This window comes from Heteronotia binoei, chromosome 21 (assembly GCF_032191835.1).
Source record: "Heteronotia binoei isolate CCM8104 ecotype False Entrance Well chromosome 21, APGP_CSIRO_Hbin_v1, whole genome shotgun sequence".
Lineage (NCBI taxonomy): Eukaryota > Metazoa > Chordata > Lepidosauria > Squamata > Gekkonidae > Heteronotia > Heteronotia binoei.
Window position 1 is genome coordinate 21,600,179 of NC_083243.1, and position 288,358 is coordinate 21,888,536.

Below are 288,358 nucleotides of genomic sequence, written 5' to 3' on the forward strand. Positions count from 1 at the left end.
AGAAGTTGCCCTTTCAAGGACAACCTCTGCCAGAGCTATGGCTGACCCAAGGCCATTCCAGCAGGTGCAAGTGGAGGAATGGGGAATCAAACCTGGTTCTCCCAGATAAGTGTCCACACACTTAACCACACCAAACTGGCTCTCAGGAGGTGTGGCCTAATAGGTAAATGAGTTCCTGCTGGACTTTTTCTACAAAAAAGCCCTAATTAAATGCAAACTGAAGAGCCCCGTGGCACAGAGTGGTAAAGCTGCAGTACTGCAGTCCTAAGCTCTGTTCACGACCTTAGTTCAGGTAGCTGGCTCCAGGTTGACTCAGCCTTCCATCCTTCCGAGGTCGGTAAAATGAGTACCCAGCTTGCTGGGGGGAAAGCGTAGATGACTGGGGAAGGCAATGGCAAACCACCCCATAAAAAGTCTGCTGTGAAAACGTGAAAGCAACGTCACCCCAGAGTCGGAAATGACTGGTGCTTGCATAGGGGACTACCTTTATCTTTTTAAAATGCAAACTAATGCATGTACATATGCAAATACAAAGGCTCAGATTGTATGAACAAAGTTCCAGTGGTGCTGGATAGTCTTTTCCAGGCCTCGGATTCAGCAGGAACTCACAGGACTGCAGCTCCTGAACCTTTCTGAGGGTTCCCCCTTTTCCTCCCCACCTTGTCCATTGAATAGTAGGTACAGCTGCATAACAATCCCTGGATGAGCTCCACCACCTTTTTTTCTACAAAGCGACCCCTGGTTTTTTCTGCAGAGGGCCTTTCCTCTTGCACTCATACTTCCATTTGTACAAGACCAGAGGTTTTCAGTGGGCCTTGCATGAGCAGAAATGCTAGATCAAGAGGAAGAGCACTTTCCAGACACAGCTATCTAGCACTGATACAACTCATTTACGAGATCCAAGCCCAAATCGAAAATAGTGATGTAATGCTGAATTGTGAAATCCCTCCATTCTTTACCACTTCCCCACTGATCATGTTTAATGTCTGGGTGAAACTTTTGACAACACCTTGATTTAAAGGGGGTGAGGTCACCATGATATACGAAGCCACCCCTCATACTGATTCAAACCATTCGTTTTTTTCCTAGCCAAGTAGGTGCCACACTGTGAGAAGACAAGCCTCGCTGAAGAAACAGAACATAAGAACATAAGAGAAGCCATGTTGGATCAGGCCAATGGCCCATCCAGTCCAACATTCTGTGTCACACTGTGGCCAATATACGTGTGTGTGTGTGTGTGTGTGTGTGCGCGTGCGTATACACACACATACATACATATGCACACATACACACACACACATATGTATACTGTGGCTAATAGCCACTGAGGGACCTCTGCTCCATATTTTTATCCAAACCCTTCTTAAAGCTGGCTATGCTTGTAGCCGCCGCCACCTCCTGTGGCAGTGAATTCCACATGAAGAAGGACTTCCCTTTATCTGTTCTAACCTGACTGCTCAGCAATTTCATTGAATGCCCACGAGTTCTTGTATTGTGAGAAAGGGAGAAAAGGACTTCTTTCTCTACTTTCTCCATCCCATGCATAATCTTGTAAACCTCTATCATGTCACCCCGCAGTCGACGTTTCTCCAAGCTAAAGAGCCCCAAGCGTTTTAACCTTTCTTCATAGGGAAAGTGTTCCAAACCTTTAATCATTCTAGTTGCCCTTTTCTGCACTTTTTCCAATGCTATAATATCCTTTTTGAGGTGCGGTGACCAGAATTGTACACAGTATTCCAAATGAGACCGCACCATCGATCTCTCTCTTGGTCAGTCTCTTTCTAAGCCATTGCCTGCTTTTTCCTTCCACTGTGCTCCCCCACTAATGTTTCTCTAACCACATGCTGACATTTCCCCTCCAAGATGATGATGATGATATTGGATTTATATCCCGCCCTCCAGTCTGAATCTCAGAGGGGCTCACAATCTCCTTTATCTTCCTCCCCCACAACAAACACTCTGTGAGGTAGGTGGGGCTGAGAGGACTCTCACAGCAGCTGCCCTTCAAGGGCAACTCTGCCAGAGCTATGGCGGACCCAAGGCCACTCCAGCAGGTGCAAGTGGAGGAGTGGGGAATCAAACCCGGTTCTCCCAGATAAGAGTTCGCACACTTAACCCCTACACCAAACTGGTAGGAAAAGTGGAAGGTAGCAGGTAAAGAGGAAGACCCAACATGAGGCGGATGGACAGAGTAAAGGAAGCCACGTCCCTGAGTTGGCAAGACCTGAGCAAGGCTGTTAACTATAAGACATTTTGGAGGTTATGAATCCAGGGTTTGGGTTGGTTTTTGTTTTTTTGTAGCAAGAATTCCTTTGCATATTAGACCACACTCCCATGATATAGCCAATCCTGCAAGAGCTTACAGGGCTCTTAGTACAGGGTCTACTGTAAGCTCCAGGAGGATTGGCTACATCAGGGGTGTGTGGCCTAACATACAAAGGAGGTCCTGCTAGAATTCCTTACAGGGCTCTTAGTACAGGGCCTTCTGTAAGCTCCAGGAGGATTGGCTACATCAGGGGGGCGTGGCCTAATATGCAAAGGAGGTCCTGCTAGAATTCCTTACAGGGCTCTTAGTACAGGGCGTACTGGAAGCTCCAGGAGGATTGGCTACATCAGGGGGGCATGGCCTAATATGCAAAGGAGGTCCTGCTAGAATTCCTTACAGGGCTCTTAGTACAGGGCCTACTGGAAGCTCCAGGAGGATTGGCTACATCAGGGGGGCGTGGCCTAATATGCAAAGGAGGTCCTGCTAGAATTCCTTACAGGGCTCTTAGTACAGGGCCTTCTGTAAGCTCCAGGATGATTGGCTACATCAGGGGTGTGTGGCCTAACATGCAAAGGAGTTCCTGCTACAAAAAAAATAAATAAAACCCTGGATCCGAGATACCCAACCTTGTTGAGCCCTGTCTTATGGAAATCAAGCCCTGAAAAGAGACATTGTGAAATGTCCTTCAGTCCTCCTCTACCAATCTTCAATGCTATCGCCACAAGATCATCTTCCTTCTCCACATGCGAACACCTCTCTTTCTAGCAGGAGCTCCTCTGCGTATTAGGTCACGCCTCCCTGATGTAGCCAATCCTCCTGGAGCTGACAGCAGCCCTCTAAGCTCTTGGAGGATTGGCGACATCAGGGGGTGTGGCCTAATCAGGCGAAGAATTCTAGCAGGAGCTTCTTTGCATATTCGGCCACACACCCCTGATGTAGCCAATCCTCTTGGAGCTTTCAGTAGACCCTGTACTAAGAGCCCTGTAAGCTCTTGGAGGATTGGCTATATCAGGGGGGCGTGGCTTAATATGCAGAGGGGCACCTGCTTGAAAAAGAGCCCCGGAGGTACCGTAATCATTTGTTGTTGTTTTCTTAAATGCCTATTTTTAAAAACCCCAGAGAGCCTTACATTGCATGGAAACTCTTTGGAAACATCCACACGCGCAAGGGACTGACAGATGCTCACCAGCGAGAGCAAAGTGTGTCTACATATGGACCGGGAGTAGAGATCCAGGCACGACCTGCCATTGGCAGTCGACAGAAATCCTCATGCATTGTGGAGAAGGAGCCCAGGGGAAATCACTGATTGGTTCCCTCTGCTGCAAGTTCTATCTTGGGCCACAGCCAGAGATTTATGAAGCCTCCCCCCACCCCGGCCTATTTGGTCTTTGGCAGGTGGAGCGATCTGTTTCTTTCTAAGCCATTGCCTGCTTTTTCCTTCCACTTTGCTGCCCCGCTAATGTTTCTCTAACCACATGCTGACTTTTCCCCAGCAATCTGGACTTGGGTAAACTCCTTCATAAGATTGTTATCCATCTTCAAGGTGATCGATGGGGCCTAGGATTCGTTGCTGCTGGGGCAACGTGCGGCACAGCCCTGGGGATCTTCATTTCCTAAGTTAGATCCAGAGAGTTTAATAGACACTTATTCCCAAGGCCGTGGACTTAGGATGGAAGCGTTGTCATTCCAAGGGATAGCTCTGTCAGGGAGGGACGGTGGCTCAGTGGGAGAGCATCTGCTTGGTAAGCAGAAAGTCCCAGGTTCAATCCCCGGCATCTCCAACTAAAAAGGGTCCAGGCAAATAGGCGTGAAAAACCTTAGCTTTATTTATTTATTTATCTGAGATTTATATCCCGCCCTTCCCACTAGGTGGCTCAGGGCGGCTTACAGCATGTAAAACTAACATAAAATATAAATTAAACATTAAAATTAACATTACATAATTTATAGTTAAAAATCTAAACATTTGTTATATACATAAAACATTAAAATCATTCAGTGGTCTTAAGCTACACTCAATTCAAATTCGATGTTCAGTGTTCAGTGTTCAGAACTCAGTGCCAGTCAGTTGTGGGCCAGCTGGAAGAGGGCTGTCTTACAGGCCCTGCGGAATTGGGTAAGGTCCCGCAGGGCCCTTACCTCTTCCGGCAGCTGGTTCCACCAAGATGGAGCCATTACGGAGAAGGCCCTGTCCCTTGCAGCTTTCAAACGGGCTTCTTTTGGCCCGGGGACAACCAGGAGGTTTTGAGTTCCCGATCTCAGTGCTCGCTGGGGAACGTGTGGGAAGAGACGGTCCCTCAGGTAGGCAGGTCCTAGGCCATATAGGGCTTTAAAGGTAATAACCAGCACCTTGTACCGAACTCGGTAGGATATTGGCAGCCAGTGCAGAGCCCGAAGTCCCGGCTGAATGTGCTCCCACCTTGGGAGCCCCAATAACAACCGGGCGGCGGCATTCTGCACCAGCTGCAATTTCCGGGTTCAGCACAGGGGCAGCCCCATGTAGAGGGCATTGCAGTAGTCCAACCTCGAGGTGACCGTAGCATGGATCACCATTGCTAGATCGTCGCGCTCCAGGAAGGGAGCCAGCTGCCTTGCCCGCCTAAGGTGGAAGAATGCGGACTTGGCAGTGGCTGCTATCTGGGCCTCAATTGTTAAAGAAGGCTCCAGAAGTACCCCCAGGCTCCTGACTGTATGCGTTGCAATCAGCTGCGCACTGTCAAAAACCGGAAGGGGTATTTCCCTTCCCGGACCCCGATGGCCCAAGCAAAGGACCTCTGTCTTCGCCGGATTTAGCCTCAGCCCGCTCTGCCTGAGCCACCCAGCCACAGCCTGTAGTGCCCGGTCCAGATTTTGTGAGGCGCAGACCGGTCAGTCGTCCATAAGCAGATAAAGCTGGGTGTCATCAGCATACTGGTGAGACCCTGGAGAGCCGCTGCCAGTCTGAGTAGGCAATACTGACTTCAATGGACTGAGGGTCTGATTCAGTAGAAGGCAGCTTCATATGCTCAGTCTACAGCAGGGGTGGTCAAACTTGCTTAACGTAAGAGCCACAAAGAATAAGCATCAGATGTTTGAGAGCCGCAAGACAGACGGAAGGAAGGAAGGAAGGAAGGAAGGAAGGAAGGAAGGAAGGAAGGAAGGAAGGAAGGAAGGAAGGAAGGAAGGAAGGAAGGAAGGAAGGAGGGAGGGAGGGAGAGGGAGGGAGGGAGGGAAATGACATTCATGTTTTGCAGCTCTCAAACATCCGACATTTAGTCTATGTGGCTCTTATGTTAAGCAAGTTTAGCCACCCCTGCCAAAGAATCAGGGCCGGCCCTGCCACTAGGGAACTGCCTAGGACATGAGCCTTCTGGGGACACAAAATTGGGCACCCCCCCCCCCCCCATGTCATAAGAGCCCTGTGGCGCAGAGTGGTAAAGCTGCAGTCCTGAACTCTGCTCACGATCTGAGTTTGATCCCGGCAGAAGTTGGGTTCAGGTAGCCGGCTCGAGGTTGACTCAGCCTTCCATCCTTCTGAGGTCGGTAAAATGAGTACCCAGCTTGCTGGGGGGAAAGGGTAGATGACTGGGGAAGGCAATGGCAAACCACCCCGTAAAAAGTCTGACGTGAAAACGTTGTGAAAGCAACACAAGGGACTACCTTTACCTTTACCATGTCACTCGGTGATGTTATCAGTGCAGGGTGTGTGTGTGTGTGTGTGCCAGAATTTAGCCTTGCCTAGGGTATCAGACAGTATAGGGCTGGTCCTGCATAGAATCTACCTTCCAACATGACAGTTTTCTCCAGGGGAACTGATCTGTATCAGTTATGATCCCCAGAGATCTCCAGGCACCACCTGGAGGTTGAAAAAAGGTAGAGAGGTCACTGCTAGACAATGAGAAAAAAAACAACCAAAAGGTTATAGTGGCCAAATAACTATGATGCATTTACAACATGCAGTCAAATAACAATATAAAGCAAGTATCAAAATGCTTGAGCCTTTTTTGAGCGTAGTGCCGGTTAAGATTCACTTGGAGACCTTTTAGCCCCCTTTTTGAGTGTCTGGAATTTTCCGGCAGCTTCTGGAATGCAAGTAAGACTTCTGTGTAATCGAAACTGCACTTCCACCTCTTCTATCAACAAGTTGTATACGGAGCACCCTATGCTAGAATAATCCAAGCAGGAATAATCCAAACAATGGGCACATCCACAAACCAATTGCCCTTTCATCACAGCCCCTCCAGCCTATAAATAGCAGCTCTCCAGCAGCCCTGGCCCCACTCAATGCACAGCAGCCAAGAAGGTCAGAGCGCCTGCTCCGGCTGCAACGCCACTGAGGATGTTCTCCGCAGCTGAGAACGAAACGTCTGGAAGGAAAACTTTCTCCAGTAGAACACGGCACTTGAGCCTGAAAGAGTCTACAAACCCTAATCCAAGCAGGACTGGTCAAGTCGACCTCCTGTACGTCGGCACTCCTCCTTACAAGCATTTTGCTACGAACTTTATATTTCCAAGCAGGCAGCTGTGTTGGTCTGAAGTAGTAGAACAAAATAGGAGTTAAGTCGCGCCTTTAAGACCAACTTAGTTTTATCCAGAATGTAAGCTCTCGTGCGCTCCACTTCATCAGACGAGGAATCCGGTGCAGTGAGCAGAGCCACACGTAGCCGGTAGGAATACAAAATGGTACAAATTTAAGACCCAATGACAAATGCAAGTTTCTTTCTAAGGTTGACGGGAGTTCCATTCCATGCGGCTTCATGTGGTGCACTCCATGTAGATAGATTACTGCATGTTGTTATAAATACATCATAGTTATTTGGTCACTATAACCTTTTGGTTATATTTTTACTCACCACCTGGAGGTTGGCAACCAGCAGCAGGGTGTGTGCAGGGGAGACTGATTTAAAGGGAAAAGAGGTACTTGGGTGAGCTGAATCCTTTCCCCATAACTTACCTCCCTTGGATCTGTTGGACTCTTCCAGTACTGGAGCAGAGAACAGGGTGACAGAATTTTAGGCTGCAATACAGTAAATCATGAGGGAGGGAGCCAGGTCTCATCTCTCCTCACCTGTATGTCCTTCTTGCTCAAAAAACTGGGCTCACACCCATGCTTTGTATGTAACTGGGGCAGGCTCGGTTTTAAATAGACAAGTCTGAGGCTGTTGAGTTGAGTTTCAGGCACAGAGTTTTTAAGATTCTCTGCTTGCAAAAATGTTCAACAAATGGCGTGCACAAGTGCATTGACCCAGTTTATACCCCATTTTCTTTTTATGCCCCATGGTACAGTGTTTCCTTTCTTTGAATTCGGCAATGTTGAAAGTTGATTCTCTGGGGTGGTGGGATCCACAAGAACTTAAGAAGAAGAAGATGATGATATTGGATTTATATCCCGCCCTCCACTCCAAATCTCAGAGTCTCAGAGAAGCTCACAATCTCCTTTACCTTCCTCCTCCACAACAGACACCCTGTGAGGTGGGTGGGCCTGAGAGGACTCTCACAGAAGTTGCCCTTTCAAGGACAACCTCTGCCAGAGCTATGGCTGACCCAAGGCCATTCCAGTAGAGTCCACACACCTAACCACTTACACCAAACTGGCTCTCTAACCAAACTGAGGGGCAAAAGAGGTGGCAAAATCACTCTCTCGTCCTGCTTAAGAACATCAGAAGAGCCCTGCTAGATCAGACCAGTGGTCCCTCTAGTCCAGCATCTTGTCACACACAATGGCCAACCAGTTCCTCTGAAGGGCCAGCAACAGGGCATAGAGGCTGAGGCCTTCATTAGAACATCAGAAGAGCCCTGCTGGATCAGACCAGTGGTCCATCTAGTCCAGCATCCTGTCTCACACAGTGGTCAACCAGTTCCCCTGAAGGGCCAACAACAGGGCATAGAGGTGGAGGCCATAAGAACATCAGAAGAGCCCTGCTGGATCAGACCAGTGGTCCATCTAGTCCAGCATCTTCTCTCACACAGTGGCCAACCAGTTCCTCTGGAGGGCCAACCACAGGGCAGAGAAGCCAAGCAAGGCCTTCTCCTGATGTTGCCTCCTGACTCTGGGTTTCAGAAGTTTAGTGCCTCTGAATATGGAGATTCCTCTCAGTCATCACACTAGTAGCCACTAATAAACCTATCCTCCATGAATTCCAGAATCCCCTTTGAAAGGTGTTTGCAGTGAATTCCACATTTTAATCTCTGTGTAAAGCAGTATTTCCTTTTGTTTGTCCTGAACCTACTACCCATCAGCTTCACTAGATGCCCTCGAGTTCTCGTATTTGGGGAGAGGGAGAAAAATTTCTCTTAGTCAACTCTCTCCATCCCAAGCGTAATTTTATAAACCTCTGTTATGTCCCCTTACACCATTCTGATATAAAAAAATCTTCAAGCTGAATGTCCCATCTCTCACTTCTTAATAAGGACAAATGGATATGCACTATATTCTTTCATCTTGGTTCATAAACTGCTGTCGACAGTCTTTTCTGTTTTCAGTTCTGGTATTCCTGATTATTTTCTTCCATGGCATTTTTTGGCGCCAGGTTCACATTTGCATGCAACAGATGCACAAACAGGTGGCATTTTTAATGGCAACAATTCTACAAAAATTCGTTTTGTTGGATTGGTACAATTTTGTTCCAAGTGGGATCAACCAGTTTCAGAAACTGGGATTTTCAAAACAGTGCCGCCGAGAGATTCAGTAGCTTCCTCCTTGGTAGAAACAAACATGGCTGGCCACCCTTACTCCTCCAAGGATCTTTTTAGATCTCTTCCAGATTTCTAATTTGAGCCAAGGAAAACCACTACTTTGTCTGAGAACCCAATTTTAGTACTAGGAGGTGACAAGGGGAGGAGATGGTGAGTAGCGGCGGAGGAACTTATTTGCATATTAGGCCACACCATTGTTTTCACCATTGATTTTCCTTTGTAGAAAAAGCCCAGCAGAAACATATTTGCATATTAGGCCACACCCCCTGACACTATCGCTGTTTAGCACAAGACTCTTTTGTAAAAGCCCAGCAGGAACTTGTTTGCATATTAGGCCACGCCCCCTGACATCACCATTGTTTCGCACAGGGCTTTTTTTGAAGGAAAAACCCAGCAGGGACTTATTTGCATATGAGGCCACACCCCCTGACACCACCATTGTTTCACCCCGGGCTTTTTTGTAGAAAAAGCCCAGCAGGAACTCATTTGCACATGAGGCCACACATCCCTGACACCAAACCAGCCAGAACTTTGTTCCCGTGCATTCCTGCTCAAAAAAACGCCCAGCGAGGAAGCATTTTCTTATAATAATCTAATATACCCATTTCTCTGAAGGGTTCAGCACAGACAAAAACTGATTCTGAAAGCTTGATGAAGAAGCCAGTCGTACTTGGTGATGATGACTGGCTACTGGCTTGGGATGTCCTTCCTAAAGGCTAGTGCCTGTTATGAGGAAAGGAAGGGAAGGTGATTGCAAGCCACTTTGAGACTCCTTGATGCAGCAGAAGAAGAAGACTGCAGATTTATACCCCGCCCTCCTTTCTGAATCGGAGACTCAGAGTGACTCACAATCTCCTATATCTTCTCTCCCCACAACAGACACCCTGTGAGGTAGGTAGGGCTGAGAGGGCTCTCACAGCAGCTGCCGTTTCAAGGGAAACCTCTGCCAGAGCTATGGCTAACCTAAGGCCATTCCAGCAGGTGCAAGTGGAGGAGTGGGGAATCAAACCCGGTTCTCCCAGGTAAGAGTCTGCTCACTTAACCACTACACCAAACTGGCTCTCTTAGGTGAAAAGTGGGGTATCAAAAAAACCCCTATTCTTCTTTCCGAGGTCTCAGGCAGAAGTCTTTCATATCACCTGCTTCCAGGGGTTGTTTTGTAGAAAAATAGGTGGTGGAGCTCATCCAGGGATTGTTATGCAGCTGCATCTACTATTCAATGGACAAGGAGGTGGAACTTTCAGAAAGGTTCAGGAGCTGTGCTCCTGTGAACTCCCACTGAATCCGACGCCTGCCTATTACTAAATCCTTGAACTGCCTATTACTAAATCCTTGAAGGTGCTGGGGGTTGAACCTGGGACCTTCTGCATGCCAAGCAGATGCTCTATCACTGAGCCACAGTCACTCCGGCAGGGTTTCCACTAGACAGAACACACCACCAGGCCTTCGAGAATTCCAAACACCTGGCCAAAACATGACAATGTGAAGCCAGCAGGTGTGTGTGTGAGGGATGCCAGCCTCCAGGTGGGACTTGAGTTCCCCCTAGAATTACAGCTCATCTCCAGACTACAGAGATCAGTTCTCCTGGAGCTAGGCTTGCCAATCCCCAGGTCCCAGCAGGAGTTTTTCCTCTTTCCCAGGCTCCTTCCCGCCCCCAGTCAGCTGGCCGGCGGGGGGAAGCCCCTCCCCCAGAGGACCATGTGCCTTTCCACCTCCGGAGGCTGCAGTCTCCGATTGAAAGGCTTCCTCTTGGGATGGTGTGTCTGTGTTCCTTGGAAGAAGTTGGCAGCAATTCATGAGTAGAGAGGCCAATCCCTCGCTTCAGAGTCGCCAGAAACGGCGGGGGGGGGGGGAGGGAAACATCTGCTGAGCACTTCATTATTCCCTATGTGGGGATCGATTCTCATAAGGTATAATGGGGAATTGATCTGGAGGTTTCGGGGGCTTTGGGGGAGCTGTTTTTTGAGGTAGAGGCACCAAATTTTCAGTATAGTATCTAGTGCCTCTCCCCAAAGTACCCCCAAGTTTCAAAACGATTGGACCAAGGGGTCCAATTCTATGAACATAAGAACATAAGAGAAGCCATGTTGGAGCAGGCCAACGGCCCATCAAGTCCAACACTCTGTGTCACACAGTGGCAAAAAATTTTATATACACACATACACTGTGGCTAATACACTGATGGACCTGTGCTCCATATTTTTATCTAAACCCTTCTTGAAGGTGGCTATACTTGCGGCCGCCACCACCTCCTGTGGCAGTGAATTCCACATGTTAATCACCCTTTGGGTGAAGAAGTACTTCCTTTTATCCGTTTTAACCTGTCTGCTCAGCAATTTCATCAAATGCCCACGAGTTCTTGTATTGTGAGAAAGGGAGAAAAGTACTTCTTTCTCTACTTTCTCCATCCCATGCATTATCTTGTAAACCTCTATCATGTCACCCCGCAGTCAATGTTTCTCCAAGCTAAAGAGTCCCAAGCGTTTCAACCTTTCTTCATAGGGAAAGTGCTCCAGCCCTTTAATCATTCTAGTTGCCCTTCTCTGGACTTTCTCCAATGCTATAATATCCTTTTTGAGGTGCGGCGACCAGAACTGCACACAGTACTCCAAATGAGACCGCACCATCAATTTATACAGGGGCATTATGATACTGGCTGATTTGTTTTCAATTCCGTTCCTAATAATTCCCAGCATGGCGTTGGCCTTTTTTATTGCAAACGCACACTGTCTTGACATTTTCAGTGAGTTATCTACCACGACCCCAAGATCTCTCTCTTGGTCAGTCTCTGCCAGTTCACACCCCATCAACTTGTATTTGTAGCTGGGATTCTTGGCCCCAATGTGCATTACTTTGCACTTGGCCACATTGAACCGCATCTGCCACGTTGACGCCCACTCACCCAGCCTCAACAGATCCCTTTGGAGTTCCTCACAATCCTCTCTGGTTCTCACCACCCTGAACAATTTAGTGTCATCCGCAAACTTGGCCACTTCACTGCTCACTCCCAACTCTAAATCATTTATGAACAAGTTAAAGAGCATGGGACCCAGTACTGAGCCCTGCGGCACCCCACTGCTTACCGTCCTCCACTGCGAAGACTGCCCATTTATACTCACTCTCTGCTTCCTATTACTCAGCCAGTTTTTGATCCACAAGAGGACCTGTCCTTTTACTCCATGACTCTCAAGCTTTCTAAGGAGCCTTTGATGAGGAACTTTATCAAAAGCTCTCTGGAAGTCAAGGTAAACAACATCTATTGGGTTTCCTTTGTCCACATGTTTGTTCACTCCCTCAAAGAAATGTAACAGGTTAGTGAGGCAAGATCTTCCCTTGCAGAACCCATGCTGAGTCTTCCTCAATAACCCGTGTTCATCAATGTGCCTACTCATTCTGTCCTTGAGCCCCAAAAGCTGTCCTTGAGCCCCAAAAGAAGGCTCAAAAGCCCCAAAAGCTGTCCTTGAGCCCCAAAAGAAGGTGCCCCTATCCTTCATTATTTCCTATGGAAGGAAGACATTTAAAAAGGTGTGCTGTCCCTTTAAATGTGATGGCCAGAACTCCCTTGGAGTTCAATTATGCTTGTCACACCCTTGTTCCTGGCTCCGCCCCAATGTCTCCTGGCTCCACCCCAAAGTCCCCAGATATTTCTTGAATTGGACTTGGCAACCCTACCTGGAGCAGGGCTTTTTTTTTTGTAGCAGGAACTCCTTTGCCTATTAGGCCACACACCCCTGATGCAGCCAGTCCTCCAAGAGCTTACAGGGCTCTTAGTACAGGGCCTACTGTAAGCTCCAGGAGGATTGGCTACATCAGGGCGGTGTGTGGCCTAATATGCAAAGGAGTTCCTGCTATAGAAAAAGCCCTGCAGCCTGGAGAACATGGATGCTTTGGAAGGTGGGCTCCATGGCACTGTACCCCACTGAAACCCCTGTCCTCCCCCAGGCTCCTTCCCCAGATGTTTCCCAACCTGGATTTGGCAACCCTACCCACCCCCCATTCCCCACTGATGGCCAGGGAGGAGCTGGCAATAGGGCTGCCAAGCCCCCGGTCCGGGCGGGGAATCCCCCACCCGGGAGGTTCCCAACTCCCTACATCACTGGTGCGATGACGTCAGCTGGAAGTGAGGTCATCAAAATGGCTGCGTCCATGCAGGCTCGCCCTAGGCGTTTCTAGGAAAACTCTATCGTTTTCCCGGATGCTCTAGCCATTTGGGAGGGAAAACTCTATGGTATGGGAAGCTGGGGGCTTGGCAACCCTAGCTGACAACCATAGTGTGTTTGTGTGTGTGTGTTTTTCTTGTGATTCATGCATTACCACCAGCAGCTTGTAAAAACTGCAGCTGCTTAGAGCGTCCATCCTTTTAATGTATCTGTCCCCGGCTGGGAATCCAACACCATTAAGTGCTGCCGTCAGAGAAAATTGCTTCCCATTATAAACAAAACAGGCATTCATCTCACGCTCAGAAGAACTCTAGTCTTAATTCCTTGGTCGGAGCGGGAGGAAGGAATACCTTCCATTCAGCTGGGAGAAAAGTAGGGATCGTTCCATAGAAAAAGAGGTGCCGGAGCTCGTTAGCACAACTCATTTGCATATGCCCCTCGCCCCTGACATCACCGGAAGGTGTCCTCAATTACATCACCTCGCTTAAAATGCTTCTTGAATGATAAATGTCACAATGAAACCTTCCTCCCATCATACTCTTTAAATTATTTTCCCTTATGTGGCCACTGTGGCCTGATGAAGATTTCCATCCGTCTGCTTGATATGTGTTGGTTATTTTCCAATTTGGTTGTGGAGGGAAATATTAGAAAGTCTGTCAAATCTTAGAGTTCAGCAAAGTTCGCACAGGCGGTTTGAATGATGGAGCCCAGAAGCAAGTCTTTTGAAGGGGTGGGGGGAAGAAAGAAAGAGCACCGTGAAATGCAGAGGTTCTGGATCTCTGCTCCTGTGAGCTCCTGCCCAAAATGAGGCCTGAAAAGCACTCTGCTTATCCTACCTAGAACATTTCTGAAAAAAAAAAAAATTGGAACCTAAAGAGGATGATGATTTGCATTTCCTGTCCCCTCCCTCCTTTTAAAATGGGAAGATGGATTTCTTCCCCCACCCCCCAACCCCACCTTGCAATTCTGGTGCTGGAAGGTAGTTCTATTGTAAAGGTCACAAGAAAGGCCAGCTGTTAAGGTGGGTTAAAGAACAGCTGGAGCATAAGGAGCAAGAGTTCTGTGCATGGGAAAGGTGGGCTGGCGCAACCCCGCTTCTCCAATCAATACAAGCAGGGTCAGGCCTGTAAGGTGGCCAGGAAGGAGAGAAGCCGGGAGCGGCTTGGCCACCTGGCCCTCCACTGAGCAGCTGCCGTGTGTCAGCTGACGGAGGAGGGGGCCGCAGCTGCACCCTGGCCCTTGAATAGCCGAGGAGTGGTGTGCCGGCTGGCGGCTGAGGAGTCAGGCTGGGTTTCTGAAAAGGCGAAGAGGGGAGGACGGGCTTTGTGAAAGGGGTTTTGGCCCAGCGGGAAGGCTGCAGTCCATTGACTTCTTGGTTATTTGTTCCCCCTGAGCCCCCTTGAATGGAGCAATGAATGAAAGGGTTAAGGAGGGGGGGAGTGGACAGGGAGGGGGGGGTAAGTTTGCGAGGCCGGAAAGAGCAGAGGCAAAAAAGAGTGTTCCGCAATGACAGTTTAGCATGGCTGCACAGACATCCTGGTAGCTAGCAAGGGTCACGCTTTGCTATTCTTAACTCTGCCGCCTTCACAGTGTGGTGGCCAACCTACAGGTGAAGCCTGGAGATTTCCCAGGATCAGGGCTTTTTTTGAGCAGAAATGCAGAGGAAGAAGAATTGCAGATTTATACCCCGCCCTTCTCTCTGAATCAGAGACTCAGAGCAGCTTACAATCTCCTTTATCTTCTCCCCCAACAACAGACACCCTGTGAGGTGGGTGGGGCTGAGAGGGCTCTCACAGCAGCTGCCCTTTCAAGGACAATTCCTACAAGAGCTATGGCTGACCCAAGGCCATTCCAGCAGGTGCAAGTGGAGGAGTGGGGAATCAAACCCGGTTCTCCCAGATAAGAGTCCACACACTTAACCACTACACCAAACTGGCTCTCCGGCTGGCTTGGTATCAGGGTGTGTGGCCTAATACACAAATGAGTTCCTGCTGGGCTTTTTCTAAAAAAAAAAGCCCTGCCCAGGATTACAACTGATCTCCAGATTACAGAGCTCCGTTCTCCTGGGAAAAATGGCTGCTTCGGAGGGTGGACTCTGCGGCATTACACCCCACTGAGGCCCCAACCCCAGACCCCCAGGAATGTCCCAACCTGGAGTTGGCAGGTCTACTCCAGAAAGGTGGCTTTGCTCTGTGATCGCCAGAAGGGCTTTAGCACAACCTTTCATGGGAGGGGGGAAGATGTAACAACCCTACCGTGCCAATTTAACAAAAATAATCATTGTCACCATCAGGGGTGGAATTCTAGCAGGAGCTCCTTTGCATATTAGGCCACACACCCCTGATGTAGCCGATCCTCCTGGAGCTTATAAAAAAGAGCCTTGGAAGCTCTTGGAGGATCGGCTACATCAGGAGGGTGTGGCCTAATATGCAAAGGAGCTCCTGCTAGAATTCCACCCCTGGTCACCATCATCTTTCATTCTAGCTGTATCTGAAGAAGTGAGCGATGACTCATGAAAGCTCCTACCCAGCCACAAATGTTGTTGGTCTTGAAGGGGCTACTGGACTCTCGCGCTCTTCTACTGCTATGGACAAACACAGCTGCCCATCTTGGAAGTGAGCAGTGACTCATGATTTCTTCACCCAAAGGGTGGTTAACACATGGAATTCACTGCCATAGGAGGTGGTGGTGGCTACAAGCATAGCCAGCTTCAAGAGGGGATTGGATAAACATATGGAGCAGAGGTTCATCAGTGGCTATTAGCCACAATAAGAAGGCAGCACTCACTGGAGAAGGTGCTAGGAAAGACAGAAGGCAAAAGAAGAAGGGGACGGCAAAAGATGAGATGGCTGGACAGAATTACTGATTTAACAAACACGAATTTGAGCAGACTTCAGAGGATGTTGGAAGACAGGAGGGCCTGGCGTGACTTTGTCCATGGGGTCGCAAAGAGTTGGACTCGACTGTGCGACTGAACAAGAACTGGTGCTTGCACAAGGGACTACCTTTACCTTTTATTGATGGAACTCTCTGTCTGGGGCAGTGATTCTGAATTCTTGGTGCTTGGGGGGGTAACAGTGGGAGGGCTTCTAGTGTCCTGACCCCACTGATGGACCTCCTGATGGCACCTGGTTGTTTTGGCCACTGTGTGACACAGAGTGTTGGACTGGATGGGCCATTGGCCTGATTCAAATGGCTTCTCTCATGTTCTTACGAGACCCAGTTTGGTGTAGTGGTTAAGTGTGCGGACTCTTATCTGGGAGAACCGAGTTTGATTCCCCACTCCTCCACTTGCAGCTGCTGGAATGGCCTTGGGACAGCCATAGCTTTCACAGGAGTTGTCCTTGAAAGGGCAGTTGCTATAAGAGCTCTCTCAACCCCACCTACCTCACAGGGTGTCTGTTGTGTATGGGGGGGAGGTAAAGGAGGTTGTGACCGTTCTAAGACTCTGAGATTCAGAGTATAGGGCAGGATATAAATCCAATATCATCATCTTCTTCTCCTACTCCTTTTCCTCCTCCTGCCACAAATGTTGTTAGTCTTCAAGGTGCTAGTGGGCTCTTGCTGTTTTCTACCATCTCTGTTTCCAACAGAAAAATGGATGACATGCCACTCTTGAAAGCATTGATCCCAGGTATAAGAGCCAGAGTGGTGTAGAGGTTGAAGTGTTGGACTAGGATCTGGGAGAACCAGGTTTGAATCCCCACTCTGCCATGGAAGCATGCTTAGGTGACTCGGTCTAGTCCCAATGTTGTGAAAAAAAGAGAAGAGAATGATGTCAGCCGCTTTGTGTCCCAATCGGGGAGAAAGGCAGAATATAAATAAAATAAATATGAAAAATTAAGGGAGGGGGAAACCTGATAACAACAGAGCGTGCTTCTGGGAGCACTAAATGTTGACAGCAACTGAGAGCCAATTAAGGGAAGGAAAGAAATTGGGGAAATTGTCTGTTTAAGCAGATCAGGGTTTTGAGCCAGGATCCCCAACCCTTTTCAGTCTGTGGACATGTTTGGAATTCTGTCACAGTGTGGTGGGCACAGCCACAAAATGGCTGCTGCAGGAGGCAGAGCTGGCCACAAAATGGCTGCCGCAGCTCACCTTCAGTCACAAAGTAAAAATCCCTGTGCTGTGGTGGTAGATGCAGCCCAAGAAACATTTTTATTAAAAAATCTGCACAGCCAATCAGATCTCCGATAGCCAATCAGAAACTTTGCTGGGCAAAAACTCCACCTGGCCCTTCCCACTTTCTATAAACATTGGGTGGGCACCAAGAAAGTTGTCAGCGGGCACCAGGATCGGGACCCCTGGTTTAGAGGGTCCTGGATTTTGATGTGTGTGAATTTCCAGTTTATTCCCCAGCTCCCAATAACTCACAGTTCCCTGACTTGTGAGAAGAATAGTATTGTTTGAGCGTAGGAGGTTGCTGTGTTAGTGCGGCAGTTTGACTTATTGCTGCTGATAATTTCTATAGCACCTCCAGCAGGTAGTACGATCTGCATCTCTTATTTTATTCCCCCTGGCAACGTGAAAAGCAGGCCATTTATTACTCTGTTAACAATCGGAAAGCTACCGGCTGGGGAAAACTGATTTGCCCAGGAACACACAGTGAATCTGGGATTTAAACGCCGGTTAGCACAGCCTGAGGATACACAGCCTCCCATTTCCCCAAATCTACCATTAATAAAGTTTCCACAGGAGAGGATAGGATTTAGAGGCACGCTTGACCCCCAATAGTGTTCATTAAAACAAGGTAAAAAAGGTAAAGGTAGTCCCCGTGGCGCAGAGTGGTAAAGCTGCAGTGCTGCAGTCCTAAGCTCTGCTCACGACCTGAGTTCGATTCCGGCGGAAACTGGGTTCAGGTAGCTGGCTTGAGGTTGACTCAGCCTTCCATCCTTCCGAGGTCAGAAAAATGAGTACCCAGCTTGCTGGGGGGAAAGTGTAGATGACTGGGGAAGGCAATGGCAAACCACCCCGTAAAAAGTCTGCCGTGAAAATGTGATGCGACATCACCCCGGAGTCAGAAATGACTGGTGTTTGCACAGTGGACTACCTTTACCTTTTAGTCCCCTGTGCAAGCACCAGTCGTTTCCAACTCTGGGGTGATGTCACATCACAACATTTTCATGTCAGCTCAGTCATGAGCAGAGAGGTCGAACTGCAGAACTGCAGCTTTAGCACTCTGCGCCATGGGGCTTGACCCCCAATAGTGTTCATTAAAACAAACACAGCCCTGATTTTTAAAAACTGAACTATTTTTCACATGGGAGACTTAGAAGGGTTATTGCTTCAGTGGGTTGGCAGCGTGAGCATACAAAGTTTCTTGGCTAAAATGCTCATTGGCATGACAAATTGCCTCTCTTCTGCCTTATTTCCTGTTAATCATGCTCAATAAGAAACGTAACTAGGAAGAGAGAGGCTCAAAGAGGTAAGAACCGGTCCACAGACTGGATTTGGCCTTTTTTGTAGCTGGAGCTCCTTTGCATATTAGGCCACACACACCCTGATGTAGCCAATCCTCCAAGAGCTTACAGTAGGCCCTGGAAGAAGAGCCCTGTAAGGAATTCTAGCAGGACCTCCTTTACATATTAGGCCACGCCCCCCTGATGTAGCCAATCCTCCTGAAGCTTCCAGTAGGCCCTGTACTGAGAGCCTTGTAAGTAATTCTAGCAGGACCTTCTTTGCATATGAGGCCACACACCCCTGATGTAGCCAATCCTCCTGGAGCTTCCAGTAGGCCCTGGAAGAAGAGCCCTGTAAGCTCTTGGAGGACTGGCTACACCAGGGGTGTGTGGCCTAATATGCAAAGGAGCTCCTGCTACAAAAAAAGCCCTGGATCCTACATGAAACATAGCAGCATGTCCCCAAGTATGGCATAATGGCCACACTGTGTGGCATAACGGCTAGACGGCTGGACTAGGATCTTGGGGGGTCCCAGGTGCGAATCCCCACTCTGCCGTGGATGAACTGGAGCCAGCTGTACAACTCTCCACCTAAACTTCTTCATAGGGTTGTTGCAAGGATATGATGGATGACAAGGGGAAAATATAAGTGGCTTTGGTTCACCCACTGAGAGAAAAAATGAGGCATAACTGATGCAAATAGCTACATAAATACAAAGGGCTGCCGCTGATGTTTTAACAATCTCCAATAATACTTTCTTTCTGTACTGTTTTTTGGTCAACAAGACTTTCTTAGCTTGGCAGTGAAATTTACCTTGTTTGACACTCACCAGTGGACTGTGAACTGATCAGGGATATGTTTGGATTGCACTGAGCAACTCCAACAGCGGCCAAACAAGTCTGCAGCTACATCCCGGTCTAAAGTAGACTCAGGAACTGATCGGGAAATGAACCGAGTCGAGTTCTGATCCCCACCACCCCTAGCAAAACAGCTGCATAGTGAAGTTGCAAAAAAGGTGGGCAAAAAGAGCTAATTTCTTTCTCCTCCCTTCCAAGTTGGGCAGAGATAAAAGCAATGCTTTCAATCTCTGTATTTCAAAAAAAAATAGGGGGGGGGGAAGAGTTCATTTCTCTGCCCTTCCTTCCAATTTGAGTGGCAACGGAAGCAATACTTTAAACCTCTGCATTGCAAAAAGGAGAGGAGAAAGAGTGGGTTAGGATAGGACAATGATTTTAATCTCTGTGTTGCAAAAAGAGAGACATGAAAAAGTTCCTTTCTCTTTCCACCCTCCAAGTTGGACAACAGCAAGGCTTCTGACATCCCCAATGCAAGAGGGAAAGGAGAAAGAGCTCCTTTATTTCTTCTTCTCTCGAGCCCAAGCCATGAGCTTGTGGTGGGGAGAAGGGAAATCAGTTGGGCTTCTAATCACCCATCCTTGCCACATCTCCGGTTTAGAAGATTCAAAGAACCTGACTTCTAGTTTATTAGCTGGAGGTTGGTTCCTGATCTCCCCCCCCCCCCCCCCCGCCTTCTTCCTGATTGGTACACAGCACAATTTCCCCAGCAGCAGATCAGAAACAGATTTCCACTTGATCCCTCATCAGCTGGGAGTTGGCTTCTGATCGCTACCAGCGGTCTGTTCTTCTTCTTCTGAAGAAGAAGACTGCAGATTTATACCCCACCCTTCTCTCTAAATCAGAGTCTCAGAGCGATTTACAATCTCCTATATCTTCTCTCCACATGACAGACACCCTGTGAGGTGGGTGGGGCTGAGAGAGCTCTCACAGCAGCTGCCTTTTCAAGGACAGAATCTCAGAGTGGCTTACCATCGCCTTTATCTTATCCTCCCACAACTGACACCCTGTGAGGTGGGTGGGGCTGAGAGGGCTCTCACAGCAGCTGCCTTTTCAAGGACAACTCCTGTGAGAGCTACGGCTAACCCAAGGCCATTCCAGCAGCTGCAGGTGGAAGCATGGGGAATCAAACCAGGTTCTCCCAGATAAGAGTCTCCACACTTAACCACTGCACCTGAACAGGTTTCAAGGCAGTCCACTAATTAATTGGTTGCCTATCACCACTGCTGAATGGTAAGTGAGCCAAGCCATCAGGAGTTCAAGCGTCCCTAGTTACATCTCCCAGATGGGTCTTTCACATTATTTACTGCCTGATCCTTTTAACTAAAGATGCTGGGGATTCAACTTGGCACCCTTCTGCATGCAAAGCAGACATTCTACCCCTGAGACAGACACACTGCTAGATTAGCCTGGAAAGAAAGACTTTTCTCATGCCTACAAAGCATGGGCTAGGCTGTGTGCGAAGTGCACTCTCCAAGAGTTGCCACTTCTACATCACTTCATACCTCCTGTGTCTTTGGCTCTTCAGGAGCAGAAAGTCCCCATTGAGCTCAGTGGAACTTCTGTTTTTCATCTGAGATGCTCTGATGCAAGAGAATTTGGTTTGACTAATAATAGAAACCTACAGCACAATGTGAACCCAACATTCTGAGACTTTCCTAACATCCTGAGACTTTCCCAAACGTTGAAGGAGCTGGGCACGTTTAGCCTGGAGAGGCGGCTGAGAGGTGATATGATCACCATCTTCAAGGACTTAAAGGGCTGTCATCTAGAGGATGGGGTGGAATTGTTTTCTGTGGCCCCAGAAGGCAGGACCAGAACCAACGGGTTGAAATTAAATCAAAAGAGTTTCTGGCTCAACATTAGGAAGAACTTCCTGACCGTTAGAGCGATTCCTCACTGGAACAGGCTTCCTCGGGAGGTGGTGGGCTCTCCTTCCTTGGAGGTCTTTAAACAGAGGCTAGAATGGCCATCTGACAGCAATGAAGATCCTGTGAATTTAGGGGGAGGTATCTGTGAGTTTAGAGCGGTTCCTCAGGGGAACAGGCTTCCTCGGGAGGTGGTGGGCTCTCCTTCCTTGGGGATTTTGAAACAGAGGCTAGATGGCCATATGGCAGATGAAGATTCTGTGAATTTAGGGGGAGGCATTTGTGAATTCCCTGCCTTGTGCAGGGGGGTGGACTAGATGACACTGGAGGTCCCTTCTAACACTATGATTCTGTGATTCTGCTTGAAGGGTTATCATATAGAGGATTGTGCAGAGTTGTTCTCTGTTGCCACAGAAAGTCAGACCAGAACCAACAGATTAAAATAAAAAGAGTTTTCAGCTCAACATTAGGAAGAACTTCCTGACAGTTAGAGCGGTTCCTCAGTGGAACAGGCTTCCTCGGGAGGTGGTGGGCTCTCCTTCCTTGGAGGTTTTTAACAGAGGCTAGATGGCCATCTGACAGCAATGAAGATCCTGTGAATTTAGGGGGAGGTGTTTGTGAGTTTCCTGCATTGTGCAGGGGGTTGGACTAGATGACCCTGGAGGTCCCTTCCAACTCTATGATTCTCTGTGGGGCCAAGTCTCCAGGCACACAGCTCTCCAAGTCCCCTAGCTGGGTTTGTTGCTATTCAAGCGCAAGCCCCGCTGCAAAGCCATTCCAGAGCTTAAGTGCACCCATGATGAGCATTTACACACAGGGGTGTCAAACTCATTTCCTATGAGGGCCAGATCTGACATAAATGAGACCTTGTTGTGTCATAAAATGAAATGTCAGGTAGCAGAGATATAAACTTTATAACTCGCACAGACAAACACAACTTATGATTTTTTTAACACCTAAACTAAAACATGCTTAAAACGTTAGCACTCATTGGTCTTAACGGTGCTTTCTTTGTATCTCTCCCATGGGATCCAGGGAACTGGGCAAAGGAAGCTGGGGCTCTTTCCTTCCTTCCCCAGGGGACCAGGAGGAGGAGGAGCCCCAGCCAATAGAAGGAAGAGAAACTTGGCACAGTAGCTCCTGCGTGATTGAGCAAGCCTGGCAAAGCAAGCTGTGGTGCAGAAGAAAGCAAGACAGAGGGAGAAAGAAGCAGATAACAGTCAGTTCCTCGGGGACCTGATAAGAGCTCTCCAGGGGCCTGATTTGGCCCCTGGGCGACATGTTTGACACCCCTGTGCTAAATAACGCAGTTTCAATCCACATCAGCAACCGTTTGCAAGTGGATTTTGCCATTTCACACAGTAAAATCCAGTCGCAAAGTGCACTGAAAGTGGATTAAAAGTGTGTTACTTAGTGTGTGTGAACCCCATGAATGCAGTCCTTGACCCACTGGCTCGCCAGCTAAGGCGCTTCGCTGGGAATTTGCCACTCTATTGCATCTTAAACAGTGCGTTGTTTTCCATGGTAAGGTTTATTCTCCAGGAAAAGGGAGGGGCTGTGGATCAGTTGGCAGAGCCTCTGCTTGGCATGCAGAAGATCCCAAATTCAATCCCCAACATCTCCAATTAAAAGGACCAGGTAGTAGATGATGTAAAAAAATCCCTTCTCTGCCCAAGGCCATGGAGAACTGCAGCCAGTCTTAGACAGTTCTGACATTGATGGGCCAAGGGTCTGATTCAGAAGAAGGCAGGTTCATGTGAAAACCACAGTGCGGGCCGCCTAGCTACCTCACAACTGTGTTAACTCTTATAGCCCCATGCGTTTTTTTTTAAATATAGAAAGTATAGAATTTGAAGGTTCGACTGTTTATCCTAGGATAATGGATGACAAGGACTAAAATATCGTACTTCAGTCACCGTATGAGAAGATAAGACTCACTAGAAAAGGCAACAACGCTAGGAAAAGTGGGAGGCAGAAAGAAAAGAGGGACACCTAGGCCTCATTGTGAGCAGGAGCTCACAGGAGCAGAATTCTGGAACCTCTTAAGTTTTATTGGGGAGGGACGGTGGCTCAGTGATAGAGCATCTGCTTGGGAAGCAGAAGGTCCCAGGTTCAATCCCCAGCATCTCCAACTAAAAAGGGTCCAGGCAAAAAGGTGTGAAAAACCTCAGCTTGAGACCCTGGAGAGCCACTGCAAGTCTGAGAAGACAATACTGACTTTGATGGACCAAAGGTCTGATTCAGTATAAGGCAGCTTCATATGTTCATACTGTGCTCTTTCTTTCTTAAACCCCACCCCCCAGTACTTGCTTCTGGGCTCCGGTGTTCAAACCCCCTGTGAGAATTTCGCTGAACTCTTAAGATTTGACAAACTTTCTAATGTTTCTAAACTTTCTCATGTTTTCCTCCACCAAAAAATGGGAAAATAACCAAAACATATAAAGCAGATAGAGGGAAATCTTCCTCATGCCATTGTGGCCACCTAGGAGAAAGTCATTTTAAAAGTATGGTGGGAGTAAGGTTTTCTTAGGACACTTCTAATTCAAGAAGCATTTTAAGGTAGATGCTCAGCTGATATAATTTAGTACCCATTCCGGTGATGTCAGGGGTGTGTAGCATATGCAAATGAGTTGTGCTAATGAGCTCCAGCACCTCCTTTTCTATGAAATGGCCCCTGGGAACGCCCAACATGAGATGGATTGATTTAATAAAAGAAGCCAGGTCAGTTTTGCAAGACCTGAACAAGGCTGTTAACAAGGGGACATTTTGGAGATCATTAATTCATAGGGTGGCAAGATGTCAGAAGCAACTTGACAGAAGTTGACAGGTACACCATGGACAAATGCAGAGAAAAATACAATTCTAGTCAATTTCACTGTTATCCTTTAGAATGGCAACTTTACACCAGGATCCCCAGCCTTTTCGAGCCCGCATGGTGGGTGCAGCCACAAAATGGCGGTCACAAAAGAGCTAACACAGGAGGCACAGTGAGCCCTAAAATGGCTGCCACAGTTGACCTTCAATCACACCATGAAGATCCTTGTACTCTGGTGGCAGCAGCTGCTGCAGCAACCTTTAAAACAAATCTGCACAACCACTCACATATCCAGTGGCCAATCAGAACCCTTGCTAGGGAAAAGCTGCCACCCGGTCCCACCTAAAAATACTTGATGGGCACCATGAAAGGGGTTGGAAGGTGCCATAGTACACAGGGGCACCACGTTGGGGATCCCTAATCAATGTTCCCTCTACGCTGTGGAGTCTTGTGAGCAAAAGCTGTGCTTTGTGAGTTACTGGCATTAAAGTTGTGAGCTACTGCATAAATTAGTTCATTCTGGGGCCGTTTTTCCTGAGCGAAGACAAAAATGTGTGAGCCAGAGGCTAAAAAACTGTGAGCTAGCTCACACTAACAGCTTAGAGGAAACACTGCCCCTAATTCAGATTGCTGTCCACCATTTTGAACACAACACAATTTCTGAGGGATCACTTCCTGAGTTAGGAACTCTATCAGTACAATACTTTCCTCCTTAAGGCCACTGAAGTCACCATCATCATATACCTTTATCGGCATATCAAGATAGACCAGGGGTGGCCAAACTGTGGCTCAGGAGTCACATGTGGCTCTTTCACACATACTGTGTGGCTCGCAAAGACCCAATCACTCCATTGGCTGGCTTGGAGAAGGCATTTATCTCTTTAAATCACTCCTCCAAGCAAGCCAGCCAGTGGCTTGGAGAATGCATTTAAAGTTAAAGTTGCTTTCTTTCAACTTCTCCATCTGTTACTTTCCTTCCTTCCTTGCATCTCTGAAATGTCTGACATTCATGACTTGTGGCACTCAAACATCTGATGTTTATTCCATGCGGCTCCTTCATTAGGCACATTTGGCCACCCCTGGAATAGACAATAATCCAAGCAGCAAATACAGAATCCATCAAATATAAGATTTCATACAGGAACATAAACGCTACGGAGAATTCGGTTTAACTTTAAGGGCTTCCATAAAAAAATTAGCAACTGCTGAAGCTGTAATGCTTGGCTGTCTTTCTTAGAAGCAAGCCTGAATGGAATTTCATCTCAGTAAATGTGCATATGCTTCGGATGCATAAACGAAAGCAGAGACATCAACCAGAATATTGAAAAACTGAGCTTAGGACCAAATTGTGTTCTGTTTTTCCATTTCAAATCTGAGCATGTGAAATACTAGGCTCTTCAGACCATTCTGCTGGTGTTTCCCTGACTAGATAGTTAAGTACAAAAGGACATACCTTGATTTTCACTTGAGTTTGATTAGGCCAAGGCCTTTTCTAGAAATGAATACACACTTCAGCTGGAAGTGAATTTGTAGCTAAGTGTGGGAAGCTGCGGAACAGGGTGGGGGTTGAACTTTTTCTGCTGATCCAGTTTCCTCCCAGAGTTCGTAGTTAGCAAAAAGCCAGCTTGGAAAGCCACAATATGAGCCATGCTCATTTGTATCTGAGCCTTCTCATAAGGTTGCCAGCCTACAGGTGGGGCCTGGAGATAGCCTGCTTTTACCACTGCTCTCCAGCTGGCAGAGATCCACGCCCCTGGAGAAATGGCTGCTTGGAAGGGTGGACTCTATGGTATTGGACCCTGCTGAGGCCCCTCCCCTCCCCAAACTCCACCCTCTCCTGGCTCCACCCCCAAAGTCTCCAGGTTCAAGAGTTTCCAGTTCAACATAATGAAGAACTTCCTGACCGTTAGAGCAGTTCCTCAGTGGAACAGGCTTCCTCAGGAGCTGGTGGGCTCTCCTTCCTTGGAGGTTTTTTAAACAGAAGCTAGATCAGGGGTGTCAAACTTATTTCTGATGAGGGCCGGATCAGACATAAATGAGACCTTGTCAGGCTGGGCCATGTGTGTTCCTATTTAAGATTAGGTAGCAGAGATATAATGTTTATAAAGGGCACAAACACAATTAAAGATATATATATTTTTAAACTTAAAATACAACATGCTTAAAACATCAGCGCTTGTTGGTCTTAAAGGTGCTTTCTTTGTATTTCTCCCATGGGATCCAGGGAATTAGGCAAAGGCTCTTTCCTTCCCTCCCCAGGGGACCAAGGAGGGGGAGGAGCCTCAGCCAATGGAGAAAACAGAGGCTTTTCTCTGTAGCACCTGTGCAATTGAGCAAGCCTGGCAAAGCAAGCTGTGATGTAGAAAGAAGCAAGAGAGAGGGAGAAGGAAGCAGATGACAACTGGCTGCTTTCAGCCCCCAGGATGCATGTTTGACACCCCTGGGCTAGATGGCCATCTGACAGCAATGAGGATCCTGTAAATTTAGGGGGAAGTATTTGTGAATTTCCTGCATTGCGCAGGCAGTTGGACTAGATGACCCTGGAGGCCCTGACCCCTGAATACAACTAACCTCCAAACATACTAACTGGAGGTTGCCAGTTTCTGCAATGAGAATCATAGAGCTGGAAGGTACCTCCAGGGTCATCTAGTCCAACCCCCTGCACAATGCAGGAAACTCACAAACACCTCCCCCTAAATTCACAGGATCTTCATTGCTGACAGATGGCCATCTAGCCTTTGTTGAAAAACCTCCAAGGAAGGAGAACCCACCACCTCCCGAGGAAGCCGTTCCACTGAGGAATCGCTCTAACCTTCAGGAAGTTCTTCCTAATGTTGAGCCGGAAACTCTTCTGGCTTAATTTCAACCCACTGGTTCTGGTCCTACCTTCTGGGGCCACAGAAAACAATTCCACACCATCCTCTAGATGACAGCCCTTCAGGTCTTTGAAGATGGTGATCATATCACCTCTCAGCCACCTCCTCTCCAGGCTAAACATCCCCAGCTCCTTCAACCTTTCCTCATAGGACTTGGTCTCCAGACCCCTCACCATCTTCGTCGCCCTCTTCTGCACCCGTTCCAGCTTGTCTATATCCTTCTTAAAATGTGGTGCCCAAAACTGAACACAATACTCCAGGTGAGGCCTTACCAGAGCAGAGTAAAGCGATACCACCACAGAAGTACCTGGAGAATGGGGGCGGGCGGTTTGAGCCTTGGGAGGGCAAGGTTTGGGGAAGGGAGGGACCTCAGTAGGGTATAATGCTACAATGTCCATCATCCAAGGCAGCTATTTTCTCCAAGGCAACTGATCTTGGGCTTTTGGGAACCAACTATAATAGCAGGAGAGCTCCAGGTGCCACCTGGAGATTGGCAACCCTGCCTGGAGGAAACGGCAGCTGTGGAAAGGTCTGTGCAGTGCACCATTGCATCACACCCATGCTGAGTCCTCTGCCCTCTCCAAACCTAGGGTTGCCAACCTCCAGGTGGCAGCTGGAGATCTCCCGCTATCTCCAGAGGACGGAGATTAGTTCCCCTGGAGAAAATGGCTGCCTTGGGAGGAGGACTCTATGGCATTATACCCTACTGAAGTCTCTCCCGTCCCCAAACCTCACCCCCTCCCCAACATCTCCAGGTCACTCCAAACCCAGACCTGCAACCCCAACTCCCCCTAGACTCTGCTTCCAAACCCAAGAACCCCCTAGCCTGGATGTGGTAATTCGAACCCACGTCTTTGCATTTCCCCATCGAGGGGGGCTCCCTCTGCCCCGCAAATCTCCAGCAGAAGTTAGCAAACCTCCTTCTGCGTGCATCCATTCCACCCCCTGGGGGAGGGACACAAAATGCACATAGGGCTGCCAATCCCCAGGTGGGGGCAGGGGATCCCCCGGTTTGGAGGCCCTCCCCCTGCTTCAGGGTCACCAGAAAGCGGGACAGGGGGAGGGGAGGGAAATGTCTGCTGGGCACTTCATTATTCCCTATGGAGAATGATTCCCACAGGGTATAATGGAAAATTGATCTGCGGGTATCTGGGGTTCAGGGGGGGGGGCTCTTTTCTGAGGTAGAGGCTCCAAATCTGCAGCATAGCATCCAGTGCTTCTCCTCAAAAGACCCTCCCAAAAGATTGGACCAGGGGTCCAATTCTATGAGCCCCCAAAAGAAGGCACCCCCATCTTTCATTATTTCCAATGGAGGAAAGGCATTCAAAAGGCGCGCCGTCCGTTTAAATGTGTTGGCCAGAACTCCCTTCGGAGTTCAATTCCGCTTGCCCCCACCCTGCTCCCGGCCGCACCCCCAAAGTCTCCCGGCCGCACCCTCAAAGTCCCCAGGTTTTTCCTTGCATTGGACTTAGCAACCCTAATTACCCACGCGGAGATTAGCTTCCACCCCCCACCCCGCAGCTCTTCCCGCGGTCAGGGTAGGGCCCGGCCCACGCGCCACAGGTGGATTGCGCCTTCCCTCCCCTCCCCACCCACCCCACGAGGCGGCAGATGAATGGCTGGCGGGGCCGGGCTTATGCAAACGCGGCGCACGCTCCGGTTTCTTTCTCCCCCTTCTTTTGCACGCGCCCTCGCCTGGCTTGCAGCTGGGCCAGCCCTTTAAGGAGCCGCGCGTGGCCACACCCGCCCGCTGCCGCCGCCCGGGCCCTTCCCCTTCATTAATATGAAGGCAGAGGCGCTGCTGACTAATGGGTAATGAAGCTGTCACTCCGGCACCTACTTGTTGGGTGTTCTCGCGGCGGAGGAGCTGAGAGCGGAGTTGCAAAGGGGAGCTGCTGGTGCTCGCTTGCTGCTGCTGCTATCCCTGGCGCCGTGGCTGCTCGCCTCGCGCTGCCGATCCGCTTTGCAGCCTCCCCCGGAGAACGAGGCTCGCGGGCTGGCTTGATCCCGGCGCAAAGGCAAACAAGAGAGGGGGGGTCGCCCCGGGGCCACAAGCGCCACGCCGCCGCCGATGCGCTTCCTCCTGGCCGCGGCCGGTCGATGGCTCGTCGGGTCTCCTGCCTCCGCTGTCTCCTCTGATCCTCCGGCGGCGTTCGGCTGGGAGCGGCGGCAGCAGCAGGCATGCTGGAGCGTGGCAGGCGGCCCCGCCGGGCTCTCCTCGCCGCGGCGCTTCGGCTCGCGCTGCTCCTAACTTGGTGGGCGCAGGTAAAGAGACACGAGAAAGCGGCGCAATTCTTCGGTGGATTTATTTAGTCCTGGGGGTTTTTTTGCAGCTTTTTAATCCCCTCGGCGTCTGTCGGGGTTTTTTTTTGCCTTGGCTGTTATTTTCTTTTTTTGCAAAAAAGGCGGCGCGGGAAAGGCGTTCGTGGCAAATGCATGTGCCCTACCTTTCGCTCGGGCGGGGGCTTGCGAACACCTTGCAGAGAGGGTCGCGTCCCTTTCCCTCCCCCCCCCCCCCCGCACCAGAATAACTTGAAAGCTGGTGGGGGGGGGATACGAGAGCAGCTGGCTGAGGCTCTTTTAATTGCATAGCTCCGGCTAATATCTTTTTTCTTCTCTCTCTCTCTCCCCCCCCCCCTTTGCTTTTTGCAACGCGTTGCTTACCGCGGCTGGTGTTTGCGAAAACTTGCCCTGCGCGCCGTTGTCGAGCTTGCTTCCAGCTCTCCTCCCTCCAATAATTTATTTTTTCGGATTTTTTTTTTTTTGCGGTGTTGTTTTTTAATCCATAAAAGCCGTTTGTGTCGCGGCGGAGATGGCTCCAGCTCGTCCATTCCCGAGGGATTGCTTTAAGTGCTTTCACATTTTATTTCTCCCTTGCAAGCGGAGTACTCATCTCTTCTCCCCCCCCCTTTTTTTTTTTTATTTTTGCACGGCTTAAAGCCTTCCCTGCCCGCCGTCCTCTGGCATTGCGGCGCGCTTTTGCAATTTGATTTCCCGGACGGGCCCGAGCAGCTTTTCAACAGCACGCCCTAGTTTTAAGAGCTTTCACGGGAAAAGCTTGGGGCAAGAAACTATAGGAGGCTTGGAGGGCTGCTTGGATTTCCCCCCCCCCCCCGGCGGTCCCTGTGCCCCCCACATCTTTCCCTAAAGACACGGTCCCGTAAAGCCCTAGATCTCCCTTTTTGATATTTGTTTTCCCATTTTATTTTTAGGTCGCGGAGGCCTCGGGCTATTTCGAGGTGCAGATCAGCTCGGTGAAGAACGTCAACGGCGAGCTGTTGAATGGGGAATGTTGCGATGGCGCGAAGGGCCCGCAGAACCTCGACTGCGGCCGGAACGAGTGCGACACTTACGTGAAAGTCTGCCTGAAGGAATACCAGTCCAAGATCACGCCCACGGGAGCCTGCAACTATGGCTCCGGATCTACGCCGGTGCTCGGGGGGAATACTTTTTATCTGACCAGTAGAAATTTGCATCAAGCCAGGAGTCACGACGCGGGCCGGATTGTCATCAATTTCCAGTTTGCCTGGCCGGTAAGGTCCCATTCGCTTCCCTGTTCCTTACCCCGCTCCCGATCGACTTGCTTGAGACACTTTCAAATGGAGGAGTCGTTTCAGTTTGTTGTAGGGTTGCCAATCCCCAGGTGGGGGCAGGGGATCCCCCGGGTTGGAGCCCCTCCCTCCTTTCAGGGTCATCAGAAAGCGGGGGGGGGGGGGGAAACGTCTCCTGGATACTCCATTATTCCATATGGAGACTAATTCCCAGAGGGTATAATGGAGAATTGATTCACGGCTATCTGGGGCTCTTGGAGGCTGTTTTTTTTTTAAGTAGAGGCACCGAATTTTCAACATAGCATTCAGCGCCTCTCCCTAAAATATCCTCCACGTTTCAAAAGGATTGGACCAGGGGGTTCAGTTCTGTGAGCCCCCAAAGAAGGTGACCCCATCCCTCGTTCTTTCCAATGGAGGGAAGGCATTTAAAAGCGGTGCGGTCCCTTTAAATGTGAGGGCCAGAACTCCCTTTGGAGTGCAATGATGCTTGTCACAACCTGGCTCCAGCCCCAAAGTCCCCAGATATTTCTTGAATTGCATTTGGCAACCCTAGTTCGTTGCGTTTTGAAGCACGCGTTCGCTCGCCCCGCCGGGGGGAAAGATTTAGGTTCTTTCCTTTCTTGGTAGTGAAAAGGTTTGCATTTTTAGAAAGGGGGGGGGGGGGGTTGCAGCTTTGCTTCCGCCCTTTGTGGGTCTTTTTTTCCTCCAGTCCGCTTGTTTCTGCCCCCGCCGAAGCCCCCTGGTGGAAGCGAAGGGATTGGAGGTGGAAACGGCTTCCAGGGCCCTGATTTGCAGAAACGGCGAGCGCCGCAAAATCTCAAATTGCCCAGGGTTGGCTTGGCAGCTGCAGGCATGTGGGAACTGTGGGTTGCAAGAGTGGTTCGTTTGGGGGCAAAAAACCCCTCCCCACTTCTGATCGTCTCTTGCTTGGGGCGGGGGGGGGACGCCCCGTGGATGGGGGTCGACGGCTACTTCTCCTGATCTGATTGGGGGGAGGGGGTTCATCTCTACTTGGGGATGATAAACCATGCAAGTGAGGTGGCGGGTGGAAATCTGCCAAGAAACCAGGGATAAAGGGCACACCCGGGGGGCCATCTCTTTGGCCGGGCGTGTCTGCTGTGAACAGATATTTGTTTAAAGCAGGACTTCGCTGCTGCTGGCCCCTTGGCGAATTTATAGCTCAACGTAGCGTTTATGGGATTCCGGTTGGGATTTTGCTACCGACGGATTTAAGCGCCAGAATGATCAAGAAGCTGGAGAGGGGGGAGAGAGAAGGGGGAGCTGACCCTGCAAGCCTCCCCAGGTGTTTGCAAAAAAAAAAAAAATCCAGGTGCGAGCGTCCGAGCTCTCTCCCCCCCCCCCCCCCCTTTTTTTTTTCGTTGCACAGGGGCTGGCCAGGAGCTTCAGCGAAAGGCGCCGTTTGGCTTCCTTTTATTTTTACAACTCAGGCGTGGAGGGCTCTAGTTCTCCAGTAGAGGGCGCGTGCACTTTAAAATTAAAAAATAAAAAAGGAATTAAAAGCTCGATTAAAAAAAAATGCACGCGGGTAGTACCTTTTTTATAATGGAAGGTGTGTAACCGGGGGAGATCAGAGGGAGGGGGAGAGGGGAAAAAAAAAACCCCGAAGCGTGCCGGCGGGGCGTGGGAAGAGGCGTCGGCCCGCCGCTGCAAAATGCCAGCAGCTGCGGCTTCTCGCCGGGAGCGCTGGGCTTGGGCGCGTGCTGCCGCTCGCGAAGGGCGCGAGCGGCTCTTGGCTCCTGGGACCAGACCTGGCGGGGAGGGAGGGAAGGAAGGAAGGCGTGGCGGGAATGGCTCCCTCCGCCTGGCGCGCGCCTCGGCGGCGGCGACCGTTGAGCCAGGGTGAATCTTCCTTTCCCCTCGCCCTGGCGATTCTCTCAGCCTGAGGTGAATCCTGGTTGTAAAAACAAAACACCAACCCTGGATACCTGTAAATGTGAAAAAAAAAAAGGAGCGAGATAGTTGGAAGTCTTACGCCTCTGGCTACTGAAAACGATCTAAACTTTTACCTCAGCCTGCTGAAGGAGGTAGCTGCTGCGCCCAGGCTTTTTATTATGGCATGATTATAGCCTGGCTGAGCTTTGTTTCTCCTGCCCTTCCTCCTCACAAGGATCCTGTGAGGTAATTTTCAGTGGAAAGAGCAGGGCCGTTTGGAGATCACCTCAGGGTTGCCAAGTCCGGGTTGGAAAATTCCTGGTGATTTTGGGGAGTGGAGCCTAGGTGAGGGACTTCAGCGAGGTGTAATGCCTAAGAACATAAGAGAAGCCATCAAGCCCACAGCCCATCCAGTCCAACACTCTGGGTGCTTGCATCCCCACACTTTCAGTGCACTTTGCAACTGGATTTTACTGTGTAAAATGGCAAAATCCACTTGCAAATGGTCGTTGAAATGGATCGAAACCACGTTATTTAGCATGTGTGAAAGTGCGGTTTGCGGTGCACAGTGGCCAAACCCCAGGTGCCATCAGAAGGTCCGCCAGCAGGGCCAGAATGTGGTAGAGTTCACTATCTAAAGCGGACTTTCTTCAAGTAGAACTGATCTCTGTGCTGTGGAGATCAGTTGAAATCCTCAAAGATCTCCAGGCCCCACCTGGAGGCTGGTGACACTAAGCCTTTTTTGTTGGGGGGGGGGCTACTCTCATCTGATTGCCCTCCTGGCACCCTAACCACCGTGCCAGCTCTATAAGTTTTGTTTTGGGGGTTCGTCCCTGGAGCATAATAGGGAGTGCTGGTGCTTCTGAACCAGGAACAGAAACTTCTCAGCAGTGTCGTCTTTGTTGGGCTTCTTGAAGCAGAAGATAGAGACGCCCCTTTTCTTGCTATTGCCAGTTGTGGTGTACTTTTCACTTGCTCTCCAACCATGTGCAGATAGAATCTCTTATAAGGTTGAAGTTACTATGGTATAGCCTCCATGCGTTGGGTTGAAGCGCATCGGGAGTTCGGACTTCTTGCATATATTCATGTGGAAATGACACCGAAGTCTGGTCCTCCTTCCAAATATGGGGAGATGCGAAAAGGTGGAAATGCTTTTGCTGCCTTCTCAATGAATGTCTCTTGCTGACAAAAAAATACTTCACAACTTCAAGGGCTGCCTTTGTTTTTCAAGGGCTTGAAGGAGTGGTTGTTGAGCTCTTCAAATTAGAAGTCTCTCTTTCTCCTTGGGGTTGCAGAATGTGTGTGTGGGGTTGCAGAATGTGTGTGCCAAAGGCACTTTGCAGGTGTGCCAAAGGCACTTTTCAAGGAAGCATTGTTAATCTTAACCTGATATAAACCTGCAGATGTTGGTATGCCAATTCCAAGCCATGAGGTGGCCCACTCGTCTAGATTTTTACTGTGTTTCTTCAGTTTGGAAAGTATCGATCAACTATGCAGCAGCTGATTGAGTATATCCTATTCTCTCATCCTAGCCCCACATTGGCTTCTTGTGGAGGTGAAGTTGGGCCGTTGGGAGACCCAGTAGTCACCTTAGTCGGTCTTCAACAACTTGGGAATACAGTTTTGTGCTCTCAAGGAAGGACAGGCAGGGAGCAGGGTGTTGTGGAAGTTGTTGAGAAGATAACGGCCTGACACAAAGCTGGATAATGAAATCAGGGAGGCTGTAAAAAAGAACTTAATTTGTGATCAATGGGTGTTCGAGATAGGAGAGTAAGACACTGTGACACTGTTTTTATGGCAACATGGGCGTGGAGTTAACTGCACCTGGCTTCTCAGTCTGATTACGACCAGGAAGGGATAGAGTTGGCATAGGCTTTCTGGTGAGGCTATTGGTGGTGTTTGGGTGATTGTGCAGCATGACTGAAGGGATTCTGACAGCGCGAGCCAGGTGCTGGGCTTGGCACGGATACTTTGCTGTCCTTGTTCCCGACCGAACTGTACTCCACACAAACTGTGCCAGCATCTGCTATAAATGGTTTGTGGACTTCTGGTTAAAATCGAAACAGAGGTATTTTTATTATTGGAGAAAGGCTATTCAGAGCAGTTGTGTCCTGCATAAAGCTGAGTTAGTTGGAATATGGTTGGACAACTGCAAGGTTTCCCGTCCTGGTGGTAGACACAAGTTGCTTAAAATTCGTTTGCAAAATTCCTTGCATGACCACAAAAAAAAAGATTTGTCGTTTTCATGCCTTTCTCCAAGGATGAAGTATCAGGGAGGGGAGCACTTGGACTTAAATAGAGCAGCTGTTACTCTGTTTTACATTTAGTACTGTCCTGCTTTTAAAAAAAAAAGCCTTAAAGGTGAGATCTTCTGAAATATTCTGTATACCCAAGTGGACAACTCTACCACTGTTGGTGACTTCACCGCCTTTGTTTCAGATTTGTGTGATCCTAGTCCTATTGTATTGCTTCTTAGATGTTTCTTCCTGTTGATTACATCAGTTTACACTGTGTAGTCTGCTTTGAGTTTTAGTGAGAAAGACAATAAAGTAAGTAAATACTTGGAAGTAAACTTTGCCACTGCCCTTTTTCTATTAAAGGACAACTAGAACATATGTATGTATTGTAGGTTCTGGGACATTCTGAAGCATGTACTCAGTTCACATTTATTTCATTTACAACACACCTTTCTTCCCAGCGGGGTTCCAAAGCAAGTTAGAGCCTTCTCTTCTCTTTTGCTTTACCTTCCCAACAGCTCTGTGGTAGTTCATGCTAAGTGTATGTGACTGGCCCATAGTCACATAGCATGCTTCCACAGCAGAGTGGGGGTTAAAACCTAGGTTTCAGCCGCTACACCACACTGGATTTCCCATTTAGATATATATGTCCTGTTTTTGCCTAGTGTGGATTCAAAGTGGTTTACGTCATTTTCCCTCAGAGGCGGAGGACATCTCTGTGGGTTATTCCCATCATTCCTTTTGGGAGGCAGGAAATACATTTTTCTTTCTTTTGGCGCCTTTGGAATTACCCGCCCCTTTCAGTTTTGTTCCTGCCTCCGTAGAGAGCAGCAGCAAATACTGTAGGCTTAGCCTTCACATTGCCTTCAGCATTCAGACTTCCTCTCCTCTTCTAATTTATTTTCCTTTCAGCTTATCTATCTTGTTATTCATCCAATCATCCTCCCCCCCCTCTGCTCGAGAGGAGTCATTACAACTCCTCTACTTCTCCTACTCACTAGGAAACCTCACTCATCACCGATCAACCAGGTTACAACCAGAGACCATTCTGTCGGCTTCCCTCTTTCATTTTATCCTCAAATACTGAGAGAGGCTATGCCATTAAAAAGCGACTGGCCCTAGGTCACTAAGCAAGTACCCATGACACAGTAGGGATTTAAATCTGGGTCTTTTAGGTCCTAGTCCATCACTCCACTGGCTCTTGCAAGCTGAGCCAGCCCTACCACTAGGCAAATTAGTACCGTGGACCGGTACTGGGCCGTGGCCTGTTAGCAACCAGGCTGTGAGTTGTATTATTATTTCATTACATATTACAATGTAGTAATAATAATAATAAAAAGATGACTATATTGGATTTATATCCTGCCCTCTACTCCGAATCTCAGGGTGGCTCACAATCTCCTTTATCTTCCTGCCCCACAACAGACACCCTGTGAGGTGGGTGGAGCTGAGAGACCTTTCCCCAGAAGCTGCCCTTTCAAGGATAACTCTGCAAGAGCTATGGCTGACCCAAGGCCATTCCAGCAGCTGCAAGTGGAGGAGTGAGAAATCAAACCCAGTTCTCCCAGATAAGAGAGTCTATACACTTAACCACTACACCAAAAAAGAAGTGCACAATTGTATCATCCCGAAACCATGCCCTCCCATCCGTTCTATGGAAAAATTGTCTTCCACAAAACCGGTCTCTGGTGCCAAAAAGGTTGGGGATCACTGGCCTAGGGTGTAAGACCTATTGGATCTTACTAAGACTGTGTGTGTTACCATGCCCTTCAAGGTACCCAGTTGTCCACTGTATTTCCCCATTGAAGTGAACTTCAGTAGCAGTTGATTACCTATTTACCTTCTCATTCACCAACCATTTTAAGGAACTATAGAGGCCATTAAAACTCTGTTTTTCATTCTTTTCACTGTTCGCTGTCACCAGTCACTTTCATTATGTGGGCAGTGTTAATATGTGAATAGTGCTAGCATGGGTTTACAATTAAGCGTGGGTTTTTTATTGCCTGGAATAATTTTCTGTGCTGAAAATTATAGTATATTTCTGAATGTAAGACCTGCATAAAAGAGGTTCTGGGTGATATTCTTGTTAGATGTTAGATATAGCAACTTTTAATTGAGTGAATACTGACATGCATTCTAAATGTAGCTGTCACTGGGCTTTTATTTGATTTTGCTATACAATAGAGTTTTGTGTGTGTCTGAATAAACTTAAGCCAGTCAACCCGGTGTATGCAGCTGCGTTTGGTCTGGCTTCAGTCAGAATGGTCTCTTCCTGAATCAGTTTTAAGTTGTTTTCTTTAACCCAGATAAAAGGCTGCTTGTCTCTTGGGTAGTGCCACTGATGCTTAATCAGGCAGTAGTATTAGTTCAGTACACTAGATACCTTGAAAATGAGGAATGGTAAGCAAAACAATTTGATTTGTCATGCTGATGAATTATTATTAATGTTTTTTCAGTTTGGATAAACATACTGCTGCAAATTGTTCCGTTTGGGATTGGACCACGCTGGAATAGTGAACGCGATTGGGGGTCCATGATTTCTACTGTAGTTCATTGGTGTGGTGGTTATTCATAGTTGCCCCCAGCATGAAGGTTCAACATGGAGATTTGAGGAATGGGGTTTGTTTAGCTTCTAAGAGGGTTTGGATGCAGTGTTAGTTTTCATGGTGCTTCTACATAGCCATTGTGAAGGAAAGGCAGACTTCTCCCTGCCTCCTCTAGAAATGGAAATTTTGGGCCAGAAGGGAGAAGAAGAAATGGGTTCTTTACTATAAGCCAGATCAGGGGTGACCAAACTGCAGCTCGAGAGCCACATGTGGCTCTTTCACACATATTGTGTGACTCTCGAAGCCCCCCCCCCCCCCACCACATCAGGCTGGCTTAGAGAAGGCATTTGTCTCTTTCAATCACTTATCTAAGCCAAACCAGCCTGCAGCTTGGAGAATTTATTTAAAAGTTGCTTTCTTTCCACCTCTCCCTCCTCCCGCCCCCTATCTATTTGCTTTCTTTCCACCTTTCTTTCCATTTTGTCTTCCTTCCTTCTTGTATTCCAGCTCTCAAAACATCTGATGTTCATGTCTTGTGGCTCTCAAACATCTGACGTTGATTCTATGTGGCTCTTACATTAAGCAAGTTTGGCCAACCCTGAGCCAGATAGTCACAGAGTTTGTGGGTTCTTGGATGTGTGTGACTGACAGCTGGATGCTCATAACTTTACAATATTATTGCATGTTTCCTTACATAACTTATCACTGTTCTGACCACTGCCATTGCAAAGGACTGTGTTCTGTACAGAGTTAAGATGGGTACCTGAGCCCAAGCCTCTTGTTATCTTTCCAAATCAGTAGATTCCTTTCTTGTTGCTGCCTTGTATTGCATGAATATTTCCAAGTCCCTTTTTATTTGGCTTCCTAATGTAAAATGCAGAGTACATTATATTTACTTAGAATGGTCTGTTTTAAGGCAAGTATCCCTGCTAAGGAAATGTTAATTCCTAAGCAGTTTAAGGTTAAATATTTCCACATCTTGATTTAACTTAAGTTAGTTTCATTGAACCTTACTTGTAAGCAAGGCTTTTTTTTTGTAGGAAAGTCCAGCAGGAACTCATTTGCATATTAGGCCACATCCTCTGATGTCGTCATTGTTTCACACAGGGCTTTTTGTGGAAAAAGCCCAGCGGGAACTCATTTGCATATTAGGCCCCACCCCCTGACACCAAGCCAGGAACTGCGTTCCTGCTCAGAAAAGGCCCTGCTTGTAAGAATATCTCGCAAAACTGGAGCCCTAGTATGTTGGACCGAAGCTTGTAGACGATGCAGTCAAAAATGTTGTTGAACTTCTAATGCTTAAACTAGCCAAGTTAATTCCAAGACTGCCTGTACTTGTATTTTGATGCAGGCTTGTAAATGCCTGCTTGTTTGAATATCTATGGCAGGTAAGAAGTTGCTCTAGTTAACTGGGCAGGGAAAGTCAGAAGTGTGTGGTTTCGTTTAAAAAAATAGGTAAATAACTTTTGAGTCTTGCAAGTTTTCTGTCTAAGGCTGTAACTGCACACACACTTTCACTGGAAGATAAGATCAGGGTGTAAGCTGTACTTGAGACTCTCATAAGCTAGACGGAACATTTCTGTCCTCAAGTGTTCTGTTGTGTTAAGGTGGTACTTGGCTGCTTTCCCACATACTTAAGGTTAATTCTGATTCTAAATACTAGGTAAACTGTTCTGAATATTGAGAATAAATATTATGCATGCGATTCTAAAGTTGCCATGAAAAAGCCTTGGGTTTGTATAGAACATCTTATTTGGTTAAACCGTGTGTATTAACAGCCTAGATTTATTGCCCATAGCTGTAGTGTGTTTTAAACCTATGGGAAATCAGTGAGTGAGCGAGCTACTGCATTGCATTTCAACCACTACTGTGCTACAGTTCTCACTACAGAATGCTAGCTTTTAATTGGTGGATTATGATGTATAATACAAACAGTGGGTACTACTCATGGTGACTAAAGGGAGCCTCCACATCTAGAACCAACAAATCTCTGAATACTAGTGCCAGGAGGCTGCATCAGAGAAGGCCTCAGTCTCTGTGCCCTGTTGTTGGCCTTCCAGGGTAACTAGAATCATAGAGTTGGAAGGTATCTCCAGGGTCATCCAGTCCATCCCCTAACTGATTGGACATTGTAAGAGACAGGATGCTGGACTTGATGGACTCCTGGTCTGATCCATCCGAGCTGGTCTTATCTTCTTGCTGAAGTCATACTGTATGAAAACTACTGTAATAGTTCTTAAAACCAGGGCTTTTTTTGAGCAGGAATGCAGTTCCAACTGGCTTGGTGTCAGGGGATGTGGCCTAATATGCAAATAAGTTCCCGCTGAGCTTTTTATAAAAAGCCATGTGTGAAACAATGGTGACATAAGAGGGTGTGGCCTAATATGCAAATGAGTTCCTGCTGGGCTTTTTCTACCAAAAAAGCTCTGCTTGAAACTATAGTCTGATGCTGGTGGTCATAGTCAGAACCCAATACTGCCAGACTGGATTGAGATAGCGTAATAGTTTTAAACTGATAAATGTATTATGGTTTTATATGTTTTATGGAATTGATTGTTTTTATGATACTGTAAGCCGCCCTGAGTCCGCTTGCGGAGAGGGCGGGATATAAATGTAAAGTAATAAATAAATAAATAAATAAATGTGCTAGTTTAAAACAAAATGTGGTAAATGCTTGTGGTGCCATTCGAACTCGGTTCTCTCAGTGACTCCTACAGCACTCAAGAGAAGGGCAGGCACCCAAATATTTAAAATAAATAAATGGGACTTCTTCCCAGGAAGGTATTGCCGTGTTGGTCCTTGCCACTCTTGCATACTTCGAGGCTGGCTGGCTTACTTTTTTGTGTAAGTTGGAAAGGACTTTTGCTGTCTTGTCCAACTTCACATGTTCTTTCAAGCCTCACATTCCTCACAGATAATCCACGTAATAGAACACATCCTCTGACTCAGGTTAACGTGACATGAGCAAAAAGTGCAGGAAGGATGAAGGTGCACGAAAGCTGGGGGTGCCTAAAGGGCAAGGGATAAGTTTTGACAAAGCCAGGTGATTCAAGTAGGCCAGCAGTGCCATATGATACAGGGGGAGGGGGTAGAAGGAAAAGTCTACAAAATCGTCGGGCTATTTTACCTGAGGGGGTGTGTTTGAATCTGCTGCTGCACGCAAACGAAGGCTGGGCAGCTGAAGATTTTTGTATACTATCATAAACAAGTTGTACTGCAGTGATTACTCACTGTCTTTCTGATGAGTTTTTGAACTCTTTTTTTTTTTGTATCTTCAGGATTCTTTTTAGCCTGTGATGGGAAAGAAGGGCTGCAGTTCAGCGGTAGAGCATGTGCTTGGCATGCAGAATGTCCCAAGTTCAGTCCCCCATCAACACCAGACAAAATAATCAGATAATAGGTGGCAGAGAAGGACCTTGATCTGCGAGCCAGACAGAGTAGACAGTAGTGACTTTGATGGACCAAGGGTCTGGTTCAGTAGAAGGCAGCTTCATGTGTGGTCAAGTGAAAGGAAGATGATACTAGACTTGTACCTTGCGCTACTCTGAATCTCAGAGTGGCTTACAATCTCCTTTACCTGTGAGGTAGGTGGGGCTGAGAGAGCTCTCCCAGAAGCTGCCCTTCAAGGACAACTCTGCGAGAGCTATGGCTGACTCAAGGCCATTCCAGCAGCTGCAAGTGGAGGAGTGGGGAATCAAACCCAGTTCTCTCAGATAAGAGTCTGCATGCTTAACCACTACACCAAACTGGCTCTCACTGTTATGTGAGCAGAAATGTAGCTAACATTGTACATAGTATTTAAATAATGGAGACTGGGATCAGTTAGGTAACTTTTAAAGTTCAACTTTGTAGATAGATGCCTTTATTATTGTCTGGCAAGTAGGTAGTACTGAAAACAGCATTCTGAGAAGGGAAGTAGGGTAGCCTTCAGTATTGCCATGGAAGCTGGAGGTGAACTTTTGCCTTTCCAATCAAGAGCTTAACTTTCAATTTTACCAAGGTGTATCTACCAAAGTATAAAATACATACTTCTCCTGGCAAATGTGGACACATATGTAGAACTGGCTGTATCTCTCTTGAAAGTTGTGATTCATCCCTTTCCCAGTTGCCAATTGTGTGCCTGTTAAGAAAATGCTGTTCACATTTTAAAGAAAGTGATGATATTGAATTTATACCCTGCCCTACATTCTGCATCTCAGAGTGGCTTACAATCTCCTTTATCTCCCTGCTCCCCACAACAGACACCCTGTGAGGTAGGTGGGGCTGAGAGAGTTCTCACAGAAGCTGCCCTTTCAAGGACAACTCTGTGAGAGCTATGGCTGACCCAAGGCTGTTCCAGCAGTTGCAAGTGGAAAAGTGGGGAATCAAACCCGGTACTCCCATATAAGAGTCCGCGCACTTAACCACTACACCAAACTGGGTTATATGTCTGTGGGTGAATATTCTTTATTTCTGTAGCTGATGCAAATTTTTTGTAGTGCATCATTATGTGTGTCTGACATATGCTGACAAAATATGGCCTATCTATCCCTCTCAAAAGCTCTCCTGCATTGCTAGTCATTTATGCTGCATAAGTGTGTGTGTTCTGTCCTTGTTAACTTTGACAACTTTTTATTCATGGTTATAATTGGTGTGAAAACCATACTGTTGTATTCTCATACCTTTCTTTATACTCAGGCAGTAAGACATTCTCATACAAAGCAAATCTGGGAGTCATTTACTCTTCAGCTTTGACATCGTTACTTTTGGGAGAAAGCACATCAGATTGCATCTGAGGGCCAGTTTGGTGTAGTGGTTAAGTGTGCGGTCTCTTATCTGGGAGAACCGGGTTTGATCCCCCACTCCTCCACTTGCACCTGCTGGAATGGCCTTGGGTCAGCCATAGCTCTCGCAGGAGTTGTCCTTGAAAAGGCAGCTGCTGTGAGAGGTCTCTCAGCCCCACCCACCTCACAGGGTGCTTGTTGCAGGGGAGGAAGATAAAGGAGATTATGAGTCACTCTGAGATTCAGAGTGGAGGACGGGATATAAATCTAATATCATCTTCGTCATCTAAAAATCTGCAGCTTAGCTCCATTCACAGGTTGGTTCTGACTACTTCCCACCCCATGCCACCTGAAAAGCTGCTCCTGAAATTTGGGGCTCATTTTGAGGGCAGAGAAAAATTTGGTGTATCTTATCACAAACTGATTGCCTCCTGTGTGGACTATATCAGTGAAACCACACTATCCACAGACCAGGAAAGGATATCTGCATATGGAGGGGGGAGGAAAGAGAGAGGTTCTCCAGGTAATAGGAAAATAACTTTGTAATTCACCACAGGAGAAAAACTTGGTTTCAGGAAGACTGAATGTTCAGAGCAATTGAGGCATCAGATGTGACTTTTAAGCACTATGCTGTCTGCTGACATGTACACAGAATAGGCTGGTTGCTTTGTTTATACATGCACCTACTCTTCCTTTCACGCACAAAAACTGTGCTTAGAAGTTAGCTCTGGTTATTCATAATATATGAATGTAACTACACAGGTGTTATAATCCCATTTTGGGGGGTGGATGGAAGAGACTAATCATCGTGCCTGCATTCATATGTTACTTTTTGAGCTGGATTCTGTGGGGGGTGGGGAGCAGAGAAGAGAATAAGGCTCATGTAGGAGTAATCCAGGTTTAACATGTGCAGTCCTCAGTTTAAAAGGGGAGGTGGGGAAATTGCCCAGCTCAAGCCTTGGAGAGACTAAGCTGGAAGGGAGAGTTTGGGGTGGTATTCTCAAAGCTCATGGGAACCTGGATATTTTCATCTGCCTGGCCTTTCTTGTAACGAAGAAAAGTACAATAGGTAAGATATTCTTGCCAAATGATTTGGGCATTTGTCCATTCAGAAGTCTCTAGCAGTGTGGTATTGCTGTGTGTTAAAATTTCTGACACTTGAAACAGGATACAGAGTTGACTTTCCTTCAGACATTACTTTAAGTGTTTGAACCCGAATGCACAATTTTTATTCTTTCAGAAGGACTGGTGGATGGTTCTAATAATCGAAAATTACATTTGTATAGTATGTTTTTCCAGAGTGAGAACTTGTGGACAAGTATGGTGTAGTTAAGTGCGCAGACTCTTATCTGAGATAACTGGGTTTTATTCCCCACTCCTGCACTTGCACCTGCTGGAATGGCCACGGGTCAGCCATAGCTCTGGTAGGAATTGTCCTTGAAAGGGTAGCTGCTGTAAGAGCTCTCTCAGTCTCACCCACCTCACAGGGTGTCTGTTGTGGGGGAGGAAGGTAAAGGAGACTGACTGCTCTGAGATTCATAGTATAGGGCAGGATATAAATCTAATGTATATTATAAAATGAAAGAAGGTGCTGAAAGTTGGCTGTTCAGTGAAAATGCGATACTTGGTATTTAAAAGTAAGACATGATTTTTAAATCCAGCTCCCAGAAGTACCAGACCAGAATTCAGATGGATTACTCCGAAGTCAAATTGCTCTTGGTGAAGGATGGCTACTAAGCTCAAGAAAAGTTAGCTTGAAGTGTATGGGAGGATTGGAAGGAAAAAGTAGTTTGTTGCTTGTTAGAAATGAATGAAAGCTGGAGGGTTGCACAAGTGACTGCTGTTCTTCCAAAAAAGAAAAAAGTGCTGCTGCCTCTGTGTTGGTTGCTTAGTAAAATGGAAGCCCTGGATATAACCAGGTCAAGCCCTGTGTCACATTGTTGGAGTGTGAGTGTGTTGAAATTTTGTCTTTAGCCCCTGACTCTGTTTTATCCAATACTCTGAAAATGCACAAAAATGATACACACATAAGTATGTGCAAAACAAAGGAACTTTGAAATGCCTTTGTAATGTAGAAGTTGGAGTAGTATCTTCTCTCTCCCTGCCTCCTGATATTCCATCTGGAGGTAAAACAGTATATGTATACAGAATGACTTTTTAAAATGCGAGGGGTGGGGGGTGGGATTGGCACTTGCGTGGCTTTTTTTTTTTTGTAACAGGAGCTCCTTTGCATATTAGGCCACACACCCCTGATGTAGCCAATCCTCTAAGAGCTTACAAGGCTCTTCTTGGAGGATTGGCTACATCAGGGGTGTGTGGCTCAGTATGCAAAAGGAGTTCCTGCTACAAACAAAGCCCTGGGCACTAGTAAGCATAGGCATTAGAAAATGGTCTTAAATGAGGGACATTATGAGATGCTGGAGTGCAGAAAGGTACTGATTATTATGAAAACACATAAAGCTCCCTTATGTGGAGTCAGACCCTTGGTTCATCAAGGTCAGCATTGTTAACTTTGGCAGCAGCTCTCCAGGGACTCAGGCAGAGGTCTTTCACATCTTCTTTCTGATCCTTTTAACCGGAGATGCCGGGGATTGAACTTGAGACCTTCTGCATGCTATGCCCAGGGCTGCAGCCCATTAGTCTTGGATTGAATGCTCAAGCTCTTGTCAGGAGGAGTGGACTGAACAGGGCATGCCAAAATTACTTGTATCTAAAGCAGCCAGAATTATTCAGTATTTTCTTGCATCAGTCTTGTTTTTTTTGCAGTTATAGGAGACAGAGCTTGAGAATGAGTTGCCTATTTAGTTAAAATTGCATCTACACTTCTCTGGATGAACTTGAAATCCTTCTTCTGTCTGAAAAGGGAGAATCTCAGTGGCTGTTCAGGTACACATCTTTAGTTGTATTCTGCAGGGGATCTATTGCCACTGTTCCCTGGAAGTGAAAATGTTCAGGGACCCTAATTGCTCAGGTGGAATTGGGATGGGTGAAGTAGGAGGACTATTCAGCATCTTGCTGTAAGCTGTTAGATTCTAGTCTGGCAGCACCTTAGAGACCAAGAGTTTCAGAGTATAAGCTTTTGAGAGTAAAAAACTGTCTTTGTCAGAAAAGAGTGGAAATAGAGATCTCTGAATGCTTTTTTTCTAGACAGAAGGTGGGAGGAAATGGTATAAAGACAGCAGAGGTGTCATGCATATTTTAATCAGCTTGATTACAGGAGAGGGGAAGTGCTTGGGGGCAGAACGTTGGCAGTATCTCTGAAGTGATACAAGAATCTCATGTCCCTATTCAACCCAGGGTGGGGGGGGGTGTCTATTTTTCTGAGCTTGTGAATTAATTCAAGTTAATTAAGTCAAGCTATAAGAAAAGACCAGCCCTTTTGGATCAGGCTGGTTGTCCATCTAGTCCAGCACCCTATCTCACACAGTGTCCTAGTCTAACTGGTTACCCTGGAAGGCCAACAACAGGGCACAGAGACTGAGACCTTCCTCTCTGATGGCACTTGGGATGTCAGTGCCCTTCAGGTAGTAATACAGATATTACATGGGAATGTAATAGGTGAATTTATGGACTTCATTTATGTGTTACTCTCTGTCTGGGGCAGTGATGCTCAGTATTCTTGGTGTTTGGTGGGGGGGCACAGTGGGAAGGCTTCTAGCCCCACTGGTGAGCTTCCTGATGGCACTTGGTTTTTTGTGGCCACTGTGTGACACAGAGTGTTGGACTGGATGGGCCATTGGCTTGATACAACATGACTTCTCTTATGTTCTTGTTCATTCTGCATTCTCTCCTCTCAGAGCTTCTTTCTTAAAAACACAAATTATTGTATATGTTATAAGACAGCATCCTGTGTAAGTTATAGTGGGGTTTTTTTTACCATTGTCTTTGCATTTTTGCACCTACCAAAATCAATACTTTTATTGTGTACATTGCATGCTGTATATGTGTTGTGTGCACATAGACCATTTGGGATTCTTTGCCCATCTTGCTATGTTTCTGGCTAGCACCTGTCTGTGCTATATAACCAACAGCTCTGAAAATGTGCAAGGATGTTGTGGTGCCAGCACTTGGCAAGCTGAAATGATATTGTCCCATGAGCAGTGTTTGCACTGCCTTTGTAAAATTTAGGAGCCTGGAAATGTTTTTTCTGTGAATATGTATGATTTTTTAAATTGTCATATGTGATCCTGACTTGTGGATTAATAAGAATCAGGTGCACACTGATATTTCCCAGCATTTAAAACTATGTTAAATGATCTGTGTCTCTTGTTTGTTTTTGTTGATATTTATGCTTAAGTAGTACACATCAAAGTTAAAGTGTATTTATATTTTATGTAATGAACAAGATAAGTCACTATACCCCAATATGTTAGTGGGTAAGCCTGTGGATTCACTTGAGGAACAGAATTTTAATTTGCCCAGGGCTGCCCAGTAAATGCATTGTCACTTTCAGCAAATCCCTGGAAATGATTGCTGTTGTGATGCTGAGGTGATGCTCTAGGATTGGGGGGGGGGGGGACTCATTTATAATTCCCCTCCCCTTCTGCTGACTTTCAGTATTTACGTTGTTAGACATCAGATTTAATTGTGTCTTCCTGCTTTGCTTCAGTGCACTTTCTAAGGCTGTGCCAGTTATACTTAAGTTCTGCCATCCTGTTGGTACAATATTGTAGAAAGGACCTTCTAGGTTGTGGTGCTGAAATTCTGAAGCTCCCTCCCCAGGACAATTTGTGTGTAACCAGGCCTCAGATTCAGCAGGAGCTCACAGGAACACAGCTCCTGAACCTTTCTGAGGGTTCCCCCTCCTCCTCCCCACCTTGTCCATTGAATAGTAAGTGCAGCTGTATAACAATCCCTGGATGAGTTCCACCATCTTTTTTTCTACAAAATGACCCCTCTGTGTAACTCCCTCTATCATTCCCTTCTGCCAGCAAGTGAAGAGTTTTTTTGTTTGGTTTGGTTTCCCCTCAATAACTCCATTTATGTGTTTTTATATGTTAATATGCTTTATTTCATTGTTTTATGATTGCTGTCTTGGGGATCCTGAATTGAGTAGAAAGGTGTCAATAGAAAATAAAAAAAAAATAGCAGCATGCAATGTTTCCAGTTCACTAGAACCTTTAATCATGTTGGATGCTAAAAAAATAACATCCAGTCTGATAAAGTGATCTGGTGAACTTGAAAGCTTGCACACCTATTACATATAATTTGGTTGGCCCTAATGGAAGGTAGTATCGAGATTGTGTTCTGAAGCTTTTGGATTTCTCTTTGGGGCCCACACAGCTGCTGATAGCTTTTCCAGTGTCCTGAATGCCAACTTTAAATGGATTAGCTGAACAGATGTGCCTAATTGGATTTGCCCAGTTTCATGGAGTTAGCACTTTTAAAAAAAAATGTACTCCCCCAGGGAACTCAGAAGAAGTTAAATGTGAACTGTGTAGAATTAAGAAACATCTGCTTCCCTATCTCAAGCATGAGTTCAGTAATTCTCCACTGTTTGTCCAAACATATGTTCAAACTGCGTTGCAACAAACAAAATGTGCTAGATTGGTGTTTATCAGGGCTTCTTTTTTTGTAGCAGGAACTCCTTTGCATATTAGGTTACACCCTCCTGATATAGCCAATCCTCCAGGAGGACCCTGTAAACTCTTGGAGGATTGGCTACTTCAGGGATATGTGGCCTAATATGCAAAGGAGTTCCTGCTACAAAAAAAAAGCTCTGGTGCTTCTAATGTGTGGGTAAAAGTCTGGGAGATTGAGGCTAGCTTGCTTCTTTGAAGGCCATTCTATGAAGCCTGGTTATAAGCATCCCCTGGCTGAGTTGTGCCTTGCTATGAAAGGCTGGATAAGAAGATGATGATGATATTGGATTTATATCCCGCCCTCCACTCTGAAGAGTCTCAGAGCGGCTGACAATCTCCTTTCCCTTCCTCCCCCACAACAGACACCCTGTGAGGTGGGTGGGGCTGGAGAGGGCTCTCACAGCAGCTGCCCTTTCAAGGACAACCTCTGCCAGAGCTATGGCTGACCCAAGGCCATGCTAGCAGGTGCAAGTGGAGGAGTAGGGAATCAAACCCGGTTCTCCCAGATAAGAGTCCGCACACTTAACCACTACACCAAACTTGAGACCTGCATGGATAAAAAGCCACCCGGCTTGGGAGGGCTGTGGAAATCACAGGATCTGGGGGAAAAGGAAAACATGTGGCCAGGAATGGGGGGGTGGGGTTTGAAGTGAGGATGGGGAAAGTAGCAGAATCACCATTTAGGCTCATCGCTGAGCTTGGATATGGTGGAGTATGCCATCCTGTTGAGGAGTTTAGAGGTAGAAAAAGGGATATACTTTGGATTGGTTTAAATAGTTCCTTATGAACCAGGACTCAGAGGAACAGGTGTCTTCAGTGTGGGACCCGTGTTGTAGGGTTCCACACAACTCAGTCCTGTTCCCCAAGCTATTTGATCTCTTTGTAAAGAAGATGATATTGGATTTATATCCCACCCTATACTCTGAATCTGAGTCTCAGAGCATTCACAATCTCCTTTTACCTCCCCCTCCCCACAACAGGCACCCTGTAAGGTGGGGGGGGGGGGTTGAGAAAGCTCTTACTGCAGCTGTCCTTTCAAGGACGATTCCTACCAGAGCTATGGCTGACCCATTCCATTCCAGCAGCTGCAAGTGGAGGAATCAAACCCATTCTCCCAGATAAGAGTCCGCTCACTTAAGCACTATACTAAACTGACTCTTAAAGCCCTTTAGAGAAGCCGTTGTCATTGTGCTGATGACACCCAGCTTTACGTTTACTGATTTGAACCTCCTGATGTTGCTGTAGAGGTTCTGAACCGGTATCGACCACTGTGATTAAATGGCTACGGATAAAGAAGCTGAAACGGAGGTAATCTTAATGTGGAAGGCAGTGATCCCGAAGGACATGGCACTGTCCACTTTTGATGGGGTCCAGCTAATGCTCTCTGGCTCAGTTATCTGTGCTGCTTGATTGAATTTGTTTTTCATATTTTGTAATTTGCCTTGAGTCTCTGTGAGAAAGGCAAGAGTATAAATGAAGTTAATGTTAATAGTCTCCCCTGCAACAGCAAGGTGGGAACCACTTTGCCTACGTCCTCGTTCTCCCGACTGGAGGTTGGTAACTGAAGCTGCAGCCACAGCTTGGGAATCATGGCGCCCATCGGCAGAATTTCGTGCAAAAAAATTGCTTCTAAAATGGCTGCCGTCTCTAGCGACCTGCTGTAGAGGAGGAGGTTCTGTCGCATCCAGCAAAGGGGCTGCACGCTTCTGCCCACGGTGACCTGAGTCACTTGAGTGGAATATGTTGCCGGGAACCGATACAAGCTGAGCAGGCTTGTCGTTGCTGGTTTCTTCGGCCTCTGTCTGAGGCTCGCAATCGGGCGCGTCTTCCAGGAAGTCATCTCTAAAGTGATCCATTCGCGCCTCTCTTGCTACGCGGCAAAGTGACTGCTTTGAAGTAGCTGCAGCAATGCTGTTTGCGATCAATATGGAGATTTGTAGCAGGTAAGCTCAGAATAAAAGTAGGAAAGAGTAAAGAAAGATGTAAAGTATTCAAGTAAGGCAAAAGAGGAAGGAAAATAGAGGTAATATTAAAAAGGAATAAAGCTATGGAGCTATGCTCAAGTAGTTGCTCTCCCTCTTGAGGCAGGAAAGAAACTGAAGGGATGGGTGTTCCAGTGCACAGGAAGAGGAAGAAGAAAAAATTCTATTTCCTGCCTCCCTGTCACAGTGGTGGGAAACACCCAATATGTCCTCCTGTACTCAGAGGACAATGACCCCTCATGGTAAGTACCACTGGTCGTTCTCACTTTGGCATTCAGGACTGTGTGGCTTTTTGTCCATGTGGATGTTAGGTGGGGAAAAAAACCCACATCAGTTTAAAAAAAAAGCTATTCTGGGAAGGGGGGTTGCAGGTTGGAGGATGGGAAAGATCCGTATCCAAGAGCATCATTGAATCAACTAGTCCAACCGCCTGCACAATGTGGGAAATTCACCAATACCTCCCCCCCTAAGTTCACAGAATCATCATTGCTATCAGATGGCCATCTAGCCTCTGTTTAAAAATCTCCAAAGAAGGAGAACCCACCATTGTACTCAGACTTCATGGGATCTCACCTGTTAACAATTTATCAAAATAATCAGCAAAAAATATGTATCGAAAAGCCAGAAACTGTGAGCCACCATCCAGTTGCCTAGTGAGGGAGAGCATGGCCCAAATCTATACAAAATTAGGCTTTCTTAAAAAGCCAAATGCATGCATATAGAGTGCTAGTTGAATCGAGTCTAGGGAAAGGCCATCAGTATGATGGTTCCACCACTTCAGTGGTCCCTGCCTCTGGTTACTGTAGGATTGCCAGCCAGGAACATTTTGATGGGAGCAGAAATGAGGCAAACAACACTGTACAATGCCATGAAGTCACTTCTGGTGTCAGTAATACAGAGAGTCCCCAAATCTCTATAGTTTGGGGGGGGGGGGAATAGAGATTTAGGCAATTCCTAGAGTGTTGCTGAAGTTGTGATGGTGCTGACCTAGAAGTGACTTCATAATACTGTTTGCTGTTCTCCCGCTCTCCCACCCCTTTTGCACTCTCAGGGTTCCATTAAGTAAGGACAGGGAATGTGAGGTAACCCTAGATCACCCCCAGCTGTATTCACAAAGCAGAATCTGTGAAGAAGATCTTAGTGGATTGGCAAGGCTTTGTCGGAAGGGAAGGGAATATGAGAATTACATTTCCTTCTTCCCAATGAGTTGTCAGTTCAGATAATGCTGCTGTTAAAGCAACTTCACGTGCAAAACAGTTGCGAAAATGTGATGCTCCTGAAGACACCTAGCAGCAACAGACCAGTTTCGCACTAGACCTTTAATCCCGGTTTATCCCTGTCCCCAAGCTGACATTCTGCACTAAAATCATAGAATCATAGTTTTGTTTCTCTGATTATCTGATTATAGTGTAGAATGTCAGTCTGGGGACAGGGCAAACCCAGGATTAAAGTTCTAGTGCAAAATTGGTTTGGTCCTTTAAAAAAAAAATCTTATAGTTCTGTAACTAGATATACAACAGGAAACACAAGTTGTAGAGCTCGGACATAGAACTCATGCTTAGCATACACGCAAGGGTAGCCAACGGTAGCTCTCCAGATGTTTTTGGCCTACAACTCCCGTCAGCCCCAGCCAGCATGGCCAATGGCTGGGGCTGATGGGAGTAGTAGGCCAAAAACATCTGGAGAGCTACCATTGGCCACCCCTAGCATACAGGATGTTCAGGTTCCACTTAAAGGATGTTGGATATCAGGGTTGGGAAATGTTTTGCTTGATCTTGGAGAACTTTTGCTAAAATATCCAAGTAGGCAGCCCTGTTGGTCTGAAGTAGTAGAACAAAATAGGAGTTGATTGCACCTTTAAGAGCAACTTAGTCTGAATAAAACTAAGTTGGTCTTAAAGGTGCAATCGACTCCTCTTTTGCTAAAATAGACAACATTGGGCTTGGGGAATGATGACTTGTGTGAGGTCACTTCGTAGTTTCTTTGGAGTAGAAAGTGAGCCAGTGGGCTTGGAGGCATTTAAAATTATGCTTCGGTATAGTTGATCAGAGTTGGAAGTGACTTTGGAGATCTTGTATTCTAACCACTCTGCTCAGTGCAAGAATAGACAACTCTGGGATCCTCAACAGATGGCCATCCAGTGCTTAAAGACCCTCCAGCACTGAGTCCATCACCTCTCAAAGCAATCTGCTTTGTTGCTGAATGACAAATCAGGTTTGCTTTATGTTGCATTTCCCTAAATACCTTGGATACGCTTGCAGGCTCAGGAGTTCCAGTTTTAAGTGGTTATATGGCAAGTAACATTATGCATTGATTCAGCGCCGATTGAAAATGCTTCAGGGGAAAAAATCCTTTTATGATGCTCCCTGATGATATAGTCTTTTTTTGTATTTTAGCAGGATGATCATTTAAAGTTTATTAAAGGAAAGTGAGGATGTAATATTTAAGTACTTTACAGCATAAAATAACAAAGTAGAAGAACACAACAAAACTGACAATGCCCATAACTCAGCTCCGGTGTCCACCAAAAACAGTTGTCCAACCTCACAGAATGGTGGGGACAGGGAGGAAAGAAAGAAGAGAAAGGAAAGCAGAGAGAAATGGTATAATCTGATGCTGTAATCCAGATGCTGCAATAGTGAAATATGCAAACTTGGGTAAGGAAAGTACTACTATGGACCAGTGTGCAATAAATGCTTAGAACTCACAATGTCAGCTACTTACAGTGTACAAATAAATCTAGGGGTGGGTTGGAGGAAGTTTATAGAGCAGGTTTTCTTTCAGAATATACCCTTGTTGCCCTTTTAAACGTTTTCTGTGCAGTATCCATAAAGCAGTTACCACCAGCTAAGTCCTCTCATGCGCCTGAGTAGGCTTGAGCCTTGATATTTTGGTGGGAAGCCAGTGTCATCCCCTTTGTGGTCCCAGCTGTGTAATTCCTGGTCCTTAATGGTCTTCTGGCCAGGAAACAATTGTGCTTTCATTGAAGCCTTGAGGAGTCTTTGAGTCTCTTGAGCGAAAAGGGGAGGTATAGATGAAGTAAATTATCTGCGGCAGTCCACAGGTCATTATTTGTGGTTGTCTCCCCACCCCCACCCCCCAGGCCCTGCCTGTGTCCTCTTGAAGTATCCCAGCGCTTGGCAGGCAATAATCGGGAAAGATTTATGGCTGCTGGCAATGATCTGGTGGATAGTGACCGTGACAGTCTGCTATGATTTGACAGATCAGTTGCTGCTCTCAAGAAGCACTCTAGCCAGGAATCTGCCCCGTCTTGCGCTGGGCAGCCTTCTTTAATCTACCCATACAACCAGCCCATAGATGTTAACATTGGAATGTGGCTGGATTCTTGACAGCATCTTGTAATTAGCTGCATATACCGCACTAGGGTTGAATTAAGCTTGCTAGGGTTAGATGAAGCTTGCATACAGGAGTCGTTTTGTAGAAAAATAGGTGGTGGAGCTCATCCAGGGATTGTTATGCAGCTGCACCTACTATTCAATGGACAAGGAGATGGAACTCTCAGAAGGAGGTGGTGGAACTCTCAGAAAGGTTCCGGAGCTGCGCTCCTGTGAGCTCCCACTGAATCGGAGGCCTGCTTGCATATATTGAATTTCGTGACTTGCCTTGACAAAGGGGAACTTTGACTCTCAGAAGCTCCTATCCTGAAACTTTTGGTGGTCTCTGAAGTGCTACCGGAGTTGCATCTAGCTGTTCTTCTACAGACTAACATGGCTACCTTGGGCAAATTTACTGACTGTGTCTTAATGAAAATAGAGCTCCTTGTATTCAGCATCTACAGTGTTGTGAGATTTCTTGGCATACGCACATGTACAGTGCATTGAATTCAAAGAGGTGATTAGATAATCCCCGAAGGGGTATGTTTTGAAGCCCAGAAGTGAAATCCTTTGTGCCTGTTAATACTTCTGTCATGGAGTGCAGCCATCATGCTTCAAATAGACATGTAGACTCTGGTTGACTACTAGAAAATGTTGGCCTTTGTGAAACCTTGGGGGAACACTGTTGGGAAGAAAACTTGGTGTCCTGTTTATCTGTGAATGAAATCACTGTGTAAGGATAGATTTACCCAGTTATTTGTTTTGTATATTTCAGCCTCTGCACCTGGGGTAGACCATGAGGGGGAAAAAAGGGTATCTTAACCTTCTGCCTTGTGCCACTCCCCCCTCGAAATGACATGATTGTAAACTCAAGGCAAAGTTTACAAATATAGACTTGTTCTTTTTTATAGGGAGGTTGCTAAGAAACTGATGAATAGTCTCTGGAGTGTGTTTTGTCTAGCCAGAGGCACAAGAGTTTGCTCTACTAAGGTTTGCTGTTTTCTTATCCAAGTGAGCACCTAGCTTTAAAACACTGAAGTGGCTTTGAGTAGGGATCTCTGACCCTGGCAGTTGATTCTTTAGTCTTACTGCTTTTGTTGTGATTTCCAAAATGCTTAGATCTGGGTAAAACTTGTAAAAAAAAACGTGGAAACTTTTAAACATTCCTGTTGCAGAAATCGTAGAATTCGATAATACAGTGTATTTTTGAAGGTGCTAAATCCTGACCGGGATACATTTTTTTTTTAATCTAGTTCTTTCAACCCTAGGGGGCAGTAGCTTTAGATCAGGGAAGTTGAACTCATTTGTTATGAGGGCTGAATCGGACATAAATGAGACCTTGTCGGATCGGGCCATTTGTGTACCTATTTAAGATTAGGTAGCAGAGAAGTAAAGGATGCAAACACAATTAAAGATTTGTTTTAAAAAGCTTAAAACATTAGCACTAATAGAACTTAAAGATGCTTTCTTTGTATTTCTCCCATGGGATCCTGGGAACTGGGCAAAGAAGCTCTGGCTCTTTCCTTCCTTTCCTAGGGGACCAGGAGGGGAAGGAGCCTCAGCGAATAGAAGGAAGAGAGGCTTGGCTCAGTAGCTCTGCTGTACAATTAAAAGAGCCTGGCAGAGCAAGCTATTCCCCCCCTCCTCTCCAAGGGAGGAGCCTAAGCCAATGGAGAAAATAGAGATTTTGCTCTGTAGCTCCTGTGTAATTGAGCAAGCTTTGCAAAGTAAGCTGTTATGCAGAAGGAAGCAGAAAACAGCCAGTTTCTCAGGGGCCTGATTTCAGACCCTGGGCCACATGTCTGATACCCCTGCTTTAGTTTTTTTTTTTTTTTGGGGGGGGGGGGGGGAGTTAGTGGCAATTTTGTTCCCCACCATTCCCAAATTGACTGGCAGGTTGCTTTTGAAACTGATGAATGTTCCTGGATTAGTTTGCTATGCCATGAGGTATGGCCTGGGGTGGGAGCAGGGGTGGCTTGCAAATACTCTTGGATTCTGCAGTGTTATTTCTACTTTCATTCAGGGATCCTTGTATCTGGTAACTGAGTTATTGAGTAAAAATTGCTGGTCATCTTGATTCACATCAGAAGTACACATCTGGAGAACATGAAAATGACCTTTCCTTTGTGTATTCAAGTAGAACCCTATTGATTTCACTGAAAGCTTTTGAGCATGAGGCCCACTACGTGGTGTGCTTTTCTTGGGGTTATTTCGTTAAGTTTCCCCAGGAGGGTTCTTGAGGCCATTTTAGGTTGAGGAAATGTGCGGGAGGGTTTCCTTAACTGTGGTCCTAAATCCCAGACATGGCATGTATGTGGAAATAGTACATCACATCTTAACACTAAAAAAGGGCATGTGGCCTGAAATCTTTAATTGCACTTTTCTCACAATTGGGTTCAGATACCTTAAGCAAGTCCTGGTGCGAGAAAAATGTTCGTAAACACAGGAGCCAGGAAGGTATCTATGGTGAGGGAAATGACCCGTGCTCTCAATCTATGTACTAGTTTGTTTGTATCAGCTTTGCATTCAGTTACGACGGACGGTACTGTTTTAAAAGGCAGGACGACCACAGTTGAGTCCAGTTTGGCCCTTGAGGCAATTCTGCACTTCATACAGTAAAGCAGACTGCTGCACATAACTGTGTTTTCCTTAGGAAATGTGGAAGGTGCGTTCTTGGTGGGAAAAGACCAGTGACATGTGTGACAGTCTGTTTTGCTGTGTGGAAATGCTGGTTGGCAAGAAAGAAGTTAAAAAACAATACTTGGAAGTCAAACTTTATACTTTCACAGATACTAATGTGAAATGGGAGTGGGGGGGAATTACCAAGCTTCTTCTGTCACTGAGTAGATAAGTGCAGGCTACCAAGGTAGAAAATTTTGCTTTGGGAGATGAAATAATCTTTTATAGTTGTCACTCCAAATACATTTCTGCTTCCTTTTCACTATTCATGGATACAAAATTGTATATAGAAGCTTAACAGAAACTGTAAGTTGACAGGACAAGACAGAAGAAAATCAGTAGTAGGATTACTCTGCGGATTCTATAGATCCTTTGTTTAAACTTCATCTATATCTGCAAAAAGATGAGGCAGAAGTTGTGGAACAGGGATGTTATGCAAAAATTGAATTTAGTTTTGTACCTCCCTCAGATTACCATTTTGTACCTCCCTCAGATTCAAAGAAAGGTGTATCTTTTATTCATTTATGTCCTGCCTTTCTCTCCATTGGGAACTCAAAGCAGTCTGCATCTTTATCCTCTTTTCCATTCTATCCCTACAATAACCTATAAACTAGATTGGGCTGAGAGTGTATGACTGATCAAAGCTTGAAACCTGGATCTTCCAGGGTCCTAGTTTGACACTCTAATCACTATACAATGCTGATATCTCACTCCACAGACTTGGCAGTTATGGTATTGGTTACATTAATTGTTGGAGGCGCTGGGTATTATCTTAATCAGTGAAAATGCCAGTTGCATATGAGTTGAGGAAGGAAGTTTTTCATAATTGGTCAACCACTTGGTAGGTTGTAATCTTAACAGATAAGCGTACATTATTGGTAGCTGCTGAAATAATATTTGCTGAAAACTCTGAATAAAATATTCTGGTACAGTTTAAAAGAGGAGATGAAATTATTATGAATTATGTCAGGTTTTATTAGTAACTATGGTTAGCTCTCCCCCCCCCCCCTCAAAATCTGCTGTTTCTGCGTGGTAATTTGAAATTTCTGGTTTTTGTGCTATAAAGTATACTTAAATAGAGTACCTTTTAACCATCCTTTCAGATTTAAGATGTATAATGCCTATAATTCTTGATGTGCTCCAAAGTCAAATGTTTTATGCCTTTGCTGAATTCTTAACTATGGGGTACATCATAGCTGCTCACTTCATCCTGTTTCTTTGCTTTTCATTTCTTGTTGCATTTACTTTGACTGCCCTTATCAGTTTGTGTGCATGTGTGTTCCCTTGCCCTTACTTAATCTTTGCCCTTACATCTAAAGTGCCTTGCAAGAACTGCTACAATCCACTTGTCATGTTGAGTATGCCCAACTTACCTAATCGATTTTAATTCAGTAACTATATCTAATAGCCATGGATACATTCTCTTCCTTCCCCTAGTAATGCAACTTCATCTTGGTCACATTTGCTAATGGGGGCAGTCTCTCCACCACCCCACTCCAAAAATGGCTTCCTTCAGGTTGAATTAATGCTGATTACTTAGTAGTTTTTCTGAAGCCTGGAATACTTGTTTCTATAGAGAAATTGTATGAGTGATGTACCCCATCCACACAGGATCTTCTAGGCATCTCTGTATTAGGGATATTCAGACACCTGCTAGTTGGGCTCACGTCTCATTTGTCAGTGGTGATCAGACAGCCAGTGGACCAACAGGTTGTTCAACTGTTTGCAGCCTGTTTAAGTGTATGCACGAGGAAAACGTCAAAATACTTAAATAATGTGAAGAGTTGAATTTGGGAAGGTGCATTGGAGGTAATGAAGATGATACAGATTTGGGGTGGGCAACTCCTGATTATCTTTATTATGCCCTCATTATATAAGTCTGATCTAAGTAAAAACTAGAACAAGTTATTTGAGTTTTGCTCAAGAGCTAGTCTGTTCTTAATCTAGCTCCAGAAGACAGAATTGATGCTTTTGTTTTTCAGGCATTTCCACTATTATAAAGGGCAAAGTTTGGATGGTTTCAAGATCCTGACTGGTCCAGTTTGTTGAACTTGAGTGCATTATGAATTGCATCACCTCCAATCTCCCCCCCCCACCCAGTTTTTTTGCTGCTGGAACATGCCTCACATGCAGTCGGTATTCAGTAGATCATATGTCCAGAGTTAGCTTCTTTGCAGGCATGTATTGTACACAGAAGTTATTTAATGTTAACTTCTTAAAGGTAAAAGTAGTCCCCTGTGCAAGCACCAGTCATTTTCGACTCTGGGGAGACGTTGCTTTCACAATATTTTAATGGCAGACTTTTTCGGGGTGGTTTGCCATTGCCTTCCCCAGTCATCTACCCTTTTCCCTCAGCAAGCTGGGTACTCTTTTTACTGACCTCAGAAGGATGGAAGGCTGAGTCAACCTGGAGCCGGCTACCTGAACCCAGCTTCCGCGGGGTTCGAACTCAGATCGTGAGCAGAGCTTAGGACTGCAGTACTGCAGCTTTACCACTCTGCGCCACGGGGCTCTTATTTCTTAAAGGTGAAGGTAGTCCCCTGTGCAAGCACCAGTTGTTTTCGACTCTGGGGTGACATCACATCACGATGTTTTCCCGGCAGACTTTTTACGGGGTGATTTGCCATTGCCTTCCCCAGTCATCTACACTTACCCATCTGAGTAGCTTTTTGTTTGATGAGCGTCTTCTGTGCAAATGTCATACAAACTTGAAACCCTTGTTTCTGAAGTCTCCTTGCAAGGGGCGGGGGTGGGGGAAGAGCATAAACAAGAACTGAATTTCCAAGTGTCCAGAAGCACCTCAGGGACCGACATGGTTTTTCAGGGTATAAGCTTTCAAGAGTCAAATAATTCCGTGCGGTTCAGTCAAAGCTTTGACTCGGGAAAGCTTACACCCCAGAAATCTTGCTGGTCTCTGAGATGCTACTGGACTCTTCTACTGTAGATCAACACAGCTGTCCTCTGAAACTGAATTTCCAAATAGCTTCCCATTATGGATCCAGAGGATCCACTCCTCCCTCCCCTTATCACCATATATCTCTGGCCAATTTCTACATACCCACCATGCATCTGACAAAGAGTTGTGTTTCTTGAAAGCTTATGCTACAATAAAATTTGTTACTCTTAAAGGTGCTACCTAGACTCTTTACTACTTTCTGTTATGGTTCATGTTGAACCACAATTCCAAGGTGGCAGTAAAGGGAAGAAAGCTTTTCATGGCTCTGTTTGTGTGCATGCATGCACACTCAGGATAAAGTTCTCAAAACCAGGTAGCCTCCTCCCTTGCTTAGAGAAGCTTATGTGCCTGGTTTCACTCTGAAACAAAAGGAGGGGAAACTGCGTACATGCAATCAGTGTTCCTTCCATGCTGAGTTAGTGTGAGCTAGCTCACAGTTTTTTAGCCTCTGGCTCACAGATTTTTTGTCTTAGCTCAGGAAGGATGCCCCCCAGAGCAAACTAATTATGCAGTAGCCAAATTGCTCACTGGAAACTTTAATGCCAGTAGCTCACGAAGTAGAATCATAGAATCATGATTCTGTAGCTCACTCCACACCTTAGAGGAAGCATTGCTTGTAATATGGGTAAAGTCAGTGGCCTTTTGTGTCAATGCAGCATTAGCAGAAGATGATGATGATGATGATGGATTTATATCCCACCCTATACTCTGAATCTCAGAGTAGCCCACAATCTCCTTTACGTTCCCCCCCCCCAACAAACACCCTGTGAGGTGGGTGGGGCTGAGAGAGCTCTCCCAGAAGCTTCCCTTTCAAGGATAACTCCTGCGAGAGCTGTGGCTGACCCAAGGCCATTCCAGCAGGTGCAAGTGGAGGAGTGGGGAATCAAACCCGGTTCTCCCAGATAAGAGTCTGCACACTTAACCACTACGCCCAACTGGCTAGTGGGGAAAGGGGAAATGCCCAGTGTGCAGAAAACAATTCCCAGTCTCACACTCTCGTTCAATCATTTTTTGTGTGTTGGGGAGCTGCCCTTGCAACTTTTGGTGGGAGTCCCGAGCTTGTGATTGTCCTAAGCGTTCAGGAAGAAGGGTGACGAGTCCAAATAGGGATCGAGCTTTCCTTCCTGTAAGGAAGTGAGATCCACTCTGAGTGACTTAATGTTTGTCTGTGCAGTCTGCTTCTGGGCTCTGTATGCAGTTTAGAGCACACAGTTTTTGCATTCTTCAGCGGAAGTTCTAACCTCTCCTGTTTCACTTGGAAGTCTTCCGTTTAGTGCTTACATTATAGTGGGTGGAGGCCGGCAACATATGTGCAGCCAACCTCCTTCCTTTCCAGAATTAGCTGTCCTCCCTCTTGGCTCAATGAAGAGCAGCTGTGGGGGTTGCCAGTCCTAGACAGCACTATAGCACTGCCTCCTTTCTCTTAACTATGTAAAGGCATAATTTGTATGCAAACATGGCTTCCTCAGCACTATCATCTCATCATCAGCCTTAGCCTTTTTGCTCAGTTAGCATGGGAGTAAAGAGTTCATTCCTTAGGGAATCCATTTTTAGCAAAATGAATATTCGGTCAACCTTTACTACCCTCAAGTGTCTTTAAAATCCGAAAAATCTGAGAATGCGTTTCAGTTTATGATCCAGCGCATACTATAGGGTAACATACGTCAACTTTTAAAAACTCTTTCGTGAAGGCAATGAAAAACAATTTTTCACTTCCTATTATACTTCCATTTTTAAATGTCATTTCATTGGTGGCCTCTGGCTCTAACAGGCTTCAAGTTAGGCATTGTTGTTCTTGTTTAGTCACACAGTCGAGTCCAACTCTTTGCGACCCCATGGACCAAGTCCCACCAGGACTTACTGTCTTCCACCATCCTTCGAAGTCCGCTCAGATTCATGTTAGTTACATCAGTAATGCTGTCCAGCCATCTCATCTTTTGCTTTCCCCTTCTGTCTCTCCCAGCATCAGGGTCTTCTCCAGTGATTGCTCTTACCGTCTGGTACATACTGGGTTCAATACACGAGGAGGCTGTCCGCATGATGATTCAACTTCTTTATTCGTGATTACAGCATAATATGCATAAGATTTAAACTCAAGAACTGGGCCAACCGGACCATCTATATACAGTTCAAGTTCTCGCACTAACACACCACTGGATCAGTTGAACCAGCAGGGGGACTTGTGATTGGTTCAAGGAAGGGAGGATTTGGATCCTGCTTCCCATTGTCTCTGTGTCCCAAGCTTGGTCCTCAAGGCTCCAATGAGCCGGCAGAAACTAGCATATTCGCACACACAACTTCACTTCCCAGACATAACACCAGACCTATAGCAGATATGCAGTATTTATGAGAAAGCAGCAGTGTGGCCCTGATGACCCCAATTTTGTCAGATCTCGGAAGCTAACCTGGGTTGGCCCTGGTTAGTACTTGGATGGAAGACCACCATGGAAGTTGTGGGTTGTTACACAGAGGCAGGCAATGGCAAACCACCTCCAAATGTCTCCTGGGGTCACCATAAGTCAGCTGTAACTTGAGTCCACTTTCTACCACCGCCAGCGTGGAAGGAGGCAAAGGGCATGGGTTGCATCCATTTGCTTTCCAGTAAACCCTTTCTCCACCTGTGCCCAGTATGGCTTCGAACTGAGAGCTGATCTGTAGATGCTTCCTTTTCCGCCTGGGTCCTGACCATCAGCAATACAGATAGCAGCAGTGAACATACCCGTGTCCCTTCCTATACTCAGAAGTGGAATTTTAGCGGGAGCTCCTTTAAATATTAGGCCACACACCCCTGATGTAGCCAATCCTCCAAGAGCTTAAAAGGCTTTTTTTGTAAGCTCTTGGAGGATTGGCTACATCAGAGGGGTGTGGCCCACTATGCAAAGGAGTTCCTGCTATAATTCCATCCCTGCGTAAACCCACACAGTCAGGACAGTACATGTTAGGTGTTAATTCCAACATCTACAAGTCCTTCCTAGAAGTTGATTTCGAAGCCATCTACAGAGTGGACTAGTTTACGCTTGAATTAATAGTACGCCAGAAGTGGTAGAACATCTCAAAGAACTCCTTCCATAGGTCCAGATGATGTGATCCATTTATCTCCAATAGAGAAGTACAGCATAGGGATTCTGAAACAATCAAATAATGGAGGTACTTGCACTGACTTTAAGATAACAACCTGTGACGATTGTGGAGTAAGGACAAATTAGTAAAGCTTGGGAAATGGATGCACTAGTGTTTGTGGTTTCAGAATGGTGGCATCTGGGAGAATCTTTGTGGCCTATAAGCTTCCATGGGGAAATACGCCCCATAAATAATTTGGCCTACACGTAGTATGGGACTTGAGGATAGTTCCACATAGCCATATAGTTGGCCAGAATTAGGTATCCATACTGTCAGCCAAGATCATGGGGCCCAGAATTAACCTGGTTTAGGAAATGCAATAGATGTGAACATTTTGTTCAGAGGTTCTTGGTATGGTGTGCTTTTGATTGGCAGTGACTTGGATACAGAAAGGTCTCTTCTAGTACTTGTTGTCTGCAGTTGTTCATCTGGAATCTTCTACATGCAAAGTATATGCTCTGTCACTAAACTGCTTTTGAATTCCGCCCCCCCCCCCCCCCCCCAGGCTTTGTGATTTAGAAGACTCTGCTCACACAAGTGGTCTGTGGCTCCCCTTCTGTGAAAAACCGTAACTTGCCACCAAAATAACAATCTTTCACAGAAAGGAAGAAACAGTCTTGAGCTCATGGCTCCCTTGTTTTGCATTCTTTATCATTTGGTACTTTTCTGCAACTACACTTGAGCCAATCTGCAGTTCAGATTGGCATACATTAAATTGCAGGATTATCTGGCAGTTTGTAGTCTGTTCAGGAACCAATAGCACAAGCTCCCTTGTCAATAGACTATAATTTAGGCCACACATAAGCAGTGTGTGCATACCTTAAGTGTAAGTCACTGATAAATTATTTTTTTTTTTTGAGTTTCAATAATTTTATTCATCCATTGCAATACATAAAAAACCAAAACAATGATACCACAAACAAATTTACATTACACATACGACAAAATAATAAAGTACATACCTCCTTAGATATCCTCAAATCATAAATTACTTATTCAACCCCTGTAACAGAATTTATAGGATAAACATTATCCTATAACACCCTTCCTTTATCCAAGTTAAGGTATGACTGTGGCATAAAATTCCCAATATTCAACTTGTTATAACTTTAATTTAAACAATATATTATTATGTTATATTATAACTTTAATTTAAACAGTACTACCGTTATCCAATATACAGAATATAAAATATTATAATCTTTTATCCTAACCTATTTTTAATTTTTCTCTAACCATATATATACCTTTTCCCATTTTTTTATTGCGTCCTCCTTCAATTTTCCATGTATTGTGTTAACCAATATGTCTGTTTCCATTAACTGCATAATTTTGTAAATTAATTCTTCCCTTTTTGGGGATGTTTTAGATTTCCAATTTTGAGCCAATAACATTCTAGCCGCCGTTACAATGTAAACTACAATGAATTCATCCTCTCTGGGAACCATCCCACGTACTAAGGACAATAACATAAACTCCGGTTTAAGCGGAAAATTAATCTTCAAAATTTCAGTCAAAATTCTATGAATACCTTTCCAGTATTTTTTGGACACCTTACATGTCCACCATAGATGATAGTAGGTTCCAATCTTCACTCCGCATTTCCAACAATTAGGTGGGAAGTCGTGATTAATTTTGTTTATTAAAACCGGTGTAATATGCCACCTGTGAAAGAGTTTGAAAAAATTCTCCCGGTAATTAACCGGTTTTATGATCTTAAAATTATTCCGCCATAACATTGCCCATTGTTCCAACGTTATATTGTATTTTAAATTCGATGACCATTTCACCATTACGTTTTTAACCGATTCGTCCTCCAATTTAATTTGTAGTAAATAATTATAAACCTTCTTTATCGTTTTCCCAGTCTTATCTGTTATTAACTTGTCAAAGTCAAAATTTGTTCTCGTGAACCCAACAATTTTATCACAATTATATTTAGCCATAATTTGGGTCATTACCCAGTCACTGATAAATTATTGATTTATTTTCAACCCATATAGAAACACAGTTCAAATCATCCACTTGAACTGTCTTGTTTCCTTTGTCTGTTGCTAGATTTCTTAGATCACTACTATACATCCTTTGGCCCAGTAATCTCTGGGAAGAGAAATTAAGATTTGACAGAGCGGCTAGACTTTCGTACAGTCTTTAATATTACTGGAAGGCCAATTAGGTGTGTATACCTGGTGCTTTCAGAAGCCGCCAAATGATGGCAAGGCAGTACTGTGTCCTGACCTCCTACACTGCATTTGTTTCAGATGGTAACTTTTGTGTCAGATGTGATCGGCTCCCTGTTAAAATTCTGGAAAGACTGTGTGTGCGAAGTGACTGTAATATTGTAAATTAGACTGTACATGAATAAGTACATAGAACTTGCTCTTGAATTTGCGAAGTGTTAATCCCTCTGCTGTGTAATGCTGTCACAAATCTCCTTTTGGCTATTCTTAACTTTTTGGGTAATATATTTGCTGTCATTCAGACTTGGAGCATAGGTAAAGATCAGAGGTAGAGATGAGATGCTGAGTGGTAGCTTATATATTTACTTTATGAGTATGCCTTTTCCACTGAGATGACACGATAAATGCAGTAAATAAGATACGGCACTTAATAACATAATTGGACTAGGATTACAAAAATTTGAAACAAAGTAAAATGTTTTACATAATACATTAAACAGCAAAAAATGGTATTTCATAACTACCTATGTGATCTGCATAGGAAGCTACTTTCCACAGATGGTGTGGAAAGATCTTCACCATTCTGTTGGCTGCAGAAATATGCAGTAATCCAATATTGTCTTTGAAGATATTCCCATGATAGCTGTTTGTATGTGATGTGATGGCACAACTTTTCGCTGAGTTTGTTTGGTGGGCCATTATCCTGCATGGGCTAAGATCAAAGCCAATAACTGTTTTCTGAATTCCTTGGATGGAGTTTGTGTGTTGATTGAAACAGTATAAAAAGTTACGGATCTGTTCTTTGGATGTCAAATGTACCAACTATGCAGGAAGAAGCAAGAAAATCTTGATTATTTGTAATCAAGGCTGCAGTGCTGCTGCTTGTACCATGTTTCATGTAAATTTGGATAATGCAGTCTGGTTGCTGTTTAAGATATTGATTTGGCTGTATTTGGGGCTGAATACAGCCGAATCAGCTGTTGTTCAGGGTTTTATTCGGTTCAGATGAACTGAATGTACACTCCTAGTATCTAATAAGATTAACACATGGAATTTACTGCCACAGGAAGTGGCAGCGGCTGCAAGCATAGATGGTTTTGAGAGAGGATTGAATAAAGCATATGGAGCAGAGGTCCACCAGTGACTATTACCCACAAGGTATAGATGGAACTCTCTGTCTGGGGCAAGTGATGCTCTGTATTCTTGCTGCTTGGGGGGGCCAAAAGTGGGAAGGCTTCTAGTGTTCTCACCCCACTGGTGAACCTCCTGACAGCACCTGGGCTTTTTTGGCCACTGTGTGACATAGTGTTGGACTGGATGGGCCATTGGCCTGATCCAACATGGCTTCTCTTATATTCTTATGTAATATGACTTGAATTATGGCAGTCTGAAACAAAGTGTTTTATGTGAAATGTTAAGTCAGAAATGGTACTACATAAGTGTAAAAACAAAAACAGTGAGTGAAATAATACATGACATAAGCAGAGAATATGTACTTTACCTTTCTGAATGATTCCTTTATAGTATGGCCCTACTACCTTTTTAGAAATACCCTCCTAAACAATTATCTTGTAGATGGGTTATATAGGTTAAGGGATTACAGAAGCCTGAGAGCTTTCTTGACTCCCTAGGCAGGCTATTCCACGAGATGGGGCTGTATCTGGAATTAGTGCCCGAAGCGCACCCACAAAATCAGAACAAAAACCCTAGACTTCACAGTGAAATTTCCAGATGCCATGGGATTTTTCAAGGTTTTATCTATTAGTGCCAGTGTTTAATATGTGTTTAACAGGGGTGGAATTCTAGCAGGAGCTCCTCTGCATATTGGGCTGCACCCCCCTGATGTAGCCAATCCTTCAAGAGCTCCCATGGCTCTTAGTTCAGGAACTAAGCTCCAGGAGGATTGGCTACATCAGGGGTGTGTGGCCTAATATGCAAAGGAGCTCCTGCTAGAATTCCACCCCTGGTGTTTAATCTCTGAAGCATTGGTGTTCGTTCAGGTGTACAAGAGGGGGACCTGTGAGGAATCCAGAAGGAGGAAAAAATCTTTATTGCTTTACCTCTTCTTCCATTCTTAATGTCTTAAGAGTTGTAATGTTGTATGTTGTAATCCACCCTGAGCCCATTTGTGGGGTAGGGCAGAATAAAAATTTACTAAAATAAATAAATTCTTGATCATTTTCAAATTTCTTTCTCACATTCACAGCCATTGATACCTTCTTCTGTTGCTTTCCTTGATTACCTTTGCTTCTTAGCCGATGGTGCATTTTTTCTGTGTGTTGTTTTGGATCATGCAGCAATCTAGAATAGCACTCAGTCAGCACTTTTGTTTTTGTGATATCTATGCATGTGTTGCTTTTAAGCTGCTCTTTGAGAGCAAGGTCCTGTAAGTTTACCTTGGATTTTTTCCCCCAGCCTGGACTTTTCTTACTTGCATGTCATTTAGTAGACTAGATAAAGGCTTGAAAAATCCCAGGTGCTGGGATGCCATGGTGTCTAGAAATTTCATTGTGAAGCCTGGTATTCTTGTTGTGGTTTTGTGGAAGTGATAATTAGAAATTCACTCTGAATACTGAAATCTGAGTCTTGCCCCTCAGTTTTTTGGCCTAGCTTCTAGAACCAAAGAAAATCCGTCAAGGCCTAGAACAGAGTAAATGTCTGTGTTGATTCAGACTTCGCTTGCTAGTATATACCTGGTATATACCTAGTATATATGTGTAATGTGTAACTGGCTAAGCTTAGGAATGCCCTTTATACTAACCAGATAAAAGGGACGTACATTCTCAACTGCCTAGGAGGTTTATGGCATGCATTGGTAGGTTAAAGTTTATTAATGATGTCTACTAAGTTAACTACTATTAAATTTATAGAGGAGAATATCTCCAGGGGCCAAACCACCCTTGACTCTGGCATGTTAGATTTCACTATTAACAGCTGCAGCTGTAGACCAGGGTTGTTGAACTCATTTTGTTATGAGGACAGGATCTGACATAAATGAGACCTTGCCGGGCCGTGTGTGTATCTATGTAAGATTAGGTAGCAGAGATATAAACTTTATAAAGGACACAGACAAATACAATTAAAGATTTTTTTTAAAAAAAACTTAAAAACATACTTAAAACATTAGCACTTATTGGTCTTAAAGGGGCTTTATTTGTATTTTTCCAACGGGACTCAAGAAACAGGGCAAAAGAAACTTTGGCTCTTTCTTTCCAATCCCAGAGGACCAGGAGGGGGAGGAGCCTCAGCCAATAGAAGGAAGAGAGTTTTGTCTCAGTAGCTCTGCTGTGCGATTGAGAGAGCCTGGCAAAGTAAGTTCTGCCTCCTCTCTTTCCTCCCCAAGGGAGGAGCTTCAGCCAATGGACAAAATAGAGGCTTTGCATTGTAGCTCCTGTGCAATTGAGCAAGCCTGGCAAAGAAAGCTGTGAGACACAGAAGGAAGCAAGAGAGGAAGAAGGAAGCAGATGGCAGCCAGTTGCTTGAGGGCTTGATAGGAGCCCTCCGGCCCCCGTATTGCATGTTTGACACCCCTGCTTTAGACTGAAGACTAATAGTCTAACTTCTATGTTTGCTACAGTGAGCACTTGCTTAAAATCAAGAATCCTGATATGTATTTATTTAGAAGATATTGGATTTATATCCCGCCCTCCACTCCGAAGAGTCTCAGAGCGGCTCACAATCTCCTTTACTTTCCTCCCCCACAACAGACACCCTGTGAGGTGGGTGGGGCTGGAGAGGGCTCTCACAGCAGCTGCCCTTTCAAGGACAACCTCTGCCAGAGGTATGGCTGACCCAAGACCATGCCAGCAGGTGCAAGTGGAGGAGTGGGAAATTAAACCCGGTTCTCCCAGATAAGAGTCCGCACACTTAACCACTACACGCACACTCCATTATTGACTTGAACCAAATTGATGGGTTTGCTCATCTCAAGCATAGATGCAGTTCAGTGGGGCAGATTACATACGAGACTGTTACAAAGGTTAATCCGCCCTCACCAGTACCAGATCATGAAAAAACAGAATCCACAGATCAAGGTCACATTAGAGGTCAAGAAATCTCTGATGTGGTGGTCCAGGGATTCCAGTCTGCAACAAGGGAGAGTTTACTATCTTCCCAGAGAGATGCAGCTATTCACAGATGCCAGTCTGTCAGGTTGGGGAGCAACGCTCGACAACATACCAACGCAGGGTTGATGGTTACCGTCAGAAACTCAACTGCTGATCACTGTATTGGAACTACGAGCAATACGCCTAGCCCTATTATTCTTCACCGATTAGGTACAGAAACAGCATGTACTAGTATGAACAGACAGTGTGACTGCAAAGTCCTACCTGAGCCATCAGGGGGGCTCGAGGTCGTCAGCTGTGTCCAGGGAAGCAAAGACATTATTCAACTGGGCAGAACACCACCTTCTTTCCATCAGGGCAGAACACATCAAGGGCATTGCCAATTTTCAAGCAGATTGGCTCAGCCAAACAACCATACAACCAGGGGAATGGAGATTAAAGACGTCAATATTCCAGCAGATAGTTGAACAGTTTGGTCAACCTATAATGGACCTGTTTGCTTCTCACGACAACTACCAGGTAACAACCTTTTGCACCAGATTTTTTCACCCAGCTGCGGCAGCGGTGGACGCACTGACAGTGAGTTGGCTTCAGGGCCTATGTGCCTCCCCCCCGATTCCGGTGTTATCAAGATTTCTTCGACAGGTACAACATCAGAAAGCACGGGTCATATTAGTAGCCCCGTGGTGGCCACACCGCCCATGGTTCTCATCTATCCAAAGGCTATCAACCACTCAACCTCTCCAGCTAGAAATCGTTCCAGACATGTTGACACAGGGTCCAATTTGGCATCCACATCCAGATTGGCTGCAATTTACCGTGTGGAAATTGAATGGTCTAGATTCCTGAAGTTAGGTTATTCTTCAGAGATCATTGACACATTATTGGCCTCCAGAAAGAAGTCCACCATTAGAATTTACAATACCACTTGGAAAGCTTTTCATAGGTGGTGTTGCAGAAAAGCAAAAGATCCACTAAATCCATCAATTCAAGACATATTGGAATTCCTACAAGATGGATTACAATCCGGACTGAAGCCAGCAACTTTACGGAGACAGGTAGCAGCACTATCTTCTGTATTGGGACTGATACAAGGTAAAGATCCCTCCAGGCACGCACATGTACAGAGGTTCTTAAGGGGAGCCACCCTCAAGGTGCCCTCCACAGACTTATAGGTTTCCGACGTGACGTCTACACACTGTCTTGTCCGCACTCACTAAAACACCCTTTGAGCTTATTCAAGGCATTTCTCTAAGATGGTTACACTTAAAGACAATCTTCTTAATAGCGATCACTTCAGCAAGAAGGGTGTTGATCAATGCACTGTCTGTAAAGAAAGAACTTTGTATTTTTCACAAGGACAAAGTAGTCCTTCGTACAGATCCTACTTTTCAACCCAAGATTGTGTCAAAATTTCACAAGTCTCAAGAACTTCACTTACTATCATTTTGTCCAGACCCTAAACATCCTAGGGAGCGAATGTGGCATAACTTAAGATGTCAGACGCTGTCTAAAAGCATATTTAATCAGGACTGAACCAATCCAGAAAATGGATGCCATGTTCATTAACATTACACAACCAAGATAGGGCCAAAAGATGTCAACTTCAGCCATCAGCTATGCTATTAAACAATGTATTACGGAAGCCTCTAGAGCAATGAAATTAGAAGTACCCAGAGGTATTACAGCACATTCAGCTAGAAGTGCTGCAACTAATGCAGCCTTTAACAATTATGCCTCGGTAGACGAGGTGTGCAGGGCCGCAACATGGTCCTCTATCTCAACATTTGCCCGATACTACAAATTAAACTCCTACAGTTCAGCAGAAGCAGCATTTGGCAGAAAGGTTTTACAACATGTGGTTCTAGAAGAGAGCGATGCCCCACCCAGTCATTAATTTACTGCTGTAGGAGATTCCAAGATGGCCTCCAACTCAGAGAACGACCATTGGTACTTACCATGAGGGGTCATTCTCCTCTGAGTACAGGAGGACATCTTGCCCACGTTGCATCGCTCATACCAGGGTCTATTCTGCTGTATCTGTTCCATTTTCTTCTGCTGCTTTACAGTTCATTATGTTATGCTTTTTGCATATTAACTGACTGTTATTACTGTTTCTTTATTGTGAGTAAGGTTGCTAGTTTAGAAACTGCTTATCGGAGTATCCCAACTGAGGAGATCTGGGTGCTCCAGGGTCAAGGAAGAGGAAGAATTATTATTCTATTTCCTGCCTCCCTGACAAGATGGTGGAAAGCACCCAAGATGTCCTCCTGTACGCAGAGGAGAATGACCCCTCATGGTAGGTACCAATGGTCGTTTTCATGTTGCTGATCCCATAAAGTATTCTTTCGGGTAGTAATCTGAGAAACCCCTGTGGTAGTTGTCAGGGCTGGATTGGTGACCATAAGCATCCATAATAGCTGTGAATCAAGGAAGTGGACATTTTCTGTTGACTCCGTCCTTGACCTCTTAGATGCTGGCCTTCTAATCCTCCATTTTATGACTAGCAAGTGTAATCAGCGTGATATAGTGGCTATAGTATCAAACTAGCATCTGGGAGACTTAAGCTCAAATTCCCACTCTGCTGTGGAATCTTTGCCCTCTCATGCCTTCTTCTCCTAATTTACCTCACAGTGTGGTTATTAGAATAAAATGGAGGAAACAGGAGAACAACATAAGCTGCTGTGGGGTTTCCATTAGGAGGAAGACTGGGAGGCGGAAATAAGTAAAGATCCAGTCAAAAGTTTGACACTGTTGAATTTGTTTTGTGTAAGAGTGAGGTCTTTCCAGGGCCAGATCTTGGGGTTGGCAGAGAGGGGGGCTCTTGCCCTGGGCACTGACGGAAGGGGGCGCCAAATTGGGTATAGAGTGTATTGTATTCTATGGGACCATAAGATAAAATGATCCAAAAGGGGGCATCATTTTTTAAATTTTGCACACACACCCTCAAAAAGCATGTAGATCCGATCCTGGGTCTTCCTACACTTGATTTAGAAGGTGCTTTTATGACTTGGCATTTGCATAGTTGTAGCTTGTTTGGGTTGCTGTTTGTGGTTAGGCATGATGTTTATCCTAGTTCCAAACTAATTGTATGCTTCCTTCACTGTCAAACGGAGTGTTTAAAAAAGCACAATATAAAGTGCCTGCTCTGAGGCATTCTGATTATGCTGGAAGAACGTTAATATTTCTTGTTTTTACTAGAAAGGTGCTTTTATCACACTTGCATCTGTCAATCAGTGTAGCGACTGCCAGAAAATGCAGTAGTAGCGTTCTTGGCATTCTTGAAAAGGCTGGATGTTTGCTATATTTATTAGCCACTGTTCTCTTGTGTAGACTATAAGGAGGTAACGCATCCATTCCATATTCATTTCAGTGGAATATAGGGTGATTACAGCTTCCGTAATATAAAGTAAAGACTAGGACCGATTTCCCCACTTGGCTTGTTCCGGCATCAGAGCTCCCCCCCCTCCCCCCACAAATGCTTCAGTTTGATTTTGCACAAGCTGCTGCGAGGTTGCAACTTGCTTTGCCTCTTTCCTGCAGCAAACAAGGTCCTCTGAAAACCTGTTTCTGCTTGCCACAGGAAAGAGGTGAGGCAAGTCTCAGCCCTGAGGCAGCTTGTGCAAAAGTGGATGGAAGCATTGAGGGGTGGAGGGGGAGAACTCTGACACTGGAATAAGCCTAGTGGGGAATCTGTCAAGGTGAAGTAGTTTGATTCTGTTCCTGTTGTGGCAAAGTATAGTACAGTTGTGAATGTATGAAAAAATAACTGAAGTCAGTTTAGTGCAGGTCTTGAGTTATTTTCTTTGTAAGAGCAGGTCCAAACATTTAGGTGCCAAAACCAGGACCATGCTTTGTTTTTTTTTTTGTTTGTTTATCTCTACCACACAACTGACGACTGAGCACTTCAGTTTCTCATAATCTTATTCAAGCTGTAGATGACAAACATGTTGCATACATGGAGGTAACTGTGGCTGTTGTCATAATAAAAACCTCATCATAATTTGTGAAAATACTAGGCTCTATAGGAAAATTTTTAGGTGCCATGGTCACCTGGTGCCTGGAGTTTGTCAAGCCTCGATTTGATGTAATACTGTTTGATCTGGTTTTGCTTTTGAAAAAGATAGATGCGGATACATCTAATCCATTCTGTTTTCAGAAGAGAATGACCCCTCATGGTAAGTACCACTGGTCATTCTGACCCCTTGGTCGGTTTGCTCTAAACCCTGTAGAGCTTCCTGAGGGCAGGAACAAGATTGGCTTGATAACACAAGGGTCTTAAAGCTGTTTTCAAATAGACCATGAAACTTGCAAGCATGACCTTGTCCAGCGGGCTAAGGCTTCTCTGTCCTATCTGTTCATTAGACCCTCAGCCGCTACTCTTGTTCTGGTTACTAAATGTTCCCCTGCTGCAGAGCTTTATTTAGCATTAAAAGGGGTTTTTTTATGATCCATGTTTGGGGAGCTTTTCCTGGACTTGCAAAATAATTCCATGGCACACGGAACTGTTCCCTCCATGAAGTGAGTTTCCTCTTTAAAAAATACCAGATATTTATAGTGAAAGCTGAGAAGGCTGCCTGTTAATGTGAGGCAGGGAGGATTTAGCAGCCAGCTGGTACAATCTTTGGCATCTTAAATGAGCACAGCCTTTGCAGCAAGGGCTCAGGATGGCTGCCAGCCTCTGTCCATCCATGTGCTCTTCACTCGCGCCATTCATTCCCCGCCCTTCCCTGCCCCCATCCTGCTCTAGAAGCCTTGCCAGCAGGAGAGGGAAGAAAACAGAGATATAAAACATGTACTCTCTTGTTGATGGTTTTGTCTCCCTAGAGCTGTTTGCTCTGGAGCTATGAAAGCTTAAAGAGAACCATACAAGCAGCTTTTCATTTTGCAACGATTGCACCAATACACACCAGTTTTGTTTTTAATTTTAGGTTTTGCACAAATTAGCATTAGGAGCCGGATACCTTGGCCTAGCCTGATCACGTCAAAGCTTGGAAGCTAAGCAGGGTTGGACACAGTTAGTACTTAAAAGGGAAAACTTCCGAGGAAGTCGAGAGTTGCTGTGCCGAGGCAGGCAATGGCAAACCACTTCTGCCTCATCTCTTGCCTTGAAAACCCGATGGCCCTGGGTTGATGAGAGCAGGGATGTCAAACTCATTTGTTATGAGGGCCAGATCTGACATAAATGAGACCTTGTCGGGCTGGGCCATGAGTTGGTTACAAGATGACCCACAATTGTTCTTACTTACTATTATTACAGCATTATTATCCCTTTTTGTCCTGAGGGCTATTGAGTGAGAGAACTGTCATCAAGTCACAGCCGACTCCAGCAGGGGACTTTCAAGGCAAGCAAGGGTGGTTTGCCAATGCCTTCCTCGGAGGTCTCCCTTCCAAGTACTGACCCTGCATAGCTTCTGAGGTCTAATGACCTCATCCAGGGCTTTTTTAATAGCAGGAACCCCTTAGCATATTAGGCCACGCACCCCTGATGTAGCCAGTCCTCCAAGAACTTACAGGGCTCTTCTTACAGGGCCTACTGTAGGCTCTTGGAGGATTGACTACCTCAGGGGGTGTGGCCTAATGTGCAAAGGAGTTCCTGCTACAAAAAAAACCCTGCCTCAGACTATACCATGGCGCCTTCCCTCCACACCCCTGGACTGAGAAACCATTACGAACAAACACACTTCCAGCTCTCTAATCCAGGGGTGTCAAACATGTGGCTCGGGAGCCAAATCAGATCCCTGGAAGGCTCCTATCAAGCCCTCAAGCAAGTCTGCTTCTTTCACCCTCTCTCTTGCTTCCTTCAGTTATCATAAGAACATAAGAGAAGCCATGTTAGATCAGGCCAATGGCCCATCCAGTCCAACATTCTGTGTCACACAGCGGCCAAATATATATATATATATATATACATACACACACACACTGTGGCTAATAGCCACTGATGGACCTCTGCTCCATATTTTTATCTAACCCCTTCTTGAAGGTGGCTATGCTTGTGGACGCCACCACCTCCTGTGGCAGTGAATTCCACATGTTAATCACCCTTTGGGTGAAGAAGTACTTCCTTTTATCCGTTTTAACCTGTCTGCTCAGCAATTTCATCGAATGCCCACGAGTTCTTGTATTGTGAGAAAGGGAGAAAAGTACTTCTTTCTCTACTTTCTCCATCCCATGCATTATCTTGTAAACTTCTATCATGTCACCCCTCAGTCGACGTTTCTCCAAGCTAAAGAGCCCTAAGCGTTTCAACCTTTCTTCATAGGGAAGGTGTTCCAGAGACTGTTAAATAAAATATTGCAAGAGTGCTAATCTTTTAAGCATTTTTTTTGAAAGTTTTTAAAAAAGAAAATCTTTAACTGTCTTTGTCCTTTATAATGTTTGTCTCCGCTACCTGGCATTGCATTATATGACACACATGGCCCATTCCGACAAGGTCTCATTTATGTCAGATCCTGCCCTCATAACAAATGAGTTTGACACCCCTCAAACCAGAGTCTTCACAATGTTTGCTAATGGAGCAGATCTGTGGAAGCATAGGTATTAAGAGCCTCTTGTGTGCTTTATGGTTTTTTGTGTGAAATCACATTCTACAGTATATGTACGTCCCCCTGTGGCTTGGTGTGGGTCTTTCCTCTAGTCTCCAGACCTACAGAGCAGTCAGCAGCTACCTGCAGGCTTGACTGGACCGACAAGAACCCTGTGTTCCTGTCCAGGCATGTTACCAAAAACCAAACTTGTGCTAGCATACCTTTTTTTAATGCATTTAAGAGATAACTAGCTTAGTTCGTCAATGAATAACTTTTAGCTTGCAGTTTGAAACAGCTGTTAATACAAAGCCTCGGTTTTACTCTAGCTGTGCTTCTGTTACAGGATCTCAAAAGAGCGAGTGCTCTCAAGCAAAGCTTGGCAAGTCTGAAGTTGTTTGGAGCTTCAGGTAGTTTCAAAAGGGTGAACCTCCTTTCTTCCTCATGCCTAGGTAATTACTGCCATGATCCACTGGCAATGGATCTAAAAATATCAAATTCATAGAAAACTAAAAGCGTATTGTTTGCGCAGAAGCGGTCTCACCAAGTCACAATGGGACTACCGGAATATTTGGGTATCGATTTAAACTTAAATAAAATTGGAAATACTGAGTTCTTCTATGTATTATTGAACACATAGCATATTGTTGCCAAAATTATTCACGGTCAAACAAGAACTCTCTGTCCGGGGCAAGTGATGCTCTATATTCTTGGTGCTTGGGGAGGGCAACAGTTGTGAGGGCTTCTAGTGTCCTGGCCTCACTGATGAACCTCCTGATGGCACCTGGGTTTTTTTGGCTATTGTGTAACACAGAGTGTTGGACTGGATGGGCCATTGGCCTGATCCAACTTGGTTTCTCTTGCATTCTTAGGAAACCTGTCCTAAGGTTTTGTCTATGCTACAGTTTTATATAGGCATTATCTAGGGCTTTAGATGATTTTGCATTAAAAATGTATTTTAATAATAATAATAATTTTTTATTTATACCCCGCCCTCCCCGCCGAAGCAGGCTCAGGGCGGCTTACAAGGCATGAGCAAAATCTTGATGGCAAAAAGCATTCTCCCTTGGAAGCACTAGGAGACCTGGATGTGTGGGGAACTCACTTCCCTCCACTTTTGGTGGTAGAAAGTCCAGTTTGTTGTTCCAGAGGAGTTCCCCCATCTCCCAGTCTTTTCTTCCTGGCTATGGAGAAGGCAGCATTTGGAGAGAGCTCTTGTGAAGTCCTTTCATTTTCAGAGCTCTCTTTGAAGTCCAGTGTCTTGATTTATAGCATTTGTCTTTATCTTCAGCAATCTCCCCTATCTCTCAAAGCCATTAAGGCAATACACTCTGGCTCAGGAGAGCCCAAGGGATTTGCAGCTTTGCAGTGCTGCATGGAAACAGCAGGGGAGCTGGGCAATGGAGCCCTCAGCGGGATCTTCTGTCCTCTGGGCTGCGTGAGGTATTATGGGCCCGGCAGAGCTCCCAGGGTCCTGTGTTGGGACCTTGAACTCTTCCCAGATCATTCTCCTCTTCCCCTGCAGGGCTTTTTTAATAGCAGGAACTCCTTTGCATATTAGGCCACACACCCTTGATGTAGCCTATTATCCTGGAGCTTACAGTAGGCCTTGCACTAAGAGCCCTGTAAGCTCCAGGAGGATTGGCTACATCAGGGGTGTGTGGCCTAATAGGCAAAGGAGTTCCTGCTACCAAAAAAGCCCTTTGAGCAGGTAAGGGACAAGGTAATGGTGAGTGCCAGAGGACAGGCACACATTCTTCCCACCAGAACGTGACTGCACTTTTCTCCCTTGCCTTAGGGTTGAGCAGGATAGCATCAGAGCTGAGGCAGGAGTCCTCTGATCCACTCCCTGCCCAGAAGGCTTCCAAAAGTTGTTGGAATCTTCTATAGGAAGGGCTACGGGCAGAAGAGATTACAGCAGCTGCAAGCACCTGTTCTTTTGAGTCGGAGGGGGACACGATCTACCCAGGGTCCTCACTTAGCCTGTATGAAAAAAACCAAGTGTTGGTTGGTACGTATTACTTGCAAGTAGACCCATTCACCAAATTTTGATAAATTCAATAATCACTCTGACCTGTCCGAAAAGGAGGAAGGTCAGATGAGTGAAGGTCACTCCCCGCCTTCCAAACCCCAAGAAGACTTTTGCCTCCAATGTCTTCATTCATCTTTTGCTCCTTTTCTAAAGTTCCTGAAACTTTCTACTCTTGCAGTGGATCTTCCACATTAGGAGGAAGGAGTTCCTGACTCGGAGAGGGTCTAGGAAGTTACGGCCAGCTCTGGTAGCATGCTGTATCTTTCCCTTCCTTAACGGTATCTGGCCAGGTACTGAAAAATGAACAGAACGAGCCTATTCACTCCTGGTATCATTCCTTTTCATCTTCAACAGACTAACTCCTATGTATTCTGGTGTGGATGCTACTGCGGCCAGTATGGTGTCTGGATCAGACTGCCCCCTGGAGGGGGGGCAAGGGGCACTTAAAGAGGCTACGCTCCATGACAGCAAAACAGCCCTGCACCGAGACTGTGAGACCAGTGCCCTCTCTATCGAGACTTCAGCGGCATAGTGCCTTTTAGAGCCTGTATGTCATTCCTTTGGCTGTGCAAGATGCAAAGGTTTCTGATGCCCCACCCCCAATTTGACCACCTGCCTCCTAAGGTCAGAGAAGGTCATGGTTTTGGAGTTGTGCAAGAGCTGTTGGTGATACTGTGGTCGCCAAGCACACCCTTTGGTTGATCAACTGGACAATGGAAGCGCCAGCCAAGACCATAGTGGCATCTTACCCTTTGAAGAATTACATGGATAAAATGAAGTACTTCTTCACCCAAAGGGTGATTAACATGTGGAATTCACTGCCACAGGAGGTGGTGGCGACCACAAGTATAGCCACCTTCAAGAAGGGTTTAGATAAAAATATGGAGCACAGGTCCATCAGTGGCTATTAGCCACAGTGTATGTGTGTATATAAAAATTTTTGCCACTGTGTGATACAGAGTGTTGGACTTGATGGGCCGTTGGCCTGATCCAACATGGCTTCTCTTATGTTCTTATGCTCTTGGGGGACAAGCTAGAAGTTATTCTAATTGACACTAAACAGAAGAAGATCCTCCCATTCTGATACCATATGATCTCCAAGAGAGGTTCCAGACATTTGGGCTCATCCTCTGTGTCTCTAGGGCATTTGGACCTTCTAAGAACCCCAGGTCTACAGCAGATTTTCCTAGAATTACTACAAACCTTACAGGTTTCAGTCTTCATTGTCTAGTTCCCACTCAAGCAATACAGGACCCTCCAAGGGTAAAGCCAGTTGCCCCAGTTAGAGCTGATGCCTGTCCTAGGGGGTTGGGAAGTCAACTGCAAGAATTCGACATTCAGTGCAGTGCGTACAGTCAGTTCAGGATCAGTGGGTGCTCTGGGCAGGATCCTTGGGTCTTCAACTCCCCTCACCACCTCCAAGAAGGTTTCTGCAGTCTCCTTTGTCTTCTAGTCAGACGAAAATTTTCAATAATACTCTGAGATCTTAAGGAACTAGGGACCATAGAATTAATTACTTCCAATCAATGTGGCTTATGTCTTTACTCATTCTTTTTCATAGTTCTGAAGAGTTCGAGCTGTAGAACTCCCATCCCGCATCAACAGGTTTGCTTCTTTGGCTAATAGCAGAAATGCGTGCTGTATCTTTTAAATAGAAAAGCAGGACACAAGTCTTCTAGAATAAAAGACCTAACTGGGAAACCACTAAACGTTTATTTTTAGATGCCTCTAGTTCAGGAGGCCCCACCCTTTTTGAAGCTTCAGACCTCTTTGGAATTCTGAAACACCATGGTGAATGCAGCCACAAAATGGCTGCTGGCAGTGGCAGAGCCTAGCCATAGCTTATCTTCAAGTCATACAGTGAAGATTCTTGTGTTATGGTGGCAGCTGCTGCTGAAGCAGTGTTTTTAAAAATCTGCACAGCCTTTTCAAACTCCACTAGCCAATCGGAAGCTTTGCTGGACAAAAGACTCACCTGGCCCTTCCTACTTTCTAAAAACACTTGACGGGTTCCAGAAGGGGTTTTAATGGGCAACATGTTGGGTGGTACCCCTGCTCTAATTACAGAAGATGGTCAGTAGAAGTTCTGCTGTGCTGTGATAGATAGGTTTGCCTCTGATCGTTGCTGGGCTAGAGGGGGGTAAGTAGTCCTCCCTCCTGTTAATTCAATCCCTGTGAAATTTAAAGCAAAAGGTGATCTTACATTTATGCTGTGCCATTCTTGACTTTCCGGGATATTTGATCTCTGTCAATGGAACTACTTTCTGGTTTGCTAAGCTTAGCATGGTACTCCAGCATACTGTGTACCTTGTATATCATAAGAGTTGTTGTAAGGAAAATTGTCATCAACCTCATGTTGTGTATGAAGGGCTGAAGAAGCAGAGAGAGTGTGTTTGCCCTGGAAGAGAGCATAAGTTAATAGGTAGAGCCAAGTGAGAAAGTACTACAGAAAGCAGTAGAAAGAGTCATCTAGTCCAGCCCCCAAGAAGAAGGGGGGGGGGGGAATCAGGGTTACTGCTAGTTGTCTAAGTCCATATATAGTGGAAAAGAAAAATCACCTAGTATGAGAGAGAACTGAAATTGAAAGTAAAAAATAAGATATATTAGAGATTCACAATAAGGTGAGATGTGGAAGCAGAAGAAAAAGATAAGGTTTTTAGAAAGGATATTGAGGTAGGAAATCTAGCAAATGAACTGTTTGCTCCTGAGTTCCAATTTTGTTAAGCGTTGATGCAATTGAACAAGATGAAAAACTTGGAAATACGGTGTTAATTGATGCTGAAAAGGCTTTTGACCATATCGAATGGAACTTTATGTTCCCAGCTACTTCAGTTTTCTGGCTTTGAATCAGTATTTCTTCTATAGATAAAACATTTTAATATGTGCTTCAAGTTAGAATTCTTACTCAGGTTTTGAAAATTCTATTCAGGTTCCAATTTATAGCAAGTTTGGACATTAAGTCTTATCACTTAAACACCTACAACCTTTTGTCATTGTAAATTTAAATATAAAAGTCATATATAGGTGTTGAAGTATGGATTATATAGCAGTAATGCTACACCAACAATCTCCAGGTACTCCAACAATCCCTAAAAGAATTTATGAGTGTGGGCCCTTGAGACTTTCAGGAGGAACCCCCCCCCCCCCACACACACACTTCTTGCTGGTCCTGGTGCTTCCCTGCAGCCGCTGCTGGGCCCTGGTGCCTTCCCACCCCCTGCCATTTTCTACTGCTCACCCTTGTATGCTCTGTACAATCCACTGAAGGACACCCCCCCTCCCTGCTGTTCTTGGCATCTTGCCTGGAGTTGCTTCAGATAGGCCCACTGAGGCTTTCTTCCCCCTGGCTCTTGGCAGCTCACCTGGAGCTGTTCCAGATGGGCCCGCTGAGGCTTCCCTCTCCTCATTTCCCACTCTCAGCAGCTCATCTGGAGCTGTTCTAGGCCAGCTTGCCCAGGTTTCCTTTTTTTCAGGTTTTCTGCAAACTTAGGGGGTCACCCAAGTTTGCAGAAAACTTGATTGGGGTAAGTGCCCCCATCTGTGGATTTCGGTATCCACAGATCGGGGACATACTTTGGAGTTCGATATATACATAAGAGAAATTACTGCATCTGGGGAAACGACTGGATATAAGACCAGATTTTTTGTGACTGACAAGAAGAAAGTGTGTTTAACCAGTTTTAAAATACATTGAATCTTAACTGTCTGGCGTTAGTGAAAAATATGTGCATTTTTACAGCTACATTTATGTTTCCCAGGGGAGGGAGGGGGAAAAAGGAAATTCCCCCAGCACCATACAAGTACAGTCAAAGTGGCTGAAGTCATTTCTCTGCATGTTCCACTGTTATGTTCAGAATATGGCCCTGTGTGACTGGGAGGCATGGAGTTTCCTGCTCACGCCTTATGGTGGCCACAAAGTACTTACGTATGTGTGAATTGGGACCAAGGCATTGTAAGTCATATTGAAGACTTGCCTTATTTGGTAGAATGGAGAATTGTTTTTTAAAGAAGAAATTGCTCCTTAATGAGTAAATACATATATGGATACTGAATAAGAAGATTAAGAGTTATAATACCAGCCAGAGATAAATGGGGAAATAAATTATAATTTTATTCATGCTTCCACACAAGGTACTTTCTAGTGAAGGACAACTTCCAGAGAAGGCAGTCTTCGTGTTTTAACAAGGATAGAAAATCTTTTGGTGGTGAAGGTTCGTTCATCTGTTATTTAAAATGTATTACATGTTGCTGAGCAGGGACAACTCAGTGATGCATTTAAAGGGGGAGGGGCGGTCTAAATCAGACATTAACTCAGGCAACTTGGAAATGTTTTTTTAAGTACTTGCAATAAATTATGATTAACTTGGCTATGATGGAGAGCTGTTACAAGTTATCCTGAAAGGTTAACAACAAATACATGGCATTTCTGGATATTGTCCAAAATCTAATGCCTCAAGAGCTGACCTTTCATTATTGGCAATTATGACCTAGCGCAAAGACCTTCTACATTTCAATCGCATGTACAAAAAGTAACATTCTAAAAGTTGGTTTGTCCATGGATCCTACAGTCTCTCTCAAATGTATTTATTTTTCTTTATTTACATTATTTATTTTATTGTGTTTATAAGCTTACCTTTCTTTCTGTGAGTCAGAACAGTTAACAAAATGGGGTATTCAGTGTTGCTGGCCACTAGTATGTTGGTAGTAAAATGATGGCAATCCAAAGGTCTAACTAAGACTGATTCCTCACTAGCAGTTGCTCTGCCCCGGCCTTCAGCGCCCCCAGCTCAAGCAGTCAATTCCCCACAGTCGCTGTGAGGGTGCATTTTGATCCCATGGCTCCCTCCAGTTTCCCTTGCGGCTTCCTGCTCCTACGTTTTGGAGATCCGGAAGCTGTGAGGGAAATTGGAGTGAGCTGCAGATCAAAATGCATCTGCACAGCAACTGGTGGGAAATAGATCGCTTGAGCCATGGAAAGCAGAAGCTAATGAGGAACTGATATAAGTTTTAATTTAAAGACTGACTTGTGAAATTATGGGACTGCATATCTTACCTGAATAAAGAAGCGATAGGAAAACACAGTAACTTTGGGGGTTTGGTTTCTTAAGTTCTGATTTGAACTTGAGGTGGTCATTTACTCTTAAGTATATAATATTGAAAAACTTCATTTTCAGTAATATTAACAATTCACTGTACATTCTTGTTGCTTTGAACTTCGATGAACCTGCAGAAGCCAGATTGCTGCAGTCTTCCACTATATTATGTAAGACGTTCATAAGAACATAAGAGAAGCCATGTTGGATCAGTCCAATGGCCCATCCAGTCCAACACTCTGTGTCACACAGTGGCCAAAAAACCCAAGTGCCATCAGGAGGTCCACCAGTGGGGCTAGAAGCTCTCCCACTGTGCCCCTCCCCCAAGCAACAAGAATACAGAACATCGCTGCCCCAGACAGATTTCCAACAATACGCTGTGGCTAATAGCCACTGATGGACCTCGACTCCATATGCTTATCCAGTCCCCTCTTGCTATGCCTGTAACTACCACCACCTCCTGTGGCAGTGAATTGCACGTGTTAATCACCCTTTGGTGATAATGAGTGGAAGAGCTTTTCATTAGAAAAAAACTGGTTTTGGATCAGTCAATTTGAGGGTACTTGGAAAACTGAGAGGAAGAGTCTCATGGCTCAATGTAGACCAACTGCTCGGCATGCAGAATGTCCCAGGTTCAGTCCCCAGCATCTCCAGTTAAAGGATCTGACAGTAGATCATGAGAAAGACCTCTTACTCTGCCTGAAACCCTGGAGGCTACTGCCAATATGAGTAGACAAGACTGACCTTGATTGGACCAAGGGTGTGATTCATTGTAAGGTAGTTTCACGTGTTCAGTACTTTAAAAACTGTCCTGCAGTATTATATTGTAAAGTGTCAAAATGACTCCAGTGATCACACCATTGAATTTCCATTAAAGTTGATTCAGTTCCATGTGGTAAAGTAATTTTAATAGTTGATTTATTTTCACAAAATGTTTGCCTTCTCTTTGAAATGAGCATTATTAATTATGGCGGGCAGAATGTTTTTCAGGTCGATAGCAAGGCGCCATGACAATACCAGACTGTGTTTTAAGTTGCATGAGATTTTGTTTTGAAGGTATAACAGCTGTTTAATTCTCACAATCCTAGTTATTTTTAATTCCGCAAACGGGACTCTCTAATCCTTAAATGAGTCTCTTCGGCTGAGTTAAGCCAGCAAACCACTATTTGGGGTACTAAAACCCAAAAATGGTTTGTCAGTTTGAGAAGGGCTTTCTAATTAAATTCTCACTTTTAGATTAAAGGAATTCTAATTCATGTTAACTCTTTTTTCAAAGCAAGTAATCACTTGAAGTTCATCCTGTCTTTTTCTCTTGGAACTGATCACTATAGTTGACTGTAGGAAAGCCCTGGGTACCTTTGTAACAGGAAGCTGAACTATTTAAAAACTTGGGCTGGAATCCGTTAACATTTCCTCTTTCTCTAGCTTGGTTCTGACATTAGCTGCTCAGAGCAGTTCCATAGCCAGTTCAGTCACTCTGAACCAATTCACATATGCTTCAAGGAGAAAATTTCATAAACTCTTGTGCTTACCATTCCTATTTAAAAAGCAGTGTATTTAGAAAGTAATCTTAAATTATTTTTGTATGGCAATTAACGTATTCTCAAACTCTAGCAGTCATATTTTTGTTATGCTATTTTCATATTCATAAACCGGTCACCTGAAATGGAGGGAAAGTGCTACAAAAGCTTCTTAAATTGAAGGAATGGTTTGGGAAGCACAAGTGTATTCTTTGTATCTTTTATGCTTCTGTATAACAAACCTCCCAAGCATGGCTTTAAACTTCTCCATATGTGAAAGATGCTCATTCTCCCTGATGGACCTTTGCTCCATATATTGGGATTGGATAAACATATGGAGTAGAGGTCCATCAGTGGCTATTAGGCCCACAGGTTATTGATGGAACTCTGTCTGGAGCAAGAGATGCTCTGTATTCTTGGTGCTTGCGGGGAGCAACAATGAGAGAGAGGACTTCTAGTGTCCTGGCCCCACTGATGGATCTCTTGATGGCACCAGGTTTTTTGGCCACTGTGTGACACAGAGTGTTGGACTGGATGGGCCATTGGCCTAATCCAACATGGCTTCTCTTATGTTCCCTGTGTCTGGAGCTCACACATCTTCCCATCAGAGAGGTGTGCTTTCAGTTCAAATGTTACAAAGATGTGAGAAAGCAAGAAACCACTGCAAGGTTCAAAACTGCTTTGAGTTTTGTCTCTGTCTATTCTTTCTGTGCTGATTTATGTAATAGTATACAAAGTCTTACCACGATGGTGTGCAAGTCTTACCGTATATCACCAACTATTTTCATTCTTATTCAGTAGAGGCTGCTCAAGAAGGAAGCAATGTGTGTGCTTTTTTAGTGGCTCAATATCATTTTCACAGCTACCCAGACATTTCTGATTGTTTATGGTTTGGAACAGACTTCAGAAATCCCAAATAGTACGCTTACCTATGCACAAGGTAAATGCATGAGGCAGGAAAACAACTGCTCCCGAAGCTTCCTCCCCTTACTTAGACAGCTTGCTGGGTAGTCTTTTCTGTAGGGTTGCAGCAGAGATCCTTTCTTTTTAGCCCCCTAAAGAGCCACCTCATCAAGTTACCAAATCACATTTCAGAATGTCGTGAAACACCTGGTTTGTGTTTAGTTAGATTGCGATTTGGGTTTGAATTTAATTCTGGTTCATTAAACTGTGTTTCAGATTCAGCTTCCTAGTTTACATGATGTGTTTTATTTATTTTATTTTAGTATATTTCTATTCTGCCCATTCCTCGTAGGGCTCAGGGCGGAGTGCAACATATGATAAAACAATAAAATACAATACAAACATTTTTAAAAGAGATAACTCAACAGCACTCAGAAGTTTACTGTATCATCACATTGTCCAGCCTGGCCGTCTCACATTATGATATCTCATAGAGATGACAGAAGATAATCCATTTTTTAGCACAGGTGACAGTGCTGATAGGGGAGGCCAACCAGATCAAGAATAGACGCCTGCAGCCTCAACTAAAAGCCTGGGGGAACAGCTCTGTTTTACAGGCCCTACGGAAGGCTAATAAGCCAGGTTGGGCCCGGATCTCTGTGGGGAGCTGATTCCACCAGCTGATTCGCCTAGTTGAGGCGAGGCTGGGGATGGCCAACAGATGTTGGGAGGCCGAACATAACAACCTCCCGGGCATATATGGAAGGAGACGGTCCCGCAGGTATGTTGATCCCAGGCCGTGTAAGGCTTTAAATGTTAGAACTAAAACCTTGAAGTGGATCCGGTACTCAGTGGGCAGCCAGTGCAGACTGCGGAGTGCCGGCCGAATGCCCACCCATAAAAGTGGTGCAGTCAGCAGGTGAGCCACCATATTCTGCACCCACTGTAGTTTCCAGATCAATCTCAAGGGTAAGCCAGCGTAGAGTGAGTTACAGTAGTCTAGTCTGGAAGTGACCTTTGCATGGATCACTGTAACCAGGTCCTGGGGGGATAGATATGGTGCTAGCTGCCTGATCTGCTGAAGATAATAAAAGGCAGACCTGGCAACCATCGTGATCTGGGCCTCCATGGAAAGGGAGGCATCCAAGGTCACCCTCAAGCTCTTCACTTGTTGGGCTGGCACCAGTGTGGCACCGTCCAAAGCTGGGAGCTGAATGCCCAGCTGAATGCTGTTTTAAGCTACAGGCCAGTTTTTAAGGATGCTTTTTAGACCAAGTCTGTTGTGAGCGACAGGCAAACTGAATCTTGCCATCAGCCCTATTTGAGAGCCATGTACGTCTCTTTGACATGCCACCTGTGGCTTTCCAAGAATGTTCCATTTGTCAGGAAAGTTGGTAAGGTCCTTGCCCCTTGGGGCTTGTGGCTGACAGGTAGTCCCTGTCAGAAGAACAGGTAAGGTGTGAGCCTCCCTGTGGAACCAGACTCATGACTGGAATGGAAATAAAATGTGACTCTTCTAGTTGATGGTAATTGCAAATGTGGCTCTCCATGAACTGCAGAGTATCACTTTTTTTTTTGCCATTGAGTTGCAGCCAACTTATGGTTAACGCCATAGGGTTTTCAAGGCAAGAGTCATTCAGAGGTGGGTTACCATTGCTTGTGGAGTGCCCCTGGACTTCCCTGGTGGTGGTCTCCCATCCAAATACTCACCAGGGCCAACGCTCCTTACCTTCTGAGATCTGACTAGATTGGTTTAGCCTGGGCTATCCAAGTCAGTGCACTGTATCACTGTACTAGAGCTCAGTGAGTTCATCTCTCCAGTCTTTCTGCCAACCCCAACAGAAACAAGAACCACTGACTGCTTGCCACCAGCAGGAGAAACATAGATTTAGTCAAACCAGCAGAAGGGCCTCTTTCTTCCAGTGAATAATCCCTCACAAGTTAATCTGGGTACCACATCGTAACAAGACCATCAACTTGGCTAAATGTTCAGTTGCTCAAATCAAACAATTTTTCTTTGCAAGGGGCAACCAATTAGTCCCAGCAGCAATTAAAGTGTTCAAAGCTAAAACACTAGCCCAAATTCTCTATGGTATCCCTATATGGATCTCTGCATTTAATAGGAAAGTCCAACTTTAAATACAGGTGGGAGTTTCCCCACCTTGTCTCTATACCAGTGGTGGCCAAACTTGCTTAACATAAGAGCCACATAGAATGCACATCAGATGTTTGGAAGGAAGGAAGGAAGGAAAATAGATGGGAAAGGGAGGGAGAGGTGAAAGATAGCAATTTTAACTTTAAATGAATTCTCCAAGCCAGCCAATGGGGCAGTGAGGGCTTCGAGAGCCACACAATATGTCTGAAAGAGACACATGTGGCTCCTGGGCTGCAGTTTGGCCACCCCTGCTCTATACCTTGGTGAGCATAGTGACAAATTTAGACTGTTTTGTTTGGGGCAGAATGACCACAGCAAGCCATAAAAGGAAACACAGATACAGACCATGTGCAGTGATGCACAAGCAGACTTATTGCAGTTCCTCCTTTGCAGCACACTGTACTTTCCCACTTAGGGATCTCAGTGCCAAGAAATTGGTTCCCCAAATTCTTGCATAAGCATGCATGCAAGTGGATGTACAACAAAGTAGGCATCGCACATGTGGCTGTGGCAGTATTTTTCATGGCGTGCGGGAGTCCCAGCATAAGCAGAAGTTTTACACTGGATCCAAGCCAGTTCCTAGGTCAACATGTCTTCTATTTATAGCAATAAAATTAGAGGTGGAATGTATGTAAGGCTACCTGATCTGAGGGTTTTTACATTTTTGTGCTGGTTTTTGTGCTAGGATACACATTTGAAGACCCATTTCTCTGTTTCCAAGTTGGGTGAAAAGCCAAGAGACCAACCTGACTTCTGCACAACACACCCCCAGTCTGAAGAACACTCTCCTCAACATGTGGAATTCACTGCCACAGGAGGTGGTGGCGGCCACAAGCATAGCCACCTTCAAGAAGGGTTTAGATAAAAATATGGAGCACAGGTCCATCAGTGGCTATTAGCCACAGTGTATTTGTCTATATAAATTTTTTTGCCACTGTGTGACACAGAGTGTTGGACTTGATGGGCCGTTGGCCTGATCCAACATGGCTTCTCTTATGTTCTTAAACTCTTTCCATTCCTGTGCCCTTTTAATGTGCATCAGAGTAGATATAACATGCTGAGCTTTTGGATTCCAGAAGACTCTAATGGTCCTGATTCTGCAGGAGCAAAGCCCTTCTGTTCTTTTGGCTTATCGTCATTAACACTTTGCCAGGCAGCGGAGAAACTAGCTTGAGGAAGCAACCAGCGCCGGCTCTAGGGCCCATGGTGCCCCGGGCAACCGCCTGCCTTCCCTCTCTCCCTAGCGCTGCAACGCTGCACCACACTCCGTCGCCCGCCCGCCCCCCCCATTGCACTGCGCCAAGGCTGGGCCCTACCAGCTTTGATGCGGCCGGCACGCCATCTAATGCTTTGAAGCATGCATGGGAGAAGGTTCTCCCCCTTCCTTCCTGGAATTGGAAGTGAGAGGGAGCGAAGCCTTCTCCTGTGCGCACTTCAAAGCATTAGATGGCACATCAGCTGCATTGAAGCCGGTGAGGTCTAGCCTCAGTGTGTTCCTCTGAACGCGCTGGGCGGGGAGCAAAGCGCAAGGGAGGGGGCGGGCAGCGGTGAGGGGGGGAGGCAGGTAGGCAAACTTGGCTGTTGTCGTGGGCACCAGGAGGGGGGGAGCCCGATTCGACATCCTTCTCCTCCCGGCGCTCTAACTAACCACCTAGTTTGCCTGGAAGTAGCTCTGCGGCCATTTACCTACCAGGGAGTTACCAGGGAGTTAACGTAACCTTAGCAGAATGGGATTTTTCCCTCCAGTGTTGAATACAAATATACCAGAGATGATGAAGCATCACTTCTCTACAGTGACATTATGTGCATAGCAGCCCAGTTTTAAAAAGACACTTGTCACAAGCAGTAACATACAGCGTTTTGCCATCAGGCATGAAGTTTAAACCTGGTTCGACACTAATTCCTTGCGGAAGGAGTGTTAAGTGTCTATCACTGGCAGCATTATATTGGGAGAAGAGAATAGTTGCGTAAATCTTCTTTTAGTGCTTATACATGTGTGGTCTTCTATCTCTTCTGTAGGGCCTTCTCAGGAAATGACCAGACCAAAACTTCCTTAGCCTCAGCCAGGTTACTTCATAATTAGGCTGGTTCCTTTAATAAGAAAGTGAACGGGACAAAAGGCCTGTAAGCTGTGTTTGGGTGTACAGAAACAAATGCTTGTTTGAAATTTAAAAGCTTGGTGATTTCATCTGTTCTCCCCCACCCTTGAGTGTGTCGCAACAGTTCGTTTTTTGTTGATTTAAAGGAATTCTAAGAAACATGAACAAAATATTAGGGGATTAAATTTTTAAACAGCTTTTCTTATTAAAACGATCGAGAGGAGTACATCTTTAAAGGTGCTACTGGACTTGTTACTGTCTTCTTAATATGGGTGTTACGAAGTGTCAGACATCACTTTGACCCATAGTGATTATTGCACATATCAACATAACCATCTTTCAGGCCAAAGGATTCTTTTACCAGATTAGAGATGTGGTGCTTTTAGAACTGTAACTTTCCTTGTTCTTCCCCAGTAATTGATTTAATGTGTCTTTCATTCCAGAGAGCATTCACGTTAATAATTGAAGCCTGGGACTTGGATAACGAGACTAAAGCTGGTGAGTACATCTTTAAAGAATTTGGACATTGTGAAATTGAAATTATATGGGGGAAATGCAGCTATGTATTAAGTTTGCCACCCCTTGTTTAATATATCCAGATAAGCCCAGTTTAGTTAAAATGCTATGTTCTCCAGCTCTCAAACAGCAGTTGCTGTTGTCGTTAGGCTTGCTGTTTTGCCCCACCCCTGAGTTCCAGTGTCTTTTCTAGTTTGCCCATCTGGTGGTGAATTGCCATACATCATCCAATCTGCAAAGAAGGTGCTCTACTCTGTTATTCGATGGCAGTTTGGAAGAGAGAAAGTTGTTGCCTCTCAAACTGTGTGGAGGCAGGTATCTGTAGGTTGAACTACACATGACATGGGACATTCTGCCAGTTTTTTTAATGTGTAATCAGGTTCTAGGAATCTAAAGGAAAAAAGTTAGGGCACCACCTCTTCTTTGCCTAAATCACTGTCCCTCATACACACAATTTCCCATTAGAATCACTAAGGGTGAGCAGTGGGTTGGATCCTACCTGCTCTGACCTAGTTCACTGAGCAAAGTTTATTTATATATGTATTAAAATATTTATACCCTACATTTCCTTTTTGACGCAGGTCTGAAATCTTCCTTCAACTTGGGTGGCTCTTTGTACAATAGAAGAGCCACTTAATCTGGGGGAAGGCTGCTTGGAAGGTGGCTGGATTCCCACCAGTGTCTGCACTTGTGTTTTTCCTTGTGAGAGTTACAGTAGCTGCATAGAAGTCATGGTTTTTGTATAGAAATTATATTTGGGGAAGTTACGGTTGCCAGATTGTGCAATGCCTGGAGATTGGGGGAGGAGGGGCACAAAGTGGGGTATAATAATAATATAATAATAATAAATTTTATTCGTATCCCGCCCTCCCTGCCTAGGCGGCTCAGGGCGGCTAACAACCTTTTATACATGTGCAATAATAAATAAAAACTTTAAGTTTAACAATAAAAACATTTAAACATTATAAAAACCAGTTAATATTTAAGAATTCATTATTTAAGTTAATTTAAGTTAATCTGGCAGCAATGGTGGCATTCTGACGCTGGTTCTGCCAGTTTAAATAATTCTGTTATAATGTAGGTCCTTGAACAGGACCATGCTGGCGGGTCCTTAATTCACAGTAATTCAGCAGCCGGCGTATGCTCGTTTAAAGAGGACAGTTTTGCAGGCCCCGCAGAACTGATCAAGGCCCTGTGGAACTCTATAATGCCATAGAGTCCATCTTCCAAAGCAGGCATTTACTCTGGGGGAGCCAATGTTGTTTGGATATCAGCTGTGATTCCAGCAGGTCTCCGCCCAACTAGAAGACCAGTGACCTTAGGGGGGAAAGTATTAGACAAACTCCCCTGCACTGACCAAATGCCAAGACCTCCGGTGCCTGGTTTTGTTTGTTTGTTTGAAATTGTAATGATTGCCATTATACTTATATTTGGAATACAATTTGTTTATTGTTTAATGTCTTAAACCAGTTTGGTGTAGTGGTTAAGTGCACGGACTCTTATCTGGGAGAACGGGGTTTGATTCCCCACTCCTCCACTTGCACCTGTTGGAATGGTCTTGGGTCAGCCATAGCTCTTTTAGGAGTTGTCCTTGAAAGGGCAGTGTCTGGGAGAGTTCTCTCAGTCCCACCCAACTCACAGGGTGTCTGTTGTGGAGTAGGGGGAGGTAAAGGAGATTGTGGCGACTCTGAGATTCAGAGTATAGGGCGGGATATAAATCCAGTATCACAGGGGTATAACCAACGGTAGCTCTCCAGATTTTTTTTGCCTACAACTCCCATCAGCCCCAGCCAGCATGGCTGATGGTTGGGGCTGATGGGAGTTGTAGGCAAAAGAAATCTGGAGAGCTACCGTTGACCACCCCTGCAATATCGTCTATCTTCTTAAGACAACTAGTGTTCAAAGGTGGAATCTCTGGTTCTTCTGAAACCTGTACTTGAAGGTTCATGTATAGAATTCCCTCTGCACTAACACAGAGTTGTGCCTACATAGGTGACGTAGGAGTCTGTGCCATGCTTCTGCAAGACTATGTGCCGGGTGGTAAGGATGCTGCCTTTCTGCCCCACATACAAAAGGCTAATTCTAGCTTCCCTTCTCTGCTAGCACAGGTGCTGGGTGGGTTGAAGGGCAAAATGCCAGTGCAACAAGAGAAGGTCAAGCTGAATTAACCCCTTCTGTACTGCTGTAGGCAGGAATCCTGCAGCTTGTACTCACACACGCTTGTCTGTCTCCAGAGAGACTTAGCAGAGATCTCTGTCTCTCTGTGTGTGACGCTCTGCAGCCTTTTTTCTTAACTGCATACTTGAACGCTTGCTCTTTGTAATGAGCAACATGCCTCTCCATGAGTAATGGGAGAGAGTCAATCCCCCCTCTCACTTTCCCCAACAATCTAAAATAGTTTGAGATGAAATTTGAGTTCAGCCGCTCTGGCAGAGCCTAGCTGTGCATTCTTAAGTGGGTTTACTTCTGAGAAGCTGGTTCCATTAGCATGCCAACTTACTCATGACTTTTGTTAGCTTCCATAACCGTGAGTAAACCCTAGAGGGCTGCAAATGTAAAACACTTACCGTAACCAAAGTTGGAATCTAATAGGACATTGCTGCTGCTTTGGGGTTCATTTTCAGAGTCTGGCTGAACCATAGTAGAACCTTAAGGAGCAAAAGAAAAATCTTGCATGTACTATTCAGTGAATGTCTTGACCAGGCTAGCCCATTCTCATCACATCTCAGAAGCCAGCTGTTTTGGTGTAGTAGTTAAGACAGGTGGACTGCAATCTGGAGAACCAGGCTCGATTCCCCACTTCTGCACTTGAAACCAGCTGGGTGAGCTTGGATCAGTCACTACTCTTTCAACTCCCAAAATAAACCAGTTTGGTGCAGTGTTTAAGTGCGCAGACTCTTATCTGGGAGAACCGGGTTTGATTCCCCATTCCTCCACTTGCACCTGCTGGAATGGCCTTGGGTCAGCCATAGATTTCACAGGAGTTGTCCTTGAAAGGACAGCTGCTATAAGAGCTCTCTTAGCCCCACCTACCTCACAGGGTGTCTGTTGTGTGTGTGTGTGGAGGGGGGGAAGGGAAAGGAGTTTGTGACTGCTCTGAGACGCTGAGATTCAGAGTATAGGGTGGGATATAAATTCAATATCATTAAACCTAGCTTGCCATTAAAAGTTTCAAACTACCAGGCAATCTTTGGATCTCCTGGCTATATTACACCCTCTGCCATATGATGATTATTAATTAGCTAACCAGAGTCAGCCTTGGTTAATACCAGATGGGAGACTACCAAGGCAGTCCAGGGTTAATACACCCAGTCAGGCCATGGGAAGCCACCTCTGATCACCTCTTGCCTTGAAACCTCTGTGGGGTCGGCGTAAGTCAGCTGTGACTTGACAACATTTTCCGCCACCCTCTCCATTGCATCCTTTCCCTCTAGCCTAATGCCACTATAGCAGCAGTCTGTCAACATGATTGATATTGGTTTGTCACTATTTTACACTCTGGCTGATAATGGCATCACTATCTGAAGCTGTCATTTGCCAGTGCAACAACTTACCTTGTGCTGGCTCTCTTGACCCTAATGGGGTGGATCCTACCACTCCACTGAGCCACGTTTGTTTATTTTTATTGCTACATTAAAATAGTTATACCACCTTTTTTTTTGACTCAAGTATGAAGCCTTTCTCCAATCTAAGGAGCTATTTTTCCAGCTTAAGTGGCTCTTCTGTTGGAGGAAGACTCCTTAGTTGGAGGAATTCTACTTGTAGAATGGTTGGCCCTTACCCCGCTATCTTGTCTTTGTGTGCGGAACAGGTGGCATGCTTCACTGTATGATCTTATTTTCTTCCTTTAAGACGAAGGCGAGTTCATTGATCGAGTGTCATACGCCGGAATGATCAACCCAGAGGATCGATGGCAGACACAGCAGCTCAATGGCCACGTTGCTCATTTTGAAGTCCAAATCAGAGTGAAATGTGATGAAAACTATTACGGCCCGCAGTGCAATAAATTCTGTGGCCCTCGTGATGACTTCGTGGGCCACTACACATGTGACCAAAATGGAAACAAAGCTTGTATGGAAGGCTGGATGGGTAAAGATTGCAAACAAGGTAACACAATTCTCAGTTTTTGACCTCGGGATACAGTGTTTGAATCTGAAACACAAGGTTATTCTTTTCGTCATGGTTATATTTAAGAGCTGATCACCCTGCTCTATACGACTAATGACGGTTGGGTCGTGGCTCTGCAACAGGACTTGCAGCCAGGTGTACATCAGTGGAACCCTCTATATTTTGGTCTTTCTTACCCCAAATCTTTACTTCCCCTAAAAGTATTATCTTACCATCCCACATTATTGCAGAGCTTTTTTGTTTGCAATGCTGAACATTATACCTACAATGGCTTTTGCAAGGGAGATTTTTGAACAGGCCCTACACTGACGCAGTCTGCACTTGTGGCAGGATTGATACATCTTTCACACTCTGCTGAAATGCAGATTTTTTTTGAGATTATGAGAGATTACTGTACTATTCAACCAGTCGTCCCCCCCCCCCATATTCCGGAAACCCTGGCTCAGTGGTAAGGATCCTAAGATCACTCTAGCAATGGTGAAATTTGTCTCAGTCTTTTTAGCCCTTGCATAATTTTTTTTAAAGTGTCTTCTGCTGTTCAAGGTTCATGACTCAGTGAGCTTTTGCAGGTACAAAAGGAAAGGAAAGGACATCAGTGAAACTTGCCTTAAGAATTTCTCATTCACTTCGTGCTGTGAGGGAGCATTACAAGGGGGGCAAAAGACCTGGTTTTCCCATCCCACTTTCACCAGTGGAAAGGGCAGTGGAGTGGCTCTTCTCCCCCCTCCCACTCTCCAGCTTCACGTATCCTAGCTAGGTCATGGAACACCCAAGAAAAGGAGCAAAAAAGCACACACCCAATACTTTCTGGTGGCAAAGGTGGGGTGGGAGGGGAAATAGAAGCTCCTTCTCTCCCACTTGCAGCATTGAGCAAATGAGTGCTTTAAGACAAGTTCCCTTTAATGTAGATCTGATTGTGAACCTGGTCATGCATCCATGACCCCTCACGTGTCAGGTGTATTGTGTAGTTTGACCCTGAGCATGCAGACTTTTGCATGCAAATGACCTTCTACTGATGTATGGCTCATATTTCTGTGTACAGCAAAGATCCAGGTGTGTAGCCATGTTGGTCTGAAGCAGTGGAACAGAGTTGGAGTCCAGTGGCATCTTTAAGACAAACAAAAGTTTATTCAAGGTATGAGCTTTCATGTGCATGCAGACTTCCCCGGACACATTGAAATGGAAATTAACAGTTCATATATATAGGCAGATGCCTCTACATAGCTGAAGTTGTATGCTAATTTGCTGTTCTTCTATGCAGAGGCGTCTGCCTATATATGTGAAAGGTAAACTTCCATGTCTGTCTCTGAGGAAGTGTGCCTGCACACAAAAAGCTCATGCCTTGAATAAACTTGTGTTGGCCTTAAAGGTGCCACTGGACTTAAAGTTTGAGTCCAGTGGCACCTTTAAAACGAACAAAGTTTGCACAGAAGCTTATACCCAGAATTAAACTCTTCTGGTCTTAAAGGCGCCACTGGACTCAAACTTGGTTCTGTTGCTTCAGACCAACATGGTTATCCACCTGAATGTATATTTCTGTATGGTTCTTGTACTGAAGTGGCTTTCATTATGTAGGGAAGGAGTCTCAAGACTTTCCATTGTACCATTTAAAAAATGAAAAAATGGTGCTGACAGATCTGCTTTCATTGGTCTCAGAACCCCTTTTGCCCGTGCACACCAGTTATGACTGTGCAGTTTGTCACTTATGGAGTATGTTCTGGAACCAGCTCCCGGAAGAAGTGCGGGCCCTGCGGAGCCTTGAACAGTTCTGCAGGGCCTGCAAGACCATCCATTTTAAGGTGGCCTTTGCCGATTGAATGATCAAAGGACTTGCTCAAAGTGACTTGCCATCATATTCGCTGATAGAATAGCACCAGAAATGTCGGTTTTAGTTTACAATTAGAATGTTTTTAAGATTAATGTTGTTTTAATACCCATTGTATAATGTATTGTATGAAATGTTGTTAGCCGCCCTGAACCTGCTTCGGCGGGGAGGGCGGGATATAAATAAAATATTATTATTATTATTATTATTATTATTATTGTATGTCGCCCTTCCTTTCAAGTTGCTTCAACTTGATCAAGTGAATGGGTTGTGTTGCTTTAGAGACTTAATCTTGGTCATGTTTGGTAATTTTGGAGAATGGAATACCCATATATATCTTGGATTAGAATACAATCCTAGCATTGTATTTGAAGTTAACATAAGGGCAGCTTTGGGTCTGTTGTTGGTATACAGCATCAAAAAACATTAGCATCTTGCATTTCTTATTCCTCTGCATCTCTGTTTTGTCTGAAATACAACTCCTACCACTTCCCCTGCTCTGTCTAGTTTTCATCCTGCAGATCAATATAATCTGAATATGATGAGATGGAGTCTAGATTGCTTGATCAGTATGTCATTGCAAAGACGCTTCTAAACATGAAAATGAACAATAGGAAAAATGACTTATTTGCAGGACTGATTCTTTCCAGAGTGCTGGCACTAACTGATTAATTTCTCTCTATAGCTGTTTGCAAACAAGGATGTAATTTAATCCGTGGGGGCTGCAGCGTACCTGGAGAGTGCAAGTAAGTATTTGAATATTCTACCCCCAAACACTTGCTTTCTGTAGTGTGGCTTCATCTTATGTTCTTGTGGGAAAGAATGAATGGTCAAGCACAGTTATATCCTTCCTTTAAAAAGTCTGTCTTGGAGTATTTGTTTGAGAGGTCTCAGCCTCCTATCTTGCTTGTTTCCAAAAGTTTCTGCCTTTTTTTGGCTTGTAAGAGTTCACAACTCTGATATCTAACACACTGTGTAAATTGCTAAAGGCATACCACCTTGCTCATATATGCTTTTGTTTAGCAAGTCAAAGGCCTTTTGAATAAAACTGATGAAGAGGTGGTGGGATTTGTTTTGGTTGATCCCATTGCCCCCTATAAAGCTGTTTTATGCTGTGTCAAGACATTGGTCCATAGCTTGTCGACTACTTATCAATGGCTGCTTTTGACTGGATCTTCCACAGACTGAACCTTCTGCCCATATTGCCTGTGTTCTACCATAGTTCTGACTCCTTCCCTTCTTAGTCAGCATTCTGCCTATGTCTTGTCAGCAGCTAGATTTTTTTTTTACTAATGTATTCTATATTGCAGAGTATCTTACCCTTGCTTGTCCTTGTAAAAGGAAACCCTTAATCACTTGCATTAAAGCGGTAGGCTGGTTTTTACGAGTGAACGTTGGTCTAAAATATCGAGTGTCCCATGTAATGCTATACAAATCCAATGCATTTCCTGACAGAGGACGCAAACCCCCCACAACCTCGTAAAGCTTGTGGCTCTTTTCAGATAAACAGTAGGCACACTATGAACATATGAAGCTGCCTTACACTGATTGAGACTCTTGGTCCGTCAAAGCCAGCAACGTCTGCCAATGTTCCCTCTAAGCTGCAGAGTCTTGTGAGCTAAAATTCTACTTTGTGAGCTACTGGCATTGAAGTTGTGAGCTCCTGCATAAATTATTGTGCTCTGGGATCATCCTTCCTGAGCCAAGACAAAAATTTGTGAGCTGGAGGCTAAAAATCTGTGAGCTAGCTCACGCTAACTCAGCTTAGAGGGAACACTGATGTCTACTCAGACTGGTAGTCTCCAAAGTCTCAGGCAGATGCCTTTCACATTACCTGCTGCCAGATATTTAAACTGGAGATGCTGGGGATTGAACCCTGGACCTTCTGCATGCATTGCATATGCTCTATTACTGAGTCACTGCCCCTGCCCTATAAACATTAAGCTGCCTTGTACTGAATCAGACCCTTGGTCCATCACAGTCAGTATTGTCTACTCAGACTGGCAGCGGCTCTCCAGGGTCTCAGCTGAGGTTTTTCATGCCTACTTGCCTTGACTCTTTTTAGTTGGAGATGCTGGGGATTCAACCTGGGACCTTCTGTTTACCAAGCAGATGCTCTACCCCTGAGAGGAATTTCCTATTTATCATTTAAAACATTCTTGGGCTACATGAATTTTGATTTGACATTAGACAGGACCAAGGAACAGACAACTCCTTAACATATAGAAATGCTATGGCATGAGCGTTCTGTGTGGGAAGCGCCATCAAGTCAGCACCAACTTATGGCAACCCAAGAGGACGTGAGAACATAAGAACATAAGAGAAGCCATGTTGGATCAGGCCCATGGCCCATCCAGTCCAACACTCTGTGTCACACAGTGGCCAAAAAAATTTATATATATATATACACACACATACACACACACTGTGGCTAATAGCCACTGATGGACCTCTGCTCCATATTTTTATCCAATCCCTTCTTGAAGCTGGCTATGCTTGTGGCCGTCACCACCTCCTGTGGCAGTGAATTCCACATGTTAATCATGGACTTCCTTTTATCCGTTTTAACCTGATTGCTCAGCAATTTTATCGAATGCCCACAAGTTCTTGTATTGTGAGAAAGGGAGAAAAGTACTTCTTTCTCTACTTTCTCCATCCCATGCATTATCTTGTAAACCTCTATCATGTCACCCCGCGGGCGACATTTCTCCAAGCTAAAGAGCCCCAGACGTTTCAACCTTTCTTCATAGGGAAAGTGTTCCAACCCTTTAATCATTCTAGTTGCCCTTTTCTGGAAGCAAACAGAGTTGGTTTGTCTGCCTCTGCATGGGAACCTTGGACTTCCTTGATGGGCTCCCATCCAAGTATTAATCTGGGTCGACCCTGCTTAGCTTCCAAGATCTAACAAGGTCAGGCTATTCTAGGCCATCCAGGTCAGGGTAGAAGCCCATTAGTTGTTCTAAACTTTGACTTAACTTTTGCTGCAGTATCTCGTAGTATCTAGGAATTAGTGACTGCTAATGGCTGAAGTCCCCTTATTTGCTGATAGCGTTACCCAGTGATGTAGAAGGCTTGGGGCTGGCGACGGAAGGGTCTTGAATGAAAGAGAATATACAAAGCATCTGAATTTTGAATAGGGAGGATCACAAAATCCAGTTGCATCAAGATTCTGTCATCCAATCAGACTTTTATCCCCTTGTGGACTCTTCCTTGGATTGAATTTTGATCTGTGTGATTTATGATGAGTAGTCTGAACTCTAAGTTACATTTTCCAACCACTTTCCTCCCCAGTACCCACCTTTTCCACCAGCAGTGGATAGTGTGGGGGGGGGAGGAATGCTCTGAACTGTGGGAGTGCATGTCTGCACCCACAACTGTTGCTTTCTTTCACTTGAGACTTGCGTTTGCCTGTGCAGAGTTGCACACCATCCGTGTTCCCTTTAAGCTGGGCAGCTAGCATGTGCTGGTGTACACTTTTTTAGCCTTCAGCGCACTAATTTTTGGGTCAGTGTAGGGCAGGTATTGAAATTTCCTCCCTCGCGGCATGGCAGCTGTGGGCGGAACAGCAGCAGTGCAGCTGTATAATGTGGGCTTCCTCCAGAGTGGCCAGCTGGTCAGCTCTGCCAGCCAGCCAGCCAGCCACCCTCCCTCCCAGGCTCAGTGTGAAGATCTGGGAATGGCAGGCCTGCCTGGCTTGGCTTTGCCCCTCCCCACCTTAAAGTTGCCTGGCTCCTCCTCTCTCTCCTGTCACCAGGAGCTTCTGCTGGGCTTCTTCATTCACTGGCTTGGGGTGCTTGGCAGGAGGTGTGGCTTCAGGACCCAGGTAAGAGAAACAGAACCAGCCATGGGTGGCTAACTGACAAGGGCAATGCACCATCCACAATGTGCTTTGCTCCACCAGTCAGATTTTCTCCTGCTGTAGGAAGAGCCAGCTACCAGCCCTGGGATTTGGGGAGCCTGTCTGCACCTGCCTGGGATGAAGTGTCCCAGAAAAACCCTGCATTTGGCAGCAAAAAGAGTCCCAAGGCTCACTATGTGGCAGCCCTGTCCACTCCTCACCTCAGCACCTTCAGGCTCTTCCACATTCCCACCTGCCTTGATTCTCTCATTCTTCCCTTTCTTTCAGACATGACAAGCTTTCTTCTTTTCTTTTCATCCCTCTGAGCAATAGCCCTTTCTTGGCTTTGTTACTTTCTTCCCCCTTTTTTACTCTTTCTCTCTCTCAAAAAATTCTGTTCATCTGCATTTGTCTTTTCTTTCAGCATTCCTTGTGCCTTTTTAAAAAGTTCCTCTTTTTTTCTTTAATCGCCTTCCTCCAACATTGTTTCTTCGACCGTGCAATGTGTGTTTTTTGCATCTGGCACTGTATGTCCCTCCCCCACTTTTCTGCCTGTCAGAGGTGTGCTGTCTATTGACAGGCAGACTTTCCCCCATCTCATTCCTTGGAGGGTTTGGCGGGGGGAGGGGGGCAGTTTAGCACAGTAGAGCTTACTTCTGAGAAAAGTCTCTAAGTGGATCAGTCCGTGCAAAGGAATGGAGAAGTTGCTCTTGTTTTGTTTTGACTGAGTGTTTTTCCAAGTCAGGGCTAACCTTTTAGAATGCTAACTGCTGGCCAGAAACAATGCCATGGTCAATTCACACTTCCAGCAACTCTAGCCCAATTTTAGAAATGCTAATTACCTCCCCAACAGTTGTCAGTTTTCACACTTCCATTATATACGCTGTCATCTAGCAGGGTTATGAAAACAGCTTTTACCTACAAAAGGGTTTCTCTCTCTCCCCTACCAGAGTAGACATGCACAATCAGTCTTCTGCCTGGGCTGGACAAATTGGGGAGGGGGCGTTTCCTAATGAGAGCCCCCTTGTAACTACAGGCCTGCCTTTGCCCCATATACATGGACTTGCCTTCCTCTCTTTCTCTCCCTTTTTTCCATTGTTTTTCTCCCTGCCCTCTTTTTTCTTGTAGCTGGCAGGGTGGGTGTCTGAGGATGGGGGAAGAAGCAAATTTCCTCAGCCCTTTCAATCCAGAGAAGGAATGTCTTCCTTGGCGTATTCCTGTGGCTTTCTGGAATCTCTGCATGGAGTCGCCCAGGGTACTTTTGCAGAACCTTTCAAAAACTTCCTCATCTCTCCAAGTCTTAAAGTTTGCAAGCAACAGACAGCTGCCAGGCTTCACTGGTTGCACTCGAGCCACAACAGCACCCGCATCAAAACCAGGGAAATTTTGTAGAACTAAGGGTGCAATGGTGAAGATTTGCTTCATCTGGGAATGGAAAGTCAGGTAGACGAGAGAGGAGAAACTGTAATCCTGACACATGAAGAGATCGAAGAAGCTGCAAGATGCAGGCAGATTTTTTGTTTTCTTTTGATTTGTCTGATCCCAACTTCCCAAGGAAGCGTGTCTGAAATCCAAAGGTTGGAGGGCTTGTTCATTGCACCTCTCTCCCCTTTCCCAACAGATGGGCAAGTTAGGCATTAGTGGGGTGGGGGAGGAAGTTAACTGTGATTGCAGGTGCTTGGTGCTTCTTTAGTGAAGTGGGAGGTTTGGGGATGAACTTTGCTTGAGAGGGGACCGGTTGCTGTAGACTGGGAGACAAATGTTGGAGCTGAGACCAATCCACTCCCCACGGCCCACAAGTTTAACATGTATTTTCCCCCTGCTATGTTTAAACCTTTTGTTTGTTTGTTCGTTTGTTTTTTGAGGTTTTGTGCAAATTTTAACTGTCTCTGTTCCTGAATGGTGGGATGCTGCTGTATTTATCCCCAGTTGGAAGTTGGCAAGTGGTGGTAGCGATGGTCACAAGCTTAAATGGCTTTCCAAGGAGGTCAGACAGATTCCTGGTGGGAAGGATCCATCTGCAGTTACTAGACACGTTGACTTGGGAGTCTCAATATTCAGAGGCAGTCATCCTCTGCATCCTAGTGTTGGGAGGCAACACCTGGAGAAGGGCTTGGCCCCTGTGCCCTGCTAGTTTGGCTCTTCGTATGAAACAGGATGCTGCATTTGATGGATCTCTGGTCAAATCCAGGAGTGCTTTTCTGAAGCCTGCGTGATTGTATTTTTAATTGGACATTTATAAAGGTATCAAGCTCGGAAAGGATGCCAGCTAGTTTCCTTGTTGTTTGAAATGACTGGGGGGTACTGATACTGATAGTTATACCATTTTCTCCTAGCTGTGCTTACATGAAGTTTTAACATATGAGCAATGTTCCCTCTAAGCTGTGGAGTCTTGTGAACAGAAATTCTACTTTGTGAGCTACTAGCATTAAAGTTGTGAGCTACTGCATAAATTAGTTGGCTCTGGGGCCATTTTTCGTGAGCTAAGACAAAAATGTATGAGACAGAGGCTAAAAAACCTGTGAGCTAGCTCACACTAACTCAGCTTAGAGGGAACCCTGCCTATGAGATGTGTAGTTCTCTGAACAATGTGGAAAGTTGTTCTATCTAAACTGTGGGATCTTTTCGGTAACGTTAAGCATCTGCCATTACCTACTTGTGAAATCCTAACTTTATTTTTTGATGTTGGAAAACCATCCTCAATTGTTTTTGCTTTTCTGATGTGAATTCAGTTCCCTCTTTTAGTCTCTGGAGCTTTTTCTGCTGTTGCTTCTGTGGAGGAGGAGAGATGTTAACTGTGGGAAAAGGTCTTTTACCTTTGCTAGTGGAAGGCATACATGGCTACCCACGGCTCATCCGTGAGAGATTAAGCAGAGTGCTAATTATTTTTAGCTGATGTTTAGATAAATTGTGGCTGAAGGACAGCTATTATAAATCCATTGTTCTCACTCAGAGGCTGAGGACATCTTGGTGGGAAACACCCAAGATGTCCTCCTTTCCTCTGAGGAGAAGGACCCCTCATGGTAAGTGCCAAGGGTTGCTCTCCCTCAGAGTCAAGGAGGACATCTTGGGTGTTTCCCACCGAAATGTCCTCCTTTCCTCTGAGGAGAAGGACCCCTCACGGTAAGTGCCAGGGGTCATTTAATGAACTGTGGCCCCATAGGATCATATCACTGGAGGCTTTTTGCAGTTAAAATGTAAATCTTTTATTAAAACAATAGAGACAACAAGACTTTGCCCTTATGGAAGGATGTACAAAAAGATAAGCAACTTTCATCCCTGGAGACATTCTGTCTCAAGGTCCTTGTTAGATACTTGAAACACATAGGTTTGATATGACTTTCTAGCCACCTTCTTGCAAAGACATGTAAAATGTAATGATGGAGTGTGTTGAATAAAGGAACTGTGTTAGTTGCATAAAAAGGAAACTCTTAAGCAATGTTCCCTCTAAGCTACAGAGTGAGCAAAAATTCTACTTTGTGAGCTACTGGCATTAAAGTTGTGTGCTCTGCATAAATTAGTGTGCTCTGGGGTCATCCTTCCTGAGCTAAGACAAAAAGGTGTGAGCTAGCTCACGTTAACTCGGCTTAGAGGGAACACTGCTCTTAAGTATCTTTCTTCTCAGGTCAGTTGTCTGCCCATGCTACTTTCAATACAGGAGAGGAGAAGGAAGGCAACTGGCTTGCTGGAGACCAGGGGCTTGTCTGGGTCTTTTTTTTCATGGAATGGACTTTGTCATATACATGCTTCCTTTGTCAGCAGAGAGTCAGTACAGTTCACATTTAAATTTCGTGTTTGTATGTTTTGTATGTTTGCAAACTGAAATTTTAAAAAAAAAGCATTTAAACATGTAAGCCAGCTCACAACTTTAAGGCTAGTGGATCTTTTGGCTCTCGAGGTAGAATTTCTGCTCGCAAGACATGGCTTAGAAGTGAACATTGCTTATACCTTGGAATCTTAAAAGTATAGGAAGCTGCTCCAGCTTTGGGGAAAGAAGAAAAAAAGCACCAACATGTCCCCATTTATATCACTTCCTCCATTTTTAAAAAAGAAACATAATTGAATTTCGCTCTCCAAAGATTGTGGGACGCTGACTGACATTTGGTTATGCGGGTTGTATGTTAGTCCTGTGACTATGCAGTTCTGTGGCTAAGCAGTTAAAGTTCCTAGATCTAAACTGTACTCCCATCCAAACACATATACCAAGAATGCCCACCCAGTGTTTTAAAACTGAGACCGATTTCCCACTCGCCTTAACGCCCGCTCGGACACTCCTCTTCTCAGCGGGGCTTCTGTCCGATTTCACACTATTTGCCCCGGGTCTGCAACTAGCGTTGGCTTTTTTACACAGTAAACAGAAATTGGCTTTTAGAGGTTTCTGTTTGTTGCGGGAAAAAGCAGATGCTAGTTGCAGCTCGGGGGCCGGTAGTGTGAAATTGGAGGGAAGCCCCTCTGAGGAGTGTCAGAGCGGCATAAGGCGAGTGGGAAATTGGTCTCAATAGCTGCAAAAGTGCGTGAATGGTGGGGGGGACTATAGTAAGGGGTGGGGAAGGAACGTTAGAGAGCAAAGGGGAAGTACAGTACTACAGCAAGTATTTAAAATGTGGAATTTGCTGCCGGAGGGTATTGTGATAGCCGCAGGCTTCTATGATCTTGGAGGATAGGTCTATCAGTGGCTACTAGCCATGGTAATTAAAGTGAATCTCCAGATTCAGAGGCAGCAAAACTCTAGATACATTAGTACACACCAGGAGACAACATCAGGGGGAAGGACTTGTCCTCTATTCCCTGTTGTTGGCCTTCCAGAGGAAAGCTTGGCTGCTACATGAGACAAGATGCTGGATTAGATGGTCCACTAGTCTGCTCCAGCAGAGCTCTTCCTATGTTCTTACTCCCTCCCCCTTCTCTTTTCCACTCTAAGTTATGCATTTTGACTTGAGTTATCTTCAGAACAGATGCTCTGGAATACAGCGGGATTGAATTAACTGAACAGATCTTTAGGGATACGATCCTTTGCTGAATTAAATATCTGTTGAAGCTTCCGCTGCAAAACTTCAGGGTTTGCACAGGTGTTTTGCATTAATACAACAATGCTCCAAGCATTCTATTTAAGTGGTTGTCAGGTGTGAGGTCTAGTATGACAGAGACCCTTTTATGTTAGTGTCTGAACGGATTAAGGCGGCTGTGTACGAGTTGTTCAGGGCTGTGCGCCATCGCCGTGCATATTGCATGCGAGTCCACTTGAATGACCAGGACATCTCAAACTAGAGTTGTTGAGTTAAAAACTGGTTGCGGGCCTGTCTGATTGCTTATAGCAGACCTAGGCCCATAGCTAACCAGGGGCCCACGGGGCATGGCCCCCTGACAGTTTGGGGGGGGCCCTCACCCCCAGGCTGCCCCTCTCTTCTGGGCAATTTAAATTGGGTGGGAGGGGCACCCAGGAGCAGCCACTGCCCTTCCCATGTCATTTAAAGGGCCCACAAATCAGCTGATTGGTGGGGTCCAAATAGCAGAAGACCAGCAGTAGAAGAATTATTTAAATAGCCCCCTCCCTCTGCGGCCCCCTTGTAGCCCCCTCCCCTTCACAGCTCTTAGCTACGCGGCTGAGCAGATCCTTTTGTTTGGAGCTTTTAAACTGGCTGGGGTGGACAGACCATTGTTCCCTCTTTTCTCCCCCTCTGCTGAGCAATGCAGTTCACATCCTGAGCAGAATATAACTACTGTAACCTTAAAATGGGCAGTGCAAGACCCTGTATGGCTCCAGATTGCAGCTGAGTAGGGCTTCCTGTGTTAATGAGCAGCTGCTCTCACACACACAGCTTAGAGCAGGGGTGTCAAATTTATTTGTCATGAGGGCTGGATCTGGCAAAAATGAGACCTTGTCAGTTCAGGCCATGTGTCTCATAAAATGCAATGCCAGGTGGCAGAGATATAAACTTTATAAAGGGCACAGACAAACACAATGCTTTTTTAAAAAGCTTAAAATAAGACATGCTTAAAACAGTAGCACTTGTTGGTCTTAAAGGAGCTTTCTTTGTATCTCTCCCGCGTGATCCAGGGAACTGGGCAAAGCAAGCGCTGGCTCTTTTCTTCCTTCCCCAGGAGATCAGGAGGGGAGGAGCCTCAGCCAATAGAAGGAAGAAAAGTTTGGCTCAGTAGCTCTACTGTGCGATTGAGAAAAAGGCACACGGCTATGGGTTACTGGAAAATTGATGTAATAAAATTATTCTTTAGAAAGTGTTTCAGAAATATTTTCTGAAACACTTTCTAAAAAAGTAATTTTATTACATCCATTTTCCAGTAATCCATAGCCGTATGCCTTTCTTTTGTATGTTGGTGGTCTACTTCATGGCTTCCTCTAGGGTGTTGCTTGTGCGATAGAGCCTGGCAAAACAAGCTCTCCCCCCCCCCCTTTTCTCCCCAGGGGAGGAGCCTCAACCAATGGAGAAAATGGAGACTTTGCTCTGTAGCTCCTGTGCAATTGAGCAAGCCTGGCAAAGCAAGGGGTGATGCAGAAGGAAGCAAGAGAGAGGGAGAAGGAAGCAGATGACAGCCAGTTGCTAGGGGGGCTGATTCGCCCCCTGGGCTGCATGTTTGACACCTCTGGCTTAGAGGGAATACTGGGTCACACTTCACATTTTTAAGGAGCTGTGTCTGGGTTCTTCGCAGTCACAAAGCAACAGTAGGGAATGGCTTTTTAAAAAATAAGAGAGCCCAAACACTCTTAGAATGCCACTGAGAGGAACCTGCCTTTTCTCCTGCAACTCATTTTTCTGTGCCAAAACAGCACTGAGGAGGAATTATTTTCTGGCTTCCTGCTCTGCATGGAGTGTTTTGATAACACTGGGCAATTTACAGACGGAGTTTCTACTGATTCCCCCCCCCCCCTTCTTGCTGCAGATTCGTCTAGGGGTCCCAGTCCCCAGCAGCAGCAATTTATGTGAGATGAGAGAAGCAGGGAAGTTCTGCTGATGGTAAATTAAGTCCGGATCTGATCTTGTATCAGGAATAGAGTTATGAAAGTGTCAGCTTAGTGGAGCTGCCTTTGCAAGCTGAACTTCACAGGCTCCAGGATTGCAGGTAGTGCTGGCTTTATCACTTTGTCCTTCGGTTGGATCCAGCAAGCTTTCCTGCTGGTGAAAATGGGGGGTGAGGTACTCTTTGGCCACTGTAAGGACCATGGGATTTGCATAAACAAGACATGTGGGACGTGGATGGGGGCCTTAATAAGGAGGGGAATTTAAGAGAGTGAGTGGGGGGAGGAAGCTGGCAGGTCAGCTGTGGTGAGGGCTCACCCTGCCACTAGGCAAACTAGGTGATTGCCTAGGGGGCCATCCATCTGGGTGCACCAAATTGGGTGCCCCCATGTGGCTCAGTGATGTTATCAGTGCGGGGGGGGGACGCCAGACAGTCTAGGGCTAGCCCTGGCTGTAAATGTGGTCAGTTCATCTGTTGCAGTGATACGGGAGGCCAGGTGAGGGGAGTTGACAACCCCCACAGCATGCTGGCTTGATCCTCGCTAGTAACTGCTGTTGTTGGTTGCGCTGTAGACTCAGCGGGTGGCTGTTGCTACATTGTCAGTGGAGTCCAGCCCAGCATCTAGCCCTGTTGGAGGGCTGCCTGCAAAGAACCAAAAGAAAAGCCAGGGCTAACAACAAGTAGCAGCTAACAACAAGTAGGTTCCACAGTTCTTCCTGTGGTGCACATAGAGCATCGCCGTGGATGCCTTCCCCATTTTTTCCTTTCACTTCTCAAATTATTGATGGTGGGGACAGGATTCACTGTGAGTGGGCATCAGGCAAGTCTTTTACCATTTGAAGATGGGCAGTAGGCCCTATCTGACTTGCAGCCACTCCAGTCAATTGGAATTTATGCCATTTGCCTTGGATGGTGGCAAAAAATTGATCAGGTGTTGAACAACATGATATTTTCTCTAGCTTCTGATCGCTCAGGCATTAGCTTTCAGTTGCAGGCAGTGCTAAAATACTTGTTGCAAAACTATCACTGTTATGTAATGGAGTTCTTATTACAAAATGTTGAAAGCCAGTCTCTCTCACTTTAGGGAAATGAAATACCGTATTTTTCGGACCATAAGACGCACTTTCCCCCCCAAAAAAGTGGGGGGGAAAGTGTGTGCGTCTTATGGAGCGAAGGGAAGATAGGACGTACCTTCCTTCGGGGGGGGGGGATCGGCTGCCTCCGCCTCCGATCCCGGTGCTTCCTCCGTGCCTGTCTGCCTGGCTCTAGCTCTGATGCTTAAAGCAAGCGCCTGGATCAGAGGGTGGAGGGGAGCGATCCTGGCGCTTGCTGTAAGCGGCAGAGCTGGAGCCAGGCAGACAGGCACGGAGGAAGCACGCTGCCCCCTCCGCAACCGGCGCTCGCAAAGTGCTGGGTTTGCGGTGGGGGCAGCGTGGAGCGATCCCAGCGCTTGCTGGAAGCAGAGCTGGAGGCAGGCAGGCAGGCGCGGGGGAAGCGCCGGGATCGGAGGCGGAGGCAGCAGATCGCCCCCCAGGAGGAAGGTGCGTCCTATGGTCCGGAGCGTCTTATGGACCAAAAAATACGGTACTTATCAAACCTAAGCTTATTTTACTGTGTAAAATTTTACAACCTGAAATTGTGTATAAATTAGCATTAAATTGCTTAAGAAATTAACTGTGCCACCCTAAGCAGAGTTAAACCTTTCTAACCCCATTGTGACTCTACTTAGGATGGAGATTTAGTTGAACGAGAGAGAGGGGAAAATAGAAGTTGGAAATAGAGCACATTAATCTTGTAGGGGAAAAATGCTTTAACGGAAACAGGCACAATAGTACTGATTGTATACCTGGATATCAAGTTGATTATAATAACATGGAGTTTTTCAGTAGTATATTATTTTCAAGTGACAAAATTACACTGAAGCAATACAAAATATAGCATTATGTCCACACTATACACAAGAATTGTCATTATCAAAGAGTGGAAAATAAAAGGACATTGGACAATTTTTGATAATGATTAAGTTTTAAAAAGAATATAAAATTTTGTTTTAATAGTTAAGGGTACCTTTAAGTATTTGCTTTTTAAGTAAATAACACTGGCGGGGGTCAAGTAACGGGGAGAGGGGTGGGTAGAAAGTAATATATGGGGTAGATAAAAGAAGTTTTTAAAGATGTAAGATATAGATTTATTACCATATGTTACCAATAAAATTGTTTTAACACAAGAATCGTCATTATCAAATACTACAGATTTATTTTATGAAAACCTTCATAGCAAACATTTTGAATGAGTAAAAAACCTTATCAGAAAGAACATTTTCCATTCATTGAGAAGGGAATATTTCATTGTATTTATGAAATATATGCTCTCCAAAGGCTATTGGCAAAACTGAAAAATGCTTGGGAAGGAAAAAGTATATATCCTTCCTTTCTTTTTTTTCTTTCTTTCTTTCTTCCCTTCCCTTCCTTTCCTTTCCTTTTGTTTCTTTCTTTGTTTGTTTCCTTGTCTTTTTTTCTTTCCTTTTCTGAATCTCTCATGAAGTTTAGGAATGATGACGCCAAATCGTTTTTTGATCTTCAGCTTCCAGGCAACAAATTTGCATTTGGGTCTCCAAAACATCCAGTATTTATTTAAAAGCTAGTACTACATACTTTTAAACTTTTCAGCTTTTGCTGTGCAGCACTAGTGCTGAATAGTTTTGACAGTTTTTTCCTTGCTATGATGCAGTTTGCTTCTGTCATTAGGATACTTAATGCTTCCTACCCCACTTGCTTTTTTCTGTCTCGAATGTTTTGACTAAAGTTTCCGATGGAAGCTATGTGTACATGAATTTTCTTTTGTCAGGATGGCTGCTGTTAAATAAGATAAAATCCTTTAGAAATATGGGGCATGGTTATGGTTTTTGCTATTGCAGGATGTGTCAGTTCACCAGTATGGAATGAAATTGTGTGTGGGTGTTTAGTTTCCCTTGTTAAGCCTGTATCTTATTATTTTCCCTCTGCCTCTCATTTTCTTGAGGGCGGGGGATTAGGGCAGATGGAAGGTTCACGAGTCATAGGTGGGCAAATTGCTAGCCTAGGCAGAGGTTATGTCCTTACAACAGTCATCTGATGGACAGAAGCTATCAGTTAGTCCAGGGGTGTCAAACATGCAGTTCAGGGGCAAATCATGCCCCCAGAGGGCTCCTATCAGGCCCCCGATCAACTGGCTGTCATCTGTTTCCTTCTCCCTATCTCTTGCTTCCTTCTCCATAACAGCTTGCTTTGCAAGGCTTGCTCAATTGCACAGGAGCTACAGTACAAAAACCTCTATTTTCTCCATTGGCTGAGGCTCCTCCCTTGGGGAAGGAAGGAAAGAGCCAGAGCTTCCTTTGCCCAGTTTCCTGGATCCCATGAGAGAAATACAAAGAAAGCACTTTTAAGACCAATGAGTGCTAACGTTTTAAGCATGTTTTATGTTTTTAAAAATAAATATTTGTTTGTGTCCTTTATAAAATGTCTATCTCTGCTACCTAATCTTAAATAGGTACACACATGGCCCAACCCGACATGGCCCAGCCCAACAAGGTCTCTTTTATGTCAGATCCGGCCACTATAACAAATGAGTTCGGCACCCTTGCTAGTCTCTCCTCATCACAATGGGGACATACTTGGCCTGTTGTATGGATTTTGCACCTGTTGAAGGCTTGGAAACTGCCTTAAAAATTTGGTAGTCTACACCCAATCGGTAACAAGTGCATTGTTCTGTTTTGCAGTGGCTGCCATTTTAATGCAGTTCAGCTAATGTTAAGCAAAACAGCTCTAGACATTGGTGTGGTTGAAATCTGGAAATAACAAAGTTATGTACACCTTCTACCCTGCCAGACCTCTTACCTGTGAACCTGCCCAGCAGTAGTTGCAGAAGTCAAATGAGAAGGGCAAAAAACTAAGCTGAATTGACTTCATAATTCGCTGTACTATCCTTTATAGGGGTCTTAATAAACACTAAAAAAGGTAAAGGTAGTCCCCTGTGCAAGCACCAGTCATTTCCAACTCTGGGGTGACGTCGCATCACGTTTTCACAGCAGACTTTTTTACGGGGTGGTTTGCCATTGCCTTCCCCAGTCATCTCCACTTTCCCCCCAGCAAGCTCCTCATTTTACCGACCTTGGAAAGATGGAAGGCTGAGTCAACATTGAACCGGCTACCTGAACCCAGCTTCCACCGGGATTGAACTCAGGTCATGAGCAGAGAGCTCTGACTGCAGTACTGCAGCTTTATCACTCTGCACCACGGGGCTCATTAATAAACACTTTAGCAGCATTTATTTTGCTGTGCAGTAGAACCAGCCCTGCTCATTTCATTTCATGATGAGATTTTCTTGTCTACCTCATATGCTTGGAATCCATCACAACGAACTTCTTAGCTGTGCTGTTGAACTGGCATTTTTGTCCAGACATCAAGTATGCTTCTTTGAGCATTTTCCCTCTTTGCTATGTTTTAGGAATGCTTGGCGATCTCTATCAACCATTTCCAAAACGGAAGTGGAACTAAAGCTGTTCTGGCACCTACTAATCCTGAATGTGGTCTAACTTCCTGTTTTGCGGGAAATCGTAATTCACCCTTCCTTGTAAAATGTGAAAATGGATCCGTTTACTGCATGTAACCTCTTGACTTGTAAACAGTGTGTTTCTTTGGGTGGATGCCACCTTGCAGAAATGATTAACTGGCGGTAGAAAGGAATGTTAGCTTCTGTGTTAAGCCTTGTTTTTGAACAATTTTAGCTAGTATAGTAATCCTTTTTATCAGTAATGACAGTAGTCATTAGAGGTCAGTGTGTGGCCACTAGCAGGTCTGCGTACACCTTTTCCAGAAAGACAACATGACCTATTCCAGTAGCAAAATGTAAAATAGAGATGCTGCACACAAAAGCTAACCTGCTTCTGTAATAGAAATGTAACTTTGAATATTCAGCTGGGTTTTTGTTTTGTTTTTTGCCTTGTAAAAACTGTTTTCTTCTGATGTAATCACATCTGTACTCTGAGTTTTAAATACCTCATTTTTAAAATAGGTTTGCAGAGGTTTTTTTTAAAAAAAGCAAAACCACTAGCAACACGCATATACAGTTCTTCCTGTCATTGCCAAATGCCTTCTGAAATAGTCATAATTTACAAAATATGTTTTGATGGGAGCAGTGGACTCGGCATCTTGTTCTCTATAGTGCATACAGGTTGTGTGGTATTGGCTATGACAGTATTGTTTGAATAAACTTTAATAATGCTGAATTCGGGCAGTCTAATTTTGAACAGATTATATTCTTGCCGAGAGAGAGAGAGAGAGATTCTTACAGCTCTGTTTTGCCAAGACAGGCGCAGATCTCCCTCCATGCTGTGGTTACATAAAATTCAGCATAATAGTTAACCAAACGTATGATAAAAACTACCATTTATATTGCGTGTGTGTTCAAAATGCTTAATGTCTGTTCTTGGCGATCCTTGTATTACCACCATCTGTATTGGCGGAAGAGGGAGCTGAGAAAGGAAGGAAAAGGCTTACCTAGTTGCATAGCTGAGATGACATTTAAATAAGGGACTTCTTGGCTTTTGCACTCTTAGGCACTGAGCTGTTGGATTCTGTCTTGATTCATGAGCCCATGGAGCGGCTGGGAGAGGTGTTAAGCTCCAACTTCCAAGTAATTTGCAAAGCACAGTAAGGAAAACCTGGTTAGAGCTACAGGGGCATGCACAAGCCTGCATTTCTGCCTAATGACCAGCTTGTGCCACCTGCCCACTTCACCTTCTGCACATGTATGGAGAGGGGAACTCTGCTCTCCATTGGATTCTTTCAAATGTAGGCACTGTATCTGGAGGGGATTTTGCCCCTCTCAAGAATTCCTTCTTGTCTTTGGCTTGCTATGAACAAAGTCAGCTCCTTTATTGACATAAATAAAAATCAAACAAAGTCATATTTAAATACTGACTTCGTTTGAATTTGATTTTAATTTATACCGATGGAAGGGACTGACTGTCTGGCACTTTTCCTGGCACCTGCCAAGCGTTTCTAGAAAGTGGCGAGACCAGTCAGGATTCTGTCTTCATCACGGTCTCTGTGCAGTCCCACACATCGGTGCTGCACTCACCCACAAACCAACCCTACCTTGGAGAATGCAATAGCTAGCCTCAGCCTTTGTTGGCCACTGGTTCATTGGTTTGCAGATTTTTTTGCAACATTACTTTGGCGGCAGCTGCCACCACAGCACAAGGATCTTCACTGTGTTACTGAAGGGAAGCTGCAGCAGCCATTTTGTGGTTGGCCCCACCCCCTGTGGTGACCATTTTGTGGCTGCACCCGCCACACTTTGTCAGAATTCTAAAGGTGCCTGTGGGCTCAAAAAGCTTGGGGATCCCAATTATTAGCTGCTTACACATGCCTAACATAGACATTCAATAGAGGAAGGGCAGCACTGAACTCTTTGAAGATAACTTTGAAGATGTCCCACTCTGAATCCTGATCCAAGCAAATGATTTAAATGCTTTCATTCCCCCTGGCATATAGCCACTTGCCACAGCCTTGGGTATGTCATTGTTTACTACTAACACTCGGTGAATCTGTAGAAAAAAAGGAAGTCCAATGAACCCATGTAGAAAAGGCACAGTAGGGGAAATTGTCTTAGTGTCAGGGAAGATGTATATGAATGATCCAGTTGGGTGAGCTATATTGGTGCTCTCGCTCTCAGCAGAACACAATTTTGACTGGCTCAACTGGCCATTTGGGGAGCATTTGTGGGAACAATCATTTGTTGGGCATTGGCTCACTCCAGGCTCTTCCTGTGCACTAGGGACAATGTAGATCAGGAGTGGCCAAACTGTGGCTCTGGAGCCACATGTGGCTCTTTCACACATATTGTGTGGTTCTTGAAGCCCTCACCGACTTGTTAGCCAGCTTGGAGAAGGCATTTCTCTCTTTAAATCTCTTCTCCAAGCCAACTGGCAGCTTGGAGAATGCATTTAAAGTTAAAGTTGCTTTCATTCTACCTCTCCCTCCCCCAATCTATTTGCCTATCTGTCTGCCTGCCTTCCTTCTTGTTTTGTAGCTATCAAACCTCTGATGTTCATCTCTTGTGACTCTCAAACATCTGGCATTTGTTCTGTGTGGCTCTTACATCAAGCAAGTTTGGCCACCCCTGGTGTAGAGGGAGGTGATTGGTGAACTGCTAACACTGGTGATGTTGCTGCGACTTGACACTCCACCCCTGTCATTTTAGCAATGGCTGTAAAGTTTATCATGGCACTTTGGTTCTACCTGTGTTTCTCAGTACTGAAGTCAGGACTTTCTGAAAACACTAGTTCTTGCTTTCTCATTCTCACCTCCTTTGCTGCCGGGGTGATCATTTGGGCTTTGCTTCCAGCACTTACACATGCAGGACTATATACAAACATGGTCTAATGTCACAACAACTTAATTGAGCAGAAGAAAGGCCTACACATGCTGACCTCTGCACAGGTAGACCCCCATGACCATGTTAAATCCACTGCCTCGATATTCTGGGGCTATGGGCTGGCTGGTACAAACCTGATCAAATCCTTCATACAGTGATGGAATGTTTGGATAGGATCAGGGGTTTTTTTGTAGCAGGAACTCCTTTGCATTTTAGGCCACACACCCCTGATGTAGGCAGTCCTCCTGGAGCTTACAGTGGGCCCTGTAAGAAGAACCCTGTAAGCTCTTGGACAATTGGCTCCATCAGGGGTGTGTGGCCTAAAATGCAAAGGAGTTCCTGCTACAAAAAAGCCCTATCATAGGGCTATTTCAACACTAACAAAGTCTGCAATAAACTTTAAGTCTGTGAATTGAGAAGCAAGCACCATTAAGTTGGAATCTTCAGTCTTCTCATTCTGCAGTCTCTTTGGGAGTAATACTTTGGGAGATCCTGAACTTTTAACTGCCTGTTTTCAGGCACTTAGTAACTTTTCTGCAGCCCAGTCTCTACACCCTTTTTAGATGGAGGGAAATTCTGTGGTATCAGCAGCTGTTCAAGATGAATAGTCAAACCACAGATGAAGTTAATACAGCCAGAGTGCTTTTTTGTCTTCTGCAGGCACCTAGCAACCTCTGTTTACCCATGCTCTAATTATCCAAATGAACTCGCTGTCCCTTGAAACACGTTGATAGTTGAGCTTGCACTGTACTGTCTTTGTACCCTGCATGGGATCGAGTGGAATTTCTAAGCTTTGGAGACATCACGTGCTTATTTGTTTACTTGGTTCCTGGACAGAGGCTGCAGGTAGCTGTGTCATTCCAAAGCAGAATCCAAAAAACAAAAGCCGCATAATATGATACCTTTTTCAAAAAATGAAGGCCAACCCAACTAACACACAGGTATTATGCGGCTTTTGTGTTCAGTTTCTGGATAAATTCAGCTGTTCGTTTGTAAGCAAAGCAAGTTCTGTGTGCATAGGTGGGTAGTTTTGCATGTAGGTAAAAAAAAATGTAAATGGATTCTGTTTTACAAGCCCTGTAGCTCTCTTTGTTCTATTGAGTGAACAGCTTTGGTGTTGGCAGAGAAATTCTTGGTAGTAATACCTCCTTCTCAAATGGAAATTCCCCTCCCCTCTGAACTGTGATTCCGCTACGACTCATCCCAAGCGGCTTCTAATGTTCCATTCATCTTTTGCATTTCATAGTCATAGAGATTTGGAGCCTAACTAGGTGTTAAGGCACGCCCCTGTTCACCACAGGGAAGTGCTGGCAGTATTTTAAGGCAAGGATTTTCTTCTTTCAGAAAGGCTATGGGGGCTGATCCTGAACGCCATCCAGATGGTGCCCCAGCTGCTTGGAGACTCAGATGGGTCGTCCCCCCCCTTTCCATGGCTTTAAAATGGCACATGGGGAAAGAAAGAGAGAGGCAGGGGAGGGGCAGTGCTTGTTAGGCAAAAAAGGGAGCTGCCAGGGTGGAGATGGGGGTGTCTCCATCAGTGGCGGACTGGCCAGGGTCTCAGCTTGCCCGATGGCAAGTGGGCCCCCTTAAACATTAGACAATATGTTAAAAATGTTAATGTTCTTTTAGTTGCTTGAAAACATAATAGAAGTTACAGTATTATTACTGTAATGCAACTAAAATTGACATTGTATTTAGGGTTGCCAGCCTCCAGGTGGGGCCTGGGGATCTCCCACTTTTACAGCTGATCCCCAGCTGGCAGAGATCAGCTCCCCTGGAGAAAATGCAATCTGCATTTACATGTAATATCTACTGTATACTGCCAGTAAAATGTACAGTATATGTACACTGTAATTATTAAATATATATACAAATTTATTTCGCAAAAGCTTTATTTGTACCTTTTTTCCACTTATGTATTTTTTGAAAATTTTATTCATTTCTTATAAAAATTAAATGATAGCCTTGTAGTTGTGGATGAGTCCCCTTTCTCTCCTGGCAACCAATATTTTTAGACCCAGTTCGCCACTGGTCTCCATCACCTGGCGAGCACCACCTCTCGCTTCTGCTGCTTCCAAGTCTCCTGTCTTTTCTGCTGCCCCATCCCCTACAGTATTTTAAGACTTTTCAGCCAAGTAAAGACTGCCCAAGTCTCCACCTAGCCAAGGCATCATCAGGTTGGCTTTCAGGATCAGACACCCCACCCCAGCTTTTTGAAAGTAGAACATTTTAGCCTTAAAATAGCTCCACATCCCTGTGATGGACGTGAGGATGCTGTAACGTCTAGTTAGGCTCTTGGAAGGACCTTTAGAGATCATGTAGTCTAAATCCCTGTTGAGTACAGGAATGCAAAACTACCCTTCCCTAACAGATGGCCATTCAGCCTTTGCTTAATTAAAGAGACCCCTCCATCTCCTGAGGTGGTCTGCTCTAAAATGACCCAGGCTCTTCCTGCAGGATTGCCAGCAATTCTGATGAGATAAGTGCCCTATCCTTAATGAAGACACAGCAAGATGTTATTTAGCAGGTGATAAATATCTCTATGCCATGAAGAGTTTCAACTGCCCATTTCCACACACTGTGCCTTCATTAAAGAGGCAGGACGTTTCTTTCCAGGCCTTTCAGAAACCTTATATCACCATGATGCCAACAGTTAAGTTTGTGTGAAAAGTATTGAAGTAGTTTTTTATGTACGTTATGTTTTTTGTATTGTTTCTTGTATTCCCATAGTTAGAGAAATGACCATTCTGAGGTGTTTTTACACTGACAGTTTGTGACTCTTGATATCACCGCATTGGAAACTCACCTTTTACACTACCTAATGTTCTCACAACTGTTTTGCATTGTTGCTGCCTGAAGCATCTGCATTTGTTTCGGTGAGATGGGTTCCAGCGCCGCTGCAGCAACATTATTCTCGAAACTAGTTTTGATCCAGTCATTTCTCTACAGGCGTTTCAACCTTGTATTGTAGAAGTTTTCATGCGTTTTAAAAGACTCCACGCCAGCAGTAATCTGCATGAGAACTGAAAGCACCTGAAATTTTTACATATCATTGCTTTCCTCATCTTGTAATTTAAATTTGTATTGTTTTTGCAGTGTTGACATGATTTCTGAGCAATCGTATACATTTAACTAAGCACTAGTATTCTGGCTGCCTTCTGATCGGAGACCCTCCCCTCCCGCAAATTGAAACGCTTTCAGCAGGCAATAGAGAAGTATGGCTACGTAAAATGAGCAGAGCAAATCCACAAATGTAAAAGGAAAATAATTAAAGTGGAACGGTGGCGGCGATTTGAAGACTCTAAACAGTTTGGTGTAGTGGTTAAGTGGGCAGACTCTTATCTGGGAGAACTGAGTTTGATTCCCCACTCCTCCACTTGCACCTGCTAGCATGACCTTGGGTCAGCCATAGCCCTGGCAGAGGTTGTCCTTGAAAGGGCAGCTGCTGTGAGAGCCCTCTCAGCCCCACCCACCTCACAGGGTGTCTGTTGTGGGGGAGGAGGATAAAGGAGATTGTGAGCCACTCTGAGACTCTTCGGAGTGGAGGGCGGGATATAAATCCAGTGTCTTCTAATCTTCTTCTAAAACTCTGGATCAAACTGAATGTAAAAACACCCTTTGTCTTCATTAGGGTCATTATCCTCTTGGGAAATAACACTTTTGTCGTGACTCTTTTGCAGAATGTGGTTGTACATAGGGTGGTGCAGATCTTGAAAGGGGGAGCTCCAGCATTCTTACGTGCTGCACAGTGAATAAATGTGATGCTCCATGTCTGTATGTATCTAATCAGCCCTTGTATTTCTGACAATATGCACTTACCTTACCCCCTAGGTGTAATTACGGCTGGCAAGGACAGTTCTGTGACGAGTGCGTCCCCTACCCAGGCTGTGCTCACGGGAGTTGTACAGACCCCTGGGAGTGCAAATGCGAAACCAACTGGGGTGGGCTGCTGTGCAACAAAGGTACTGAGCTCTCATTCATAGTATTCATGAACTCTCATTACTAACTGGTAACTGAATAGCAGTTGTTTATGCAACTGTATGTTTACTACCAAGAGCATCTGTTTTCTTAACTCTCTTGTTCCACATTCCTGCTTAAAATACAGCAGACACAATCTCTGTCTGAAAGATGACAATGCAAAAGCACTGGTTGCTGTGAGATGGGTCAAAACCCCCAAAGAGCAACTGTGCAGTGGGAAGAAACGATTGATTTCATTTGATTTATTGAATTTCTATTGGGCCCTTTCCACATGCATGCTCGGGTTGCAATATATAAAGCCACATTTAAGAATAAAGAATACAATTAACTTAGTTATATTGCGCCTACACATTTTGCATACGTTTTTTCAGGGAGATCTATGTGAATGGAAATAAAAACTAAAAAAAAGTTGCTATTTTTTTAAAGCAGAATTAAAAGACTTGGTAAAAAGGTAGTAGACACTGAGCATGTGAAAAGTGCATAAATGTTTACAGAAACTTAAATCCATGAAAATGTTTCAGGAGTTATACAGGTAGATGGAAACACCTTAAAACAAAATTTTTGTAGTACTCTCTGACTTCCACAAGTTAGACATATATACAATTACCCTGTTAAATTGCATAGCCGAAACTGAAGAAGCGCATGCGAAACTTGTAGTGACAGTGTAACTGAAAGAAATGTTTTTCCACCTACTGCACAATTTTCATTTTGTTTTTTGCTGTCTTTGGTGCAGCTTTGTCTCTTATATTTTGTTACAATATGTAGACAGTTTTGACTTCGTCCCAAGTAACAGAGTTGAGATGGCAGGGCAACAAGTGAGTCAAAATCAGTTAAAAGTAGAGTATGTGTGCACTTGCACTCGTGTGTGCTTGTGTATCTATATATCTAAGTCTTTACTCTTTAAAAGGAGAGAATTCCCAATAGTAGTTTCGTGTCTTCTCATATCAGATGATTCTCCCCCCCCCCCCCCGCTTTCTTTCTATTCCAGATTTAAACTATTGTGGAAATCACCATCCATGTGTGAATGGTGGAACCTGCATGAATACAGAACCAGATGAATATAGCTGTGCTTGCCAAGATGGTTACTCTGGAAAGAACTGTGAAATTGGTACTTATTTATTTACTATATGTATACCACTACCTCTTTCTGCTGGACTATTTGGTTAACTGTATGCCCTATTTTTTAAAAATGGGAAGCTATGGTACCTATGCATCTGGGGTATTCCTTCACAGTTTCAGAGATGCCCTCACCATTCTCATATCTTACTGCCTCTAGTGATACGGGGAGGAGAAGAGGATTTTCTTTTCTTTCACTAACAGTACGCTTATGCAGACCTTCTTATGTTTGCTTATAGAATCACAGCATCATAGAGTTGGAAGGGTCGTCTAGTCCCAACCCCCTGCACAATGCAGGAAATTCACAGGTATTCCCCCCTAAGTTCACAGGATCAGCATTGCTGTCAGATGGCCATCTAGCCTCTGTTTAAAAACCTCCGGGGGAGGAGAGCCCACCACCTCCCGAGGAAGCCTGTTTTACTGAGGAACTGCTCTGTCAGGAAGTTTTTCCTAATGTACAGAAAGCAGCCTTCCAGAATACCTTATACAGGGAGCAGTGTTCTCTCTAAGCTGAGTTAGTGTGAGCTAGCTGGTAGTTTTTTAGCCTCTGGCTCATACATTTTTGTCTTCACTCACAAAAAATGGCCCCAGAGCAAACTAACGTATGCAGTAGCTCACAACTTTAATGCCGGTAGCTCACAAAGTAGAATTTCTGCTCACAAGACTCCACAGCTTAGAGGAAACATTGACAGGGAGTGATTCCTATACACAGTCTTAGTGATTTTCAAACTGGGGAATCAATGCATTTTGCCAGTACTTCCCTGGTGACTATCCCAAAGGCAACTAAATTGTAGTGCTTAGACTACTGTCTTCTTAGGACCTCATGCAAAGCCAGGATACATTATGCTGTTCATTAACCCTACTTTGCGTCAAGGAACTCGGGCCAATAATACATCATGATCTCCCCCCACTGCTGTTTGATCATCAGTAGTTGTGGCGAGTAGGTTTGACTGAGAGACTGGCCTGAAAGTTGCCAGCTGTTCTTCATGGCAGAGTCAGGTTATGAATGAATTTTTTAAAAAGATATTTATAACTCTGAGGGAGGCTAGGCTGAGGGGACGATGGCTGGCCCAAGGTCACCTTGCAGCCTTCCATGGCACAGCATGGGGAACAGCAGAATGTGGACTTCCCAGTCCTGATGAGAAATTCTTATCATGCTACATGAGAGGGAATGCGGCTCAGTGGAAGAGCTTCTGCTTGGCATGCAGAAGGTTGCAGGTTCAATCCCTCAGCATCTCCAATTAAAAGGACCATGCAACAGGTGATGGGAAAGACCTCTTCCTGAGGCCTAGGAGAGCCACTGTCAGTCTGAGTAGACAACACTAATTTGGAATTCACTGCCACAGGAGGTGGTGGCAGCTACAAGCATAGCCAGCTTCAAGAGGGGATTGGATAAACATGGAGCAGAGGTCCATCAGTGGCTATTAGCCAAAGCATATTGTTGGAACTCTGTCTGGGGCAGTGATGCTCTGTATTCTTGGTGGTTGGGAGGGGCAGCAGTGTGAGGACTTCTAGTGTTTTGGCCCCACTGATGGACTTCCTGATGGCACCTGGTTTTCTTGGCCACTTTGTGACGCAGAGTGTTGGATTGGATGGGCCATTGGCCTGATCCAACATGGCTTTTCTTACGTTCTTATGAGCAGTGGGGTTATAAAACAACATCTACCTCCCAGAGTTCTGGTGCTTGATTACAACAAGAGCAGAGAGATGCATTGCTGAATCTGCAAAGTATTATCAAGTAGTCGCACCATACTTGAAGCCCTCTAAAACTTCTCAGGAAGGAATGCCTCTGTTTTATGTGCTAAACCCAGATATAAGTGCTATCATATCTCCTAAACAACATTTTATTTTCTCCTTAGCCGAGCATGCTTGTGTATCAAATCCTTGTGCTAATGGTGGAACCTGCCATGAAATTTCATCAGGATTCAAATGCCAGTGTCCAGCAGGATGGAGTGGACCAACGTGTGCTATTGGTAGGTACAGCTTGTTCCTCTAAGTAGTGCGATCTAGTATTGTCGATGTAATAAATTGTTCTTTCATTACGCTAGACTCGTGTTCAGTGTCAGGGTTCTCCCTGATCAGACATAATTTTGATTCTGTGAATTTCAGTTCTTTTACTGACTTTGCATACATTTTATCCAAAATAGCGCCTTTGAAGAAAGAACCATATTCTGTTTTTAGATGCTTGATAGATGTGTGCTTGTCAGGAACATTTCAGTGCCACACAGTTTTGTTTATTCTTCATGCATGACCTCTGCAGAACCATGTTTTTTTATTACTTGCTGCATGGTTTTTATGTGTATTTTATTTTCGGCTTTAATTAGTTTGCAGTAATGTTAACTGTTAGCTGTGTCATCGATCAGAAAGGCAGCATGCATGTTTTGCAAATAATAATAATTTGGGATTCCATCTGAAGGCCAGACTACACATAACTTTTTCGGCAAGCTGGGTTGGAGTTCCCAGGATTTGACTTCCTTTCCTTGCTGCCATGTAGCAGCTGTGTGCTTTAAAAGCGAATCTCCCACATGCAGCTCCAAATTTATGGCAATAACTCCTGGCCAGGGATGTTTTAGCTACGGAAAGTGACAAGGAGCAGCAGGCAGGAGTCATACCTCCCTTCGTTCCTCATTTCCAAGCTGAATCAAGCCCCCGCTGATTTTTAAAATGACATTCCCCATAGCTGCTGTGGGGGAAGTGGGGATTTCCAACCCACGTTGCAAAAACAAACAAAAAAAAGGCACTGTGTAGTTTGATCCTGAACATAGTCAAAGCAGCAAGTGCTAACTAGAGAATTACAGCAAAAAACAGTGTGTGGGAAGAAAAGCTTTGCTGCAAGATTGCTTTAAGTGGTAGAGTTTTATGGGTGGCAGAATACCCATCTGCACTGGGTATTGGACCCTGTGCTCTCTACTGAGAGCTTTAACCTTCATTAATTGACAAGTGATTTTGCTGTCAGTGTGGTTGTGTGTATTCACCCCCACCCCCATCCAATCACAGCCGACTTATAGCATCCTTGTAGGGAGCTCAGGGCAACAGCATTTTAGAGGTGGTTTGCCATTGCCTGCCTCTATGAGTGACCCTGTGAATCTTTGGTGGTCTCCCATCCAAGTATTGGACCAGGGTCGACCCTGCTTAGCTTCTGAGATCTGATGAGATGGGGCTAGCCTGGACTATCCAGGTCAGGGCCTCAACGTATATTATGAAGACTTGTTGCTGAGTCCTTTTTCTTTCACCTGGCTCCTAGTAAGTGTTTTTGTACTGGCCCTGCTCAAAAATGTTTCTTACCCAGAGGGCTAGTTTAAAAAAAAAATGGCAGGTGTGCATGTTCTTAGTTTTGAACCAGGGAACAGCCTGTTCCTAAATCAAGCAACGGCTGCATGGTCCTTTTGGAATTTACCAGCTACATAAACAAGGCACTAACTAGTTTAATAAGAGCAGCTGAACTTGTTTGCTCCTAACTGGCACATATGACATTGCGTTATGCTCTTCTGCTCCTTGGTATTAGACTGCTTATGCTGTGCTGCTGTGTTCTGCCAGGCTCTTGTCACAGCTGGGATTTCTAACTATTTTGTAATATCACGTAAGATCTACCACTACAATGGAAGGAAGGGTGTGTAGGTAATACCGAAGCTTGATTGGAGAGATGTCTTCACATTTGGCTAAACTGTTACTGAGTGAGGTCTGGAGTACCTGCATTTTGAAAGCGGCCTTCTGCATAATTTGTTCTTAACGTCACAGGATTATTGCTGCAGTTTCTCCTCCTGTTTAGGCAAAGAGTCTGCTTAGAACAGTTGCTCTGCATAAAGGATTTAAGTAGGCATATGAATATCACCTGAAACGTTCTCTTTGATGTGGAAACACTTTGGGAGAGAAACCTAACGCCCTTGTATCAGAATTTGGGGTAACGGCTTTCCGGAACAGTCCATGCGGTTTGATGGCGCCTCTCTCTAGATGTGTGTGGGTATACCTCTTGGCCTTGAAGAAGTCTGTATGTGGTCTCAAGTCAGACCTTCTTTCCCTTCCCCAGATATTGATGAATGTGCATCTAACCCTTGTGCCAGTGGCGGAACTTGCGTTGATCGCATTAATGGGTTTGAATGTATATGTCCACAGCAGTGGATTGGGTCAACCTGTCAGCTTGGTAAGTCTAGACACTTGAAGGTGACTTGACGATGGCGGCGGGGGGAGGGGTTTCACTCGCTTAAATGATTGAAACATGGGTAATAATGTGTTAAGTGGTCAATTTTATGTCTTAATTGCTTAATTTAAATCCTTGCATTCTCCCAGGAATTGATTTAAACTGGTCACAACACTACTTTTGAGTTCCAAGGCTCTGTGCTCTCTGCAGTGTGAAGCGTTCTTCCCTGCCCTGATGCGTACCTGAGCAGCGGATGATGATACCTCTGGCATGATAGCAGTGTGCTTAACTCTGGGGTGGCTGTTAACAAAGGCTGTTCTGTGCTGTTCCTTGGACCTTGTTGTGGTGTACATTTTGGTTTGGGTCGCTCTGGTGTGCTCTGTTTTTGCGTCTTGCGTGACCCATATATCTCCCCCCCTCCAAGGGGTGTGTGCATGGCTCTGGTCTGTGCAAAAGTATTTAGGTAGTCCCTGCCAATAAGTGGCCAAGGGCTACGTTTTGCTAACCTTTGAAACTCCCTCCCTCCAAAAAAACGGGGTACAGGACATGATTAAACACTCTCTCGGGACCAGAAAAAGTGGCATGTTTGTTCCATGGATCTGTCAAAACAGGAGCATAAATGTGTATTAGCCCTTGACAGGTGAGACTGACTACAAGTATACAGTTTGAGTTTGGAAGCAACAATCAAGAGGCAAACTTGTAACACAGAGGAGTCTTACATTGCATTACGTTATAGCCAGGGCTTTTTTTGTAGCAGGAACTCCTTTGCATATTAGGCCACACACCCCTGTTGTAGCCAGTTCTCCTGGAGCTTACAGGGCTCTTATTACAGGATTGGCTACATCAGGGGTGTAGGGCCTAATATGCAAAGGAGTTCCTGCTACAAAGAAAGCCCTGATTATAGCAAAGAGTGTGGTGTAAGACTAGTATCTGGAAGATCCAGGTTTGAATCCCCACTCATCCCACAGAAGCATGGTGGGTGAACTTGTGCTGGTTACACTCTCTCAGCCTAACCTACCTCTAATGGTTGTTGTGAAGATAAAATGGAGGAAAGGAATATGATGTAAGCCATTTTGGATCCCCACTGGGGTAAAGGGCAAAGAGAGCCAGTTTGGTGTAGTAGTTGAGTGTGCGGACTCTTATCTGGGAGAACCGGGTTTGATTCCCCACTCCTCCACTTGCACCTGCTGGAATGGCTTTGGGTTAGCCATAGCTCTGCAGAGGTTGTCCTTGAAAGGGCAGCTGCTGTGAGAGCCCTCTCAGCCCCACCCAACTCACAGGGTGACTGTTGTGGGGGGAGAAGATATAGGAGATTGTAAGCCACTCTTGAGTCTCTGATTCAGAGAGAAGGGTGGGATATAAACCTGCAGTCGTTGTCTTCTTCAAAGTAAAAATTAGATAAATAGCCCTTCTCCAAAAACGGCGCATTTCCTACCATTTTTCCATGCATTCCTAAACATTGTAGGATGTATCTGTGTTAAACCCTCTTAGTGCCACAGTGACTGACCACTGAGAATTCCCCAGACTAATACTGAATTGCCCTCGGAGCGATGTGAGCCTGTTCAGATAACCTGTGTTGGCTTCTTCAACTTGGAACCTTTCATTCCTGAGCCTTGCTTATAAGGGAAGAGGATGCTGCGTGCTGAAGAAATATCAGCAGATCTGCATTGGAGTCACCACTGGGTCTCTCCTCTTGCGATTGATTGTGTGGCTGATATTTAGAAAAGCTTAGCTTTGGTGCAAGGGTAGCCTGCTGCTGGGTTTGTTCTTCACTCCCTGCTTTTCTTTCTCTTCTTTCACAGATGCTAATGAGTGTGAAGGGAAACCCTGTCTTAATGCTCATTCTTGCAAAAATCTTATTGGTGGATATTACTGTGACTGCATTCCAGGATGGAAAGGACTAAATTGTCACATCAGTCAGTATTTAAACTTTAATATCTGCCTTTGACCCTAAAAGAGCTTTTTACTCATAGACTAAATTAGAGCGTTACTCTATAATTCCTTTCTTCTCTTTCAACTTGCGAACTGTCACAATTTTCTCAAAGAGCCATTTTATGCTGCCTCCTATTAAGCAGTTATTTCCTTGCATCAAAAGCCTTAGCTTTCGGGTTATGGAATGAACTAACTGAACATAACTAAAATCTTGCCTTGGAAGACTTTGCTCAGATACATTTACCATTTGGTCACTTTTCTCATGCATTTCAGCTTGAAATAGAATTAGCGCTTTCGGTTCTCTCAAACTTGTGTTGTGAACCCTTCTGGAAAACATCAAATTGATCACTGATATGATAAACTCAGACGCTGCTTGCTTCACTCTGTTCAATATGGCCTCAGGTTTTTCCAGCAGCTTTTAATACCTTACATGTTTGTTCTGTAGATATTAATGATTGTCGTGGACAGTGTCAAAATGGAGGGACTTGTAAGGTAAGACTAAATGTTTAATGTTCACTTTTTGTTTAGAAAACTCTGAACTACCCCTGCAAAGTAAGAGGCTACTGTGTGGCAAGTGTAAGGGAAGGATAACAGAGAGGCAATTATCTTCTGTTTTGATGACTAAACTATTATTACTATTACTTCAAATATTTCTGAACCACCTTCCACCCAACTCAGGGTCCTCAAGGTGGCAAAAAATTGGAACCCTAGAACAAGCTTCAAAGTACACATAATATGTAAAACTATTAAAACAGACACAGGTGAGGGTCAGTGAGGGAACACAAAAGTTTTTACCAGGGGTGGAATTCTAGCAGGAGCTCCTTTGCATATTAGGCCACACCTCCCTGATGTAGCCAGTCCTCCAAGAGCTTTCAAGGCTCTTTTTTGTAAACTCTTGGAGGATTGGCTACATCAGGGGTGTGTGGCCTAATATGCAAAGGAGTTCCTGCTAGAATTCCACCCCTGGTCTTTACCCATTAGTGAAAGACAGTGATAGAAGAGGGTGGAGAGAAATCTGCACTTTTGGGCCATGATGAAAAATATGTTCCCTATCCGTTTAGCCTCAGATTATAGAAGACCCGAGTGTTCAAGTATATTCATACGGGAACTAATCCTAATCAGTTCTGCTACCTACCAAAGCAGTTGCTGTAGAACAGGTAGTGGACGGAATGCTTTCAGGGAATGTACTTTACCTTCTGTGAGAGCACCTAGTTGATAGGTAGTATTTTGAGAGAAAACTTTCAAAAGAATATCTGGAGTCCATTTTTGAGTCTTTCTAGGTGTCAGACTGGAAGAACTCCCAACATGACAAATCTCCCCCCCCCCCAAAAAAAAAACCTTCTGAAAATATGTTTTGGAATCACCTGATTAAGCAGCAGTTTCTATTAATATTTGCCTAATAATTTAGGAAAAATAAAACGTAGCGTTGCTGAACTACTCTATAGCTTTTTTGCTGTTATACCAAAGGATTGGAAGGCATCTATAGAAAAAGAAACCCCGCCTTTCTTTAAAATGCTGCCAACAGACCTGAAGTTTGAGTTAACTGAAGTTGAGTTAGCTAAACCATAGATTATACTAAAAACAATGGATCTAGATTTCATAAGAGAAAGTACCTAGCGTGGGTAACACATTTGAACATATGGTGAGTTTCCCTTTTAACATGTGTTCGGTCTTTCAGAAGGCTTACATGCCTCCTTATTGTAGGTTATTTTCTAAAAAGCGAAGTTGTCATTGCATAGAAGCTAGCTAGAGCAGTTTGTTAAAGGTAGAGAGTAGGCAGAGAGTCACTTTTCACAGTGGAGAGAACAGGGCAGTAGAAGGCCCCAAGGAAGCAGGTGACGTTCATGGGTCTAGACAAAAAGCTGCATGAGGCTGAGACCTCAGGCTTACATAGCTGATAGACTCTATAGAACAACATAGGTGAGGTCAAGTTTAATTCAGGCCATGTTGTCAGCGACTTGGTCCGAATTATCAGATCTCAGAAGCTAAGCAGGGTCAGCCCTGGTTTGTGTTTGGATGGGAGACCACCAAGGAAGCCCAGGTTTACTGCGCAGAGGCAGGCAATGGCAAGCCACCTTCAGACATCTCTTGCCTTGAAAACCCTATGGGGTCACCAGAAATTGGCTGTGACTTGATTGTGTTTTGCACCATCACGTTGTTGATGTGCTTGCTTTAAAGAAACCAAAGGAAAACAAGCAGATATTAGTGGGGGTTTTTTACATCTGGAGGAAATGTCCATGAGTCCCTTTAAATGAGGGCATTGCTTTCAGCTTTTCCTTTTCTTTTAGGATGAGATGAATGGCTATCGTTGCTTATGCCATCGCGGCTTCATTGGAAAGAACTGTGAAATAGAAGTTGACGAATGCATGAGCGACCCGTGTCAAAATGGAGGACGCTGTGAGGATCTGGTCAATGGCTTCCGTTGTGTGTGCCCTCAGGGCTTTTCGGGAGAATTCTGTGAGGTGAAGGCTGCTTTGGAATTGTTGTTAATAGCTATGGTGACTGAGTTGTGGAAAGAAACTCATCCCATGTTTACACTGGAGCCAAGTCAAGGCTGCTGTCCTGGGGATTAATGGAGCAGTTAACTTAATACTCCATTTGAACGAGCAGATTTGTTGGCCACTAGTACAGCCCAGTGGCTGTATTATTTGAAGGGACTGTGGCTCAGTGGAAGAGCCCCTGTTTTGCATGCAGGAGGTCCCAGGCTCAGTCCCAGCATCTCTGGTTTAAAAGGACTGGGCAGTAAGGGATGTGAAAAACCTCTATCAGAGACCATAGAGAGCACCTGTCAGTCTGACTAGATCAGGGGTGTCAAACTCATTTGTTATGAGGGCCAGATCTGACATAAATGAGACCTTGTTGGGCCGGGCCATGTGTGTCATAAAATGTAATGCCAGGTAGCAGAGATGTGAACTTTATAAAGGATGCAAAGAAACACAATTAAAGATTTTTAAAAATAAATAAAACATGCTTAAAATATTAGCACTTGTTGGTCTTAAAGGTGCTTTATTTGTATCTCTCCCATGGGATCCAAGGAACTAGGCAAAGGAAGCTCTGGCTCTTTCCTTTCTTACCCAGGGGACCAGGAGGTGGAGGAGCCTCAGCCAATAGAAGGAAGAGAGGCTTGGCTCAGTAACTCTGCTGTGCGATTGAGAGAGCCTGGTAAAGCAAGCTGTGATGCAGAAGAAATTAAGAGAGAGGGAGAAGGAAGCAGATGACAGCCAGATGCTCGGGGAGCCCTCCGGGGACCTGATTTGGCCCTTGGGCTGCATGTTTGATACCCCTGGTGCTAACTTGATGGATCAATGGTCTGATTCAGCATAAGGCAGCTTCATGCTTCTTGTTCATGTGTGAAGTTAACGTTGCTAGCTGAATATTCTGAGTGCATAGTACTGGAAGCATTCATGTTACGCCTTTTAAGGGACCCTTGTTATGGCCTGTAGATCACATTCCAACATAGCCAGAGAGAAACACCAAAAATATTTGTGTTTTCTAGGGATGTGCATGTACTAAGGATGTGCACCCCCCCCCCCAAAAAATTGGTATTTTTCTGGTTCAGCTATATTGAACCCAGCATAAAGCATTATTTCCCAATATTCCCTAGTCCCAATATCAGTATGGGATTGGGATTCAGGAAATATTTGGGATTGCCAATTTCCCCCTGGCTCCATTATACTTGATGGGGGCCATTATACGCATGGTCCTCACAAAAGCTATAATGGAGAATCGTTCCAGGGGTATCTTGGGCTCTGAGGAAGCTGGGGGGTTTTTGAGATAGAGGCACCAAATTTGCATCATAGCTGGTGGTGGCTTTCCTCAAAACACCCCCGAGTTTCAAAAAGATTGGATCGGGGGGGGGGGGGAGATCCAATAGTATGGGCCCCAGAAGGTGGTGCCCCCGTCCTCCATTTTTTTAATGCAGGGGAAAAGACATTTAAAGAGACACGGTCCTTTTAAATGCCTTCTCCAAGCTATGGCACAACTCTGTGCTGTGGCAAGTGAACTCTGACTTGGTCCCTTTAAATGCCCAGTATAACTGCAGCTGTCCGGCAGCCCCAAAAAAATCTCGAATATTTTTTGGGGGGCAGCCATTTTTAGATAACTGAATCACTGGCCCCTCTGGTGATCAACTGAGAAAATATATGAGAAACACTGATGAAGTATTTATTTGGTTTTTGGGTTTGTTTTTTTTTTGGGGGGGGGGGGGTTGGCTACCTCCAGCATTCTCAGCAGAACTGGGCCCCTGTTGATGTTTAAAATGATAGTCCCCTGCAGCTGTTCTGTTGCCAATAGCCTGGTCCAGGTTCCTTGGATCCAACTTGCCAAATCTTGTGCCATGTGGTTTGGCCCTAATTCTCACACCGTTCTACATAAGAGGAGCAGGGGAACACAGCTTTTTGCTCAATCTCCTAGTAAGGAACTTGGTATTGTGGACTAATTTCTAGGCACTTCTGTGGGCCTTTAGACTGTCCTTGATTCTGTTCCTTTTTTGTTAGATTTATGGCTGAATTGCATTTTTATGAGGTTTGGATTCTTTGAGTTGAGAATGTATCCAGGGTGCTGTAGGGGTTCCCCCCCCCCCGAATATATTGGAACATAAATTAGAAGATGCTACTTCTACAAGGGTTGTATTTGCAAACTAACTTCTGGCTCCTGTTATGATTTAGAATTTTTTTGATGATCGGATGAATAATGTTGAAAGAATTTGGCAGTGTGCCCCTAAGATTTCAGGAAATGCACCTTTCCAGAAGCCCTTAATCCTGCTGCTAAAGTGGAACAGTAAAAGGGAATCTTGGTGGTAGGAGACAAATGAAGGATGCGTGATAGAAAACCTTTCTCAGCTTTTTTCTGCCCGTAGTTATTCTCCCCCCACCCTGGGCCGGCCCTGCCACTAGGCAAACTAGGTGATTGCCTAGAGCCCTGGTCTTCTGGGGGTGCCAGATTGGGTGCCCCCCATGTGACTCAGTGAAGTTATCAGTGGGGGGGGGGGTGCCAGAAGTTAGTCTTGCCTAGGGTGCCAGACAGCCTAGGACTGACCCTCACACACACACTTTAAAAGTGCTGTTGAGTTGAGATTGAAAAAAACCTAAGTTTTTAAATTCGATAGAACCATGGCAAAAGTGAAGATAAGCTACCCTTTTGAAAACTGTTCTTGCTCAAATCAAGAAACATAGAAACGGCTGGATATTCCAGCATTGTTGTGTCTGACTTGCTCACGTGTAGATGCTGCTTTAAAGTAAACCTAGTTGACACGAGGCCACGGTGTTAAGATTAGTCACTTCCTTAAAAGGATGTGTCTGTGTAAAGGTTTACATGGTAGGAGACTTGTTTAAGTTTTGGCACTTTTCATCCTCATCATAGTAACAAATCATCTTTAAACTACCTGGTTCAAGTGTGTACATCTGTGGAACTGGAAAGCCAAAAATCTGCTTGCAGCCTATGAGCAAAATGCAAACAGCTTTTAAGAAATACTATGAGAGGCATATTGAGCTGAGACAAAGGAATGAAACCTCTTTGCAGCTATGGTGACCTCCACAGCCTTATTCTGTTTGCATAAATGTGCATTTGGGAAAGAGTAGTGAAAAGTGTCTTTTATATATAAAAAGTACCACTTGAAACACTTTATAGAAACAATCTGCTGCTAAATTCTCCACTTCAAACATGCCTTTAGACATTTTGTTATTTTCAGAATTTGTTTATAGAATTATTACTTTATTAACAAATATATTTTACACTCTCTAAATATGAACAGTGAAACAATGAAACCAAATACACGACAATAAAACCAACATTAAAATCTACCAGAACAAAAAAGTGGAAGCAACCTAGTAACCTAGACTTACTGGTTGCCCAGTGTCAGCAGGCAGTCTCCCAGGCCTACCTTTAGTCCCTTACCCTTGATATAAATTGAGAAGTTGGGGGAAGCAGTGTTTGATGATGATGCTCTAGGAATTCTTCTCAATCTCAGAGCTTGAAGAAGAAGACTGCAGATTTATACCCCGCCCTGCTCTCTTAATCAGAGACTCAGAGCGGTTTACAATCTCCTATATCTTCTCCCCCTCACAACAGACACTCTGTGAGGTGGGTGGAGCTGAGAAGGCTCTCACAGCAGCTGCCCTTTCAAGGCCAACTCCTGCGATAGCTATGGCTGACCCAAGGCCATTCCAGCAGGTGCAAGTGGAGGAGTGGGGAATCAAACCCGGTTTCCCAGACAAGAGTCTGCACACTTAACCACTACACCAGACTGACTCTCACTGGCATAATCTCACCTCGTGTAGTGCCATTGTTCTTCCCACCCCTCATCTTTAATTTCTTTTCACTGGAAAGTGCAGAGACAAAAGGGGCAGGTGGATTCTTGTTGCTTTCACCTCTGTCTTGTCTTGTGGCTTAGAAGTTCCACCAAGATTGGGGGGATTCCTAGAGCACTGGAAGTGATATCACATCCTCCATGCCACTCTAGGAATTGCCCTAACCTTTAAAACCCAGATTATAGTGACTGGGGGAATTCCTATAGTGTTGCCTGGAAGTGATGTTGCATTCCCTGGATACCACTCCAAATCAGGAACTGAAGCAAAGCAAATAGTTAAGACTGCAGGCCTTTTTTTTGTAACAGGAACTCCTTTGCATATTAGACCACATACCCCTGATGTAGCCAATCCTCCTAGAGGTTCCAGTAGGCCCTGCACTAACAGCCCTGTAAGCTCTTGGAGAATTGGCTACATCAGGGTATGTGGCCTTTTATGTGAAGTAGTTCCTGCTACAAAAAAAAAAGCCCTGGTTAATAGGAATCTGCTAAAGGTATAACAAAAATGTGGTTGCTGGGCATGTGAGTGCTAACAACGAAGAAATTCAGTAGACCTCTGTAGTGAGGATGTGCTGAAGGCCTGGCACCCCAGCACAGAAGTGGTCACCCCTTGCCTATCTTCAAAACTCTGTTAATCCCTATGTGCTTTAGTGCCCAGTTTCTTAATTTCCAGTGCAGTCATGAAGCAGCTGCTAGCATAATCTCACCTTGTGTAGTACCATTGTTCTTCCCACCCCTCATCTTTAATCTCTTTTCACTGGAAAGTACAGAGACAAAAGGGGCAGGTGGATTCTTGTTGCTTTCACCTCTGCCTTGTCTTGTGGCTTAGCAGTTCCACTAAGCGCTCCAGCAGAGGTGCAGATCTGTGTGCCTGAAGGCAGGCAGTAATGTTCCTTGTTGCTTGGAAGCATCCAGAGAAGGGTTTAGAGCAGGGGTGTCAAACATGCGGCCTGGTGGCCGAATCAGGCCCCTGAGCAACTGGCTGTCATCCGCTTCCTCCTCCCTCTCTCTCGCTTCCTTCTGCATCGCAGCTTGCTTTGCCAGGCTTGCTCAATCGCACAGAAGCTACAGAGCCAAAACCTGTATTTTCTCCCATTTGTTGAGGTTCCTCCCTTGGGGAGGAAGGGGGGAGGGGATAACTTGCTTTGCCAGACACTCTCAATTGCACAGTGGAGCTACTGAGCCAAGCTTCTATTGGCTTGAGGCTCTTCCCCCCTTTCTCCCTTGGGGAAAGAAGGAAAGAGCAAGAGTTTTCTTTGCCCAGTTCCCTGGATCGCATGGGAGAGATCCAAAGAAAGAGCCTTTAAGACCAACGAGTGCTGATATTTTAATCATGTTTTATTTTAAGTGTTTAAAACATCTTTAATTGTGTTTGTCTGTGTCCTTTATAAAGTTTATATCTCTGCTACCTGACATTACATTTTATGACACACATAGCCCGGCCCAACAAGGTCTCATTTATGTGAGATTCGACACTCATAACAAATGAGTTCGACACCCCTGGTTTAGAGCAATGACAAGCGAATATGACTTGAAAGGCGTGGCGATGAGGTAGGGATTGGTTTTTGGAGGACCTGTCTCATGCCATCCTGTTTACCAAAGTAGGTTCCCCAAGGCAACACTGCACCTAATAATGTGGAGAAACAGACACTAAAATCTACACTGGTAGAACATTAAAAGCAGCAACATACAGACACGCACACACACACACACACACACACACAAAAACCTTTTAAAAGTTTTAAAACTTACTGAAGTAGAAATTGACAAGAGTTTGCAGAATGAGCTCAGAACATCCAGCGGCAGATAAAAACAAGCCACTGGATAAAAGCAGCATTAAAAACAAAAGTTCTATAGCAGGGGTGGCCAAATTTGCTTAATGGGAGAGCCACATAAAATAAATGCCAGATGTTTGAGAGCCGGAAGGAAGGAAATAAAGGAGAGGGAGGGAAGCGGGAAGGAAAGCAACTGGCTTGATTGGGTTTTAAATGCATTCTCCAACAGAGCAGTGGGGGCTTTGAGAGCCACACAATACGTGTGAAAGAGGCACATGTGGCTCCAGAGCCGCAGTTTGGCCACCCCTGATCTATAGGATGAAATCACCTTAAATAAAGCAGATTTCACTGATCTCAGGAAGCGGGAAATCCCTTATATTTGAGGTTACAACTGAGAATGTCCTGTCTCGTATCCTGACCAGTCTTGCCTCTCTTATTTTGAGGCCACATGGAGCAGACCACCAGGTGATAATAGCCCATGTGTAAGTTAGGCAGGTCATTGGAGAATGGGTTAAAAAGACAATGGATCAGAATTTATAAGAGAACAACCATATGTGGCTTAATGCAGAGAGATCAGACTAATACAAACCTGAAAGTGGCCCTCAGATTTCATTTTATTTCCTTCATTTATACTCCAGTGGTTAAGTGTGTGGACTCTTATCTGGGAGAACCGGGTTTGATTCCCCACTCCTCCAGTCGCAGCTGCTGGAATGGCCTTGGGTCAGCCATAGCTCTTGCGGAGGTGTCCTTGAAAGGGCAGCTTCTGGGAGAGCTCTCTCAGACCCACCTACCTTACAGGGTGTCTGTTGGGGGGGAAGAAGATATTGTAAACTGCTCTGAGACTGATTCATAGAGAAGGGCAGGGTATAAATCTGCAGTCTGCTTATTCTTTCTCCCATCTGGGGACCTTAAACAGATTAAATCATTCTCTTCCCCATTTTATTTTCACCACAACCTTATGAGGTAGGTTAGGCTGAGGTCACTCAGCAGACTTCCATGGCAGATCACAGATTCAGACCTGAGTCTCCCACGTTCTAGTCAGATGCTGTAACCACTACACTACACTGGATTTCTGTTCTTAATCTGAGGCACAAAACTCTTAATGTTTTCCTTGCGGGGCTGCATTCCCAGAAGTGCCTTACAGCTAATTTGTAAAGACTGAAATGGTTGTGACAAAGGACTTTTCAACATACTTCAGGACATGTATGCCATAATTTACTTTTTAAAATCTATTTTCAGATGGATATCGATCTCTGCAAGCCTAATCCTTGCCAAAACAGTGCTAAATGTTACGAATTGAGGGAGGATTATTATTGTGCCTGTTCTGATGACTACGATGGAAAGAACTGCTCCCATCTCAAGGACCACTGCAAAAACAATTCTTGCAAAGGTATCTTCTGTCTTGCAAAGATGCTTTTTCAAATAGTCAAGCTTTCTGAAAGTCAATTTAAAAGTGTCACTTTGCAAAAAGCGAGATTGCTCCATGTTGATTTTTTTTCTTGACAAGAAGTGACATGTTCAGTGCAAAAGTGAAAAGATAGAATGCGATAACTTCCCAATGCAGTATACATAAGGAAATCTCTGCCTTTCACTTCACCTATCCTGCTGACAAAACAAAACTTTCTTGAGTGTGTTTGAAACATAATTATATCCAGATTTTTGTTAGTATTAGACCCACCTGCTAAATATTCCTTATGTATTGCATATTGCCTACTGAATTACAAAAACATATTTATATATAAAAAAGAAACTTTTAAAAAATGAAATGGTTTTTAGAATGAAAGCTTTGTTTCAGAGGACAGCCCTGCTGATCTGTTATAGAACTGCGAGGTTTGAGTCCAGTCACACCTTAGAGACCAATAAGAGTTTTAGGTATGAATTTTTAAGACTCAAAGCTTCCCTTCAGCTGTATATGGTGAAGGAAACTCTGACTCTCAAAAGCACATTCCCTTTCTGAAAACCTTAATGGTCTCTAAGGTGCTTCTGGATTCAAATGTAGCAGTAAAAATTTTGTTGTCCAGTGCTGGGTTATCCAGAACACTTGGGCCCTTTCTACACTAGTCGTTTGATCCTTTCTTTGTGCGCATTCCAAAGCTACCTTCTACATTACATACCGCTTTCAGTTCTGACTTGCCTCGCAGTTTCTTCTAGCTTCTACATTTGTTTGTATGAATGTGTACCAACACCGCTTTCACCCTGCTGTTGCCCTGCAGTTCTCAAAGCTTGTTTTGACCTGGAGCTTTCTCCAGATCCAGATCTAAGTCTTAATTGTAGAACTTTTCCTTCGGGTTTCCAAACTCCTCCCCAAACCTCCATAGTTTGCATTTAGATGTAAAATTGTTGTGTTAATTTACATCTCATTGTGTGTTCCACGGCAATCTATCTTCTAATTTTAATTTGTATGGGGATCATACTTCATTCATGACATGGCAGTTCATTCATGACATTCAACACGATGAAAGAATCTGTAGAGGTTTTGATGAATAAAAACAAATGTCACTTTTAAACGAAGGCACAAAGTTAGTTTTGTTAAACATATTGAGCTTAAGAGGAATATTGCAGAGGTACCACCATCTAGCGCACATCCTGTAGAACCACAAAATGCTAAAAATACAGCCCCAGAAGCATGTTAAGCAATGCAAATACAGAAGTAAAAAAATCACAGATAACACTGTTCCATTTGGAATGGTGCAAAGCAAATTTTTTAAAGCAGAATCATTTCAGGTGATGCGAATCTGTAGCAAGGCGGATTGAGTGCTCGCAAATCTGAATCAAACCTAAGTGTAGAAAGGGCCTTAGTCAATTGGGATCCTGTGAAAAGTAGCACTGCAGAGTAGCTTGGGATTGGGAAGCGCTTTAAAATTTCCACCTGCCTTTTTCTTTTCCCAGTAATAGACAGCTGTACAATTGAGGTTTTCACCAATGCTACCCAGAGAGGCGTTCGCTTTATCTCGTCCAGTGTATGTGGACCCCACGGACGGTGCATCAGTCTACCGGGAGGGAACTTCACTTGCGCATGTGATAAGGGCTTTATCGGAGCGTATTGTCATGAAAGTAAGTGGAAGGGGGAAATACTTGTTTAAATATAAATTGACTCTAAAGTTAGGAGTTGTCTGAGGAACTTTACTTGAAAACTTACTCATAGTGGGGGCTTAGATTCCTAAGATCAAGAGCATTTCACTTTGAGGTCATTAGTTCACGTTTCAGAGCTTGGTTGCGACTGAACGTTCTGTGAATAGTAGCAGTGCAGTGAGATAGTGCCACAGCCAGCTTCTATAAATATTTAAATCATGGTTGTTCATTTGTGAGCTATTTAGTTCCATTGGTTAATTAACTAGCAGTTATCATTTTGGGAAACTTAAAGGGACTGTGCGTTGTTTCTACCCATTTAAAATATGTCAGGTTCCAGTTTCATTGTGAAATGTCCGTCTTCTGTCTGATGGCATACAAACTGACTACCTTAACAGTAGGAGTAGAAGATAGCTGTCAAACCTGTAGTCCAGTTCTTCTGCCCCCCCCCCAAAAAAGATGATGATGATGATGATGATATTGGATTTATATCCTGCCCTCCACTCTGTCTCAGAGCGGCTCACAATCTCTTTTATCTTCCTTCCCACAACAGACACCCTGTGAGGTGGGTGGGGCTGAGAGGGCTCTCACAGCAGCTCCCTTTCTGCCAGAGCTATAGCTGACCCAAGGCCATTCCAGCAGCTGCAAGTGGAGGAGTGGGGAATCGAACCCGGTTCTCCCAGATAAGAGTCCGCACACTTAACCAACTACACCAAACTGGCTCTTCTGTGGAAACTGGAACTTCTGTGCAGTAATCTGCACCTTCAAACCTGTTACAAAGTGACCCATATATTCCATTCTGAAGAAACAGAAATAAGGAGTAAGAGATCTTTACCCCACGAAGTGTCAGCACAAATAATCATTTGGAAAAACAATTCCCAGATTTTCCAAATACATAATCCATTCCCATGCTGGTAACAGTTTTCCAGAAGAAGAGTTAGATTTATACCCCACTTTTCACTATCCAAAGGACTCTCATAAGAACATAAGGAAAGCCATGTTGGATCAAGCCCATCCAGTCCAATATTGTGTCACACAGTGTCCAAAAATACAGGTATCATCAGGTACACCAGTGAGGCTGGGATATTGGAAGTCCTCCTGCTGTTGTTTCCCCACCCCAAGCACTCTCAAATCAGCTTACAAGCTCCTTCCCTTCCTCTAACCAAACCAAATACCCTGTGAGGTAGGTGGGGCTGAGAGAGCTCTTGAGAGAACAGGTCTGAGAGAAATGTGACTGACCCAAGGTCACCCAGCTTGCAGTACTGCAGTCCAAGCTCTCTTCTCACAACCTGAGTTCGATCCTTGTGGAAGCTGGGTTCAGGTAGCCAGCTCAAGGTTGACTCAGCCTTCCATCCTTCTGAGGTCGATAAAATGAGTACCCAGCTTGCTGGGGGGAAAGGGTAGATGACTGGGGAAGGCAATGGCAAACCACCCCGTAAAAATTCTGCTGTGAAAACGTCGTGATGCGACGTCACCCCAGAGTCAGAAACAGCTGGTGCTTGCCCAGGGTACTACCTTTACCTTTTGCCATTGCCTTCCCCAGTCATCTACACATTCCCCCCAGCAAGCTTGAGTACTCATTTTACCAGCCTCGGAAGGATAGAAATATACCCAGTGAAATAAATAAGGCTTTATTGTACCTGATAAAATACCTCTAGCGATGATTATTTATTATCGTCCTTAGATATCAATGACTGCCTTGGGAAACCTTGTAAGAATGGTGGGACTTGCATAGACGAAGTGGACTCCTTTCGATGCTTCTGTCAGAATGGCTGGGAGGGAGAATTGTGTGATATCAGTGAGTATAACCAATCATTTCTGTAGGCGAGTGTTTTAGCGGGCAGTAGGGCTCCATCATAGCCCAGCTCCTGACATGTTTTACCCAAGATGACTGTGGAGAGAGCTGAATTAACATCTTTAGGACTGCAGAACTGATTCTCAAATCATGTTAATAGGTGTCAAACGAAAGATGATAGAAGGCAAAGACAGATTCCTGTAGTGCAGTGAGAAAATGAAAGCTTCTTGACAGAGTACCAGATAAATCCTAGTTCATAGTATATTTTCACCTTCCCACTGCACCATTGGCTTTTGCCTTAGTGACTGGCTCAGCTCTCTTGTTTGGCTGTCAAACAAAAGACGCAGCGTGCATGTTTGATCATAAAATACCTGTCAAAACAGGATTATGGCTCTCTTCTCCAGATCGTTCTGCTAAGGAGAGCTTGAACTCTCTTAACACTGGTTGGCAGCCATTAAAATTGTATTTTAGTTCTGCAAATTCAACAATTTACAGTAGCACTATAAACAGTTTACCTACTCAAGCTTCAAATAATACTTACAACGGCACTTGGACTAAACTGACAAGATTCCCTGGGGATCATAAACATAGGGGACTGCTCTCCAGGGACTCAGACAGGAATCACTCCTTGGAACTGGATCGTCCTTATTCTGGAGGTGTCAGGGACTGTGCCTGCGATCTATATGGAAAACATGTGCATGTTGTCCATGGATTTCAATGGGCTTTAAGCACAACCAGTGCTGTTTAGGAGTTGATAAAGACCATTCATTATCTCAGGATCATCCAAGAAGTGCGTGTTTGAGTTTGAATCCATATCAGAAGTGGTACACTCCACTCTGTGTGTGTGGTATTTATAATAGCCATACTTAGTGGCAGGGCTTTTTTTGTAGCAGGAACTCCTTTGTATATTAGGTCATGCACCCCCTTGATGTAGCCAATCCTCTTGGAGCTTACAGTAGACCCTGTACTAAGAGCCCTGTAAGCTCTTGGGGGATTGGCTACATCAGGGGTATGTGGCCTAATACGCAAAGGAGTTCCTGTTACCAAAAAAGCCCTGCTTAGTGTCATCAGGACAGGAGTCACATGTGACTCTTTGACATGCTCCTTGTGGTTCTTCTAACTGTGGTCCCCTATTGTGGCGCTTGCCCCATGTTTCAAGAAAGCGGGCAAGGCGGGGCTTGTGGTTGGCGGGTGGTTCCGGACTTGAATACAGCCTCTGTCAGAGGACTGAGCAGGCTGCAAGCCTCCCTAAGGTTCAGAATATGAGCCAGGGATGAAGGTAAATGCTCTTCAGCCGATGGTAATTGGTGAATGTCGATCTCCACGAGCCACAGAGAATTACTACTGTATTAAACTGCCTCTCAAACTCCCCCATCATTTTGGAGTTACTGTAAAAACCGTAAAATCCTGTGCTCAAATGTCACGCATTTGAATTTTCAGATGTCAATGACTGCTTGCCAAATCCATGTCATCACGATGGCCGGTGCATTGACTTAGTGAATGACTTTTATTGTGAATGTCGAAATGGCTGGAAAGGCAAAACATGCCATTCACGTAAGTGTCTTCTAGATATGCTGGTATTTTTGTTCCCACTTTATGTATGTTAATTACCAGAAGTTGGAAAGGAAGCTTTTAAACAGCTTGGAAAATGGATTTGTTGAAGGAAGTCGTGCACAAACACGTCCGATAATCGTCTTTCTCCAAATGGAGCAAACAACTTAAAAATTTGGCACAGTGTCTCGAACGAGGCTGGAGAGGCTTGCTCGCAGTCATTTTATAAATTGTGCAATAGCAAAATGCAAAGCTACAGGTTTTTGAAATCCGATTTTATAAATACAGTTTGCAAGTTGCATTTTGGAATCCATTTAACAAGTTGCTTTCACCGGTATTTTAAGTAAATAGTCAAGAGTTATTCATTTACATTATCCTACACAGTCTGGAAGAACCTTATGATTTCTGAAAAGTGAAAACAGCAAATACAACCAACCTGTAAATGTTAGGGTTGTACCATGTAGTATTAGGAAGGCCCCCTTAGTTTCTGTTATTTTCCAAAATGTGCAAAACAGAATTGTTCAGAAGGGCATTCTTGCAGAAAGAGCAAAGTCACAATGTAATGGATGCTCTCAGACATAGACTTTTATTAGGCATAAAATCTTTCCTATACTGATTGTTCTCTTGCCTTAAACAGATGTTTGCATCTGCTCTTGTCATTCCCCCCCTCCAAATTCTGCAGTCCCAACACAACTGTGTTTATTTTGTCTTAGAAGGCATCTTTGCTTTGAGATTCCAATATAATCCACCTACTGACTGCATCTTTTTTAAAAAATAATTCTTGTAATTTGCCTCAAGTCCCAGTGAGGAAAGGCAAGCTGTGAATGAAAATGATAATAATAGTCAGGGATCGGTGGTGGAGCTCATCCAGGGATTGTTATGCAGCTGCACCTCCTATTCAATAGACAAGGGGAGGAGGAGGGGGAACCCTCAGAAAGGTTCAGGAGCTGTGCTCCTGTGAGCTCCTGCCGAATCCAAGGCCTGATAATAGTATATCTAACCTCTGAGCTTAGTCCTGTTCCGTTGTCTGCGGAAGCGTGCTTGCACAGGAAAGCTCACACCTTGAATAAAACTTTGTTGGTTTTAAAGGTGCCACCGGACTATAACTTTGTTCTTTACATGCAATTGGTTATTTGTAAATTCTAGGTGAGTACCAGTGTGATGCAAATACTTGTGCAAACGGAGGGACATGTTACGATGATGGGGATACTTTCCGATGCTCGTGTCCTCCAGAATGGAAGGGAAGCACTTGCAACATTGGTATGTGCCGAATTTTCCAAGCAATGTTTTATTTAGTTAGAAGGTACATCTGCCTTGCTCAGCAGTATCAGAAAAATGATACCTTTCTCTTTTCTCCCATCCTTTATCTCAGTAGTAACCAAAGAGTAAGCATAGTTTGTCTGGTGGGAAACATTTGATTAATATGATTTGCACATTCAGAATATTAATAATTAAGTTGTGACTGGCTGCATGGAAGGAGTGAGGAATTAGGATCAGTTTTAATCTCTGCTCTCAGTTTGGCTGCTTCAGCTCTGTTTCAGTTGAGCCAGGGCTTTTTTTGTAGAAAAAGCCCAGCAAGAACTCATTTGCATACTAGGCCACATAACCCTGATGTCACCATTGTTTCATGTGTCAAGCCCAGCAGGAACTCATTTGCATAGTAGGCCATACCCCCTGATGTCACCATTGTTTCATGTGTCAAGCCCAGCAGGAACTCGTTTGCATAATAGACCACACCCCTGATGCCAACCCAGCCAGAACTGCGTTCCTGCTCAAAAAAAGCCCTTGGGATGAGAATAAAGGGGAAAGTTGACTCCCTGGGCACATGCCCAACCTTCAGAGCTTCCTACAGATGATGTGCTCTGGGGGGCTGATGTGGTGCAGTGGTTAGAGTGTCAGACTTGGACCTGGGAAGACCAGGTTCAAATCCCCCATTCAGCCATGAAAGTCGGCCATCACAATCTAGCAGCCTAGCATACCCTCCCAAGATTGTTGTGAGGATTAAGCGGGGGAGGGGGACTATGGGGTGTGAAAATCCACTTTGGGTGCCTGATCACAGAGAAAAGCAGGACTTTTTTTGTAGCAGGAACTGCTTTGCATATTAGGCCACACATTCCTGATGTAGCCAATCCTCCAGGAGCTTACAGGGCCTACTGTAAGTTCCAGAAGGATTGGCTACATCGGGGGGCGGGGTGGCCTAAATATGCAAAGAAGTTCCTGCTACAAAGAAAAGCAAAATGTTTATGTTTAATTCGATTTATTCCCCGCCGAGGCGGGCTCAAATCTAAATAAGAAATCATACTCTGAAACGCATGTTAAAATCGCTGTAGTTACATCAAGTCTTTCTCTGTTTCACGAAAGCTAAGAACAGCAACTGTGTCCCCAACCCTTGTCTGAATGGTGGAACCTGTGTTGGCAGCGGAGATTCCTTTTCTTGCATCTGTAAGGAAGGCTGGGAAGGACGGACGTGCACACAAAGTAAGTCCCCACCCACCCATTTATGTCAAAGGCTAGCCCTTCAACCAGCATTGTTTGTGTTCAGAATATCCAGATGGTTGAACATAAGAGGAGGGCCTAATACTGAGGCCAGCTTTCATCACAAGCTTGAAAGAGGCCCAGCTATACAACTTGTTTGGAATATTTTCCATTCAGGTTACATTTTGGGCTTTTTTACTAGCATGCCAATACGATGATTTGCTTAGGTGTGGCAGAACTTTTGAGTGTGTAGCTCAAGACGGAACATGCACAAAATGTTACATCTAGTCTAAATCTGAAAATTCTGCTTTGAAATTACCTTTAATAGCATCTTCCTTCATTAGGCTGTGTGAGTCTTGGGCACTATAAACAGTGATAATTGCAATCATTTCCTTAAATTTGAAGAAACAGCTGGGAGGGGGATGGTTTCAGGAGGGGGAAAGTCTACAGTGACTGGAGATTGCTTTTTTGCTGTTCCTTCATGGATCAGTAGCTTCTCCATAGCTGTTCAAAGTGTTTTTCTTACCTAATCTAGAATCAGAATCATGAAATGGCAGCCTCCTTCAATTTGCTTTAAACTGGGGTTAGCTATAGTCAGCAGGCCAATAGAAGGCTGAATTTGGTTGAAATCAAGGGAAGGCACACTTTATTCAAATGTACGTTTGTGCAAATAACAGTACAAACTTGGTATTTTTTTAAAAAAATTATAGTACTTTGATCAGAATGATAAAAATTGAAACACGGTTGTGACTACACAACATCCTATTTTACTTCTACAAAGTGTGGTTACGTACAAGAGAAGCAAAAATGGAAAATAACAGGGCTTTTAAAAAGAATTTTGATGGGTTATGGTAGACAAGTCCCAGTGGGAAAGACAATAATGCTAGGAAAAGCGGAAGGCCCAGGCAATGGATTGACTCAATCAAAGAATCCACGGCCTTCCATTTGTAAGACCTGAGCAGGGTTATTTAACAATAGGATGTTTGGGATGTAATGTAATTCATAGGATTGCCATAAATTGGAATCAGTTTGATGGCGCATAAGATACATGGAAAGAAAAGGTCCCCTGTGCAAGCACCAGTCATTTCCAACTCTGGTGACGTTGCTTTCACAACGTTTTCACGGCAGACTTTTTACAGGGTGGTTTGCCATTGCTTTCCCCAGTCTTTTACACTTTCCCCCCAGCAAACTGGGTACTCGTTTTACCGACCTCGGAAGGATGGAAGGCTGAGTCAACCTTGGGCTGGCTACCTAAATCCAGCTTCCGCCGGAATCAAACTCAGGTCGTGAGCAGAGAGTTCAGACCACAGTACTGCTGCATTACCACTCTGCGCCACGGGGCATAGATACTTAAAAGTGAAAATTTTGCCCCCTCTTAGGCATATCTCTATTTTTATTTCTCCATGATATTTAATGAGTACTGACAGTTGAGTGGATGGTTCTTGTGTATGTCTAAGTACATTGTCTTCAACTGCGTTGATATTTTACTATCTTCTGTCTAGATACAAACGACTGCAACTCCCATCCATGGTAAGTACTCAAGGATTGTTTCTTCCTTAAAAGTTCTAATACTGTGGTTGAAAGTGGAACACAGTTTAAGTCCAGTGGCACCTTTAAGACCAACTAAGTTTTATTAAAGGTATAAACTTTCATGTGCATGACACTACCTGAAGAGGCATGCACGCAGACAAAAGCTTATACCAAGAATAAAACTTCCTTGGTCTTTAAACGTACCACTGGACTCAAACATTGTTCGACTGCTTCAGACTTCCTCCCTTCCTTCCTTGCAGCTCTCAAACATCTGACTATTCTGCAGCACTCCGCCCAGTTTGGTGTAGTGGTTAAGAGTGACAGATTCTAAACTCGAGGACTAGGTTTGATTCCCCACTCCTGCACATGCAGCAGCAGGGTGATTTTGGGTCAGTCACAAGTTCTCTCAGAGCTCTCTCAGCCCCACCTATCTCACAAGGGTGTCTGTTTTGCGGGGGAGGGAAGGGAAGGAGATTGTGAACTGCTTGGAGATTCCTCTCTGTTCTGAGACTCGTCTCTCCATTTTATCCTTACAACAACACTGTGAGGTAGGTTAAACTGAGAGCATGTGGTTGGTCACCCAGAAAGCAGAGAGGTCTTTGTGCCACTGTAGTCCACTGTTAATTAACTGGCATAGTTAAGCCAATACAGATGGCTTATTGAAATTGACATGCATTGTGAATTCATAGTGTAGCCCCTATGTATAGTTAATCCAGTGGAGTTAAACTGGTATCTCTTGAATTCTGGCTTGGCTGAGTGGTTAAACACTATCTCTGAATACCAACAAAATGTCAGTTTGCACAGGTTACATACAATAACTACTTTTTTATCTCTCAATTTGTGAAGCAACCCTGACAGCCTTCATTATTATTTTTACAGTTACAACGGAGCCATCTGTGTTGATGGAGTCAATTGGTTTCGCTGTGAATGCGCACCTGGGTTTGCTGGTCCAGACTGTAGAATCAGTAAGTATTTGTGTAGGCAAAGAACTGAGAGGGTCACACAATTGACCCAAAAAACCCTTTGTCACACCTGCCCTTTGACTTTCCTATGCATTAAGCTTAGCAGAAGCTAACTGAATTACTCATTATGCTGAACTTCGCCATTCTTTACAAGGGTAGTCTCTTGTTTCAGGACAGATATTTTTTTTTTCATTTCAGCCAACGTCACTAAAATGATAAACTTTGAATTGTCAACTCAGTTCTTCAAGCACATGTTAGCCTTTTTGTTAATCTCTTAGCTCCAAGAGAGCCACAGAAGGCAAAATGTTCCTGGGAGCTGTAACCATGTTTTTTGCATACTCCTCTAATTTGAATACTGTGCTCAGAATGTATAATAATGCAAGTTTGCCTCTATTTACAGTAGGGTTGTGAGTTCTGAGTTGGGGAATTCTTGGAAATTTGGGGGGAAAAGGAAGCTCAGAAGGGCAGGACTTTTTTGTAGAAAAAGCCCAGCAGGAACTCATTTGCATATTAGGCCACACACCCGGTCATCACCATTGTTTCACATAGGGCTTTTTGTAGGAAAAGCCCACCAGAGCCTCATTTGCATATTAGGCCACACACCCCGACACCAAGCCAGCTGAACGGCGCTTCTGCTCAAAAAAAGTCCTGCAGAGGGGTATACAATGTCATAGAGTCTACCCTCCAAAGCAGACATTTTAATGATCTTTGGAAACCAGCTGGAATTCCAGGAGCTCTCTTGGCCCTACCTGGAGGTCAATAAACTCACGCTGCAAACCAAAAGTAACTGTGTCAAAAATTGCTAAAATATATACAATATTTATTATATCAAGAACAGGCAAACTATAGAAATATTGTACACATCAAGAATACTCAGTCCAGTACTACTGAATACCATTCACAGTACTTCCATAAAGTTCATAGTCTTCCTGAAGGTATCAGTCTTTCCAATCCATGTAACGATTTTGCATCTCCATTAATCCCATGAATATATAATACATGTGTGCAACAGGACAGCCGGTGTTTCAATTCCTGTTTCAGTGCCACTTTTCTTCAGGCATGGGACTAAAATGTTATTTCCATAACATCCTTAAAGCTATAAGCTCAATACAAATGCTTATGCCGGACAATATGTCTCACCACACACGACTCTTAGAGGCAAAATGCTCAGCTGGCTCAAGGCCTTAGTTAGTTTCCTGTGTGACCTCTCCCATTGTATATTGTTCCCACCTGGAGGTCAGCAACCCTATGACCTGCTTCCAGGCATGTGGGCTTTCAGAACATTTGCCTTCTTGCAGAAGCTCAGATACCAAAAAAGGAGGGCAGAGGAAGGAGATGCATGGAAGCATCTCGGTGCTAATAAGGAAGCCAAGAGGAGGTCTAAGGAATGGGGCATGTTGGTGACAATTAGGGCTGCCAGCTCCGGGTTGGGAAAACCAGGGCTGGCCCTGCCACTAGGCAAACTAGGCAATTGCCTAGGGCGCCCACCTTCTGGGGGCACCAAATTGGGTGCCCCCATGTGAGCTCTCATCCAACTGTGTTGTATCCAAAAATTGTAATAGATTGCACAATCGAGCATTCAGGCAATTTTTTTTTCATCCCCCAGATATTGACGAATGCCAGTCCTCCCCTTGTGCATACGGCGCAACTTGTGTTGATGAAATAAATGGCTATAGGTGCACCTGTCCCCCTGGAAGAGCTGGAACCAGATGCCAAGAAGGTAACTTGAAGCCTTTAAACTGGGAACACAATATCAGATGCTCCCCCAGTCTTTTATCTGCTTTTTTTTTTTAATTGTGATCATTTAAGCTATTGTATTAGCTATTACATTTATGGCCTGCCTTTTAAAATAGCCTCAGGATGGCTGGGAGGAAAAAAGAAATACAAAAGAAAAGAAAAAACTGTGTCTCCCCATTTCTCCTGCAAAGTTGCTGACTGATTGTGAGAAGACTGGGTAGTGGCTGAGCCAGGCTAAACTGTTGAGAAGGGTTTCACATTTTCTACACCTTTTAAAATATGTTTCGTGGAGGCAGGCATGGAAAGCTTAGGACAGCTAAGAAAGATTTGTTCCAAATGGACCAAGAACTATGTTTTTAAGTGCAGTGTCTTGCATTCATTAGGGTTCAAGAAAGTTCACCTGACTCGCTTCTGTACTTAAACTGAAATTTATCACTAATTTCTTCCCCCTCCAGTAATAGGTTTTGGAAAATCTTGCTGGATTAAAGGAATGTCCTTTCCCCATGGCAGTAGATGGGATCAAGAATGCAACAGCTGCCATTGTTTGGATGGCCGCATTGACTGCACCAAGGTAGTGTCAGACTTTTGAATGCTTTGTGTTGTCTTGAGTCTCCCCTCCATTTGAAAGCCTCAACTGTGCTCCTCTGCCAGCTGTCTGAATTAATTCTTTAGCATTTCTGCACATAGTTCCTTTGAACTAACCACTTCTCCCTGCCCCTCTTTCCATTCAACAATGCACTCAGACACTTGAACATATGAAGCTGCCTTCTACTGAATCAGACTTATCAGTCCATCGAAGTCAGTATTGTCTACTCAGACTGGCAGCAGCTCTCCAGGGTCTCAAGCAGAGGTTTTTCACATCTATTTGCCTGGACCCTTTTTAGTTGCAGATGGCAGGGATTGAACCTGGGACGTCCTGCTTACTAAGCAGATGCTCTACACTGAGCCACCGTCCCTCCCCCACTTAGAATATAATAGCACAAAATGAAAAGAATAGGAATAATGCCACCCCTTGAGTAAGTTAACCTACCCAGCAATTTTAGGTTTGCAGAACAGAAGTTGAGCCAAAGCCCTAGAACTGCCCCCCCATTGTTCCTCTAATATGAATAGGTACACGCAATGCTATAAAGTCTGTCTCATTTGCTTTCATCATATATAAATTCACATTATATCTGAGGGAGGCTTTTTTAGGTTGTTGTTGCCGGTAAAACACTTAAGATTCTGCTCTCATTTCTGTAACGCTCAGGCGACTTGCTTTGCACTGTTCATCTGCCAGAAACTTCAGTAGAGTTCATGAAATATGTATCTGTTTACAGATAACATTTCTGTAATGCTTTTCTTCTGGCATTTCAAGGCTGAAGCATATGGTGAGAACCCCATAGTCTAAGGACTGGCATGATAAGTCATAGCACAGGATAAGTGCAGTTAGCTGGAGCACAGCTGAGTGAACTCTCTTAAAGAGCAATCTCTAAGCATCTCAGCTTTGCAATGAATCCAGTTGGGAGGGGAGGGGAAGAGCCCCTGGCTCAGTGATAGAGCAGCTCTTTTGCATGCAGGAGGGTCCCCACTTCCAATTCCCAGCATCCAATTTGGCAAATATTACTCATTGCCAAGAATCCCCATTGGGAGAGTGGGGATTTGGGGCCAGTGGGATTTCAAAATCCCACTGGGATTGGATGGGATTGTGGGATTTCAAAGTCCGCGTTTTTTCATCTTAGGCGGGCAAGGCAGTTGGCCCCCTTCCTGGAGCGAGACGACCTAGCAACAGTGATCCATGCTACGGTCACCTCGAGGTTGGACTACTGCAATGCCCTCTACATGGGGCTGCCCCTGTCCCGAACTCAGAAATTGCAGCTGGTGCAGAATGCCGCGGCCCGGCTGTTATTGGGTCTCCCAAAGTGGGGACGCATTCGGCCGGGTCTTCGGACCCTGCACTGGCTTCCAGTGATATACCGAGTCCGGTACAAGGTGCTGGTTATTACCTTTAAAGCCCTATATGGCCTGGGACCTGCCTACCTGAAGGACCATCTCTCCCCACATGTTCCCCAGAGAGTACTGAGGTCGGGAACACAAAATCTCCTCACTATCCCTGGGCCAAAAGAAGCCCGCTTGAAATCCACCAGAGAAAGGGCTTTCTCCGTTATGGCCCCTACATGGTGGAATCAGCTGCCGGAGGAGGTGAGGGCCCTGCGGGACCTTGTCCAGTTCCGCAGGGCCTGTAAGACGACCCTCTTCCGGCTAGCCTACACCTAGCTAAGATAAGAACTCAATGTAGCTTGCCAGACTTCTGTTTTATATGTTTTATATGTATTTAGAACGTTTACTGGTTTTTAAGGTTTTAACTGTTTTAAATTTTTAATGGTTTATATATTTAAATATTATTTAATTTTTATGTTGATCAATTGCTGGAAGCCGCCCTGAGCCACTTGTGGGAAGGGCGGGATACAAGTCATAGATAAATAAAATCCCCAATTCTGTGTCAAAGTTTTGGTGAAAAGCATCTGGGATGTTTCTCCATGTCTTGAGAAGGAAGCAAGGGAATAAAGCTTATCTACAGCCTTGGTCAGCATTGAATTGAAGCTCCCAGGTAGCACACTGAATGGTCAGCAAGCGCTCTATGTCTAGGGTAGAAGGAGTCAAGCTGTGCCTCTTAAAGAGGTTTAGGCACAAGCCCATAGTTACAGTGGGGCCTGAGGGGGAAAAAGGCCACTCCATCCAACCCCCCCTTCCATCTATATGGCCCCTCCATTGGAGGGCCTCTTATCTGCCCCCTTTGCTCACCGCCACTTTCCACCTCTCAGCAAGTGCAGCATTGCTACTGTAGGGGCTTCAGATTTGCAAGGGCTGTGGGGGGAGCCTACTTGTAATCTGAAGGAAGGTTTAATGAGTTAGACAAGTGAGGGGGGCTGTAGCTTTGCTTGAGAAGCAGAGAAAATGTTTAGGACCAAACCGGGTGGCCCCCTGGCCTCCCTCCCCAAAATGAAAAATGTTGCTGAGGGCCCCACCAAACATGGAATCCTGATTACGGCCCTGTGTAGGCAGTTACGCACACAATTTCATTCAAGTTTGTAAGGGGTTTGACTTTGTACTTTGAGATACTTGAAATATTCTAGAAAGCCCCAATCTTTCTCACAGCCAAAAGGTGACATAATGGCGATGGCTATTTGAGAATAAGTTAAAAAAAAAAAAAAAAAACCTGCAATACCATCAGACAGTGTCCTGGAGCAATCCTTATCAAAGAATCATAGAGTTGGAAGGGACCTCCAGGGTCATCTAGTCCAACCCCCGCACAGTGCAGGAACTTCACAAATACTGTCCCCACACACACAACATCCCCAGTGGCCCCTGCTCCGTGCCCATTGTGAGAGTGTGTTGTTTTATGGCTGACTGAAGGAGTATTCTCGTTTGAAATAAGTCACTGGAACAGTGGACTACTTACTTCTGTTTTCGTTGTGTATTTGGCTACCTCTGCATGTTGAAATCAGTAGATATTTAAATTCTAGGTGTGGTGTGGGAGAAAATCCTGCTTGTTTACCAGTCATCCGGACCATGCAGCCTACCGGTGCCCCAAAGGTCAAGAATGTCAAGAAAAAATGTATGTCAAATGTTTCCAACCACCTTGTGCCGACTGGGGGGAGTGCAGTGAATCGGAGCCCCTACCTGCCAATGTCAAGTGCCATCCCAGTTCAGGCTACTTGGACAACAGCTGTGCCAGGATCACTCTGATTTTTAATAGAGACAAAGTACCCCAGGTGAGGATTTCAAGTGGCATTAATGTTTTGACAGCTTCACAACAGTCTGCTTTTGCAACATGGCACCATAGAACTTGCTGGCTGCTTTAGAGGACTGTCACCACCAGTGAGAACCTTTCCCTCGGCTCCATTTAATTTTTATTTTACTTCATTCATACCCTACTTTTCTTCCCCAACGCTGCTGTCACTATTCTCTGTTGCAAGTAACCCTGCAACGTAGACTTGGGCGGGTAGCCATGTTGGCCTGAAGCAACAGAACAAAGATGGAGACCAGTGGCACATTTAAGGCCAACACAGATTAATTCTGGGTATAAGCATTTGTGTGCATGTATCTGATGAAGTGTGCATGCTTACAAATGCTTATTTATACCCAGAATCAAACTTCCTGGGATGTAGATTAGGCTGAGAGTGTGTTACTGGCTAAAAGTCGCCCAGCAGGTTTAAGAACATAAAAGAGAAGCCCTGTTGGATCAGGCTAATGGCCCATCCATCCCAACACTCTGTCTCTCTCACCCAGTGGCCAAAACCCTGGGGCCATCAGCAGGCCAGAGTTCCAGAAGCCCTCCTATTGTTGCGCCCCCCCCCCTCCCCATCAAGTACCAGGAATACAGAGCATCACTGCCCCAGACATAAGAAGCCATGTTGGATCAGACCACTGGCCCATCCAGTCCAAAACTCTGTGTCATAAAGTGGCCAAAATTCATCAGGGGGTCCACCAGCGGGGCCAGGTTTCTCATGGCAAAGTGGGGATTTGAATCCATGTCTCCCAGAGCCTAGTCCAACACTAGTCCATCAAGCCATTAGTGGGTGAGAGTACTGCTCCTCCAGCTTTAAACACAGAAACTCTTAGATAACTGACTTCCTAACAAGGAAATAAACCCAGCTGGAGAGCCAGTTTGGTGTAGTGGTTAAGTGTGTGGACTCCTATCTGGGAGAACTGGGTTTGATTTCCCACTCTTCTACTTTCACCTGCTGGAATGGCCTTGGGTCAGCCATAGCTCTGACAGAGGTTGTCCTTGAAAGGGCAGCTACTGTGGGAGCCCTCTCCAGCCCCACCCACCTCGCAGGGTGTCTGTTGTGGGGGAAGAAGGTAAAGGAGATTGTGAGCCGCTCTGAGACTCTTTGGAGTGGAGGGCAGGATATAAATCCAATATCTTCTTCTTCATACAGTGAAACTTTATAGAAAATCTCTTTGAGAAGGGGTGGTATTTTCATGCAGTGTCCCTGTCTTCTCTCTGCTCTCTTGAGAACTGGAAATCCTTAGTCCTGGAAATTTTTGTCTGCCTACTTTTACTTATTTTATTGTCTTTTGAAATATTTGCATGCCTTGGGGTTCAACATGGTTTACAATAATAAATTTTATTGAAATAAATATTACTATCATAATACCTCTGTATAAATCTATACAGAGATTGGTGGCATTAATGTTTTGGCAGCTTCACAACAGTCTGCTTTTGCAACATGGCACCATAGTGTGGCCTCATTTGAAAAAGTATGTACAGTTCTAGTCACTGCACCTCAAAAAAGATATTATAGCATTGGAAAAGGTGCTTGGAGAAACAACTGTTTACAGAATTATGCATGGGATAGAGAAGGAAGAGAAAGAAGTACTTTTCTCCCTTTCTCACAATAAAAACTTGTGGCACTCAGTAAAATTAATGAGCAATCGGTATAGAACAGATAAAAGGAAGTACTTCAATACCCAAAGGGCAATTAACATGTGGAATTCAGAAGTGGTGGCAGCTGCAAGCACAGACAGCTTCAAGAGGGGATTGGATAAATAAATGGAGCAGAGGTCCATCAGTGACTATTAGCCACAAGTTATAGATGGAACACTCTTTCTGGGGCAGTGATGCTCTATTCTCTTGGTGCTTGGAGGAGCAACAGTGAGAGGGCTTCTGGAGTTCTGACCCCACCGGCAGACCTCCTGATGGCACCTGAGTTTTGGCCACTGGGTGAGACAGAGTGTTGTATTGGAAAGGCCATTGGCCTCATCCAAATCAACTTCTCTTTGTTTTCTTTGATGTTCCCCTGCCACACAAGGAGTGATGTTCCTTTGAGATACAAATGGAAATAAATGACAGTGCCAGATATTAAGCAGCATACCTAATATATGCATCCTCTCTGATCTGCACCAGGCACACTCTTGAGAGCTGCCGCCCTTAGAGGTAAAAATGTGTGGGCACTCAGGACGGGCTTTTCTGCAGAAGCACCTTCCCTCTGGATCTGTCTCCCTGTAGTTGCTGGTCTAGAACTTCATTGTAGGCACCAGATGAAAGTTTTCCCCTGATGCTGTTCCTCTGGGTCTTGTGACCCCTGGAGCAAACATTCAAGGGGCTCAAATGAACTGCAGCAGGAAGGGAAGCAGGACTGTTCAGATCCTGAGAGTCTGCGGCTGGTTTGAGACTAGGATTCCCAGGCCCAACTCAGAAAATATCCAGGGATTTTGAGGGTGGAGCCAGAAGACTTTCCCATTCCCTAAAAAAAAAAAAAAATACAGCAGGGCAGTTCTCCTGAATACAGTCTTCATTTCCTTCTTCCCCAGCAGCTGCACTTCCACTAAATGAAAGTGAACATGCACACACCCACTCTCTTACAAAGCAGCCAAAACAAAACACAGTACGCACGCAGTTTTGTGATCTCACTGGGGCAATTTTCTTACAAGAGTTGTTGAATGTAACCATCTACTGTGCAACCAATTTATTCAGACTAACAACACAAAAAGCAGCCTAGGGAACGGAGTTTTCCTCCAAATGAACAGAGGGACTGTGCTGACTTCTCTTCCTTTCTCACATGCTTCACACACTCACCAGGAAGACCCACATGGCTCTGCCTACTCGCCTCACCCATTTAGCTTTCCTCTTGCTTAGATTTAAAGGCACACACACAGTCCAAAACAGGCAGTTTACAGGGTTTTTTTTAAGCCTGCGTAGATTTAAAGGCACATGGTGATTGTTGGGGCAGGAGCCTGCAAAACGCACTGGGATGGAGAGCGGGGTTGGCAAGCCTGTTGGAGATACCCCACTGCTTTTTGCCAGCTAGCTGTGTTAGAATGTGACTTGGAACAGCTTTTTTAAAATTATTGTGTCATCCGCCTTCCAGAAGCTTCAACTGAAGAGATTGCATGGTATGCGCCTCTTTTGATAATGCCCTTGTTTTATTATTGGGCCGCTAGAAAGGAGACTAACCTCTTGGCCTTGCTCTGTGAACACAAGTATGTCCCTCGGGGTGGGTTCTGTCCTGAAACTAAGTTGTACTTTTTACTTTTTGTTCCCTGTTTCACATGGAGGGGGGATTGCGTTCTGTCCTTCTCACAGGGTACAACCGTTGAAAACATTTGTTCTGAAATCCGATACTTGCCAGCCACTCGATCGGTTTCGAGTGACGGAATGCTGCTGCTGTTGTGCGATCCATCCTACTCTATAGAGAATGCAGTAGAAGTTGCCATTGTAAGTACCGGGTATCCTTCTGTGTGAGCAGGATAATGTTTTCCCACTGATGTCTGTACTCTTAATCACGGAGCTCTCTTGGCTAATTTTGCTTCTGACAATAAAAGCACTCCCTTCATTCAGGCATAAGGCTGTTGGGAGGGCGGTTGAAAACACTGCAGGGAGCAGCAGCTTGGCTGAATCCAGATTTGTGGCACTCTGACCCAGAAATGGGCAAAAGGATGATCAGAGAAGAGTATTAGATTAGAGGTGCAAGCCAAAGGAAAAAATACAATTGTCACCTTCCATGGGTGAAAGAAAGGAGTCGATGATAATGGAAGGGTTCAAAAAGAGCAGATTTAACAGGGGGGAGGTGGAGCAGAATTAGTGTTGGGTCACAGCCAAGGGAAGGATTGGACTGAAATCAGCAGGCAGTCGCTTGGGTAAGACACAGGAGCGCCAATGTGTGGGAGAGGAATTCTTCCTTTTTAGTGCTAAATTTAGAACATGGGGGGGGGGGACATAATTGTCTTGCCTTCCAAAAGCAAACCCCAAAGTGGTAACAACCTGCCCTGGGTCACTGTGTCCCGTGTGCTGGCAAACCAGTTTTGGAATTACAGATGCTTTCTTCCCTAAGTGTTTGTGGACATGGTATGACTGAGGATGTGATAAATTGGTCCGAAGATTCATTGTAACAGATGGAGAAGACCACTTCCATACGGAAGGGATAACCAAACATGCTCAAGTGTCTGAGATTTGAACCCGAGTCTCTCAGATCCTAGTGGGACACTTAAAACCACTTCACCACACAGGCTCTGTAAGGAAGTCTTTCCTTACTACTATTGCAGGGCAAGGCCCCGCACAGTTCCATGACGTGGTATTAGGAGCACTGCAAGGTATTGTGTGAAGCAGAGCTGATTCTCCATTCAAACTGCTCAAGAGACTTCTTAATGTGGCGCAGTGAGGAGGAGGGGGCCAGTGCCCCACGTGGGTTCAATTTACTCACAGCCACCCGCAACATAGGTGGTGAATGCCATCTCTTTCTGGGCCTGTATTGCCACCAGCCAGACCTCAAGCCAAACAGGCTGGAACTCAGCTGCCAGGGATCAGATGGACATGATGGCAAAATATCCTTAACCGGCCCTAATGACTATCCTTAGTATAAATCTCAACTTACTATGAAGCAAACTGCCTTAAGGATACTTCTGGCCTCCCAAGATGAAGATGATGATGATGGTGATATTGGATTTATATCCCGCCCTCCAGTCTGAGTCTCAGAGTGGCTCACAATCTCCTTTATCCTCCTCCCCCACAACAGACACCCTGAGGTGGGTGGGACTGAGAGGGCTCTCACAGCAGCTGCCCTTTCAAGGACAACTCTGTCAGAGCTCTGGCTGACCCAAGGCCATGCCAGTGGGTGCAAGTGGAGGAGTGGGGAATCAAACCCAGTTCTCCCAGATAACCACTTAACCACTGCATCAGTTCATCCTGGAGGCTGGAGAGGGAATTTGTACAAGGCCTGCTAATATCTGAAGACCACCGGAAAACGAGAAAATAGCATTGCTCGGAGAGAGAGAAAACATTCTTAATTCTAAAAGGCATAGTGTTGGCAGGGATGGTTTAGCCAGTAAGGTCACTGGGGAAAGTCCCAGTGGGCCTTAGGGGTGGGCCCACACACTCCTGATAAAGCCAGCTTGACCTCAGTTGAGGGTCAGCCCTTGCCCCATGTGATGTGTGGAAGAGTTACTGTGAGCTGACAGTCCATCCCCCATGGGGAGGGCAGGACCCCCTGCTCTTCCTCTCTTCCTTCCCCACCAGAGGGGGTGCGGCTCTTACCCAGGGCTGTTTTTACTTCTCAGCCTGCCCTGTGGGTTGGCAAGACATCCTTGCTTGCATAGCAGCGATGCCATAAGAGGACCATTTATGATTATATCGTTAGTATCTGGCTGCCTTAGAGCTGGAGGTTTATTGAGCAGGCCAGATGCTGGTCTGAATTCACACTGGCTTTGAACAAACCCCCACCTGCTGGGTTTCTGGAATTCTCAGATGCGAGTCTGGTCCCTAAAATAAGGCCCAGCTGGCTAATACAAAAAGCCCCAGCGCCCTGATAAACTTCTGTTTCCTGTCTGATTTCAGTCTTTCATCTCGCATCAAGATGAGACCGATAACAGCCTCATTCAGAACGCTGCCAATACTATAGTAAACGCAATTACCAAGCGGCAAAACAGTACGGTGATGCTGGCAGTAACAGAAGTCAAAATAGAAACCATAGTAGTTGGGAGTTCTTCATCAGGTAAGTATAAAAGGGTCTTTTAAGAGCATGCCTTGCATGAAAGGAGCAAGCAACAGTATAAAGTTTCAGTCCCCATCCCCGAATAGCCTTGGTGCATCTCATTACGCCATTGTTCTTGCTGTTGTGAAAGTCTAGCTTTGGTGTCTAAATATCACCAAGCGTGATACGGCTTCTTCGAGAGCGGGCTGGATGCCTAGATCTTCAGTTAGCATCGATTGTTCCGTTGGTGAATAGAGATCTTAGCTCATTTGGGGACAGTTTGTGCCCGTAAAAGCTGGGTTCCCCCCACCTCACTGTTTGATAAACCAATTCAGTCACTTAATGGGGAAGCAGTATCCCCTTACTGCTTTGAAGCAAAAGGCAGGGATAACTCAGTGGCTAGGCCATTGCAGTTGAGGAAGTTGGATGCCACCTAATGTAACACCATGTGAACACAAAGGCTGAACTTTGCAGACCGCTTTGAAACCTCTTTGTACTTTTGGGGTAGAATTCACAGAAGAGCTTTCCCTCATATGGCACTGTCACCTGGACAGTTAATAAGCTATGTCCTCAAAGTACAACCACTAACTTTACTTTCTGCTTTTAAAAATAAACAACCTGGGTAGAAAACAAACCCAGAAAAATCTATGCGGTTTTACTGAAGGGTTGTTTGTTTGCTTTTTACCCCATGGGTTACTAAAATACTTTATTGGTACATATATTCTGCGCTCTGCCCCGTGGCGCAGAGTGGTAAAGCTGCAGTACTGCAGTCCGATCTCTCTGCTCACAACCTGAGTTCAGTCCCAGCAGAAGTTGGGTTCAGGTAGCTGGTTCAAGGTTGACTCAGCCTTCCATCCTTCCAAGGTCGGTAAAATGAGTACCCAGCTTGCTGGGGGGAAAGTGTAGATGACTGGGGAAGGCAGTGGCAAACCACTCTGTAAAAAGTCTGCCGTGGAGACGTCGTGATGCGATGTCAACCCGGAGTTGGAAATGACTGGTGCTTGCACAGGGGACTACCTTTTACCTTTTTATATTCCGCGCTGTGAGTTTATTAAGACAGTGGTGATTGAGAGAAGCATTTTAAAGTTCTTTGGAGAGATACATCCCCTAATTGCAACCACGAAAGGTGGGGAGGGGGACATCTGTGAGATATTTTTATCCTTATATTAAATTTGGGGTATATTTCCATTCCAAACCGAATTCCCCATGTATCTGCGTAAACTGTTTCAGAAGTCAAGTTGAAGGTTAAAGCTACCTTAGCTGAACTGCTGCTTCCTTCTGATACCCCGTTGTAGTACCTCTTCATAATGCTTATCTAGACCCATCCCTTGTGTGTTCCCTCTGTATTTTTGCCTTTTACTCTCAGCTGCTCACCAGGCTGTGTGTTTTGGTTTTGTGTTCTTTCCCAGATTACCTGGTTCCAGTCCTCTGTGCAGTCTTTAGTATTGTGTGGGTCACCTGTATAATAATCTGTGTGTGGTGGACACGGAAGAGGAGAAAAGAGCGCGAGAGAAATCACCCATCTGCAGAAGAGGCTGCCAATAACCAGTGGGCACCTCTCAATCCCATATGGAATCCTATAGACAGACCATATGGTCCCAAAGACATTCACTACGAACGCAAAAATTTTATAGCTCAAAAGAGAACTTGCGATGGGGCGGAAGAGTACACGGAGTGTGAGGAGGAGGAGGAGGAAGAAGAGGAGAGAGAGGTCATGGAAATGGACAAATTCCTCTCTCACAAACTCTCTAAGCCTTTGCCAGCAAAGGCTGTTGACTCATCCGAGGATAGCCCTGTTAAGAAATCTCTTCAGACAACCAAAATGGACAACAGATCTGTAAAAAATGTGAACATGGCAAACCTTGAAGGCGGAAGAGACTAAATATGTGTCTGGACCATAAGCCACGCCGATCTGGGTTGAACGGGGGGCCGGGGGGGGGGGGGGGGGAGAAACTGACATCTCCACTTTTGAGTCAAGAACTTTAAAACGTCTGGGAGTCAAATGTTCATAGTTACTTTATTTTCAGTAAAAAAAAGAATGAAAATAATAAAATAAAAAAAATTATTTTGTTTCTTTTAGCCTTGTATAAATTATTCGATGACTGTCAGATGATAGAGTAATCTTTGATAGTTGCTATTTTTGTAAATTCTACTTAGAATATGCTTGCTGTATGGCGGAAGGGGGGGGGAAGTTTCTATTTTCGATAATTTCCTAAAAGTTTTATCGTACAAACTTCTACGCTGTTTACAGACTCTATTCTCTCTCTCTAAAAAAAAAAAAAAAACCCTGTTAACCGCGGGGACTGTAAAACCTCCTGGTAGAGGAAGTTAGTTATCAGAAGTCAAACCTCCACAGTTTTTGAATCCTTACAAGAAGTCACTTCTTGCACTGCTAGGTTCGTTCCCCCTCAAAAATTCGCCTTATTTTTCTTTTCAAACAAAAAAACTCGTCTATAAAGATCTTTCAAACTATGTTGGGGGGGGGGAGAAAGTGGCCTTTAAGTTCAACATGTCCATTCGTTTCCTTTCCTTTAGGACTGCAGTATTGAAGCACGCGTCAAAGTGCCTTGAAATTATAAAATAAAATAAATATTCTATAGCAACTGTCAAAGACTGCCATGCCTATCTAAGTTTACCGCAAGAGGATGCTTGGAGTCCTCAGGCAGACACAGTTTATTTTCAGATTTGTGAGAGTGCATTTTTTTTTTTTGTAAATATGTATATATTTAAATGAATCACTTCTGTATATTTGAGTTAATAACTTAAAAAAATATTTTTGGTCTTTTTTTAAAAAAAGAAGTCATTCCTTTTTAATTTATGTCGCAGAAAGGGAAAGTTTTACGGCAGTTTCTAATAAAATTTAAGAAAAAAACCCACTTATTTTGGTATTATGTCCATAATAGAAAACGATGTTCATACAATCAATGTTGGGAATCCGTTGGTCATTCTTTTTGTACTTTTCACTGTATCGCCACTGTTTCACGTGTAAATATATCCAGGCTGTTTTCCTCTCATCTCAAGAATGCAGAGAGTAAGTATACTGTACAGTATAAAGATAACAAGGCAATATTTTTTTTTCTTTTGTGATTGTTTATTACACATGGTATTGCTTTTTTTTTTGCATTTTTTAAAATACAGGCCTAATGAAGGGAACAATACTTTCCATGCTTCTTGTTTCTGATGTGCTTCTTCACCTCTTCTTTTCTTTTTTTAAGATTGGAAAACTCTGCCTGAAACTAGATGTTATAGCAGGCTTACGGCTACCGCCAAAAAAAGCATCATCTCTTCCCTTTCTCAGAATTTACACGTGATTCAGATCACACCAAAATGTGACACTGTTCTGAGAGGTTCCTTGTCTCTACTCCACTTCATTGGCTGCTACTTTTGTAGGGATGGGGAAAGTCTCGGTGTGATGTCATCAATGATGTCATGTCTTGCCTATTGTGTCACTAGATTACATCGAGAAAGGGGGGGAGAGTCTCGGGTCTGCTTTTCTTGGCAGCAGCCCCCCATCTGCTGCAACATCCGGTTCCGTTTTAGGAGATAGAATACCTCACGAGAAATTGGTAATTCATAACGGAAGGCTTGTGCATTAATTGTGGGTTTTTAAAAGGCTTTATTGCTGTTAAAACAGATGAGCTATATCTTTATTTTTAATGACTGGGAAAACATAATCTTGCGTTACTTAGCTGTCCTATCATTGAAAAGGAAATTGATGTCTGTCTCTCTTCCCTCTCTCTCAACATTTTGGCCACTCAGCAATGTAACCCTGAATGTTTTTTTTTTTTTAAATTAGTTATTTTATACATGAATGCAGGAATTGCTTTGCAGGAACTTCTGTGCAGTACATTTTGTTTGACATGTTCTTCGATAGCTTTCGGAAGAAAACTATTTATTAAAGCATTTTATAACAATGTTGGCAGTTGGTATGATTTTTTTTTTTTTTACTTTGGGCTTTTAAGTACTCAACCCTGGATTTATTTATTTATTTTTGTAAAATTAAGAAGTTTGTCTATCTGAATCTCATTTCCCATTCCTATTCAGTAAAGATTTATTCCCTTTTCTAGTGCAACATCTTAAATTGTTTTTGTTGCCTTTTTAAATATTGATGCCTTGCAGAACATAATAGCACTACTTTCAATTCTTCATTTCAAGCCGCTCAATTTCCAAGTCCCTTCTACTCACCTGGTACTCTGGCTCTTTGTTAATTTATCAAATCACTTTGGGAAGTCCAACATTCTTTTTTAGTAGCTTAAACTAAATGTGGAATCAGGTCACTTAGGGTATATCTCTGGGTTGTTGTTCCTCCCCCGCCCCCCGCCTCATGGCATGAATGAAATGCAGTTTTACCAATACTTCAAATTTGGGCACTCCTTCCCTCTGTAGGTTGATTCAGTTTTGGGCACCACATTTTAAAAAGGATATAGACAAGCTGGAACGGGTCCAAAGGAGGGCAACGAAGGTGGTGAGGGGTCTGGAGACCGTCCTATGAAGAAAGGTTGAAGGAGCTGGGCATGTTTAACCTGGAGAGGAGGCAGCTGAGAGGTGATATGATCACCATTTTCAAGTACTTGAGAGGTTGTCCTATAGAGGATGGTGTGGAATTGTTTTCTGTGGCCCCAGAAGGTAGGACCAGAACCATTGGGTTGAAATTAAATCAAAAGAGTTTCCAGCTCAACATTAGGAAGAACTTCCTGACCGTTAGAGCGTTTCCTCAGTGGAACAGACTTCCTCGGGAGGTGGTGGGCTCTCCTTCCTTGGAGGTTTTTGAACAGAGGCTTAGATGGCCATCTGACAGCAATGAAGATCCTGTGAATTTAGGGGGAGCTATTCGTGAGTTTCCTGAATTGTGCAGGGGGTTGGACCAGATGACCCTGGAGACATCTTCCAACTCTGATTCTATTCTATGATTGGTGTGTGTGTGTCTGTGAGCAAATCCTCTCACCTCAGGCTTCTGTTCCAGAACTTCCATCAATGAATCCTTAGAACTGGGAGAGTGGTATTGAGTATATTGATTGTAAAAACATTCATTCCCTTAGGAAAGGAATTAATTTGCAGCCTTCTTTCCCTGCCAAGCCTGTATTTTTAAGATTATCACACACATCTTCACAATATACAATTCTGAGCCATTTGATGGTGATCTGAATGCAAAGATGTAGGCTGTGGATGTCAAACATGCAGCCCAGGGGCCGAATCAAGCCTCTGGACAGCTCCTATCAGGCCCCCGAGCAACTGGCTGTCGTCTGCTTTCTTCTCCGTCTGTCTTGCTTCCTTCTGCATTACAGCTTTCTTTGCAAAGCTTGCTCAAATGCACAGGAGCTACAGAGCAAAGCATCTATTTCTCCATTGGCTGAGGCTCCTCCCTTGGGAAGGAAGGGGGGGAGGCAGAGCTCGCTTTGCCAGGCTCTCTCAGTCACACAGCAGTGCTACTGAGCCAAGCTTCTGTGACTTCTATTGGCTGAGGCTCCTCCCCTTCCTAGTCCCAAGAAGGAAAGATCCCAGTTCCCTGGATCCCATGGGAGAGACACAAAGAAAGCATCCTTAAGACCAACAAGTGCTAATGTTTTAAGCATGTTTTAAGGTTTCTAGTGTCCTGGCTTCACTGATGGACCTCCAGATGGCACCTGGGGTTTTTTGGCTGTTGTGTGACAGAGTGTTGGACCGGATGCGCCACTGGCCTGATCCAACACGACTTCTCTTATGTTCCCCATAGTAGGCATCTTATGAGGTAGGTGCAGCTGGGAAAGTTCTGAGGGCCATGGACAGAAAGGCAAATCTTTCTACGGTGCTTATAAAAGTCCCAGGTTTGCAGAGAAATCTGAAGTCTAAAAAAAGTATATTGGAGAAATGAAATCCTCCAAAATGACAAAAGTAGCCTTGTGGCTTCAAGAAATAAATGCCTTCAGTAGCTGTTGCTAGGCAATCACACAAGACTGCCAGCCTTCAAGCCTTGGTTTCTGTCAATAAAACAGGCAGAGCCTTTTCCAGGACTCACTGGTGTCTGATGCACAAGACGCGCACCTGGTTTACATGATTTACCCATGTCTGGCAGTTTGCTATTGTTAAAAAGAAGCCGCCTCACAAAAGCCAGTGTTGTGTAGTTATTAAGACTAGGATCTGCAAAATCCAGGTTCCAACCCCCAGTCTGCCACGTAAGCTCACTAGGTGACCTTTGGCCAGTCACACACATACACAGGGTTGTTTTCAGAATAGGAGGACAGCTTAAGTTGCTTTGGTTCCCCACTGAGGAGAAAGTTGGTGTATATGTAAATAATAAATGGAGCTGAAGATGAGCAAGCAGATAAAAGGCTGGGGAGTGGGTGGGAAGGAGAGAAGGAAATGGAAAATCCGAGGGTATAGAAGCTGCCAGGAGGAAGTAGGGCGGGGATGGGGGTTACAAGGGAAAGTCAAGTCTTTCAGCCCAGCCTGCTCTGCACCACACAATTCAGTTCTCTGGTTGGTACCATGCAACTAGGCCAGAATTTTCCTGGGGAGAGGCTGCTGGAGGAAGGAAGGAGGGAAAGCTGTACATGTAGGCTGGCTGGTGGGTGGGAAGGAAAAAAAGCAGGGAAAATGTAGAGACTAATGGAGGGGGGAGGAAAATGAGATGCTCCTCACCGCAAAGCATTGCAGGTCCCCTGCTTGTCCTACCTAGTCTGCAAGCATTTGACTAAGATGAGTGGATTTTACACTCAGGGTGTGAATGTGGTGGATATCCTTGTAAGCGCTCCAATCTGCCATGTGCAGAAAACAATTTATTCCTTGAATGCTTATTGGCTGTTCAGGAGTCTGCCAACTGGAGTCTGTAGGGTAAGGCCCCATCTAAGAACATAAGAGAAGCCATGTTAGATCAGGCCAATGGCCCATCCAGTCCAACACTCTGTCACACAGTGGCAAATTTTGTTTTATATATATATATACACACACACACACACACACTGTGGCTAATAGCCACTGATGGACCTCTGCTCCATATTTTTATCTAAACCCCTCTTGAAGGTGGCTATGCTTGTGGCTGCCACCACTTCCTGTGGCAGTGAATTCCACACGTTAATCACCCTTTGGGTGAAGAAGTACTTCCTTTTATCCGTTTTAACCTGTCTGCTCAGCAATTTCATCGAATGCCCACGAGTTCTTGTATTGTGAGAAAGGGAGAAAAGTACTTCTTTCTCTCCTTTCTCCATCCCATGCATTATCTTGTAAACCTCTATCATGTCACCCCGCAGTCGACGTTTCTCCAAGCTAAAGAGTCCCAAGCGTTTCAACCTGTCTTCATAGGGAAAGTGTTCCAAATCGATGGTACGGTCTCATTTGGAGTACTGTGTGCAGTTCTGGTCGCCGCACCTCAAAAAGGATATTATAGCATTGGAGAAAGTCCAGAAAAGGGCAACTAGAATGATTAAAGGGCTGGAACACTTTCCCTATGAAGAAAGGTTGAAGCTTCAAGAGGGGGTTAGATAAAAATATGGAGCAGAGGTCCATCAGTGGCTATTAGCCACAGTGTGTGTGTATATATAAAAAAATTTTGCCATTGTGTGACACAGAGTGTTGGACTGGATGGGGCATTGGCCTGATCTAACATGGCTTCTCTTATGTTCTTATGTTCTTAGATGGGGCCTGTTAATCACCCTTTGGGTGAAGAAGTACTTCCTCTTATCCGTTCTAACCCGACTGCTCAGCAATTTAATTGAATGCCCACGAGTTCTTGTATTGAGAGAAAGGGAGAAAAGTACTTCTTTCTCTACTTTCTCCACCTCATGCATAATCTTGTAAACCTCTATCATGTCACCCCACAAGTCGACGTTTCTCCAGGCTAAAGAGCCCCAAGCCTTTTAACCTTTCTTCATAGGGAAAGTGTTCCAAACCTTTAATCATTCTAGTTATCCTTTTCTGGACTTTTTCCAATGCTATAATATCCTTTTTGAGGTGCGGTGACCAGAATTGTACACAGTATTCCAAATGAGACCGCACCATTTCGCTTCCCAGTTACAAACCCGGAGCTGAATTTTCCACCAAACACTTTGGCTTCTGGTGGATGGTTCGTATCATATAGTGGGTTCGATGCATTGAGGAGGCAAGGTTGTGGTGATAATCAGCTCTTTATTAGGCACAGCATAGCATAAGGCTGCACTAAAAGACTGGTTGCCAACTATATACAACTCTGGATTCCTGCGCAAGCACATGATTGGGTCATTCAAACCAGCAGGGGACCCGTGATTGAAGCGGGGCAGCCGGGGTTTGGATCCTGCTGCCCATTGTTCCCAAGTCCCCAAGCTCAGTCCTCCTGGCTCCAATGAGCCTGGCAGGAACACCCATCACAATCTTCACTTTGGTCCGCATACATAACAATTTGTCAAGTTACTTTTTACATAGTCAAACAATACAGTCAGTGCAATCGGCAGTGGTTCGTGCAGGTGCAACCCAAAGGGAATCCTCCTTCCCCCTCCCTCACAGGCCGGCTGTCGCTGCATGTCACTGGGCAACCAATGGTACAAAACAGCAGTGAGGCCAATCAGCCAGTCAGCAGAAAGAAGTCTTACCATCTGGTGTTAAGTCTGTGTTACTGACATTGTTTTGCCCATGTACATTTTCACACAGTAGGCATAGTTCCCTCCTCAGTTCAATTAACCTGACCTAACCATCCATGACCCTGGGGTGGAATCATCTCTCCAACAGTGCAGATGCCAAGAAAAGGAAATAAAGCTTTGCTGTTACAGCTGTTTTGCAGCTGCAAAACTGTCCACAGCTGTTCAAGGCAGGCAAGCAGCTTGAATGGTTTGGCTCATGGGTGATCAAAGCTGTTGAATGTGAAATGTTCGCCTACCGAGCATGTTCACCATGAAATGCGTGGCTAACCAGCCTGAAGACAGTCCCTGTGCCTTTCACAGTGGTTTGATATGCAGAAATTGGCAAGTGAAGCATTCCACAGCACTGAGCTAAATGTAGCTTCACCTGCTCCTTGCTGTAGCCCAAAAGTATATTAAAGGGGCGCCTACGGAGGTAGATTCCAAAGCTGGCAGTCTGCACTTAAGTATGCCAGACCCAAGTTATTGCAGGTTCTTAACTTTCCATCATTCATAATCCACATCTATAGCTAAGCCCTGAAAATATGGGAAGTCATTGAAAATGGTAATGTGTTAATGTCCCATCACCATCAGGAATGGGTTGTAACGTTCCGGCCCATTTGCCAGCCTCTTGTTTGTACTAGCCACCCTCAGCCGGCCAAGAAACTGCTGATTTTTCTTGTGGATGAACACTTAGAACTGTGTAGTTGTTTGTTGTTGTTCAGTCACACAGTCAAGTCTGACTCTTTGCAACCTCATGGACCGCATCACGCCAGGCCCTTCTACCTTCCACCGTCGTCCTAAGTTTGCTCAAATTCATGTTCGTGGCATTGATATCACCGTCTAACCATCTCATCCTTTGCTGTCCCCTTCTTCTTTTACCTTCAATCTTTCCCAGCATCAGGATCTTCTCCAGTGAGTGCTCCCTTCTCATTTGGTGGCCAAAGTATTTGAGCTTCCATTTCAGCATCTGACCTTCCAGGGAACAGTCAGGGTTGATTTCCTTTAGGACTGACTGATTTGATCTCCTCATCCAAGGGACTTTCAAGAGTCTTCTCCAGCACCACAGTTCGAAAGCATCTATTCTTAGCTGCTCGGTAGTAGTTGGTTTTAACTAAATTATTAAAGGCCAGGGGAAGGGGGTCATGACACCATAATGGCTGTTCCAAGTATAGCAACAATTGCATATATGCTGGGCACAAAGCTTGCTTGTCCTTGTGCCCCAAGAAAATGAACTTTCCAACCCACTGATCAATCAGTAGGTCTGGGGCCTAGTCAAACTTGTTCTGTGATCAGAATCTCTTGTGGGTTTTCAAAATCGTAATTAGCATCCTCACATGGAGGCCTTGAAGGCAGAGGGGGATTCGTGAGTGGGGTTGGGGAAGGTTAACCCAGTCTTCCCAAGTGCTGACAGCCAACGGGAAATTTTGGGGTGGGGACTTGCAAACCGTCGTTGCATCCATCGCTATTAGGATATTTGATTAATATAGCAGGGTTTGCCCTGTCATAGGTGTGATACTGAGTGCAGTAAATAAATCCCCCAAGAAGGGTATTGCAAAAAAAGGTAAACTTCTTTTTTTCAAATGGAGTCCTCACTTCAAAAAGAATGTGAACAGAATGGAGCTGGTGCAGAGGAGAGCAATGAGAATGATCAGGGGCCTGGAGACCAAGCCCTGTGAGGAAAGGCGGAGGGACTTGGGAAGGTTCAGTCTGGAGAAGAGGAAGTCAAGGGGGAACATGATTGCTCTCTTGAAGTATTTGAAGGGCTGTCACTTAGAAGACAGCAGGGAGCTGTTCCTGTTGTCAGCAGAGGAGAGGACTTGCAATATTGGGTCTAAATTAAGAGGAGGAAAGTACCAACTGGATATTAGGAAAACCTTTTTTTTTTATGGTGGTGAGCTCCCCCTCACTGGCAGTCTTTAAGCAATGGCTGGACAAACACCAGTCAGGGATGTTCTAGGCTGATCCTGCATTGAGCTGGGGTTGGACTAGATGACTGTATATCCCCTTCCAACTCTATGATTCTATCCAGCTCACATTCAGGTTGCAGTCGAAAGGAGAGCCAGAAATGTAACCTAAGGGGTGCTTTCCCTATCACAAATGGCCAGCTCGTTCAGCTTCATGTGTGTGGGAGTACGAGGGCATCATCTCTAAAGGAAAGTCCTGCAGAAACATGTTTCTCAGTGGAAGACCATGTGCAGAGAGTGAGAAGACAAAGCAAGAGAGAGAAGAGGGGTCAGAGGGCAGTTCCCAAGTTTTAAGACAAAGAGAAGAATCCCAGGCAAGGAGATAACATCTATAAACAGAAAGCAATTTAGCACCCTCCCATGTCCAGGCATGCTGAGTCACTTACTGCAACAATCCCTTCCAGCACAAATACAGAAGTGGTTTCATTGCATTGGTGGGAACGCTCTATGGTTACCATAGAGTTTCAGAGGAATCCTTGAGCAGTGCACTGAGTTTACTTTTGGGTGCACACCAGAACTGATGTTGCAGCATCGTCACAACAATATTCCCACCGCCACCATTTTTCTCCACACTGCTTTAGGGCATCCAGGGTGCAGGGGGGAAGATGCAGTAATCCTAAAGGCAACCACATAAAACAAACCACTCTGTGAAAAATACTATCACAAAATGTAATTCATACAAGAAAAAAGTGCATTTCAGCAACCTCATATTTTTACATACCGCATGTCCATATTTATGCACATATATGCACAACAGTGTGCAAATAGTCCAAATCATTAATAAGTCCAAATCATAAATCCAAAAAGAGCTCCAGCGGACCACTAGCAGAGTAAAAGCCCATTTTGGACAGCCAGGTCCTTCCTCCAGGGAACTGCAAATAGTCCAAATCATTAATAAGTCCAAATCATAAATCCAAAAAGAGCTCCAGCGGACCACTAGCAGAGTAAAAGCCCATTTTGGACAGCCAGGTCCTTCCTCCAGGGAACATCTTGCAAAACTTGCAGTATATGTGTAGAAAATATTCACAATGTTCAAATCTCTCACAAATTCATGCACAAAATCGGAACGCTGCCGCCTCCATCTGGTCAGCAAGTTAATTCTACACATATATCGCAAGTTTTGCAAGACGCTCCCTGGAGGAAGGACCTGGCTATGTGAAATGGGCTTTTACTCTGCTAGTGGTCCATTGGAGCTCTTTTTGTATATATATGGGAGGGGGAGGGACGGTGGCTCAGTGGTAGAGCATCTGCTTGGGAAGCAGAAGGTCCCAGGTTCAATCCCTGGCATCTCCAAAAAAGGGTCCAGGCAAATAGGTGTGAAAAACCTCAGCTTGAGACCCTGGAGAGCCGCTGCCAGTCTGAGAAGACAATACTGACTTTGATGGACCAAGGGTCTGATTCAGTATAAGGCAGCTTCATATGTTCATATATGTTCATATGCATAAATATGCACATGCAGTATGTAAAATTATGAGGTTGCTGAAATGCACTTTTTTTCTTGTATGAATTACATTTTGTAATAGTATTTTTCACAGAGTGGTTTGTTTTGTGTGGTTGCAACTTCATTCCTCTGTGTAGCCTATTGTGTATCTTCATGTAATCTTCAAGGGGATGGCAATCCTGTCCACTCTCACGCTGCTTGCTGCTTGCTGCTTTCGCTGTGGCGAGCACCACTGGGTGGGCACAGGCTAAGAATGCACAGTGCTAATTTTGGAACGACACAAGAAGGAATCACTTTATTATTTATTTTGCAGCACTTATATCCTTCCTTTCTGCCCAATCACAGCTGCACCAAAGGCAACTAAACAGGGCTTTTTTGTAGCAGGAACTCATTTGCATATTAGGCCACACACACCCCTAAGGAAGCCAATCCTCCTGGAGCTTACAGGGCTCTTAGTGCAGGGCCTACTGGAAGCTTCAGGAGGATTGGTTACATCAGGGGGGCGTGGTCTAATATGCAAAGGAGGTCCTGCTAGAATTCCTTACAGGGCTCTTCATACAGGGCCTATTGGAAGCTCCAGGAGGATTGGCTACATCAGGGGGCGTGGCCTAATATGCAAAGGAGTTCCTGCTACAAAAAAGCCCTGCAACTAACAATTAAAACAATATAATATACCATGTGGGTGTTAATGTTGTCAAGTTGATTCCAATTTATGGTGACCCTGTGCATTAATTATCTTCAAAATGTCCCATTGCTAACAGCCTTGCTCAGGTGTTGCAATACAAACCGAGGGTCCTGCCTTCCTTGATTGAGTCAATCCATCTCATGTTAGGGCTACCTCTTTTACTGCAGTCTTCAGAGCCATTTTGGTGTAGTGGTTAAGTGTGCGGACTCTTATCTGGGAGAACTGGGTTTGATTCCCCACTCCTCTACTTGCACCTGCTGGAATGACCTTGGGTCAGCCATAGCTCTTGCGGAGGTGTCCTTGAAAGGGCAGCTGCTGTAAGAACTCACTGAGCCCCACCTACCTCACAGGGTGTCTGTTGTGGGGGGGTGGGGGGGAAGGTAAAGGAGATTGTGACTGCTTTGAGATTCAGAGTATAGGGCAGGATATAAATCCAATATCATCATCTTCTTCTTCTTCCTTTGTTGTTGTTTAGTTGCCCAGTCAAGTGACACTTTGCGACCCCATTTCCCAAGTCACGCCAGGCCCTCCTGTCTTCCACCATCCTCCGAAATCTGCTCAAATTTGTGTTAGTTACATCAGTAACACTGTCCAACCATCTCATCCTTTGCCATCCCCTTCTTCTTTTTGCCTTCTGTCTTTCCCAGCATCAGGGGCTTCTCCAGTGAGTGCTCCCTTCTCATTTGGTGGCCAAAGTATCTGCAGCTTCAGCATCTGACCTTCCAGGGAACTTCAGGGTTGATTTCCCTTAGGACTGACTGATTTGATCTTCTTGCAGTCCAAGGGATTCTCAATATTCCTACCATTACATATATGCAAGGGGTTTTTTTGTAGTGGGAATTCCTTTTAATGTTAGGCCTTATGCCCCTGACGCAGCCAATCCTCCTGGAGCTTGCAGGGCTCTTTGTACAGGGCCTACTGGAAGCTCCAGGAGGATTGGCTACATCAGGAGGGTGTGGCCTAATATGCAAAGGAGATCTTCTTCGTGGTCTCTGTGCATTCACACATATGGGTAATCCGCAGGATTGGTCCCAACCTTGGAGAATTCAAAGCAATCTTGATCGCAGATCTGGCGCGCCTCCCACTCGTCCTGGGGAGGAGGCAGGCACTGCGCATGCCTGGACGAGGGGGAGGCGCCTAGCCACCCAGTTTCTTCCTTACCGCCGACCGGATCGCACCTTCCTCGCTGATCTCCAACTCTTCATTGCAATCTTCAACGTTCACCTTCTCTTCGCTTCAATTCTTCGCTTCAATCTTCACCTTCTCCTTGGTATCGTATAAAAAAAAAAAAGACCTCTCTTCTACTATTTTTCCGGACTTCTCCCTCCCCCCCCCCCCCCCGGGCGGATGGAAGGAAGGGACAAAATAACTTTTAAACGTTGCACCCGCTGCGCTTCCAAAATCCCTTCGTCCGACGGTCACTCTCTTTGCCTTTTTTGCCTCGGAGAGACTCACCGTACAGACTCCTGCGTGCACTGCAGCCAGTTTGGCAAACAGGCCCGCAAAAATCGTGCCGCGAGGCTCAGGAGCCATCTTATGGAGACCTCCCTCCGACCGACCACGCCGCATGGCGGACAACAACAACTCACGCCATCTTCCCCACTTCTCGCGGGAGAGACGCAGTCGGCAGCTTCTGCGACTCAAGGTCCCTGCAAGCCCAAGTCTGGCAAGCACACCAAAAAGTCGGATGACACCAGAAAGCGCCGCCGCTCCGATTCTGCCCACGCGGACCCGACGGGCAATGTAAGCTCTAAGAAGCCTAAGACCCGGCCATCAGATCAAACCGGACAACACTCGGGTTCGAATCCGACCACGAGCTCGACCGCAACTAAACAGAAGGCATCGAACCCGACCGCAGACGGCTCGGGCTCGATCCCGAAAACTCCGACATCGAAGTCGACGGCAACACCGTCTGTCACACCGTTAGAAATCGTGCGCATCTCATCCAAGTCCCCATCGATATCGAACTCTCCACCGGACCAGATACTGGAGACCCACTCTCCTATATCCGTCAGCAGTCACCGTCCTCTCGACCCTCGTAAATTCGTGGATCTCTCACAACCACTGGATGCCCACGCTCTGACCCGAGAGCCTTCGACTCCTAGAGTCCTTCCAACCAGACCAAGATCCCGCAGTCGCCGACGGTCACACAGCCGCCGCAGGGAGAGATACTATTATTACTCCCCATCGAGGTCCAGGTCCCCGTCCCCTCGGGACCGAAGACGGCACCGACGATCTCCGTCCTACGAGGTCTACCGCACAGACCCGAGAGACCGTCACTACCGCAGCTATCATGACTCTCCTCGGTACCGGGACCGCATGGACAGACCAGACCGAACCCGTTACCGAGATGTGTCTCCACGCAGACATCACCCTGATTTGGACACATTGCTTCGGCATCGTGACGAACCCACGCGCCGTAGCGCCGAACTGAAACTCCCTTCACCACTCGAATCCGTGCGCGCTGTTCCTGACAAACAGCCGGCACCCCTCCAACCCCAGCCTGACCCGCACCAAGAAACCGAGGACGACTCCGAGCAGGAACTCTCCGACTCCGACCACTCTTCGGGCTCGGACTTACAGTCTCCGGACTCCGACATAGCAAAGCCAGCGGAACTATCGCCGTCAGAGGGCCCAAAGTCATACCTCGACCTCGTCTCGAATATGGCGAACTCACTGAACCTGAAGCTCAACACCGACGCGCCCAGAGTTTCGGACGTCGTATTCGACCTAGTTCATGCGGATCTACCATCAAGCTCTTCTCTTCCCATGCTCCCTGTCCTTCTGGAAACGCTCAAGGAAGCATGGGACAAACCGGCATCGGTACCACCAACATCCAAAAGGGTTGAAGCCCTTTATAAGATACACGCACCGGACTCGAAGTTTCTATTCACACACCCGGCTCCGAACTCGATCATTGTCCATTCTTCGTCGAAGTCCAAACAAACCAGGCACCCAGTGCCCCCAGAACGGGAAGGCAAAAAGCTCGACACCATTGGGAGGAAGATATACTCCCTCACAACGGCCACGACTAAAATACATAATTACATGGCATGCTTCTCAGCATACGCCTACAACTTGACCACCTTCCTTAACACACTGATCCCATCTCTGCCCGAGGCATCCCAGAAATCAGCGACCAATGCCTTGCAGGAGCTAGCCAGAGTAAGCAAGCAGCAGATCAACACCGCTCGTCACGCTGCACAGTGTTCCTCCAAAACCTTGGCCTCAGCCATAGCCCTTCGCAGACACGCCTGGCTTAGATCCTCATCCCTTCAACCTGACATCAAGTACAAGGTTGAGGATTTGCCCTTCGATGGCCTTGGTTTATTCAACGCAACTACGGATGACATTCTCACATCGGTAGACGATGGCAGGAAGAGGGCGAAACGACTGGGAGTCTCGCAACATCCAACCCAATTCAGCAGGCACAGGAACTGGAGGCCCGGCCATTATAAGGGAACCAGGTCCCCGAGACAACAGGAGCCATGGCGACGCAAACCACCACAATCTAAACCCTCCTTTCAGCACCGACGCCCTCAAACAGCCAAGAAACCTGCAGCTACTTCCAAACCGTCTCTTTGACCACCCTGCCCCGAGCCGTCCAGTTTCCCCCCATCAGCCGCAGCCTTCCACACACACTCGTCTGCAACCGTTCTACCCTGCCTGGAGAGACATCACTTCGGACTCCTGGGTCCTCGCCATCATTCAAAGGGGCTACCTAATAGAATTCGCATCCACTCCGAAACACCACAGATTCCTCACCACACCTCCGTCCACTCCCCTGCAGGCGGAAATCGCGTCTTTGCTGCACAAAGGCGCGATAGAACCAGTTCCACCTCAATACCATCGCACCGGATTTTATTCCCGTTACTTCCTGGTGCCAAAAAAGGACGGTGGACTCTGCCCCATCCTCGACCTCCGCAAACTCAACCTGCACATAACCTACAAGAAATTCCATATGATCACACTCCAGGCAATCCTCCCGCTCATCCCAGAACAAGCATGGATGGCGTCCATAGACCTTCAGGATGCCTATTTCCACATCACAATCAATCACCGTCACAGAAGGTTTCTCAGGTTCGCCATCGGGGAACAGCACTTCCAGTTCTGCTCCCTCCCGTTCGGCCTATCCACAGCCCCGAGGGTTTTCACCAAGTGTATGGCAGTGGTAGCAGCCACACTACGTCAGCAACACATATCAATTTACCCGTACATAGACGACTGGCTGATCGTCGCACACTCAAAGGAACAGCTGCAACTGGACGTCTCCGCTACCCTCTCTCTCCTGGCCACCCTAGGCCTCCAAGTCAACCTATCAAAGTCCAAACTGGTTCCTACCCAGCGAATCCAGTTTATAGGAGCAGACATCTCCACAGTCTCTCAAACGGCCTCCCTACCTCAGGACAGAGTACTTGGTATACAGTCTCTGGCCACCACCATCATCGCCCAGCGATCTCAAACAGCCCTCACATTCCAGAGAATGTTAGGCCTCATGGCAGCAACCACCGCAGTTCTGTGCTTCGCGAAGCTCCACATGCGACCCCTGCAGATGTGGTTCGTCAGGACCTTCCATCCGCACACACAGCACCAGTCCACGCTACTCACCCTCCCGCCACACATCATAACATCCCTCAAGTGGTGGACAATGGAACGTCACCTCCGCAAGGGCATGCCGTTCAAACAGGCACCCCCCTCGGTGATTGTCACCACAGACGCCTCCAAGTGGGGATGGGGAGCCCACTTGGGAGCCCTCACAGTACAGGGCCAGTGGTCAGACTACGAACGCTCTCTCCACATAAACTGCTTAGAGCTCCTCGCAGTGCACAAGGCCTTACGGTCCTTCCTCCCATCGCTGAGGAACCAGCACGTCCAGGTCACCTCCGACAACATCGCCACGGTCTTCTACATCAACAGGCAGGGAGGCACCGCCTCCATCAGACTCTGCAAGAGGGCCCTGGCGTTGTGGCACTGGAGCATAAGCCAGGGCATCTTCCTCACGGCTGTTCACCTACCAGGAACCGAAAACACCCAGGCAGATGCCCTGAGCCGCCACTCGACCAACAACCACGAGTGGTCCATCAACAGCAAATACATCCGACAGATCTTCAGCATCTTCGGGACCCCGAAAGTAGATGTATTTGCTTCACCGTCAAATGCCCAATGCATCCACTTCTACATGAGGGGTCCTCCGTCTCAACTCTCCAAAGGGGACGCCTTCCTCCAAACGTGGAAGGGAGCATTCCACTACCTCTTTCCTCCCGTTCCACTTATCACCAGAGTTCTACAGAAGATTCAAGTAGACCGCACGAATTGCATTCTAATAACCCCATGGTGGCCCCGCCAGCCATGGTTTACAACCTTGCTGCTTCTGTCCAACAATACATTCCTCCTACTTCCTCAAGCACAGGACCTCCTCTCCCAACAGAACGGCAAGGTCCTGCATCACAACCCGGCATCACTCAAATTGACAGCCTGGAGGATCAGTTTCTAGAGTTTCCCCCTGAGGTCCGCCAGGTCCTAGTGAATTCTAGGAAGCCATCCACTAGAAAATCCTATCTACTTAAGTGGAAGCGTTTCTCTCACTATGCCTCACAACACAACTTCGACCCTAGCTGCGCCACCATATCCCAGGTGCTAACCTATACCCTAACGCTCTCTAGGGCGGGACTCTCATACTCTTCACTGAAGGTTCACCTGGCAGCCATCTCAGCCTTCCACCCCCGCATTGGGGGCACGACTGTCTTCTCTCACCATGCTACCAGAGCCTTCCTCAAGGGCATCATTCGCCTACACCCACCAGTCAAACAAATTCTTCCTACCTGGAGCCTTTCTCTCGTCCTAAGCCAGCTCATGAAACCGCCTTTTGAGCCCATGGCTTCTATTCCACTACACCTGCTGTCATGGAAGACAGCCTTACTCACGGCTCTCACCACAGGCAAGAGGGCCAGCGACATCTGTGCACTCAGGGCGGACCCACCATATACGATCTTTCACAATAGCACGGTGGTCCTCCGACCCGACCCGACATTCCTGCCAAAGGTCGTCTCTCCCTTTCACCTGGGGAGACAATCAACCATACCAGCTTTCTTTCAGCACCCCGCGGATGCAGGGCAAAGGGCGCTCCATAACCTGGACGCACGTAGGGCTCTAGCCTTCTACATAGACAGAACCCGCCAATTCCGTACAGACCCTAGACTCTTTGTCGCGTACGCCGCCCACAACAAGGGCAGCAAAATATCTACTCAGAGACTTTCCAAGTGGCTCGTTGCCGCTATTGAACTCTGCTACCAACTGGCGAAACAGCCAGTTCCTCAACACATACGAGCCCACTCGACCAGAGCCGTGGCTACCTCGTCAGCCTTCATGAAGGGCATCCCTATAGAGGACATCTGCGCTGCAGCCGTCTGGTCCTCTACATCTACCTTTGCCTCGCACTACGCTCTTGACGTCCGTGCCCGGCGTGATGCCTCCTTCGGACAAGCAGTGCTGCGCTCCATCTTCGACTAACCATCGTGAGTACTATACTCTTTATGTTTCTGTCCTAACCATGCATATTCTTACAGATCCAGCACCCACCTCCGAAGAAATAGCTCGCTAATCACCCATATGTGTGAATGCACAGAGACCACGAAGAAGATGGACAGGTTTCTTACCTGTAACTGGTGATCTTCGAGTGGTCATCTGTGCAATCACACAGACCCACCCAGCCTTCCCCGCTGCTGGACGCTCATCTAGCACATTCGTTTTCCACCTGTCCGGCGGCGGGAAGAAACTGAGTGGCTAGGCGCCTCCCCCTCGTCCAGGCATGCGCAGTGCCTGCCTCCTCCCCAGGACGAGTGGGAGGCGCGCCAGATCTGCGATCAAGATTGCTTTGAATTCTCCGAGGTTGGGACCAATCCTGCGGATTACCCATATGTGTGATTGCACAGATGACCACTCGAAGATCACCAGTTACAGGTAAGAAACCTGTCCTTCCTGCTACAAAAAAAGCCCTGCATATATGCAGCAGAAGACAGCAAATGTCTTCATAAGACAGGTAGGAGGGATCTTTGAAGGATGGCAATATTAGCCTGTACTTGTAGCAAGGGAGTTTTCTTGTAAAGAAATTCTCTCCCTTGGAAGCTCATGTTCAGGTTTTGGACATATGCAAATATATCTGTTGGTTGACCTGCAAAAGAGCAAACTCTTGTAGCTTCTTCATGGATAGGCATGACCACCAAACATCAAACGATGCTTTCATTTTTTTTTTTTTGCCTTGTCGACCAGTGATAAAGAAAAGGTTACCTATGAAAACATAGCTTCTAAAAAAACTTTTTTTCCAGGGAATAAGAGGGGAAACCCAACGAAATAAAAATAGCTGCCCAGACTTTGGGGGGATACAGTAACAATTCAGCTTTAGGCGCTGGGGGGAAATGCGGTTCCAGCTAGGAAGAATGTTAGGCCAGGCTAACAATGGACAAAGTTTACACTGAGCCCTATGATCTTCTGCCAAGATCAGCCAGTAGAAAGGAACTGGAAAGCTACCCTGAAGTGTGTGGTGATGAAGATACCCCACAGCATATCCTGCTCCTATTGCCGTATTCAAGCTATTGTAACTTAAATGCTTTTAGGGGAGGGGGGCACCATTTTTCCCCCAACAGGCTGTGTAATTGTGCTTACTCCTGTAGTTCAGAAATGCTCCTTGGTGCTGTGAATCTTGCCTGCAAAACCAGCATTTTACAAGAACAGGCTTCTGCAAAACGGAAGAACCAGGGGTTGTTTTGTAGAAAAATAGGTGGAGGAGCTCATTAGTATAACTCATTAGCATATGCCACCCCCCCCCCAGCCAAAAGCAAGCCAAAGCAAAAAAAAAGAGAGCCCTGGGCAAGCGAGGCCTGCTTGTGCTGGCTAGAGATCCAAAGAGAGCCTGGGGCTCTCCTGGACTGTCCCCCACCACAGTCAAAAGACCAGCAGGCTACCCACCACCCAAAATCACATAAGAAGTGGAGAAAGGGTGGTGCGGGCTTCTCCAGGGGTTAATGAGGGCTTCTGGGGCATGGCAAAGCCCCTGGTGGCTGACTGGCTGCCCGCTCTCCTAATCCAGGGATTCTTATGCAGCTGCACCTACTATTCAATGGACAAGGTGGGTGGGGAGGGAGAGGGGGAACCCTCAGAAAGGTTCAGGAGCTGTGATCAATTAACTTGTTCATAAATGATTTGGAGTTGAGAGTAAGCAATGAAGTGGCCAAGTTTGCAGATGACACTAAATTGTTAAGGTTGGTGAGAACCAGAGAGGATTGTGAGGCACTCCAAAGGGATCTGTTGAGGCTGGGTGAGTGGGCGTCAACGTGGCAGATGTGATTCAGTGTGGCCAAGTGCAAAGTAATGCACATTGGGGCCAAGAATCCCAGCTACAAATACAAGTTGATGGGGTGTGAACTGGCAGAGACTGACCAAGAGAGAGATCTTGGGGTCGTGGTAGATAACTCACTGAAAATGTCAAGACAGTGTGCGAATGCAATAAAAAAGGCCAACGCCATGCTGGGAATTATTATGAAGGGAATTGAAAACAAATCAGCCAGTATCATAATGCCCCTGTATAAATCGATGGTGCGGTCTCATTTGGAATACTGTGTGCAATTCTGGTCACCGCACCTCAAAAAGGATATTATAGCATTGGAAAAAGTGCAGAAAAGGGCAACTAGAATGATGAAAGGTTTGGAACACTTTCCCTATGAAGAAAGGTTAAAATGCTTGGGGCTCTTTAGCTTGGAGAAACGTCGACTGCGGGGTGACATGATAGAGGTTTACAAGATTATGCATGGGATGGAGAAGGTAGAGAAAGAAGTACTTTTCTACCTTTCTCACAATACAAGAACTTGTGGGCATTCGATGAAATTGCTGAGCAGGCGGGTTAGAATGGATAAAAGGAAGTACTTCTTCGCCCAAAGGGTGATTAACATGTGGAATTCACTGCCACAGGAGGTGGTGGCAGCTACAAGCATAGCCAGCTTCAAGAGGGGGTTAGATAAAAATATGGAGCAGAGGTCCATCAGTGGCTATTAGCCACTGTGTATGTGTGTGTGTATTTATAATATAAATTTTGGCCACTGTGTGACACAGAGTGTTGGACTGGATGGGCCATTGGCCTGATCCAACATGGCTTCTCTTATGTTCTTACGTTCTTATGATCCTGTGAGCTCCTGCCGAATCTAGGCCTGGTAAGAACTGCCAAATAGTGTCTCCAACAGTGAGGTTTTGATGGGCTTTCTGGTGTATTCAAGATCTCTAGAGTGACTATTATCTTTGAAGCCTTAAGTCATTTGAGACAGGAAGCTTCAAAAAACATCTGCTATCATTTATTCCTGCCCACCAGTTTACACATGAACACACATGAAGCTGCCTTAAAGAAGAAGAAGAAGAAGATGATGAAGATATTGGATTTATATCCCGCCCTCCACTCCGAAGAGTCTCAGAATGGCTCACAATCTCCTTTCCTTTCCTCCCCCCCCTACAAAAGACACCCTGTGAGGTGGGTGGGGCTGGAGAGGGCTCTCACAGCAGCTGCCCTTTCAAGGACAACCTCTGCCAGAGCTCTGGCTGACCCAAGACCATTCCAGCAGGTGCACATGGAGGAGTAGGGAATCAAACCCGGTTCTCCCAGATAAGAGTCCGCACACTTAACCACTACACCAAACTGGCTCTCTTATACTGAATCAGACCATCATGGTGAGTATTGTCAATGTCTACTCAGACTGGCAGTGGCTCTCCAGGATCTCAGGCAGAGGTCTTTCACATCACCTACTGCCTTGTCCTTTTAACAGGAGATGTTGGAGATTGACCCTGGGACTTTCTACATACCAAGCAGATGCTCGACCACTGACCCACAGCCCTTTCCAAAAACTTAGAATCCTTTCTGTACATACCCCTACCTTCCGGGATAAGACAGGGCTGCTAGAGGCAGGGCCTTCTATGTGGTAGTGCCCCGATTCTGGATTTCCATCCCTATATAGATTCACCTGCCAACTAGATAATAGGGATTTATCATTCAGTAATTTATTTATGTACTTACTTTATTTATAGTCCACCATTCCTGCAGAGACTCAAGGCAGAGAATCAAATTTAAAAACCAGCAATACAATAAAAACCATAAAGCACAAAAATACATACTAGAAAAACTATCAAGAAAATTTCCACGGGCATTAAAACTTGTTACAAAACTTAGAAAAGATATGAAAATAATATAGCATACAATCAACCTTTTCCTGTACCATTATTCATTGTGTGCTTTTTGTCTGTTATTTTAAGCTGCTTGAGTTTGCCAGGGGGGTGGGGAGAGCTCTGACTGGATTCTGGATTTTAATTAACAACTATTAATGTTTTTTGTTTTTATTACATTTTGTCAGTGGCCTCTGGTAATTTCCCTGGAGAGGCAGCATACAAATTTTCTAAACCAGGGCTTTTTTTGTAGCAAGAACTCCTTTGCATATTAGGCCACACACCCCTGATGTAGCCAATCCTCCTGGAGCTTCCAGTAGGCCCTGTACTTAGAGCCCTGTAAGGAATTCTAGCAGGACCTCCTTTGCCTATTAGGCCACACACCCCTGATGTAGCCAATCCTCCTGGAGCTTCCAGTAGGCCCTGTACTTAGAGACCTGTAAGGAATTCTAATAGGACCTCCTTTGCATATTAGGCCACACCCCCCCTGATGCAGCCAATCCTCCTGGAGCTTCCAGTAGGCCCTGTACTTAGAGCCCTGTAAGGAATTCTAGCAGGACCTCCTTTGCGTATTAGGCCACACACTCCTGATGTAGCCAACCCTCCTGGAGCTTACAGAGGCCCTGTACTAAGAGCCCTATAAGCTCTTTGAGGATTGGCTACCTCGGGGGGGGGGGGTGGTGTAGCCTAATATGCAAAGGAGTTCCAGCTACAGAAAAATCCCTGTTCTAAACAAATAAATAGCAACAATAGGTTTTGACAAAGGTCATAACTGGGGCAGCAGGACTTGTTCAGGAGATGAGTCTGAGCTGTTGGCCGTCCACCAGTTCTTGAAATGGTAAACTGGTTGCCCGCACCCATACAAATGAAAGGAGTTGTGAAACGGACTAGACCAGGGGTCACCAAACCTGCTTCATGTCTGAATGTCAGATGCTTGAGAGCCACAAAGTGACTTTGGAGGAAGAGGCGGGTCCGGGGAGTCAAGGGCAACTGATCTCTGAAGCCTGGGAATCCCACCCAGTGTCACGGCTGGGGCCGGGTCAGGCAAAGTCCAGAGGCAGTCCGAGGTCTGTAGCCAGTAAGCAGGAGGGTCTGAGGCGCCAAATCCAAATCAGTGTACAAGTATCGCAGGTCCGGGGTCCAGAAGCCGAGGTCAGGGAGTCCAGAAGTCAAAAGCCAAAGTCAGGGAGTCAGGAACCAAAGTCAAGCCGGAGTGGATGCTAGGATGTCAGGGAGATGACTAGTTGCTTCCACAAAGCCTCCTCCCAAAGCCCACAGCTATATAGCCCTCTGCTGGCTGTTGCCCGTTTGGGCTAATTGCTGGCTCAGGGAGGCAGCCAGGATCCTGTCATAACTCAAGCATCCTTGCTCTTAGGAGGGCCAGAATCCTCTCAGAACTCAGGGCTCAGGGAGCGTCTTGCTTGTGAGCGTGCCGCCCTCCTCCGATCCCTGAGGTCCTGCCGGAGGCGGTCACGCACACGAGCCACCCGAGAGGGCGAGGCAGGGGGGCTGGGATCTTCTCCAGCAGGAGGCAGGGGCACTGGTGCAGGTGGCAGGGGCACAGTTTCCTCGTCAGACTCAACTTCCTCTGCAGGGTCCCCAGCACCCATGACACTATCCCCCCCCCCAGGGCCCCCCTCCGTCGAGGGACCTGGAAGGTCGGGGTGGTCGTTGTGGAACCGGTGCACCAAGTCCGGGGCATGAAGATTGTCCTCGGGCTCCCAAGACCGGTCTTCTGGGCCATATCCCTCCCAGTCCACCAGGTATTGGAGGCCTCCACGATGGTACCGGGAGTCCAGGATCTGGCGCACCTCATATTCTTCCTCGTCATCCACCAACACCGGTGGTGGCGGCGGTGGGCAAGGAGGCCGAGCTGGGTCAGGGGGTGCAGCTGGAACAAGGAGGGAGCGATGGAACACAGGGTGAATGCGGAGGTGGGGTGGCAACTGGAGCCTGAAGGCGACGGGGTTTATTTGGTCCATGACGGGGTAGGGTCCAATGAACCGCGCATCCAGCTTGTGAGACCGACCAGGCCGGCGCAGGTAGCGAGTTGAGAGCCACACCTGATCCCCTGGCTGGATTGGGGGGCCTTCCTGCCTCTTCCGGTCCGCAGCCAGTTTATAGGCTTCCTTGGCCCGCTGTAGCTGCTCCCGGAGCAAGTCTTGGCTGGCGCGGAGTTCTTGCAGGTAGGCCTCGACGGCGGGGACATTCGTGGGTGGCAGGATCGCCGGGAAGAACCGAGGGTGGTACCCGTAGGTTGCAGCAAACGGGGTCATTTGGGTGGACGAGTGGACCGCGTTGTTGTATGCAAACTCCGCTAGCGGCAACAGACTGGTCCAGTCGTCCTGCTGGTAGCAGGTGTAACAGCGGAGATATTGCTCTAGCGTGGCATTGGTGCGCTCTGTCTGACCATCAGTCTGTGGGTGGTAGGCTGAGGACAGGTGCACTCGAGTACCCAGGCTGGAATGGAGGGCTTGCCAGAACCGAGAGGAGAACTGGGGGCCCCGGTCTGAGATCAGGTGGGCTGGGAGTCCGTGCAGACGAAAGATGTGTTGCAGGTAGAGCTGGGCTGTCTCCTGAGCTGTGGGAAGTTTCGGACACGGAATGAAGTGGGCCATCTTGGTAAATAGGTCGACGACCACCAAGATGCAAGTCTGACCTTTGGATCGTGGGAGTTCTGTAATGAAGTCCATCGAGATGGTGTCCCAGGGTCCTGAGGGTGTGGGCAAGGGCTGTAACAACCCCGAGGGTTTGGCCGGGACGTCTTTGGCCCGCCGACAGACATCACAGGAGCTGACATAGCGGGCAACATCGGAGCGCACTCGTGGCCACCAGAATTCTCGCGTCAGCAAGTGGGTGGTCTTATGCTGTCCAAAGTGCCCGGCGGGTAACGAGTCATGAGTCAGGCGTAGCACTTCTGCCCGCAAGGGCCCGGGCGGCACATAGAGGCGTTCGCGGTGTAGCAAGAGACCGCCTCGAGTCGTGAACTCGCCTGCTGAGTCGTCTTGGAGTGCCTGGAGGTGTTGCTGGACCCAGGGATCGTTGGCCTGGCTAGCACGAATGTCCTCCACGAGTGTGGGTGAAGTGGAGGTGGCTGCAAATACTGAGGGCGGCAGGATGGGAGCAGCGGGCGCGGCCTCAGTTGAAGCAGGGGCGTATTCCGGTTTCCGGGACAGCGCGTCTGCTTTCCGGTTCTGGGTATGGGGGATGTAGGAGATCCGGAAGTCAAAGCGAGAGAAGAATAGGGACCACCGGATCTGGCGCTGGTTGAGACGGCGGGTGGTCTGGAGGTGCTCTAGGTTCCGGTGGTCAGTGAGCACTTGAACAGGGTGGCGAGCCCCTTCGAGGTAGTGCCTCCAAACCTCAAAAGCCGCCTTGATCGCGAGCAACTCCCTCTCCCAGATGGTATAGTTCCTTTCCGCAGCCGTGAGCTGGCGCGAGTAATAGGCGCAGGGCTGGAGTGGCTGAGACGGCTCCTCGCGCTGGGACAGCACTGCTCCCAGGGCCACGTTGGAGGCATCAGCTTCCACCGTAAAGGGAAGCTGGGGGTCAGGGTATCTCAGGAGTGGCCCGGTGGCAAAACGGGTCTTCAGGGTGGAGAAGGCGTTATCGGCCTCTGGGGACCAGCAGAAGGGTTCTTTGGGGCGGAGTAGTTGAGTCAGGGGTGTTGTCAGGGAGGCATAGGCTGGGATGAATTGCCGATAGTAGTTGGCAAAACCAAGGAATCGCTGCAGGTCTTTGCGATTCTGAGGAGCCTGCCAGGTCAGGACCGCTTCTACTTTTTTCGGGTCCATGAGGATCCCTTGTGGGGACACAATGTGACCGAGGAACTCGACTGAGCGCAGGTCGAAGTCGCACTTCTCCAGCTTGGCGTAGAGGCCATGGGTTCGTAGGCGCTGCAGGACCTGGCGGACGTGCTCGGCGTGCTGGGCAGGATTGCGGGAGTAAATTAGGATGTCATCTAGATATATGATTGCGAAGCGGTCGAGCAGGTCCCGGAATATGTCGTTCATGAACCTCTGGAAGACAGCGGGGGCGTTGGTCAATCCGAAGGGCATCACCAGGTGCTCGTACTGCCCGTACCGGGTCCCAAATGCGGTCTTCCATTCGTCTCCAGGTCGTATGCGCACCAAATTGTACGCTCCACGGAGGTCCAGCTTGGTATAGATTTGGGCCCCCTTTAAGCGATCCAAGAGTTCAGGGATCAGTGGTAGAGGGTACCGGTCGCGGATGGTGATCTTGTTCAGGGCCCGGTAATCATTGCACAGCCGGAGCTCCCCACTTTTCTTCTTCACGAAGAGGACTGGAGCAGACAGGGGAGAGGTTGAGGGTCGGATGAAGCCGCGTTTCAGGTTCTTATCTAGGAAGTCTCGCAGAGCGGCCAACTCAGGCTCCGACATTGGGTACAGACGCCCCACCGGGAGTGGTGCCCCAGGTACCAAGTCAATGGCACAGTCATAGGGCCGGTGAGGGGGAAGCTGATCCGCTCCCGTCTCTTCGAAGACATCGGCGAAATCCGCATACTTCTGAGGGAGCTGAGGACCACCACTCGGGATGCCAGCTGCCAGAGTGGTGGGAGGAGTCAGATGGGGGCATGGGTCTTGGAAACGTAGTTCCTGCTGGGCCCAGTCCACGATGGGGTTGTGCAGCTTCAGCCAGGAAAGGCCCAGAATCAGTGGGAAGCGAGGCATGCGGGCGACATTAAACTGCAGCTGTTCTTGGTGCTGCTGGACGTGGAAGGTGATGGGACAGGTCTCCTGGGTGACAGGCCCAGAACGGAGGAGGCGCCCGTCAATAGCCTCCACCAGCGACGGAGTCTCTTTTGTCTGCACCGGGATCTGGTGCTGTTTTACAAAGGCGGCATCTATAAAACAGTGGGCTGCTCCCGAGTCCAGCATGGCATACACGAACAGCCAGCGTTCGTCAGGCAGACGGAGTTTGACTGGTAGCAGGAACGGGCCCGGGGTATCAGCCCGCTGTTCGGAGGACCCAGCTAGTCGCCCCAGGCTGGGGGGTCCACTTACGCCTGGGGCTGCCCTTTTGGCGGCGGTGGCGGTGAAGGCCCGGGTATCTGATGCTTAGCAGGGCAGCCAGAGGCATAGTGGCCTGCCGTGCCGCAGTAGAGGCACAGATTCTGTGTGCGGCGTCTGGCCTTTTCCTCTGGGGTCAGGCAGGGTCGAGCAGCTCCAAGCCGCATAGGCTCGTCCTCGGCGCTGGTACGAGCTGAGGATGGGCGAGGAGCCAAGTGGCACGGCGCAGGGAGCTGGCGCCCTCTGGTCTTGGCTTGGCGGCGACTTTCCAGGCGGCCATCGATGCGGAGGCAGAGGGTGATAAGTTGTTGAAGCGTGGGTGGTGGCTCCACCCTGGCCAGTTCATCCAGGACCTCCTCTGCCAACCCCTCGGTAAACTGGTCCATCTGGGCAGCCTCATTCCACGCCAAGTCTTGGGCCAGGAGCTTGAATTCGGTGGCATACTGAGCCACCGAGGATTTGCCTTGTTTCAGTGCCCTGATCTTCCGGTTGGCTGTGGCTGCTTGGACTGGGCTAGAGAAAGCAGCAGACAGGTGGGCCTCAAACCCTTGGTAATTAGTTAGTAGGGGAGAGGATGCGACCAGCAAGGGTGTGGCCCATTTGGCCGCCTGCCCCTTTAACAGACTGATGATGAAACACACCTTTGTCTTGTCATTGAGGAAGTCCCGTGCTCTCAGTTCAAAGTACAGCCGACACTGTGCTAGGAAGGCAGGAAATTCTTCCACGGCACCCCCAAATCTGTCAGGTGGGGAAACTGGGCACTTGGCTGGAGCACTGGCCGCAGGTTGTTGCTGCAAGTGCACTACTGCCTGTGTTAGCTGCTGTACCTGGGCTTGGAGCGCAGCCAGTAGTTCTGTGGTTTCACTTGCTTCAGCATCCATCCTGTGGAGTGGGTGGTTGTCGGGTGGAAGCAATCTGTCACGGCTGGGGCCGGGTCAGGCAAAGTCCAGAGGCAGTCCGAGGTCTGTAGCCAGTAAGCAGGAGGGTCTGAGGCGCCAAATCCAAATCAGTGTACAAGTATCGCAGGTCCGGGGTCCAGAAGCCGAGGTCAGGGAGTCCAGAAGTCAAAAGCCAAAGTCAGGGAGTCAGGAACCAAAGTCAAGCCGGAGTGGATGCTAGGATGTCAGGGAGATGACTAGTTGCTTCCACAAAGCCTCCTCCCAAAGCCCACAGCTATATAGCCCTCTGCTGGCTGTTGCCCGTTTGGGCTAATTGCTGGCTCAGGGAGGCAGCCAGGATCCTGTCATAACTCAAGCATCCTTGCTCTTAGGAGGGCCAGAATCCTCTCAGAACTCAGGGCTCAGGGAGCGTCTTGCTTGTGAGCGTGCCGCCCTCCTCCGATCCCTGAGGTCCTGCCGGAGGCGGTCACGCACACGAGCCACCCGAGAGGGCGAGGCAGGGGGGCTGGGATCTTCTCCAGCAGGAGGCAGGGGCACTGGTGCAGGTGGCAGGGGCACAGTTTCCTCGTCAGACTCAACTTCCTCTGCAGGGTCCCCAGCACCCATGACACCCAGAAGTTGGCAGCCTGAATTCATATTGGGAGGGAGGAAGAAAAGAAGGAAGAGAGAGAAAGATGGGAGATAGTGGGAGACAGAAGGAAGGACAGACGGGTGGATGGATGGGTGGGTGGATGGGTGGATGGACGGATGGATGGATGGACGGATGGACGGATGGACGGACGGACGGACGGACGGATGGACGGATGGACGGATGGATGGATGGATGGATGGATGGATGGATGGACGGACGGATGGATGGATAGATGGATGGGAGAGGGGTTGTACTTCCTAAAGAACCAGCTGCCTACAAGATAAAGTGTTTCCTGTTTCCACCCTGCCAAGACTTTGTTCTGTTGTTGGCCCTCCAGAAGATCTGTTTGGCCACTGTGTGAGACATTATGCTGGCCCAGAAGGACCATTGGCCTGATCTAGCAGTAGGGTTGCCAAGTTCAATTCAAGAAATATCTGGGGACTTTGGGGGTGAAGCTAGAAGACATCGGGAGTGGAACCGGGAACAAGGTTGTGACAAGCATAATTGAACTCCAGAGGGAGTTCTGGCCATTACATTTAAAGGAACTGTACACCTTTTAAATGCTTTCCTTCTATTGGAAATAATGAAGGATAGGGGCACCTTCTTTTGGGGCTCAGAGAATTGGACCCCCTGGTCCAATCCTTTTGAAACTTGGGGGGTATTTTGAGGAAAGGCATCAGAGGCTAGGCTGAAAATTTGATGCCTCTACCTCAAAAAAACAGCCCTCCAGAACTCAGATACCTGCAGATCAATTCTCAATTATACCCTATGGGAACTGATTTCCATAGGGAACGATGGAGTGCCAATTTCCCTCCCCCTCCCACTTTCTGATGACCCTAAAGCAAGGGGAGGGCCTCCAAACTGGGGGATCCCTTGCCCCCACCTGGGGATTGGCAATCTATCCGGCAGGGTTCTACTGATGTTCCAATGAAGGCCTCAGCCTCTATGCCCTGTTGTTGGTTCTCCAGAGGAATTGATTGGCCACCGTGTGAGACAGGATGCTGGACTAGAGGGACAGGGTTTTCCTTATGTTCTTATGAGCACCACTTTCTTTGCTGCACCCAAGAGAATCACTGGATTGGGAGGAAGGCATGTCAAACAGATCTCTGCAAATATGTGAATCTACCAACACTGGGGAAGTGCTTCTTTTGGTAACGGGGAAGATGTTGAATGCCAGGATGAGCTTAATTAAAATAATCAGCCACTGGCTATTGAAATGATTTTGCTCTACACTAAACACTCGGAAAGTACCCACTCCTTGCCTCTGGCTCCCTCCCAAAGAACAGCACCTAATTGTCTCCAACAGAAGAAAGTGGGAAGAATCCAAGGAACTGTTCCAAAAGCCCAGGATATATATTTTTCTGAACAAGATCGTTATCAGCAAAAGGAAATCAAGAACAAACAGCAGATTTCTCCACCCCCCCCCCCACCACCAAAAGAACAGAGCATTCCTCTCTTTCAGCTCTAAACCAGGCTGTGCACCCAAGGGCCACTCAGGATACGTAAACGTTTTTGATAATAAAACAGATAAAAATCTCCACATGAGGGTCCGACAACGGGCAAAGGCTCAAAGGAACCAAGCAGGCTTTAGACATGCGAGTGAGCATTCCAGAGGAGAACACGGATAGTCATGCCCGCTGCCTGGGTCAGGCCAGACCAGACATGCCTCTCAACAAGGAAAGCTTCGCAACGGTGGCCCGGCCGCTATTAGAGTGAATGAGCCACAGCAAACAACAGGCCAGGTGAGCTAATTCCATCAGGACCAGGCAAGACAGACAATTAGACCCCATTTATAGGTTACCCGAAGCAAGTGTGGTCATCCCTGAACATCTCCTGGTGAATTCCCCACTCTTCTACTCGATGTAGTTAGATAACATCTTTAGCTATCCTAATAACAAAAGAATATCATAACAGCCCTGCTGGATCAGACCAGTCGTCCATTGAGTCCAGCATCCTGTCTCACACAGCAGCCAACCAGTTCCTCTGGAGGGCCAACAACAGGGCACAGAGGCCGAGGCCTTCAAAGGAACATCGAAAGAGCCCTGATGGATCAGACCAGCGGTCCATCTGGTCCAGCATCCTATCTCACACAGTGGCCAACTAGTTCCTCTGGAGGGCCAGCAACAGGACATAGAGACTGAGGCCTTCATAAGAACATCAGAAAGGCCCTTCTGGATCAGACCAATCGTCCATTGAGTCCAGTATTCTGTCTCACACAGTGGCCAACCAGTTCCTCTGGATGGTCAACAACAGGGCAGAGAGGCCAAGGCCAGTGGTCTATCTTGTCCAGCATTCTGTCTCACACAGTGGCCAGTCAGTTACTCTGGAGGGCCCACAATAGTCCATAAAGGCCAAGGCCTCTATTAGAACATTTTTTAAAAAAATTTACTTTAAATTTATATGCCGCCCACTCCACATGTGGACTCTGGGCAGCTCACAGTCATAATGCAACAATAACAATACCTTATAATTATAAAATCAAAACACATATAAACAATTTATAATTTAAACTTAAAAATGGTGCTTTAAAATTTCCTACATAGGCAGTCCAGCTTCATTTTAGTTCTTAATTCTCTGTAATTGCTCTATTAGGTGTCTTATAGATGGATGGTAGTATTCAGCGGCATAACAGTGACAGTTCCTCCCACATTAGTTACTGTAGACCTGCTGAAAAAGGTCAGTTTTATAAGAAGAACCCTGCTGGATCAGACCAGTGGTCCCTCTAGTCCAGCATCCTGTCTCACACAGTGGCCAACCAGTTCTTCTGGAAGGCCAACAACAGGGCATAGAGGCCAAGGCCTTCATTAAAACATCAGAAGAGAACTGCTGGATCAGACCAGTAGTCCCTCTAGTCTAGCATTCTGTCTCACACAGTGGCCAACTAGTTCCTCTGGAAGGCCAACAACAGGGCACAGAGATCAAGGCCTCCATTAGAACATAAGAGCCCTGCTGGATCAGACCAGTGAAGTCCATCTAGTCCAGCTTCCTGGCTCACACAGTGGCCAACCAGTTCCTCTGGAAGGCCAGCAACAGGACATAGAGACCAAGGCCTCCATTAGAACATAAGTAGAGCCCTGCTGGATCAGACCAGTGAAGGTCTATCTAGTCCAGCTTCCTGGCTCACACAGTGGCCAACCAGTTCCTCTGGAGGGCCAACAACAGGGCATGGAAGGTTGAGGCCTTCCCCTGATGTTGCCTCCTGACTCTGGGATACAGAGGATCAATGTCTCTGAATGTGGAGGTTCCCCTCAGCCGCCATGGCTAGTCTCTCGGCTTGGCTTCGCGAACGAAGATTTAAGAAGGGTGCAATAGTCCATGTCTGCTGCAGGCTCGCTGGTGGCTGACAAGACCAATGCGGGACAGGCAGGTCCGGCCACAGTGGCTGCAGGGAAAAGTCTGATTTAGGGTTGGTGCTGTAGCAGTGCGATTCTTCGCAGGATCGGGACTGCGGCTTCCAGTGGCACCTTCCACCTGCCGTTTCGCCCCTTGCCCATCGCTGCAGGGCTTGATGCGTTGTGGGTTGTGTATGTGGATATGCCCTTCAGGCCTGCGCAGAGGAATTTTTTAGGTGAAGCCCAGTGTGCGCAGTACTGGCTCCACCCTTTCACCTGGGGGTCATCTGCCATGGCCCAGTAAGCCGGGACGCCGGCAGCGAGTCCTCCAGGTAGTAGCTGCTCCTCCATGGCTAGTAGCTGCTGATAAATCTCCATGAATGTGTTTAGTTCCCTGTTAAAGTGGTCTAGACCTGTAGCACTGACCTCTTCCAACATGACTGGAAGCAGTTTGGAACTATATCTAGCCTATGCAGAGCAGAGTTAAGAGGGATAGAGTCCAAGGGCATTTCTAAACTAGAAACTTGCCTCTAGTCAAGATGGGTTTTGCTTTCCCAAGTTCTCGAACTCAGACCCTGGAAAGCTGAGGCCAGTCTGAGTAGACAATACTAACTTTGACATCCCAATGGTCTGGTTCAGTATCAGGGCATTCACACTACATTAAATAATGTGTTTTACATCTGGATTTCTACTGTGTAAGAACAGCAAAAATCCATATGTAAAACACATTATTTAGAAAGCCAGTTAGAGAGCCAGTTTGGTGTAGCGGTTAAATACATGGACTCTTACCTGGGAGAACTGGGTTTGATTCCCCAGTCCTCCACTTGCAGCTGTTGGAATGCAGCTGTTGGAATGGCCTTGGGTCACCATAGCTTTCACAGGAGTTGTCCTTGAAAGGACAGCTGCTGTAAGAGCTCTCTCAGCCCCACCTACTTCACAGGGTATCTGTTGTGGGGGGGGGGGCGGTGGAAGGTAAAGGAGATTGTGACTGCTTTGAGATTCAGAGTATAGGGCGGGATGTAAATCCCATATCATCATCATCATCTTCTTCTTCTTGTGTGAACACACCATATAAGACAGTGTTGTATGTACCTCCAGCATCTCCAGTTAAAAGGATTGGGTAGGTGATGTGAAAGACCTCCACCTGAAACCCTGGAGACCCGCTGCCAGTCTGAGTAGGCAATACTGATCTTGATGGACTAATGGTCTGACTCAGTATAACACAGTTTCATGTGTTCACATATTCTCAACCATTCAGAAAAATCTTCAACAAAGCTTCCCTCCCTCCCTCCCTTCTTTCTTTCTTTCTTTCTTTCTTTCTTTCTTTCTTTCTTTCTTTCTTTCTTTCTTTCTTTCTTTCTTTCTTTCTTTCTTTCTTTCTTTCTTTCTTTCTTTCTTTCTTTCTTTCTTTCTTTCTTTCTTTCTCTTTCCTTCCTTCCTTTCTTCCTTCCTTCCTTCCTTCCTTCCTTCCTTCCTTCCTTCCTTCCTTCCTTCCTTCCTTCCTTCTCTCTCTCTCCCCCTCCCTCCCTCCTTCCTTCCCTCCCATGTTTTTTTATCCAAACCATTCAAAGGCAAGCCTAGCACTGAATCAACATGTGTTCAGCCAGAGAATGATGTGAAATGTATCCGCCCGTCTGTTAAAGTCTTCTTGTGGAATGGATTCTGCACAGTCTATACGAGAAGGAAAGGGAATGGAATGTTTTGATGACAGCAACCCGGTGAGGGGCTGTCAGCAGCCATCCAAATCAAAGACTGTTTGGGAAGGTTGTGGGCATTGAGCTGTCTGAGTTGCCAAAAGACAAGTCCCAAAATGGCGGCCTCAAGATGTGGCATCGTCTTGAGGCATTTTAATAGAAATGCATGGGAATCTCAAAAAAAAAAAAGAAGAAGGGAGGAAAGGAAGGGAATGTTTGGGATCCTTTCCAGCTTAGTTGTCTGTCAGATCCACATGGAAAGTGCTTGTGCTTCCATAGCGCAAAATGGGAAGCAACAACCTAAGGACAACCTAGCTGGATCAGACCCAAGGTGCATCTAGACCTGTTCTCCCCAACATTGCACGTGCCCAGAACCATCTTACCTGGTTATCTCACTAAGTGTGATCAGGAAGTGGGTGAAGCCAGGTAGGTCTGTTGCCCAGCACGGTTTCTGATAGGACATTGGAGATCTGAGTGACAACAACCATGGATCTCTGTAGTGTATTTTTGTCTCACTCTTTGAATATGGAGTTTTCCCCTCCTCCTACTTAGCTGCTGAAAGCTATCTTCAAACAGCTTCAGCCACCAGGATTGAGTAGAGCTGCCAGGCCCCCAGTCTAGCCAGGGGGTCCCCTGCTCTGCCACGAGCCCAGAGCTGGCCAGCGGGGGAAACCCCACCTCCCAACAGGGATGTCATTAACAGGGACCTGATGTCCTCAAAAGTGACATCATCGTGCAAGGGATGTCAAGCAGCGGCACTCTGGGTTTTGGACAAATTCTATGGGTTTGTGGCTAAAAAACCCCCATTGCGTTTTTGCCCCAAACCTAGAGCATTGTGTGTGACACCGGCAACGTGATGACATCACTTCTGGGCAGGGGTGAAATTCTAGCAGGAGCATCTTTGCATATTAGGCCAAACACCCCTGATGTAGCCAATCCTCCAAGAGCTTACAAAAAAGAGCCTTATAAGCTCTTGGAGGATTGGCTACATCGGGGGGGGGGGTGGCCTAATATGCAAAGGAGCTCCTGCTAGAATTCCATCCCTGCTTCTGGGTGATGTCATTGTGCTGTGTGCGCTTTACGCACATGTCCAAGGACTCCAGAAGAGGCTACTGGATCCCTCCACTGAGAGCAAGGTAAGACCCATCAACCCCAGGGTTGAGACACACACACTGGTGAATACTCACATGAACACATGAAGCTGCCTTATACTGAATCAGACCATCAGTCCACCAAGGTCAGTATTGTCTACTCAGACTGGCAGCAGCTCTGCAGGGTCTCAGTCAGAGGTCTTTCACATCTCCTGATCCTTGTAACTGGAGAGGCCAAAGATTGGACCTTGGATCTTTTGCATGCACAAAGCAGATGCTCTACCACTCATCCACAACCCCACTCCACAGTATGAAGCTGCCCTATACTAAATAAGACCATTCATTTATCAGGGCCATTGTCTACTCAGCGGTTCTTCAGGGACTCAGGCAGAGGTCCTTCCCATCACCTCCTATCACTTTCCCTAATGAAGAAAGGTTAAAACGCTTTCCCTCCCCTCCCCCTGCTTTCTGATGACCCTGAAGCAGGGGAGGACCTCCAAACCGGGGGATCCCCTGCCCCCACCTGGGAATTGGCAACCCTACTCCAGGGTCATCTAGTCCAACCCCCTGCACAATGCAGGAAACTCACAAACACCTCCCCCTTAATTCACAGGATCCGCATCGCTGTCAGATGGCCATCTAGCCTCTGAATAAAAACCTCCAAAGAAGAAGAGCCTACCACCTCCTGAGGAAGCCTGTTCCACTGAGGAACTGTTCTGTCAGAAACTTCTTCCTAATGTTGAGCTGGAAACTTTTCTGATTTAATTTCAACACATTGGTTTGGGTCCTACCTTCGGGGGCCACAGAAAATCATTATTGTGTATTTGAGACGTGTCAAACACCATAGATCAGACCTGGCCTCACAGATGCTATCTCTGCTGCCCGTGACCTCTCTTCCAGGGTCACCAAAACGCTCGGTCCCTCTGTGAAGCCATGCACACTTAGCGGTCTCTTGGGGGTGAATGCTGCCATGCCTTCCGTCTCCTGTGTCAAGACGCTGCTATGCCAGCAGCCTCCGGAGGGTTCTGACTTCCCTGCACAGCAAAGGAAGGCTTGTTTTGTTCTTCTCTTGTAACAGAGTCGAGCGTGGAGAAATCCAAAAGCGGTTTTAAAAAATAAAGAAGAAGTGAAAGGGTATAAGTCGTCTGCTTTGTAGCTGATCACCACTGCAGATCAAAAATTTAGAGCTATCATCTTGTCGTTTCAAACAATTTTATTAGTAACATATGGTAATAAATTTCAATTTCTTACCTCATTAATAACTACTTTTTAAAAATCTATCCCATATATTACTTTATACCCACCCTTCCCCCCGTTACTTGACCCCCGCCGGTGTTCTATACTTAAAATATTAATATTACAGGTACCCTTAATTGATAAGAACCAAAATTAATATCCTCCTCCAAAAAAATTTAGAGCTATCATCTTGGAACCATGATATTCGTAGAATCATAGAGTTGGAAGGGACCTCCAGGGTCATCTAGTCCAACCCCCTGTACAATGCAGGAAACTCACAGATACCTCCCCCTAAATTCACAGGATCCGCATTGCTGTCAGATGGCCATCTAACCTCTGTTTAAAAACCTCCAAGGAAGGAGAGCCCACCTCTGTATGTGTTGGGGCTGGGCTCTTTTGGGCTCTGATAGCCATAGTACAATCCTGGAAATCTTGGAGACCTTAGATGAGAAGCAGACGCCTCTTGTGGCCTTTTGAACATGCAGCACTGTGCTTCTAAGCAAACATAGAAACACAGAGCGAGAAGGGTCCTCCAGGGTTATCTAGTCCAACCCCTGCACAATGCAGGAAACCCACAAATACCTCCCCCTAAATTCACAGGACTTTCACTGCTGTCCGGTGGCCCTCTAGCCTGTGTTTAAAAACCTCCAAGGAAGGAAAGCCCACCACCTCCTGAGGAAGCCTGTGCCACTGTGGAACCGCTCCAACGGTCTGGAAGTTCTTCCTAATGTTGAGCCGGAAACTCTTTTGATTTAACTTCAACCCACTGGATCTGGTCCTACCTTCCAGGGCCACAGAAGAAACTTCCACACCATCCTCTATAGGACAGCCCTTCAAGGACTTGACGATGGTGATCATATCACCTCTCAGCCGCCTCCCCTTTTGCAAAGAAGCAGGGCCGGCCCCAGATTGTCTGGCACCCTAAGCAAGGCTAACTTCTGGCATGCCCCCACAAGACGTCACTCAGTCACATGGGGGGGGGGCGCCCAATTAATTAGCCCCAGAAGGACAGCACCCTAGGCTATTGCCTAGTTTGCCTAGTGGCAGGGCCGGCCCTGCAAAGAAGAAGAAGACTGCAGATTTATACCCTGCCCTTCTCCCTGAATCAGAGAGGTCCCAGGTCCCAGCAGGGGTTCTCCTTGCCAATCCCCAGGTCCCAGCAGGGGTTCTCCTGCTTTCCCAGGCTCCTTCCCACCCCCAGTCAGCTGGCCAGCTCCGCCCCCACAGTCATCATGTGCATTTCCACCTCCAGAGGCTCCAGTCTCTCCACCTGGAAAGCCTCCCTCTTTGGATGGTGTCTATGTCTTTAAGGCTGAAGGGGAGCGAGGGGCGGGGGAAGAAGAACATCATGGCTGTAAAAGCAGCCCAGACCCTCTGTTGGTTCCACAATCTTTTCCACAGAGGTCGTTTGCATAGTGTGAAGGTAAACTTGAACCTTTAGTTGCCCTGTGAAAAACTTGGAAGTTCAGCAACTCGTGAGTAGAGGTGCCAATTCCCAGGTGGGGGCAGGGGATCCCCGATTTGGAGGCACTCCAGGGTTTCAGGGTCATCAGAAACGGGGGAAGGAGAGAAATGTCTGCTGGGCCATAGGGTATAATGGAGAATTAATCCTGGGGTATCTGTGGCTCTGGAGGGGGAGTTTTTTTAGGTAGAGGTACCACATTTTCAGTGTAGCATCTGATGAGTCTCCTCAAAATGCTCTCCAAGTTTCAAAAAGATTGTACCAGGGGGTCAAGTTCTATGAGCCCCTATCCTTCATTAGTTCTAATGTAGGGAAAGCATTAAAAAGGCATGTGGTCCCCTTAAATGTGGTGGCCAGAACTCCCTTTGGAGTTCAATTGTGCTTGTCACAACTTTGCTTATGGCTCCACCCCCAAAGTCTCCTGGCTTCACCCCCAAAGTCCCCAGATATTTGTTGAATTGGACTTGGCAACCCTAATCAGAGACTCAGAGCAGCTTACAATCTCCCATATCTTCTTCCCCTACAGCAGACACCCTGTGAGATGAGCAGGGCTGAGACGGCTCTCACAGCAGCTGCCCTTTCAAGGACAACGTCTGCCAGAGCTATGGCTGACCCAAGGCCATTTCAGCAGGTGCAAGCGGAGGAGTGGGGAATCAAATCCGGTTCTCCCAAATAAGAGTCCGCACACTTAACCACTACACCAAACTGGCTCTATCTACACCAAACTTTGCGGGTTTTTGCAGAGATGAAAGACAGCATTGCATCAATTTGGATTGTAGGTAGGGGATGAAATTTTGCATGCTTCCCTTATTTAAAAAAAATAAGTACCTCTCTTATATCTGGTCTAAGGATTGTCTGGGGCAAGTGATGCTCTGTATCCTTGGTGCTTGGGAAGGACAACAGTGTGAGGACTTCTAGTGTCCTGGCCCCACTGATGGACTTCCTGATGGCACCTGGGTTTTTTGGCCACTGTGTGACACAGACTGGATAGGCCATTGGCCTGATCCAACATGGCTTCTCTTATGTTCTTCTGTTCTTAATATCAATAAACTAAAATAAACTAAGCGCCTCTCTCAAATGTAAAAATCCTCAGCTAGAAGAAAGACTCTAACCCAGCTCTTTGCTTGATGTTCTTCTCTCTCTCCGTCTCTCTCTCTCTCTCTCTTTTGCAGGAAGTCTTTCTTTGAGCATAGGAAAATATTTTTTAAAAAGTACTTCCCCCCCTCCCCGTGGTACATTCCATTCTACTGCCTCCATTTGCCACGAGTGCTGCGACTGGGCCCACGGCACAAAAGGGATGAGTCCTTGGATTATACGGCAAGGAAGGAGACTTCGGCACCACACATCTTAGCAGCAGGCAAAAGAGGTCTCTCTGTTACGGTGGCATGCCCCGACAGGTTCTGCGATCCTCACCTACGCAAGCCATTCCTAAAGACAATATTGTTCTCCAAGAAGGAAGTGTGCAGGCATGTAAGAGCAAGGGGCAGGTGTGAGCCCGTCAGTGTGCCGGAGACACAAACAACCTTGTTATCTACAAGGGTTTCTTTTTTTCATGCAGGACCCTCAGGTTGATGTACTACGTTAGAGCAACAAGGGGGTGGGCAGACAGGCAGGGTCTGGAGCATCCCAAAACAATGAGCCAAGCTACTTCATTGCTTCAAAGGAGAATGACAAATGAGGAGAGGCTCCCCAGGTAGCAGAGTGTTGAAAAACCAAAGATGTGCCCAAGATGCAAAACATCTGAGAGGCCTGGAAAGGGACTCAGAGGGCCATTAGGGCTGCCATCCTCCTAGGTTTGCCAAGTCCCTCCTCTGCTGCGAGGGTGGGGGGAGACTTGTTCGTTGTGCACGCAAAGCGCGCACAGTGCAATGATGTCACCAAAAAGTGATGTCATTGCATGGGGGGCGTTGCGCTAGGGAAGCTCTAGGACTCGCAATAAAACTCTATGGCACCATAGAGTTTTTAGTGTGAGTCCTAGAGTGTCCCCAGCACGATAACATCACTTCTGGGTGATGTCATTGCATCAGGGACAGCACACGCCAACGGGGCTCTTTGGGGGTGGGGATCCCCCTGACGGCCTGCTCCCTGCCAGCGGGTTGGGGCCCTTTCGGGCGGGGGATCCCCCGACCCCAGTGGGAGCTTGGCAGCCCTACATTCTCCAGATGTGTCTAGAGATCTCCTGGAATTACAACTGGTCTGCAAACTACAGATATCCATTTCCCTGGAGAAAATGGCCGCTTTGGAGGGTGGACTCTATGGCATTATTTTCTACTGAGGTTGTTCTCCTCCCTACCAAAAAGCACCCATTATCCAGGGGGACTGATCTCTGTCGTCTGGAGATGAGCTGTAATTCTGGGGTCCCACTTGGAGGCTGGCATCCCTTCCCAACACCCTGCTGTCCCCAGACTCCACCCTCAAATTCCAGGAATCTTCCATCTGGAGATGGCTGATTCACATATTATGGATAAGACAACCTGATTCTCCCCCCCCCCCCTACTTCACGGTTATCAGGGAGGTGAATGTCTGCTGGGCACTCTATTATACCCTATAGAGATTGGCAGGGGTGGAATTCTAGCAGAAGCTCCTTTGCATATTAGGCCACACCCCCTGATGTAGCCAGTCCTCCAAGAGCTTACAAAAAAGAGCTCTATAAGCTCTTAGATGATTAGCTACATCAGAGAGGCATGGCCTAATATGCAAAGGAACTCCTGCTAGAATTCCACCCCTGGAGATTGGTTCCCATAGGGCAGGCCTCATTTTGAGCAGGAGCTCACAGGAGCGGAGCTCCAGAACCCATAAATTTTATTGTGTTCTTTCTTTCTTAACCCCCCCCCCCCTAAATACTTGCTTCTGGGCTCCACTGTTCAAACCCCCTGTGAGAATTTTGCTGATTTGATAAACTAAGAGTTGATAAACTTTCTAATATTTTCCCCCACAAAAAATGGGAAAATAACCAAAACATATCAAGCAGACAGGTGGAAATCTTCATCACACCACTGTGGCCACATAGCAAAAAGTCCTTTTAAAAGTATGATGGGAGTGAGGTTTTATCATGACCATTATAATTCAAGAAGCATTTTAAGGTAGAGGCTGAGCTGATATAATTTAGTACACCTTCCAGTGATGTTAGGAGTGTGTAGCATATGCAAATAAGTTGTGCTAATAAGCTGCATTCAATGTTCCCTCTAAGCTGTGGAATTTTTGTGAGCAAAAATTCTACTTTGTGAGCTACTGGCATTAAAGTTGTGAGCTATTGCATAAATTGGTTAGCTCTAGGGCCATTTTCCTGAGTTGAGACAAAAATGTGTGAGCTGGCCGCTAAAAAATTGTGAGCTAGCTCACACTAACTCAGCTTAGAGGGAACACTGGCTGCGGTACCTCTTTTTCTACAAAATGACCCCTGCCACGGGGTACAATGGAGAATCTATCTGTGTGTATCTGGGGCTGGGGGAGGGGTGTTTTGGAGGGCAGAACCTCCAAATTCCCAGCATAGAATCTGGAGACTTTCCTAAACAAAAAAAAACACACACACACGCACAAACATCCAGGATTAAAAAAGGAGATCCAATTCTATGAGCCCCCCCAAAAAGTGCCCCATCCTCTATTATTTCTAATGAAGGGAAGGTGGTCCTTTAAATGTGATGGCCAGAACTCCCTTCGGAGTTCAGTTTTTCCTGTCACAATCTTGCTCATGGCCCCACCCTAAAGTCTCCTGCCTCCAGACCCAATGCCCTCAGATATTTCCTGAGTCAGACCTGACAACCCTACTCTGGAGTATGGAGACCGGTTGTAACAGTGAGAGATCTCCAGGGGCCATTTGGAGTCTGGCAACTCTACCTGTCCCCCAGCAGCAGCATTTGAGGGCCAATAGGGGCTGCAGCAGGAGGGAGAGGTGAGAAAAGAAGAAGAAGACTGCAGATTTATACCCCACCTTTCTCTCTGAATCAGAGAGTCAGAGCAGTTTACAATCTCCTATATCTTCCTCCCCCACAACAGGCATCCTGTGAGGCGGGTGGGGCTGAAAGAGCTCTCACAGAAGCTGCTCTTTCAAGGACAGCTCTAGGAGAGCTATGGCTAACCCAAGGCCAATCCAGCAGCTGCATGTGGAGGAGTGGGGAATCGAACCTGGTTCTCCCAGATGAGAGTCCGTACATTTAACCACTACACCAAACTGGCTCCCTTACCCTCTGTGGGTGGGAAGTTACCCTCTCTGCGTGAGAGGCCTTCTTTTACAGAAATGCTTGCGTGCTTCTAGGTCTCTAGCTTTCTCCTCCCTGCCAAATCTTATCCTTAAACCTGGATGTGTCTTGGAATGCCATGCATGGATTTGTGGTTTCAACATCTTTTGCAAACCCTTGGGGGTGTTTGAATAGCAGATAATGTGATCCCTTTGCAGTGCGTACTTAGGACTGCCCTATGAAGAGGCAAGACCTTTTCTGTAATCCTTGCATTCCCTTTCGATTTGAACTATAAATGATCTCGGTTGGGTTATTTTGGGGCCAAAAGCTGGACAGGGGGTTTAGGGATTTGCCTGCTGGCATTCTCTTTGCGAGTGCTCTTAAGTCCTCCTGTCTCTCTCTCTGACATAGGTCAGTCAGAAGTCACGTTTCCACTGTACCAACTGTGGTTTCTCTGCTGCGTCCATCAACAGGAGAAGACTTCGCCTTGGTGTGCACCTCGAACAGGACAAGCCAGAAATGTGGTGCAGCAGAGGTTGGGCTCCCCTCACTTGGATCCAAGATGTCTGGAGTGCCGCACAACATTGAACAGTGATTCATTCAGAGTTGCAGCAGGCAACCTGGGTGGATACGTCCTTGAGCTCAGGAAAGCCTAAAATTTGTTTCTCACAGGGCTGAAAAGAGAGAAAGGTCAAGAGGCCGAATGCTTCCTCGCCGGCATGGTGCAGTGATTACAGCATTAGACTAGGACGGGGTGGCCAAACTGTGGCTCGGGAGCCACATGTGGCTCTTTCACACATATTGCGTGGCTCTCAAAGCCCCCACTAGCCAGTTGGCTGGCTTGGAGAAGGCATTTGTCTCCTAAAATCACTTCTCCAAGCCAAGCCAGCTGGCAGCTTGGAGAATGCATTTAAAATTAGAGTTGCTTTCTTTCTACCTCTCTCTCTCCCTCCTCCCCATTTATTTGCCTCCCTTCCTTCCTGTCTTACAGTTCTCCAATATCTGATATTCATGTCTTGCGGCTCTCAAATGTCTGATGTTTATTCTAATGTGGCTCTTACGTTAAGCAAGTGTGGCCACCGCTGAACTAGAATATTCCAACCGGCAACCTGCTTTTCCCCAAGGACTAGAGACCTCGGTTCCAATCTCCACTCTGCCTTGGGCCAGTCACACAATCTCAGCGTAACCTACCTCACAGGGTTGTTGTGAGGATACAATAGAAGAAAGGCGAATGATGTAAGTCACTTACAGTGCAATCCTAAAGAGAGTTACACCAGTCTAAGCCTATTCATTTTAATGGGCTTAGACTGGAGTAAGTCTCTTTAGGATTGTACTGTTAGGGTACTCCATGGGGAGAAAGGCAGGGGTAATAATAAATTAGTAAATATGGGCGTAACTTTACAGTCTTACAGACTTAAAGGGATAATTCAGCTATATGATCACAAAGACATTTTGGCAGTCACCGCATTAGCACTTAAGAACATCAGAAGAGCCCTGCTGGATCAGACCAGTGATCCATCTAGGCCAGCATCCAGTCTCAAGCAATGGCCAACCAGTTCCTTTGGAGGGCCAACAACAGGGCACATAGGCTGAGACCTTCCTGTCTCACATAGTGGTCAACCAGTTCCTCTGGAGGGCCACCAACAGGGCATAGAGGCTGAGGCCTTCCCCTGATGAGAACATTAGAAGAGCCCTGCTAGATCAGACCAGTGGTCCATCTAGTCCAGCATCCTGTCTCACACAGTGGCCAGCCAGTTCCTCTGGAGGGCCAACAACAGAGCACAGAGGCCGAGGCCTTCCCCTGATGTTGCCTCCTGGCTCTTGGATTCAGAGGCTTAGTGGATTTGTATGTGAAGGTTCCCCTCAATTAGGGTTGCCAAGTCCAATTCAAGAAATATCTGGGGAGTTTGGGGGTGGAGCCAGGAGACTTTGGGGGTGGAGCCAGGAGACATTAGGGGTGGAGCCGAGATCAAGGCTGTGACAAGCATAATTGAACTCCAAAGGGAGTTCTGGCCATCACATTTAAAGGGACGGCACACTTTTTCAATTCCTTCCTTCCATAGGAAATAATGAAGGATAGGGGCACCTTCTTTTGGGGCTCATAGAATTGAACCCCCTGGTCCAATCTTTTTGAAACTTGGGGGGTATTTTGGGGAGAGGCACTAGATGCTATATTGAAAAATTGGTGCCTCTACCCCAAAAAACAGCCCCTCCAGAGCCCCAGATACCCGCAGATCAATTCTCCATGATTTTCTATTGGAATAAATCTCCATAGGGAATAATAAGCAGACATTTCCCTTCCCTCCCCCCGCTTTCTGACGACCCTGAAGTGGGAGGAGGGCCTCCAAACCGGGGGATCCCCTGCCCCCACCTGGGGATTGGCAACCCTACCCTCAATCACCACAGCTAGTAGCCACTGCTAGATTTGTCCTCCATGAGTCCATCTAATCCCTTTTAAATCTGTCTATTCCTGTGGCCACCACTATATCCACTGGCAGTGAGTTCCACATTTCAATCGCTCTCTGTGTAAAGCAACATTTCCTTTTACCCGTCCTGAACCTGCTGCCCATCGGCTTAGTTGAATGCTCTGGAGTTCTAGTATTTTGGAAGAGGAAGAAAAAAAAATTCTCTTTGTCAGCTCTCTCTACCCCATGTATAATTTTATAAACCTCTATCATGTCCTCTATCAGGTTGATTCCGCAGTTTGCCGCATAGCAGCGCAAACCTGAAAAAACAGGTTTACACTGTGGTGCAGCAAATCGCGGGTTGCCCTGGCGCAAAATGGTGGTGCGGAGCAGCTAGGCTTCCCAATCCCCAGGTCCCAGAGGGGGATCCCCTGGTTTTACAGGCTTCCCCCCCTCCCCCAGCCAGCTGGCCGGCAGGGGAAGCCCCGCCCCCAGAGCCATCATGCACCTCTATGAACCATTCCCATAGGGAATGATGGGGAATTGATCTGCAGGTATCGAGGGCTTTAGGGGGGGGGCTGTTTTTTGAGATAGAGGCACCAAATTTTCAGTATAGCATCTAGTGCCTCTCCACAAAATACCTCCCAAGTTTCAAAAAGATTGGACCAGGGGGTCCAATTCTATGAGCCCCAAAAGAAGGTGCCCCTATCCTTCATTATTTCCTATGGAAGGAAGGCATTGAAAAATTTGTGCAGTCCCTTTAAATGTGATGGCCAGAACTCCCTTGAAGTTCAATTATGCTTGTCACACCCTTGCTCTCGGCTCCGCCCCCAATGTCTCCTGGCTCCACCCCCAAAGTCCCCAGATATTTCTTACATTGGACTTTGCAACCCTAGGAGCAGCTAGTGTGAAATCGCTAGCTTGCTCTGGAGAGAAACAGAAACCTGGCGCAGAGCAAGGTTAGTGCAGAATCAGCCTCAGTCATTTCTGGGAATGAATGTTCCTTCTTTTCTCAAGAGGTCAGCTGGCCCAGGAAGCAAAAAGGAACGAACAAAAAATACCCCAAGAACAAAATCTATGTCATACCTTCTATTAGGAACAACCAGGTTGGCATAAAACATCATGCAAGCTTTTTTAGCGCACCAGAATGATTATCTTGCAAGGTCTTACAATTTTATTTTATTTTTAAAAAACAGTGCTTTGGGGGGGGGGGAAGGGTTGAATCTTACAAGTCATGATGTCAAGACATGGTTGCTGGCCTTCTCTGTTAAATGCTAAATAGGCATGCAGCTTCCTTTGATGCTGGTTTCACTTTACAGCTTGTTCTCTGGGAAAAAGAAGCAGCAAGTAATGGATTCCACTCATTGTCCAGTCAGTGGAAATACAAAAGCCTGAGAAAGTCCGTGCAGCTAGCTTTCAAATGCCAGATGAGACACACTGTTCCCTTGAAATCTGAGAAAAGAAGGAAGTATCCAGTAGGCTTTATAGTAACACTGTCCAAGATCGATTTTAGGTGATGCCCAAGATATAGAGCCAAAGTCAAACTGGCAGTTTTTTTTGTAGCAGGAACTCCTGTGCATATTGGGCCACACACCCCTAATGCAGCCAATCCTCCAAGAGCTTACAATAGGCCCTGTAAGAAGAGTCTTGTAAGCTCTTGGAGGATTGGCTATATCAGGGGGGTGTAGCCTAATATGCAAACAAGTTCCTGCTATAATGAAAGCCCTGCAAACTGGACACAAGTTTTTTATTGTGTTTGGGCACATCCAGATTTGTCTGGTTTCCCTCTAGAAGAAGAAGAAGAAGAAGAAGATATTGGATTTATATCCCGCCCTCCACTCCAAAGAGTCTCAGAGCGGCTCACAATCTCCTTTACCTTCCCCTCCCCCACAACAGACACCCTGTGAGGTAGATGAAGATATTGGATTTATATCCTGCCCTCCACTCGGAAGAGTCTCAGAGCGGCTCACAATCTTCTTTACCTTCCTCCCCCACAACAGACACCCTGTGAGGTAGATGAAGATATTGGATTTATATCCTGCCCTCCACTCCGAAGAGTCTCAGAGCGGCTCACAATCTCCTTTACTTTCCTCCCCTCTCACAGCAGCTGCCCTTTCAAGGACAGAGCTATGGCTGACCCAAGGCCATGCTAGCAGGTGCAAGTGGAGGAGTGGGGAATCAAACCCAGTTCTCCCAGATAAGAGTCCGCACACTTAACCACTACACCAAACTGGCTCTCCACTCAATGGGGTGAGACTGCAACCTGCTCTTCCCTAAGATTGCCAGTCCCTGGTGGAGGTGGGGGATCTCTAGGGTTGCAAAGTCCAATTCAAGAAATACCTGGGGACTTTGGGGGTGGAGCCAGGAGACATTGGGGTGGAGCCATAAGCAAAGTTGTGACAAGCACAATTGAGCTCCAAAGGGAGTTCTGGCCTTCACATTTAAAGGAACCGCACACCTTTTAAATGCCTTCCCTACATTAGAAATAATGAAGGATGGGGCACCTTCTTTTGGGGCTCATAGAACTTGACCGCCTGGTCCAATCTTTTTGAAACTTGGAGAGCATTTTGAAGAGAGTCATCAGATGCTATGCTGAAAATTTGGTACATCTACCCCCCCCCAAAAAAAACAGCCCCAGATACCCCCAGAGCCCCAGATACCCCCTGATCAAATTATCCATTATATCCTATGGGAACCAATCTCCATAGGGAATAATGAAATGCCCAGCAGACATTTCTCTCCCCCCCCCTCCTGTTTCTGATGACTCTGAAGTGAGGGAGAGCCTGCTCCCACCTGGAGACTGGCATCTCTACTCACGAGTTGCTGAACTTCCAACTTCTTTACAGAGCAATTTCAGCAATTTCTAGAGAGTACTGGTGTCATTCCCTAGGTTTTCCTCAGTTTCCCAGGAAATGATGTCACATTATTGCTGATGGCGCCCCACCCCCCATGTCCGCACCCTTCTGCTGATTGCCAGACCCTTAGGTGTAGTAATTTGCAAGACTTACTTTCATCTTGTTGATAGTTCCAGGTGGGTAGCCATGTTGGTCTGAAGCAACAGAATTAAGTAAGAGTCCAGTGGCACCTTTAAGACCAACAAAGTTTTATTCAAGGTGTGAGCTTACACACAGAAGCTCATATCCCTGTTGGGGTAAGATTTCTAGGCAACTTTGGGCCCATCACACACCATCAATCTAGCCTCCTGCTCGGGGTTCTTGTTTTGATGATAAAATGGAGGAGAAGGGAAGGATTTCGTTCCCGATTGGGGAGAACAGCAGGGTATAAGCATCTAAAGCAGGGGTCCCCTACCTTTTTCAGCCTGTGGGTGCAGTGTGGTGGGTACCACCACAAAATGGCTGCCAAAAATGGTTACTGCAGGAGGTGAAGCCAGCCACAAAACGGCCACCTGTTGGACTGGATGGGCCATTGGCCTGATCTAACATGGCTTCTCTTATGTTCTTATGTTCTTACTTTAGTCACACACTGAAGATCCTTGTGCTGTGATGGCAGCTGCTGCAAACGGAATTAAAAAAAAAATCAACAGCCAATCAGAAGCCATGCTGGGCAAAAACTCCACCCGGCCCCTTCCACTTTCTAAAAACACTCGGTGGTAGGGTTGCCAAGTCCAATTCAAGAAATATCTGGGGACTTTGGGGGTGGAGCCAGGAGACTTTGGGGGTGGGGCCAGGAGACATGGGGGCGGAGCCAGGAGCCAGGGTGTGACAAGCATAATTGAACTCCAAGAGAGTTCTGGCCATCACATTTAAAGGAACAGCACACCTTTTAAAATGCCTTCCTTCCATAGAAAATAATGAAGGATAGGGGCACCTTCTTTTGGGGCTCATAGAATTGGACCCCCTGGCCCAATCCTTTTGAAACTTGGGAGGTATTTTGGGGAGAGGCACTAGATGCTATACTGAAAATTTGGTACCTCTATCTCAAAAAGCAGCCCCCCCAGAGCCCCCAATACCCGCAGATCAATTCCCCATCATTCCCTATGGGACTCGTTCATGGAGGTGCACAATGGCTTTGGGGGCGGGGCTTCCCCCGCCGGCCAGCTGGCTGGGGGAGGGGGGAAGCCTGTAAAACCGGGGGATCCCCCGCTGGGCCCTGGGGATTGGGAAGCCTACTCGGTGGACACCAGAAAAGGTGTTGGCAGGCACAACAGTACCCACGTTGTTTATTATATTAGATTTGGAGTTTGTTATGTATTGCATCCAAGTCTTCGGGTATAACACAGCGAACGCTACAGAGGCAACCCACTGGTCCCCGGATGTAGCTCGCTAATACGCTCCGCCTATCAAGATCTGTGGCGGGAAGTTTAACTGGCCAGGGTTGGACCTGGCCAGATGGAGGGTTGTTCCGGGACATGTATATTTTTGGGACCCGGACCACGTTTCGCCCTCTTGTGATGTACCAGCTAATAAAGTATGTTGCCTTCAACATGTCTCGTCACTGAGTACATTACAGAGGTCCCCTGTGTACAGAAAATAATTGCACGGGGGAAAGCAAGTAAAACTCACCATACATCTTCTGTTTTATGCAGGGCTTTTTTTGTAGCAGGAACTAGGGCTGCCAAGTCCCTCGCTGCCTCCGGCAGGGGACTTTCTTTTCTTGTACCATAGAATTTTCCCTCCCAAATGGCTAGAGCGTCCGAGAAAAAGGAACATGCAAAGCAACCCCAGAGATCCAGAAAAGAAGGTCACGGTGGGCTAAAGGTCGGTTATCTTAACGAGCCAGTTCTGATGTCACTGGGAGATGCTATCTTTTTTTAAAAGCAGGCTTTTGTTTGTATATACATACAGGGCTTTTTTTGTATCAGGAGCTCCTTTGCATATTAGGCCACACACCCCTGACGTAGCCAATCCTCCAAGAGCTTACAATACTCTTAGTACAGGGCCTACTGTAAACTCCAGGAGGATTGGCTACATCAGGGGTGTGTGGCCTAATATGCAAAGGAGTTCCTGTTACAAAAAAAAAAAGCCCTGGTGATCTGCTGTCATTTTTTTGTGACAGTTCCCCCACTTTCCCTTCATGGTGCTCAAGACAGGGTACCCCGAGGTCCCAGGAGGTCTCCCATCCTGCACTTCCCAGACTTAAATGCAGCCAGGCTGCTGCATCATGAGCTAAACAGCGACATTATTCGCTGCAGCCCCCCCCCCCGAACGAGCTATTCTCTCCCCGCCCCCCTTCCACTGCCCCAGTCCCCAGACCTGTTACGCTGGGATTATGACATGCCTGTAATTTACTATAGTGGGAGACCTCCAAAGCAGAAACGCCATGGAAAGAATCCCAGCGTTTCCATCTGTCGGATTCCCGAATGACAGTAACCCGACTCCTAATGGAGAGGATACGGTCTGTGTTATTATTGGGCTAGCGGATCAAACTGCCCGGGCTCCTGGTTATGCATTATTAAGTGAGCTCATCGGGAGAAGGGAGGGGGAGAGCGTGCGGAGAGCTGGGAAGAGGAGCCGGTGTATTGGAAAGGAGGGTAGAAAGCCCCCCCCCTAGTTTTGTCGAGGCCACAAATAGCTCCTGCAACAGCCATTTTGATGAAGCCGTTGCTATTCAGTGGCGGTCATCCTCTCCACCCTCAATTCACACATGGGCACTAAAATCGTGGGAATATTTCCTACTGGGTAAAATGACTGAATGTAAACTAAGTAAGGTAGATGCTCGGACTCATTCATACCTACGCCAAAAGTGGGAACCTTTCCTTCGGTGGAACGCATCTTGTTTCAAGACAGTGACCCAAGAGGAGCGTGTCTCGTTAATGGCACTCCATGAACCTCTCATCTGTTAAAAGTTTAATTGTATCATAAGTATGAATCTCAAGTGAATATTATGTATTTAACTTTTATTGTTATATTCATTGTAATTTTGAAATTCTGAATAAAGAATTACTTTCTGCAAAATAAAAATAAAAAATAAAGCCCCGCAGGCGGGGTATTGCAGCTGGAAAGATCCGTTTGGGGTAGTCGAAATCCTCCGTACAAAATCATAAGGAGCCTTCTTCAAGCATTTTGACTGTTGGTTTTTGAGGTGTCTTGGAATCTCCCGCATGCCAAACGGCTCTAGTAAAAAGACACCCAGGGCTCTCTGCGGTTGCTTCTGTTACACCGGGATCGAGTATCCGCAGTGAGAATGTTTCGCAGCCGGGCTGCGCTGCCCAAACCAGCAAAGGTTGTGTAACCCTATCCAGCAGCAGAAACCAGCTGCTTGCCGGACCCAGTGATCCTTCAAGTGGCATTTGCCCAGCGCTCGGCAGAAAGGGGACGAAACAGCGGAGGAAGATGGGAATCTTGTGCAAATCCACCTTCTGTCCTGAGTTAGCACTGTGGGCAGAACAGTCCGCCCAGAGCCGGCCTTGCTGTGGATTTCATGTACGGTTTCAAGGACCCGGCCAGAAATATCAAGGGAAAGTGGGCCAGGCTCTGGATTCCTTGATGCAGTACATGAATATCATGAACAGAGCTGTGTGTAACCTGTGTCAAAAAACACATACAATTCTGCACCCAGGGAATCCAAATTCTGCACTAACAGAAGCTGGGATTCTGCAACTTTTATACATTATGCAAGCTGGGAAATTTCGTTACTATTTTGTATGGTTTTAGCAAGGGGCTACACAAGGGACAAATCCCTCACCACCTAACCTGTGGAAATCATATTCAGATGGCACTTCACCTTTTGAGATTTCAGAAGGCAGCTGTCCATGCATTTTCAAGCATGTTTCTGTGTCGGGAGGGCTAGGTGGGACTGAGAAAGTTCAGAGAACCAGGGGTGGGATTCTAGCAGGAGCTCCTTTGCATATTAGGCCACACACCTCTGATGTAGCCAATCCTCCAAGAGCTTACAAAAAAAGAGCCCTGTAAGCTCTTGGAGGATTGGCTACATCAGGGAGGTGTGGCCTAATATGCAAAGGAGCTCCTGCCAGAGTTCCACCCCTGCCAAGAATAATTAAGTTTTTAAGGAAGCTTATTCTTCCACTAGGGATTCTGTGAAGTTTGCAGAGAATCTGTTCGAAGGTCAGACTTGCTATGTTCTCAGGAGTCAGTCAGATGTGAATCAATCACCCAGCCTGTTGGGTTTGTGCTGAACAGTTGTGAATGACTGCTGAGCAGGTTTGCATCATGTTTTTGAAAAATTACGTACGTACAACCAGGGGTGGAATTCTAGCAGGAGCTCCTTTGCGTATTAGGCCACACACCCTGATGCAGCCAATCCTCCAAGTGCTTACAAGGCTCTTTTTTGTAAGCACTTGGGGAATTGGCTACATCAGGGGTGTGTGGCGTAATATGCAAAAGATCTTCTGCTAGAATTCCACCCCTGTGTACAAAGATGTGCAAAAATGCTGCCCGTTCCAACTGATTCGCACCACTTGGGAGTTCTTAGACAAGCACTGAAGGTCAGGGTTTTTACTCAAACATAGGATTTATTGCTGACTTATTTACGTGAGTGAGTACAGAACGGTAAAATATAGCTGGATCTCATCACAAGCTAAGCAGAATGCCAGTGCTTGGATGGGAGACCTCCAATGAAGACTGCAGAGGAAGGCAGTGGCCGACTATCTCCACTTCTCACTTGCCTTGAAAGCCCCTCAGCTCAGGCTGAGCCCATCTCGGAGGAGCAGCTACGGTGAAGCGGAGAAGAGGCGGCAGCCGCGCAGCGGCGTCGCCCGCTCCGCTCCGCCTCTGAGGTGAAATCAGAGAAGGGGAGGGTGGAGGGAAGGAAGGCATTTAAAAAGTTGTGAGGTCCCTTTAATTGTGATGGACAGAACTCCCTTTGGAGTTCAATTGTGTTTGTCACACCCTTGCTCCTAGCTCCACCCCAGTGTCTCCTGGCTCCACCCCAGTGTCTCCTGGCTCCACCCCCAAAGTCTCCTGGCTCCACCCCCAAAGTCCCCAGATATTTCTGGAATTGGATTTGGCAACCCTACCCTGGTGGCTGGCTGGCTGCCTGCTCTCCTAATCCAGGGATTGTTATGCAGCTGCACCTACTGTTCAATGGACAAGGTTGGTGGGGAGGAACAGGGGGAGCCATCAGAAAGGTTCAGGAGCTGTGCTCCTGTGAGCTCCTGCTGAATCTGAGGCCTCCTTGTGTCTGATTTGATTGTCTATTTATGCAATGCCTCCTGAGCAGAACAGTTGCACAGCTAAAATGGGGAAGGGGCATAGTGGAACTTGATCAAGCTTGTGAGAACATACAAATGTGAAAAGTCAATTACACCACATCGCACTGTGAGGAAGGAATACAACGAAGCAAGCTGCCGAACAGTCACGAACAGGTCAACGAACAGTGGAACTGTGTTAGGGAAACTGCTCTCAAAAGAACTTGGGGAATTAGATTGAGAGACAGCTGTCCCAATAGGAATCTTTGTTATCTGTGTATACCAGGCTTAACCGATCAGAGAGTCAATGCTCAATAAAGGACTCTAATTTAATAAAATCAATTGTAGTTTATTTGAAACAATAGTTCTTCCACACAAGGTATAAAATCAATCACACATTCACACAGGTCTAGGAAATATAGAGAGATCGATAGGGGAACATAAAGGGATGGACATACAGGGTAATACTACCTCTCGCAGACTCCAAGGAAGGCTTCGATGGCGACAAATGAGGGACTGGGGGATGGACCCGAAACTGATCAGGAATCGGGGATGGATCTATACAGCGGGGTAAGGGGGTTGCTGCATAGAGAGCACACCTGTGGGTAGCTAGTCCACAGGTTATATAGGGTTACCTTAGTCCTGAGGGAATGGGAGGTAACTGGGAGTGTTAATGGGCGGGTCTGCTGATGACCAAGAAGGCTGGACATCGGCTAGACCAATGGCGAGTCCATGGCGACACCTGATTGGGTGCATGCTTCAACCACCTTCATCCTGGGCATCCTGGAAACTTCCAAGTTGCGACAGGGCTTGGGGCGGCTCCGGTGATATCAGTATGTAGATAGTTGGGTGATTGGGATGAGATGGGATTAACTGGGAATGTGACAATAGAGAATCAGATATGGACCTAGGTATTCCGGTGTAGACAAAAAGGCTTGGATGTATCAGGAGAGATCCTTCCTCTTTCTCATCATCTCCTGGGGGAAGCCTGTTGTTCAGGATATTACTTGGCAATCAGGATTAATAGTGGAACCATTAATCCATTCATAAACTAGATAGGTTGCTTGCGGGCTAGGAATGACTCAAGGTGTGTACGTGAGGTCCCCACTTAGAAGGAATGAAGCCCAACCAGGCAGGAAGATGGCTACATGTGGTGTTAGCGAAACACAGTGGTTTCCATGCTTGGCGCTTCAACACCGTTCGCCTGGACAGCTCCGTGGCGGCGTAGCCTCCTCCTCGCCATGGCGGGTTCCACGCGGTAGCGGGGAAACGTCCGTGTGCGTCTGCAGACACTCTGTGCCTGTCTCAAGCACTTGCATAATGAGTAGATGGTACACATGAGTCCTACGTAGTCCCTGGATAGCTTTACTCGCATTTACTGGCCAGGCGGGTGCAAGATCACTTCTCCAGGCGCCCTGGCAACCGTATGTGTGTGACAGAGGGGTCATTTTCTCACAGTTCCCCCCCTCGAGACTGACGTCACCGTCTAGTGGCAAAGTCTCGTATACATAAAAGATAGAAAAAGGAAAACGGGGGCTTCAGTAAGCGGGCGGTGAGCCCTTGAAGCATGAGGTGTCTACTAGGGAATACCGGCTACCTGCAAAAGGTTGGAGCCACTATCTTAAGACTACTCAAAACACAATTTTAAAAATGCCAATGGGCCATCAGATCCTTCCTTGGCGTTCATGCTTACAGGGAGGCCTGTTGGGATACATTGTGCATACTCAGCATTTCATGTAGCATTATAAAATCCATAAAAACACATGGTAAAATCACATAATACAAAGTATTTGAATCAAAGATTACTTAAAAGCAAAATCATGCGCGTAGTCTAGGCCGGCTAGGCTGCAATAGTTGATTGGATAGGAAATAAACATTACATATCATCAACGGATTCGTAAGGCAAATCATTCGAGATCTCCATGTTACATTTCATACTTATAAAATCCTAACACTATGCTAATACACAATTCATCTAGCTATTTTCCGACCTTTGGTCTTCAGGCTTCTTCTTCTCCCCCCCCCCCCCCGATAACTTTCAACGCTGGGGACAGAAGAGGCTTCCCTTTTCTTTAGGCTTGTCTGTAGTCTTTTCCTGGAGGGGAGGAGGCTGGCGGAGCCGAGTAGTCTGCGTCGCTTATCCCACCCCCCCTTGAATCCAGGCTGCCCACAGTGAAGCCAAGTTCCTATCGGAGCATGCTCTAAACGGAAATATCCGACGTTGCTCGGACCTCGTCGGGGGTCCGTTCACATGACCTGGGGAGACCCTATCTAGAGGGGTCTCCAGGGCACTCATGCAAATGAAGGGACAATAGGATTCTGGGAGGAATCTTCACATATTTGCTTAAGTTTATACATCTGTTGGACAACATTTAGCAAATTCTGTTGAAGCATTTCTACAAAACCAGATTGCCTAATGAGTTTACAGTCTTCTCTAGTTAACTTTAGATTGCTTCCTTCAACCTCAAAGCATGTTGTTCCTCATGCCTTCCCGGCTTTGCAGAGGGGAAAAGCATACGCCTGGAAGTGCGGGCCCATGGATCAGCACTCCGAACCGGGGAGCACGGCCGCGGAAAGGCCTCTCCTGTTGCTGTAGGTTCGGGGAAGTTGATCCAAGGGCCGCTTTCCCTATTTTAATCGGGAGCCCGTGTGGGCTCCGGAGAGCCCGCTATAAGCGTGGCTCTCTTTTAGGGCCTCTTGGAGTCCCTCCCTGGCTGGGAGGGGGGGACTCCCCCTTTACTTGGTAAAAGATAGATAAACATAAATAAGTAAAACATATACACAAGAAAACTTTAGTCCAAGTTGGTATTGGGCCTAAGGTTCCCTGCCTGTCAGTCAAGTTTCTGGCCGGCAGGGGTGGGATCTGAGTTGCATGTTGGTTCCCACTTCCTGTGAGGTCGTGCCCATATCCTGGTGCCAACAACCCGTCGGTGGGCATGGGAGATGCAAATGACCCCTTGCAAAGCAGCGTGGGAGATTTTCCCTTCCTCACGCTAACCTGACCATGCGGTGGAAATCATGGAGAGGAGTGTATTGAGGCTGGCCGGTTACTCCATTGGGTGGGCTTCTCCGAACCTACCACGTCAGGAGAGGCCCTTGCCTGGGAGATGTTTCTTGGTGAAGCGAGAAAAGAGCCCCTGCAAAAAGGGGTAACTTGATTCTCGCACCCTCCAACTCCGCACTCCCTGGTTCGGCCCCGCAACTCCTCCAAAAAGCCTGCTAATTTTTCCAAAAGCCTGCCCACCCAAGGGCGGGCACCCTTTCTTGGTAAAAAAAACAGATCTTAAAACATACAAACATGAGTACAACCACTCGAGACCCCATTTCATGTTACCCCTCCCGCCCGGGAGATGGCAACTGATATACTGCCACGTCACCTCTTCCGCATTGCACCGCCGTCTATCAGCAGACAGGGCGGTTTACAGAGGCGCCAGGCAATGATGACATACAGTTCATTACGCAGACCAAGTGGGAGGCACCTATGCAAATATCCTTTTGCTCTGAAATGGGTCTCTCGGGCCATTGTGGGGCACCCCTTTTTCAGAACCACCCCAAAAAGGCTTGTAGTCATCCTCAAGCGGTTTTCCTATTATGGGGCACTTCTTTCTTTTGGGGAATACCAGAGTCACTGTGACTTGAGGGTGCTTTCGCGCGTTTGGCTCTCCCGGTGGGGGCCGGGTTCAAGCATTCCGCCTGGTCTCGCGTGCGCCTTTACAAACTCAGGGTGCCCCTACAAGTATGGCACCTGGTGCAGAGTCTGTTCTGGCCCCCTGAGACCCTTAGGTGGGCGGAACTTTTAGCTGGAGCTCCGCGCTCCGGAGGGCAAGTGTCACTGCCTGCCCTCTTTTAACCCTCAGGGTCACCTCGGCGGCCCAACACCACTGGTAAAAGATAGAAAAATAACTCAAAATCAACAGCACATGGCCAACTTGTGGCGTTGGAACTCTATGTCCCAGATGTCCCCAGCCCTGCCTTTTGGGTTAGTGCATGCGCATGGCGCGGTTATGCAGATGAACTAAGCCTGAGGCAGGTCGGGAGTAAGACATTTGTACAATATTTTCCAAATAAGTGGACTTGGGTTCAGTCCGCTCCTGCGGGACTAGCGGCTCGTGGAACGGGTCCCTGTCCCGGTGTAGCCATGACCCCGAAATCACTCTTCACCTGGGTTGCCTTAAATCTAAAAGCTAGTTGATGGACGCAGGGTGCCTGAGGGAGGTGGTACCCCTAAGCTCCTCGGTTCGGGTGCTCATGCACAGCCTGAGTCCCTCCCACAGTTATGTGGGTAGGGCTGCACGCTCGGGCGTCCCAATGGGTCAGAACAGAGGCTGCGCCAGGTTCCTGATGCTTTGAGCGTCTGCAACTTCTTCCCCTCTCCGTTCCCTGTGTTCCTTCAGGATCACGGAGCGCCGGAAGAGCCACAGAGCTCAAATACTGGAATACTGGGAGTCTCTCTGGGTCAGAACAGGTTCTGTCTCAGAGTCACTTTGGGCCTTGTAGTGATGGATCACTTGGTGGGACTGCTATCTAGACCATCAAGAAGTGATTCAACACTTGCAAGAATGCCCTGAGTTTGTTCTGCCCAATTTGGGCTTCCCTCACCCCACCCCCTTTTGGGCTAACCAGCCCACCCTTTACATGGTAAAAGATAGAACTTTCCATAGGAGCAAAGTGAGGGGCTGGGGGATATTCAGAATTTTAACCTGGCTGTGGGGACTACATTTCCCATCGTCCCTCGCTTCCCAGCCCAAAAGTTGGGGCATGTGCAGAAGAGGTTTATGCAAATGCCTCAAGTCTAGGGTGACCTGGGAGCGACGGGGCAGTGGGGATTTTCAATCGCTAAACCCTTTTCCCTGGGTGAATAAGGAGGGGGAAGTTGTCCGGACCTATAAACATGATGCAGGGATTTAGAATATAGTGTAGGCTGAGCCGCCATTTGACTTATTATGACCTTTTAGTCACTTGGTGGGATCGAGGCACCAGAGGGGGATGATCGGGAGGCTTTAGCCTGTGACCCGACCGGTCCCCGCTGTTGTGAAACATGTGGGGCTGCAGAACCGGGGGTCTCAGCGGGCCAGTTGAACTGAAGCGCCCGGCGCAATCCAGTTCAGATGGGAGCCTGAAGTGGCAAGGCAGACCACGCACCATGTGGCAGTCTTCCGATGAACACTTCTGAACCCTCTGGAGGCATCCCTTGCAAGTTTTACCTTGCCACTGCTGGTCCGCAGTCCACGGTTCGGTTTTGTCGCTCTTTCCCTCTCCCCTTCCCCTGGGCTACACAGCCCTCCCTTACAAGTAAAAGAAAGATCTTGGGAAAAGGAATGAGGGGGAAATCCCCCCCCCCTCGCACGAGTGGGAAGGGGGTTAAAAGGGGGTTCTTAGGGCTTCTCAATGACGAGGGGACGATACCTCCACATGGTTTGGAGCTCGTCTACCTTCTTTAGCTGCTTTCTCAGCCAGCACCCCAAGACAATTATTGCAATACCGAGTATAATTTGGAAGACCAGGACGACCACGATGGGGTGTAAAACTACGTTCAGCACAGCTGACCCAGTCGGGCTCCAGCCAAGAAGCGTGTCAAGGAACGAGTGCTTTCCCGTGTCCTTGATTTGTGTTAGAAGCCCGGAGATTTCATGCCCATCGTGTTTAACCACCATGGCTGCTGTATCTCCGCTCCTCTTAATGTCTTGCAAGGTTTGTCGTAAAAGGGGATGAGACAGCAAGGATCTAATCGCTCGCAGCCCCATGCCCAGAAAGACTGGTTGAATAAATTTAAACAGGCTAGGGGCCAACAGGATTTCCTCCCTAGTCCATATGGGGACTGTGAATTCTATATCACATCCTACAATGGAGGATAAGTTGCAGAAACATCTGTTGACACCTGGCCATCAAGAAGTGATTCAACACTTGCAAGAATGCCCTGAGTTTGTTCTGCCCAATTTGGGCTTCCCTCACCCCACCCCCTTTTGGGCTAACCAGCCCACCCTTTACATGGTAAAAGATAGAACTTTCCATAGGAGCAAAGTGAGGGGCTGGGGGATATTCAGAATTTTAACCTGGCTGTGGGGACTACATTTCCCATCGTCCCTCGCTTCCCAGCCCAAAAGTTGGGGCATGTGCAGAAGAGGTTTATGCAAATGCCTCAAGTCTAGGGTGACCTGGGAGCGACGGGGCAGTGGGGATTTTCAATCGCTAAACCCTTTTCCCTGGGTGAATAAGGAGGGGGAAGTTGTCCGGACCTATAAACATGATGCAGGGATTTAGAATATAGTGTAGGCTGAGCCGCCATTTGACTTATTATGACCTTTTAGTCACTTGGTGGGATCGAGGCACCAGAGGGGGATGATCGGGAGGCTTTAGCCTGTGACCCGACCGGTCCCCGCTGTTGTGAAACATGTGGGGCTGCAGAACCGGGGGTCTCAGCGGGCCAGTTGAACTGAAGCGCCCGGCGCAATCCAGTTCAGATGGGAGCCTGAAGTGGCAAGGCAGACCACGCACCATGTGGCAGTCTTCCGATGAACACTTCTGAACCCTCTGGAGGCATCCCTTGCAAGTTTTACCTTGCCACTGCTGGTCCGCAGTCCACGGTTCGGTTTTGTCGCTCTTTCCCTCTCCCCTTCCCCTGGGCTACACAGCCCTCCCTTACAAGTAAAAGAAAGATCTTGGGAAAAGGAATGAGGGGGAAATCCCCCCCCCCTCGCACGAGTGGGAAGGGGGTTAAAAGGGGGTTCTTAGGGCTTCTCAATGACGAGGGGACGATACCTCCACATGGTTTGGAGCTCGTCTACCTTCTTTAGCTGCTTTCTCAGCCAGCACCCCAAGACAATTATTGCAATACCGAGTATAATTTGGAAGACCAGGACGACCACGATGGGGTGTAAAACTACGTTCAGCACAGCTGACCCAGTCGGGCTCCAGCCAAGAAGCGTGTCAAGGAACGAGTGCTTTCCCGTGTCCTTGATTTGTGTTAGAAGCCCGGAGATTTCATGCCCATCGTGTTTAACCACCATGGCTGCTGTATCTCCGCTCCTCTTAATGTCTTGCAAGGTTTGTCGTAAAAGGGGATGAGACAGCAAGGATCTAATCGCTCGCAGCCCCATGCCCAGAAAGACTGGTTGAATAAATTTAAACAGGCTAGGGGCCAACAGGATTTCCTCCCTAGTCCATATGGGGACTGTGAATTCTATATCACATCCTACAATGGAGGATAAGTTGCAGAAACATCTGTTGACACCTGGCAACATGGGTTGGATGTGGAAGGTATTTATGATGAGATACTCACAATGTGTCCTCACGCAAGCACATCCTCTTCCTAAATACACAAAAGCGGAGGCATTTTCTTGCCTAAGCGCATATTTGCATTCTTGAGGAGAGTCCCTTTTTCCAGGGGTTATCTCCTTTCTTTATCAGCCACTTGTCCAATTTGGGGATCTCTTCCTTTTGGGCAAGAATATCCATTGTGGCGTGTGGGGATTTCTCTTTTTTGGTTCCCTTCTATTTCACCTACCGCTAATCTCCAATTGAGCTTCGGCTAAAAACTAAGATCAACGAGTTCGCCAACGGCAGGGTCTTGGCCAAACCCTAAAGTCCTCGAGTCAGCTTAAGGCTGTACTCGGCCACAACTAAGTTCATCGAGTTCGCCAAACGGCAGGGTCTCGGCCAAACCCTAAATTCCTCGAGTCAGCTTAAGGCTGCACTCGGCCAACTAAGTTCATCGAGTTCGCCAAACGGCAGGGTCTCGGCCAAACCCTAAATTCCTCGAGTCAGCTTAAGGCTGCACTCGGCCAACTAAGTTCATCGAGTTCGCCAAACGGCAGGGTCTCGGCCAAACCCTAAAGTCTTCGAGTCAGCTTAAGGCTGCACTCGGCCACCTAAGTTCATCGAGTTCGCCAAACGGCAGGGTCTCGGCCAAACCCTAAAGTCTTCGAGTCAGCTTAAGGCTGCACTCGGCCACCTAAGTTCATCGAGTTCGCCAAACAGCAGGGTCTCGGCCAAACCCTAAAGTCTTCGAGTCAGCTTAAGGCTGCACTCGGCCACCTAAGTTCATCGAGTTTGCCAAACGGCAGGGTCTCGGCCAAACCCTAGAATCCTGTCCGACAGTCTGATCACACTGGTTTTGTCACCCCTGCGTTCTCAGGCTTGTCGGGTGCCTTATACTCGCCTTGGCCTAGGTTCGTGTAAGGACTTATGGTGTGTGTGTAAGTGTATGAGTGTGTATGTAGTGTGTGTGCGTGTGTGCACTAAGCTCTAAAGAAAAGGGAGAAGGGAAGGGTGCTCTATCCAGGTCTTAAACAATCCTAGCCTGTCCTGACATTCCCTCCCACGATAGACGCGTTTAGAAGGCCTCGGGACGGCGGCCAGACTTCACGGGACTTCCCCCTTGCGTTCTATCGGGCTCAGTCCTCTTTCGAGGTGTCTGGCCTCCTAGGGGCGGCTGAGAAGTCCACGTTGAATGATAGAAATGGGGGCAGCCCAACCCACAATAATAGAGATGCTCACTAGAGCCGTTCACACAGAACTCATTCACTCAATCACTCACGCAATAGCCTCGCTAGCAAGACTTTCTGAACGGTGCAACCTTACGTCTGTCTGTATGAAGACACGCGTGTCGACTCGCGTGCGTTCACACAAACAGGATAATGCCCAAGCTTTCTCCACCAATTTCTGTTAGGGAAACTGCTCTCAAAAGAACTTGGGGAATTAGATTGAGAGACAGCTGTCCCAATAGGAATCTTTGTTATCTGTGTATACCAGGCTTAACCGATCAGAGAGTCAATGCTCAATAAAGGACTCTAATTTAATAAAATCAATTGTAGTTTATTTGAAACAATAGTTCTTCCACACAAGGTATAAAATCAATCACACATTCACACAGGTCTAGGAAATATAGAGAGATCGATAGGGGAACATAAAGGGATGGACATACAGGGTAATACTACCTCTCGCAGACTCCAAGGAAGGCTTCGATGGCGACAAATGAGGGACTGGGGGATGGACCCGAAACTGATCAGGAATCGGGGATGGATCTATACAGCGGGGTAAGGGGGTTGCTGCATAGAGAGCACACCTGTGGGTAGCTAGTCCACAGGTTATATAGGGTTACCTTAGTCCTGAGGGAATGGGAGGTAACTGGGAGTGTTAATGGGCGGGTCTGCTGATGACCAAGAAGGCTGGACATCGGCTAGACCAATGGCGAGTCCATGGCGACACCTGATTGGGTGCATGCTTCAACCAATGAACATCACCTTCATCCTGGGCATCCTGGAAACTTCCAAGTTGCGACAGGGCTTGGGGCGGCTCCGGTGATATCAGTATGTAGATAGTTGGGTGATTGGGATGAGATGGGATTAACTGGGAATGTGACAATAGAGAATCAGATATGGACCTAGGTATTCCAGTGTAGACAAAAAGGCTTGGATGTATCAGGAGAGATCCTTCCTCTTTCTCATCATCTCCTGGGGGAAGCCTGTTGTTCAGGATATTACTTGGCAATCAGGATTAATAGTGGAACCATTAATCCATTCATAAACTAGATAGGTTGCTTGCAGGCTAGGAATGACTCAAGGTGTGTACGTGAGGTCCCCACTTAGAAGGAATGAAGCCCAACCAGGCAGGAAGATGGCTACATGTGGTGTTAGCGAAACACAGTGGTTTCCATGCTTGGCGCTTCAACACCGTTCGCCTGGACAGCTCCGTGGCGGCGTAGCCTCCTCCTCGCCATGGCGGGTTCCACGCGGTAGCGGGGAAACGTCCGTGTGTGTCTGCAGACACTCTGTGCCTGTCTCAAGCACTTGCATAATGAGTAGATGGTACACATGAGTCCTACGTAGTCCCTGGATAGCTTTACTCGCATTTACTGGCCAGGCGGGTGCAAGCTCACTTCTCCAGGCGCCCTGGCAACCGTATGTGTGTGACAGAGGGGTCATTTTCTCACAACTGCTCACTGAAAACTCAGTTCCCTGTTTGCAGCTGGCGGACAATATGGGAGCTGAACTGGTTGGTGTTCAAACATCCCTCTTTACCCCCACCCCAGTACTATGTTCCGTGCTTTCACTGCATGCCTCTTGAATTACTGTGTACTCACAGACCTGGTTACAACCTTGTGCATTTGCGGATCATATGCTGTTCTCACCCATGCGAATCAAGACTACATTAAACGCCAATTAGGAAGTTACAGATTCCATCACCCCACAATGTAGGAAATGAGCAAGACTCAGCTGTAATGCCCTGTAACTACTTGACTATAAGGAAAGTATTTTGGGCTCTTTTATACTTGAGCTATAAATGAGCAACTGGAAGGGTATGTAAATGGAATGCATTAACTGATTTGTTTGGAGTCTGAATATGAATTATTATGGATAGTCCTCTCCAGGGGTGGAATTCGCCCTGAATTAACTGCCCTAAGCCTGTCAGGAGAGGGCAGGATATAAATCTTATGATAGATAGATAGATGATAGATAGATAGATAGATAGATAGATAGATAGATAGATAGATAGATAGATAGATAGATAACAGACAGACAGACAGACAGACAGACAGACAGACAGACAGACAGACAGACAGACAGACAGACAGACAGATAGATAGATAGATAGATAGATAGATAGATAGATAGATAGATAGATAGATAGATAGATAGATAGATAGATAGATAGATAGATAGATAGATAGATACTAGCTGGAGCTCCTTTGCATATTAGGTCACACCCCTCTAATGTAGCCAACCCTCCAAGAGCTTACAAAAAAGAGCCCTGTAAGCTCTTGGAGGATTGGCTACATCCGAGGGGGTGTGGCTTAATCTGCAAAGGAGCTCCTGCTAGAATTCCACCCCTGTTCCTCTCACTATGGCTGGCAGCTCCATTTGCATGGGAGATGTCACAAATTGTGCCCCCCCCAAAATGGAGTGGACAAATCGCAATCAAATGCTCCTGCACCCGTATTTCGCACAAGGGGTTGCACACCATCCCCTTAGCGCTGTTTCTTTTTTCTCCATATATTCTTGAGCTCAGTGGCTATGTTTTTTTTTTTTTTTTCAAAAATATTGCAGGAACTTCCGGCACTCTTAACCACTACATCATACTGGCTTTCCTTACAACAGCGACCTTGTGAGGCAAGTGGGGTCAGGAGAGTTTGGAAAGAACTGTGATTGGCCCAAGGTCACAAAACAGACTTCATGTGGAGGAGGAGTGGGGAATCAAACCCTGTTCTCCAGATCACAGTCTGCTCCTCTTAACTACTACACCGCACTGGAGAGATGGAACAGAGTGTCAGCTACATATTGCTGAAAACTAAATCTCTCAGCCCCACCTGGCTCACTGTTGTGGGGAGAGCCATCATGATGTAGTGGTTAACAGCGGCCGACTCTGATTTGGAGAGCTGGATTTGATTCCCCACTCCTCTACATGCTGCTGCTGAAATGGTTAGCCATAGCTATTGCAGAAGTTGTCCTTGAAAGGGCAGCTGGGAGAGCCAGTTTGGTATAGTAGTTAAGTGTGCAGACTCTTATCTGGGAGAACCATGTTTGATTCCCCACTCCTCCATTTGCAGCTGCTGGAATGGCCTTGGGTCAGACGTAGCTCTTGCAGGAGTTGTCCTTGAAAGGGCAGCTGCTGTGAGAGCCCTCCCAGCCCCACCCACCTCACAGGGTGTCTGTTGTGGGGGGGAGACGATATAGATTGTAAGCCACTCTGAGTCTCTGATTCAGAGAGAAGGGCAGAGTAAAAATTTGTAGACTTCTTCTTCTTCCCCATGAAGCCAGCTGGGTGTCCTTGGGCTAGTCACAGTTCTCTCAGAGTTCTCTCAGCCCCACCTGCTTCAAAAGCTGCCTGTTGTGGGGAAAGGATGGGAAAGCCATTGTAAGCCACTTTCAGACTCTTTAAGATAGAGACCCCAGCTCCTAGTGGAACTGTATTTGTCAGTATCATCTAAGGAGGGCTTAGTGTGTGTGTTTTCAGCTGACCTCTTACGGTTCTCCTCTGACGGCCTCTCAAACGTCAACTGGGATTAACAGTGGCAGATCTAACGCAAGGTCAGCTTGGCTTTGATTTTTCTCGGTGTCATTTTCCCTTTGCTCTCTGGAGTCTATGAACTACTTACTTGTCAATTTTACTCCTGGCTTAAATAAACATATCAAGGAACTCCACTTCAATGTGGAAAAATTGTAAGGGTGTCCCTCCCCCTTCAATGGACAGCAGTTGGTTCAAGGAACAGATTTTTCATGATGGCATGACATCACTTCTGGGCTTTCCTCACCTCTCTAGGCATTGCCAGATACTAAAACCATAGAGTTTCCAGTGATTCCTATAAAGGACTAGGCATCATTTCTGGATTTTCTCCCAGTGTCCTTCGGAGCAGTGGTGGGAAACAGGAGCCAGGGATAAGGAGCCCCTGTCTCTAGGAGGGGCCTGCACTGAAAAGACCCTTGAGTAGGATATGTGACAACTGTCTCAGAGGGATCCGGCCCCTGATGTAGCCAATTCTCCAAGAGCTCACAAGGCTCTTTTTTGTAAGCTCTTGGAGGATTGGCTACATCAGGCGTGTGTGGCCTAATATGCAAAAGAGCTCCTGCTAGAATTCCACCCTGGATTTATATTCAGAGTCTCAGAGCGGTCACAATCTCCTTTACCTGCCTCCCCAACAACAGACACCCTGTGAGGTGGGTGGGGCTGAGAGAGCTCTTCCAGAAGCTGCCATTTCAAGAACAGCTCTGCCAGAGCTATGGCTGACCCAAGGCCATTCCAGCAGCTGCAAGTGGAGGAGTGGAGGCTCAAACTCAGTTCTCCCAGATAAAAGTCCACGCACTTGACCACTACACCACCCGCTCCCTCTCCTGCCTTCACTCAGGTTCAGTTCACGCTTTTTCTAACAATGTGCCTGGTTCAATTTATTTAATCTAACATTTTATTTGACTTTGCTTTTCAGTCCTCTTTCTCATTGAAGCTGAAGGTGGATTACAGAATTCAAAACAGGGTCATAAAGACCCGTATAATTCACGCAGTTTAAAACAACGCAATAAAAAACAGGTTTACACAGTTGGAGAACACAGAAATAACAACAATATAATACAGGCAATAAAAGGGGATTATACAATTAGTGAACAATGAAATCCAAACCATATAAAACAGCCAACAAACAATGTGGGATTGGAATGGGGAGGAGAACAAAACCTTTTCCTCACAGACAATAAAAATACTCATATTTCCTTTATCCCTGACTTGGATAGCCTAGACTAGTGAAATCACATCGGATCTCAAATCCTAAGCAAAGTCAGCCCTGGATAGCTCTTGGATATGGACCACCAAGAAAGTCCAGAGGCAGACAATGACAGACAGTGCTGGATTAAACCCTGAGGAGGCCCCTAAAAAGGTAAAGCTAGTTCCCTGTGTAAGCACAAGTCGTTTCCGACTTTGGGGTGACGTCGCATCAAGATGTTTTCTTGGCAGACTTTTTACGGGGTGGTTTGCCATTGCCTTCCCCAGTCATCTCCACTCCCCCCCCCCCCAGCAAACTGGATACTCATTTTACCGACCTCGGAAGGATGGAAGGCTGAGTCAACCTCGAGCCGGCTACTTGAACCCAGCTTCCGCCGGGATTGAACTCAGGTTGTGAGCAGAGAGTTTGACTGCAGTACTGCAGCTTACCGCTCTGGGCCACGGGGCCCCTGTGGAGGCCCCTAGGCAGTCCAAATCTTGGGGGAGCCCTTGCAAATAATCTCAGAGTCTGAGTGCCTGCCTTGCCACCCATGGCCCCTGCTGCAGGCACCTTCTTAAAAGCCCCTTTTACTAAGCTGCGGGGGAGAGGTAGAGAGAGGCAAACTTGGCGACAACGCTAGCAGCCGCGCCAGGCAAGTAGGGCAAAGAGTGACCCAGTTGCTGGCTGCGTGAGGAGGCTGGGAGGGCTGCAAGCAGAAGGAAAACCAAGGGGAGAACCTGGCCTGGGGCCCCTAAAGGTGTGGGGGCCCATAGGCCAATGCCTACTTTGCCTAATTGTTAATCCGGCCGTGATAGCAGACCACAATGCTGGAATGGAAGGCAGACTTTCCAAAGGGAAATAGTCCCAAGCCAGCACACAGACAATTCTGTGTCTCCCTTTAAAAAAAACAACCACCACCGAAAGGGCTGGAGCTACCTATATTCTATATCCAAACAAGAGCTTGTATTTACAGGGCTTTAAACGGTTATTTTTTCGGATGCTCAATAACAATGACAATAAAACCGTAGCCATGGTAACGGGGACCGGGCCGTGACTGTTCCGTCCTCTCATTACCATTAAAAGGTTTGGACTTCTGAAATTGTTCCTGAAGGAAAATTTACCTCAGGAAAAGAAAGCAGGGGCGGGGAGGGGAGTTTATAGCCTGCCTCAGGAGAGTCACTGAAGTTCTCATGTTCCCTGGGTGACAGCATGAGGACTCTGAAGCAGATGTTCATGGCAGGGTTACTGAGGCTGTGTTGGAAATGTTGGGGGTGGATCTGGGAGAGGGCAGGGTTTGGGAGGGGAGGGGCCTCAGCATGGTGCAATGCCATAGAGTCCCCCCTTCAAAGCAGCCGTTTCTCCAGGGAAGCTGGAGATCAGTTGTAAAAGCAGGATATCTCCAGGCCCCACCTGGAGGCTGACACCCCAAGTTCAGAGGGCATTTTTGTGTCTCCTAGAATTAGGGGTGCCAGGTTTTACCTGGCTCTCAGCGGGGGACCTTAGAGTTTTTACCCAAATGCTAGAGTAGCCCCTGCACAATGTGCCCAGTTCAAAATCCTCATGTCACTCATAATCAGAAGTGGAATTCTAGCATTATGCTACACACCCCTAATGTAGCCAGTCCTCCAAGAGCTCACAAGACTCTTTTTTGTAAGCTCTTGGAGGATTAGCTACATCATGGGTGTGTGGCCTAATATGCAAATGAATTCCTGTGAGAATTCCACCCCTGGTTCTGGAAGATCTCCAGGTTCCACACAGAGGTCAGCAGCAACCCTTCTGGATTCTGTCATTGCACTTTCAAGATCAGAATCTTCTCTGGCCTCTTCTGCTTCTTCTCTGCCCTTGCCTGGCACCCCGAGGGCTCCAAGCCTGGCTGGAAGAGCACAGGGAGGGCCTATGCTTGGCATAAATTGCTTGGCAGCATCCGAGGACTCCAGAAGGGAAGGGCTGTGCCAAAGCTAGCAGGCAGCCATTCCACGCCCTTATCTCCCTTTGCTCCTGTGTGCAGAGTAAAAGACCTCTTTCGGCCTTTCGCCCAACCATCAGTCTTCCCTGGCATCGAATCCCCTCACAGATGGACTACTCAAAGACCCTGTGCACTGCTAGCCAAACATTTTGCCAGGAAACCTCACATTTCCATGGTTTAAAGGCATCGAGTCTTCCATTTGCTTTCTTAATTACAGGGGTGAGACATAATTAAACAGTAGCTAAGCCCCTACATGCTTGGGATGTAACCCTGTTTTACTTTGTCTCATCTGAAAGACAACTTGTAAAAGCCACAATGAGCCATTTTAAAAAAAAGAAACCGGGTGGGCATTAATTTAAAAAAAGAGAGAGAAGGAAAATAAATGTATTTCTCCCTTTCTTCTGCTTTTTCAGGAAATACGGTAGTTTTCTTCTGCTTTTAAAGAGAGAGTGATCTTTCCGCTAGGAAATGGCGGTCTCCCAGAAATCCGACTTCTGTAAAAAGTGGCTTTTGTGGTCTCGAATGATTTTTAGTTGGGGAGGAGTAGAGGCAGAGACTTCCACTGATTTAAAAGTGGCTGTGTGTTGCATAAAACTCGTGAATAAAAATGATCACATACCTGAGATCTCTTGGACTCCACTTTTGGGGAAATAGCAACCCTTTCTCTGATTTAACAAGATCCAAAGCTCAGGAAAAAGTGAGACAAGAAATGCCAGCAATGTTAGAGGATCTGGAGAGAGAACCTTTTTTTTTTTTTTTTTTTTTAATGTCTCAGAGCTGTTTGTATCAGAACTGGGATATTAGGATGTTTCTTCAGTTGTTTCTTTCTTTAGAACATGAATTGGTGGTTAGAGACAAAGTTGATGGCAATATCAAAGGGAGGGTGCCGGATTTATCATGTAGGCAAAGGCATTCCACAACTGGGTAGGGCTACTAAGCTCCTGCCAGGGGTGGGGAATCCCCTGGTCTGGAGGGCCCCGACCCGCTGGCAGGGAGCATGCTGCCGGGGGGAATCCCCACCCCTGAAGAGCCCTGTTGCCATACACCGTCCTCAGCACAATGACATCAGCCAGAAGTGATGTTATCATGGTACCATAGAGTTTTAATGCGAGTCCTAGAGCGTCCCCAGTGTGATGTCCCCAGTGCGATGATGACACTTCCGGGGTGATGTCATCATGCTACGAGAGAGAGAGAGAACAGTCCCCTGCTGTAGTGGCGGAAGTACTTGGCAACCCTACAGCAGGGCGGCATCCAGAATAAGCCAAATGTAGACAGGATTAGTGCTGGTCATATTGGTAGGGAAGAAAACCAGCAGGACAACTCTCTGTATTAGCTGAGAGTATACAAAATAGATAAATAATGCCATTTTGCTGTTGTTGTGCATTAGTCACCATTTGTAATGGGATTGGCTTGTCCACATAGGCAAATCCAGTTGTGAATTATCACTATGGTGCAACAACAGTGCAATAGCCAGCGATGCAGCTTGGATGGGAGAGATGAAGAGACAATGGTTTGTTTTTGCAGTGAGAGGGTACAGTAGTAGAAAAATATTTTGTAGTAGTAGTAGTAGTAGTAGTAGTAGTAGTAGAAGAAGAAGAAGAAGAAGAAGAAGAAGAAGAAGAAGAAGAAGAAGAAGAAGAAGAAGAAGAAGAAGAAGAAGAAGAAGAAGAAGAAGAAGAAGAAGAAGAAGAAAATATTTTGAAGAGGGGGGAAAAAGAGAATGCCAGAAGGACATGCATATGCAAAAAAGGCGGGAGAATTGTTGGATGGAAAGAGCAAGCCTAGATAATATTCCGAGTGAGGAGGACAGAAGTGAAGTGATGAGATAGACATGAAGCTGTTTTATGCTGAGCCAGAGCCTAGGTCTATTAGGGGAGAGACTGACTCAGTGGTAGAACCTCTGTTTGGCCTGCAGAAGGTTCCGGGTTCAATACCTGGTATCGCCTGTTAAAAATGGAAGAAGCAGTAGGTGATGAGAAAGACTTCTGCCTGAGACCCTGGAGAGCTGCTGCCAGTCTGAGTAGACAAGACTGAGTGTGATGGACCAAGGGTCTGGTTTGGTATAAGGCAGTTTTTGCATCTTCGGGTGTGTGTATCTGACATTGCATCCTCTGACCAGCAGCAGCTCTCCAAGGTCTTGGGCACAGGTCCTTCCCATAGGGTTGCCAAGTCCCCTGCATCCCGGAGCGGGGGACTTTCTGCACATGCGACACAATGACATCACCCAGAAGTAACGTCATCACACCAGCGATGCTGCACGTGGCTGTTTTTGGCATTTCCTGGAAAATTCTATGGTTTCCTGGACGCTCTAGCCATTTGGGAGGGGAAAACTCTATGGTACCTATTGTACCATAGAGTTTTCCCTTCCAAATCGCTAGAGTGTCTGGGGAAACCATATAGTTTCCCCGGAAATGCCTAGAGCGGCTGCTGCACACCATCGCCATCACGATAACGTCACTTCCAGGTGACGCCATCACGCCAGTGATGTAGGGGGAGGTTCCCCCTGCCGGCCCAATGTGGGCTGGTAGGTTGGGAACCTCCTGGGTGGAGGAACCCCTGCCCGGACCGGGGACTTGGCAGCCCTACCTTCCCACCACCTCCTACCTGAACCTTTAATGGGAGATACCAGGGATTGAACCTGGGTCCTTCTGCATACCAAGCAGATGTTTGACTAGCGAGTCATAGCATTGGTCTATCAAGGTCAGTATTGTCTACTCTGACTGGTGACAGCACTCCAGTGTCTCAGGCAGATGTTTTTTGAATCACCTGTTACCTGATCTGCTTAGGTGAAGTTGCTGGGGATTGAACATGGGCCAAGCAAATCAGGGTTGCCAGCTCTGAGTTGGGAAATTCCTGGAGATTTGAGGTGGAGTAAAGCCTGGGGAGAGGAAAGAGTGGCATATAATGCCATAGGGTCCAACGCCAAGGCACCCATTTTCTCCAGGAGAACTGTAGTCTGGAGATCAGTAGTTATTCTGAGAGATTTCCATTCCCTGCCCCATTGTCCACCCATCTCTATGGTAAAACCATAGAGTTTCTGGTGATTCATAGAGAGATATCATCACTTCCAAGTTCCCTCTGGAAGTGATGTCATACTATCACCAATAACCCCACCCCCTGGACTCCCACTGGCTGTGCTTGACAAGAAAATGCTTTACTTGGAGGAGGAGGAGATTGGATTTATACCTCACCCTTCACTTGGAGCCTCAAAGTGGCTTACAATCTCCTTCCCTTCCTCTCACAACAACAGACACCTTGTGAGGTAGGTAGGAGAGAGCTGAGAATCATTCTTGAGATAATAGCTCAATAATAAAAATAATCCTAAAGAATAATCCTAAAGCAACAGATTTTCTTGCAGCTCCCAATATTCTGATTCTTTTTTAAAAAAAAACCTGAAGAATTAACTGCAAATAAATAATACAAGTATCCTGGGTTCTATTTAAGCCTAGGCTTTCTCAAGCAAATGAATCACCTTTTCCCCAACAAAGGAAGAATCTCCATCAAAGCTTTGCAGAAACCACCATAAAAAACGAGCTGCATTCTTTGTACTGAGCATATAATCTTTACTTTAACCTGTAAATTTTTCCCACTTCTGCTGAAAGATCAAATTAAGTTCTTTAAGATACAGGCCTAATTAAATGGAGTCTTTTTCCCCCTTCTTTTTTTTTTTCTTGTTTCTCCACCACCACCCTTTTCAAAGGCAAATTCCTGCATAATAAAACAAGTTATAGTGCCCTGAAGAATTAATTTTGGTAGTCAGAACATGCCTGTCATTCCAAACAAATTAGATATAAAAAAGGGTAGGTTTAGACGCATCTCTAAGCAGTCATAAAACAAAAGCAGCGAACAGTTTGAAGAGATGGGAAACATGTTGTTTTGTACAACCAGATGACTGATCCAAGAACTTAAAGCCTCAGTCAGTCAACTCTTGGAATTACAATTCAGGATTTATTTATTTTTTTTTACGGCACAATGTTTTAAGAACTCTGGGACCAGATTCAAAGCACCCTCCCTTTGTTCAGTGTGAACTAACTGATTTGCCCTGAAGGTAACTTGTGAAAAACTAGATCTGCAGGTTTTCAGCATGGTTTAGTTTGAACCAGGGAAAAGCCAGGCTTGGAAGGAGACTATTGGCTAGCGCCTGGAATGTTACCAATCGATTTAGCCTCTAGTCTCCAGGGCAGATTTAGGTTTGCCAGTCTCCAGTTGAGGGTGGGGGTTCCCCATATTTGGAGCCCATTCCTCTGCTTCAGGGCTATCAGGAAGAAGGGCGGGAAAGGGACACCAGACCCCTACCAAGCCGCAAGCAGGGGGTTTTTTTGTAGCAGAAACTCCTTTGCATATTAGGCCACAGCTCCCTGATGTAGCCAATCTTCCTGGGGCTTACAGTAGGCGTTGAACTAAGAGCCCTGTAAGCTCTTGGAGGATTGGCTACATCAGGAGTGCGTGGCCTAAGTTCCTGCTACAAAAAAAAAGCCCTGGCAGCAAGTAAATACAACGTTTCTATGTCACCTGGAAGTGACACAGGCATGTTGATGATGTCAGGGGGGCGCCTAGTCTTAGCGCAAAACTTTATGGTTTGAAGCCCTGGCGGACTGGCCAGCGTGTCAGCTTGCCCAGTGGCAAGTGGGCCCCTGATGAAGTGGGCCTCCTTAAACTGTAGACAATATGTTAAAAATGTTCATGACCTTTCAGTAGCTTGAAAATATCATAGACGTTCCAATATTACTACTGTAATGCAACTAAAATTTATGCTGTATTTAGAGTTGCCAGCCTCCAGGTGGGGCCTGGAGATCTCCCACTTTTACAACTGATCTCCAGCTGGCAGAGATCAGCCCCCCTGGAGAAAATGCAGTCTGTGTTTACATTTAGTATCTACTGTTTACTGCCAATAACATGAACAATATATGAACACTGTAATTACTAAAATGTATATACATTTATTTTGCAAATGTTTTAATTGTTCCTTGAAGAGCCAGTTTGATGTAGTGGTTAAGTGTGTGGACTGTTATCTGGGAGAACTGGGTTTGATTCCCCACTCCTCCACTTGCACCTGCTGGAATGGCCTTGGGTCAGCCATAGCTCTGGCAGAGGTTGTCCTTGAAAAGGCAGCTGCTGTGAGAGCCCTCTCAGCCCCACCCACCTCACAGGGTGTCTGTTGTGGGGGAGGAAGGTAAAGGAGATTGTGAGCCGCTCTGAGACTCTTTGGAGTGGAGGGCAGAATATAAATACAATATCGTCTTCTTCTTCTTCTTCTTTCCACTTCTGTATTTTTGAAAATTTTATTTATTTCCTATAAAAATTAAACGATAACCTTTTAGTTGTGGGTGGGCAACCAATATTCTTAGACCCAGTCTGCCACTGGTTTGAAGTCAATTTTACCATAGAATTTTGCCAAAAAAACCCAAAGCATCACTCCCTAATGTCACTGACATACCTATATCACTTCTGGATGATATGGAAATGTCATGATTATTTCCAAGTACATCACTTCCTGCTCCTGGGAACCCTCCCTCTCTCCCTCCACTCACCCACAGGGCCGACAGGCTTGGCAACCCTAGATAGATGGGCAAGTGCTCCATTTTGTGGTGAAGGATCAACAGATGTAAGAACATAAGAGAAGCCATGTTGGATCAGGCCAATGGCCCATCCAGTCCAACATTCTGTGTCACACATAAGAACATAAGAGAAGCCATGTTGGATCAGGCCAATGGCCCATCCAGTCCAACACTCTGTGTCACACATAAGAACATAAGAGAAGCCATGTTGGATCAGGCCAATGGCCCATCCAGTCCAACACTCTGTGTCACACATAAGAACATAAGAGAAGCCATGTTGGATCAGGCCAATGGCCCATCCAGTCCAACACTCTGTGTCACACATAAGAGAAGCCATGTTGGATCAGGCCAGTGGCCCATCCAGTCCAACACTCTGTGCCACACATAACAACATAAGAGAAGCCATGTTGGATCAGGCCAATGGCCCATCCAGTCCAACACTCTGTGTCACACATAAGAACATAAGAGAAGCCATGTTGGATCAGGCCAATGGCCCATCCAGTCCAACACTCTGTGTCACACATAAGAGAAGCCATGTTGGATCAGGCCAATGGCCCATCCAGTCCAACACTCTGTGTCACACATAAGAACATAAGAGAAGCCATGTTGGATCAGGCCAGTGGCCCATCCAGTCCAACACTCTGTGCCACACATAACAACATAAGAGAAGCCATGTTGGATCAGGCCAATGGCCCATCCAGTCCAACACTCTGTGTCACACAGTGGCCCAAAAAACCCCAAGTGCTATCAGAAGGTTCACAAGTGGGGCTAGAAGCTGATATACTGATATTTATGATTTTATGGTATTATTTCTACTTGGAAGCCACCTCAAGCAAGTAGGGCTGCCAAGTCCTTCTTGGCCGCTGGCGTTTGTGGGAGGTGGGAGTGAGGTTGGCAGTCGCAGGTTGGGAGACTCCTGGAGATTTGGGGGTGGAGCCTGGGGAGGACAGGGACCTCAGGGGGGGTACAAGGCCATAGGATCCACCCTCCAAAGTGTCCGTTTTTTGCAGGGGAACTTATCTTTGTGATGTGGAGATCAGCTGTAATTCAGGTGATTCCCCAAGCCCCACCTGGAGGCTGGCATCCCAATAAAGCAGGTCTCTAGAAAACCAGAATATAAACACTCTAAACAAATGTCTAACCACACACATACGCACAAGCGGGGGCGGGGGGTAGCTTCTGAAGATAGCTGTGTGTTGAGCTGCAGTGGAATGGCTAGATTCAGTTCCAGTAGACCAATAAGATTTTTAAGGTATACGTTTTTGATATGCAGAGGGAGCTTTGACTCTTGGAAGCTTATGCCGCAAAAAATGTTGTTGGTTTCTAAGGTTTCACTGTACTGAAATCTAGCCATTCTACTGGATACCAACACAGCTACCCTCTGAAACGATCTGCAATTATTGATCTTAATCATCTGGGAAAAAAGGCCTCTGTTGATATGGAATGGGGTCAAAAGAACTGAGGAAAGTCCGGAGGAGATTTCCATGTGGATGCTCTGTTGCAAATACCTCTCCAATTGAACACATGAATGCATGATGCTGGAAGCGGAGAGTGAGTATAAATGGGCAGTCTTCACAGTGGAGGACAGTAAGCAGTGGGGTGCTGCAGGGCTCAGTACTGGGTCCCATGCTCTTTACCTTGTTCATTAATGATCTGGAGTTGGGAGTAAGCAGTGAAGTGGCCAAGTCTGCAGATTGACATTAAATTGTTCAGGGTGGTGAGAACCAGAGAGGATTGTGAGGAACTCCAAAGGGATATGTTGAGGCTGGGTGCGTGGGCGTCAACGTGGCAGATGCGGTTCAATGTGGCCAAGTGCAAAGTAATGCACATTGGGGCCAAGAATCCCAGCTACAAATGCAAGTTGATGGGGTGTGAACTGGCAGAGACTGACCAAGAGAGAGATCTTGGGGTCATGGTAGATAACTCACTGAAAATGTCAAGACAGTGTGTGATTAAAATAAAAAAGGCCAACGCCATGCTCAGAATTATTAGGAAGGGAACTGAAAACAAATCAGCCAGTATCATAATGCCCCTGTATAAATCGATGGTGCGGTCTCATTTGGAATACTATGTGCAATTCTGGTCACCGCACCTCAAAAAGGATGTTATAGCATTGAAAAAAGTGCAGAAAAGGGCAACTAGAATGACTAAAGGTTTGGAACACTTTCCCTATGAAGAAAGGTTAAAACGCTTGGAGTTCTTTAGCTTGGAGAAACATCAAATGTGGGGTGACATGATAGAGGTTTACAAGATAATGCATGGGATGGAGAAAGTAGAAAAAGAAGTACTTTTCTCCCTTTCTCACAATACAAGAACTCGTGGGCATTCAACGAAATTGCTGAGCAGTCAGGTTAAAACAGATAAAAGGAAGTACTCCTTCACCCAAAGGGTGATTAACATGTGGAATTCACTGCCACAGGAGGTGGTGGCGCCTACAAGCATAGCCAGCTTTAAGAGGGGATTGGATAAAAATATGGAGCAGAGGTCCATCAGTGGCTATTAGCCACAGTATGTGTGTGTATATGTGTATATGTATATATATATATATATGTGTGTGTGTGTGTGTGTGTGTGTGTATACACACACACATATACTGGCCACTGTGTGACACAGAGTGTTGTACTGGATGGGCCATTGGCCTGATCCAACATGGCTTCTCTTATGTTCTTATGCTGTCTTATACTGAAACAGACCAGCAGTCTATCAAGTTTAGTCTTATCTACTCCAGGGGTCATAACTCATTTGTTATGACAGCCAGATCTGACATAAATGAAACCTTGTCGGTCCAGGCTATGTGTGTCATAAAATATAATGCCAGGTAGCAGAGAAATAAACTTCATAAAGGATACAGATGAACACAAATATTTTTTTCAGAACTTAAAGTATGTTTCAACAATTAGTACTCTTGTAATATTTTGTTTATTTAACAATTTCTGATAACTGACACCTCTTTCTCTGAATCATTGCATCAAAATCTGGAGACAATGTCTGTGCTGTAGCAATATTGAGCATGCTGTTCAGGTGTTCTTCAGGTGTGGGTCTGTAAGTTGCAAATCTACTTTTGATTTATTGAAATCAGGCCTTGAATTCAGCAGGAGCTCACAGGAGCACAGCTCCTGAACCTTTCTGAGGGTTCCCCCTCCTCATCCCCACCTAACCTACCTTGTCCATTGAATAGTAGGTGCAGCTGCATAACAATCCCTGGATCAGCTCCACCACCTATTTTTCTGCAAAATGACCCCTGATTAAAATTCATGACAGAAATCTCATAGTCAATGCTTTGATCCTAAAATCCAGGGGAAAACATGAAATGGCTGGGCATTGCGAGCTTTTGTACATAAGCTGCATCATGTGCTGGTCAGCCAATGGAGAAAATAGAGGCTTTGCTCTGTAGCTCCTGCGCAATTGAGCAACCCTGGCAAGGCAAGCTGTGATGAAAAGGGAAGCAAGAGAGACAGAGAGGGAAGCAGATGTCAGTGAGTTGCTCACAGGCCTGATAGGAGCCTTGTGCTGCCCTGAGTTGGCCCTCAAGCTGCACGTTTGACACCCCAAGTCTCCTCAGTTTGGCAGCAGCTCTCCACAGTCTCATGTGAAGGTCTTTCACATCACCTACTACCTCAGGGGAGTCAAACTCATTTTGTTATGAGGGCCGGATCTGACATAAATGAGGCCATGTTGGGCCGGGCCATGTGTGTACCTGTTTAAGATTAGGTAGCGGAGATATAGATTTTTTAAAAGACACAGACAAACATGACTAAAGATTTATTTTTGTTTACTTAAAATAAAACATGCTTATAACATTAGCATTGGTTGGTCTTAAAGGTGCTTTCTTTGCATTTCTCCCATGGGATCCAGGGAACTTAGGAAGCTGTGACTCTTTCTCTCCCTCCCCAGGGGACCAGGAGTGGAAGGAGCCTCAGCCAATGGAGAAAATAGAGGTTTTGCTCTGTAGCTCCTGTACACTTGAGCAAGTCTTGCAAAGCAAGTTGAGTTGCAGAAGGAAGCAAGTGAGAGGGAGAAGGAAGCAGACAAGAGCCAGTTGCTCGGGGGCCTGATAGGAGTCCTCTGGGGGCCTGATTCAGCCCCCGGGCCGCATGTTTGACACCCCTGTGCTACCTGATCCTTTTACCTGGAAATGCCAGGACCTTCTGCATATGAAGCAGATGCTCTACCTCTAAGCCACAGCCCCTCCTGCAGCAGCAATGAATTCACAACTGAGAATCGTTGCTATGTGTCCTGAGTCCCCCACCTGTTACTACGCTTGCTCTTAATGTCCATGGCCCAGCTCTGATGTAGACCCCACCCTTCCCTCAACCTAACTAGAGGCTTTGGATCCATCCAGCGTGCACTTGCCCTTCATCAAACATTGCAATTTTTCCGCATCTGTCTCTGTTTATGGGGCTAGCTGGAGTTCAGCTGTGTGCATTCTTCTTTTATCTCCGGCACTGTTTTACTGTGCCAGGTTAATAAGTAAGCTGCAGTCAACTCCACATCCTTCCTTTCCCCCAATACTGTTTCAACAAGATCCTTGCCCGGAGATCCTCTGCCGCTGTAAAAAGATGGCTGTAGCGTGCCAATCATACCAAGTCTTCCCCCCACCCCCTCAATGCCCCTCCGTTCAATTGCTGAACCCAAGAAAAATCTTGTCAGTTCCCTGAAGAGGGGGATGTTCCCCTCCCACTCTAATCACAGGGTGTTTGGGCTAAGAATAGCTCGGTTGTCTCCTTCAGACGGGAGCGACAGGAGAATCGTCAGTTCAAGGGAACGAATGCCTAATGACGAAAATTCGCCAGCTTACAACCAGGCTGTCTTTGCTTCCTTGGCCCCAGAGCCTCTCTGCAAGCTGCCATCAGCTCCCTCAATCCTGGCTCAAGGCTGACTTCAGGCAACTTTATACTCTCTGGGGCAACTGCAGGGGTGGAATTCTAGCAGGAGCTCCTTTGCATATTAGGCCACACAACTCCTGATGTAGCCAATCCTCCAAGAGCTTGCAAAACAGCCTTGTAAGCTCTTGGAGGATTGGCTACAGCAGGGGTGTGTGGCTTAATGTGCAAAGGAGCTCCTGCTAGAATGCCACCCCTCGGCAACTGTATTTTTTGGAGCTCAATACCGGTAGTAGTTTATTCAGTAGATAACCAGCACGAATCTCAAAACTGAAACCACACAAACGTTGTGGATACCATCATAATACAAAGTTTTAAAATTTGGTTCTTTTGTCTACAATATTTACATTAAAAACACTATTTGAAAGCACTCATGTAAGCCTGAACCTCAAAAAATCATTTTACCTCTAAATTACATATGGACTTTCTTTGCGAATTTTATGAGCTATGACTGAAAATTTAGCACAATTCAATATGAACTGCGGATTAGGGTCAAATAATAGTTTCCGGCTTACTTCAGCGTCTGAAAACCCATAGAACCTCGTTATGGATTAGCTTTTCTCTGCTGTCTTTACAGCGTAGTGGTATATGTTCAATCAATTTCATATTCCCTGAGCTCTCCAGGACAACCGCATATCCTGGATCACAGTGACGTTCTCAGCTGAACTTCCACGAAAGTCTGAACAGACAGGCGAATGTTCCTAAAAATGCTGGGGATATGTATCGAACAGCGACTGCCAATACATGAATGATGATAATGGTCCTGATCTACCTTACAGGGTTGTTGTAATGGTGACAACAACGCTTAATAACATGGGACATTTTCCATCACTTGGAAGTGCTACCTAATTTGAAACATGACACATTGGAAAGCCACTCGGGGGAGAGTGAATACAGCCCCAAAGTTGGTTCCAGTGGAACATTTCTGCAGATGGATGCCACAGGAGGTGGCAGCGGCTATAAGCATAGACAACTTCAAGAGGGGATTGGATACACATATGGAGCAGAGGTCCCTCAGTGGCTATTAGCCACAGCGTATTGATGGAACTCTCTGTCTGGGGCAGTGATGCTCCGTATTCTTGATGCTTGGGAGGGTGGAAACAGTGGGAGGGCTTCTAGTGTCCTGGCGTCAATGATGGGCCTCCTGATGGCACCTGGGTTTTTTGGCCACTGTGTGACACAGAGTGTTGGACTGGGTGGGCCATTGGCCTGATCCAACATGGCTTCTCTTATGGTCTATGTTCTCATGATGGATTTCCATCTTCACAGCATGACTCTGTCACCCCCTCCAGTGGAGTGCTGGGAAGTCCTTTTGTCTTCCAGGAGCAGTGTTTCAGGGCATTTAAGGCTGCAATGAGAAAAGGATGCTTTGTGGGTCAACATGTTTGCATCTGCAGAAACACTCCAGAGGTTCTAAGTGATGTAGGGGATCCCATGGAAGATGCCCACTGATGGAAGGGGAACACATTTTCACTGCTTCCCCCTCTCACTGCAGATCTCTGACTCCCCCCTCCCCGCATGCTGTTCGTGGGAGCCTACTGTCCTCGAGAAGCATCATTGGGGGGCATATTCTTTATTACAGACAGAAGGAGGAGGCAAGGAAGATTTGCTCTGCTGGCAGAACTCCCTTCCATAAATGAAAATGTCCTGTGGTATCTGAGCCATGTATTTGGAAGAACTTCGATGCTTCCTGTTTCCAAGCCAGTTTGGTGTAGTGGTCAGGGGTGGAATTCTAGCAGGAGTTCCTTTGCATATTAGGCCACACACCCCTGATGTAGCCAATCCTCCAAGAGTGTGTAACCTCCAAGAGGATTGGCTACATCAGGGGTGTGTGGCCTAATATGCAAAGGAGCTCCTGCTAGAATTCCACTCCAGGTAGTGGTTAAGTGTGCAGACTCTTATCTGGGAGAACATGGTTTGATTCCCCACTCCTCCACTTGCAGCTGCTGGAATGGCCTTGGGTCAGCCATAGCTTCCTGCAGAGGTTGAACATATGAACATATTAAGCTGCTTTATACTGAATCAGACCTTTTGGTCCATCAAAGTCAGTATTGTCTTCTCAAACTGGCAGCGGCTCTCCAGGGTCTCAAGCTGAGGTTTTTCACACATATTTTCCTGGACCCTTTTTTGGAGATGCCAGGGATTGAACCTGGGACCTTCTGCTTCCCAAGCAGATGCTCTAACACTGAGCCACAGTCCCTCCCCTAGGTTGTCCTTGAAAGGGCAGCTTCTGTGAGAGCTCTCTCAGCCCCACCCACCTCACAGGATGTCTTGTTGTGGGGGAAGAAGATTAAGGAAATTATAAGCTGCTCTGAGACTCTGATTCAGAGAGAAGGGCAGGGTATGAATCTACAATCTTCTTCTTCTGCCTATCTTGTCCTGATCTGGATGGCCCACGCTATCCCGATATTGATCTTAGAAACTAAGTAGGGCCAGCCCTTGTCAGTCCTTGGATGGGAGACCACCAAGGAATACAGGGTTGTTATGCAGATGCGGACGATGGCAAGCCACCTCTGTTCGTCTCTTGCCTTGAAAACCTCTGCAGGGTCACCACGTTGGTTGTAACTTCACAACACTTTCCACCACCACCTATCGATTTCTATCTCACCTTTCCTCTAAGCCATTCAGGGCAGTATCTACCATTTTCTCCTTCCAGAGAGCCCTGTGAGGTAGATCATGTTGGGTCTGGTTTAGGATGGCTGGACTGGTCAGATGAGTGCTCCTTCTGAGCTTCAGCGCAGCAGCGTAACCTAGTCTAATGGTTACCACACTCTCTCACAATCTGGCCTTCCTTTAAGTTAAGAAACCGATACTGGTGGATATATTTAAAAGGAAACATAACAAGCAAGTGTAGTGGAGAGAAAGAGTGACTAAACTATTCTGTCTAACTAGATGGCTTTGGATTGTAGTAGTCCATCTGCTTAGCTCAGAGCAGGAGGAGAGATACCATGCTGTTCCTCCTGATGCTTGCAGGAAAGAAGAAAGAGGAGGAGAACAGGAAGAAGGAAGTTCTCTGAGATTACATTCTATTGGTTAGAGAGGGTGAGTGAAAGCAGAGCCAGACAGGAACAAGACTGATATGAACCTATCTAGCTAGCTTGCTCCATGGTGTTTGTAGTCTTGGAGGACTGAGCAAGGAACATCACCAGTATGCTCTTCTAACTCAGGGGTGGCCAATGGTAGCTCTCCAGAAGTTTTTTGCCTACAACTCCCATCAGCCCCAGCCAGCATGGCCAATGGCTGGGGCTGATGGGAGTTGTAGGCGAAAAACATCTGGGGAGCTACCATTGGCCACCCCTGTTCTAACAGATCGAGCTGGGGGAGTGATTGCAAGTTAAAAGGAAACAATGGGAAGAACTGATTACTGATATGGAACTACACACCTGCAACCAATACTCTGTGTCTTACTCTATTCTCTAGTCCTGAAGATGGTTCAGGAATTTATGTGTGATTGTAAGCAGAACAGCATGTGCTGAAGATCTCCAAGGATGTGGCAAAGCATCTTTTTTCCAAACCCCAGACATATGAATGATGCTATCAGTGCTGCCAAACTTTACTTGCCTGAACTGGTCAGATGTTTGGGTAGCTAGAAAAGGCCCCCATTCCAAGGGTATTTGCAGAGGTATCAAGAGATAACATCCAGGCAGCTGCCTCAAGATAACAGACTTTTATTTTCCATTAAAGAAGACAGTGACCCATGGAGTACAATCTCCCAAGGAAATCTCCCTTCGCGTCCTGTCTCCCTCCACGAGGGTTGCCAATCCCCAGGTGGGGGCAGGGGATCCCCCGGTTTGGAGGCCCTCCCCCCACTTCAGGGTCATCAGAAAGCCAGGGGGCGGAGTCTGCTGGGCACTCTATTATCCCCTATGGAGACTGATTCCCATAGAGTATAATGGAGAATTGATCTACAGGAATCTGGAGCTCTGAGGGGGCTGTTTTTTGAGGAAGAGGCACCAAATTTGCAGCACAGCATCTGATGCCTCTCCTCAAAACACCCTCCAAATTTCGAAAAGTTTGGACCAAGGGGTCCAATTCTATGAGCCCCCAAAGAAGGTGCCCCATCCTTCATTATTTCCAATGGAGGGAAGGCAGTTAAAAGGCGTGCAGTCCCTTTAAATGTGATGGCCAGAACTCCCTTTGGAGTTCAATTATGCTTGTCACACCCTTGCTCCTGGCTCCACCCCCAAAGTCTCCTGACTCCACCCCCAAAGTCCCCAGATATTTCTTGAATTGGACCTGGCAATCCTAACCCCCACAGAAATTGAACAGGGGCTGCAAAAGAAGGTGGGTAGGATTTTTGGAGAACCACGTCACTTTGCAGGAGGCTGGGGAATGCCTTTTGGGATGTCCACCAACGGCACCATAATGTCTTGGGCTTGCCGGCGGTGATTGCCATTGTAAGGACCCACACGATACTCTTTCACTCTTGAGATATGAGTCTGCGTGATCCAGATAGTAGCTGAGTTAAAAAAGGAAAGCCCTGTAAGCACGTGTGCTATAATAAACTCCCGCCGGCAACTTACAAGAGCTTGTGTGTAGTCCAGGAGGCCCCAAATCGGCTATTTTCGTGTAAATGGCAACGGCATCACTGACCGTACAGCTTTTCTGCCCAGCTGTTCTGCCGAGTAAATCTGTTCTATATCGGTTTGTTTACCTGGTCTGCTGTAGGAACGGTTCCCATGACGGTCTCCATTAGCGAGAGCCTGGAGTGCAACTTCCAGGAGAGAAGGAAGAACCCTGGGAGCTTTTGGGTGGACGCCGGCATCAAATGCTTCCAGCCTGCTCTCATTGAGGCTTCAAAAGGCAATGAAACTTGCATTCCAGAAAGCAGCGTCGAACCAGCTCTCTGCCTTTCTCTTCTACTTACTTGTTTTTGGGCACCGATGTTACCCCGATGCACTAAATTTCTGGCCGCAGACAGGTCCATTTGCAAAATATTCTGCTAAGATAATACTCTATGCATGGACATGCATGAGCTTTACACTGGCAGATTCCTTGCTCGATCCGTGTAAAAACAAACAAACAAAAAGATTATGTCATTCGGAATGACCTGCACTCGTCTCCAAAGTGGAACCGATAGATTCTGAATTCTCTGTGTTTTTATTGCTAACTTTTTGTATGGAGCACTGCACAGGTGTGTTTCACCTCTACTATGTAATTAATGCATACATGCACACATGGCTTTTTTGTATCAGGAACTCATTTGCATATTAGGCCACACACCCCTGATATAGCCAATCCTCCTGGAGCTTACAGTGGGCTCTGTACTAAGAGCCCTGTAAGCGCTTGGAAGATTGGCTACATCAGGGGTGGGTGGCCTAATATGCAAAGGAGTTCCTGCTACAAAAAAAAGCCCTGCGTGCACACTGTGTAAAATATGATCTTGGTAGCTCCATATGTATGAATGCATCAGGATACTTTAATGCAGCATAGCACTGATATGCTTCAGTAAAGCATGGTCCTCAACCATACTTGTCACGTTAAGATTGCTTTTTTTTTTTTTTTTGCAGTGTTGTAGCAATGTGGATCAGTAATGTGCTTGGGAGAAAGAGATGCTCTCAATCGCGGTGGCCAAACTTGCTTAATGTAAGCGCCACAGAGATGTTTGTGAGCCGCAACACGAGGGAGGGAGGAAGGAAGGAAGAAGAAGATATTGGATTTATATCCCGCCCTCCACTCCAAAGAGTCTCAGAGCGGCTCACAATCTCCTTTACCTTCCTCCCCCACAACAGACACCCCGTGAGGTGGGTGGGGCTGAGGGGGCTCTCACAGCAGCTGCCCTTTCAAGGACAACCTCTGCCAGAGCTATGGCTGACCCAAGGCCATTCCAGCAGGTGCAGGTGGAGGAGTGGGGAATCAAACTCGGTTCTCCCAGATAAGAGTCTGCACACTTAACCACTATACCAAACTGGCTCTCCAGAAAGGAAGGAAGATAAGTGAGAGAGAGGTGGAAAGAAAGCAACTTTTAACTTTAAATGCATTCTCTAAGTCACCAGCTGGCTTGGCTTGGAAGAGTGATTTCAAGAGACAAATGCCTTCTCCAAGCAGGCTGACGGGATGGTGGGGGCTTCAAGAGCCACACAATATATGTGAAAGAGTCACGTGTGACTCTCGAGCCACAGTTTGGCCACTCTTGTTCTAAATAAATGTGTGTATTAAACGCCATCAAGTTGCTTCTGGCATATGGTGATACTATATTACACCCTCCAAAACATTCTCTCAGTCAGAGCTCCAGAACCTCTAAGTTTTATTATGCTCTCCAAATACTTGCTTCTGGGCTCCATTGTTCAAAGCCCCTGTGAGAATTTTGCTGAACTCTTAAGATTTGACAAACTTTCTAATATTTTTCCCCACAAAAAAGGGAAAAGAACCAAAACATATCAAGCAGACAGATTGAAATCTTCATCCTGCCACTGTGGTCACACAGGAGAAAGTAATTTTAAAAGTATGATGGGTTTTGTTATGACAATTATGATTCAAAAAGCATTTTAAGGTTGCCAGGGGTGTGTGTGCTATATGCAGATGAATTGTGCTAATGAACACCACCACCTCTTTTTTTACAAATTACCCCTGTGAATGGTACCTTTGCATATTTTCCAAGCATTCTTTACAGGATTTAGATCTCCGTTCCTACTTGTGTCTGATGAAGGGATTAACAGGGGATAAGACAGATTCCTAGAGGGTACATGGTATTAATGGCTACTAGCCATAGTGACTGAGAAGAACCTCCAAATTCAGAGGCCTGAATCTTCCGGATCCCAGAATGTAGGACGCTTCTGATGCCTTCAAACACCGTCAGTTCACCTGTTGAATGTGTTCGATGCAAAGTCAAAAACTGCAAGAGCGTCAGAAATGGGCAGACACACCACAAAAGAACTTTTCATTTCTATCTCTCCATTTCTTCCAAGTTAAGATGCCCTACTGCAAACATCTTATCCAGGGATTTCCACCAATTCCTGAGCTGTTTCTAGTTCCAGAACCCCAATGGGATAAAAATGGCTGGAATGAAGCCACATTAACAATAAGGAGCAACAACCTAATGTGGTGCCAATAAAAAATAGCATTTTAGAACTTGGCAAAGCAAAAGATTAAAAACAAGCAAGTTGGTGGTAGTAGTAACACTAGAATCATAGAATTGGAAGGGTCTTTCAGGGTCATCTAGTCCAGTCCCCTGCACAATGGAGGAAACTCACAAATACCTCCCCCTTCCACATACCCAGTGAGTGACCCCTGCTCCATGCCCAAAGGAAAGGAAAGGTCCCCTGTGCAAGCACCAGTCGTTTCTGACTCTGGGATGACGTTGCTTTCACAATGTTTTCATGGCAGACTTTTTACGGGGTGGTTTGCCATTGCCTTCCCCAGTCATCTACACTTCCCCCCCCCAGCAAGCTGGGGACTCATTTTACCGACCTCGGAAGGATGCAAGGCTGAGTCAACCTCAAGCCGGCTACTTGAAAGCCCAGCTTCCGCCAGGGATCGAACTCAGGTCATGAGCAGAGCTTAGGACTGCAGTACTGAGAGCCAGTTTAGTGTAGTGGATAAGTGTGTGGACTCTTATCTGGGAGAACCGGGTTTGATTCCCCACTCCTCCACTTGCACCTGCTGGAATGGCCTTGGGTCAGCCATGCCTCTGGCAGAGGTTGTCCTTGAAAGGGCAGCTGCTGTGAGAGCCCTCTCAGCCCCACCCACCTCACAGGGTGTCTGTTGTGGGGGAGGAAGGGAAAGGAGATTGTGAGCCGCTCTGAGACTCTTCGGAGTGGAGGGCGGGATATAAATCCAATATCTTCATCTACCTCACAGGGCGTCTGTTGTGGGGGAGGAAGGTAAAGGAGATTGTGAGGCGCTCTGAGACTCTTCAGAATGGAGGGCGGGACATAAATCCAATATCTTCATCTACCACACAGGGTGTCTGTTGTGTGTGGGGGGGCGGGGTAAAGGAGATTGTGAGCCGCTCTGAGACTCTTGAGTGGAGGGCGGAATATAAATCCAAAGTCGTCATCTTCTTTAACACTGCGCCACGGGGCTCTTACCCATGTCCAAAAGATGGCCCAAAAACCTTCAGGATCCTTTTCCAAACTGGCCTGGAGAAAAATTGCTTCCTGACCCCAAAGTGGCAATTGGCATTTCCCTGGATAGGTAAGAAAGGACCAGGAGAACTAAGCACTGATGCCACCCTCCTGCCCTCCCACTCGTGACATGCCTAAATTCACACAATCAGCGTTGCTGTCAGGTGGCCATCTAACCTCTGTTTAAAAACCTCCAAGGAAGAAGAGCCCACTGGTATTATTAGAAGTGGTAGTAACAGAAGAAGAAGTAGTTGTTGTTATGGTCAGGGTGATTGCATTTGAGAATATGTGAAATTTTCTTTTGGACTTGCCTAATTTTACACGATCTGCTTTTTCTTGACATATTTTGAATAATGATCGTATGGAGGAAAGATAAATGTTTGCAAAAATAAATAAATAAATCTTTCCTTTTGTTGCCTAAGAACCTAAGAGAATCCATGCTAGATCAGATATAATTGTTGTTTCTTTACTGGCTTATCTGTATCGTTAGTTTCTATCCTTGCTGAGATCAGCTTTAGAGCCTCACAAGGAGAAAAAAAAACAAGATATAAATAAGAACATAAGCGAAGCCATGTTGGATCAGGCCAATGACCCATCCAGTCCAACACTCTGTGTCACACATAAGAACATAAGAGAAGCCATGTTGGATCAGGCCAATGACCCATCCAGTCCAACACTCTGTGTCTCATATAAGAACATAAGAGAAGCCATGTTGGATCAGGCCAATGACCCATCCAGTCCAACATTCTGTGTTGCGCAGTGGCCGAAACCCAGGTGCCATCAGGAGGTCCACCAGAGGGGCCAGAACTCCAGAAGCCCTCCCACTCTTGTCCCTCAGACACCAAGAGTACAAAGCACCGCTTCTCCAGGCACAGCGTTCCATCTAGACCTTGCGGCTAACAGCCACCGATGGACCTCTGCTGTGGATGCTTATCCAATCCCCTTTTGAAGCTATCTATGCTTGCGGCTGCCACAACTTCTTGCAGCAGTATATTTCCCTTTTAGCTTTCAAACCTGGACATGAAATATGTGCCCAGTTGTAAAAGCTGTTAATGGACTTGTCTCCAACATTGAAGGCAAGAGTGGACTGCCCATTGAACTTACAGGGAAATTTCCCAATGGGCTGCTGCCCTAGAAGGAGAAAACATGGCCATGCTCCAACAATTCCACAGTGCCCCTGAGAGCCACTTGGCTCAGCTGCAATGGTGGCTAGCAGGGCTTTTTTTGAGCAGGAACACAGTGTGGCGACAGGGGGTGTGGCCTAATATGCAAATGAGTTCCTGCTGGGCTTTTTTCCTACAAAAAAGCCCTGTGTGAAATAGTGGTGACACCATGGGGTGTGGCCTAATATGTAGAATCATAGAGTTGGAAGAGAGCTCCAGGGTCATCTAGTCCAACCCCCTGAACAATGCAGGAAACCCACAAATACCTACCCCCAAATGTAAATGAGTTCCTGCTGGGCTTTTTGTACAAAAAAAGCCCTGGTGACTAGCATCAGCTGACCAACTGCCTCCTTCTGTACTGCCGCTGGTTTGCAGGAGGGGTAGATGAGCAAGCCAATGGCCATTGTTGGAACTGCTGAACTTGGTGTGGGCTTGAAGAACTGCAATACAGGCTTGTAGAACTGCTAGGGCTACTCAACTTGTCTTGCTCCAGAGCCTTTTAAACTCTCAGTCTGGCTGCTGTCGGAGGAAGGCCAGTTTGAGGTCACATGAATTTGCCTTATGCTGAATCAGACCCTTGGTCCATCAAGACCAGCAGGGTTTTATTTTGAGCAGAAATGCAACGGAACACAGTTCTAGCAGCCTTGGAATCAGAGGTGTGGCTCAACATGCAAATGAGTTCCGGCTTTGCTTTTGTTACGGAAAAAGCCCTGAGTGAAACAATGGTGATGTTGGGGTACGGCCTAATGTGCAAATGAGTTCCTCCTGGGCTTTTTCCACACACAAAAAAGCCCTGAAGATCAGTATTGTCTACTCAGACTGGTAGCGGCTTTCCAGGGTCTCTTCCAAGTTAAGGTGCTACGCTGTATCCGTCTTATCCAAGGATCCCCCCCAATTCCTGAACTTTAATTCTTGCTCATCCCCTACTGTCAGATCACTTAACTGGAGATGCTGGGGATTGAACCTGGGACCGTCTGCGTGCCATGGCCTCTTCCCCATATTCAGAGGTGGAATTTCAGCAGGAGCTCCTTTGCATATTGGGCCACACCCACTTGATGTAGCCAATCTTCCAAGAGCTTACAAAAAAGAGCCTTGTAAGCTCTTGAATGATTGGCTATATCAGGGGTGTGTGGCCTAATATGCAAAAGAGCTCCTGCTAGAATTCCACCCCTGCCCATATTGCTTGGCCACGAGATACAAGTCTCCACTCCCTTCTTCTGGATTCCCTGTATGGGCTGCTTCTATTTGGCAGGAAAGCTTTGCTAGCTTAAGAGACAATAAATTTTAGATGCCTCCATACTGTAACATGCAGCAATTTTTAAAAATATATTATAGCTAAGTTCCAAAGCCACTTTTTAACCCATGCATTATGAACAATTCTAGGCAGGATTGTGCCCCATCCACTCTCATTTCAGAAACTGACCATTGTATAAAAGTTGGCTCACAACATTATTTAACTGTCCCCACTCTGCATCAGATACCCAGGGAACTAATCTCCCTGGGTGGGTATGGCGTAGGGGAGCCAATAGATAGCGCACACAGTTGACGGTGAGTATCTGCTTCCCTCCCGCCTTTTGAAGGCTGCCATCTCACCAGAGTTATATTTAGCCCTGGCATCTGTGGTGACAGTCATTTTTTCAGTATTTAGGAAATGCTAGTGCTGCCTTCTGGTGGGATGCCAGGTGCTACTGGGAAAACATTTGTTAGGATTATTTTGGGAGCTCCCAGAGCCAGAGTGACCATCAATCACCCCCGAGGAAAGCCATTCAATTCAGTCTGAGCCCCTTCGGCTTTGCATGTCAGCTGGGATAAAGGAAAACTGCGAGATCATTCCCCCTACCTCCATCCCCCCAAAGTGTATTTTTCAAAGTATGTTGTTGAGTTGAACCGCCACTCCCCTATGATTTTTTTAGGGTTAAGCAGGGGCGGAATTCTAGCAGGAGCTCCTTTGCATATTAGGCCACACCCCCTGATGTAGCCAATCCTCCAAGAGTTTACAAGGCTCTTTTTTGTAAGCTCTTAGAGGATTGGCTACATCAGGGGTGCGTGGCCTAATATGCAAAGGAACTCCTGCTAGAATTCCAGCCCTGGAGTTAAGGATAGGGTTGCTGGGTTCTACCTTCGAGCCAATGGGAGGGGAATTGGGGACATTCCTGGAGGGGGCAGGGACCTTGCATGATGTCCCCAACATGATGACTTCATGTAGCAAAGCTGTGATTTTGGGGCAAAACTCTATGGTAAAATTGTCCTCAAACCATAGAGTTGTGCCCCAAAAGCAGAGCGTCACTGCACGATGTCGCTGTTTGGGGCGGGGTTTCCTCCACTAGCTAGGTGCCTGGTGGCAGGCAGAAGCCACAAAAATCAGGGGATCCCCCACCCCAGCCTACGGGATAGGATTATACACTACTATGTTTCTACTAGAGTTGCAATGGATGTGCACATTTTGCATAAAAGCTTCTTTTGGGGAGGGGATGTGTGGAGGGGATGCTTTTTGAGGGTCCAGAGAGATTGAGTCAGGGGTCTAAGGAGCTGGCACATTAACTTTTCCCCCAAACATGGACAGAGAGGTGTATTCTGAAGTTCCACGCTTCCTGGACAATTCAAACCAAGGCCACGGTGCATGGTGAATAGGGGGCTTAGACCTTCAGCTCGCACCACTTTCCCAGCCTAAAATTACATTAAGGGGTCTACAATTTGACCTGTTGTGGATACATAGCATATTGAGCATGGGGTTGCTGGGTTCCCCCTGGCCACCGGCAGGGAACGGGAGAAAAGGTTAAAAGGTCAAGTAGAACTGCCAAACTCCTGCCAGGGGTGAGGGATACCTCAGTTTGGGGGGGGAGGGCGGCCCACCAAAATGGAGCAGGCCACCAGGGGGATCCCTGCTCCCAAAGGGCCTTGTCATCACGCAACATGCCCAATGCAATGATGTCACCCAGAAGTGATGTCATCGTGCCAGGCACGTGCTAGGGACACTCTAGGATTTGCCGTAATACTCTAGAGTTTTTGCTGTAGATCCTAGAGTGTCCTTAGCACAATGTGCCTGGTGTGATGACATCATTTCTGGGTGATAGAAGTACTTCCGGTACTCTATGTGTCAGCTCGTGTTCCATTGAAACTAACTCTGCTGTTTGAAATGTTTATTTACTGCTAGCTAACCCTGTGAATCTTTGCCTACTAACACTAGTGCCATTGTAGAATGTGAAAAGGGGGAAGGAGGAGGTGATTGAGGTGCCAAAGGCCAGTGAGGTCTTTGAAGTGCAAAAATGCTCGGCCGCTTCTCAGGCGCCTGCTGGAGCCGAGCAAGGACACCACCGGGAGGAAGATACAGTTTGCATATGTGGGAGATAAGAGGCGTGTGAACTGAGCACTTCCAAAAGACAGACTGCAACTTTATTATGAGAAGTGATTTAAAACCCCAATGCTTTGATGTATGTCCATAAATGCCAATACCTTTCCTTACTCGTTATCAGTTTCAAAGAACCTGTGTAGAGAGTAGCATTGTTGTAATCAATAAATGAAGCTTAGTTTTTGAACAAAGACAAGTCTGATCATTTTGAAACTTCAATGAACCCTTTGCTGACACTATGGAGCCATAGAGTTTATACTGCAAATCATAGAGCATCCCTGGTGCAACATGCCCGGCACGATGAGGTCACTTCCAGGTGACATCATCATGCTTCATGCACAAAGCACACAAGAGAGGAGTCCCCCGCCATAGCGGCAGAGGGATGTGGCAACCGTTAGGTCAAGGTTGGGAAACTCCTGGACATTGGGGATGGAGCCTGGGGAGGACGAGGATTTCAGTGGGGTACAATACCACAGAGTCTACCCTCCAAAGCCAGGGGAAATGTTCTCTGTAATGTGAAGATAAGCTGTGATTCCAGGGGATCCCCAGGACCTACCTCGAAGCTGGTATCCCTCGTAAAACATGTGCAGCTCCAATGGGGAAAATGGCATCCTTCCAGGCTGTTGCAGGTGGGGGGAGGGGTGGAATCGAAGTTTCCTCTCTTCCCATTAGGGTTGCCAATCCCCCGCTGGGGGCAGGGGATCTACCAGTTTGGAGGCCCTCCCCCCACTTCAGGGTTATCAGAAAGCAAGGGGAGAGGGAGGGAAATGTCTGCTGGGTACTCCATTATTCCCTATGGAGACTGATTCCCATAGGGTATAATGGAGCATTGATCTGCGTGTATCTGGGGCTCTGGGGGAGCTGTTTTTTTAAGTAAAGGCACCAGATTTTCAGCATAGCAACCAATCCCTTTGCTTAAAACACCTTTCAAGTTTCAAAAGGATTGGACCAGGGGGTCCAATTCTATGAGCCCCAAAAGAAGGTGCCCCTATCCTTCATTATTTCCCCATAGAAGGAAGATATTTAATAGAAGAAGAAGACTGCACATTTATACCCCACCCTTTTCTCTGAATCAGAGACTCAAGAGTGGCTTACAATCGCCTATATCTTCTTCCCCCACAACAGACACCCTGTAAGGTGGGTGGGGCTGAGAGAACTCTCACAGCAGCTGCCCTTTCAAGGACAACCTCTGCCAGAGCTATGGCTGACCCAAGGCTGTTCCAGCAGGTGCAAGTGGAGGAGTGGGGAATCAAACCCGGTTCTCCCAGATAAGTGAAAAGGAATGTGTTCCCTTTTAAATGTGATGGCCAGAACTTCCTTTGGAGTTCAATCATGTTTGTCACAGCCTTGCTCCTGGCTCCACCCCCAAAGTCTCCTGGCTCCACCCCCAAAGTCCCCAGATATTTCATGAATTGGACCTGGCAATCCTACTTCCCATGCCACTGTCCCAGTCTGAACTTGGCCCCTGGGAAGCATGGAATATCAGACCATGGTTTTTCTTCCCAGGGGAAAACATAGTGGGTAATTAGGCCCTAACAGAGGGCTTTCTCACATCAGTGTTTTGCTTCAGTTCATATCGCCAAACGCCTTGATTTTTATTTTCATTTCTGCACACATTTTCCTGTGCTAGGGTTCAGTTTGATTCGTCCTTGCTTTTTCTTCATGTTATTGTGATCACTTTTACCACAGTTTTTTCCCCCCAAGTCATTTCAGGGCTGTCTTTCACTCCAGTTTGGTGAGAGTGGTTAAGTGTGCAGACTCTTATCTGGGAGAACTGGGTTTGATTCTCCCCCTCCTCCACATGCACCTGTTGATGCAACCTTGGGTCAGCAGCAAGGTCTCTCAAAACTGTTCTATTCAAGGGCAGTTCTGGGAGAGCTCTCTCAGACCCACCTACCTGATGTCCCACCCCTCTTAGGAAAAGTACATTTTTTTTAATGTTATATGTGCAGAAAAAACACACCACAATTCAACGGCTCGAAAGAAAACAAAAATCTGGAGGAGAAAGAATGGTGCAAAAGGCAAGCATGGAACCTGAAACCAGACTTCATGGCTTGACTACTCTGCAAATCTTGGGTAAGCTGTGCATGCAGAAAAGCCCAGAGAGAGGGATGCTTCGTTCTACCTATCCCTCCCTAACTCACTTTAGTGTCCCTAATTTGGCAATAGGGTTGCCAGATCAAACTCAAGAAATATCTGGGAACTTTGAGGGTGGAGCCAGGAGACTCTGGGGGTGGAGCCAGGAGACACTGGGGGTGCAGCCGGGAGCAAGGTTGAGATAAGCAGAAGGATGTTCTGGCCATCACATTTAAAGGGACCACATCTCCTTTTAAATGCCTTCCCTCCTTTTGGAATAATGAAGGATAGGGGCACCTTCTTTGGGGGCTCATAGAATTGGACCCCCTGGTCCAATCCTTTTGAAACTTGGAGGGAGTTTTGAGGAGAGGCATCAGATGCTATGCTGAAAATCTGGTGCCTCTTGCCTCAAACAACAGGCCCCCAAACCCCAGACACCCACATATCAATTTTCCATCATACTCTATGGGAATTGGTCTCCATAGGGAATAATGGTGTCCCCAGCAGACATTTCCCTCCCCCCCCCACCGCTTTCTGATTACCCTGAAGGGGGGAAGGGCCTCCAAACCGGGGGATCCCCTGCCCCCACCTGGGGATTGGCAGCCAATAAACCACATTACAATAGAACATAACCTTCCTGTGAACTTCCAATCCCCATTTGTAAGAACCAAACGAAGCACAACGGCAGCTTGTTGTAAGCGTGCAGTTTCATCCCCCCCCCCAGCCTTAACAGCTGATTTTTTAAAAACAAAAATGATATCAAATGATTCCATAAACTGCCCACTCTTACTTCTGTCATGGCTTTTTCCGTATCTAGAAAGCAAGTGTACTAAATAATAGATAAGTCTGAGAGGATCGAGGATCGCTGACTCCGGCAAATGCTTTGAGCGCCATCATTAAAGTCTGCCCCTTCATTTTTTATTCAACAGAGGGAGAGCTTTTTGGGTTTTTTAGGTCAGCAGTTTGAGTCATACTGAGGCACTGGAAGAAACAGAGGCCTCAGTCCATTCCCCAAGCTGCCAATTTTAGAGTAATGCCACGGGCTTCAGTGGAACAGCTGTATAATGGAGAGAAAACAGATTTGTACTCTTAAATAGAATTCCTGGTATCAAATACTGACAAAAGAACAGAGAGTGTAGTGGCACCTTGAAGACAAATGAATTCACTGCGGCTGTCAGGTCCAGCTCACAAAAGCTTTACACCATGGTACATTCATTAGTATTTCTAGAGCCTTAAGGCTCTCTGTGGTTTCATAGATAGCAAACTAACACCACTAACTCCCAGTGTGAGGTAGGGGTTAAGAGCAGTGGACTCTAATCTGGACAACCAGGTTTGATTCAACCACTCCTCCTCCATGTGAAGCCTGCTGGGCGACCTTGGGGCAGTCCCAGTTCTCTCAGAACTCTCTCAGCCCCTCACAAGGTGCCTGTTGTGGGGACAGGAAGGAATGTGATTGTAAGCTGCTTTGAGACTCCATAAAGTACAGTAAAGCAGGGTATCATAACCTTCTCTTCTTCTTGTACTTAGGGTTGCCAAGTCCCCACCAGCTGCCAGCGGGGGAAGTGGCATATTGTGCCGGGCATGTTGCTAAGGGATGCTATAGGAATTTGAGGGAAACTCTATGGTTTCACACGGGGACACTCTAGCAATTTGGGAGGAACTCTATGACACCATAGAGTTTTTCCCAAATTGCTAGAGTGTCCCCATGCAAAACCATAGAGTCCCCCCCCACACACCGAATTCCTAGAGCATCCTGACACAACATGCCCAGCATGATACATCACTTCTGGGTGACATCATCATGCCGCTGTGCATGACAGAGCTCTTGGGGGTGGGGATCCTCCCAGCAGCCCACTCCATACCAGTGGGTTGGGTCCCCCGAAAACCCCACTCCCAGCGGGAGCTTGGGATCCTACTTCTACTCGCCCAGAGGAATGTTCAAATATTGAAGGACCGAGGGTCTGATTCAGTATAAGATAACTTCATGTGTTTATGTGTTAAATTCTGGGGGGGGGGGGAGTTAAATTCACTGCCTCTCCATATGTAATGGGCCTGGGGTCCCCACCCTGTGACAGATATAAAATGGTCCAATGTGAGTTTCAAGTTATCCTCAATTCTCACATGAGTGCTTCTCAATTAGAATCAGGAGCAGGATGCATGTGGAGGAGGAGCTTCAGCCTTCCCCCCCTGCAACATGTATCTGAAGGGACACAGGTTCAAATCCCCACTATTGTCATGGAGCACCTTGGGGCCAGTCATTCACATTCTGGTAACCTACATCATCAGGTTGTTGTGTGGATAATATGACAGAGAAGATAGGATAGATAGATGAGAGATGAGAGAGAGAGAGATTGGATTTATATCTTGCCCTACACTGAGTCTCAGAGCGGCTCACAATCTCCTTTATCTTCCTTCCCCACAACAGATACCCTGTGAGGTAGTGAGTCTGAGAGATCTCTCCCAGCAGCTACAATTTCAAGGACAACTCTGTGAGAGCTATGGCTGACCCAAGGCCATTCCAGCAGCTGCATGTGGAGAAATGGGGAATCAAACCCGGTTCTCCCAGATAAGAGTGCACGCACTTCACCACTACACCAGACTGGCTCTTGAACGTGTGTACCAAGCTAATCTCCTTGCATAAAGGGCAGAATAAAAAATGTAAAAGATCCAAGTTGAACCCATCCCCAGCAATGGCTTTTGAGGATTAAAGTTCACACTTGAAGTTCCTGCACACCATTAGTACATTCCTAAGCAGAGTTATACCCTTATAAGCCCATCAAGGCCTCTCTACAATGGTGCTATTTCACTTCTATCTAAGGCCTTACTGTAGAGTGCTCTTTTTCTGGCATTACACATGAAAATATAAACCCAGTCTTTAAACGGCAGTTGCATAATTGATGTGTGTGCAAACGTAAAAGGTGTTCATTAATTTGGCTTTATAACAGGGTTGCCAGATCACCACCATTGCTTGGAGCAACAGTGGAAGAAAAAAAAATTAAATGCTGTTGGTAGCTCTAAGAATTGCCAGAGACTCTATGGTTTTACCATGGAGTTCATAAAAGCCGGATTAGCCTACTCTCCATCATTGGCAAGCTTTATTCCAAACATCTATTAGTCAAGCTCAATGTCTGGATGTTTCAGGAAAAAATTCTAGGCCCTGAACAGCTGGACTTCTGCAAAGGGAAGACCACTTTAGACCACTGCATTACCCTATCCCATCTAGTCAACAAGTACACTGTGCAAAATAACCAGAAATTATGTGTTGCTTTTTTAGATTTAAAAGGCGCATTTGATTCAGTTGACAGGGACCTCCTCTGGATTAAGCTAGATAAACTAAACATGGATAAAAGACTCCTTATGCTTATTAAGAGATTACACACTTCTACCACCTGCCAGATCAAATGCTCATTAGCAGGCAACCTGACATCGATGATTGCTGCCAATAAGGGTGTCAAGCAGGGTTGCATTTTGGCTCCCTTTTTATTCAATCTCTTCCTTAATGACCTGGCTATTCAGCTGTCTGGTCCTGACTGCCATAGTCCAAAACTCGGTGCATTACATGTACCCTTGTTGCTGACCGTACCGTGTTGTTGTGCTGTTCTAGAGTGGGCTTAAGATGTCTGTTGTCCCGTTGTGTTCTGTATTTTACTAGTAATAAGCTCCGGCTCAATTATGAGAAGTCCAAAATCTTCCTTTTCTCAAAAAAGTGGAGATTTTACAAATGGGTTACTGATGGTAAAGAGATAGAGCAAGTCAAGTATTTTAAATACTTAGGTATTTATTTTCGATATAATGTGACTTGGTCTACCCATCGCAAGTATGCAGTGAAGATAGCCAACATCAGTGCATCCGCCATAGCTCGCTTTTTTATGGCAGAGGTAACCAATTTGTGCCAGCTGCCATAAAAATATTCAAAGCCAAAGTGATTTCACAACTTCTGTATGGCATCCCAATCTGGATTGGATCTTATGAATGTGCTATCAAACATGTCCAATCCAAATTCTTGCGTAAAATTCTGGGCATGCCAAAATGTGTCCCATATGCAGTTATCTGCTTAGAAACTGGCATGTCTTTAATGGTTACTAGTGCATGGCTCATGACCTTCAAATTCTGGCCACGCTTGCACTACAACTCTGAACCAGGGAGCGATATCTCTCAAATGCTCTTTGAATTTTATTTGTCAAATTGGTCAGCACATATTGAGAGAAAAATCAAAGCAATGGGTTTATCCCTAGAGCTACTGTCCATGCTGTCCTTCACCACCGCAGTCCAACAAATTAAAAACAGGTTGCTGGATATTGAGCGCCAAGATCTATACAGTCTGGCTAAGAAAACTTGTTTCCCACTGAGTTTTGAGATCTCTCTTAGTACTGGGGAAATGGCCTCATATCTGTCTTGCAGGTGCCACAGCAGCGTAGAGTTTTTTCCCTTGCCAGATGCAACGCCATGGCCTCCGCCATTCTTTATGGTAGATTTAACAAGACAGCCTACTCAGTCAGATACTGTCTCTGTAAGCAAAAATGTGTGGAGTCAGTTACTCATATTCTTCTTTATCATAATTTGTGTACAGATCTTCGTCACAAGTATTTACATCCTCTTTTGTTTAGCATGGTTGATTGTTCTGATGCACTTAAGGTCTATAGTCTTTTGAACGATACTTCATCTAGCGTCACTGAGAAAGTGGCTAAGTTTCTTTATTCTGTTTTAAAGGCACGCCAGAGGATCTCATAGAAATAGTTTGTTAATGCTTTTCCTGATATAGATGTATGCAATCGTTCCATTTTATCTTTTTTTTTATCCAATTTGCTCTGATATATATATCTATATATTTTATGCCAATAAAGGCTAACTTGACTTGACCTAAAAAAGCCAGAATTAACTGTTAACAGGCATTCAAATTCCATGCAGACAGATGTTCTAATGGTCCACGAAGTCCATTACGAAGACCCCGGGATATTTTTATTCTTCGTTTCAATAAAATTCTGCTACAGATGGTCTGCAATCACTCAAATGGGATGCCGGGAGCAATGATCTGTTCTTAATCCCTCCTGCTCCTTTCACATAGCCAATTGCAGCCTACATTGGAATAAAAATACCCCAAGGTCTTCATAATGGACTTCGTGGACCATTAGAACATCTGCCTACATGGAATTTGAATGCCTGTTAACAGTTAATTCTGGCTTTTATGAATTTTCATGCTCATTGATTTATTTGTTTGTTTCATTCGATTTTTAGCCCGCCCTTCCCGGAGGAAAGGCTCAGGGCGGGTTACATCATAAAAACAATCAACAGTAAAAAAAACCCAACAACAATAAAAGACCAATTTAAAATACGGTATATAAAATCTAAAACTGCAGAGTGACAATAGAGACTAAAATGGCAGGTTCTGCCTCCCAGACAGGTCCAGCCTATTGTCCAGGTCCAGCAGATCTTACAGCAATGGGATGGAATGAAGGAGGGAAGCTGGTAACAAGCGACGCCCACTGCTCCAGTTGAAAGCCTGGCGAAAGAGCTCTGTTTTACAGGCCCTGCGGAATTGAAGCAGATCTACAGGCCCCGGGGCCTTTCGTGCTAATAACATTTCCTTTGGGTCTCCTTTCGCTTTGTTTAAATCACCATTATTCCTTCTCTTTGTTTGTTCTACCATGGAGTTTCCAGCAATTCCTAGAGCTCCCCACAGTCACTTCCGGGTTGTAGTGGAAAGTGACATAGTAACTGCAAATGCTGCCAACACATCACATGCTCCCCATGTCCCAGGCCACTAACCCTGCCTTATAACAACAGTATCATCCGGGCCAGATCTAGGGGGAGCAGAGGGGGGTGCTTGCCCTGGGCGCCACAGGAGGGGGAGGGCGCCAAATTGGGTATGGAGTCCATTCTATTCTATGGGCCCATAATGTTGAATGGGCCGATAAGGGGGTGCCATTTTTTAATTTTGCACACACACCCCTCAAAAAACATGTAGATCCGGTCCTGAGTTTCATATTAAACCAAGCTTCAGTATTGCCTCTAACCAGAAGAGGAAGAGAATGAAAGTCCAAGATAAAATGAGGATTCAGGGAAGCAAAGTTGTAAATGCGCACATTAAATGTGCAAGCCGACAATATTTGTCCTGCTCCCCTGGCCTACAAATGAAGAGAGGCACGTGGATTTCCATTTGGTATGCTTGCTAGCACTTGAGCATATTTGTGAGAGCATTAACTCTCCAAACTTGAAACGACTTTTCTTTCTTGTTCTTCTTTGGGGCCCAGAATATGTTCCTCTCCATCTCTCCACTTATCCTAGACCCCAGCCAATTTGGATTCCAAACTCCTACCTGCAGAGTCAGCTCAGACAGCCTGACCACAAGAAAACTCCCCTCTTTAGTTGCAAACAGCCTTGCCAGGCCTGAAGGGCTAAATTTTGCTGTTCTGTTCTCACTTTCAAAGCCTTCTCTAAAACAATAATTAAATCCCTGCAGCCTCCCCCGTGGGGCAGATAAATTTTATCATCCATGTACAACATGCTTGGAAGCCGAAACAAGCAAGTTAAAGGGACTTTCCCAAGAAGACTAGGGGGAGGGGGGATTTTAATTGAATGGCAATTAAAAAAAGAAAGATCATTAGAATGAAGAACAGTCTCTCCCAGCAAGTTCAACAATGCTGGCTGGCGAAAAGCCTAAATAACCACAGCTAGCTATCTTTCTGAAGTTCAGAAAACAGCAGTGGCCTGGATCCAGAAATGCATAAGCAAAAATATAAATGGGGATAGTGTAGTTTCATACACACACAGGGCCAGCTCGCCCACTAGGCAAACTAGGCAGTTGCCTAGAGCGCTGGCAGGGCGGGTTCACTGAATTCGGTCTTCCCCCTCCCCCTTAGGCAAATGCCTAGTTTGTGCTCCCCAGCCTCCTCATCCCTCCTTTCCCCTTCTACTTCATTACCCAAGAATGGGCGGTCTGGTGCCGCGCTCCTAGGCTATCTAAAGGCACCCCCCCCGATCGGTGGGTAAAACCACGGCAGAGGCTCCCAGCTTCTATGCTGCCCCCCCCCATGCGCTCATTGTCAGTGCCGGGGTGAGGGGGCAGGCCAGCAGCATCAGGAGGAGGAAGAAGAAGAGATTGGATTTATATCCTGCCCTCCACTCCGAATCTCAGAGTGGCTCACAGTCTCCTTTATCTTCCTCCCCCACAACAGACGCCCTGTGAGGTGGGTGGGGCTGAGAGGGCTCTCCCAGAAGCTGCCCTTTCAAGGGCAACTCTTACGAGAGCTATGGCTGACCCAAGGCCATTCCAGCAGGTGCAAGCGGAGGTGTGGGAAATCAAACCCGGTTCTCCCAGATCAGAGTCCGCACACTTAACCACTACACCAAACTGGCGAGCCGCTGAAAAAGGGGCTGCCGCCGCTGCCTCCTGACCTTGACCCTACTTCACCCTTCCGTGACATAGGGGAAGCTCAGCCAATCGCTGCCAACAGCTTTGTAAACATCGTTACTTCCATGAAGCCACTCTCTGCGTAAAAGTTTGGCTTCAGCTGCAAACTTAACAGAAAGCGTTCAGAAAACGGGTTCATGATTGCAGCCTTTGGGGTTGATTTCTGACTTTGATAACATAGGGTGAATGTTTTTGTTTGAGACAGCTCAACCACTGTCGCATACAGCCAAACACAAAGAAGAAACGAGGAAATAAAGATGGGTCTGAAAGCTCTGAAGCAAACAGGAAATGCTGGAGGCCCCGCTTTGAAGAATTATTACGGAAAAGGAACTCAGTGATTTTTGCAATTGCATTTATTATGAGAGCAAATGCGAAAAACAATTCGAAAAAGCTTCCTCTTCAAAATACTGGAGTTTTTCTTTATTTTCTAATATAATTTTCAAAAGAAACCCCAAAACACAACTGCAAATTCTAGGAGGACATAAGAGAAGCCATGTTGGGTCATCCATCCCAACATTCTGTGTCACAGTGCAGAACTCCAAATGCCCTCCCACTGTTCCCCCCTCCCACAACAAGTGCTGCTAGAATCCAACTTTTTTTTAAACTTTCATTGTTAGCCGAGTAGGGTTGACAGCTCTGGACTGGGTAGCTTTGCCAGGTCCAATTCGAGAAATGTCTGGGGACTTTGGGGATGGAGCCACGAGACATTGGCGGTGGAGCCAGGACCAAGGTTGTGACGAACATAATTGAATTCCAAAGAGAGTTCTGGCCATCAAATTTAAATGACCGCACACCTTTGGAAATCATGAAGGAGAGGGGTGCCTTCTTTGGGGGCTCATAGAATTGGACCCCCCTGGTCCAATCTTTTTGAAACTTGGAGGGTATTTTGAGGAGAGGCACTGGATGCTATGCTGCAAATATGGTTCCTCTGCCAACAGCCCCCCCCCCAGATACCCATGGAACAATTCTCCATTATACCCTATGGGAATCGGTCTCCATAGGGAATAATGGAGTGCCCAGCAGAAATCTCTCTCCCCTCACCCCATTTTCGATGACCCTGAAGCAGGGGGAGGGCCTCCAAACCGAGGGATCCCCTGCCCCCACTGGGGATTGGCAACTCTAGGACTGGGGAAAACCTGGAGATTGGGGGTGGAGCCTGATGAAGGCAGGGTTTGGGGACAGGAGGGTCCTCAGTAGGGTTAAATGTGAGACTGCAGCTTCCAAAGCAGCCATTTTCTCCAGGTGAACTGATCTCTGTCACCTTGAGTTGCAATCCCAAGAGATTTCTGACAGAGAAATTTGGGTTCAGTTGAAGGGGTCCAAATAAGTAAAACTATGTTCAGCAGGTCTTTTTTGTAGAAAAAGCCCAGCAGGGACTCATTTGTATATTAGGCCACACCCCTGATGCCAAGCCAGCCAGAACTGCGTTCCTGTGCATTTTTGCTCAAAAAAAAAAAAAAAAGCCCTGATGTTCAGTAGAAGCAAGGTCTTTATTCAAGTTGACCATGGCCAAGGAAAGTATCTATACCTACAAAAGTCCAAGAGGCTGACAAGTTTACAGACAAAAGCCCAAGCACAAATTGTGCTGCTGAATCAAAGCCAACTCATGAGTTCCATCTCATGGAGTTTTCAGGTTAAAAGATGAGAAGAGGTGGTTTGCCATTGCTGTGTCTGTGTCCTTTATAAAGTTTATCTCTCTGCTACCTGGCATTACATTTTATGACACACATGGCCTGGCCCAACGTCTCATTTATGCCAGATCTGGCCCTCATAAATATACTCTTGCAATATTTTGTTTATTTAACAGTTCCTTATAACTGACACCTGTTGTTCTGAATTATTGCATGAAAATGTGTGTCATAGAATCATAGAGTTGGAAGGGACCTCCAGGGTCCAACCCCCTGCACAATGCAGGAAACTCACAAACACCTCCCCCTAAATTCACAGGATCTTCATTGCTATCAGATGGCCATCCAGCCTCTGTTTAAAAACTTCCAAGGAAGGAAAGCCCACCACCTCCTGAGGAAGCCTGTTCCACTGAGGAATCGCTGTAACTGTCAGGAAGTTCTTCCTAATGTTGAGCCGGAAACAAAATGCAATGCTAGGTAGCAGAGATATAAACGTTATAAAGGCCACAGACAAACATAATGAAAGATTTTTAAAATATATATATACTTAAAAGATTAACACTCTTCAATATTTTGTTTATTTAACAGTTTCTGAAAACTGACACCTCTTGCTCTGAATTATTGCATAAAGATAATGGAGATAATGTCTGTGCTGTAGCAATCTTGAGTAGGCTGTTCAGGTGTCGTTCAGGTGTGCAATTTGCAAACCTATTCTTGGTTTATTGACATTCATTACAGAAATCTCATGGTCAGTGCTTTGAGCCTATGGCCCAGGGGAAAACATGAAATGACTGGCATTGCAAGCTTTTGGATATAAGTTATTTCATATGCTGGTCAGCCAACAGAAAATAATAGAGGCTTTACTCTGTAGTTCCTGCACAATTGAGCAAGCCTGGTAAAGCAAGCAATGACACAGAAGGAAGCAAGAGAGAGAGAAGGAAGCAAATGACAGTAAATTGCTTGAGGGCCTGATATGAGTCCTCGGGCCACACTTTTGACACCCCTGGCCTAGAGCTTCCGGGAAAACCATAGGGCATTTTCGCATTAGCGTTTACTTCGGGGTGGCATCCCATTTACCTCCGGATCTTTTGCTCAATTTCGCACATGTTGCTCCGCGGTCACGGTTTGATCCGGGGCTTCAGCAGTTTCACCCCGCAGTATCTGGATGCGCATGTTAGCGGAGTTTCCTAAAACCTGCAGATCCACACTGGATCCACTCCGCGGAGTTTGTTGTGGGAAATTCATCCCATCCCGCATCGACTGCTTTGTGGGCAGCACCCTCTTCCTTTCAGCCCTCCCACTCCATCCATCCCCTTGGGGCGTGCAATTCAAATCATGTACGCAGCTGGCCTGGCCGATCATCAGCCGTTCGTGGTGCTTCCCAAAAGTGCCCGCCCGGCCATTTTTTTAAAAAAACTTCTCATTTCTTGCATAATAGCGATACTTCGAAATAAAAAAAAAATTCTTTGGTTGAATAGCCTCAATTGCCAATTCATAGCTCCTGTAGTTTTCCTAGAGTTTACGCTGAGTAAAAGCCAAAACCATTTTTTTATACCAAACAGCGGTTTTTGTTATTTTCCATGTAACCCTTCCATGTATTCCATGTATTTCCATGTATTCCATGTATTTCCATGTATTCCATGTATTTCCATGTATTTTCCATTTTCCATGTAACCCTTTTTAAAAAAAAATTTGGCTTAGTTGCGTTATTTCGCAACAACGAAATTTCGTCATATAAATTCCTCAATATACATCAGGGTCGATCCCTGGGGGGGGGGGCTCGCGAGAATCTTATGGGTCTTATGGGGAGGGTCTCACGAGAATTGCAACTGCTGTACGAGGATCAGGGAATCGCCCACATCACCGTCAATTAGGGAGTGACAAATCATGAGGCGAGTAGCAGCGATCGTCACAATTTGCATGAGCCAAACAGAACACTGGGAGGAAGAAGGGACCGGTATTGCTGGATGCCATTGAACAGCTTACTGCCTCCACCACCGCACAGCAGCTACGTGCAATGGCATCCAGCAGCAAGCCGATGGGGGCTCGTGGTGTTTCGTGGCGTGAGAGCGAAACAGAAGCCTTGCTGTCCATTTGGACTGAGGATAAGATCCAGAAGGCGCTGACCGCTAGCCACAAAAACATAGATGTCTACGAGGTAATATCTAGGGCAATGCATGCCATGGGACACAAGAGGTCGCACATGAGTGCCGCACTAAGACTAAGGGCTTGCATTGGGACTACCGGAGATGCATAGGCTGTGTGGAGGATGCTGCTGCTGCAGCCAATACTTAAGCAGAAGCGTCACGTGATGGTTTGTCCGCGAAAAAAAGGGGGATTCTCTATTACGTTGTTACGCAATTACACAACTGGAATTGCGCTTTAAAAAAAATGATTGACATGGCATCGAAGTCAAGTCGATGCCAGTGCGAAAACTATTTGAGCCGGGGCTTCATGGAAAGCGGCTCCGCAAAAGAGACAATAGTGCAAAAACGAGGGAAATGGTCCAGACATAATTGCTCCGCGGAATATCGGTAGCAAACGCTAAGTGCGAAAACGCCCATAGAGTTTTCCCAGAAACACCTAGAGTGGCTGCACATGACATCGTCAGCACGATGACATAACTTCTGGGTGACATCATCGCACCGATGACTTAAGGGAAGGTTCCCCCCTGCCAACCCAATGTGGGCTGGCAGGTTGGGAACCTCCCGTGTGGGGGAGCCCCTACCCGGACCGGAGACTTGGCAGCCCTATCTGGGCTATGAAAGCTTTTCAAAAGGCAAAGCATGCCGTTGAGTCTCAATCAACTCTTGGCAACAGATTTTAAGGCAACAGATGAGCAGAGGTAGTTTACCGTTGACTTCCTTTGCCTAACGGCCCCAGTCTTCCTTAGTGGTCTTCCATCCAAGTACTGATCTACATCACTTCCAAGCTCTGATGAGAACAAGTCGCCTATAGCTGCCCTAAATTGAAAGAAGAAGCTCCGTTTGAACTGCAATGCACAGATGGCATTCAACAATGATACATCAAACACCCTGACTTGGATAGCCCAAGCAAGCCAGATCTTGGAAGCTAAGCAGGGCCAACCCTGGCAAGTATTTGGAAGGGAGACCTCCAGAGAATACCAAGGTCAGGAGGCAGAGGCAGGCTGTATCTAGCCACCTCTCTTAATGTCCCTCATGCCCCAGATGGAGTAGCCAGAAGTCACCATGACTTTCAGGCATGGGCAAAAACCTCCAAAAGGAAGTTTAGAATACTAGTGGTAAAACTGCAGTACTGCAGTCCGAGCTCTCTGCTCACAACCTGAGTTCGATCCCAGCAGAAGCTGGGTTCAAGTAGCTGACTCAAGGTTGACTCAGCCTTCCATCCTTCCGAGGCCAGTAAAATGAGGACTCAGCTTGCTGGGGGGAAGGTGTAGATGACTGGGGAAGGCAATGGCAAACCACCCTGTAAAAAGTCTGCTGTGAAAACGTAGTGATGCGACATCACCCCAGAGTCGGAAATGACTGGTACTTGAAGAAGAAGAAGACTGCAGATTTATACCCCGCCCTTCTCTATGAATCAGAGACTCAGAGTGGCTTACAATCTCCTATATTAAGTGTATTGGATCCTATATTAAGTGTGTATTGCCTTACAAGTGTAAGTGGGACTTAGTTGTATTTGACCATAGTTGTATTTGTATTTTACCTCCCCCCCACAACAGACTCCCTGGGAGATGGGTGGGGCTGAGAGAGCTCTCCCAGAAGCTGTCCTTTCAAGGACAACTGCCCTTTCAAGTGAGAGCTATGGCTAACCCCAGGCCATTCCAGCAGCTGTAAGTGGAAGAGTGGGGAATCAAACTTGGTTCTCCCAGGTAAGAGTCTGCACACTTAACCACTACACCAAACTTGCACGGTGGACTACTTTTTTAAGGGGCCAAAAGTTAAAAACATCAGTAGTTGTAGACAAAAGTACATGTGTTTATTGCAAAAAACATATAAAAACCTTGTAGGGCCCCAAATGAAGCCTCATAAAATCATCAAACTGACAAATGCACATGGAAGAGCCATATATGACATGACATGTTTTGGATGCAGAGGCCTTCTTCAGAGGTCAAATACAACTGGAATATTAGGATTCAGGGGTACAACTTATTTAAAAGGGATAAGCAAATGAGAAAGGGCGGAGGCGTAGCAGTATATGTGCAGGAGGTATATACTTGTGAGGAAATATGTGAGTTGGAGCATGGCAGCTCAGTTGAGAGTCTCTGGGCAAAAATAAAAAGAGTAAGAAACAACAGTGATATTATTGTGGGGGTCTGCTATAGACCACCAAGTCAGGCAGAGGACTTGGATGAGATACTTCTACCGCAGATTGCGAAGTTGTCCAAGAGAAGGGATACAGTGATCATGGGAGATTTCAATTACCCGGACATCTGTTGGAAGTCCAACTCTGCTAAAAATGAAAAGTCAAATAGATTCCTGACTTGTCTTGCTGACAACTTCCTTTTCCAGAAAGTGAAGAAGGAAACAAGGGGATCTGCTATCTTGGATCTGATTCTCACCAACAAGGAAGAATTGATTGAAGAAGTGGAAACAGTGGGCACCCTGGGCAGTAGTGACCATGTGATTTTGGAATTCACGTTCTTAGGGAAGGGGAAAGCTATACGTAGTCAGACTTATAGGATGGACTTCAGAAAAGCAAACTTTGATAAACTTAGAACTATGCTGGGTAAAATCCCATGGTCAGAAATACTTAGGAGGGAGGGGGTTTAGGAGAGGTGGGAGTTTCTTAAAAGCGAAATACTGAAAGCGCAATCACAGACGATTCCTATGAGAAGAAAAAATGGAAAAAGCCTAGAGAAGCCAAAGTGGCTCCATAAACAGCTCTCTAAAGACTTGAGAAATAAAAAGACTCCTTTAGGAATTGGAAGGAGGGCCTTATAACCAAGGATGAATTTAAACAAATCACCAATGCTTGTAGAGAAAAAGTTAGGAAAGCTAAAGCTCAGTATGAGCTTAGGCTGGCCAAAGATGCTAAAAATGACAAAAAAGGGTGTTCAGAGTAAGAAAAAGAGCAAGGACATGGTAGGCCCATTGCGAGGGCAAGAAAGCGAAATTGTAACAGGTAATGAAGGGAGGGCAGAACTGCTCAATTCCTACTTTTTCTCAGTCTTCTCTTCTGAGGGGAATGGTGCTCAACACTGCAAAAACAGAACATATAAGGAGGGTATGAAGTTCCAACCTAGGATCAGCATAGGGGTAGTACATAAACACCTAGTTTCTTTAAATGAAACTAAGTCCTCAGGGCCAGATGAATTGCATCCAAGGGTTGTGGATGTAACTTCTGAGCCTCTAGATATTATTTTTGAAAATTCTTGGAGAACAGGAGAGGTGCTGGAAAATTGGAGGTGGGCGAATGTTGTTCCCATCTTCAAGAAGGGGAAAAAAGAGGATCCGGGTAACTACCGACCCGTCAGCTTGATGTCTATACCTGGAAAAGTTTTAGAACAAATCATCAAACAGTCGGTCCTGGAACATTTAGAAAGAATGGATGTGATTACTAAGAGCCAGCATGGATTTCTCAAGAACAAGTCATGTCAGACTAACCAGATCTCTTTTTTTTGAGAAAGTGACTACCTTGCTGGATAGGGGGTATGCTGTAGATATCGTTTATCTTGATTTCAGTAGGGCTTTTGATAAAGTTCCACATACTATCCTTGTTGACAAGTTGGTAAAATGTGGTTTGGATCCTGTTACCGTTAGGTGGATCTGTAACTGGTTGACGGATCGCACCCAAAAAGTGCTTGTGAATGGTTCCTCATCCTCTTGGAGAGAAGTGACAAGTGGAGTGCCTCAAGGATCTGTACTGGGACCTGTTTTGTTCAACATCTTTATCAGTGATTTGGATGAAGGAATAGAGGGAATGCTTATTAAATTTGCAGATGATACTAAATTGGGAGGGGTTGCAAACACAGAAGAAGACAGAAACAGGATACAGGATGACCTTGACAGGCTGGAAAACTAGGCTAAAACCAAGAAAATGAATTTTAACAGGGATAAATGTAAAGTTCTGCATTTAGGTAGGAAAAATCCAATGAATGGGGGAGGCTTGTCTTAGTAGTAGTATGTGGGAAAAGGATCTAGGGGTCTTAGTGGATCATACGCTGAACATGAGTCAACAGTGTGATGCGGTGGCTAAAAAGGCAAATGCAATTTTGAGCTGTATCAACAGATGTATAGTGTCCAGATCACGTGATGTGATGGTATCACTTTACTCTGCTCTGGTAAAACCTCACCTGGAGTATTGTGTTCAGTTTTGGGCACCGCATTTTAAGAAGGATATAGACAAGCTGGAACGGGTCCAGAGGAGGGCGACAAAGATGGTGAGGGATCTGGCGACTAAGTCTTATGAGGAAAGGTTGAAGGAGCTGGAGATGTTTAGCTTGGAGAGGAGGCGGCTGAGAGGTGATATGATCACCATCTTCAGGTACTTGAAGGGCTGTCCTATAGAGGATGGTGAGGAATTGTTTTCTGTGGCCCCGGAAGGTAGGACCAGAACCAATGGTTGAAATTAAATCAAAAGAGTTTCTGGCTCAGCATTAGGAAGAACTTCCTTACCATTAGAGCGATTCCTCAGTGGAACAGGCTTCCTCGGGAGGTGGTGGGCTCTCCTTCCTTGGAGGTTTTTAAACAGAGGATAGATGGCCATCTGACAGCGATGAAGATCCTGTGAATTTAGGGGGAGGTGTTTGTGAGTTTCCTGCATTGTGCAGGGGGTTGGACTAGATGACCCTAGAGGTCCCTTCCACCTCTATGATTCTATGATTCTACAACTAAGTCCCTCTTACACTTGTAAGGCAATACACACTTAATATAGGAGCTAAAATTTATCTGGCCTTAGGTCAGCAGCAATTACATATACAGCAAAAAGTAATATTGTAAATATACCTTCATGGAAGAAGAAGAAGAAGAAGAAGAAGAAGAAGAAGAAGAAGAAGAAGAAGAAGAAGAAGAAGAAGAAGAAGAAGAAGAAGAAGAAGAAGAAGAAGAATGGGAGGAGAGGATATTGGATTTATATCCCACCCTACACTCTGAATCTCAGCGTATCAAAGCGGTCACAATCTCCTTTACCTTCCCCCCCCCCCAACAACAGACACCCTGGGAGGTGGGTGGGGCTGAGAGAGCTCTCCCAGAAGCTGCCCTTTCAAGGACAACTCCTCAGAGAGCTATGGCTGACCCAAGGCCATTCCAACAGCTGCAAGTGGATGAGTGGGGAATCAAACCCAGTTCTCCCAGATGAGAGTTCACGCACTTAACCACTACATCAAGCTGGCTAACAGTAAAATCCCTTTATCAGGGCCAGTGTAACATCACACACACACAAATGCAAAAAATACCCCCCAAAAGGAAACAGTGACACATCACACTAATTGATGTAATAAGAATACAGAACTTGATTGCATGCAGAAGAACACGGATGGTCAGTTGACATTGTTTAGACAAAGTAGAAGACGGCCACTGGATGGCTATTGATGTCTGGAAGATCAGCAGAGACGGCTTGGTGACAGAGATCTGGTTCTCTTAAAGAGCAAATGAGGCGATAAACTATCCCGGACGCAGCTGCACCATCTCTAGTCTCTTCTTTGTGAGAATTAGGCTGAAGAGAAACTGTTTGGACAAGGAGTTGAAGTGTTATTATTTTGGAGAGGTGCTAGGGAAAGATACACAGCTTCATTGACGGTTGTCATGGTTCATGCCTCTAAAGAAAACTCAGTAAAATGGTAGAGCAAAATTTAAGTCCAGTGACACCTTAGAGCCTTGACTTCGATAGGCCAGTTTAGCCTGATCCTGTCAGATCTCAGAAGCTAAACAGGGTCAATCCTGATCAGTATTTGAATGTGTCAGGGCTAGCTCCCCCTTCAATAATGACCAGGGCTGGAATTCGAACAGAAGCTCCTTTGCATATTAGGCCACATCCCCCTGATGTAGTCAATCCTCTAAGAGCTTACAAAAGAGCCTTGTAAACTCTTGGATGATTGGCTACAACAGGGGGTGTGACCTAATATGCAAAGGAGCTCCTGCTAGAATTCCACTCCCGAAGGCAGCAGGCACGCTTAGAGCACTCTGCGCTGCTCGGGGGCACGACATGCTGTGATCTCGCTGGGTGAGGGTGGGAGCAGAAGGGCCGAGGCGCAGCCGATCGCGCCGAGTGGTGGGGGAGGCGGGATCGGAGGGAGGCTGTCGCCTAGTTCACCGACTCCCACGCGCCGGCCCTGGTTCTCACACTACAAAGCATTCTATGAAATACCCAGAGATAGCTGTGGCTGAGTACCAGGCTGTTTCTCAGGAGGCACGTAACTTTCGGTTTCTCAAAGACAAAGCTAAGCAAACATTTTCTTAGGCGCATCAGAGACAAGAAGATAATGGCAAGGAACTTGACAGAACGCAGGGCTTTTTTTTGTAGCAGGAGCTCCTTTGCCTATTAGGCTACTCCTCACTGATGTAGCCAATCCTCCAAGAGTTTACAGGACTCTTAGTACAGGGCCTATTGTAAGCTCCAGGATTGGCTACATCAGGGTTGTGGCCTAATATGCAAATGAGTTCCTGCCGCAAAAAAGCCCTGCTTGAATGGGAGATGACCAAGGAAGTTCAGGATCTCTACACAGAGCCAGGCAATGGCAAATCACCTCCGTTCATCTCAGTTCCAGCTGGCTTGGTGTCAGGGGGTGTGGCCTAATATGCAAATGAGTCCCTGATGAGCTTTTTTTCTACAAAAAAACCTTTGTGTAAACTAATGGTGACATCAGGGGGTGTGATCTAATATGCAAACAAGTTCCTGCTGGGCTTTTTTCTTTTTTAAAAAAAGGCCTTGTTGCAATGACTTTCTTGAAAGCGTTGCTTATACTGACAAGTTCCAGGCTTTTTTTTTTCTTTTTTAAGCAGGAACGCATAGGAATGCAGTTTTGGCTAGCTTTGTGTCAGAGGGTATGGCCTAATATGCAAATAAGTTATTGCTAGGTTCTGTCTACAAAAATCTATCTATCTATCTATCTATCTATCTATCTATCTATCTATCTATCTATCTATCTATCTATCTATCTGTGTGAAACAGTGGTGATGTCAGAGGGTGTGGCCTAATATGCAAATGAGTCCCTGCTGGGTTCTGTCTACAAAAATCTATCTATCTATCTATCTATCTATCTATCTATCTATCTATCTATCTATCTATCTATCTATGTAGCTGGGTAGGTAGCTGGGTAAGTTGATAGAATTAAGGTCTTCAGTGACATCTGTTCACAAGGAAATTGACTGTAAAACACAGGCTCTGAGATACTTGTGTTATTTTCTTATGAAATAAGTAGGTTTTTTGTTCTTGAGATATATTCTGGAAGAATGAAGTAAAGTTAAGAACAAACATTTGATATTGAACTGGAGTGGGGAGGGGGTTAAGAGTTTACATACTTTGACGGAGATTAACTTTCCTTTAGAGCAGGGGTGGGGAACCATTTTTCTGCCAGGGGCCATTTGGATATTTAGAGTATTATTCACGGGCCATACAAAATTATCAACTTTAAAAACAGTGCTCCGCCAAGTGAGAACAATTCAGGCTGGCAAAATTAATGCAAATAATTGTTTTTCTATTTGAAGTCATGTGGGGAGAGCCTAATTTGGCACACACACCTGGCCCGCCACCTGAGGCAAATGCCTGGGTCCAGGGCTTTTTTTGTAGAAAAAACCCAGCAGTAACTTATTAGCATATTAGACCACATTCTCTAATATTAGCATATTAGATCACACACTCATTAGCATATTAGGCCACACCATCTGGGATAATCAAGTGCAAATTGAACTGGTGGTAGCTGGCTCCCACCCCCCATCCCTGCCACCCCTCCCTCCTCCCTCCCTTAATGTGAAAACTGCAGCTGCTCCCAGAAGACCTTTAAAGGCACCCACATACCCCAGCAGCAATCCTTCACAATGCCCACCACTCAGGCTCCACACACAGAGAGAGACAGAGAGAGAAGAGAGGAGGAGGAGGAAGGAAGGGAGAAAGGGAAATGAAAGGGAGGGAAGAAAGAGTAATGAAGGAAAATAAAGGGGGAAGAAAGGGAAATAAAGAATGGGGGAAGAAAGGGGAATTTAGGGGAACAAAGAAATGGGAGGAAAAAATAGAAAGGGAAATAAATACATGAGGGGGAAACTTACCTGAACTGTGACAGTTACTTTTCCAGGCCCTGCAGCTATCCTGTCCAGCCAGCCAGGCCCCAGGGTGGCTGCTGTGCAGCGCAGCTGTCCCCTGTGATCCCTGCTGGCCAGGCAGGCCCTGGGGAGGCCACTGCACAGTGCAGCTGGGCCCCACAATCCTCACTGGCCAGCTGGGCCAGACCAAATGATCTTGAGGGCCATAAATGACCCTCGCGATGGACGTTTCCCACCCCTGCTTTAGAGGTTGGCATGTCTATCCTTCTATTAAGTCAGTCCAGAAGAGTAGGGAACAATTTGTGCAAGAGCATAGCTATATTGTGGGTATAGAGCAAACTCTATGGTACAACGTCCTTCCTTGGGAAATGGGCAATTCAAGGCACTAGGATGTGCCATTTAATTTTTTTTTTCATTATCAGCTCCTGGAATGATGTCTTTTAGAGCATCTTCCAGTGAGAACAATTCTTCAACACAAAACTCCCATAGAGTATAGAAACAGGATGCAGTTTACAGTAAGACCGATGTGGTATCAACAGGAACCGATGTGTTAGCTGCAACACGGACTTGAGAGATTGACATGCATGTCACAAACACTCTTTTTTTAAAGCCTGAGAACCCAAAGTGGCTGTTACCAACATAGCACAGCTACAGAAGCTGAAGCACTCAAGCCCCCCTTGAAAGGATTTCCATGACAAGGAAAAGAATCTGCAAACATTTTCTCATGTCACGGCTGAGGTGTGCATGGAAATGTCTGGCCCTCAAGTACTCACAAACTTCCTTTCAGCTGACCTGGTTGTCTGGAGATCTGGTGCTACACATATTGGCAACCAGATGTTCCGCAAGTGCCTTCACTGGTGTAGCCCTAGAGTGGTATCTAAGGCCTTGTAATTTCTAGTAATACTCAGCATTCACAGAGCACTCTCAAATACACAAAGCGCATGCCTTTTCACTAGTAATGATCCTATAAGAAGACTATATAGTTCTCTCACTACAAATTGGGAGACATTGGGTTGTACTACTCAGGGGTTGAATTCTAGCAGGAGCTCTTTTGCATATTAGGCCACACACCCCTGAATTTTTGCTCTCAAGACTCCACAGCTTAGAGGAAGCATTGCTGGGGGGCCCTTTAAATCTCACAGGAGGGGGGAGAGAGGGGTGGCCACTGGTGGCCGCTCTTCTGGGTGGGCCTTCCCCTCATTGACCAGATGACTGGCAATGAGTAGGAGCCCCCGAAACTGGAGGATCCCCTGCCTCCACCAGGGGCCTGGCATCCCCAATAAAAATGCTGATATGTGTTTCAGAACTGCAAATAAAATGCTCCTCAACCATATAATGGCGTTATTCATTGCCTATCTTTGACAAGGCCTTTGTGTAGCATTCTTACAGTTTTGTGGGGGAGCCCCCAATGCGGTCTTATACATTCAGATACCCCAGTGTACAGCTCAGTAGTGAATTGTGATGAGCTCCATCCTCAGGGAAGCAGCCATTTTGTAATTATTCCCACTCAATGGGAGGAACCTTTTGCCCCCATTGTTAAACTCTGCCTGTTGCAACCCCTCCCCTCCAAAAAAAAATCCTAGTAGAGGAGTGGCCAAACTTGCTTAACATAAGAGTCACATAAAATATATGTCAGATGTTTGAGAGTCACTAGATATGAACATCAGATGTTTGAGAGCCACGAGACAAGGAAGGAAGGAAGGAAGGAAGGAAGGAAGGAGGGAGGGAGGGAGGGAGGAAGGAAGGAAGGAAGGAAGGAAGGAAGGAAGGAAGGAAGGAAGGAAGGAAGGAAGGAAGGAAGGAAGGAAGGAAGGAAGGAGGGAGGGAGGGAGGGAGGAAGGAAGGAAGGAAGGAAGGAAGGAAGGAAGGAAGGAAGGAAGGAAGGAAGGAAGGAAGGAGGGAAGGAGGGAGGGAAGGAAGGAAGGAAGGAGGGAAGGAGGTTAGGAAGGAAGGAAGGAAGGAAGGAAGGAAGGAAGGAAGGAAGGAAGGAAGGAAGGAAGGAAGGAAGGAAGGAAGGAAGGAAGGAAGGAAAATACATGGGGAGAGAGATGTGGAATGAAAGCAACTGTAACTTTAAATGCATTCTCCAAAATGCTGGCTGACTTGGCTTGGATAAGTGATTTAAAGAGAGAAATGCCTTCTCCAAGCCTGCTGATGGGGCAGTGGGGGCTTTTGAGAGCCACACAATATGTGTGAAAGAGCCACATGTCGCTCCTGAGCCACAGTTTGGCCACTCCTGCCCTAGTAGATCCCTCAAGCATGACGTATGCTCATCCCTGTTTTGACTAACATGATATTAGGAACTCTCCCTAGAAGCTGAAATGACTAAACTGAGGCTACTTTGCTTTGATCCCTTTATCAGAAGACAAGAGTCACTGGAAAAGACAATAATGCTAAGAAAGGTTGAAGACAGCAGGAAGAAAGGAAGACCCAACATGAGATGGATTGACTCAATCTAGTAAGCCACAGCCCTCATCTGGCAAGACATGAGCAAGGCTGTTGATGATACAACATTTTGGAGGTCATTCATTCATAGGGTCACCATAAGTTGGAAGCAACTTGATGACATTGAACACACACACACAAGTTCTCAGGATGTTTGTTGTTGTTCAGTCGCACAGTCGAGTCCGACTCTTCACGACCCCATGCACCACATCACTCCAGCCCTTCTATCTCCCACCATCCTCCTATGTCCACTCAAATTCATGGTTTTTGCATTGATAACACTGTCTAACCATCTCACCCTTTGCCATCCCCTTCTTCTTTTACCTTCAATCTTTCCCAGTATCAGGATCTTCTCCAGTGACTGTTCCCTTCTCACGTGGAGGCCAAAGCATTTGAGCTCCAGCTTCAGTATCTGACCTTCCAGGGAACAATCAGGGTTGATTTCCCTTAGGACTGACTGCTTTCATCTCCTTGCCATCCAAAGGACTCAGGATATTCCTACTGATTAATGCAGACAGGGCTGGCTCTGCCACTAGGAAAACTAGGCAGCTGTCTAGGGTGTTGGCCTTCCGGAGCACCAAACTGGGCATGCCATGTGACTCAGTGACATTATCTGTGCAGGGATGGGGCACCAGAAGTTAGCCTTGCCTAGGGGGTCAGATGGCCTGGGCCAGCCATGAATGCAGAGTTTAAACATCTATGTCTTTGGGGGATCAGGGACCATTCTCATGGCAATCTCAGCATGCGGCTGCAATGGCTTGGAGTAATTCTGTTGTTAAGCAAGGATGGAATTCTAGCAGAAGCCCCTTTGCATATTAGGCCACACACCCCTGATGCAGCCAATCCTCCACGAGCTTACAAGGCTCTTTTTTTGTAAGCGCTTGTAGGATTGGCTACATCAGGGGTGTGTAGCCTAATATGCAAAGGAGCTCCTGCTAGAATTCCACCCCTGTTGTTAAGTAAATCTGCATTGACTTTGAACAGAGGGTGATCGGAACCCATTGCATGAATTTTAGCAGCCTGTACAGAACCTAGGGAGTTTGCAGGCTGCTGCAAGAATACCCATGCCCAAGATGGCCAATACATAGATTGATTCTTAATAAGGCCACTTGTCAAAGATGGCTACAAATCAGGTCACACTGAAAGGGAAATGGAACCATGAAGCCCGTCTTGTCTGGTCTACCAATATAAGAAGCAGATCTTACTCCAGCTCACTTTAAAAATGTCCCCTTAAACGAGCTGTGAAGATAAAGGGCCACTTCAGGCTTATCGTTTCAAAGATGGACAAAGTGAAGCACTGAGTGCCGATGTGGTTTTCCAGAGCACTGATAGAGGCCGTGCAAAAGTGTCAGCACAGAGAACAGAAAGACGCCTGCCGGCTTCAAAGGAATACTGGAGGAGGAAGTGAGGGAACCAGAAATGATTCAAAGTACTATCCATCCCGCCAGTTAAGAACTCCCAAACTCTTGCTCTCTGGGTCTTAGAAGGAGAGAAGAGAAGAACTTGGATTTATACCCCACCCTTCACTATCCGAAGGAGTCTCAGAGCAGCTTACAATCTCCTTTCTCTTCCTCTCCCCACAACAGACACCCTGTGAGCTGAGAACTCTGACAGAAACTGCTCTTTCCAGAACAGCCTCTGACAAACTTATGACTGACCCAAGGTCACTCCAGCAGGTGTGCCATTGTTTGCCTGCAGTGGGTAAACCTCTGCCCTTAGCCCCAGTCTTCAGTCTTGGAGGAGGAGGAGAGTTGGTTTTCATACCTTGCGTTTCTCTATCTTTAGGAGTCTCAAAGTGGCTTAAAATCTCTTTCCCTTCCTCTCAGCTCAATGGGCACCTTGTGAGACAGGTGGGGCTGAGAGAGTTCTGAGGGGGCTGTGAGTGACCCAAGGTCACTCAGCAGGCTTCATGTGGAGGAGAAGTGGGGAATCAAACCTGGTTCTCCAGATTAGAGTCTGCTGGTCTTAACCACCACACCATGGTGGCTCTCCCCACAATAGACATGAGGTAGGTGGGACTTGGGAGTCCCCAGTCTAGCCCAAGGTCACCCAGCAGGCTTCATGTAGAGGAGTGGGTTCTCCAGATTAGAGTCTGCTGCTCTTAACCACTATACCACACTAGCTGGAAAAAGGCTTGGAAAATGGCCTCCCTCATGATGCTCTAGGAATTTTCCCCATATGGTGAAGACCATAGAGATTAGAGAAAATTCCAAGAGCATCCTATGAAAACTGAAATCACATCCTCAAAATCTCCCAACATTTGCTGGCAACCCTACTATTCCTCTACAATCAGAGGTGACATGAGCAGTAACTAGAGACAGGGTATTTTCAGTGATGGCACCTCACCTTTGGAATGACCTCAGTCTTGAGGCTCTCTGGTACCTACCATACAGTCTGTTAGGTGCCAAGCCAAAATGTGTCCTTGAACCCAGGATCTTAATAATGGAATTTTACATTTCTTATTGATTCATGGTCTGCCTCTGGTCTGAAGTCAGAGATAGATAGATAGATAGATAGATAGATAGATAGATAGATAGATAGATAGATAGATAGATAGATAGATAGATAGATAGATAGATAGATAGATGATGGACGGACGGACGGCTGGATGGATGGATGGATGGATGGATGGATGGATGGATGGATGATGGAAAGATGATGGATGGATGGATAGATAGATAGATAGATAGATAGATAGATAGATAGATAGATAGATAGATAGATAGGTGGATGGATGGATGGATGGATGGATGGATGGATGGATGGATGGATGGATGGATGGCAGGCTGGCTGGCTGGCTGGCTGGCTGGCTGGCTGGCTGGCTGGATGGATGGATGGATGGATGGATGGATGGATGGATAATGGAAAGATGATGGATGGATGGATGGATAGATAGATAGATAGATAGATAGATAGATAGATAGATAGATGGATCGATCGATCGATCAACCCTATGGACTCCAAATAATCAGAGGGAAAACCACTAAGTTAGGCATCCCTTCTTCCCACTGAATCTTCCCTGCAGATTTATTATTAAAAACCACCCTCCAAACCCGCAGCTAAGTATGTTGCAAGACAGCTTTCATAAAACCACCATTTCAAAAACATGCTAGTAGTAAACAATCATAATTAGTTAAACAGCAGCCAACAGTATTTAAAAAACCAATTAAAATGTATTGCCCAATAAAAGTCAAGGGTCTAACAAAGTAAACCGATCAGTAAAGTAAAATGAATTGAAGGAATTGGGGGGAGGGGGACTTACCCAGAGAAAGTGGAAAGTCCAGGCAATAGCACCAGCGAGTGTGCTCTGGAAGTGACATCATAGCACTGAGACATCGTAGTGGCACTCCAGTATTGGGCAAAAACTCTATGGTAAAAATGGCTTCTATCATAGAGTTCTTGCTGAAATACCAGAGCATTGCCTTGCCATCACCAGTGTGATGGCGTCACTTCCTGTGCATACCAGAAGTGATGCCACCATGTTACTAGTGTCATGGCCTGGATCTTCCTCTTTTTGCTGCTAAGTTCCCCTGCAAGTCACCTGATCAGCGGTGGAGGCTGGGGCCTGGCAGTGGGGAACCTCCACTGGCGGGGCTGGCAATTGTGAGAAGGAGGGAGAACTCACTTATGCATACCCTGATACAAACAAGAGAAAGACCTAGTGAACAAAAATGTTTACACCCAATGCCTAAAACTAGATAGGCCAGCAGCACATAAGCAATTGTGGTGGGGGAGCCAGTGCGGTGTCATGCTTAGAGGGCTAGCTTTGGATTTGAGAGAGTGAGGCCTGAAACCCCACTCTGCCATGGAAGTTCACGCATTCATCTAGGGCTACGAGCCTCCAGATGAGGCCTGGAACTCTCCTGGAATTACAACTGATCTCCAGACTATAGAAATCAGTTCCACTGGAGAAAATGGCTGCTTGGGAGGGTGGACTCTGTAGCATTATACTCCGGTGTGATCCCTCTCCTCCCCAAATCCTACCCTCTCCAGGCACCACACCCTAAATTTCCAGGAATTCCCCACCATGGAGTTGTTAACCCTACTTTCAGCTTAGCCTTCTTCACAGGATCATTGGTGTTATCAGGGCTTTTATTGTAGAGAAAGGCCAGCAGGAACTCATTTGCATATTAGGCCACACCCCCGACACCAAGCAACTTAGAACTACGTTCCTGTGTGTTCCTGCTCAGAAAAAGCCCTAGTTGTTATGACAATAAAATGAAGGAGGGGGGGAATGATATTGCAAACTACTTTAGGTCCCCATTGGGGAAGGAAGTAGGGGGTATAAATACTCACATAAACGAATAAATATAATAAATTTTAATGCTGCATTTTTCATCCACTGAAACTTCTATGTAAACCCCACATAAAACAAAACTTCACCCCTGCATTACCATCTATCAGTAAAAATGTGTGCAAGAAACATGTTTTCTAAAAGCAGGCACAGTTCCACTAGGGGTGCCAAGTCCTCCTCATCCCCTGGCGGGGGACGTTTGCACACACAAGACGAATGCAAAAGTACCATAGAGTTTTAACCTCCCAAATGGCTAGAGCGGCTGGGAAAACCATCCCCAGTGCGATGACGTCACCCAGAACTGATGTTATTGCACTGGGGATGTCATGCTGAGGATGCTCTAGGACTTGCGGTAAAAGTTTACTGCAAGTCCCAGAGTCCCCAGCGTGATGCTCTAGGAATATAGTTTTATTGATGCAGGATGCCATCACTTCCAGGTGATGTCATTGCACCACGCGTGCAAAGCGCACACGAGAATACAGTCCCCCGCCATAGTGGTAGAGGGACTTGGGAACCCTATTAGAATTATAGCTCATCTCCAGATTACAGAGATCAATTCCCCTGGGAAAATGGCTGCTTGGGAGTGTGGAGTGTATGGTATTGTACTCCACTGAGGTCCCAGTCCTCCCCAGGCTCCATCCCCAAATCTCTTGGAGTTTCCCAACCTGGAGCTGGCCACTAGCCCCCCACCCCCTGCTGGCCGCTAGGGGAGATCTGACAACCCTTTGAGGAAGAGGGCCGGAAGGTTCTATGAGGGCCGTTTCTTTCCTTCACTCCAATTAACTGCGGTCCTAGTTGCCAGAAAGGGCTATTTTCTCTGTCACGCATCTTTGTTCTCCATTTCCCCCCTAGTTTTCCTCTCCCTCCCCCCGCCCTTTCTCTCTTGCTCCCTATCATCTGTTACTGTCTCATTGGGTCGAATCTAGTCTGGAGACTTTAAATCTTAAGAAAACAATGCCAAGCCGCAGTCTTCAATAGAAAGGGGGGATCTGGGCTCCCCCACATAGCTCCCCATGTAACTCGAACTTCACTGCAAGATTAATAAGATTCCTTCTTAGAGGACAAACCTGACAGAAAGAGCTGTGGCGAGCAGGTGGACTCGTGGCGACAAAGACAAGAAAGAGCGAGGATCAAATATAACCTTTGAATGGGTCTGCTCAACCGTGTATCAGATATCGGCCAATTCCCTGAAAATCTTTCACTAGGCAGCAGTTGTTAAGCAGAGCTGAGGGCGAAAATTCGGGTCTTAATTAGGCCAGGTGGGGTATTGCCTTTTAAAGAAGAAAGGAAGTGAGATTGTACGGCAAACAACCCCGGCATTAAGACACATGTCGTTTTCCAACACAATAAAGGGGTGCCTCCTGACAGAGCAGGCCGCACAGATGTAATTTGGGCTTGTCAGAGGGAATTTAGAAACAAAGACAGGAGGGGTCTGTGTGTATTAGGGTTGCCAATCCCCAGTTGGGGGCAGGGGATCCCCTGATCTGGAGGCCCGCCACCTGCTTCAGGTTCATCAGAAAGTGGGGGGGGGGGGGAGGGAAATGTCTGCTGGGCACTCCATTATACCCTATGACTAATTCCCATAGGATATAATGGAGAATTGATCCATGGGTATTTGGGGCTGTCGGGGCTGTTTTAGAGGTAGAGGCACCAACTTTTCAGCATAGCATCTGACGCCTCTCCTCAAAACAATCGCCAACATTTAAAAAGTTTGGACCAGGAGGTCCAATTTTATGAGCCCCCAAAGAAGGTGCCCCCATTCTTCATTATTTCCAATGGAGGAAAGGCATTGAAAAAGTGCGCAGGCTCTTTCAATGTGATTTCCAGAACTCCCTTTGGAGTTCAATTGTGCTTGTCACAACCTTGCCCCTGGCTCCACCCCCAATGTCTTCTGGATCCACCCCCAAAGTCCCCAGATATTTCTTGAATGCAACTTAGCAAGCCTAATTGCCACAGGCTCATGACACCAACCCCCACAATGTGCCTGCCCACAACCAGCATTGGTACTAGTACTGCCCAAATACCAGAGTAACACTGTGACTTATGTGACGACATCACTTCCTTTATGCTCTGGAGGGACATGGTATTGCTACACTCCCAGCAATGCAGCCTGGGCCTACCTCCTGCTCCTGATAAGTCCCCCTGCTGACAAGCTGATTGGGAACAAGGGGGCTGGGCCTGGTGGTGGGGGATCCCCCACCTCCAGCAGGGGACAGGCAACCCTATGAAACCAAGTGTGATGTGTATGCAGGGCTTTTTATGTAGAAAAGGCCTGGCAGGAACTCATTTGCATATTAGGCCACACCCCTGATGTCACCATTGTTTCACACAGGGCTTTTTTGTAGAAAAAGCCCAGCAGGACCTCATTTGTGTATTAAGCCACACCCTCTCGCGCCAAGCCAGCTGGGATTGCGTTCCTGTGTGTTCCTTCCTAAAAAAAAGCCCTGTGTGTATGTATGTGCCATCAAGTCGCAACTGATTTACAGCAGCAAGCTTTCAAGGTCGTTCAAGGAAAACCCACGTTCAAATTCTCAGTCAGCCAAGAAGCTCCCTGAATGAAGAGAGGGCGCAGTGGTGCAGGCAGGGCTTTTATTGTAGCAGGAACTCCTTTGCATATTAGGCCACAAACAACTGATGTAGCCAATCCTCCAAGAGCTTACAGGGCTCTTTGTACAGGGCCTACTGTAAGCTCCAGAAGGATTGGCTATATCAGGGGTGTGGCCTAATATGCAAAGGAGTTCCTGCTACAAAAAAAAGCCCTAGGTGCAGGGGAGACTGAACATGGCACTCTCCCCGGCCACCCGGACAGAGCACTGAGCCAGGTTTAAACCATGTGATTCCTGACAGGATTACAAGATGAGGGTCACTAAGGAGACCCAAGTAGCCCAACCCAATGAGAAGAAGCCAAGAGGAGCCAAAATAGTTCAATATGGGGCTTTTTTTGTAAAAAAAAAAAGCCCAGCAGGAACTTATTTTCATATTGGGCCACACCTAGGGTTGCCAAGTCCCCAGCTTCCCAGAGCTTCTCTATGTACCATAGAGTTTTCCCTCCCAAATTGCTAGAGCACCTAGGAAAACCATAGTTTTCCTGGAAACGCCAAGAGTGGCCCCGCACAGGTGCCGCCATTTTGATGGCATCACTTCCAGATGACGTCATCACACCAGCGATGTAGGGGGAGGTTCCCCCCGCCGGCCCAATGTGGGCCAGCAGGTTGGGAATCTCCCAGGCAGGGGATTCCCCGCCCGGACCGGGGGTTTGGCAGCCCTAGCAAAACCCCCTGACATCAGCATTGTTTCAGACAGGGCTTTTTTGCCGAAAAGATCCAGCAGGAACTCATTCAGCATATTAGGCCACACCCCCTTATGCCAAGCTAGCCAGAACTGCGTTCCTGCTCAAAAAAGCCCTGGTTCAATATGTTATGTAAATGTCCCAAATGGTAGTTTGCATATCCATCATGTCACTTTTTGAAATGGATTAATATTGGCTTCTTTTGTTCAATCGTAGCGAGAGATATCATTTTACCTGTGCCGAACGAGTCCTTCCAACATTTATTGGTTCAGAAGACTCTTCTGCTCACTTGAATACTGAGGTGGAAACTCATTCACAGACACTAAAAGTCAACACAGGCGCCTGGCGTCCACGCATCTCCCATTTACACAGCTGGCATTTGACTGTTATTATGTTGTTGCTATTAATCTACGCTAGAGTGGTTTGCGGATGAAGTTGAGAAAGTTGCTTCATTAAGTATCTTCGTGCAGGCCTCTTGTGAAGATGTTTGCCGGGCTGTAGAACAATCAGTTTCCATTTCTGATGACGAAAAAAAGTTACATCGGATAAACCAAGGGCAATTGGGTCAGTTTAAATGTATTCATATCAAAATCTCAATATTATAACACAGGAGTGGTCAAACTGTGGCTCGGGAGCCACATGTGGCTCTTTTATATATATTATTATTGAGCAATCCAAAATAGTACGAAACAAGCAACTGCAGAACCATGATAAGAGTGATTACAGAAAATAATAATCAGATGTCTTTGTATACATAATACATAATATATAAGGTAATGGAAAATATTATGATCAAGCAAAGCATGTTATATTATGCTAAATATTTCATCATTAATAAATGTGAGGAAATGAGAATAAAGCACTAAAAAAGGATTAGTTGAGCATAATACGGATTCGTTGGTAGTATGCCGTTGTTCCACCACAGGGAACCACAGAGCTTGAAATGATTTCTGATATTGTTCTAGATTGGTTATGAGAGAGCAGCTGGTAATTTTGCCGTACATAAAGAGGAAGAAGAAGAAGAACTGCAGATTTATACCCCGCCCTTCTCTCTGAATCAGAGACTCAGAGCGGTTTACAATCTCCTATATCTTCTCCCCTCACAACAGACACCCTGTGAGGTGGGTGGGGCTGAGAGGGCTCTCACAGCAGCTGCCCTTTCAAGGACAACCTCTGCCAGAACTATGCCTAACCCAAAGCCATTCCAGCAGGTGCAGGCAGGGCCAGATCTGTGGGGGGCAGAGGGGGGTGCTTGCCCGCCCCTCCGTTGGTGCCAAATTGGGTATGGAGTCCATTGTATTCTATGGGACCATAAGATAGAATGGCCCATAAGGGGGCACCATTTTTTAATTTCGCCTCCTCTCAAAAAACATGTAGACCTGGTCCTGGGTGCAGGTGCAAGAAATCCCAAAGTGTGTTTTGCCAGATGGAAATCAAGGGTGGAAAGGCCACATGTGGTTCTTTCACACATATTGTGTGGCTCTCAAAGCCGCCACTGCCTCATAAGACAGCTTGGAGAAAGCATTTGTCTCTTTAATCACTTCTCCAAGCCAAGCTAGCTGGCAGCTTGGAGAACGCATTTAAAGGTAAAGTTGCTTTCTTTCCATCTCTCCTAGTTGAGAGCCAGTTTGGTGTAGTGATTAAGTGTGCAGACTCTTATCTGGGAGAACCAGGTTTAATTCCCCACTTGCACCTGCTGGAATGGCCTTGGGTCAGCCATAGCTCTGGCAGAGGTTGTCCTTGAAAGGGCAGCTTCTGGGAGAGCTCTCTCAGCCCCACCTACCTTACAGGGTGTCTGTTGGGGGGGAAGAAGATATTGTAAACTGCTCTGAGACTGATTCAGAGAGAAGGGCAGGGTATAAATCTGCAATTCTTCTTCCTCATGGGAGGTTGTAAACTGCTCTGGGATTCAGTGAAGGGTGGAGTATAAATCTAATTTCTTTTTCTTCTTCTTCCCTTCTCCCATCTATTTTCCTTCCTTCCTTCCTTGACTTTTTTGTAGAAAAAGCCCAGCAGGGACTCATTTGCATATTAGGCCCCACCCCCTGACACCAAGCCAGTCGGAACTGCGTTCCTGCTAAAAAGAAAAAGAAAAAAAGCCCTGCTTGCTTGCTTCCATAGAGTTTTCCTTAAATCCTAGAGCTACCCTATTTACTTCTGGGTAGCTCTAGGATCTACCAGGAACTCTATAGTGAGAACTTCCTGAAAGTAGATGAGGCCTTATTTTTCTGTTTAGAATTTTTTGCTGGGGTACCTGCCCTCTCACAGGCACTGCTTAGCATCTCTATCTCCGCCCCCATAAATCTTGCTCAGCAGTAACCATATTACAGCCCATCTTATTTGCTTAATGCTTTTTTAAAAATTTATATTTTTTATTGAATTTTGAAAATATACAAGTTAATATCAATATTTTCATATACAATTAATTAATCTTATGGAATCAGGTTATAAACAAGCATAAATACGTACATACATACAATGAAATATCTAGTAAGAATTTTAAGGTATATAGATGTGTCTAGATATGTAGACCATTTTCCATCCAAGGAGAGAGATCGAGATGAAATCAAGATTAAAGTTAAGGCAATAATTCCTGCATCAAAATACAATCAATCTAATAGAACCCATATTATCATTAAACTATTAAGTTAGCATTGCTAAGAATTCTTAAGTGCCTAAATAATTTTTATGCAAACTATTACAGATTATTCCAAAAATTACTATCGAGTAATTACTATTAGGTCTAATGCTTATCGTATGTTCCTCTAGCAAACGAGATGAGTCGTTGACCTTGTTTCCGCCAGCCAGCCACAAAGTCATCTGCATGACTTTTCACGGGCACTGGAGCACCAGGAGGTGTCTTGATTATCTTTGCCCAAAGCCAACCTGCCTCCTCCACTGGGAAATGGAGGATGGAACGGGTTCAGTGTTAGCATTGCTCCAAATCAGGAGATGTTCTGTCCGGGCATGTGGCGCATGCCGTTGGACCTGCCTGGCCTTGTTCTTATCGTTATTGTTCTGATTAAGCTAGAGGGCAGGGGGAAATCCCAACATCTTCACTTGAAAATCACAGCTTTGGTATTTGCACTTGGCTGTGCCAGGATGTCCTCTCAAGTAAAGGCAAAAATTTCCCAAGTGTCTGCAGTAGCCCATCTTGACTCTCAACTTCTTTATACTGCACCAGCCCCTTGATCCATCAGAGTCAATATTGCCTATTCAGACTGGTGGCAGCTCTCCAGCGTCTTAGACTGAGGCCTTTTACTTTGCCTGAGAACCTGGAGAGCTGCTGCCAGTCTGACTATTTGAATTTCTTTACCACCAGGACTTTTTTTGAGCAGGAATGAACAGGACCGCAGTTCCGGCTGGCTTGGCGTCAGGGGCTGTGGTCTAATATGCAAATTATTTCCTGCTGGGCCCTGCGCAAAACAATGATGGTGTCAGGGGGTGTGGCCTAATTTGACTTCCTGCTGAGCTTTTTCTACAAAAAAAGTCCTGTTTACCACCCTTCCTGAAAACTGGACTCAAGATAGGGTTGCCAAGTCCTCTGTATTCTCCTATTATACCATAGAGTTTTTCCTCCCAAATGTCTAGAGCATCTGGGAAAACCATAGAGTTTTCCCGGAAATGCCTAGAGTGGCCACCGTACCCCGTTGCTGGCACGATGATGTCACTTCCGGGTGATGTCATTGCGCCGCCGACACATGGAGAGGTTCCCCCCACCGGCCCAATGTGGCAGTTCACAAGTAAAACCACAGTAAGTAAACAGTGACCTCCATGGCTCTCTCCCGCATATGAATGTACAACACCCAGGGCTTTTTTTCATAGAAAAAGCCCAGCAGGAATCATTTGCCTATTAGGCCACATCCCCTGACACCAAGCCAGCCGGAACTGTGTTCCTGTGCGTTCCTGCTAAAAAAGAAAGAAAAAGCCTAATAGCAAGTGAGGTGTAACAAGGGAAAGAAAGAGAACAGGAAGTGTTAGAGCAAAGTTTTGAGTCCAGTGGCACCTTTAAGACCAACAAAGTTTAATTCTGGGTATAAGCTTTTGTGTGCATGTGCAAACTTCTGGATAAAGATGCATGCACACAAAAGCTTATACTCAGAATTAAACCATTTACTATTAAAATTAAATTAAATTTGTTCTATTGCTTTAGCTCAACATAGCTACCTATCGACACAGCTACCCACTCACAGGGTGCATGTTGTGGGGAGAGAAAGGGAAGGAGTTTGTAAACTGCTCTGACACTCCGAGAGAAGGGAGGGATATAAATCCAATCTCCTCCTCCCCCTCCTCCTCCTCTTCTGGAAGTATTATTTATTTACTTTCATTTATATACCCCTTTTCTCTCTGAGATTCACAGCAAAGATATCCAATAAACAGAAGAAGAAGAAGAAGAAGACAGCAGATTTATAACCCGCCCTTCTCTCTGAATCAGAGACTCCGCCCCACAACAGACACCCTGTGAGGTAGGTGGGACAGAGAGAGCTTTCTCAGAAGCTGCCCTTTCAAGGACAACTCCTGCGATAGCTATGGCTGACCCAAGGCCATTCCAGCAGCTGCAAGTGGAGGAGTGGGGAATCAAACCCGGTTCTCCCAGATAAGAGTCTGCGCACTTAACTACTATACCGAACAGGGCAGCATAACTAGGATTGCAGAACTGAACTGGAACGCAGACAAAAAAAAAACAACGGCTGAGACTTTGAAGAATGGCAAACTGTAATGTAAAAGGTGGGTTACAAAGGGGCTTGGCAACCTACAGAGGTGAATATAAAGAGGGAGAATCATGTGGAGATAGCAAACCGAAAATATATCGTAATCCACAAAAACACTCAATAGCAATAATAACAAATTTGCCAAATTTCAAATACAGTTATATTACCACATCTCATTAGCAGGGCTTTTTTTTTTTTTTTTTTAAAGCAGGAACTCACAGGAACGCAGTTCCAGCTGGCTTGGTGTCAGGGTGTGTGGCCTAATATGGAAATGAGTCCCCGCTGGGTCTTTGCCACTAAAATCCCTCCGCGAAACAATGGTGCCGGGGGTGTGGCCTAATATGCAAATGAGTTCCTGCTGGGCTTTTTCTACCCATTAGTACGATATTTCACAGGGTGGGCAATTTTTATCAAAAAATCTGCAGCATCGAAGCAAATATAAATCTTCATGGGAAAACTAATTCCAACAATAAAGTGCTGAGTGCTAAAAGAGAGCTTGTATTTAGAAGTGTCGTATTTTCATTCAAAAGTTTCAGTCAAAAGTATTAAAATTAACTTTTGAACGAAAACTGAGTGTTTCATTATTAGATCACGATATATTTTTGGTTTGCAACCTACAGAGGTGAGCTGGAGATATCCCAGAATTATGACTGTAGAACTGCAGCAAAAATGGCTGCTTCCATCCAAATACATGAAGATCCAAAGCAGGGCCGGTCGTGCCAGTAGGCAAACTAGGCAATTGCCTAGGGTGCCGGACTTCGGGGGGCGCCAAATTGCGTGAAAAAATCCACATCGTGTGCAATGCTCTTAATGTCTTTTGCGAAAGGAAGTCTGCCCTTCCGAAGATTATTTATTGTCAACAAAGAGCTGCTTAAAAACTCAGCCCCGTTTCTCTTGAACAATCAGTGACGAAAATTAAGCCCCACAGTCAGTGAGATGCTGATAACACATAGATATTATTGGGGGGGTGGGGGTGGGGGGAGAGTTGGCTGTAATGTTTGTTGCTATGTACTGGGTTCCTGACAGATCTGCTAGGCAGATTAGCTAATGGAGGGTGGTGTCTCGAACAAAGGAACTTCCCATGAAACAATGCTAAACTGTTCACACCAAACTGGGCTGCTGTTTTAGGCTTGCATGGATAGCTTCTGATAAATGAGGCTACATGCACTCCATACACATAAGTTTCAGCTACATGCACTCCATAACTTAACCACTACACCGAACAGGGCAGCATAACTAGGATTGCAGAACTGAACTGGAACGCAGACAAAAAAAAAAACTGGCTGAGACTGGCTGATAAGTTTTGTAGCTGGAACTTCTTTGCATATCAGGCCACACCTCCCCAATGTAGCCAATCCTCCAAGTAGGCCCTGTAACAAGAGCCCTGTATGCTCTTGGAAGATTGGCTTCATAAGAGGGGTGTGGCCTAATACGCAAAGAAAGCCCTGGCAATAGTAATAACAATAACAACAAAACAACAATACTGGCTTTTTGAGCAGGAATGTATCAGGGTGTGGCCTAATATGCAAATGAGTCCCTGCTGGGCTTTTCCTACAAAAAGCCCTGTGTGAAACAATGGTGGTTTCAGGGGTGTGGCCTAATATGCAAATAAGTTCCTGCTGGGCTTTTTCTACAAACAGCCATGATGATGACGATGATGTTATTCTTGTTTGCCCTGGACATGACCTCATGCTATCACTCTATGGTGAGTTTTGTTCATTATTTCTCTCCTGCCACCTTAGGGGCAGTGGCATGAAATGGGAACCAGGGGCAGGGGCTCTCCCAGACCTGGCAAGCAAATAGCAACCTTTGGGCAAAAATATATATATATATTGAAGCATGAGGGCAAGAACAAAGCTGTGATTCTCAGAAAGCTGAATTCACTGCCCATTACCACCTTCTGCATATTGTCTTTGCACAGGGCTTTTTATTTATTTATTTTTTGCAGAAAAGCTCACCGGAGCTCATTTGCATGTCAGGCCACACCCCCTGACATCACCATTGTTTCGCACAGGGTGTTTTGTAGAAATGGCCCAGCAGGAACTCATTTGCATATTAGGCCACACCCCCTGGTGCCAAGCCAGCTGAAACTGTATTCCTGTGTGTTCCTGCTCAAGAAAAGCTCTGTTTATAGTCTAATTTTCTCTCCAGCAGGAACCCAAAGCAGCTTACTACATTGTTCTTTCTTTCTCCATGTTCTTTTCACAACAACCACCCTTAGAGAGAGACTGACTGGGCCCAAAGTCAACCAACAAGCCTCCATGGCAGAAGTCCCATTCACAAGAAGAAGAAGATGATATTGGATTTATATCCTGCCCTCCACTCCAAATCTGAGTCTCAGAGAGGCTCACAATCTCCTTTACCTTCCTCTCCCACAACAGACACCCTGTGAGGTGGGTGGGGCTGAGAGGGCTCTCACAGCAGCTGCCCTTTCAAGGGCAACTCCTGCCAGAGCTATGGCTGACTGAAGGCTATTTCAGCAGGTACAAGTAGAGGAGTGGGGAATGAAACCCTGTTCTCCCAGATAAGAGTCTGCACACTTAACCACTACACCAAACCGGCTCTCTCTACATGAATACACATATAGTCCTTCCACTGTGTACCTTTGATTTCTCTTTCTACCTGTGTTGGGTAACACTCATGTACAGGGGTGGAATACTAGCAGGAGCTTCTTTGCATATTAGGCCACACCCACCTGATGTAGCCAATCCTCTAAGAGCTTACAAGGCTCTTTTTGGTAAGCTCTTGGAGGATTGGCTACATCAGGTGGGTGTGGCTTAATATGCAAATGAGCTCCTGCTAGAATTCCACCCCTGGCCACGTGGCATTCAACGCACATGTATTTGAACATGTGATTTCAACCCGACATTTATTCAGGCCCTGGCCTCCGGTTTCATTTTTAAAATGTGTATGTGTGTGCGTATGCTCACATGTGTGCGTGCCTGCTCCTGTAAGTCATGGTGATCTCTGGTGACTGACCCCTACTGGGGCATGGAGAATATTCAGAGAGGTTGCTAAATAAAGCCTGCCCTTGCCTCCTGCCTCTGGTATTCCAAAGAGGTCTCTCATGCACTCGTCAGGTGTGGGAGTGTAGTGTGCAAGGCCCTAGAGGGCCAAGTGCAGAGACGGCAAGTGTGCAGCGGGCAAAGGAGTGCGATGTGCAAAGAAGTTTTGTAGTGCCGTGTGGAAAGGTATATAATGCTTGTGGGTGTGCGCATGCGCCCCTTGTTGTTGGGCAGATTATACTCGATGCTTCATAGGCTGCTGTTGGTAGTGTGCTGCGATGTCATATAGTCAATAAAAGAAGGTGCCGACGAGGCTGGGGCAGACTGATCCTGCGCAACGAAGTCGTGCACGCTTTGTGCCTTATCAGACGTCTCCCTGTGTTTCCTTTCTTGCACCACAGGTGTCAGAGCTGGACTCCGACAGTCAGGTCAACCCTGCTTAGCTTCTGTGATCTGATGAGATCAGGCTTGCCTGGGCTATCCATGTCAGGGCTAGTTTCATAGAAGGAGAAGGAGGAGGAGAAGGATTGGTTTTTATACCCTGCTTTTCTGCACCCTAAGGAGTCTCAGAGTGGCTTCCAATCAGCTTCCTCTCCCCACAACACGCACCTTGTGAGGCAGGTGGGGCTGAGAGAGTTCTGAGAGAACCATGACTGGCCCAAGGTCACCCAGCAGGCTTCACGGAGAGGAGGAGTGGGGAATCAAAGCCAGCCCTCCAGAGTAGAGTCCGCCGCTCTTAATCAATACACCACGTTAGCAGCGAGCACGCATTAGCTCTCTCGTACAAACAGCTGTACACATGTGCATGAAGCATTTACGCGCGTTCAGTATAACATGAACAGAGCTGTTGCAGGAATTCACACCCAGGTCTCCCAGGGACTAGTATTTTTTTTTTAATTTCTAAAATGCTTTATTGAATTGAGAAGCATGGTACAAGTACATCAACAAATCAAAGAGTGTGCGCCAGGTACCAATACAGAACGAGGAAGTAGGTGCATACATCATAAGCCATCTTAGAGCAAAATTACAATAACAATTGACATGACATCAGTATAGCATGGTATGAGTTGCTAGGAATGTTATTATCAGCTAACGCTTTATCTATAAAGGGATGCCATTTTTCTATAAAACTCAAGGAAGCAATTTGTTGAGGGCGATGGGGACCTAAATCATAAGTGAGTTTGTCCAGTGCAAAGTAATCCCACAGTTTCAACCACCAGGTTTGTTGTGAGGGAGGAGATTGCTGCTTCCAGACTAGAACTATTGCAAATTTAGCAGCCACAAACATATGCGATATCAATTCCCCTGCATGTTCTGGAATGTTCGAGGTACCTACAAGATTTAAAAGAGCATATTCAGGCGTAAATGGTGGAGAGTATGATGTAAGATCTTGTACTTCTTGATAGATTTGCCTCCAAAAGTTATTTATGATTGGGCAAAGCCACCAAGAATGGAGAAAAGTGCCCCTCTGCCCACAGTTCTTGAAACAGAGGGGTGAGATAGAAGAGGAGTGCGCTAACTGTACTGGGGTTCAGTACCATCGCGTAAGAGATTTCAGTACTTTCTGTCCTCACAAACAAAAGAACCTTGAAAAGCACTGTTGAAGCTAGTAGCAGTCTTTAGTTCCAAGTTAAACGCTGTGACATATAACAGTTGATAGTTCACCCTGGTATAATGAGATTGCAATTGGTTTCTGGATTCCACGTGCAATCCCATATGGAGTACGTATAAGAAATGTGTACCCTGCGGATTAAAATGTCACCAGAAGGGGTGAGACGTATGTTGCTAACATGCCTCGAAAGATCTTCAGTGCACACAATTCAATATGTGATCTTTAATTCACTGAGCCAAGATCCAGAGGGAACTTTTCAAACTTTTGGTCTCATTGCTCAACCTTCTTACTCCAAAACCTCCAGCTGCTCATTTGCATGAGCTTTTCTATGAAGGCACAGTTTCAAATGCTTCTCATTCAACATTGAGAACGTGGCTCAGTGGTAGAGCATCTGCTTGGGAAGCAGAAGGTCCCAGGTTCAATCCCCGGCATCTCCAACTGAAAAGGGTCCAGGCAATTAGGCGTGAAAAACGTCAGCTTGAGTCCCTGGAGAGCCGCTGCCAGTCTTAGTAGACAATACTGACTTTGATGGACCAAGGGTCTGATTCAGTAGAAAGCAGCGTCATATGTTCATATTGGGACTCAAACAAAAAACATCCCCACCATATGGGAGTAAAAGGTAACCATCACATTTTTCCAGTTTGTTTCAGAGAACAGCCGTGTTACTTTGCAGAAGACGAGCTAGATTTGGATCCAGTAGAGCCAGCTTGGTGTAGTAGTTAAGCACATTCTAATCTGGGAAAACCAGGTTCAATTCCCCATTCCTCCTTCACATGCAGCTGTTAGGTGACCTTGGGTATGTCACAACTCTCTCAGAGCAGTTCTTCCAAGAGCAGAGCTCTCTCAGTCCCACCTACCACACAGGGTGTTTGTTGTGGGGAGAGGAGATTAGAAGAAGAAGAAGAAGAAGATATTGGATTTATATCCCACCCTCCACTCCGAAGAGTCTCAGAGCGGCTCACAATCTCCTTTACCTTCCTCCCCCACAACAGTCACCCTGTGAGGTGGGTGGGTCTGAGAGGGCTCTCACAGCAGCTGCCCTTTCAAGGACAACTCCTGCGAGAGCTATGGCGGACCCAAGGCCATTCCAGTAGGTGCAAGTGGAGGAGTGGGGAATCAAACTCGGTTCTCCCAGATAAGAGTCCGCACACTTAACCACTACACCAAACTGGCTCTCTGAGACTCCAAGTGAAAGGCAGGGTATAAACTCAATCTCTTCTTCTCTGATGAGTATCTGATGCAGGCAGCATTGTAATTCTCAAAAGCTTAGACCAGGGGTGGCCAATGGTAGCTCCCCAGATGTTTTCGCCTACAACTCCCATCAGCCCCAGTTGTAGGCAAAAAAATCTGGACAACTACCGTTGAGCACCCCTGGTTTAGACCCTTAATATCTTGTTGGTCTCTAAGATAGTCCTAGATTTGAATCTAGCTTTCCAGTTTGAACATCCTGAAGAACAGGGCTCTAGTTCTATGTTGGCAGGGAATGCAAAGGTCCAGAAAGCTGGCAAGGGAGAGGTTATAGTTCAGTGCCAGAGTATCTGTTTGGCATGCAGCAGGTCCTGAGTTCAATCCCTGGCATCTCCAGTTAAAAAGATCTGGTAGCAGGTGATGTGGAAGGCCTCTACCAGAGACCTACCTTCCTACACTCTTTGTTTGTCCTCCCTCCCTCCCTCCCTCCCTTCCTTCCTCCCTCCCTTCCTTCCTTCCTTCCTTCCTTCCTTCCTTCCTTCCTTCCTTCCTTCCTTCCTTCCTTCCTTCCTTCCTTCCTTCCTTCCTTCCTCTCTCAAACATCTGATATTCATGTCTCGAGGCTCTCAAACACCTGACATTAATTCTATGTGGCTCTTACATTAAGCAAGTTTGGCCACCCCTAGTTTATTGGCTTGGGAGCTCGTTTTTCAGCTTAGCACTCTCCACCGTGCTTGGTAGGAGCATGCTCTTCAGCCCTCCTCCTTGC

The 288,358-nt window shown here is 46.2% G+C and overlaps 1 protein-coding gene across 2 annotated transcripts; it reads left to right on the top strand.

Annotated features, from left to right (window-relative positions):
* The first annotated feature begins 28,788 nt into the window (after window positions 1-28,788).
* Window positions 28,789-158,566, top strand: JAG2 (jagged canonical Notch ligand 2). Of its 2 annotated transcripts, XM_060261519.1 has the most exons (26): window positions 29,088-29,179; window positions 30,127-30,447; window positions 88,578-88,632; window positions 92,503-92,757; window positions 95,289-95,349; window positions 116,670-116,800; window positions 117,805-117,924; window positions 119,792-119,905; window positions 121,960-122,073; window positions 123,873-123,986; window positions 124,448-124,494; window positions 126,291-126,464; window positions 133,321-133,471; window positions 134,971-135,135; window positions 136,835-136,948; window positions 138,386-138,499; window positions 139,643-139,756; window positions 140,858-140,974; window positions 142,474-142,501; window positions 143,381-143,466; window positions 145,070-145,183; window positions 145,656-145,771; window positions 148,704-148,952; window positions 152,270-152,401; window positions 154,517-154,673; window positions 156,062-158,566. In XM_060261519.1, the coding sequence occupies exons 1-26, from the start codon at window positions 29,096-29,098 to the stop codon at window positions 156,532-156,534; spliced, it is 3,720 nt and encodes a 1,239-aa protein (XP_060117502.1). In that variant the 5' UTR covers window positions 29,088-29,095; the 3' UTR covers window positions 156,535-158,566. The 2 variants fall into 2 exon arrangements, with proteins under 2 accessions (XP_060117503.1, XP_060117502.1); XM_060261520.1 differs by lacking the exon at window positions 123,873-123,986 and having other exon boundaries at window positions 28,789-29,179.
* The last annotated feature ends 129,792 nt before the right edge of the window (window positions 158,567-288,358 follow it).

Coding starts and splice junctions, on each gene's coding strand:
- JAG2 (XM_060261519.1), top strand. CDS start 29,096: ATGCTGGAGCGTGGCAGGCGGCCCCGCCGGGCTCTCCTCGCCGCGGCG. Junction 88,633..92,502: donor GGATAACGAGACTAAAGCTG/GTGAGTACATCT, acceptor TCTTCCTTTAAG/ACGAAGGCGAGTTCATTGAT. Junction 126,465..133,320: donor TTTCGGGAGAATTCTGTGAG/GTGAAGGCTGCT, acceptor ATCTATTTTCAG/ATGGATATCGATCTCTGCAA.